The sequence below is a fragment of the Zootoca vivipara genome, chromosome 14 (assembly GCF_965207765.1).
Source record: "Zootoca vivipara chromosome 14, rZooViv2.hap1.1, whole genome shotgun sequence".
Lineage (NCBI taxonomy): Eukaryota > Metazoa > Chordata > Lepidosauria > Squamata > Lacertidae > Zootoca > Zootoca vivipara.
The window spans coordinates 42,488,121-42,775,466 of NC_142597.1; the positions used below are offsets into that span (position 1 = coordinate 42,488,121).

General features: G+C 44.3%; 7 protein-coding genes and 3 non-coding genes across 19 annotated transcripts; 6 read left to right on the forward strand and 4 right to left on the reverse strand.

The window, feature by feature from the left end:
• Window positions 1–9,512: 9,512 nt before the first annotated feature.
• On the reverse strand, window positions 9,513–16,738 carry SMG8 (SMG8 nonsense mediated mRNA decay factor). The gene is made up of 4 exons (XM_035140089.3): window positions 14,710–16,738; window positions 13,955–14,100; window positions 11,821–12,696; window positions 9,513–10,021 (listed from the first exon to the last, which is right to left on the reverse strand). The coding sequence occupies exons 1-4, from the start codon at window positions 16,631–16,633 to the stop codon at window positions 9,824–9,826; spliced, it is 3,144 nt and encodes a 1,047-aa protein (XP_034995980.2). The 5' UTR covers window positions 16,634–16,738; the 3' UTR covers window positions 9,513–9,823.
• Window positions 16,739–19,068: 2,330 nt separating this feature from the next.
• Window positions 19,069–30,316, reverse strand: PRR11 (proline rich 11). Of its 2 annotated transcripts, none has more exons than XM_035139965.3 (10): window positions 30,193–30,316; window positions 29,199–29,412; window positions 27,726–27,861; window positions 26,040–26,162; window positions 24,776–24,997; window positions 24,102–24,200; window positions 22,389–22,501; window positions 22,222–22,281; window positions 21,675–21,771; window positions 19,069–20,954 (listed from the first exon to the last, which is right to left on the reverse strand). In XM_035139965.3, exons 2-10 carry the CDS (start codon window positions 29,306–29,308, stop codon window positions 20,886–20,888), a joined length of 1,029 nt encoding a protein of 342 aa, XP_034995856.2. In that variant the 5' UTR covers window positions 29,309–29,412; window positions 30,193–30,316; the 3' UTR covers window positions 19,069–20,885. The 2 variants fall into 2 exon arrangements, with proteins under 2 accessions (XP_034995856.2, XP_088513656.1); XM_088657530.1 differs by having other exon boundaries at window positions 29,199–29,367; window positions 30,193–30,312.
• Window positions 30,317–30,773: 457 nt separating this feature from the next.
• On the forward strand, window positions 30,774–41,480 carry SKA2 (spindle and kinetochore associated complex subunit 2). 3 transcript variants are annotated; one of them, XM_088657534.1, is made up of 6 exons: window positions 30,847–30,910; window positions 31,805–32,018; window positions 37,264–37,353; window positions 38,452–38,628; window positions 39,701–39,787; window positions 40,654–41,480. In XM_088657534.1, exons 2-6 carry the CDS (start codon window positions 32,016–32,018, stop codon window positions 40,681–40,683), a joined length of 387 nt encoding a protein of 128 aa, XP_088513660.1. In that variant the 5' UTR covers window positions 30,847–30,910; window positions 31,805–32,015; the 3' UTR covers window positions 40,684–41,480. The 3 variants fall into 3 exon arrangements, with proteins under 3 accessions (XP_034995765.1, XP_088513660.1, XP_034995769.1); XM_035139878.3 differs by lacking the exons at window positions 30,847–30,910; window positions 31,805–32,018 and adding exons at window positions 35,334–35,654; window positions 36,264–36,487; XM_035139874.3 differs by lacking the exon at window positions 31,805–32,018 and having other exon boundaries at window positions 30,774–30,910.
• Window positions 41,481–42,545: 1,065 nt separating this feature from the next.
• TRIM37 (tripartite motif containing 37) lies at window positions 42,546–96,214 on the forward strand. Of its 7 annotated transcripts, none has more exons than XM_060283095.2 (26): window positions 42,546–42,671; window positions 47,456–47,555; window positions 50,063–50,164; window positions 51,484–51,524; window positions 52,565–52,681; window positions 54,071–54,158; window positions 58,372–58,494; window positions 59,469–59,592; window positions 66,715–66,782; window positions 67,973–68,097; window positions 69,128–69,178; window positions 70,392–70,473; window positions 73,023–73,099; window positions 76,435–76,614; window positions 77,489–77,603; window positions 78,796–79,008; window positions 80,363–80,499; window positions 81,887–81,981; window positions 83,449–83,649; window positions 85,356–85,661; window positions 87,149–87,280; window positions 88,469–88,655; window positions 89,977–90,095; window positions 93,780–93,941; window positions 94,925–95,012; window positions 95,513–96,214. In XM_060283095.2, the coding sequence occupies exons 2-26, from the start codon at window positions 47,535–47,537 to the stop codon at window positions 95,514–95,516; spliced, it is 2,958 nt and encodes a 985-aa protein (XP_060139078.1). In that variant the 5' UTR covers window positions 42,546–42,671; window positions 47,456–47,534; the 3' UTR covers window positions 95,517–96,214. The 7 variants fall into 7 exon arrangements, 4 of the variants coding, with proteins under 4 accessions (XP_060139078.1, XP_034995709.1, XP_034995710.1 ...); XM_035139818.3 differs by lacking the exon at window positions 42,546–42,671 and adding an exon at window positions 47,036–47,349; XR_004694013.3 differs by lacking the exon at window positions 42,546–42,671 and adding an exon at window positions 47,068–47,349 and having other exon boundaries at window positions 93,754–93,945.
• A 3,919-nt stretch (window positions 96,215–100,133) lies between these two features.
• PPM1E (protein phosphatase, Mg2+/Mn2+ dependent 1E) lies at window positions 100,134–184,763 on the reverse strand. Its single transcript, XM_035139826.3, has 7 exons — window positions 182,644–184,763; window positions 109,373–109,491; window positions 106,004–106,203; window positions 105,174–105,362; window positions 104,403–104,546; window positions 103,794–103,887; window positions 100,134–102,516 (listed from the first exon to the last, which is right to left on the reverse strand). The coding sequence occupies exons 1-7, from the start codon at window positions 183,210–183,212 to the stop codon at window positions 101,453–101,455; spliced, it is 2,379 nt and encodes a 792-aa protein (XP_034995717.2). The 5' UTR covers window positions 183,213–184,763; the 3' UTR covers window positions 100,134–101,452.
• A 13,327-nt stretch (window positions 184,764–198,090) lies between these two features.
• On the reverse strand, window positions 198,091–228,479 carry RAD51C (RAD51 paralog C). Its single transcript, XM_035139527.3, has 9 exons — window positions 228,150–228,479; window positions 224,061–224,322; window positions 223,375–223,541; window positions 222,503–222,636; window positions 219,265–219,396; window positions 215,267–215,333; window positions 208,786–208,846; window positions 205,425–205,485; window positions 198,091–198,423 (listed from the first exon to the last, which is right to left on the reverse strand). Exons 1-9 carry the CDS (start codon window positions 228,268–228,270, stop codon window positions 198,316–198,318), a joined length of 1,113 nt encoding a protein of 370 aa, XP_034995418.1. The 5' UTR covers window positions 228,271–228,479; the 3' UTR covers window positions 198,091–198,315.
• Window positions 228,480–231,780: 3,301 nt separating this feature from the next.
• TEX14 (testis expressed 14, intercellular bridge forming factor) lies at window positions 231,781–284,114 on the forward strand. The gene is made up of 27 exons (XM_088658205.1): window positions 231,781–231,868; window positions 232,278–232,376; window positions 245,407–245,521; window positions 246,721–246,886; window positions 247,637–247,773; window positions 248,495–248,564; window positions 249,894–250,024; window positions 250,695–250,808; window positions 252,219–252,342; window positions 253,009–253,187; window positions 253,674–253,825; window positions 254,702–254,892; window positions 255,591–255,783; window positions 256,766–257,682; window positions 258,797–258,900; window positions 260,230–260,312; window positions 262,337–262,621; window positions 263,534–263,634; window positions 265,013–265,135; window positions 266,720–266,847; window positions 267,965–268,048; window positions 272,161–272,282; window positions 273,819–274,012; window positions 277,501–277,600; window positions 280,022–280,130; window positions 282,439–282,534; window positions 283,974–284,114. The coding sequence occupies exons 1-27, from the start codon at window positions 231,781–231,783 to the stop codon at window positions 284,077–284,079; spliced, it is 4,311 nt and encodes a 1,436-aa protein (XP_088514331.1). The 3' UTR covers window positions 284,080–284,114.
• LOC118097426 (small nucleolar RNA U3) lies at window positions 233,542–233,759 on the forward strand. Its single transcript, XR_004694036.2, has one exon. It is a non-coding gene; the product is annotated as a small nucleolar RNA U3 (small nucleolar RNA).
• Window positions 238,383–238,600, forward strand: LOC118078357 (small nucleolar RNA U3). The gene has a single exon (XR_004691718.3). It is a non-coding gene; the product is annotated as a small nucleolar RNA U3 (small nucleolar RNA).
• LOC118097428 (small nucleolar RNA U3) lies at window positions 243,041–243,258 on the forward strand. Its single transcript, XR_004694038.1, has one exon. It is a non-coding gene; the product is annotated as a small nucleolar RNA U3 (small nucleolar RNA).
• Window positions 284,115–287,346: the final 3,232 nt, after the last annotated feature.

Here is a 287,346-nt window from a genome sequence, read left to right on the forward strand (position 1 = left end):
GACGCCCCGCCCACCGCGGCCAATCCGGTGTGTGAGGTTGTTGTTGTTTAGTCGTTTAGTCGTGTCCGACTCTTCGTGACCCCATGGACCATAGCACGCCAGGCACTCCTGTCTTGCACTGCCTCCCGTAGTTTGGTCAAACTCATGTTCGTAGCTTCGAGAACACTGTCCAACCATCTTGTCCTCTGTCGTCCCCTTCTCCTAGTGCCCTCAATCTTTCCCAACATCAGGGTCTTTTTCCAGGGAGTCTTCTCTTCTCATGAGGTGGCCAAAGTATTGGAGCCTCAGCTTAACAATCTGTCCTTCCAGGGAGCACTCAGGGCTGATTTCCTTAAGAATGGAGAGGTTTGATCTTCTTGCAGTCCATGGGACTCTCAAGAGTCTCCTCCAGCACCATAATTCAAAAGCATCAATTCTTCGGCGATCAGCCTTCTTTATGGTCCAGCTCTCACTTCCATACATCACTACTGGGAAAACCATAGCTTTAACTATACGGACCTTTGTCGGCAAGGTGATGTCTCTGCTTTTTAAGATGCTGTCTAGGTTTGTCATTGCTTTTCTCCCAAGAAGCAGGCGTCTTTTAATTTCGTGACTGCTGTCACCATCTGCAGTGATCAAGGAGCCCAAGAAAGTAAAATCTGTCACTGCCTCCATTTCTTCCCCTTCTATTTGCCAGGAGGTGATGGGACCAGTGGCCATGATCTTGGTTTTTTTGATGTTGAGCTTCAGACCATATTTTGCGCTCTCCTCTTTCACCCTCATTAAAAGGTTCTTTAATTCCTCCTCGCTTTCTGCCATCAAGGTTGTGTCATCTGCATATCTGAGGTTGTTGATATTTCTTCCGGCAATCTTAATTCCGGCTTGGGATTCATCTAGTCCAGCCTTTCGCATGATGAATTCTGCATATAAGTTAAATAAGCAGGGAGACAATATACAACCTTGTCGTACTCCTTTCCCAATTTTGAACCAATCAGTTGTTCCATATCCAGTTCTAACTGTAGCTTCTTGTCCCACATAGAGATTTCTCAGGAGACAGATGAGGTGATCAGGCACTCCCATTTCTTTAAGAACTTGCCATAGTTTGCTGTGGTCGACACAGTCAAAGGCTTTTGCGTAGTCAATGAAGCAGAAGTAGACGTTTTTCTGGAACTCTCTAGCTTTCTCCATAATCCAGCGCATGTTTGCTATTTGGTCTCTGGTTCCTCTGCCTTTTCGAAATCCAGCTTGCACTTCTGGGAGTTCTCGGTCCACATACTGCCTAAGCCTGCCTTGTAGAATTTTAAGCATAACCTTGCTAGCGTGTGAAATGAGCGCAATTGTGCGGTAGTTGGAGCATTCTTTGGCACTGCCCTTCTTTGGAATTGGGATGTAGACTGATCTTCTCCAATCCTCTGGCCATTGCTGAGTTTTCCAAACTTGCTGGCATATTGGGTGTAGCACCTTAACAGCATCATCTTTTAAAATTTTAAATAGTTCAGCTGGAATATCATCACTTCCACTGGCCTTGTTATTAGCAGTGCTTTCTAAGGCCCATTTGACTTCACTCTCCAAGATGTCTGGCTCAAGGTCAGCAACCACACTACCTGGGGTGTACGAGACCTCCATATCTTTCTGGTGTAATTCCTCTGTGTATTCTTGCCACCTCTTCTTGATGTCTTCTGCTTCTGTTAGGTCCTTACCACTTTTGTCCTTGATTATGTTAATCTTTGTACGAAATGTTCCTTTCATATCTCCAATTTTCTTGAACAGATCTCTGGTTTTCCCCATTCTATTGTTTTCCTCTATTTCTTTGCATTGCTCATTTAAGAAGACCCTCTTGTCTCTCCTTGCTGTTTTTTGGAAATCTGCATTCAGTTTCCTGTATCTTTCCCTATCTCCCTTGCATTTTGCTTGCCTCCTCTCCTCCGCTATTTGTAAGGCCTCGTTGGACAGCCATTTTGCTTTCTTGCATTTCCTTTTCCTTGGGATGGTTTTCGTTGCTGCCTCCTGTATAATGTTACGAGCCTCCATCCATAGTTCTTCAGGCACTCTGTCCACCAAATCTAAATCCTTAAACCTGTTCCTCACTTCCACTGTGTATTCATAAGGGATTTGATTCAGATTGTATCTTACTGGCCCAGCGGTTTTTCCTACTTTCTTCAGTTTAAGCTGGATTTTTGCGATAAGAAGCTGATGATCTGAGTTACAGTCAGCTCCAGGTCTTGTTTTTGCTGACTGTATAGAGCTTCTCCATCTTTGGCTGCAGAGAATATAATCAATCTGATTTCGATGCTGCCCATTTGGTGATATCCATGTGTAGAGTCGTCTCTTGTGTTGTTGGAAGAGAGTGTTTGTGATGACCAGCTTGTTCTCTTGACAGAACTCTATTAGCCTTTGCCCTGCTTCATTTTGAACTCCAAGGCCAAACTTGCCAGTTGTTCCTTTTATCTCTTGATTCCCTACTTTAGCATTCCAATCCCCTGTAATGAGAAGAACATCCTTCTTTGGTGTCATTTCTAGAAGGTGTTGTAGGTCTTCATAGAATTGGTCAATTTCACTTTCTTCAGCACCGGTAGTTGGTGCATAAACTTGGATTACTGTGATGTTAAAAGGTCTGCCTAGGATTCGTATCGAGATCATTCTGTCATTTTTGAGATTGCATCCCATTACAGCTTTTGCCACTCTTTTGTTGACTATGAGGGCCACTCCATTTCTTCTACAGGATTCCTGCCCACAGTAGTAGATATGATAGTCACCCGAACTGAATTCACCCATTCCCTTCCATTTTAGTTCACTGATGCCCAGGATGTCGATATTTATTCTTGTCATCTCATTTTTGACCACATCCAGCTTACCTCTATTCATGGTTCTTACATTCCAGGTTCCTATGCAATATTTTTCTTTACAGCATCGGACTTTCCTTTCGCTTCCAGGCATATCCGCAACTGAGCGTCCTTTCGGCTTTGGCTCAGCCGCTTCATCAGCTCTGAATCTACTTGTACTTGTCCTCCGCTCTTCCTCAGTAGCATGTTGGACGCCTTCCGACCTGAGGGGCTCATCTTCCAGCGTCATAACTTTTATATGCCTGTTGTCTTTGTCCATGGAGTTTTCTTGGCAGGGATACTGGAGTGGCTTGCCAGTTCCTTCTCCAGGTGGATCACGTTTAGTCAAAACTCTCCACTATGACCTGTCCATCTTGGGTGGCCCTGCATGGCATAGCTCATAGCTTCTCTGAGTTATTCAAGCCCCTTCGCCACGACAAGGCATTGATCCATGAAGGGGGGGGTGTGAGGTAAATCTGAAATAACGGTCACCTTTCCCCTCCCCGCGCTTTAGAACGGCGAACGCCACCAACGTTTAAGGAATAATAAACAACAACACGTTAAAACAGTACTGACAATAAAGCTTTTCTAAGATAATAATGATTTTGTTTTGTTGTTGTTTAGTCGTTTAGTCGTGTCCGACTCTTCGTGACCCCATGGACCAGAGCACGCCAGGCACTCCTGTCTTGCACTGCCTCCCGTAGTTTGGTCAAACTCATGTTCGTAGCTTGGAGAACACTGTCCAACCATCTTGTCCTCTGTCGTCCCCTTCTCCTAGTGCCCTCAATCTTTCCCAACATCAGAGTCTTTTCCAAGGATTCTTCTCTTCTCATGAGGTGGCCAAAGTATTGGAGCCCAATGATAATAATAAAATAATGTCCAAGCAATTGGGTAGTATTCAGTGATCATCCTACTCAGACAAGAACCATTGAAAGAAATGAGGATGACTTTGATTTAGGTCCATCAGTTTCAATGGGGCTACTCGTGAGTAGAACTTAGATGGATACGACCCATTACTGTTATTGGTGTTATTTCCAATTCTTAGCCTCCTTCACCATGAGGTGCTAGGGTGGAGTTCCAGCAGTCTGTAAAGTATCTTCTTAGCTATTCTTCAATTATTATTATTTTTTAAAAGCTACTTAATTAAGGCCACACTAAGGTTTATACTTTTGGGCAGTGTCATATACAAAAAATATTCAACAGACTTGCACACAGCAATGACTATTAATTCATCCTGACTAAGACACTTCCATTTGCTTATGCTTTTTTATGTTTTTGCCCAAACCTTTAACTCCATAATAAGGTTTTAATAGACTAAAACAGACCAACACACATACGGTACTAAGCAGTCGCTCTATTAGTTGCAGCTACTATTTTGTCCAGGATGCAAAAGAGGCTGTGATTAGTACTGTATGGTAGTTCTAATTTAACATTTGGGGTGTGCGTATTTTATTTTTGGTGATCATGTTCTGGCTCAATTGCTCAGTAGAGCAAGAGACTCTTAATCTCAGGGTTGTGGGTTCGAGCCCCACTTTGGGCAGAAGATTCCTGCATGTCAGGGGGTTCGACTAGATGACCCACACGGTCCCATCCAACTCTACAGTTCTATGATGCTCTATGTGAGCAGAAGCTTATGAGAACAGCTGTACGATGCCGTTGCTCTTTATTTCTGCTAGCCCTTCCTCAAAACCTACCTTTTCCATTAACACTTCAACACAACCCTCTACTTCCCATACTCTACTGCAGGTGCAGCTTAAAATGCCCTTCAGCTATCCTTGGATTACAACTCCCATCAGCCCTAGGCAGGCAACATTGGCCAATGGTCAGGGACGATGGGAGTTGTAGTCCAGCAACATCTGGAGGGCACCATGTTGGATACCACTGCTCCCCTGTAACAAAGCATTATCCTGTATAACAGAAACAACCATAAATTGTTTCCTTTCCTCTGTTTCACTTGTGGGCAGATTCTAGTTTGTAACCTCCTTGGGACAGAGATATTTCCTCCTGAATTATGTTCCAAACCACCATGCAAATTGACACCAGCTTATCAATAACTTAAAGAAACAAAATAAAAAAATTCCTTCCAGCAGCACCTTAGAGACCAACTAAGTTTGTCATTGGTATGAGCTTTCGTGTGCATGCACACTTCTTCAGATACAATCAATCTGATCTGGTTTTCCCAAAGAGGCCAAGGACACCTGTAGCACTTCAAACAGATTTCTCTTCAAAATGAAATAGTGACGTTCCATAACTTTCAGTTAATTATTATTCTTTGTTGTTGTTTGTTGTTTAGTCGTTTAGTCATGTCTGACTCTTTGTGACCCCATGGACCAGAGCACGCCAGGCACTCCTGTCTTCCACTGCCTCCCGCAGTTTGGTCAGACTCATGTTCGTAGCTTCGAGAACACTGTCCAACCATCTTGTCCTCGGTCGTCCCCTTCTCCTTGTGCCCTCAGTCTTTCCAGCATCAGGGCCTTTTCCAGGGAGTCTTTTCTTCTCTTGAGGTGGCCAAAGTATTGGAGCCTCAGCTTCAGGATCTGTCCTTCCAGTGAGCACTCAGGGCTTAAGAATGGATAGGTTTGATCTTCTTGCAGTCCATGAGACTCTCAAGAGTCTCCTCCAGCACCATAATTCAAAAGCATCCATCCTTCGGCAATCAGCCTTCTTTATGGTCCAGCTCTCACTTTCATACATCACTTTATTCTTTAGGGAATTATTCTTTAGGGATTAAATATTCTTTAGGGAAGCTGAAATAACTTCATTCCCAAATTTAATTGTGCTGGCAGAGCCCCCTAGTGGGCTAGCTCAAGCAATTGCAACAGTGTGGTTCCCTGAAATGCAAGGGCTTCCACAAGCAAGCCTCAGCTGTGAATGACAGGCATTATTCCATAGGATTACAAATCCCTTCATAAACTGCCCTTGCATGTTCAGCCAAATCTCAAATACTGAATGCACAGCACGGGTGGGAAACCTTATGCCTGCGGGCTAATTGCAGCCCTCCACAGGCCACGTCTTTCTTTGAGTGCCTTTGCCTAGCTGGAATGCGTCCTTGAACTGTGATAATGTTTCTTGCTTGCCTGCTTGGTGAAATGTTTGTGTAGAAACCTCTTGACATTTTCAAGGCTATAATGTAGCATGCATTACAAAGGCAAAAGTCACATGCCCACTTATGTCTCTGGCTCACCACTGACATGCCCCCCCCCAATAGTTTCCCCACAAGACAAATATTTTCAACCTTTTTGAGTCCACGGATCCTTGGACCAACTACATTCCCTGGACCAACTACATTCTTTCTGTGGCACCCCTGTGGAGCTCAGGAGCCCAGTTATGTCACCCCTTTCCTTCACAGCTGGCAGCCTCTCAACCTTTTTCGAACACCCTCCCTTGTGGAGTGATCTCTCAACCTCCTCTCCTTGGGAGTCCTCTGGGCAGCCGCTGGCTGGCTCCTCACACTGCCCCACAGGGGCATGGGAAGAGGATGCCCCCAGCCTTAGTGGAGACTGACTAAAGGTGGATGTGAGGCCAGCACCTTACCTTAGGAGGCAGCAGTGAGTGCTGCCTGGCCTGCATGACGGAAATGTTCCCCTTCAGCACTGGGCACTCAGCTCCTAGGCAGGTCTTGCACACAGCAAGCACAAGAAAGGCCAGTGCCTGCCTGCCTGCCTGCCTGCCCAGCCTCCCACTTGTCCATCCCTTCCCAACAGCAAGGGCTGATGGACTGGCTGGCTGGGCTCCCTCGCCCACTTGCTTGCTTACTCCAAGGCCACCTCAGCTCCTGGCAACCAGCACCCCCTGACCAGCCCCAGAGGCACCATTTGCCTGGGCACCTTGTAGCCAGGGCCGCTGCAACAAACAACTGTGCAAACCTTTGGAAGGCAGAGGCACAAGAAGGACATCAGAGGAGGGAGGGAAGGAAAGATCAGAGGCCAGTGTTGCTCGTGGCACCCTGGACCATCCTTCAAGGCACCCCAGGGTGCCATGGCACACTGGTTGAAAACCACTGCTGTAAGGGAATGTGCCTGTGGGCTGAAATGAGTACCCCACCCCTGCTGTACAGACATTTAGGAGGACAGAATAACTACATATCACATACCCATTCTCTTCTCCCATTCTCTACTGCGGTGTTGATAGGCTCCAGGATGCTGAGATCTGTGCACATTTTCACAAGGACCCCTCCCATCCCTCTCCCCAACGCAACCATTTGCATTACGGCTAAATGCAATGTGAAAGAGAAGCGTGCATTGCACTTGAGCAAAACTGGAGAACATGGCAAGTTGCCTTATGCTTGCCCATAGCGCACTGTTGTACTACACTGACTGGCAGAAGCTCTCCAGGGATTCAGACAGGGAGTCTTTCCCAGCCGTACCTGGAAATGTGGGGATTGAACCTGGGTCTGTCTACATTTAGTGTCACAGGGACTCTTAAAAACTAAAGCATTGAGCCATTTATCAAGCCACCACCCAACTAGCATCAACTTGAGCATGATGGTTTTGGCTAAATGTGGGTCACATTTAGTTTGCAAGTACCCACCTGGTCATAAATCCTGTGACTCACAAACCCAAAGCAGATGTTCTCCAGATGAGCTATGGTCCTTACCTTAGGCCAGGAGTAGAGAACCGCTTTCAGAGAGGGTCGGATTCCCAAGTCGCCAACCTTGAACAGGCCATATTGAGAAGTGGGTGAGGTATCAAGTCTGGCAAAAGTCAAGCCACAGCTTCAAATTGAGGGTCCATATAGGTTGTTCCTTTATAGCTGCAGCTGTGCTGCTTGAATTTTGCACCTTCCCTGTTGTGTTGCTTTCAGCAGGAATTGGATACACACACCAGCAATCGGGTCCCAGAGCATATCCAGTCCCTTACCAAAACAGCACAGCAGGGTAAGGTGCTGAATTCAAGGCACAGCCCCCCCAAAATGAATGTTCCTTTGCAGCTGTGACTTAACCTGCCCTGTACCCAATGCCATATCATGGCAGGTTATAGACAAGTGGGTATGGCTTGACCAGAACAGCCTTGTGGGCCAAACAGGGAGAGCAGGGAAGCCAAATTAGGCCTGAAGGCTCAGGGTTTCCAATTGCTGACAATCCCTCACTTGGTTACCTGTGTAGATCCCATCCTGGTCGCTAGGTGGGCAGGTTAGGTTACTGTTTCCTTTTTAAGGTCCTAAATGACTAAACACAGGCTCATATCTGCAGGTGGGCCATAAAACTGAACAAACATTGTGGGATTATTTGCAAGAGCGCACCAAAGCCTTTGGCTGTTTTCTGCAGGTGCAGCAGGTGGAGCCACAGTGCAGAGAGGGAGAAAAGGATAGCTCAATTTGAACAAGGACTTGCATAGTCCAAAAGGTCATTGGCAGGCCTTGCTATTCCACATCTGGAATTAGCTGGAAGGCCAAACCACAGAGCAGCAAAAAACCAGTGCCCTTTGTTGTTGCAACACTTTAAAAGAATCACTGATGTTTAAGAACTTTTTAGTTAAGTCCTGCTTTTTTTATATAAAAAAGATCTGTCTACATAAAATATCTGTTTCCTAATGGTCTGTGTTTTTCCTTCTCACCCCTTCCCCTTTTGTCAAGCAGGAGACAATTAGTTGCCAGATGTATGTTTTACCAGCTTCAGCCAAGATTGCCTTTTAGCAGCTTTGATAGAAGATGGACATGACATCCACACTTCAATACAATCCTTTGGCTGTCTACTCAGAAGTAAGTTTCATTGAATCCAGTGGTGTTTATTCCCAGGAAACTGGATAGAGGATTAGAGCCTTATGTAATCACTTCCATTTTGGACTACTGCAATGCTCTCTTTGTGGGGTTGCCTTTAAACAGTGTTTGGAAACTTCAGTTGGTCCAAAGCAGGCATCCCCAAACTTCGGCCCTCCAGGTGTTTTGGACTACAATTCCCATCTTCCCTGACCACTGGTCCTGTTAGCTAGGGATCATGGGAGTTGTAGGCCAAAACATCTGGAGGGCTGCAGTTTGGGGATGTCTGGTCCAAAGGGAGGTGACCAGAATTACTAGGGGCACCTGATGACTGGAGCATATAATTCTAGACTTGTGCTAGATCCAATGATTACCCACAAGGATTCTTAAAGAAAGCTGCCCACATTTTAAGATATTTTGGAGGCCCCACTCACTGTACCATTATCATTATGAGGGATCAAAGTGACTGAACACAAGAGACAGGGCCTTTTCAGTAGTGGTGCCGATGCTTTGAAATGCCCTCCCTGTGGTGACTTGCCTGGCCCTGACATTTTCCGGAAAGAAACAGAAATTATGCAAATAGGCATTTGCAATCCAGCTCTGCTGCTGTTCTTAACTGCCGCCTTTTATGGTTGGTTGCTTCTAATCCTTTTTAAAGTGGTTTATTTGTTCTTTATCGCATCATTGTGTCCCACTTTTTTTAAGCGGATCTGATTATTTATTGGTAAAAGAGTGGGATATAAACATTAAATAGTAATAATAATAAATAGCATCCAGAACATCCTTTAATGCAGCACTTTTTAGCTGATTTTTCATATCATCTCTCTTTGTATCCCCCTCCTCCTAAGAGCAAACGCAGTGCTCCTAAGCCCAAGGGTAGCCAAATGTGGTGTCCACCTGATTTTGCCGGAACTTGACCTCCCATCAGCCCCAGCCAGCAGGGTGAGGATATACTTCAATATGTTGTTGCAGTCACTTGAATGCGATATAAAACAGTAATGACTTAAGAGCAGGTAAGTGTCTTATGTTTTATTTTTACTTTCTTCATCTTGATCCACAGACCTTTACAAACTAAAACTTAATTTGGCTTCTGCATTAATATATCCCACCAGTCCAGTGTCTCTGATAGGACTTGGCACATACATACGGTTTCAACACTGGGACTTTTTAAGTGCAATGGCTTAATAAAATCAAAGCAGTGATTGCTGTGTGAATTCCAGCTGTTGGTAATCAAAATCCGTCATCTAGATTGGGGTAAGCGGGGAGGGGAGGGAAAGAAAATACTAAATTCCAAAGCCAATTCAACTTGTGTGGTCAAGTAAGTCCTATTGTATCACAGCTTTTAATATTCCTCGAAGCACCTTGTAACTCATCAGCTGCTGGTTTTCCTTTGGAGGGAAGGACGGCCCGCGTTCCGTCACGTAGGCGTAAGGAAACCGAAGAACCCACAGTCCATCAGAAGGAAGTTTTATCTCTTGTTTCTCCGGGTAAAACACAGGGCAAGGAGGTGGCCCCGGCTGAACCTAGGAATGAAAGAGAAACAAACAAACAAACATAAACAAAATGTCCAGACAGGTAGCTGTAGCAAAATGACAAGTCTCTCGTAAGAAAAGCCTACTGGATCAGGCCAGTGGCTCATGGCTACCCAGATACCTGTGGGAAACCAGGATTCAAGCACAGGAGCAACTCTCCCCTTCTGCGGTTTCACACAACTGGTATTCAGAAGTATACTACTTGCTCCAACTGGAGAGGCAGAGCATAGCCATGATAGCCTTATCCTTCATGAATTTGCCCAGTCCTCTTTTAAAGCCATCCACTTTTCAGCCTTGTGGCTAAGATCAAGTGTAGTGGTCTCATGGCACCCTGAATACAAATAAAGGTAACATGGCATAAACCAAGGGCGGGGAAGCATTTCCACCCCAAGGGCCACATTCATTCATGGGGAACCTTATGAGGGGCCACATGTGAGTCGTGGGTGGGGTCACAGGCAAAAGTGAGTGATCTATGGATGTGAATCTCAGGCTACACTCTAGCCATGCAAAAGTCAGGGGCTTCTACATATCCAGGCAAACAATTGGTACTGCCACTCTCCCAGGACACATTCCAGTCAGGCAAAAGCACTGCAAAGGGTGTGGGGCCTGGAGAGAGAACCCCAAAGGCCAGAGAGAGCAAGAGCTGGGGGACTTAGGTCCACTTCAGGTCATGATGTGTGATACTGAAATGGCAAGCCTATCAGTGCCTCCAAACAGGCAAAATTCACAAAGCTATTTGATCTGTCCTCAGCCTCAAAAGAACTGCCTTACTCCCTGGGCTAGTCACCCCCCCATTAGCTGAACCGACTTTCTGCAAAGATTTAAAACTGCAGGGGAACTATGACCACAAGCCTGAGAAAGGTAGGATGTAAATCTAAGAAATACATTTAGTATAGGCCTAGCATTCTGCTGCTGCTGCTGCTGCTGCTGCTATGGATTCCCACTACTCAAGTTCTGTTTAAGAACATTCACTAAAACACAGGTTGAAAGACTGATACATTTCTCTCTAACGTCGGTTGCTGCAGTTATCTTGTGAAGACTCATTATATTGTGCAGCCTTCCCCTGACCTAATAATAATAATAATAATAAAAGAAGAAGAAGAGGAGGAGTTTGGATTTGATATCCCGCTTTATCACTACCCAAAGGAGTCTCAAAGCGGCTAACATCCTTTCCCTTCCTCCCCCAAAACAGACACTCTGTCAGGTGAGTGAGGCTGAGAGACTTCAGAGAAGTGTGACTAGCCCAAGGTCACCCAGCAACTGCATGTGGAGGAGCGGAGACGCGAACCCGGTTCCCCAGATTACAAGTCTACCGCTCTAAACCACTACACCACACTGGCTCTCATAATAATAATAATTTATTATTATTATTATTTGTGCCCCGCCCATCCAGCTGGGTTCCCCAGCCACTCTGGGCAGCTTCCAACAAAGATTAAAATACATTAAAATGTCACACATTAAAAACTTCCCTAAACAGGGCTAAACATCAGGTAGTTGTTTATCTCTTTGACATCTGATGGGAGGGCGTTCCACAGGGCCACTACCGAGAAGGCCCTCTGCCTGGTTCCCTGTAGCTTTGCTTCTCGCAGTGAGGGAACCGCCAGAAGGCCCTCGGCGCTGGACCTCAGTGTCCGGGCAAAACCAGACCCTGCCATTTGTGCTAAGAACAGCCTGCTGAATCAAGCCAATGGCCCATCTGGTCCAGCATCCTGTTCTCACAGATGCCTGTGGAGAAACCCACAAGCAGGACCTGAGCACAATACAGTCCAGCCTTTCTATAACCTTCTCACCTGTGGCGTCAGTACTATCTGCAGCGGAGCGTCAGGCACCACAACGAAGAGTCTCATCAGCTGAGCGTAGTGTGGCTTCAGCCCTCGCCCCGGGTTGGACGACAGGATGTACAGGGGCATGTCGGAGTTGAGCGCCTTGAGAGCCGATTCCTTTGGCCCCCCTCCCATCACCTTCATGACCTTCTCAGGGCCTGAACACATGAACCTCCGGCCGCGGGCATCCTCGTACTCGAACCCCACAAAGGCCCGGGCCACGTCGTCCCGCCGCCTCCCTCTGCCCATGACGACTGCGCTCCTTTTCCCGGGGACAGCTTTATTAGGAGCCGGCCAGGAATTCGTGTCCAGCTCCCCCTCCTCTTCCGTCCGTGTCCGGATGACAATGTCCCAAGGCATTAGGTAATTTGTTCCCAGGATGAAACCCTGCTGGTCTAAGCCGGTGTGGAAGTTGTAAGCCTTGGCAGGGCCGAGTTTTACCAGCGACCAGCTGGAAAACTTGGGCAGGAGGCCCTTGGGGCAATTGGAGTGGAGCATCCCTGGCAGATACTCAACCGTCGAGGCTTGGCGGTCAACCAAGCTGGGCCTCTTCTCTCCTTTGGAGTCAGCTGCCTGCCCGTGAGACTCCGTGTTGTTCCCTCCGCCCTGAGGGTCAGCTGGGTAGGTCCCCAGGCTGTCCGTGGACTGGCCCAGACTGAGTGCTAAGCTCAGGCTGGTGCTCTCCCCCTGAGTCTGCGGCTCCTTCTCCTTCAGCTTTTCGGCTTCGCCCTCTGGAGGGCTGGGCGACGTCTCATTCTTCGCCGGTGCTGGATCTGGAGTGCTTGGCTGAAAGATGGGGAAGTTGATGTGGTCCAGTTTCCCGCAGCATTTCTCTTCCAGCAGCTAGGAAAGCAAAAGAAAGGGGTAGAAATGAGAAGGTTTGCAACCTAGAGCCGGGTGGGGAACATTTTTCAGCTTGAAGGTTGTGTTTCCTTGTAGGTAACCACCTGCGGGGATGCATGACAGTGGTGGATGGGGGCAGATGCAAAAGCAGGTGGAGCAATGGATGAGATTCCTATCTTTGTACCACAGGCCATAGCCCAGCCATGCCCAAGGCAGCGATATCTGCACACATACACACACCCCTCCATCCTTCTAGGTGAGCAAGGGCCATTGTTCCCCTTCAACCAGGCTTGGTGTAGTGGTTAAGAGCGGTAGATTCATGATCTGGGGAACCGGGTTTGCATCTCCCCTCCTCCACAAGCAGCTGCTGGGTGACCTTGGGCTAGTCACACTTCTCTGAAGTCTCTCAGCCTCACTTACCTCACAGAGTGTTTGTTGTGGGGGAGGAGGGGAGGAAGGGAGGAAGGGAAAGGAGAATGTTAGCCACTTTGAGACTCCTTCGGGTAGTGATAAAGCGGGATATCAAATCCAAACTCCTCTTCTTCTTCTTGGTTTATTATTTACTGGTGTTTTATCTTGTATTTTATTCTGTGAACTGCCCCAATTATGATAACAATTGTCCCAGCCCAACAATGCATTCAAGCCAGGCAAAAGCAACTAATGGGAACGTGGCCTAAGGGACGGGGTGACTTGGGGAGAGTCTTGAGGGCCAAACAGAGGGGCACAGAGACCCACACCTGGGGCCTGGGGTTTGCCACCCTTGCGATATAGAGATGCCTCCAGGAACATGCTATGTAAAAGCCCAAGGCGTGGAAGCTGGGTATCCAAAGGCTGCTGGGAGGTTGTGCCCCCATCCCTCCTGGGCAGCAAAGGGAAGATGCACCTGGCCCCACTCTTTAGTTCAAAAAGGGTTGGGAAATCTACTGCCCCTGGGCTAAGAACAAAAGCCCTCTGTAAGTAATCGGCTTAGAGCTTTGGGCAAGAGCAATCTGACCCTTTCCTTGCAACTTGCTGGGGGTAGAGGAAGAGGGAAGCAGGAAAAGCACAGGGGCGGGTGGGCAGAAGGAGCAGGAAAAGGCAGGGGCTGCCCACTTGCGGCCAAGATTCCAACTGCGGAAGGCAGCCCCTGACAGATTACCCCAGAAGGAGTGTGGCCCTAAAGAGGGATGAAAAGGCCCACACAATGACAAGTCTTCAACTGTTTGTTTGCCCATCTATCTAAGAACTGTGTCGCAAGGGGAAGGTGACAAATAATTACCTGATAGAAATCGTAATTTGCTGCTTTGATGTCGAATGGGTCATCCCGGGGTGCTTGTTTCCTCCCACAGTTGCAGGTGCCAGTGGAGCGAGCTCGGCTGTTATGGTACAACACAGGTGGGTTCCTGTCTGGCTCAGGTTTCTCGCCTAAAAAAGAGAGCCACAGAAGGAAAACTTCCATCAGTTGGTTCCTTTGACTTCTTTGCTTCTTTAAAAGCTTTGAACACAGAATCCAGAAACTTGAGAATCATAACCCCCCTTTTTTCAGTCTAGTGAAAACAAGTGGCAGCAGTCCAACAAAACAATGCATTTTGGAAGTGATGCAAGCCCTTTTAATCTAGGAAAACATTTGTTGCCACGGATTTTATTCAAAAGGGTGCTTGTCATTATACTAAATATTTTGTACTTGCTTTTAATGCAGATAGGACAGATTAAAGACCCCCTAAGTCTAAAATGTATGTATGTGTGTGTATCCATCCATCCATATATGTGTATATAGAAAGATGTGACATGCTGAAAGCTTCACCTTTCAATTAGGGATCCACCACTCTGGAAGTTGAACAAGTAGCAGGAAATGACTGAGCAAATCTTTTAGGTCTCTAGCCCTCATTGTCCTTCACAATATTGTTCCCATTTCCAAACTTGTGTGAGCGTATATTAAGTGAGATGCATATGCAAACAAATCTAAAATTGGGAGCGGAGGAAGGAAGGCAGTCCAGACAGTGAGCGTCTAAACCCCGAATGACCTGAACTTACCCGATTTTGGGAGCAAATGAAATTTATGCACGCAGTGCTGGTCGGTCAAGCTCCTCTCCTCGCACAGCTGGTGCCCGTTGCTCCAGAACTTGTAGCAGTCTTCGTGCAGCTGCAGGGCGTACTTGTGAAAGGCTGGTCCCCGGGCGTGCTGGCTGTAGACCCGCAAGGCCTGGGCCAGCTGGTTCTTGTGGACAGTCATGGTGTAGTTGTGGGGTAGGTTGGACTGGTAGGCACTGTGGGCCATGGGGAGGGCCTTCTGGCAGCGGTTCTCTGAGAACTTGGTGTCAATGTCCAGGTAGCCTTCCAAAACCTTGATGCTCCCCATGATTTTGGAAGTCAGCTCCCCGATGGCGGAAGATGGGTCACTGTCCTTGCCTTCAATGGCCACTTCGTACAGCTTCAGGGCTGTGGCCACCCACTTCTGGTAGGTGGGCAGCTCAAAGTGGGAAGGCTGTGGGTTCCTCCCCACACTGTCGTCAAAGCCCTTCTTGCCCAGGACCAGCTCCACGTGCTGGAAGAGGAACTCCTTCAGGGTGCAGTCCACTAGCTGCCCTGAGGAGCTGGAACTGCTGCTGCTGCTCTCCACGTGGAAAGACAGCTGCTGTCTGCTGTGCCTCATCGCCTGGTACCTCCGAGGCCCAGCCAAGGCAGGCGTCAGCGAGGCCTCCGCCTCCCTGGTAGTGCAGTTGCTCCGCAGCTGGTCCAGCAAGACAGCAATGGGGTCGTCGCCCTCTTGCGCCCCGCCGGCCACGATGTAGACAAAAGCCTGGTTGGCCGGGACGGTGAAGAGGCAGTTGATGCTCTGGTTGGTCAAGACCCGGCTCTTGCGGAAGATGCGGTAGATCTGGTCCTCCAAGGCATGCTGGAGTCGCCGCTTGGGAGAGTGCTTCTTTGCGGGGGGCTTCTCCAGGTGCCCGCAGAACTCCTGCCCCCTGCCTGGCGCTGGCTCCACCTTCAGGGCTCCATTGAGCTGGAAGAGGAAGAGGAGGCGGGGTGGGCAAGGCCTGCAGTTGAGCTTCCAGTCCTTGCCAACGGGGCAGTCCTTGATAGCAGCCTTCAGAGAGGGCAGCACCTTCTGCCGCAAGCCGTCCAAGGCTCGGAAGACCCGGTCGTAGGTGATGTCAAAGGAGCAGGTGGGGTGGACCATGAGCAGGATGTGGCAGACGGAGAAGAGGTAGAGGAGGCTGAGGCAGTGGAGCTTCTCCTGGTGCTTCCAAAACTCGTGGGCCTCGGCGTGGGGCAGCTGGGAGCCGCCTGGGGCCAGGAGGTGAGCCCCCAAGCTGCCAGGCCCTCGGGCATCGCCCATGGCATCCAGGTCCTTGCAGGCTTGCAGAAGCTGGTGGCTGTCGCAGATGGACGTGAGTACCAGGTAGAGCACTTTGCAATCCTGGCTGTAATAGGCTTCCAGGAGGTTGTAGTCGCCCTGGGAAGAGGAGGCAGCGGAAGAGGAGGAGGAGGAGGAGGAAGCGGAGGAAGAAGCCGAGGGGGAAACGGTTCCTGGGTCTGCACCGCCGCCGCCACCCCCTCCCCCTCCTCCACTATCAGTTCCTCCAGCGGAGGATCTGGCCTCGCCGCCGCGCTGGAAGAGGGGGAAGACTTGCCTGTCGCACACCGTGTTCACCAAGGCCGCCTTCTCGGAGCTGAGCTGCAAGGCGGTCTTCCCGAAGATCCCCACCACGCAGACCTCCTCTTCCTCCCCCGGGGTAACTACCCCGGGGGCGACGCTGCTGGTGGTGGTAGTAGTGGTAGGAGCAGCGGCGGCGGCGGCGGCGGCGGCGGCGGCAGGAGCAGCGGCTGTAGTGCTGGCGGCGGGGGTGGCGGTAGCAATGCCAGCGCTGCTGCTACTGCTGCTTCCCCGCTCCGCCCCAGCCAGCAGCAACTCATGCAAGCCCACGGGGCCTTGCACCGCCGTCGCGCCCACCATCCTCGCCTTTTGGAACGGAACTGCGAGCCTCCTTGCAGGGCTGTTTTTCCGCCCCCCAAGAGCAGCAGCCACCGTCCCAAGCCTGGGAAGCACGAAGGAAGCAACTGCGCAGGCGCGGGGAGGAAAAGAAACGCGACATGGGTCGAAGCAGCAGCCAATAAGCTTCGGCGGCTGGAAAGAAAGGGCCTTCTGCGAACATAGAGATGGGAAAAAGTGAAGAGTGACACTTCCAGCGTCGGAAGACGAGATATCCCGGTTGCTTCCACACCCTACCTCTCTTCGTTTTAAAATAAAAAAATTCCTTCAGTAGCACCTTAAAGACCAACTAAGTTTTTATTTTGGTATGAGCTTTCGTGTGCATGCACACTTCTTCAGATACCTTCGTTTTGTTTAGGTTGCAGCCTGGGCAGGCTTACTAGGTATCTAGCCCCGCGGGCTTCCCATTAAACGAAGGAGAACCCGCGGGACTGCATCATTCCACACCACTGAACGTGTTGACAGGAGTTTGTGGATTTCTAGAGATGGAAGGGACCCAAAGGGTCATCTAGTCCAACCCCCTTGCAATGCGGGGTTGATCGGAGCTGCAGCCCAGCTACCTTTTCGGAGGCGAAGCCATCGCTGCCATAGACGTCCGGCTGGCGACTGCGAGAGCAGAATTGGCTATTTATTGAAATATGTGTAGCCTGCGTTTTTCGTTAAAATAAATAACAGCAATATTCGCTTGCACGTCTTGGTTTTCGCGGGGTGAGGACGCGGACCCAGGATTCCGTCCCCAAGGACCCTCCCAAATCCTGCTGCCAATCCAGCAGGCAGGAGACAAGAAGAAGAAAGGTCTGCAAAGTCAAGCCAGAAGGTGGAAACGTTGTGAGAGTCTGTTTAAAGTCTATGTTTGAAACAAGTGGGGGCACATGCTCAGTCATCACTATGAAGCCGCTGCGTCCTGGAATTGCCCTTCCTCTTTCTGAGATCCTCCGAATGGAGCACATGACCTGCTACGGGCAGGGTGTTTTCGTAAGCGCACGCCCTTCTAAGTCAACGTGAGCAGGATTGGGCTCTTAAGCATTGCACACGTGCGTGCAGCTTTTCATATGCAAGCGGCATGTTAGTCTTCGATCTAAATTCCATGAATTCCCCACTCATTTCTCCCCACGCACCTGTTGACAGATGCAGGTGTGTGCTAGGCGGTTGTCATTAAAGTCATTTTAGAGCAGGGCTGGGGAACCTGTAGCCCTCCGGCAGTTGCCGGACTCAACTCCAATTAGCCCCAGCCAGCATGGTCAATGGTCAGTGATGATGGCAGTTGTAGCCTAACATCTAGAGCGCTACAGTTCACCTTCTTAGAAGCAAGACAGAAAGGTCCGAAGACGGTGGATAGGGGACAGAGGCTACGTATCCTGCCCAGACTGAGCAAAAATGTAGAACGCTGCAGTGCAGCAGCTAGGTTCCAACTCCCAACAATTTATCAATAGCAAGTAAAGTAGTTCTCCAGCAGAGCTTGCCTTATGACAAATGCCTATCTAACTCAATTATTCTCTCCTGTAAGAATATGAATATGCATTGCTTGCTTTTCACCGTGTCTTTTGTGTCGCTATACTGGCCACCTTTAATGTTTTGTGTTTAAATCAGTGAGCTGCCATAACTCAAGTGCAGATCTGCAAAGAGCAGGCCCTCCAGATGTTTTTTGGGACTACAACTCCCATCATCCCTAGCGAACAGGACCAGTGGTCAGGGATGATGGGAGTTGTAGTCCCAAAACATCTGGAGGGGCGAGTTTGGGGATGACTGGCACAAGGCATGCATGTTATGCCAATGGATAACAGTAGATAACCAACGCTCACCTGAGCCAAGCCACCAATTTACATGTGGCTCTGGCAGGGCCGTCTTGAGCATATCTGGCGCCGTGGTGCGAAGATGCCTCTGGCGCCCCACCCCACCCCGTTTCCCAGTGTGGCTGTCTGGCGGGCGCAGCAGCACGGCACCCCAGCAAGTTGCGCCACCCAGTCTTGCCTTAGAGCCGGCCCTGGGCTCTGGTTAGCAGATTGCACAAGTCTAAAAGTTTGCTTACCTCTGATGGAGGCAGCAGCCCAGTATCCACTATTTGGGTATAGCACAGAGGAAGTTGCCTTCTGCTGACTCTGACCACACATTAGTCCGCCAACTCAGCATTCTCTTCACTGACTGGCAGCAGCTCTCCAGGTCTGAGACCAAAATTCCCCCCCCCCCAATCTCTATCTGGAGATGCTGGGGATTGAACATGGGACCTTCTGCATTGCAAAGCAGACTGCTCTACCATCGAGCTACAGCCATTTCTTTAAGCATACATCAACCACGTAATTGGACTACATTTCTGATGAGACCCATCACCTTGAACAATTATAAAACACTCTTTTCCAAAGAGAACATGAATGAGGAGCAGAACAAGAAAGCCAGCAGAGTGCCATATTCTTTTTTTTTTATTGAACTGATTTCAGTCCGCGCTGCTTTACAACATTTAGTTTCAAGTTGCTCCAAAATGTGCCACAGGTAGCTAGAGAAGCTATTTGTTTTTGAAATGTGCAGGAGGAGGTAGGCAGCAAAGCAACTGAATTGACACACGTAACCAACAGCAATAAAACGAGTAATGGGTAAGAAACGGATGCACAAACACAGTGGAAACTTGTAAATAATCCTAACAACAGTTATGTGCCCAAGAGTTGGTTACCACAACTTCTGAATTGAAAGGACTGATATCTAGTTAAGGCATTTCCTTCCATTGCACTGCCAAGGCAATTTGATGCTGGCACCCTTTTGAGCTGCTCAGGGGGTTGATGCAAAAGCAGCATGTCAATGGCCCTGGAAAACTTTTCCAGGTCCTGCAAATTTACTTTGGCTTTTGATGCACTTGCAAGCAGACTCGAGGCAAACAATAAATTCTTCAGATTGCCGACACAGCTTTTTAGATTAGCTTCTGTGGCTTTTTCGCTAGCTTTCCTCTGTTTGGTGAATCTCCAGTTAAACAAGTTCTGGAGTGCTTCAAAACCCAGTCTGACCGAAGAGAGCAGAACCGATGAGAAGTCTGTACCCCGCAGACAAGCAGCTTTCACAGCATCATCAGCACTTCGAAAACAATAGCTGTCCTCTTCAACCAGAACCAAGTCCCCATCTTACAGATGCAATCTGTACATAATGGTACACTCTGTAAATAGCACTGGGTGCTACTCACATTGTTTAAGGAGTGTTTGAATGACCAGCCGATGATTCCAACCTCTTCCATCATGGCAGAACCTCGTTGTCTCTCAGCAGACCAACAGGGTGTCCGGAACGACTCAACATGCATCAGGATCTCAAACCAGAAGCAAAAATCTCATTTGAGGTTTGCTGAACATACAGCCTCTTCTGGTACAAAGGCATGTTGGACTTCCTCTGCAATTCACCTTTCCCCTTCAGAGAAAGGGGCATTTTCCCTTATTGAGAAAAGCATATATTTCCCCCACTAAGAGAATGTAAAAAGGTATTCTTCATTATGGAGAAAACATACACAAATTCATGTGTACACATACACTTTAGATGAAGACTGACTGCCAATCTTTCGAGTTTTAAGAACTTGGGCGATGTGTACGATATATATATATATATATATATATATATATATGTGTGTGTGTGTGTGTGTGTGTGTGTGTGTGTGTATGTATGTGTGTGTATATATATACACACACATACATACACACACACACATACACAAATCTATTTTTAAAATAGTAAATACTTTAAAAAATAGTAAATACTTTAAAAAATAGTAAATACTTTTAAAAAATCAATGTTTCAAGTAAGTTACAAATAAAACAAGGTTAGGAATGTCCAAATCCTCATGCAGGTATTTTATGTCCTAAAGATGTTTTATAGGGATGACCTCATATTTGCCAGTATGGAATTAAGCGAGGATGAATGCTCTCTGGATGCTGCTAGGGGCTGCTGGGAGTTGTAGTTCAACAAATCCAGAGGGCCACAACTTCCCTATCTCTGCCGTAAAGGAATAAAAATAAGAGCAGGCTGGCTGGGGAAAAAAAGACTTATACTGTCTCTCCTTTGTGTGTTTCACCTGGGGATGGTGAGCTCTGCTCTAAAGGACGACAAAGCTTATCCTTTCTTCTCCCCTCCCTGCTCCCAGTGCATTTTACTTAAAAATAAATAAATTCTTTCCACATTAGTAGTGTCCATCAGCAGAGGCCAGAAAACCAGCACAGGGAAGTGTAGTTAGCCAGGAGCTGCACTGCTAACTTTGCTCCTCAAAGCTGCTTCCTTTAGGCAACAGGGGTGGAGAGGGACTCTTTGGGTGAGCCAACTGTTAAGAAAAGAAATAGAGAGGTTTCAACTTTTCCTTCTGGCTGTAACTTCAGCTTTTGCGCCATTCTGCCCACGCTTCCTAAGCCACTTCCTTTCCTCAGGCTGTACCCCTCACCTCATACCCTCCCTCTAGTTCTTTTGTACGGATGCAGCATGCATGCTAATTGTAGCAACACCTCTTGCTTGGGCTGGGGGAGGGTGGGAAGGGGTGTGCGCAAGTGTGCACAGGCAACCCCACATTTACACGCTTTCACTACGTGAACGCGCATTATGCCGAACCCAGAAGTGACCCGAAAACGTCACAAAAAGGAGCGGAACGGGGAAGGGTGGCGGTGGGGAAGCGGTGTTTGCAGGCTTTTTCAATGCCGTTTCAAATATACACAGTTTCACTTAAACATGCGGTGCCTTGGAACGTAACCCCTGCGCAAATGGGCAGTTGCCTGTGTGTACGGGTGCATACACACAAGCATACAGACACACGCATAAACATACGTGTAAAAAGCTTCCTTTTTTTGCAGTTGGAATGTAGACTAGTGTACAAAGGTACAAGCTCCACATCCATTGCGCCTCCCAATTTTGCCCCTAGCCCCACCCAGCCCCGGCACATGGCCTGTGGAAGGTTTCTCCACCCCTGACTTGGGAAGATGGGACTGTGTGTTCAAAGCCCCCTTTCAACACTTGCTTTACCAGCCCAACAGAGATCCCTAGAGAGCCTTACCTGAAACTTGCGCCGCAGAGCCTGGGTCATGATTGGTGTCAGTCCTGTCCCAGTCTCCGTGTTCTCTTTGTTGCTTAATGGGGTTCCACCTGGGCTCCTGGGATGGAGGAAGGGGGAAAAAAGGTACACGGTCTATGCTGGAAGCCATTTTTTCCCCCAGTAGGTTTGGTTAACTGGATTTATGTTTCACTTCTCAGAGCAACATATCCCAAAGCAACTCATAGGAATAATAAAACGCTTTCATAAAAATATGACAATGTATTTAAGACACAGAGGGAAAGCCTCCATTTATTGGTTCTGCCCAAATGCCTGAGGAAAGAAATAATGCCTTTGCCTGGTGCTGATGAGGTTGGCAACAGGTGGGGTCTCCTTGGGAGAGCATGCCACAAACTGGGGGCTACCACAGAGAAGGCCCTGCTCTCTCATTGTCCTCACCCCAGAACTCCCTCAAATGACGACCTTGGGGTCTGAGCAGGATCATATGGTGAGCTAAAAGGAAGGAAATAGGGGGGAATGACCCCCCCCACTTCCCTATATAGATGGTTACCTCTCAATAGCGACTTTTCTCAAGTGTTTCCGGAAATCTAAACTGCTTCTGCTAGGAGTGCTGGAGGGGGAAAGAAGAGCAAACACGAAAATTAAAATACAGATTTCCTAAGTGGGCCAACGTTAACGCTGTGCATAAAATCTGCAGAAAGGTCAGAGGTGCCTTACATCAAGTGACTGGTAACCCGAGCTTGTGGTCCTGGGGCTTTGGATTTCAGATTGATGCTTTGCAAGTCGGAGAGCGTAATTAATGCCTTGCGCCTTTCAAACGGCGATCTCCTCTGAAAAAAAGAAAGATTTGTTACTGCACCATACCTTTTGAAAGAAGCTTCAACGCAGGGCCTTTGTGAGGAATTTCATCAGGGGGGCACAAAGTTTTTCTTGGGCCCTTTCCCTTCTCCATTATTCTTCTGTTTTTATCCTCTAAATCAGGCGTTGGCAAGGTTTATCTTGCCTGGGCCGAACTAGTCCCGCAGAGCCCAATTACATTGGCTACCAATTAGTTTCCGGGCTCAATTCAAAGTGCTGTTTTGTATTTTCAAAGCTTTATTTTTGTTTTAAGTATCGTCGAAAAACCTACAAGCTGCTGCATTTTTTGATACCGTCAGGGGGTTGTTGCGACTACTTTAGAGTAACGACGCTCCGCATTCTTGTCTTTAGACAGTTTTATTTAGTGCAGTCTATTTACAGTGAAACTGGTGTGTAGAACATGTCTGCTCAGTCCGATGCAGAATCCGGCAATGGACCGCCCCTAGATTTCTTCCAACATAAGAGTCTCAGGACGGCAAATCTCCTTCCCCTCCTTCTCCTGCGTAATTCCGGAACCGGGGGGAAAAAGGGTCTACGTTCCATGTTTTCCTTCTCCCCCCTTTCCCCCCTCATGTGTCGCAGGGGCTCCCCCGTGTTGCCTGAGCCCTGGACCTCTCTTCCCCCTTCCTCACTGGACTCCTCCCCATCCTCGCTAGCATTGCTGCTAGGGGAGGAGCTGCTCCTGATGAGGGGAGGAGGATCCCTATATTCTCCTCCCCTTACAGATACAGTCAAAGAAGATATCATGTTAAAGATGTGTCTCTTTTTACAAATCATATAAATAATCAAAATGGTTTTATATAACTACAAAGATAGCTTTCGTAACTCATGGAAATGACTCAAAGGTGCACAAACATAATTAACTTACTGTATTGCTGAAAATCCAAATCGAATCTGTTTGTCTGCTCTAACCCACTATCATATTGTTTTTATTACACTCTCCCAAGATAAACTGGATCTTTGAATTTTTTCAGTTTTTGATTAAAGATGTTCTGCAAATGCTTTTGAAGCTTACTTTGTAACAGAAAATCAATGAAAATCAATAAAAAATGAATTTGGAAAAAGAAGCTACACAAATGCATAGCTAACTCTCAGATTTATAAGACAATAAACAACCATACAATAAACCTTCCATTTGAGCTCAAAGAATTACCTGCGTTACTAATCAAATGGCTGGTTTTGACCTATAAAGCCTTATGCAGCTCAGTCCAATATATCAAGGGCCACTTCTCCCCGTATGAATCAACCTGGACACTGATTTGTTTCGATTTGGGCAATATTGTATTCCCTTCCGCTTGGCCCAATTTGACTCGGGTCCCATTCATTATGCTATTAATCAGTGTTTGAAAGTGGACCGTTTTCTGCAGATATTTTTGTTCGATTGTTACTGGCACCATCACAACACCACACCTGTCCAGGTTATCGTAGCCTAGGAGTCCTTCACCACACCATACCACACACTTACTTTCTGATACAGTGGCTGGAAGGGTGGCTCCTCAGACAGCACGTCCCAAACAGCTCAGCATTTAACACAAAATGTGAAGCACGTTTAATATGCCTTGCCGAATTTACCTTGTCTATCCCCATGCCACTTTGGGCCTTCTTCAGTTTCACATTTAGGAGGTCCTGGAGGGTTATCTGCATGGGTACGTCTTTTTTTAACGAGGCTGCCTGGGTCCAAGAAGGAAGCGGACAGAAAAAAGAGGTTCAGAACCCACAGCTGTCTCAAAAACACTGACAAAGTCTCGAACTCAATATCCTCCTGAAATCCTACAGGAATTAAATTTCTACCCCACTCTTCTGTCTAAAGGGGCTCAGGGGGGTGAGCAGTGAAATGCTACATAAAAATAAAATACTCACATAGTTAGATATTTGTATGGCAATATCCATAAAAAAATAATTCAAGTTGTCTACAGCAACAGTACGTACAATTAAAAAAACCCCGAAAATCAGAGATCAGCTAACTACTGTATTACGATTAACATGTTTTCTTAATTGTCTGCATAAACTTGGAAGTGTTTACCTTTGCTCACCTGTAGCTCCTCCCACCACTGGCAAGCGGCCCCTGGAAGGTTGCCCGGGGAGGAATGCGGCCCCCAGGCTGAAAATGGGTTTCCCACCCCTGGAATAAGGATTGCTCCCACCAACCCATGTGCTACTAGCAGGCTAGAAACTGAAACAGACAAGAGAAAAAGCTGACCCCAATTAGAGGAGTTAAGAGGCACTCTCACTGCCATACACATTACCGGCGTCTTTGTGCCACCAGCTCTTATGAGACGGAGAGGTGCAGGCAGAGGCAGGGGTGGAGGGGGTGGGGGAGGGGGTGGGGGAGGGGGTGGGGGAGCCAGGGGCTGTGGAGGCAAAGATGCTGGAAGGCTCAGCTGCGCATGTGCAGGAAAAGCTGGCTCTGGATTCTCCAGCTGCATCTGGCAAGGTGCCTTTTCCAAGATAGGCACAACAGTTCCATTCTGTTGAAAGAGGGAGAAATCAGTGAGGGGGATTCAATTCAGCACATAGAGGGGAAATCTGAAGTCTCATCAGCTGGAAATGTTAATCCGACAGTAAGGAACCAGAGCAACCAGGTTGTCAACTCAATTATGGGATGTGGGCCTTGATGGAGGATTGTCTGATCTAGCAGATCTCTTATACTCCAATTTTTCATTTTGGAAGTTTACTAAACCACATTAGCATGCACACACCCAACACATACACCCCAAACTCCCAGTGACAACATATGTTTCCTCTTACAGTGGTACCTCGACTTACGAACGACTCGACAACCGAATTTTTCGACTTATGAATGGGGCAAATGGCCACACGCTTACGAATTCCTCGACATCTGAACGGAAACCACGGCGGTTTTAAGATAGGGTTTTTTCAACTTAAGAATTTTTAGATGGGGTTGTATCGACTTACAAATCTTTCCGTTTCCAATGCATTCCTATGGGAAATCGTGTTTCCAATGGCGCTTTTCGACCTACAAAGGTGCCTTTGGGACGGATTAAATTCGTAAGTTGAGGCACCACTGTATTTATTTCATAAAACGTATATGCCGTATGATTGTAAATAAACACCAGATAATCTTAAAGCGGTTTCTATTACACAATAGAATTTCGGATACTTATACTGTATTTTAATACTTGTATAACACGTCTGAATATTAAGCAGTATATATAAATATCTGAAATTTTTATACCTGCAAGCTACTTGGAAGCCTATTATGGAATTAAGCAGTACATAGATTAATGCTAAAGTAATTATTATCTACATTTTACAAACCACAACAAATTGGACTCATCCACAGCTATTTGCCTACGGCAAAGAAATAACATTTAAGACGAAGTTGCCACCCCTCCACACAGGTAAAAGTCTTAACAATGGTTTGGGCTTCAAGGATCCTGTTCCCAGAGTAGGAATGTCAGGAAGCAAATCAACTCATTACAATACAACAGAAGCTGGCCGGGGGTGGCAGATTGGATTGCTACAAACCTTGTAAAAAACACAGCTTACCTGGACCAGCAACTGTAGGCTGGCAAATTCAGTTTCCAGCTTTTCTAACCGTTCCCGGAACGCAGCCAGGTCCTGCAGACACGTGTTTGATGGAGATACAATTTTTTTGATGACTTGAAAGATCTGGGAGCAGAAAAGAAGCAAGAGAAACTGATATTCTACAGAGCTAGGCATAAGCCCGATATTTGCACACTTGGCAGGAAAAAAACAGCCGACACCCCAGGCCAATGCAGTGGGGGGAGAGGACACCGGAGGGCCACTTTCCTTGGGTCCCACGTACAAAAGCGGGCTCAGATTTTGTTTTTTCACATTTAATTTTGGGAGGCAATTTGCACCCAACCCAAATGCAACTCTCAGCTTAGTGCTGCAAATTTAAGCAGTTAAGAGACATGAATTGATGAGACATCGTTTTTCTTAACCTATACAGAGTTTAAAATGTTCATAAATAAAAATAAAAATATATCTGTTCCAATGGTGGGTCGTTGTTTTTTCATTTTGGCAGGGGGTGGGCCTCAAAAGCAGGAAGTGGTCCGGGGTCTCTTTGGGCTTCTGACTGCCAACATCCTAGTGGTTGCTTGAAAAGAAAAGCCATTTCCAAAGAGAAGACACCTCCTTGATAGACCAAGATGTTTGTCTGGTCCAACAGCCCCACACCTGATCTCCAGCAGTTGGTATTCGGAGAAATACTGCCTCCACTGTACACAGGCATCATGGCCAGCAGTCATTTATAACCTTATTTTCATAATCCATGGTGTGTGTTTTTTTTAAAGTGAGATGTTACAAATCCTTACAAAGCACTTACAAGTAATTTGAAAGGCTGGATATAAACTGCAATAAACATAAAATGTCATCATGCAGTCAGCGATCAGAACAAGGACTGCACATTGCATATTCCTTCGGCTACTTCTGGTTATTTCAACACACCATTGGCTTATTTAAGGAGAACAGGAAGCCGCCTTATTGGTTCATCTTGGCAATTCATTGGTCCATCTAGGTCAGCACTCTCTGTACTGATTGGCCCTCCAGGGTTGCCAACAGGAGTCTTACCCAAGTCCTTCCTGGATGTGTAGAGGATCAAAAGTGGGAGTTGTTGGTTTGCAAACCGATGCTCTCCCACTTAGTTGCAGTTCCCGTGTCTAAGTTTGTTACTGTAGATTCTGAATGGCAATGTGGAGTCATCCTTTCTAGCGCTGCTATTCAAGATCCCTTGAGCCGGTGGTGTCAGAGATTGAACCCAGTACTTTTACTCATGTGAAGCCTGGGATCCAGCAGAGCGCATGGGGTGGCTCAGCCCCTCCTATGCTGAACACCCTCCTCCCAAAACACCCACATTAAATTGGACGCCAAGACTAGACACTCTCGCTCTCTTCCATTCTGCACTGAGTAGAGGTTCAAAGAATGTCTCTCTGCAAGCCAGTGCAATGGTGGCTGATGGAGGTAACGTCCCTCACATTGACAGGTGGGGCATCCTTGTACCATTTCTTGCCTTTGTCACTTTGTCTGTTCTTTTAGATGTGGCAGCCATTCTATCTTATTATGCCACACTTCCACAGCAGACATTTTGTTACGGTCACTCATCCTGCACTCTCCTAATTCCACACGTGCCTACCAGTTCAAACAAAGAAAGTTGGCGTCGCTACAGTTTCCAGTATCCAAAATAAAATGTTTAAATGAACAAAAACTTACCCGTCCAACACTTCTCTGCCACCACCCGTACAAATACAACCCTGCGGTCTGTAAAGCCTTCACTACTGCAATGCTCAGAAATGTCAAGGGCCATGCGCAAAGAGGCTTGCTCCAGCTGCAGGGTGAAACCGGAAGCCTACGAAAGACAAACACCAAATCAAAATCTTAAAAAGCTGGCCTTCATGGATGGTTCCTATCGTCTTTGGCACAGCAAACCTCCTCATAGAATCGTAGAGTTGGAAGAGACCCCAAGGGCCATCCAGTCCAACCCCCTGCCGAGCAGGAAACACCATCAAAGCATTCTTGACATATGCCTGTCAAGCCTCTGCTTAAAGACCTCCAAAGAAGGAGACTCCACCACACTCCTTGGCAGCAAATTCCACTGCCGAACAGCTCTTACTGTCAGGAAGTTCTTCCTAATGTTTAGGTGGAAACTTCTTTCTTGTAGTTTGAATCCATTGCTCCGTGTCTGCTTCTCTGGAGCAGCAGAAAACAACCTTTCTCCCTCCTCTATATGACATCCTTTTATATATTTGAACATGGCTATCATATCACCCCTTAACCTTCTCTTCTCCAGGCTAAACATACCCAGCTCCCTAAGCCATTCCTCATAAGGCATCGTTTCCAGGCCTTTGACCATTTTGGTTGCCCTCTTCTGGACACGTTCCAGCTTGTCAGTATCCTTCTTGAACTGTGGTGCCCAGAACTGGACACAGTACTCCATACCCATAGGCTTCCATACTAGAACAAGCAGTGCATGAGCATTACAATGACACCCCCCCCCAAACCCTAGAAATTAATAAATGGTAGGATTTTCACTGTTTGGCATATGAAGGGAGAAATAAAAGCTGCAGATGAATTCCTGCACAAGCCTATGCAAAATGACCAGGCCGAGAAACAATATAGGGCCATTGACGAAGCGAGATAACTGTCCTCCCCCCTTGCCCTGAGGTGTGAACAGAGACTGGGTTTGGTAGGTTGCCAGGGTAACTGGGGGGTGAGGTGGCAGCGGGAAAAAGTCTTGAGCAAGGGTTGCTAAGGAGAAGAAAATGGAAGATGGAATGGGATCCATCTTGGGCAGGCTGGCTGCAGGGCTGACTGGGAGAGATGCCTTGGACTCCAGGGCTGCATTGCTGTGGGTTACAAGCCCCTCTTGAAATGGCTATGCTGTAAGATCTGGACTCACTCCATGCAGACTGAAGGTGTAAATAGGTGAATAAACCGTATTTCTGAAAGCTACTACAGGCTCCACCGATCCTGGGTGAGTTCCTGGAACCCCCATGGGCTTTTGCCACCACTTGGCAGAGAGAGGGGGAGGCACGCAACTTTCGCAAGAATATTATATGCAGTTTATTACTTTCTTGCTACATAAATGGTCTTGGTCCCTTTCAATGGTTTGAAAACAAGGCAATTGTGATGACTAGTCATGGAAAGAACACTGAACAGAAAAATTAAAAAATCAGAGGTGCTTACTTTGGAGGGAGAGAACTTGAACACTGAGGCTGAATGATAACTTCCTTCCTGTTCGCCAAACGTTTTGCTCTGGCTCTCAGTTTTCGACGCCGTTGACAGTTCGTGCCCATTTTCTCTAACTTAAACTTCAGGCTAAATCATATCCTTGTTAGATGTCCTTGACCTGAAGCTTTGTTTGAAGGGGACAAATGAGTAACAGGAATCCTGCCATACCCTTAAAAAATAATAATAAACAGACAGTTTTTTAAAAAGAACAAGAGTAGATTTAAAAAATGTAGGTGTTGCCAGCTGGAACATCATGCCCAAGAAGCACCCATTCAAACCAACACCCATCCAGCACAGATGTAAATATTGCCATTGTCCAAGTGTTGAGTTTTCAGGGATTCAGCACACTGAAACAGATTTTGATTTCCTTTGGAAAAAGGTCACTGGAGGTGCACTGACCTCTGCGTTCATTTTGCACACCCTGTGGAAAGGATGAAGGATGTGAAGCAGGCAAGCTGGCCAAAATCACAGCCTGCTCCAGTTGATCTATCCCAGGCATCCCCAAACTCGGCCCTCCAGATGTTTTGGGACTACAACTCCCATCATCCCTGACCACTGATGGGAGTTGTAGTCCCAAAACATCTGGAGGATCTATCCCCAAAACATATGGAGGATCTATCCTCTCCACATACACAGGGCCAACTTTACGTTGTATTTCATTTGACTGAGCATCTTAAAACTGTAAACTGTCTTAAGACTTTTGCAGAAAGGCAACATTAAGCACAGAAAACAAGCAGACGCACAACTTAAATATGGGGTCCTCCCCACTCTTGTTGAGGCTGCGCATATGGAAATCTAAGAAACTCTCGTAGGGGGCACAAAAGTACCGATTGCACAGAAGAAAAAATGGCAATGCTCTGCACCCATCCTCAGCAGACGGGAATCACACCTGTCCCCACCCAATAAAGCCAGATAGAAGCAGGTGGTTACCGCAAAGCAGAATACTTACAAGCACTCTCATTCCATCCCCCAATTCTTTACATCTTAAGCAAAACCCCTATGTCAAAAAACTAAAACTCCGCCCTTCTTGACTCAGAGTGCCACATGCCAACATTTCCTTGCCACGCCCAAAATTTCAAACTGATAGCAGCCTCCTCCACAGCCAATCACCGTTCCCCGTGTTGCAGCCAATGTTCTATTGAGACAAAACCCATGGGTAACCTGCGCCTCACGATTGGTTGCAGGTCCAGCCAATCAAGAAACAATAGCCAATTAGATTAAAGGTCTGGGGAAAAAGGGACCAATAGGAGAAAGGGAGAGGGGGATGGACGAGAAAAGGGTGGCCAAAATGTCAACCCGCCTTAGATATAAAGTGGACCAATGAAGAACCGGATGTTTAGCCTTTTGACCAATGTTGTCTCTCGGTCCAGCCCAGTTATCGCCCCCTACAGTTTTCTCTTAACAAACCAATCAGAGACGCCACAGTCTCGAGTCTATCCAATAGGAACCGCTGTCTCATGCCGCGGGGCTATACGGTTTTTTCTCCAATAGGCGCGAGGTTATGTTTGAGAGGAGCCAATGAAACAGAGGACGTGGTGACAGCTGCCCAATCAGAGACGCCGTCCCTTCTACTCATAACGAAGGGAGGGGAGAGGGGTGGAATGCCACCGCCTGAGGAATGTCAACTATTCAACATGGAGACGGCGGTTACTACGCTCGAGACCATGGTGAGTCCCGGGGCTGCCGTCGCGACGAATCTGGCTGCAGTTTTCTTGAGGGAAGGGGCCGACCGTTGAAAATGTGGGACCAACGAATGGAAGAAAGAAAGGGGGGAAAACGGGAGGGGGAAGGAACAGTTGAGGAAGGGGAAATGTGAGGGGATATTCCCATCCCCCCCACCGTTTTGGACCCAACCACACACCGCGGAGAGGCTTGGGAGAAGATTCCGTTGGGTGAATCCATTATTTTCTAAGGGGAGGGCAAAAAGGGGCGTGCTGGTTTTGGTTCATTTCTCTTTGGAGGCTCGCTGTTGGGGGCGTGGCTCGTCTGTGTGGGCGTGGCCCTCCGGCCTAACCCATTCTCCGAAAAGCCTGCTATTTACGGGGCGTGGCCAGAGCGTCGAGGGGGCGTGGCCCGTCCGATTGGTCCATTACCCCACCCATCTTTCATCAAAGGTCTTTTTTCTTAGAGAGTGTCGAAGCTCTCCGACTGGGTCCGTGTCCCCCTTATATGGGAGGGAAAATAGAGTTCAGCCTGGTGCCACTACAGTACTAAACAACAACACTAATTGCCAAAATAATTTTTATGTCCATTTGAACCAATAATTCACATAACATTATCTATGTCCACCTGGGTTTCGCTTTTATATTACCAATACTGTATATGACTTGATTTCTTTATAAACTGCCACCCATTTACATAGATCTACTAGCTGTGGGGTGTAGCGGTTGCCAATAATAAACATATGCAAAACAGTAGTTATTTATTTAAGCAGAATTTGTATGATATAGCACCATCTAGGTGAGCTTGAACTTTGGTTTCTATTTTATGTATTATTAATATATAATGTCCGGGCTCAAGTAACATATGACCTGTAGCTGTTGCAATTTTCTTCATCCCAGGAATGGCAGCTGATCTGACAAGTGTCTACAGCTTGCTTTGAGTCAGTCCTCCAAGCAAGGGGCCTGACAATGGTCAGAAATCCATCCTTTAGGAGGAAGCTGCAAGAAATGTAGTACACTCCAGCTTAGCTTGCACGCTGTTGAGAGAAAGGCCTCCAATTGTGCATCTTGTCTTCCCTGCCAAGAGTCTTATGGAATACAGGCGTAATACATGGTAATAATTCAGACTCGTATTTCAAAATTTCTCAGATGGCACTCCCAGATCTGGAGTATGAGACCTTATCACTGTCCTCTTCCAGATAGGGGTTCAAAGAATCCTCTCTCCATTTCTGGCGGATTTGAGGGAGGGGACAGTGAGACTTCAGACCCATGATCCTGACTCAAGGGTTGAAGGAGGTCAGCTGGCTGGATGAGAACACTCCATGCTCCTTTCTTTGATAGTTGGCATATTTCTTGGAGGTGGAAGCTGATAAAAACACCATCCTCCTCTGAAGATGGATTTGTGTGGATATGCGTGCGCGCGCACACACATATTTAAATGAAAATACTGAAAGTAACTTTTGTTCCCAAGGAGAAAACAGACACACACACCCAAAGATCTTGTTTGCTTTTTTTTTCTTTTTTAAACCAAAGGTGATGTTGCATTTCATAGAGTCAGTTCTTGTTGCTGAAATGTTTTGAAAGCTTTTTTTTTGCAAGCCATTTACATTTTCAGGATCTATTCTTTCTTTTGGAACCAAAGAATGCCCTTCTGAGCCTGTTCGATTCTGCTTCCTTGTGGATGGCGAGAGGTGTCTGTCCACTGCCCTTTTTATGTTGTACTACTAGTGAACGTGCACAAAAAGCAGTGCAATGTTAAAAGGGCATTGGCCAGCGATGCTCAGTCAGCTAAAGTGACAACTTGAAGTATGGAATCTTTTGTATGTCTGTGTGTCTGTCTGAAACAGGGACGGGGAGACTCCTTTTTATAGCTGGAATTTTAAAATTGATGTATTGATATGTGCACCCAGCTATAACGTGCATAAATAACAGCCTCATGCAGTTACTAGCTTTCCACTGCAATTCTTCAATGGTGCATCAGCACCCAGTCACAAAAGAGCCAAATTCTTTCTCCCTTGATCTGGACTGCTCAAAATGAGGTGAGATCAAATTAACATCGGCTGTGAATGAGTTGCAAACAGCCTGCTGGAAAGAGGTAGGTGTGTGTTGAGAGTCATGATTTAGTTTGGAGCCCTTTTTAAAAGAAGGAGAAACTGTTTACCTTTTTCTTATTGTGAAGTTCATTTATAAATTCAAAGTTCAGTAGCCTATTCGTTGTTCTGAAGGGGCTTCTTGCAACGCATCTTGTGCAGAACATCTCTCCAAAGCACCTTGCTGCTGACAAGGGCTCTGACTTCATTGCACTACTGTACTTCTCGATGAGCAGTGCAATAGTATTGTCAAAGCACTTGTGGGCAGAACCCTCAGCAGTGGCCTTGTGGCTTCTCACTGTTTCTCCAAAGCCTACGTAAGTGAATCGTGCAGAGGGGGCTGGAAAGATTTTGTGTTTGGTTTTATGACTATGCAGCAGGCCTGCAAACTTTAGCCGGAGACTTAGTGAACAAAGGCTCTGGCTAGCGAGTGGATTTGCTGGAGGGCAGCTTTGAGAAGGGAATGGAGGAATGTTCAACCACCATAAAAATGGGATGTTGTCCAGTAACCATAAATTATGTTTATTCTCACTTTGGTTAGGTTGGGTTGGTGGGATTTGTTTTAGTCCAGTGTGTTTTGCCAGTCACTTGATAGGGAAGGAGACACAGTTCACTGGTAGAGCATCTGCTCTGCATGTAGAAGGTCCCAGCTTCAATCCCTGGCACCCCTAGGTAGGGCTGGGAGAGAATCCTGACTGGAGACTTTGAGAGGTGCTGCCAGTCAGTGTAGACAATACTGAGCTAGATAGATCAGCAGTCTGACTGTATAAAGAAGCTTCCTGTGTTCCTATTACCTCCTTAAAACTGACTCTTTGGCTAATTGATGGAGCTGTGGGTTAAGGGCACAACTATCTTTGAGGGTTTTTTAAAAGTCTATATTGATTCTGGCATGTTGCCGTAATAGGAGATGTAGAAGAATATTGGATGGCCTTTAATTTCCTTTTAATTAGGAATGGCACCTTTTGATAGTTGAAACCGCAGCTTTTGCTTATTAAATTGCCAGTTTTATTGCACGTCCTTCAGCATCTCAAAGGTACTGGAGCTGCTGGCAAGATGCACGTTTTATTTAAAGATTTTTTTAAAATTTGTTGACAGCCCTAGTAACTAGGTACTGTATCACTTTGTGAGGTCAGCCTGCCTGCTGCATGATACAGCAAGCTTGAGATCACTGAGAAATGGCACTGGTTTTATTTATTTTGCTGCTGGAAAGAGGCTTCTTTTCTCTTATTATGTGCAGCTTGCTGGAAATTTGGAATGGACAGCTAGTTTTCTGATAGAGCAGCTCCCAGCATGACCATGTAATTCCTTTAAATGGAATTGAAATCTGGAAATCTGGGTGTACGTAGCAGGGCATGCTTACAATTTTCAGATGCAACCTTTTGGGCATCGGGCATATCCAAGCTTTAACATTGTGAGTTCCTTACCTGCAATCCCTAATTGGATAGGTGTCAGGTAAATAGAAAGCCAAGTACTTCTTTACACATGGAATTCACTTCTATAAGAAGTTGTGATGGCCACTGACTTGGAGGGCTTTAAAAGAGGATTAGATAAGTTTATGGAAGATAAAGCTATCACTGGCTACTAGCCAGGATGGCTATGTTCACTGTCAGTGGCAATATGCCTCTGAGGACCAGTTGCTGGGAATCGCAAGTGGAGAGAGTGCTGTTTCCCACTTAGGGCCTCTGGTTGTCCACCGTGAGAACAGAATGCTGGATGGGCCACAGGCCCGATCCAACAGCCTGTCTCTTTTTGTGTTCTTTTACAAACTGTTGCATGTGCTGCCTGGGAATGGGACTTCTGCTTCCCATCTCCTCCATTAAGGCAGCCTGCTGGAGTGGGCTGCTTCCAGGTGACAGCTGAGGGCATTGGAGGGGAACCCCAGTGGAGATGGCTTTTCCAAGGGATCTGATGCCCTATACCAGGCATCCCCAAACTGTGGCCCTCCAGATGTTTTGGACTACAATTCCCATCTTCCCTGACCACTGGTCATGTTAGCTAGGGATCATGGGAGTTGTAGGCCAAAACATCTGGAGGGCCACAGTTTGGGGATGCCTGCCCTATACAGTACTGTAACTGCATAGTCTCCTTTGAGGGTGAATGCGTGGCGTGCTGCCCTCTTGTGCCCAAAGTCAGGAAACGCAGGTCTTTGTCTTATTTAGACATCCCTCCTCCAGCCTTCTCTCCTGCAGGGAAGTTCATTCTTTTGGTTTAATTTTTTCTTTTCTTTTATCATGTTAAAATACGTAAGCACCTGTTGGCCTCTAAGTAGGAAGCCTTTAATTACTAGCTAGCCCCAACTTTTAATATGGAGGCCAATCTGTATGGCAAGATAACATTTCCAGGGTCTGGATGGCTAAATCTGGCAAATAATAAAGTCCCTTCCCAAAGCGATGTTTTTCCTCTGAAGATATTCCTTGGGATGTTTCTGTGAACAGGGTGTGCAGCTGCGATTCCCATAAGCCTTTAATAGCTCCTTTAAGGAACTGATTATCGTTAATTAAGTAATGCCCCTGTTATCCCACTGTCTTTCTCAGTTCCCTGGTGGCTCAGTTATCATGAACAGAGGGGAATGGTAACATTGTAAGCTTGATTATCTGTTCATCAGCCTTGTTTATCGAATTCCTGGCAAGAGGAACTATCAAGAGGATGAATTTTGCAGGGTAATTATGTGGGAGAGAGACTACATAACCCAGATTTGGCAGCCCATAAGCAGATCTCCCTTTGTGTACAGAGCTCATGCTAGTACAGTGGTACCTTGGTAGTTGAACGGCTTGGCTCCCAAACGCCGCAAACCTGGAAGGGTTTCAGTTTGCGAACGTCTTTTGGAAGCCAAATGTCCGACATGGCTTCTGCTTGAGTGCAGGAAGCTCCTGCAGCCAATCAGAAGCCATGCCTTGGTTTTTGAACCGTTTTGGGAGTCAGAAATGGATTAAATTCGAGAACCAAGGTAACACTGTATATTATACCATGCATATATATGTGTTATGAGAACTCCTTTTGGCCCAAGGAATGAAATGATCACACTTCGTTCTCTCAAATTCCTTCTCAAAAAAGAGAGAGTCGGTTTGGTGGCCTGGGACATCAGCATTTATATTCTTGCTCAGTCATGAAACACTGGGTGACCTTGGGGCAGTTACAGTCTCTTAACCTACTCCACTACTGGGTGGGGAATGGGAAGGAAGAGAACCATATATGCCACCTTGAGCTCCTTGGAGGAAAGGTGGGGTAGAAATGTGATAATAAAAACTTGCCTCTTTGCATACCTTCAGGGCAGCTAAGAACATTGAAAATGATCTTCTGTTGAGTCGGTCCATTATTCCATCCCATCATTTGATTGCTGCCTTTCACAGTTAAGCCAAGCTCAAGCTGGCTTACAGCACCTAGCCTTGTATTTTTTGTGCCAGGGAAGGTGGCCCTGTGCTGGATCAAGGGGAAAGTGTCATAGATGCCATTTGGAAGTGGTTGGATGAAGGAGAACTACCTGCCTTTGAAGGTGACTCTTTGCAATGTAGGAAGTCCAGAATGTGACTTGTGAAGAAACCCAAGGGCAGGGTCTCTTTCCTGGGTGGTGGGCCAGTTCTTGAACACAATTCAACTAAACCTTTTTCAGAGAAAAGAGTGGACTTAACCCCCAGTTTCAATTCAGGGTGAGGGGGAATGTACAAAACAGGAAAACACAAAACAGGAACTATCAGAGCCTATGTGTTGTATCCAGTGTAGTGCTATTGGCAGTGTGCTTGTTCCACTGGTGAAATTTTGTGTGCAAATGCTTCATCCACCACTGCCTTGGTGCAGGGGTGGGAGTGGCGTTGGGAGGAAGAGGCAGCCTGCCTGCCTGCCTGCCTGCCTGCTGGGGTGAAGGAAAAGGCAGACAAATGCACGAGGCTCTGCTGGCTGCAGAAGCTGCCTGATGCTGTTGCCGGACCCAGTGCTTGGCAACATCAGGCAGCCCTGCTCCACAAGGCATGGATTGCACCCCACGCCTTGTGGAGTGGCGAGCGGTGCCGAGGCTGCCTGATACCACTGCTGCTGAGTGCTGGGAGCAGAGGGAGTCCCTTGGCCAGGTTTCAACATCGGGATGTATTCGCAGATCGCAGTATCTGGCTGGTGATACATTGTGATGTTGAAAAGCTGACATCGCCCAGCCCTAATGCACCTTTCTCTATCTTCTCTCCGCATCCCCTGCGCTTATGTGTGTACTGCAATGGTAGGGGTGTTTGGCTTCCAATTTGTATAACAGAATTGTGATTGACCATTTGGATGTTTTAGTTCCAGAAGGCCGAATCCGACCTTAATTACATTCAGGCAATGCTGGAGTTTGAAATGGTGAAAGGGCATGCTGACGGACTGTCTAAAGAGGTACTGAATTTTTTAATGTAGGTTGTAAACCACTTTGAGTCCCCCCCCCCATAAAGCTATAGAAATGAAATGAACAACAACAACAACAACAACAACAACAACAACAACAACAACTTAAGGCTGCACTCCTATGTTCAGTTACCTGGGAATAAGCCCCACTGAACCACATGAGGTTGCTTCTGAGTAGCCCTATCTAGGATTGTGCTCAAAGTAGTGGTGTGAGTTTTCTGAAAAGTGTTGAATTCATTTTCTATATGCAAATTAGCCTGATCTGCATACCGGTAGGGAAATTTGCATCAGAAAATTTTCTGGTGTCCTCGAGCACATTTAATTGACTTGGTGCTCTTCAGATGTTATTGGACTGAAATTCCCATCAACTCACAGCCAGCATGGCTAATAGCCAGGAATGAAGGGTGATGCGGTCCCACAACATCCCTGGGGGCACCATGTTGGTTGCAACTGTCCCAGAGAGTAATATAATTCAGCTTATTTTATTTGTATTCAGTCAACAAAGCTTTTTTAAAAAAGTATCCCATGTTAATTTTTTGTCCTGAACCACCACAAGCATTTGAATTTGTGGTGGTGGACAGTGGAATTAAACATGGCTTAAACATTACACAGCGATGCTCATTGGGATGTACATGCTTTAATTTGCTGAAATTTAAGGGTGGTGGTGTGGAAATCACAGATGCCTGAATCTGGCACTCTAATTAATTTTAGCAACCCATGATATACTGACTCGCATACTTGCCAAGGAGAATTGCCTGAAAAACATCACCATGTCAGTGCTGCACTGTGCAAGTTCTCTGGTCACACCCACACCATATGCTTCCAGCACATGGCTTTCCACAAAGAATCCTAGAGAATTTAGTTTAAAGCTGCCATGAATGGTAGCTCTGTGGGTAGAAAATATGGTTCCCATGATTCTTTAAGTGTATAGTGTGGCTGTGACTTTTAATCCTCCAGTTAGCTGAATATGATTGGGTAGGCCTCCCATTTGTGTTGTGTTTTGAGGGTCCTTTCTCCCTCTCTCTCTCTCTTCCGCCCCCCTTTTCTGCTTCTCCTCCAACTGTGTGCATCTTCTTGCTTTGGCAACAGGAGAATCCTCTGGTTGTCATACAGCAGCTGTCACAGGTGAAGTCTCGCTACAAAATGTTGTGTGAGCAGCTAGAAAGGATTTCTACCGAGCGGCGGGAGTCCATGCGGTCAATCCGTGCTACTCTGGCCAAAACAGTGAAGCTGGTTCAGGAAATACAGCACCACACTGGAATGGAGGTAGTGCTCTTGACTTGCCTGGCTTGAGGGAGGTGTGTGCGCACGCGTATAGATATAGGGAGCACCTCCATCAGCATACAGGAACTTCAGGAAATAAGACAAGTTGCTTGAAGTGTGCATCTGCAGGTAATTGGTCTGAAATGTACACCTGCTGGTACTCAGCTCCTGCTTTTGAACTTCCCACTGGGGCAACTGGTTGGCCGCTGTGAGAACAGAATGCTGGACTAAATGGACCACTGGCCTGATCCAGCAGGGTTCATCTGAGCATATTCTGAGTTCCAGTTTGACTCAGTTGGGCCTTGGCATTTCCCATCACAAGCTATGTGAGCACCAGGATCAGTCCCACAGCATATCTTAGAACAAGAGCTGGAAGATTTCAGAGTTGCAGGATCTACTATGCTACATCCCTGGGATGCACTGGCTGGAGTCAGAGGGTTGGGGGCTGTGGAACCTGTTGCACAGTGTTGGCTAGGGGGCAGAGCCCATATTCTACCACTCTCCGTGAGACATATCCTGGGACAGGGGTAGCTGATGCATCGGACTACAACACACCATTCTCCCTGGCCCATGGCTGTGCTGTGGATGGTATTTGGGAGTCCCCATGACTTCTGGAGGGCAACAGGTTGGCTTACCCTGCCTAGTAGTAGTAGTAGTTTTATTATTTATACCCTGCCCATCTGGCTGGGTTGCCCCAGCCTTGGAATATCCTACATATGCAATTACTAAAATCTACAGATTTTAAATCTCTACAAGCTGGATTTTTTAAAAAAACCATCCAGCATAACTTCCCAAAGACCTGGTCAAAGGCAACCAACAAATTTCACAAATGAGGAACAGCTGAAGTTGACAAAGAAGCTATTAGCATAAGGCCTGCCATGGCACATATATTTTTGTTTCCTTCATATTTGATTGGAAGTTGGAACCCTCTGCTGACCTTTAACATAAGAAATTCCAAAACATTACAAAGGGTCTGGGTTAGAGACAAGATTTGATGAGGTTCTTGAGGACAATCTTTATTTTATTGCGGAATGTAAACAGCCTTGCTTAAGATGCTCCTCTCTCTTCTCCCTAGGTCTCACCTCCATCTGAAGAAGAAGAACTTGCAATGCAGCACTTAATGTACCAGACTCCTCAAGTAACAGATACCCCAGAAAAACAGGTAATTCTGAACCCTGGGGATCTTGTCTGTGTTTTTACTGAATAGCTCCAGACAGGGTTCGAAATTAGCGGGTGCCAGTTGCATTTTACAACTTGCAACTGGTCTCTTGCGACGTGATGGCGGTGTCCAGGTGCCACTTTTGGCGTCCACTCTACCCTGCCAAACAGCTGATTTACCCAGAAGCGCAGCAGCAAAAGGCACGTATTTGTTTTTTGCTGCTGCTGCTGCGTCTTCTGCTGCTGCACTGCCCAGGCGACCCTGATTCACCCGGCAGCAAATAAAAAATAAAAAAATCCCACGGTGGTGGAAATGTGGCTTATGTTCCTCTCCTACTCCACAATTTAACAAGTAATAATAGAAACAAGGCAATACCTCCTCTCCCACCTTTTTGCCTGTAGAAATCGTTACTTGACCACTTGCTCAAATTTGAGAAGCGCTAAAGAATGGGCTCACACTTTCTGCTCCCTTTTAATATTTGCACAGTTATGCTTTGAAAACTAAATACAAAACATATTTTGGGCTCTCGCTTGGGTGGAGTAAGACTTCCACAACCATTCCTGAAGTACTGAGGCATTGAAAGTTCCACCTGCATCTTTATTATCTGTAGTGGCAGTTCTCCTGTGTGTGAGCACCAATTTGATCTTGCTGTTGTCTAGTGGGCATGGGTGTGTGAATTCAGATAGGCAGTGATATGTGATACCTCTGCAAAAGTTAAGCCAATTCATAAGAAATATGGCAGCCTGTGATTCTTGACTTCTGTAGTTTAGAGCAAATGTCTTACAAATGAAAAGTAGTTCTTTTTTCCTTCCGCTTTGAGGACAGAATATAATTTGTCTCTTTAAAAATACTGTTCTTCTTTTCTACAGAATTGTCCCAAAGAGCATGAAGCCCACTGATCCCAGGCAAAAATTCCAAAAATAGCTTGTATGTGAGGGCACTTATCAGAGTTGGAAGTTGAACACTGAGGCTATACTTGTCTGGATTGCTTGTGTTTTCTTTTTAATATCGGCACCCAACTTTCTTGTACATACTTCCTAAATTGTTGTCAGATGAACCATGACTTGAACATTTTGTGTTGGTGATGTTGTTGGTGTTGTGATGGGGTTGATATTGTAACGTTCCAAAGGTGCTTTCAACCAGAGCTTGTGGTTCTCTGGATGCTATTGGACTATAACTCCCATCATCCCTCACCATTGGCCATGCTGGCTGCTGGGAGTTGGAGTCCTACAACATCTGGCAGGCATCCGTAGTCTTGCTCTGCGTTAATTCAGTCTGCTGCTTACACTATGCAATGAATGGAAGCTGTTTTTGATACATTGTACTGCCACCTTTCTCCTTAATGTGGATCTTTTGGTATATTCAAAGCCATAGCTGTACCTTTGAAACAGTAGCCAACAGTAGCCAGTATTATATTGTTAAGGTATAAGAACATGGCTCCCCAAATGTGAGTTTTGATGTATCTTATTTTTTCTTTTCTAAGCTTTTAATTGTTCATTTTTGTATCTTTCTGTCTTTTGTTGTTTTTCTATGTAATGTTTAGAAAACCAATAAAAATATTTTTTAAAAAATACAAAGGCAAAAAAAAGAAAAAAAGAAACAGTAGCCAAATTGATAAATTGTGCTTAAAGTTTTATTGTTGTTGTTGTTGTTTGAATACTTAGAAACAATAAAGATATATGTATGACAACACAAAGAGTCGGCATCCTTTTTAAATCTTGTGGTTTATTCACCTTTTTTCCCTAGTGTGTCTTTCACCTTCAGTTAACTCCAGAACTATTGTGCCTTTGGCTAATCTGTTTTATGGCTAGAATAAGCCAAATCTTAATGGCTGTGTGAAGCTTCAGTTAGTAAACTTGGGGTGACAGCTCAGGAGATAACTTCTCTGTGTGTGTGTGTGTGTGTGTAAAATTCTTGAGTAGCTTTCTGCAGTTATTGTGGGAGCAGAGAATATTATACTTGTATATTAGATGTGACTCCAAACACACACACACACACACACACACACACACACACACACACACATTTTAGATTGTTAGGTTACCTCTTTTTCCTCCCAGGCATTGACTCTAGCCCAGGCATCCCCAACCTGCGGCCCTCCAGATTGAAATTGACAATATTGAAAAGTACTGGCTAGAGGAGGCATCCCTAGCTAATAGGACCAGTGTCAGGGATGATGGGAATTGTAGTCCAAAACATCTGGAGGGCCAAAGTTTGGGGATGCCTCCTCTAGCCAGTCAAAGTAAGTACTTTTCAATATTGTCAATTTCAATGTAAAAGCTTCAATCTTGCTTGTTGAAATAAGCTTAACTTTGAAGGTTGTGCCCTAGAGGGTAAACCTGTAGGCATGTTTATAATGTAAGGGGGAAAAAATTAAATGGCTTGTTCCAGATCCTGAAAATTTGAATGATTTTGACAGGCCTACAGTTTGGGGAAAGTCTGGCTTAAATATGCCTTTGAACGACTTCCTCTGTAGAGCAACAAATGGCAAAGCAATTCAATTCATAAAATTTGTTAAGCCTAGCAGTGGCAGCACAGGTGGGGCATGAAGGGCAAGTGAGTAGGCTGGCATTAAGAAATGGCACCAGATTTCCCCAAGTGGACCCAGTGATCAACCAGTTGTGTCTCAGCCAGAAATGGTGAGCGACCTTTGGCAAGTTCCTTTCACTTAAAGAGCCAAGAGGCAGCTCACTTTCTTGCTGTGAACTTGGTCAAACTCTTGTTGCTGGGAGCCTCTTGTAGCTCTGGACAACCAAGCTTCAAACATCCCAAGACAAAAGCATTGTTCACATGGATATGGTCTTGCCTTGATAAGGATGCAATAAGCCAAAATGTCGCCTAGGTGCCTACGAACCAAAGTTCCACTTGGATTTGAATTTCTTGGAAGGTACCATGTCATCCTAAGACTACTTATTGGAATACTGTCTGTCAAGGTGTCGTGTTTTATAAAGGGAGGCTGACAGCTCTTACGGGAATAGTCTTATTTAGTACAGTAATATGATTGAGTTATGCTGACTGGTTACTAATCCAGTTGTTTCTTCTTCTGGGCTTCATTTTTTGTCCATGGCAACATTTAATTGGCACTACTTGGGGTTCAACTGTGTACAGTGTAATCCTATATATCTGAAATATGTGTCGCTGTACTCAGTAAGATTGAGTTGATATAGTAAAGAGTTTAGGGTTACAGCCTGAGCTGAATAATTGATTTTTTGGGGGGGATTAATACCCCTCTAGATATAGATATAGGTATATTTAGCAAGCTACTATATTTTTGAGTTATTTTTCTGTTTGCTATTTTTTCCACACCTCTTAAGATATCATAACCAAATCTTGCACGATGCTTCCAGAGACCAAGGAGCAGGTTTTTGTCTATATTTGGATATGATTGCACACCATTTTGGTTCAAAATGGATTGAACCTTTCAAAACTGCACTGAGTTTTGGGTTTCTCAGAATTCTAGACCAACGCTGGGAACAAGGTTGCTAGTTCTTAATGAGTGGGTGGAGGTAGCCAACATTATGTTAAAAAGAAAGACCCCCGCCCCTCTATAAGGCATCCCATGTGACATCTGTGTGCATCACCTTAATTAGAATCATTTGTTTTTTCATGACGTAAGCTAATGCAGGTTGAACAGATCAAACTGATTTCTTCCTGTGTGGTGGCCTTCTAGTGCAAGTGATTCACAGAAGGCTACAAAGATTTTTCGGGAGATGCTGGATGTGAGACATGGGGAGTTGTTAGTGGGTTTAGCTTCAAGAGTCCTGCTTGTGGGCAAGCACTGTGAACAGGATGCTTGACTAGATAGGCCTTTAGTTTGATCCAGCCGCTAGGCTCTTGTACCCTGGCATCAGTTCCAAGAGGTCAAGGATGGCATGCATGGAGGCCTTTGTGTAACAAGCAACTAATTAATAATTATGTCTAATTGATACTAATGAGGTTATTGCACTACCCCTGAGATACATTTGGCTGAAGCATGCCCAAGCTCACTCTGCAAGTTTCACTGACCAGGACAAGTCAATTACTGCCTCTTTGCCATACCTGTTCCTCAGCTGCTCACGCCTTCCCAATTCAAAATCCTAAACCAACCTCACATCATCCCTGACCACTGGCCATGCTGACTGGAGACGATGGGAGGTCTGCTCTGGTCAGACCTCACCTGGAGTACTGTGTCCAGTTCTGGGCACCACAGTTCAAGAAGGATATTGACAAGCTGGAACGTGTCCAGAAGAGGGCAACGAAAATGGTCAAAGGCCTGGAAACGATGCCTTATGAGGAATGGCTTAGGGAGCTGGGTATGTTTAGCCTGGAGAAGAGAAGGTTAAGGGGTGATATGATAGCCATGTTCAAATATATAAAAGGATGTCATATAGAGGAGGGATAAAGGTTTTCTGCTGCTCCAGAGAAGCCGACACGGAGCAATGGATTCAAACTACAAGAAAGAAGATTCCACCTAAACATTAGGAAGAACTTCCTGACAGTAAGAGCTGTTCGGCAGTGGAATTTGCTACCAAGGAGTGTGGTGGAGTCTCCTTCTTTGGAGGTCTTTAAGCAGAGGCTTGACAGGCATATGTCAAGAATGCTTTGATGGTGTTTCCTGCTCGGCAGGGGGTTGGACTGGATGGCCCTTGTGGTCTCTTCCAACTCTACAATTCTATGATTCTATGAGTTGGAGTTCAACATCTGGAATCCCCATCCCTGGTAGATCATAACCTGATTAAGAATAAACCTCAATCCTATATGCTGGCTAACAGCTCTTTATACTTGTCCAGAGGAAGGCTGACACTAAACCTCCAGGTAAATATGGTTAGGAGTGAACATAGAAAGCTGCTTTTATACTGAGGCAGACCATTACTGTCTATTGTTTCCCAAAACTTGGGTCTCCAGCTGTTTTGGGGCTACAACTCCCATCATCTCTGACCACTGGTCCTGCTAGCTAACAGTTGCAGACCCAAATTTGGGAAACCCTGGTCTACACTGACTGGTAGCAGCTCCCAGGGTTTCAGGCAGGGGGCATCCCCAACCAAACCTGGGACATTCTGCATGCAAAGCGGATATGCTACTGAGCTGGGGCCCCTTCCCCATAAATTATGTGCAGTTTAGTCCTATTCATCCTGCCACAGAAGTGAAGTCCCACTTAGTTTAAAAGTAATGTACAGCTGAGTAAGTATTAGGATTCCTAATGTATTGGGGAAATAGGTTTTCTCCGAGGAAATAATAGGATAATAAGCGGAATCTGCTTGTTCAGCTGGCCTGTTTCCCCCTCACTGTATAAGCAGTTTCTTTGTGGCATAAACTGCAAGCTGCAGTGTGCTAACTCCTTCATTGAGTGGTGCCCAGCGGAAGCGGGTGGCAGTGGAGCTGCTAAACTACATGTACAGGGTTATGTAAACTGTGTCAGCATTCTTATGGAGCAACATTGATCACGAATACAGTACTGACTTGACGATCAGAGTTTTGCTGTAATGAATGCAAGGGGGAAAACAAATTAAAATGAGTAGCTGTTAGGGTTATAGTGAGTGGCATTTTTTTTTTAAGTAGCATAAATATCCATAGCTGTCAAGTTTTCCCTTTTCTCATGAGGAAGCCTGTTCAGCATAAAGGAATTTCCCTTTAAAAAAGGGAAAATTTGACAGCTATGTAAATACCAGAAACTAAGACTTGTGTGTATATTATTTTTAATTGTATTTACACCCCACCTTTCCTCCTAAGGAGCTCAAGGTTGAATATATGGTTTTCCCTGCCTCATTTAATCCCTACAACATCACTGTGAGGTATGTTAGGCCAAGAGGAGGTGGTGACTGACCCAAGGTTACACACTCTGAGCTTAATGGCTAAGTGGGGATTTGACCCCTGGCCTCCTAGGTCCTAGTCCAGGCACACCCAAACTGTGCCCCTCCAGATGTTTTGGCCTACAACTCCCATGATCCCTAGCTAAGAGGACCAGTGGTCAGGGATGATGGGAACTGTAGTCCAAAACATCTGGAGGGCCGAAGTTTGGGGATGCCTGTCCTAGTCCAGTAATATAACCCAGGGTTTCCCAGACTTGGGTCTCCAGCTGTTTTTGGACTACAATTCCCATCAACCCTGACCACTGGCCCTGCTAGGTAGGGATGATGGGAGCTGTAGTCCAAAAGCAGCTGGAGACCCAAGTTTGGGAAATCCTGCTCTAACCACTACTACAAACAGGGTATACATACCGTATAAAAGGCTTGCAGAACATACCGTGAGCTGCTCTATTAATTACTGTAGCACTAGCTGGCCAAGTAGCTAAACTCTTAGCATGAGCTTTGCTTGGATCCAACAAAACCTTCCCCAATTTGGTGTCCTCCATGTTATGGACTACAATTCCCATCATTCCTGACCTCTGGGGCTGATGGGAGTTCAGGTCCAAGATCTGGAGAGCCACAGATACCTCATTCCTGGCTTAATTGACATTTTTTTTCAGTCCCCAGTGGTAAGAGGCCTGACTGGCCGTAAGCTTTTGACCTTCAGGCATCTATAATAGTAGGTGGGCCTTTAATTTTTATTTTTGGTTAGCCAGACCCCTTAATGATAATATTTTTATATTATGTTTAAAAACTGGTTTAAGTTTTAATATTGTACACTGCCCTGATATATTATGATACGGCGGTCTATAAATATTTTTTATAAATAAAAATCTAGCTTGCATGGGTGTAGCCAGGATTTATGTTGTGGAGGGGGCAGAACCTCCGTCATTGATTTACTAGGGGGGTACAGCTGCCCTCCTCTGCCCCCCTTGGCCACACCCATGGAACCCTGATAAAAATAAAAGAGTTCTGGCATACTCAAAATATTGCTCACAAGCTTTCGTTTTGGTCGGTGAAAATGGAGACATTTTTGGAGTTATTTTCCCCCCTCCAAAAAAATAATAAAAGTGGCAGTGTAAGCTTTAGCTATGCATGGCTACCTAACCTACCTCTGCCGAGTTTATTTGGAAACACAGGAAGTCAGATCACACTGATCCATCTAGCTCAGTACTGTCTACACTGACGGGCAGCAGCTCTCCAGCGTTTCAGCCAAAATTCTCTCCCCGGTTCACCCTGGAGGGATTATAAGGCTGCGCCTTATTTTTCCGCCATCCAAACAAACCCGCGCTCATCCCCCTCCACTCAATGCGGCAGCCTCCAGAGCCAAGGAGCCCGTACTGCGCATGTGCCGCGGGCCACTCCCTCCCTCCCTCTTGTCTTTTTCCAAGGGAGAAAGAAAAGCACCGGAGAGCTCAAGCAATTTCCCTTTGGAGGGCGGGGAAGAGAGAGGCGCATGCGCGGTTGCAGGCTGCCTCGCTCGCTCTGCTCCGCCGGTTGTAATGCGGCCTTTCTGAAGGGAGCATGGCGGCGCATGCGCAGTGAGGCAGAAGGAGCCTCGTCCGTTCTCCCCCTTCAGCCGGGAGGCGGGAGGAGGAGGAGGCGGCTCCGCCGTTAACGACTCCTGTGTTATTTTTCTTGTTATTCCTGTTATTTATTCTCCCACCACCGCCACTTGCTTCGCCCCTCCTGTTTCGCCTGAGAGGAAAACGGCTGGTCACCGGGCGGTTGCGGCGTGAGGTGCCCAAAAAAACCGGCGACCCCCTCCCTCCATATTGCAATGTGTTTTATTCATACATACACACACATATATATAATAGAATAAAATATTTTTCTTTTCCCTCAGGTGACGGCGCCGGAGGTCCCTCTCGCTTCCTTTCCCTCCCAACCCTCCGCTCGCTTGAGGGGGAGACGCTGCTTGAGTCATGGACGAGCAAAGTGTTGAGGTAAAAAAATAAAATAAACGGGCGGGGGATCCACCTGCTGGTGGAGGGGATGGAGGGGCCTTAAAAAAAACAACCTCGCCCTCTCCGACGTGGTGGTCCCACCCTCTCGCATCTCCCTCAGAAAGTGGGTCGGTGGGCTTATTGGAGCCAGGACTCCTGGGTCCTCCGCTCGGGTTGGGAGGGATGAATGCTAGGCTGGGAGGTCGGGGGGGGCAGGACTCCTGGGTCCCTTCCTGGAGTGTGTGTGTTATTTTGCAGCCAGGGCTCCTGGGTTCTTCTCTTACCACATATTAGTGGAAGGCGTGGCAATACTAGGCACAGAGGTTAATGTGGGGGTGGGGGCAGGACTCCTGGGTCCCTTCCTTGGGTCTCCTCTCCTATGCCTTCCTAAGGGGTGCATGTGTGTATATGTATATCTGTGACTGAGTGTTATTTTGCAGCCAGGACTGGTGGGTTCTTTGCTATCACGGGTTTGTAGAGGGAATAGTAGTGGAGGAAGCCGCCTGGAGTGGCTGCAGAAACCCAGCCAGATGGGTGGGCTATAAATAATAATAATAATAATAATAATTATTAGTTCAGAGGGCAGGGCCTGAGACACAAGGCCTGAGTCCCTTCCTTGGTCTCCTTCCCCATGTCGTCTTGCTAGGTGTATACATGTGTGTGTGTGTGTGTGTGTGTGTGTGTGTGTGTAAGTAATTGGAACCAGGATTCCTGGGATCTCCTTCCTACTCTTGGTCATTGGAGGGGTGGTGATACTAGGTTCTGTGGGGGTCAGGACTCCAGAGTCATTTCTTTGGTCTCCTTTCCTATGCCTTCCAAAGTGTATGTATGTGTTAGTTAGTTAGTTAGTATCGTAGTTTGGAGCTAGGCCTCCTGGGTTCTTCATTATAGGGGGTTAGTGGGAGCAGGTGGCGACAGTAGTTCAGAGGTTAATATGGGGGCTAGGACTCCTGGGTCCTTTCCTTGGTCTCCTCTTCTTCGCCTTGCCTTCCTAAAGTGTGTTGGTGGGGCTACTTTGGAATCAAGATTTCTGAGTCCCCACCCCATTTCCTCACAGGCAAGTGAATTTATTTATTTCAGATAATTCTAAGCACCCTTCCAAAGACTACGGCTTTCACAAGGTGGCAGTGCTGGGGGTTGGTGGTTGTTACGAAGTTGGTGTGTAGGGGTGGCATAATGTTAGGACACTTGAGTCTTTCTTTGGCAACTTCCATCACATGTATGTTTCTTGAGGGTGTTGCTGCTCTTCTTTGGGAGGGGGGGGTCCCTTTTGGTTGGATCCCAAAGCCACTTCCTAACTGGGCACAATCACCATTCTTTTTACTTTTCCTCTGAGTGGGTAGGGGAATGTCCTGGAAGTCCTTACATCAAAGTTGCCCCCTGACCAAGTTCTACTTGGTGATTCCTAGCCTTCTCTGTTGATATATCATATTGTTGGCTTATTTTTGTTGTTGGAACACCACTTCTTTGTTGCATTTGTTTGTTTTATAAGCCAATCTGAATTTCCCTGAAAAGCAGCATGCAAATATGTTTAATAAAATGAAGTTAATAAATACTGTCTTGGGGTGCTGCATTGGTTGCCTTTTGACTAGGTGCTATGCTCCTTGTGAGGGATGCGGTTGGCGCTGTGGGTTAAACCACATAGCCTAGGGCTTGCTGATCAGAAGGTCGGTGGTTCGAATCCCTGTGACGGGGTGAGCTCCCGTTGCTCGGTCTCAGCTCCTACCAACCTAGCAGCTTGAAAACACGTCAAAGTGCAAGTAGATAAATAGGTACCGCTACAGCGGGAAGGTAAATGACGTTTCCGTGTGCTGCTCTGGTTTGCCAGAAGCGGCTTTGTCATGCTGGCCACATGACCTGGAAGCTGTACGCCGGCTCCCTCGGCCAATAATGCGAGATGAGCGCCACAATCCCAGAGTTGGTCACGACTGGACCTAATGGTCAGGGGTTCCTTTACCTTTATGTTCCTTGAGGATGTAGTAGGCCTCTTTCTTGGGTTCATCTTTCATTTGAATGAGTAATAAATTAGCTGTTCATCTTTTGCCCTTTGATTATTGTACCGGTACTGTATAGTGGCACAGAAGTACAAAACTGAGATGGCCTAATTGCTTCCGGGTTGGAGGAGCGCCAGAAATAGCTTGTGCACATGCGCTCGGGCCTCCTCCTACCCGGAAGTGCGCCGGAAATGATGCTTGTGCATGCGCACAAGCTGTTTCCGACGCTCCAGCCACCCGGAAGTGGGCAGCCGCGCTGCGCTGTACCATTAAGAGTGGGCAGCGGGGGCCGCATAAAAGAGCCTCATGGGCCACATCCGGCCCGCGGGCCTTAGTTTGGGTGGGGTATAAATAATAAATTATTATTATGGTATTATTATTATTTGTGTATTAAGAGTTTCACAGTTCCTTGAGTTTGTAAGAACTGAGTGGGTGTAATGGCTAACATACATGATTGATACTTAGACATTTGTCTTGTCCATGACTGGAGTTCTTAATTTTTTTTCTTTGCAGAGCATTGCTGAAGTGTTCCGATGTTTCATTTGTATGGAAAAGTTGCGTGATGCGCGCCTATGTCCACACTGCTCCAAGCTGTGTTGCTTCAGTTGCATTCGGGTAAGCTGTGAGCTCTGGGTCAAACTATATATTATGTGGGAGATTTTTGACTGGCTTATTAAAAAAATACTTCAAAGCAGCATGGAGTGGCTGGGTTTGGTGGTGGCTCTGGGTGAGAGGTGTTGTTTTAACCTTTTCTCTCTGTGCCATTTCCATGTTTTAAAAACCTGCTAGTAGTGGCAGTGGGGGAAAAGACTGGCAGCTATCTTTTACCTACTATAACTAATAACTGATTCAGGGAGGGGAAAAGACTTTGAAACTCCATGCAGAGAAAATGTTAGGTCGTCAGACCACAGTGGTGATCTACCCATTTTGGACCATAGTGGTAATCTAGTTCAACACCCCCACCCCAGCAACTTTACATCTCCCATGTTGTTTGACCCTTTCCCCTTTCAGCTTTTGTATGTGAACATGTGAGATGCTGCTGCAATTGAAAGAATTTTTTTGGCTAATTTATACATTTTTTGCCGGAGATTTTTTCCTCCTTACCGCAAGCACTGCATTTTCTTGCATCACTGCTGTAGCAACTGAAGGGTAGGTAGAATTGTTCTAAACCACTTGATGAATCTGAACAGTACATAAATAACATATACTTTCAAAGACAGCAGCAAGTTACTAGCTCTCAGTCTTTTCAGATAAATCAACTAAAATTGCTAGCTTTCCATTTTTACTATGTTACCAGACCACCAAAGGGGTGGTGAGGGGTACTAACTGTTGTGAGGCATTTCTGGCCAGTTATTTGGAGGTAATTTTTGTTAGGCATGGAGCATCTTTGCACTGCAGAAGGTAGTGTAGCATATTTTCGGGAATGTTACACTCAGGTAATGTGCAGCACTGGTCAGGCTATTGGATCTTATTGTTGCCCTGTATGAACTCAGAGTACACCCTTAACTATACCTAACATTCCATGGAGCTGTGTGTTGTGGGAAAAGGACATACAATTGTTAATTGAGAAACCCCCAATGATCTTTTTGGGAACCCTAGAGTTTCCGAAACATGAAGTTTGAAGATTTCCAGATGGGTAGTCTAGTTAGTATGTGCATTATGTATTATGGCATTTATAGTTTGATTAATATTATGTATGCTTTCTAAATGTCCCAGTGGCTTAGACCCTCACATAAGTTAACTTAACAATATTGATGAAGGGAAAGTTTGTAATCCCTCCCTTCCCCCTGCAACCTCCTGCACCCCTGAAAAGCCCCTCTGGAGAGTTACTTCTGATAAATAAGTCCAAATCTGGAGAGATCTGTGGCATATTATCTTCTAACACTTCTGAAATTCTCCAGTCTCTTATGATATATCTATCATTGTTTTGACAGCGCTGGCTGACAGAACAAAGAGCTCAGTGCCCTCATTGCCGGTAAGCTTACCTCTAAAGCTCTATTTTGTTTTAGTTGGGGGCACTTATTTTTGCTGCACTGTTTACTTAAGGTGAAGGTGGATGGCAGGTAGCCTGTAGGCCCGTTTTGACCTATGAAGCAATGTTATTTGACCCATAGTGGCGTTACCAAATCAGGGTATGGTAAAAACTTGTCCTACAAATGTGGAAAAGAAAGGAGTTTTCAAAAATTGTGTGAGAGATTCTACCATCTTGCTGTTGCATCTCTCTTTTGGTTCTGTGGCCGAGCACCTTTTTAGCCTATGTAGAGCATCCTTCATTGTCTAGATGCACCTGGCCATTCTGGCGGGGACTGATGGCAGTTGTAGTCTACAACATCTGGAGGTAACCAAGTTGAGGATGGCTGGTGTAGAGCCTGAATGCTCATGAATAATTTTTTTGTTTTTAGGTTCCAGGATTTTCAAGGAGGATTAAATTATTTGCAAGGCTTCCCGAAGGAGCATTAAAACATTTTGCAGTTCCTCATGAATTTATTTCATATGAAACTGTGTGAGGTCAGAAGGCAAATTCCAGTTTCCTCCCTCAGTCAGGGCCTCACTAATGGTCCCTCCCCTTCAAACTCCCAGCTGTGTTCAGTCAATCCATTAAATGTCCTAATGGCTGGGGGAAATGATGAAAATTAATACATATCTAATTTAGTGATTTACCTTTAACTGCATACATGCCAGCCTCCTAATAATAATGTTTGCTTGAATATTCATGGAGGATAAGGCTATCAGTGGCTATTAGCTAGAATGGCTGTGCTCTTCCCCAGTGATGGAGTTAGTATACCTCTGAAATAAATAGGGGTGAGGGCTGTTGCACTCAGGCTGGCCCTGGGGGCTTCCCATAGGCATCTGTTTGGCCTCTCTAAGAACAGAATGCTGTATTAGATGGGGTTTTGGTTTGATTCAGCAGCCAGGCTTTCCCTGTGTTCTTGCTTTCGTAGAGTGTAGGAATTGGTTCCTAATTGCTAAACTAAATTCCTTGCAATCTTACTTGGGAAAACTAATTACTTGCAGGGCCCCACTCCAGCTGCGAGAACTTGTCAACTGTCGTTGGGCTGAGGAGGTCACCCAGCAGCTTGACACACTTCAGCTGTGCAATTTGAACAAGCATGAAGAAAATGAAAAGGACAAGTAAGTGGGATTAGACTGCGAGTTTTGATGTGCCTTGCTTAAAGACTGGTTTAATTCTGCTCAGAATTGGGAAATAAAGTATTCTGGCTATGTAACATTTGTTGCCATCGTGTCAAGGGCTGGATTGACAATTGTGTTAAGTAAGATGCCAGAGAGTTTAGATCTTTTCTTACAGTGCAACTATTTAACAACAGTCTAAATAAAGGGTCCATAGCTTTGGCTGGCCTTGGCAGCCAAATTTGTGGTCATCAGAACCCTGCTTCTCCCCTTATTTTTTAGTTTTGTTTTTTTTAGCACCTTGCTCTTTTTCTCAAGTGTAACCAAGTCCAAGGTCTACACTGACTCTGATGTAACCAACTTTTTCATTTCATTGAGAAATTGTATCTTGGGGCTCTTGAATGGCATGAAGAACATAGGAAAACTCTCAAGGTGTTCAGCTTGCCTTTCTCAGGATGTATCCCCCCCAAAGAATTTTAGTAATTTATTTGCTCCATTCTGTTGTAAAATATTTTACTATAGGAATGGGGGAGTGCCGGTAGGACAAGCACAAAAGAAACAAGTTCAAATTTAGAGGACAGTGGATGAGTGAAAAATATCAAGAAAGAGGCTATGGGGATAATGTTAAGAGGTCTGTTTTGCCTCTATATTTCGCCCTATATGACCATGATGTGGGTGGGTGCAGGGAGCACAAGTAATTCCTGATAGACACTGGACACACTGTATTATTTTAAGACAGTAATATTATTGGGATAACTTATCAAAAGTGGTGTGCAGAAGAGATGAGAGATTACTAGCATTTGGTTGTGAACATGCCCAAATTCAGTGAAGAATTAACCACACACTAACCTTAAAGGGACGTGGGTGGCACTGTGGGCTTGCCAATCAGAAAGTCAGCGGTTTGAATCCCTGCAACGGGGTGAGCTCCCGTTACTCAGTTCAGCTCCTGCCAACCTAGCAGTTCGAAAGCACGACAAAGTGCAAGTAGATAAATAGGTACCGCTACAGCGGGAAGGTAAACGGTGTTTCCGTGTGCTGTTCTGGTTTGCCAGAAGTGGCTTTGTCATGCTGGCCACATGACCTGGAAGCTATACGCCAGCTTCCTCGGCCAATAATGCGAGATGAGCGCCGCAACCCCAGAGTCGGTCACGACTGGACCTAATGGTCAGGGGCCCCTTTACCTTTACCTAACCTTAAAGTAATTCTGTTTCTAATTTAGCAAATCAGAAATGTGACTAAACTAGTCTGATTCCAGAGCCTGATAATGGCAAGTGAAAATGAATTTCTCATTAGTGGCACTAAATTTTGAAGAACGATTGAGAAGCAGTTTTGCAAAAGACATGTTTGTGTGTGTTTTGCAAACTCTTTTCTTTACTTCCTCCCTCTCCATAGGTGTGAGAATCATCATGAAAAGCTCAGTGTCTTTTGTTGGACATGTAAGAAATGCATTTGCCACCAGTGTGCTCTTTGGGGTGGAATGGTAAGTGGCAGAATAGTTTTCTCTGTGTAAGCTGGAGCAAGGAGCTTCCTACTCAGGGCCAAAAGCACAGAAAGGATGGTATAATTTTGCTTTATTTAAAATAATACTGTATATATGGTTATGATCCTGAAGGTTTCATTTTTTAATTTTTCATAGCTTGTTTCTATCATTACAGAAGAACATTGCTTGTGCCTTCTTAAAAAGAACAAAGCCATCCTTCACCAAATATAAAACTACTTAATTGAAACATTAACTGATTCATTTTAGGATATACAGGTGACACTCGAAAAATTAGAATATCATCGAAAAGTTCATTTATTTCAGTAATTCAGCTTAAAAGGTAAAAGGTGATGATTATGGTGTACAGCTGAAGAAAACCCCAAATTCACAATATCAGAAAATTAGAATATTAAATTAAATAAATAAAACAAGGATTGCAAATAGAACAATATTGGACCTCTGAAAAGTAGAAGCATGCATACGGTATGTACTCAGTACTTGTTTGGGGCCCCTTTTGCAGCAATTACTGCCTCAATGTGGCGTGGCATGGGTGCTATCAGCCTGTGGCATTGCTGAGATGTTATGGAAGACCAGGATGCTTCAATAGTGGCCTTCAGCTCTTCTGCATTGCTTGGTCTCATGTCTCTCATCTTTCTCTTGGCAATGCCCCATAGATTCTCTATGGGGTTCAGGTCAGGCGAGTTCGCTGGCCAGTCAAGCACAGTAATCCCATAGGCATTGAACCAGGTTTTGGTACTTTGGGCAGTGTGGGCAGGTGCCAGGTCCTACTGGAAAATGAAGTCAGCATCCTCATAAAGCTTGTCTGCGGAAGGAAGCATGAAGGCTGCATTGACCCTGGACTTAATAAAACACAGTGGACCAACACCAGCAGATGTCATGGCTCCCCAAATCAACACAGACTGTGGGAACTTCACACCGGACTTCAAGCATTTGGCATTGTGTGCCTCTCCATTCTTCCTCCAGACTCTGGGTTCTTGGTTTCCAAATGAGATGCAAAAGTTGCTCTCATCAGAAAAGAGGCCTTGGGACCATTGAGCAACAGACCAGTTCTTTTTTTTTCTTTTGCCCAGTTAAGACGCTTCTGACGTTGTTTCTTGTTCAGGAGCAGCTTGACAAGAGGAATACGACATTTAAACCCCATCTCCAGGATCCATGTGTGTGGTAGCTCTTGATGCACTAACTCCAGCCTCAGTCCACTCCTTGTGAAAGTCCCCAACACGTTTGAATGGTCTTTTCCTGACAATCCTCTGCAGGCTGCGGTTATCCCTGCTGCTTGTGCACCTTTTTCTTCCACACTTTCCCCTTCCACATAACTTTCCATTAATGTGCTTTGATACAGCACTTTGGGAACATCCAACTTCTTTTGCAATTGCCTTTTGAGGTTTTCTCTCCTTATGAGGGTCTCAGTGATGGCTTTCTGTGCAACCCTTCCCATGATTGTGATTCCTACTGAAGTAGACTGAAAGACCATTTAAAGGCTCAGGAATCCTTTGAAGGTGTTATGGATTGAGTAGCTATGGTAAACACTATTCTAATTTTCTGAGATTGTGAATTTGGGGTTTTCTTCAGCTGTACGCCATAATCATCACAATTACAACAAATAAAGGCTTGACATATCTTGCTTTGCATGTCACGAGTCTATCTCCTATATTGGTTTCACCTTTTAAGTTGAATTACTGAAATAAATGAACTTTTAAATGATATTCTAATTTGTCGAGTTTCACCTGTAAATAACTTTCCATTACTCAGATCCCTTATCTCTGAAGCAGTTAAGTAATGCAGGTTATTGATCCATCACAAAATCCTGAATAACTGAATAATAATAATAATAATAATAATAATAATAATAATAATAATAATACCCCAGCCACTCAGGGTGGCTTCCAACAGAAAAATAAAACACAATAATCTATTAAACATTAAAAGCCTCCCTGAACAGGGCTGCCTTCAGATGTCTTCTAAAAGTCTGGTAGTTGTTTTCCTCTTTGACATCTGTTGGGAGGGCGTTCCACAGGGCAGGCGCCACCACCGAGAAGGCCCTCTGCCTAGTTCCCTGCAACTTGGCTTCTCGCAACGAGGGAACCGCCAGAAGGCCCTCGGTGCTGGACCTCAGTGTCTGGGCAGAATGATGGAGGTGGAGACGCTCCTTCAGGTATACTGGACCGAGGCCATTTAGGCCTTTAAAGGTCAACACCAACACTTTGAATTGTGCTTGGAAACTTACTGGGAGCCAATGTAGATCTTTCAAGACCGGTGTTATGTGGTCTCGGCGGCCGCTCCCAGTCACCAGTCTAGCTGCTGCATTCTGGATTAGTTGTAGTTTCCGAGTCACCTTCAAGGGTAGCCCCACGTAGAGCGCATTGCAGTAGTCCAAGCGGGAGATAACTAGAGCATGCACCACTCTGGCTAGACAGTCTGCAGGCAGGTAGGGTCTCAGCCTGCATACCAGATGGAGCTGATAGCTGCCCTGGACACAGAATTGACCTGCGCCTCTATGGACAGCTGTGAGTCCAAAATGACTCCCAGGCTGCACACCTGGTCCTTCAGGGGCACAGTTACCCCATTCAGAACCAGGGAATCCTCCACACCTGCCCACCTCCTGTCCCCCACGAAAAGTACTTCTGTCTTGTCAGGATTCAACCTCAATCTGTTAGCCGCCATCCATCCTCCAACCGCCTCCAGGTACTCACACAGGACCTTCACTGCCTTCAGTGGTTCTGATTTGAAAGAGAGGTAGAGCTGGGTATCATCCACATACTGGTGAACACCCAGCCCAACCCCCCTGAGAACTTCTGGCAGAGAACTTTGTTTAAGGTTTTTTTTAAAAAATTAAAAAGTGTGTTTTGAAAAAGAAATCTACTTTAACTATGAAAATCTGATTAGCTCAGCCAGCTGCTACTGTATATAAGCTGAAGTACTGTGGAGGCATAACTCTTTTACATTCCAAGATGAAGAACATCCTTGCTCAAAACACATTGGGAAATCATTTTTATACTTCTGTTGTATTCAACAGCACCTTTTCCTATATGTGCCCACCCAGGACCTAAGTTCTTCTATGGAGGTCCTCTGGAGTAGCCCCTCTGGCTGAGATTCAAGGGGTGCTGATGAGAGGAAGAGCCTGTTCAGCAGAGGCTCCCCTATTGGAGTGGTCTGCCTAGGGTAGCTTGCTTGGTGCTGATTTTACCATCTTTTGGGTGGCTGATGAAGATGTTCCTCTTACCCTGGAACTTATAAAAATATTTTTTTCATTTTCAGCTTTTAACATTTATTGACTGTAATAGTGTTAGTTAAGGCTGTGATTGAGGGGGTTGTGCTGTTTTTGCAGATTGATGTATTTATGCTGTTGGGTGGGGGGAATTTGGATAGTGCTGGTTTTTAGCTAGGGTTTTATTGATTATATTTGCTATATTGGACGTGTATAACATTAAAATAAATCATCTAGAGGCTTTTTTGTTTAAGGCAACTCAGAAATAGATTTGCTGCTTTTGTTTACCTTTCTGGTTCATTCCACCATCAGTGTCAAGATGCCTCACTCTACATGCAGATCTCATACTTTAAGGTTCCAACAGTGCTATTTGCTTTAGAATTTCATGTTTATTCATTTGGCTCATGGTAGGTGTTGGCACTTGAAAGGGAGGATTACATTCATGTGATAGTTTTCTCTCAACTTTGGTATAACTACCAAATAGTAGCCTAACTACCACCCACTACTCAATGAAACCTCTGATTTGAACTGCTTTGTTGGAATAACATTCTTTAAATGTCTAGGTCTTTTAAAAAAGAAATAAAACTACCTTTAATGGAGGAAACTCTGCCTTGACAAAGTAAGTCCTTTAGGTCCCCTAAACCTTGAATTAGTCTTCCCATAAGAGGTGCGCCTGGGAGCTAATTTAGCCTTTTCCTGAAATGGTATATACATGTTCAGAGTGTCAAGCCAGTTTCAAATTAATTAGCTGAAGAGATGCACAGTGAATACAGAACCTCACTTCAGGCACTCACTTTGGACTCAGAATAGATTTCTGCAGGAAGTGTGTGACTGGAACAGAAGCCAGATCCAAGGCTTGTTAACACATTAAAGGCAAGAGCCTTGTTCAGATAATATTCTATGGGACAGTCTCTTAAGAAGGAGATGGGGAAGTAACCTGTCCTGTCCTGGTGCAATGAAGCTGAAGCCTCTGTGTCTTTTTAACAGCATGGAGGACATACGTTCAAACCGTTAGCCGAAATTTATGAACAGCATGTCACAAAAGTAAATGAAGAGGTGGCAAAGCTTCGCCGAAGACTTATGGAGTTGATCAGTTTGGTGCAAGAAGTGGTAAGGGCAATCCTCATACCCATTTTGGATCAACATATCGTTACAATTGTGTTCTTAGGATTTTATCTATTTATTAAATTTATATTGTGCACCTTCTACAAAGGAAATATACACTGGAAAAATATCATGCCTATAATGGGCAATTTTGCTTCATGCATCCTTTGTGTTGGGTTGCAATCTGTAGACTTAGAAACTTGACACATTGGGTATTGTATTCTGCTTCATACTCTGCTTGTTAATTCATTCATTAAAGCATTCTGGCCATTGCTGCTCATTAGCTGAAAAGCCTTCCAGAATGACTTACTATTGATAAATAAAGAAAAGATAGTCCTTGCCCTCAAATCTTGCCATCTAAACACAACACAACAAGGAAAAAAGTGTTGGGGCAGGTGGGGAGCAAGCTCAGGCACCAGTTTTCTTGAAATCACCAGAGGGCGCTCTTTAGAACACAAACAAAACAAAATGCACTTGCACAATAAAAAAGAAGTATGCATGCTACTTACTTTTGGGGGTTGTTATGATGGATGTGTCTAGACAATAGCTTTGTATAATAGATCATGTTTTCATTATAGCTAGTTACAGGTAGGTAACTGTGTTGGTCTGATGTAGTCGAAACAAAATAAAAAAAATTCCTTCCAGTAGCACCTTAGAGCCCAACTAAGTTTGTCATTGGTATGAGCGCTCGTGTGCATTTCATGTTCAGGTGTCTGAAAAAGTGTGCATGCACACGAAAGCTCATACCAATGACAAAATTAGTTGGTCTCTAAGGTGCTACTGGAAGGAATTTTTTTATTTTGTTTCATTATACGGTAGCTAGTTTATGCTGTGTTCAAATGATCATGATGGTGCTGATTGAATCAACATCTTACAAGTAAATCAATCAAAAAAACATTTACAGCTGCAAAGTGACTTACTTTTAACTGGTTTGTGAATTTTCCAGCTGGTAGTAAACTAATGTCTTGTGTGTCTTCCAGGAAAGGAATGTAGAAGCAGTACGCAGTGCGAAAGACGAGCGTGTTCGGGAAATCAGGAATGCAGTAGAGATGATGATTGCTAGGCTAGACACTCAGCTGAAGAACAAACTTATAACACTAATGGGTAGGCTTGCCTTTTGTTTTGTTAGATTTTGGGGTAGGCATCTTGATTTTGGCAAAACTGTTGGCCACTTGAGATAAGAGTGATCCATAGAACAGGGGTCTCCAAACTTACTGGGCTTCGGGGGTTGGGGGAGGGCGTGCAGGAGCGCGGGCGAGCACGGAGGGCAGAGGAGCGTGCACCCATACGCATGTGCACACGCTATTTCTGGCACACTTCCAGGTTGCAGGTGCACCGGAAATAGCTTGTGCGTATGCGCACGGGCCTCCTCCGACCCATAAGTGCGCCGAAAATGATGCTTGCGCATGTGCGTACACTATTTCCTGTGTTCCTGCAACCCCGAAGTGGGCAGCCATGCCTGTAAGCGTGGGCAGCGGCAGCGGGGGTCGCAATGGGCCCGATAAATGTGTCCTTTGGGCTGTATCCGGCCCGCAGGCCGTAGTATGGGTATCCCTGCCATAGAACTATAGCTTGCTCTATCCCAAAAGGTTGGTAATAATTAGACCGAGAAAGCAAATATATTGATGCACAAAATAAGTTATATTAGAATAATTAAACAGTACAGTGATGTGGCTGGTGGGTGCTCTTTTTCAGGCATGTCAGGTTTGACATAGTTGGTATTTTGCCACCAAGTGAAGACATACCGGGGTACCTGTTTACTCAGACTTTTTAGATCTTGTAAGGAGTGACTTTTACCTTCACTGCTGTGCTTAGCTTTGCTGGTTGTTTTAGGAACTTAATTATTTTATATTTTACTCTGGCCTGGAGTTGGCTGATAAAGAGCCAGCTATACGTATTTGTAATAAACAATAAAAATAAATACGTGTTTCAGGCAGGAGGTGTAGCTCACAAGTTATGCTGTAAGTCCATGATTTAACTTTGTATTAGACCTCAAATTCATGCTCTTAACTAAAATGGGGAAAAATGTTAACAAAAATACAGTGAAGTGGAATCATATTACTGCATATGAAGCATCTTAATTGTATTCTTTGTTACCTTACATGAATGATTTGTTACCTGTTTTGTTATTTGTTTTATAGTGTTACTGATTTTATAGGTTAATTCATTTTAGTTTTACTGTATTGAGCCTTCTATACACCCCTTGGAGACAGCTGTAATTAAGCACTAGAGTGGTTAAATAAATAAATGCATGAATGTAATGTATATATGTATGTTTTAGGAACTGGCCCTCCAAATTTTCTATTATCCCTTAAATGCCGTTTGGATTGGCATTAAAGCCCCAGGACAGTTTACTTAAAAGCCTATCTGTCACAGTGGCCGGAGTGGGCTACTTCAGAGTAACGACGCTACGCAGCTCTGCATTTTATTCTTTTATTGGTGCTGCGTATTTACAGTGCTGAAGTCATTGCTTTTTACATGGAGTGATGTGGTCAGTCGGTTTCAGAACCTCCGAATGGCTTTTGGCGCGTCTTTCTCCAACACAAAAGCTTTGGCAGACCCATCCTCTTTCCCCTCCTCTTTCTGCGTAATTCCGGAGTTGGGGGGATGGGTCTCCCCCCCTTATTCGCCCCTTCCTGTCCCACCTGGGACCCAGGCTCCTCTACCTTGCCTGAGCCTCGGACCCGACTTCCTGCTTCCCCACTGGCATCGGAACTCTCTCTGCTTTCCCCTGTGCTCGGGGATGGGCTTGAACTCAGGAGGGGAGGGACTTCGCGATATCCCCTGTCCCTCACATCCATCCCCCTCCCAAGCTCTCCTTCACCCCTCCCCAGGTCCCCCCCAGGTGTCGGTGACGACTGGAAGCCTAAGAACTCAGTGCTTTCCGAGCCCGTTGGTGTGAACACCTCCCCCCAGTCCTGCGAGCCCCCCCCTTCCGCCTGGGAGGACGGGAATCCCAAAAAGTCTGTGGCGTCAGAGCTGGTAGGGGTAAAAATGTTCTGCCAATCTGCTCCTTCCTCTGACTGGGTGGATCTCGGTGACACCCATACCTCATCCTCTGGTTCCTCAAACTCCGCTTCCCAGCGCCATGGTGAACTGCTCTCCCGTGCTTCCTCCCCCTCCCCCTCCCTTTCCATGTGCCAGGGCTTGGGTCTATGGGGAAAGAGGGCGTGAAATTCTTCTACCAGGAATTCCTCCTGTATCTGAGTGGCTGGGACCCATTCATTCTGGGACGGTGGAGCATCCTCCCATGCCATGAGGTACTCCAGGCCCCCCACCCCCCTCCTTGAGTCCAGGATGGCCGTGGCCTCATTGAGTTGCTCCCTGCCTTCCCTCTCCCCCCTTCCCTCAGGGGTTTGTTCGCTGCCTCGGAGCCTGCTGCTTTCCCTGTACGGCAACAGCAGCGATCTATGAAACACTGGGTGCACCCTCATGTCCTCTGGCAGTGCCAGCCTGTATGCCACCGGGTTGACCTGTTGCGTGACCGTGAAGGGGCCCAACCTTCTGGGCGCCAGCTTTTTGCACCTCCCTCTGATGGGAAGGCCCTCCGAGGACAACCAAACTTTGTCCCCCACCCTAATGACCTCCCCCGGTCTCCTGTGGCGATCTGCCCCCTTCTTGTACGCTTCCTTGGCTCTCTCCAAGTGTTCTCTGAGCTGCTGGTGCACCGTCTCCAGTTCCTCTGCCCAATCCTCAGCCTGTGGGCCCTCCTCCTCCTCCTCCCCCTCCCTCTCTGGGAAAGATCTGAGGTCGCGCCCGTAATTGGCCTTAAAGGGCGACACCCCTGTGGAGACGTGCACCGCATTGTTGTAGGCAAATTCTGCCAGTGGCAGGCGATCCACCCAGTCCGTTTGCCGCTGGCTGACGTAGCATCTCAGGTACTGCTGCAGAATGGCGTTGACCCTCTCCGCCTGTCCATTGGTCTGCGGGTGTCGAGCCGTCGACAAGCTGACCTCCACCTGCAGGAGGTTCATGAGCCGCCGCCAGAACCTGGAAACAAATTGGCGGCCACGATCCGAAATAACCCCTAAAGGTAATCCATGCAGTCGGAATACGTGGTCAACAAACAGTTTGGCTGTCTCTTCTGCAGAGACCGCCCTGGCACACGGTATAAAGTGGCACATTTTGGACATGAGGTCCACCACCACCAACACTGCGGTCTTGCCCCTGGAAGAAGGCAGATCTGTGATGAAGTCCATGGACACCACTTCCCACGGCCTGTGTGGTGTGGCTAAGGGCTCCAGCAATCCTGCTGGCGCTGCTCTGACCACCTTTGCCCGCTGGCAGGTGTCACAGCCCCGTACATAGTCTCGAACATCTTCCCGCACCCCTGGCCACCAGAAGTGTCTCATGACTAGGTGAGCGGTTTTGTCCCTCCCAAAATGACCCGCCGTTGGGTTGTCGTGCATCTGCTTGAGGACCGTACGTCTAAGCTGGGTGGTGGGCAGGTACAGTGCACCCTTGTAGAAAAGCATCCCCCTGCGTTCTGCAAAGTCTTTTGCCTGCTCCCCCCCCCCTCTCAGTTCTCTGAAGATGCGGTTGGCAAATTCATCCGCTGCCGTCAGTGCTGTGAGTTCTGCCTCGCTCACCACTGCTGCTCCGCAGGACCATGCTGACGGGGGGAAAATGTGCCTGGGTGCCGGTGGCGCCTCCTCCTCCATGTACTCTGGCTTGCGGGAGAGGGCATCCGCCCTGACATTCTGCTCTCCCGGGATGTAGTGTATGGAGAAGTTGAAGTTCGAGAAGAACTCTGCCCACCGTATCTGCCGCTGGTTGAGCACCCTGGCAGTTCTCCAGAACTCCAGGTTCTTGTGATCTGTGCACACCTGGATGGGGTGCTTGGCGCCCACCAGGACGTGTCTCCAGTGCTGGAACGCAGCGTGGATCGCAAGAAGTTCCCGATCAAACACCGTGTAGTTTCGCTCTGGCTGGGTCAACTTCCTGGAGAAGAAGGCACAGGGTCTCCACTCTCTGTTGGCGTCCAGTTGCAACAAAATAGCGCCCACAGCTTTATCAGAAGCATCTGTCTCCACGCGTAGAGGCGCGTCCTGAACCACGTGGAACAGGTTCTGGTCTGAGGCGAACACCCTCTTGAGGCTTTCGAACGCTGCTTGCGCCTCTGGCGTCCACCTGAACTTCTGCTTGCCTCTCAGGCAGTCAGTGATGGGAGCCGTAACGCGAGAGAAGTTCTTGATGAACTTCCTGTAGAAGTTGGCGAAGCCTAGTAGGCGTTGGGCATCTTTGCGCGTCCTGGGGCTGTGCCAGTCCAGGATGGCCTGCACCTTGTCCTTGTCCATCGCCAGCCCCTTGTCTGACAGCTTGTAGCCCAGGAAGTCCACCTCCTTGGTGTGAAACTTGCACTTCTCCAGCTTCACATACAGGTGGTTCTCCTTCAGGCGCTGCAACACCTCCCTGACATCTTTCACATGCTGCACTGGGTCATTGGAATAGATAAGGATGTCATCCAGGAAGACCAAGCATTTCCTGAAGAGGAGGGACCCCAGGACGTGGTGCATGAAGGCCTGGAAGCATGCTGAGCCCCCTTGCAACCCGAAGGGCATCACCAGATATTCAAAAGAGCCCAGAGGCGTGAACATCGTGGTTTTCCATTCATCGCCTTCCCGGATCCTGATCAAGTTGTACGCCCCCCTCAGGTCTAGCTTGGTGAAAATCTTGCCCCTGCGTGCCGCTGTCAGGAGATCATCCACTCTGGGCATGGGGAAAGCCACTGGCTCTGTCACTGAATTCAGCCGTCTAAAATCCACCACAAGACGGCGTTGTTGCGTGTCTTTCTTGTCCACCCAGAAGACCGGGCTGCCCCCTGCTGCCTTGCTTTCTCTGATGAACCCCCGCTTGAGGTTCTTGTCGATGAAAGCGCGCAGATCCTCCAGTTCCTGGTCTGACATGGCGTACAGCTTGGCTGGGGGTATAGTTGCCCCTGGCACCAGGTTGATCTGGCAGTCAAAAGGCCTGTGCGGGGGTAGGTGGTCGGACTCCGCTTCGCTGAAGACCTCCTGCAGGTCCCAGTACGGCTTGGGTATCGCCTCACCCCCTTTGACGTGCATGGTGGCCACCGTGGCTATCGGAGGCCCCTCCCCTGGTTGGTGCTGCATGCAATGTTCCAGGCAAAAGTCCGATCCAAAAGTGATGCATCTCTGGTGCCAACTGATGGAGGGGTCGTGGCGCGCCAGCCAGCTCATGCCCAAGACGATGGGGGGGTCTGAGATGGTGGTGACGTTGAATGCCAGTGTCTCTGAGTGCCTTCCCACCGTCATTCTCATGGGGGGGGTTTGATGAGTGATGGCCCCTCCCAGCAGCTCTCTGCCGTCAATGGTTGCCACGTGCAGAGGAAAATCCAGCTGCAGAAGCTGGATCTGGTGCTCTTCTGCAAAGTTTCTCGAGAAGAAGTTCGCTGACGCCCCACTGTCAATTAGGGCGAGGACTGTCAGGGGATAGCCATTTGGGAGCGTTAACGTCACTTCTAGAACCACTCCTGCTCTGGGAGGGGTGGGCTGGCTCTGCTCCTCTCTGTGCGGGTGGGTGGGCTGGGGCTGTTGTCTGCTGACTGTGCCTGGCTGCTGCCCCTTGTCTCCTGCAGCCAGGCTTTCCCGTTTCCCTGCTGTGGTGCTGCGTCAGTGGGGGAGGGCACAACCGTTCCCGCCTTTCCTTGCCACTCCCTGCGATGTGGGCAGTCTCTGACGAGATGCTGGGGGGAGTTGCAGAGAAAGCAATTCCCACCCCTTCCCTCCTTGCGTCTTGGCGCCGCTGGGGTTTGAAAAGCCCCCGCGCGCGCGCTATCAATCTGCATGGGTTCCTGGTCCTGGCTGGCCCCAGGCGTGGCTTGAAAGGGTTGTTGGGGGAGTGGCTTCTCCTGCGACCGTGGGAACCAAGCCCGCTTTGCGCGCGTTGCTTGCTTGTCGCTCCACCGGGATTCCTGTCTCACCCCCACCGCCAGAGCCGCTTTGCTCAGCTGATCCATATTACTGGGCTTTGGACCTCTCGAGAGCTCATCCTTCACCTCCTCATGCAACCCCAAGTAGAACGCCGCTTGCATTGGGGGTGACTCTAGTTCCCACCCCAATCTGTGCACCAGCATGGTGAATTTCGCCCAATACGCGCGAACTGTCATATTTCCTTGGCGTAAATTATGAAGTTCCTCCTTAGTCTGGTCCATATGACTATCGGACGAATACATCGTTTTCAAACCTTCTAGAAATAGTTTGACATTCTTCATGCAAGGATTCTTTGTTGCGATTAACGGTCTTAGCCACTCCCTGGCTGCCCCGGTAAGGTGCTCCACAATAAACGCTACCCTGTGCTCATCATCAGGGAACTCATCGTGGTGCAGCTCAAGAGCATACACAATCTCAGTCTCAAAGCCCTGATATTCCCTCGGGTCTCCATTGAACTTGCTTACTAGGGTCCCGGCTCTCCTTCCTGGCAGCACTTGGACTTGGGGTGCCCCTCCCGCCTTGTTTTTCTCTGCATCCAGCTTGTTTTGGAGGTCTACCGCCACCGCCCTTAATTCCTGCTCTCTTTCCTGTAGCGCTCTCACCTGTTCCGCAAGTTGTAGCCGGTCGTCCTGGACCTTCTTAGTCTCTTCTTTAGCTGCCTTCAATTCCCCCTGCGCCTGCAGCGACAGCTGCTGCAGTTCTTGCTGGGCTTGCTCCGCGATCTGCCGCCATCTCTCCGCCTCTGACACGCTCATCCCGGCAACTCCAAAGTAGCCCAAAAAAGGATTCGGAGGTTGCTGTCACAGTGGCCGGAGTGGGCTACTTCAGAGTAACGACGCTACGCAGCTCTGCATTTTATTCTTTTATTGGTGCTGCGTATTTACAGTGCTGAAGTCATTGCTTTTTACATGGAGTGATGTGGTCAGTCGGTTTCAGAACCTCCGAATGGCTTTTGGCGCGTCTTTCTCCAACACAAAAGCTTTGGCAGACCCATCCTCTTTCCCCTCCTCTTTCTGCGTAATTCCGGAGTTGGGGGGATGGGTCTCCCCCCCTTATTCGCCCCTTCCTGTCCCACCTGGGACCCTGGCTCCTCTACCTTGCCTGAGCCTCGGACCCGACTTCCTGCTTCCCCACTGGCATCGGAACTCTCTCTGCTTTCCCCTGTGCTCGGGGATGGGCTTGAACTCAGGAGGGGAGGGACTTCGCGATATCCCCTGTCCCTCACACTATCATTATTTGACTATGGCTTTCTTGTCTGGCTTAAATTAAATAGGTCAGAAGACATCCCTCACCCAAGAAACTGAACTCCTGGAATCCCTGTTACAAGAAGTAGAGCACCAGGTGATGAAGTTTGATTTATTTTTATCTGTCAATTCTCACTAGCAAATAGTATGCGTTTCTTATTTGGAATTGAATTTATATGTGTCATATGTAAATTCTGCAAACAGTACCCCAGTTTTGGATAAATATATATTCTGTATTATTAGTGGGTTGTTAGGGGAGGGGTAGTTTCTGCAGTGGGGGACACATTGTGGTCCTTCTGGGGTAGTATGTCCACCTTTGGTCCCCACTGCACTCAGTTCTCACCTGTGGATCCTAGAAGCTATCAGCATGTGTTAGCAGCCCCTCCCCCCAGGCTTTGACTTGCTGGCTAAACCAGGCGAGGGTAGCCGATAGTTCTCAAACCCTCGGTGAGTTAGTGATTTCCCCTACATGCAAGGCAAGCTCTGGTGAATTGAATGGACAAGACCAAGATTGGGTCCAATGATCAAGAAGGCAGTTTCTGCACATGCTGTAGAAGGAAGTGAGGGGCAGTTGGGGCTTGTCAACCTGGCAAGGTAGCCCAACTAGGAGAAGGAAAACTCTGATCCTAAGCCTCTGTTGCCTTGTGGTATATCTTCAAGAAAAGAAAAAGCTCAGGAGTAAACCCTGCACAAATCCAGAGTGGAATCTGATGGTTGGATAGTGCCTCCTTTCAGCAACACCTTCAGCCAAGCTGGTGCTAAATGTATTGCTCTGCTTTCCTTTTGACCACATCAGTGGGTAGCCCAGGACCTCCATGAACACTGCCCAGGCTTGCACCCTGGGGAGGTCACTTTGGTGCTGCTAACACAGCAGTTTGACTTCATCCCTGGAGGCACACTCCATTGTCTTTTGAGAGACAGATTCCAGCAATGATTAGCATTTAGAGAATTGCTCTTAGGAACACATTTTGTGTGTGTGTTTGTAATAACAGATGGCTATATACATCCATTCTGTTTTAAAGCTTGGATGCAGCAGAAGTATTCGTCTTCCTCATTTGGCAAATTAGAATTATTTTATTTTACTTGATTTGGTTGGCTTTCCTAGAAGTTAGTTTATTGTTTAAACATTGCTATGCTAGATATCCTTAGTCCTCTGTCTTGGCATTGCTGCTGCAGCTTAACTTTAGCACAGGCACTTTTAATATATTAAACCAATTAAAATGCTACCTCACTTGGTGAATTTATTGACATAGGCATGCATTTGTTCTCCATTTCCTCTTTTTGCAGCTACGCTCATGCAGTAAAAGTGAACTGATATCAAAAAGCTCGGAGATATTGATGATGTTTCAGCAGGTGCATCGGAAACCCATGGCCTCCTTTGTCACTACACCTGTCCCTCCAGACTTCACAAGGTACTCCAGATTACTAGTTTTAAGTTTGCAGATTTGTTGTTGTAAAAGGCATTTATTCCTTATCCATGCAAGCTTCCCAAGGTGTACATGTACACACAGGATGTCATATTCTACAGTCAATAGGCATTGGTGAAATCCTCATTATTATTACCCCTGACAATTGCAGGGAAAGGTATTGTTGTAGGGTTCTGATCTGCATACATAGATTCTATGCAGACATTATGTCCTAGGTGAAGATTGTCCATTGGGTAAGAGGGATCTGGCTCCCCACAACTCTTTGGGGATTTATTTCTTGCATTTGTATCTCGCCTTTTTCTCCAAGGAAGTCAAGGTGGTGTGTACATGGTTCTCCCCCTTGTCATTTAATCTCCACAACAACTCTGTGAGGTAGCTTAGTCTGAGAGCCACCCCAGGGTCACCCAGTGAGCTTTTTGGCTGAGTGGGGATTTGATCTCTGGTCTCCCAGATCCTAGTCTGACACTCTAGCCATGATACCATGTGTTAATCATGCTTTTAGTTTGGCCCAGTGACAGATTTCTGTGCGTGAGGCAGCCTCACGTTTTGTGTAAAGCGGATGATAAATATGGTCAGTAATGCATGACGCTGGGATGACAGATTGAAGGCCAGACCTATAGCCTGCTTCCCCTATGGAACTTTTATCCACCGATAGTTTAGGAGTGGGTTGCAGGCTCCACTGCACTCAGTGTTGCTAAAAGCAAACACCTGAAGTAGGACCAACAATGTTTATTTGACTTTGGTGTGTCTCAGGCCGCCAGAGTATAGGCTAAGTTTGTTCAACATGACTGCATAATAAAGCTAAGGGTACAATCACTATTGCAACAAAACTGATGGCCTAACAAGTTGTTACCATCCTTTTTAGTAATGTTGTGAGTGAACTTTGGAAACTTCCTGCAGTTTTTTAGGGGCATTTGGAAAGTCATTTGTATGCCAGTCATGTTCTTGGTACGGTAAGTAAATATTTTTCTTACCTTGCACTTTCAAGTCTTACCTGTTATTTTCCTTCCTGTAGTGAGTTGGTTCCTGCATATGATTCAACTACCTTTGTCTTGGAGAACTTCAGGTAGGGACATGACTTACCAAGAAGTGGGATTCTAGCTAGCTTGGGTGTGATCCTAGAGTTTAATCAGAGGTTGGGCTAAGCCTGTTGCTACTGGCAGGGTTTCAATTCCAGAACACATTAAGTCAGGCATCCCCAAACTTCGGCCCTCCAGATGTTTTGGACTACAATTCCCATCATCCCTGACCACTGCTCCTGTTAGCTAGGGATCTTGGGAGTTGTAGGCCAAAACATCTGGAGGGCCGCAGTTTGGGGATGCCTGCATTAAGTTGTACGATAAGTGTTCTGTGTGCAAACCTCTGACTAAGGGAGGAGGATCTTTTATCCCTTGCTAACTCCTCCTCCTGTTGTTGTTCCTGTTGCAGTGACATATTGAAATATTGAACAGAATCTATCTGTTCAACAGATTGTTCCCCTTCAGAAGAGCATGAATTATCCGCCAGATTGGTTTATGTAACCAGCTCAATTTCCCAGCTGGAAAAAAAGAACTGAACACGATGCTTAATTTGTTCTCTGTGGTAACTGGGGATCCAAAATCTGTTTTTCAGAAACAAGTGTCAAACTCTGAAGTCAGAGTTTCCCATATCTTATGTTTGCAGTGACTGTATTTATCACCTTCCTCGCTAGAGGGTGCTTCTGAGCATGTGCAGGGTACATTTCACGAACATCAAATAGCCACAATCCATTTAGAATGAGTGGGGTCAGGCTTTTGTGCCACTATATGGGTACCAACATGATCTCCCCCAGAAGTTGTTGGAGTCCCATTCCCATCAGTTCCAGCCGCCATGGCCGGTGATTGTGTTTGATATGAGTTATAGTGCAACATCAACTGGAGGGCACACATTGGCTACTCTATCCTACTGTCTTCTTCAAGATAGGAGGGTGTGCACAAATATAAGGAAGCATCAAATTTGCTTTTGAGGTGTGAAAGAGAGAACTATGAGGGAGTTTATAATAAAAGCCTTGGAAAAGAATAAAGAGGAGTGAGGCATAGAACAGAACATGGAAATGGTTTTGCATAATGTAATGGCTGCTAAAGAAAATTCTAATGGTGTGTATTGAGAGAGTGGATCCTAGTGAATAATTATTTTATATTTCCTTAGGTTTGAAAATGCACATTAAGGAATGCATGCTCTAGAGATGACGACCCTCCCATTTGTGTTGAAAGACTTACTTTAACCTTTGCACTGAATATTCATTTCTCATATCTCAACAGCACTTTACGCCAGCGGGCAGATCCAGTTTACAGTCCACCTCTTCAAGTTTCTGGGCTTTGCTGGAGGCTCAAGGTTTATCCAGTGAGTGTGGCTGATACTGTTAACAAACAGCTACTGAAATCTTGGTCATAACCTCACTCCTGGTGCATTGTGATCCATTACTTGCCCTGCAGTGTTCTATTCTTATGAGTAGTCCTGAGGTACAACTTCCAGAAACCAATGATGTCACTCTCTGGGTTAATTACCTGGAACTAATATTTAAAAGAATATTTAAACATAATGGGGGGAGTCTTGAAAAAAGAGCCCTCATGATTTGATATACCAGGGATGCACCAGAAGAAAAGCGATCACTAAAATACCTCATAGTACGGTAGGACCATTTTCTAAAAAGCAGCTTGGATATTGCAAGCAGTTTCCGTTCAGTACTACAGATGGATCACAAGCCCCTTATTTTTTTTAGGCCAATCACCTCTGGGATACTTTTTAACGTTGTTATGTTTTTTCTCTAGCAGCAACATTTACCCAGTTTCATGTTTGCCCTATTCACCACATGGATAAAAACATATTTATAACAGGGTGAATCTGTAAAGCAAGCATGTAATGGCCACAGGAATAAGGCAAAAAAGAAAAGACATTACATTGACAGGCAATGTAAACAATTACTTATTTATTGCATGGCACCTCACATGTTAACTGATTATTCTGAAAGCTTAGAATTTTGCTAAGATTTGAATCTTTGATACAACCCTTGAAGTTGCCTCTGTAGAAAAGCCAAAAATCTGTGCTCAGGATGTATTATGCAGGTTAGGAACTTTGCCAATAGCTTTTATACAGCTTCTGTTTTCAAATAAAATGGTAAAATGGAGGAAAGAAAAAACCTTGCAGTTGTGGCTGCCTAGTGGATAGAACAAAGTGACAAAGAACAGAAACCGTAAGAGGGAGGCCATGCACACAATGTCAATTTTAGTTTTCTAGATTTTGGACCTTTAGATGCTGGTGATATTATTTCCAAGCAGTGAGGCCTAGAGGAAATATTCAGCTTTTAAAAATGCAAGATTTTTTCGCATTATAATATTGCATTACCACAACACTGAAGAAATTTTTCCAGATTGTGGGTATAAACATTTTGTTGAACCACGTTCCGATTGTATGGGGCCTAACTGAGGAGGGGCAGCATGTTTGGCTGTTGGGGGCGCTTATTCATGGTGGCAAATAAGTTAGTACTCCAAGGCTGGAAGAAAAATCTCTGCCCACTGGTTGTGTAACAGACTGAAGGCTTATGTCTGTTGGCAGCATATGAAAGGGCAGCCTTTTGGCAGAGGCAACAGGAAGGAAAATATCTAGTCATTTGGGTTCCTTACTTACGCCAATCTATTTGCATGAAGCAGCACTGTGTGACTTTATACTATCTTTTATTTATTTGACATTTTTCTGTCTTCCTCCAAAAAGAGAGCACAGGACAGCTAATGACATAAAGCAATAGATCAATCATAAAAACATGGAAAACATCAAATGGCTGCTTATCAATAAATATAGGAGAATATAATACCTCCCCAACACCAATTATACCTCAAAAACCTGAAGATTTATCCAATTGTGTGTGAACATAGCTGATTGCACCTGTGAGGGTGTTTCATAGTGCTGACCCTGAGTGAGGATGCCATGCCGTGCATAAATATCTTCCTCACCACCAGTACTGAAGGGAGAACAAGGTGGATCTCTTCCAGTGATGGCAAAGTCTCCGTTGGAAAGTGCTGGGGAAGACACATATTCATTTTCTCTCCTGGATCATGCTGACTCCACCCTGTCACGGGAGCCAGGTTGAACATATAACCAACTCTATGTTTGGGCCGACGAAATAGTAAGATAGCCCCATGCTTGTCATGGTGGCCATAAAGTCCTGATCTAACATGACAAGGCAGCCCTGACATGGAGATTGAAGTCCCCTCTTCAAATCTATTCCAGAAATACCTCCTTAAGACCAACCAGGCTGTGTGGGAAGTGGTATACAAACAGCATATTGTAAGATAGGGAAGCATGCTAACAGGGTTTACTCATCCCCTCTTCTTTTTTCTCCCACACCTTTTCCTTGGTTGTCTCTTGTTCTTACTGGTTTATATGAAAAATTGTTCTACGCACACACACACACACACACACACACACACACACACACACAATTATTAACAAATGGGAGAAGAGGTTACCATAAGGAGAAACAATGATAAACTATTACCATAAGAAGGAGAAACATCCAAGTTCTGTTTATTTGAACATGCACCAAGCTGCACCCATAGGAGGGGCTAGTGGCTCAGGTGCTGTGGTGCTAGTGCTTGGCTTTTGAGGCCAATGTGCCATAATACATTTGGGGCTTCAGTGCACAAGTGGTTTCTGTGATGTAAAACCCCCTCAAACAGATCACCAATTTCTTGATAGTATTTAAGCATTGGTGGTGGCGGTGGGGGGAAGCATTCTTTCTCAGTTTAGACTCTCCAGAACTGTGCATCAGGTAAAAGCCCACTTCAGCTGTATTTTCAATAATTGCAGGAAGCTGAATTATGAACTTTGAAATCTCATTTGGCAGGTAGTAAGCATGTTGTAACAAACTAACTTTGATTTTAACATTTTTAAAGGATGGAAACGGAGTGGTGCGAGGCTATTATTTATCTGTGTTTCTCGAGCTGTCAGCTGGATTGCCAGAAACATCCAAGTAAGAACAATCACTATTTCCCCCTGTGTTTGGAATAGGGTTTCACTTTGTGTCTGTGGTAATGTTGGAGGGAGGAAGCAGGGAGACTAGTTAAACGATGTGTCTGACCAAACATGAAATGTATGATCAAACCATGTCATTCTGTAGTAAAGAACCTAGGCAGTATTACTTAGTCCAATCTTTTAGGGGTCTTCACCAAAAACTCTGCTCGATCCAAAGAGTCCTTTTTGTGTGTGGAAAGGGTTTTGGTTCAGAAGAGGTTTCTATGAATGGAAATGATGTGGTGTTTTTTCCAGTTCCCCCTGAGCCCCCCCTCCCACAACACTTCCTACCCTGTTCTGAATGGTCCCCAATCCTCTGGAGTAAGTCTTTGCATATGATAAGGCAAAGCAGAATTGTTGAAAATTGCCTGGCACATTTATGTTGAGGAAACTTTCCCTTGGATCAGAGCTTGTTTATTTACTTTATTTATACAAATATTTGTATACCACAATTTCATTTAAAAAAATCAAATCAGTTGACAATAATTCTAATACAGTAAAACCACACAAAATAAAACGGATCACCAGCTGACTATTCAGTGGAAAACATTTGTCTTATTTTCTGCATAAGCCTGGGGGCAAAGAAAATATTTCAGAAAACTTTTGAAGGTTAGTATAGAAGTCCTGCCAAGTCTCTATTGGAAGTCTCCATTATTGAAGAAAGGGCTAATAACACTGAAGGCTCAGTTTTGTGCTGATGTCAAATAACCCTCACCCAACTCAGGACTACCAGCAAATCCTATAGATGATCTTGGTCAGGCATCCCCAAATTTCGGCCCTCCAGATGTTTTGGACTACAATTCCCATCATCCCTGACCACTGGTCCTGTTAGCTAGGGATCATGGGAGTTGTAGGCCAAAACATCTGGAGGGCCGCAGTTTGGGGATGCCTGATCTTGGTGATCAAGCTGGGATTTAAAGGTTATATTGTTTATGGACGGGCAGATATAAGCCAGTTATGTTAAGAGTTGCAGAATATCAGCACTTTTCTAGACTGCCCTTGAATAATAATAATAATTTATTATTTAAACCCCACCCATCTGAATGAGCCATGTTAGATTTTTCCAAAACTCTGTGGATTCTGTGACCAAAATTATGTGCCTGGGCATCCCAGAGCAGGATTCTATTGCCTATATCAGTCATGCAAATTCAGCATATTTGCATATCTCTGATCTAGCTAGCCATTGGGGAGATGGAGAGGGAAAAAAAAAGAGTTGTACATCTCAGAATCTTCTTCAGCCACCTTCATTTTCTGAAAATTCACTAGGGCATTTCCTGTAAAGGATAAGACCATCAATGGCTACTACTCGCCATGATAGCTATTTTCCCTCCACTGTTAGAGGCAGAATGCGTCTGAATACCAGTTGCTTGGAATCACGGGTGGGGAGAATGCTGCTCCCCATCTGCCTTACGTTGTCCTTATGTCCTGCTTCCAGGCTCCACACTGGGACAGCTAGCTCTAACAAGGACTGCTAAATACTTTATTGGACATTCTGAGTGTGTGTGACTTTTGGCTTAAATGCCCTCTGCTTGTGGGGAAAGTGGCTTAAGTAACGTACTTTCATGGTCATATTTGGCAAGAAGGGAATATTTGACAGAGGTGTTGTGCTGAACTTGGTCTGAAGAGCTCTATTAAGAGCTCTATTAATTAGAGTGGGAAACTGATTTCAAATGCAGCCAAGTGGCTGACCAGCCTGTCTTTCAGGTGAGATAGAGGTTACCTGCCAAAAAATTACCATAGATACTAGGTCATCAAGAATTCAGTCCCTAAGCAGCTTTTTAAGCACAGCTCTGATTCAAAGGGTTCAAAACATCCACAGCCAGATTGTGTCCTTGACAAGGAACTAAGCCTGTCACTCCTGTCAATCTGAACCTGAACTAAGAAACCTGTGGCCCTCCCAACATGTTGCTGAACTACAATTCCCATCATATCTAACAATTGGCTATTCAGGCTCATGGGAATTGGAGTCCAATAGCATCTGGAGGGCCAAAGTTTCCTCAGCCCTGATCTGAATAGAAACCCTGGTCCCCAATCCTAGTTTTTCAGGGGTTGGTTTTCAATTAGATTGCTTGAGTTTTGGGAGGTAAGCTATAGCTAATAAATGTGCTTTTTTGAAATAAGATAGGAAGGTTGGTTATGGGTTTTTTTGTCTCTTCATATTTTAAATCATTTTGATAGTACAGTCATACCTTGGTTTTCAAACAGCTTAGTTCACGAACAACTTGGAACTTGAAAGCCGCAAACCCGGAAGTAGGTATTCCAGTTTGCAAACTTTGTCTCAGAAGCTGAACGTCCAGCGCGGCTTCTGATTGGCTGCAGGATGCTCCTGTAGCCAATCGGAAACCGTGCCTTGGTTTCCGAACGTTTGGAGGTTGAACGGACTTCCGGAACGCTTTCTGTTCGAAAACTGTATTTTAATACCGAATTACCCACTAGTAGGAGCTTCTACTTCACTATACTGTCTTTTATGAGAAAGTTATTGTTGCTGTTGTTTTGGTGCTTTGGTTTTCTTTGTTTGAAGACAGTTGTAGCCATGGTTGCACCGGTTGTTCTTACCCCCTTCTGTCAGGTGTGCCCTCCAGATAAGATGTTGGACTCTCAACAACCCATCAGTTTCAGGTTGGCGATGGCTACAGTGGGCCACCATGGCTGTCTGGCATTGGTTGTTACCTCAGTGTATACTCTTATCCATGCACCCATCACATCAGCATTTTTTAAATATCCCAGGATGATATCTATGGCCTCACTGTTGCTAGTGTTTGAAAAAAGGCTGAAGACACACTTACGGTATTCAAGTCTGCATTTGGCTGATTAGTAGTGCTGCTGTTGTGGTTTTTTATTTAGTTGTATTTTCATGTGACTTGTAGGCTACCCTGTGAGGGCAGCCATGCATTGAAATGCAAGTTTGTGTCTGTGGTTTTTTTTTAAAATAAAACTAAAAGCTGATAGAAAGATGACATGCTTGCTATTTGATGGAAATTTATTAATTAGTGAAATGTAACAGGATATAATTGAACCAACAATTACTGTAACGAAGCTCAGCAATTATAACTGAAGTAACTACGTATTCTTCCCCTTTTTGCCACTGCTTCATTTCCCTTCCACTTCCTCCTGTGTCAATACACAGAATGTAAACCCCTGAGGGCCAGGCTCTGTCCTCTCATTCCTTGCAAAATGCCATATACATGGGTGGCACTATAAAATTTATTGATGTTAATGTATGGTTCCACATAAGGTCAGGTCTAGCATTGGGTGATTTATCTTCTGTTTGCCTGTGGCATTTTTGTTTTGTAGGTATGAATACCGTGTCGAAATGGTCCACCAATCCACTAATGATCCTGCTAAAAATATCATTCGAGAGTTTGCATCTGATTTTGAAGTTGGCGAGTGCTGGGGTTACAACAGGTTCTTTCGACTGGACTTGCTTGCTAATGAGGGCTACTTAAACAGGCAGAATGATACTGTCATCTTAAGGTATGGGAGAGGCCTACTGTGCAAGTGCTGTAAAGGTGCAAGATGACCACAGATAGCTTTTTGAGGATGGACAGTAGAAAAATGAACCTTTTGGAACTACATCCTATATGGTGGGGGAGCAGCCCTTGCCTCATTCTATTATGTAGTGTCGTAATGGTGAGGGGAGTTCAATTTAACTTGTTTAGTAGGCCTGTCTCTTAAAAAGTTCTCAAGAATTTTAATTGAGTGATCATTGCCCAATAAATGTGAATATTGGCTCGACCTCCAAGTTGGTGCCTTTTAATGTATGAGGACTTTGCAGCTTAATAGATGCAAGCTACCTGTCACTGTTACAGGGAAGGATAATCTCTAATACAGTCATACCTCGGGTTACAGATGCTTCGGGTTGTGCGTTTTCGGGTTGCGTACCGCACCGAACCCTGAAGTACCGGAATGGGTTACTTCCGGGTTTTGGTGCATGCGCAGAAGTGTCAAATCACGACCCCCGTGTGCGCAGACACGGCGCTGGAGGTTGCGAACTCTGTGGGTTGTGAACGTGCCTCCTGCATGGATCACGTTCGCAACCCGAGCGTCCACTATAATTTTTATCTCTGTTACAGTAGCACTTCAGAAGCAAAATAAGCATCAGTAAAAAAAAAGTGTAACCTTTAAGCTTTAGCTGATTTAATTCACTGATTTAAATTGGCAGCCTAAATTTTTAGCGGATGAAGCTGGGTGGCTCTGTCCCTCTTTTCAGATTCTTCTTTAACAATAGTGACACAAGGTTGCTGTCACAGCTTGGTAGAGAACCCAACTGCTAATAGAACATGCATTATTCTTGTATGGGACTTTTGTAAGCATTGTGAAGTCTTCCCCTCCTTCTGTCCCCCACAAGGTTCCAGGTGCGGTCACCCACCTTCTTCCAGAAATGTCGGGATCAGCACTGGTACATTTCTCAGCTGGAAGCTGCTCAGACAAGCTATGTCCAACAGATAAATAACCTTAAAGAGGTAAGCAGCATTGTGACACATGAATGCTAAATTTGAGGGACAATGCCATTAACTAAAGTGGGTGGCTGATATTTGGGGGGGGGCAAGTGTATTGGGCTAATTTGAACAATGAAATCATGAATGTTAGTGTGTTGTGCTTGTTTCCCAGACTTCTGAGGGTTGAGGAACCTTTCTTATTTTCTGTATTTTGAAATTGGAAGCATGCTTCAATTTACACTTGGGTCTATATGTTATGCCGAGTCATAACATTGGTCCATCTAGCTCAGTACGGTCTACACTGAGAGGCAGCAGTAGTTTCAGATGCGGCATTCCCACTACTACCTGAAGATGCCACTGGGGATTGAACCAAGGACCTTTTTGCATGCAAAGCATGTGCTCTACCCCAGGCTTCCTCAACCTTGGCCCTCCAGATGTTTTGAGACTACAGTTCCCATCATCCCTGACCACTGGTCCTGCTAGCTAGCGATCATGGGAGTTGTAGACCAAAAAAAATCTGGAGAGTCGAGGTTGAGGATGCCTGCTCTACCCTTTGTGCTACAGCACCTCTCCAGATGTGCAAGAGCTGTTTGCCTTTAGAAGGACCTACCTCTGAATTTCTGCATGAGTCACTGATCTAGGTGTGCTTTCGCAGGCAGGTAAAGCTGCTGAATCTGTGCATCTGGAGTGATTGATCCAATCACATCCATTGTAGAGATGTGTCAGAGCTAGCTGTCTCCAGGAGAGGCTAATTGGAAAGAGAACAGTGAATCAGGAGTGGGGTGGGTAATCTCTTTGGGTATGTAACTTGGGCACTAGGGAATATCTAATTATTTTCTCATGGCATCACAGCTCTTGCTGCACGGTCAGTCACCATGCGGCTTGTGAACAACTGGTTTAGTATTACAGTCGTACCTTGGATCTCAAATGCCTTGGCTCCCGAACAAATCGGCTCCTGAACAATCAAAACCCTGAAGTGAGTGTTCTGGTTTTCAAACAATTTTTGGAAGCCAAACGTCTGTGGCTTCCGATTGGCTGCAGGAATTAGAAGCTGTGTTTTGGTTTCTGAACGTTTTGGAAGTCGAATGTACTTACGGAATGGATTCCGTTAGACTTCCAAGGTATGACTGTATAAAGAATGTTGGCTACATTAAACCTATGCCTTCTGTTTTCCATATGTGTATGCTTTATTTTCTTTTAATTTTTTAAATGACAGAGGCTTGCAATCGAGCTTTCTCGTACCCAGAAATCCCGTGGCATGTCTCCCCCTGATACTCACCTCAGCCCACAAAGTGATGATGGTCCAGAAGCAAGACCTAAGAAGTCAGGATCAAACTCGGAAGTGCATATTGAGGCTGTGGCCAGCACAGCATCTGCTAGAGAAGCAAAGGATGACGAGGAAGAAAAAATACAGTATGAAGACTTCAATGTAAGAATCCTCCTCTCCTGCCGTGGTGAATTTGCTGTAATGACCAAACATGAGATCATGTCAATGGCCCCTGTAGTCCAGCATCCTGGTTTCACAGTGGCCTACTAGATGCTTCTTCTGAGAAGCCCAGAATAAGAAGCTGAGCGCAGCAACAAGGCTCTCCTCACTTGTGAATCCCAGCAACTGGCATTCAGAGGCATCCTGCCTCTGATGGTGAAGGGGAGAACACGGCGCATGTGGTTATTGGCCACTGATAGCCTTCTTCTCCATGAATTTGTCGGACTCTCTTTCAAAGCCATCCAAGTTGTTGACCATCACTATTTATTGTGGGAGCAAATCCCAATTCCTATAGATCAGCCTGTGCTAATGGAGAGGGGTTGTGCTTGGTAAGCAGAAAAGGGTAGATCACAGGCACACATCTGAAAATAGTAGCCAACCTGTTTTGCTAACTGTTGCTGTGTTGTTTGAATTTCAAAATAGATTACATGCTGGGTGGTACTGAGGGACATCTGGTAAAGGAGCCTTTTATCAGTGCTGAAATACACACCCTTTCAATGTCTGTGCCCAGAGCATGCAAATCTGTGTTTAGTGTTGCTGAATTCTACTATCTTGTATAATGTATTCAGTTTCTTGATAGTCGTGGAAACCTTATTCATTGACCTCCACCTTGGCTTTGGAGATTTCAGAAGGCAGTTTCAGACATACAGTATCTGTTTTTAATCAATAAGACCTAGAAAAAATGTTTTTAATCAAAGTAGAGATTCTCAGGGAGCTCAGTTCTGTACCTAATACCATGCCTTTCTTCCAAGGATGCGGATGTTCTTGAGTACTCTGTCCCTCTTACTTGCTACAGTTAGCAAGCCAATAGACATTACTCTTGTTCATTCCATGCTGTGAGAGGAAAGTCCTGTTCTACCATGCTCCAGGCATCAGCAGATCTCTGATTCTGGAATAGGGCCAGCTACCCCTGGAATTCTAGGGGTATGGGCAGAGTCCTGTGTGTTCCTAGCTTACATAAGGATATGCCTGCTGGATCAGACCGATGGGCCATCTAGACAAGAATCCTGTTCCCACAGGGTTCAGCCAGATGCCTGTGGGAAACCTGCTTCCAGAGTTCCTTATTTCCAGTTAACCAGCTAAACATTAGTGTCACTGCTTTCTCTGCACCAGGATAACTGACATGGTCCTCTCCAAGTGATGTAGACTCCATAATCCCCTGACTGTTGGCCACGCTGGCCGGGGCTGATGGAAGTTCATGGGCTACCAACTGGAGAGCAGCATGTTGGCTGCCCCTGCTCCGCACTGCACACAGAAGCATTATTTCAGAGCCATTTTTGCATACTCTTGACTGCAGCATGAACTCTCAGATGGGGACCTTGATGTCGATCTTGTTGGGGAGGATGAGGCAAACCACCTGGATGGCAGCAGCTCTTCAGCTAGTTCCACAGCGACCAGCAACACAGAAGAAAATGATATTGATGAAGAGACCATGTAAGAGACCCTGTTCTTGTTCTGCCATCTTTGTTGTCTTTCGAAATGGAAGCACCTTCCATTTGGAGGCGGGGTGGGAGGGGAAATCCTACCCTTACATTATTGTTGCTCCCAAGGCAGCTAACAAAGCATAAGGACAAATGAAACACTGTAATCAAATTTGTGTTTATTTTATTTATTAACAAAATTCAGACAGCGCATGGCTGCCATAAAACCTGTAAGCAGTTTACAAAAAAACCCAACATAATTATCAATAAAAGGACAGGTATTGAAAAACATTCAGAAGATAATGAAAATCAACAAGCTAAAAAGAGATTAAAATTCATGTCCAGTTCTACATGTCTGGAAAGGCTTGCCTAAAGAAAAATGTCTGGAGAGGCAGCACAGAGGTGCAGAATAAGTATTGTGTGGCACCTGTAACATTGAAGCAGTCTGCACTTACAAATATTTGGCTTCTTTCTAAGACTACATGCCTGTACATTTCAAATGTGATGTCCCCCCCCCAGTGGTCTATGCTTTTAATAGAATGAGAGTTCAAGGGCTGAGATAGTGATGAATGAGCAGAATGAGCATTTTTAGCACTATGGTATTGTTTACGAGTTTTGTTGGGGTTGTTGTTATTAAATTTTTAATATATGTTTCGGATCTAATGATTCATGTGAAAATGGTTCAGTCTGGTTGTGTATTTTTTGATGTTTTGTTTATTGCTTATTACTACTTTTGTTAAGCTTGTAGTTTTCTATTTTTTATATGTTGCAATCCGCCTTGAGCATGGTTTTAACTTTGGAAAGGTAGCATACAAATAAAATGATTGATCCATTGATTGATTGAGATAGCAGAATGAACTGTACCACTTCAGAGTGTAAGTGGGAGTTAAGTGGATATTCAGCACACTTGTGGTCATGCAATCGAACTTGCCCTCCATCTCTCATCTCCCTATGTGCCCCCTAAAATCTGTTCTGGGGGGTTCCCCAAGCTATCTAGAACAGATTTGGGGAGGGTGCAGGGGGAGAGGATGGGGGAATTCTGTTGTGGAAATGGAAATGTTAAAGGCTAGAAAAAAACAAGTCTTCCTGCAAGAAGAAAACTAGCAAAGCTAGAACCTTTTGGATACACTGATTTGTAGGAAGTATTGAAGCAGCTGAAGGGGTAGAATCCATTCCATCACCCTGGGACTCTCCTGCTTCATTCTGCTGCATATATGGACAGCCTCAGATGTTAGTACTTGAGTGATGTAAGTACATGTATGAAAGAGTGGTTTTATCCCATAACAATGAATTTGCTAATCTGTGCAGTTTCAAATCTATGAAATTCTTTTAAGCACAAGTAATTTTTCAGAACAAAGGCTTAAAAGGAGCTCTTTGTTTTTGTTTAAATTCTTTCTTAGGTCTGGGGAAAATGATGTGGAATACAATCACAACATGGAGTTGGAGGAAGGAGATATTGTGGAGGAGGCAGCTTCTGCCGCAGCAGGTGCCTCGGGTATGGATGGGACCCTTTTTTCATGAAACTGCATCTTAGTATACGGAGCCTCCTTTCCATCCTTCTCCTTGTTCTCTCACTGCCACGTCAGAGGCAACGCAGAGCTGTGTATACTGCAGGATTTTCTATTTTTGGAACTGCTGCATCATGTACCGTATGTGGAGATTATTGCAATGTAGGGCAGTCTTCCCATTGGCTCACAGTCATGGGAGGTTTGCAGCTGAATTTCCTTAAGGGCTTTTAAAAAACGCATCAATGGAGTGCTGACGCTTCCCAGTCTTTTTTTAAAAGAAAAGGAAAAAAAGTACTCTTAAGTAGAGCCAGCGATTGATTTCCTCTTTTGCCTTTTACTCATTTTCCTTTACCCTTGGGAGTGTTGACACTTTATCTTAAACAGTATGATCTTACTGCATAAGCTTCCTTAACTGGGGTGAGGAAGGGATGAAATGTGTGAACCTCTTAAGTATCAAGTGGAGAGGAATCCAAGGGAATAGTGCCTCTAAATTTGACTAATTCAGACACAGATTCTTCTAATGTGACTGGGATTTTTGAAAGCTCTTGGAAGGTTTCTTTTTAAATAAGCACTTAAGATACCAGTTCTAGCAAAGATCTGTCAATTATCCTGTTGGGAGGGAAGCGTTGATGGTGTTGTATTGCAGTTCTCCTGATAACTGTCTAAATCCTATTGTGGCTCAGATAGCAATCACTGGCATATGACAGTTAAATTATACCTCTGTTAGAATTCCTTCTGAGCCAGGAAATTAATTCATATTTAGCTGATTAATACCACCCCCTTTACAGGAACAGAGGTGGAGGCATAATGTCTGCAGAACTAAGTGATTGATTGTGTTCCCTAGCCTTCTCTTTTTAAAAGTGTTTGCTGTCTGTAAAATCCTCCCTCACTGGTGTCTGTCTGTAACCCACTCAATTCTGAGGAATCTCCAGTTTTGCTAATTGCGTGTTCTTAATCATCTGCTTTGCCAGAGCCCCTTAGTGGGTTTTTATATGGGTGTTTATTTTCCCCATTCAACTAACTTACAGCTGGCAACTAGATGCATTGTTTCCCTGCACAGACTTTTGCACCAAGAGTAGTTTGGCTACAATCCTGTCAGACACACATACTGTACTGAATTCGCTATATGGGGGAGTGGAGGTTGGCAACTGCAGCGGACGGGCCACTGCCCCACCAACCTCAACCTGCCCTCAGCCAGCCTCCACCTGCCTGCCTTCCTCCTCCTCAGTGTTGGTGTTGCCCTTGTACAACTAAGCAGGGAGAAAGGTGGGAACAAAATTAGAACTATCATTGGCTCTGACTCCACCTCCTGTTAGTCTCTCTGCCTTCCATCTCACCAGTCCCAATGGGCAGCAGCCACCCCTGACTTTAGAGGCCTCCACTGCTGAATGTGAAGTGCTTTGGACATTCTTAAAGCGTTATAGAAACACTAAGCATTCTCCTTCTCCTTCCAGGTGGGAGCCACGGCTATCCCACTGCAAGCAGCCGCATGTCCAGGAGGGGAGGAAGCGCACTAGGCTCTTCAGCCAGTAGCAGCTTACTTGACATAGACCCTTTGATTTTAATTCACCTGTTGGACCTGAAGGACAGGAATGGGATGGAAAACCTGTGGGGCCTACAGCCGCGCCCTCCTGCTTCACTGCTGCAGAACAGAGGTGAGTGGTTGGAACCTGCCCCCCCATCCAATCAACAGCATTTACAGGATGGAGCTTTCTGAATGGTTTCCTGTTCAATTTGCTTTGCTATACTTGGAATAGTTTTTAATGTGAAGCAACAGAATGTACTTCAATCATCCAGTTGTGTGTTTAAGTCGAAACCTTTGTGTGTCTTGGAATTGGCTGCTAAAGCTGTGCAATACTAGGTTAGTGTCTTGTCACATAGGCTCTTTTTCTGGGAAGCATTTATAGTCTGCACCAGTTTCCCCCAACCTCAGTTCTTCCCATCCTCATTTCCTAAGATGTTTTAGACCATAACTTCCATCAGCTTCAGCCATCATGGCCAATTATCAAAGTTTATGGGAGTTGGAGTTTAAAATATTTGGAGGGCACTGGGTTGGAGAAAGCTGAACCCGAACCCTGAAGACAACCAAGGGGGTGTGCATTAGGTTGGAAGTAGGCATTTGGCTTAAACCAGATATCTTAGGGTTTTTATCCAGTGTTGTCCACATAACTTACTGTTGTTGTCCAGTTTAAGAATTCTCTAATAATACATTCCAGTTTTGTTTTCCTTTAGTAGCATACTTGCTGTTGCAGATGCTTCTCCTTGGTGTTGTTTAAGATGCCTGCAGTCCTCACCCATGGCCCATCTGAGCTCTTAGAGAGGCAGGCATGATCTCAGGGCAAACCAACCATGTTTGCCATATCTGTCTTTAAAACACTGGAGATGCATCTTAGCCTTAACTGGGCACGTGCCAGAGGAAAGGTGACCTAACCATACATGTCCTTTTGTTGCTACAAACCAGTGAAAGTCAAACTTTAATGTTTTTATTTTGTTGGGAGTTAATTGGCCTGGAGCCACTGATACCTGGTTTCAGGTCACTTTGAAACAACCATTTTGTTGACTTTAGAGAGCAGAGGATAAAATGATGATCCATCTGGTACACACACACACACACACTTTTTCTTCTTTCCATAGCAACACCTCTTATACTGTCAGCTCTAAAGATAGGAAGAGAGAGAGAGAGGCTGGAACAGAACTTGGCTGCTGCAGTCTGACAAAATTAAGCAGGCTTCATGTATCAGTAGAAAGAGATGGCTTAGTGGCTTGTGAAGTTACCCAGATTCTTAGGCAGGGGGATAATGACAAGGTGGCCACTGACAGGGGAGCTCTAAATTTCAGCTAGGAGTGAGATGATGGGGAGCGAACTTTTCTGCCATTTCCATTGCCATGTTTCGTGGTACATGTGTTGCGATTATTTGAGTGGGCAGAGGAAGAGGTCTGATAAATTATATCTGTCTTGTTGGAATGCAGCTGGGATAATTGCAGCAAATTTAAGGACTTAAATGAGCATTCTGATGGATATCCAGATGCACATGATGAGCAGAACCCAGAGCTTCAGAGTGAAGGCAGTGCAGCTTCAGTTTGCCTTCACCGATGTCCCTGCATGGCCACATCTGATTGGCTTCCAACTGCATTCACTACTGCTGTGCAGACTGCATGGTTTGTGCTGGTTCTGTAGTTGCCATTATGTGTGGTGTACACAGAACAGCCAACAGAATGAAATCCTGGGCTCTGTGATTGTGAAACCAGCTGGGGAGCAGAAAAGGCATCTTCCGCAGCGCAAGGCCCAGGTATTTGCTCTCTGTCTATAGACATTGTCTTGATGGGCTTCTAACTTGTTTGCCATTTGCTCTCTGTCAAGCATCCTATTCTCTAAAAGAGAGGGATCAGCGGAGGCACCAGGCCATGTGGCGTGTTCCACCAGACTTGAAGATGCTGAAGAGGTTGAAAAGCCAGATGGCCGAAGTCCGCAGTAAAATGTCAGATGTGAAGAACCAGCTGTCGGAGGTCCGGAGCAGCAACGCTTCTGATGGGCCAGCTGCTTACTCGTTTCCTGGTGACCAGGGAACCTTAGCTACTTGTGGGACGGAGAGCTACAACAAGCTACAAGAACTTGGGAGGGAGCTGCTGACAAAATCATCCCTCTCTAGCTGCTACATACGTAATTGTAAGTGGGGAAGGGGGCTTAATTGTCCCTCTTTTGCAGAATGGGGTCTGTCTGCCTGAGAACAGAAGTATGCAGCCTTTCTGTAGCCTAGACATGAGTGCAGCTACTCTGAAGGTGGCAAAAGAAACTGACAGCACGCACTCATGGTTCCATTGGAATGGTTTTAAATAAACCTTTCCAGCCAGACATTTTGATTTGTGGATGTGCATGTCCAGGAGCTTGGAAACCTGTACAGTTTTCTGATCCAATTTCAAACCAACTGTTCCTGTACTGTGAATGTTAAACAGCTCTTTCCAAAGCAGCCACCATGATGCTGGTTCTCTTGAGGGTTGTTTTTACTCAAGTTAGTGGCCACCTGGGATTATAAGAATTCCAGGCCTGGGGAGTGTTGAAACATCAAGACTTTCAGATGAGGTTCCTCATGTGGTGTGTTTCTGGTGCTTCACACAGGGCAGAGCAGGCCTGCATAACTTGATCTGCCAAGCCCGGCACATGCCTGCTGCCTATTGTGGCTTTCTCCAGGTGCATTCCATGATGTTGCAGTCCTGTGTAGGTTGAAAGACCAGGAGGGTTATTAAGCTGCCGGGAAGCTGTGTTCTGCTTGATAGACTGCAGCAGGCAGGCCTGGTATAGAAATAATTCATTAGAATTTAAATGAAGCAAAACCTTGAATAGATTGATTTGATTTATTACAGTCACAGACCAATAAAAGTTGATGCAAACAGGTTCATTTACATAATAAGAGAACAGACAGAGGAGCCAAAAGGGACTTCTTCTTTTACTCTCTGCTTTCTCATTTGTATTGAGGATAGAGATAATTTAACTAATGTAGGAAGAATCATCGCTTACACAGCAAGATAACAGGATTTCAGCGGGTCTACTAGGTAGAGTTCTTAATAACAATTAAGTAGGAGCCTCTTAATGTACCTAAGGATCATAGGCTGCTTCCTTACCCCAGGTCAGACCCCTCATCTCAGCTCAGTATTATCTACTCTTACAGTAGTTCTCTAGGGTCTCCAGCAGAGATGGGTCTTTCCTACCTGTGCTTCCAGAAGGTGCTTTTAGCTAGACACCAGAAACTAAACCTTCTGCATTCAAAGCATGTGCTCTCCCACTGAGCTGTGCCCCCACTAGATGCTCTGTGACCTCCCATCCCCGGAACTAGAATTACGAAGCTTTTAGTCAGTTTAGGTGGCAGATGCTCTTTGAGGTACTCTGGTTTAGATACTAAATAACTTCTGATGTAGCACCAGTTTTCAGTGATGGAGAGTAATTAAACTTGCTGAGTGAAAAAGGCATGTGGGGACGTTTACCCTAAGAAAGGGAATGTCCCATGTCCCAGGGAGCCAAGTGGGATGTCACCCCCATTTTCAGAGTCATTACTGAAAGATGTGATAATGGTAACATCAGTCGGCATGTCTTTGTTTTTTTTTGTTTTTTTAATGCCGGTTATTTTAAATGTAGGTTTCCTTTTCTAAATCTTGCAGCCACAAATAAGAAAATGCATTCAAACAAAGCTAGTCGAAGTGGAGCAGCAGGGAGTTTGTCTCTGCGAAGAGCAATGGATTGTGGGGATGGAAATCTTCACTTGAAGGGAGATTGTCAGATTTCCTCTGAAGGTATAAACAGATTTTGTGTGTGTGTGTGGTGTGTGTGTGTGTGTGTGTGAGAGAGAGAGAGAGAGAGAGAGATTTCCCTGGTAACTACTGCATATTGAGATTCCAAATTGCTGTTAATAGACCTTACAACCTTGATGGCAGAAAGCGAGGAGGAATTAAAGAACCTTTTAATGAGGGTGAAAGAGGAGAGCGCAAAATATGGTCTGAAGCTCAACATCAAAAAAACCAAGATCATGGCCACTGGTCCCATCACCTCCTGGCAAATAGAAGGGGAAGAAATGGAGGCAGTGAGAGATTTTACTTTCTTGGGCTCCTTGATTACTGCAGATGGTGACAGCAGTCACGAAATTAAAAGACGCCTGCTTCTTGGGAGAAAAGCAATGACAAACCTAGACAGCATCTTAAAAAGCAGAGACATCACCTTGCCGACAAAGGTCCGTATAGTTAAAGCTATGGTTTTCCCAGTAGTGATGTATGGAAGTGAGAGCTGGACCATAAAGAAGGCTGATCGCCGAAGAATTGATGCTTTTGAATTATGGTGCTGGAGGAGACTCTTGAGAGTCCCATGGACTGCTAGAAGATCAAACCTATCCATTCTTAAGGAAATCAGCCCTGAGTGCTCCCTGGAAGGACAGATCGTGAAGCTGAGGCTCCAATACTTTGGCCACCTCATGAGAAGAGAAGAATCCTTGGAAAAGACCCTGATGTTGGGAAAGATGGAGGGCACTAGGAGAAGGGGACGTCAGAGGACAAGATGGGTGGACAGTGTTCTCGAAGCTACGAACATGAGTTTGACCAAACTGCGGGAGGCAGTGCAAGACAGGAGTGCCTGGCGTGCTATGGTCCATGGGGTCACGAAGAGTCGGACACGACTAAACGACTAAACAACAACAACAACAGACCTTACAACAGAGCAGGGGTAGTCAACATGGTGTCCTCCAAACTCCATCATCCCTGATCATTGGCCATGCTGGCTGCGGCTGATGGGTGTTGAAGTCCAGTGATGTATGGAGGAAACCCCAATGTCTACCCTTGCAATAGAAAGTTGTTCATAAACCAAACCACCCAAATTAACCAGGCTTGACAATATACAGTATATTCCAAAGTATGGATTGTGTGCTGCAACATTGGGATCCCATTGTTATAGCTTGGGTGGCCATGTGACACACTTGCCTTGCCTTTCCATAGGTTGCCTGGGAAACCCAAAGCCCAGCAGTAGGCATGGCTCCCCCAGGTCCTTGATGAACGGCTGTGCCTCAGAGCCATTGTCTAAGCCCGAAGACAGGCAGTGTGAAGTCTCAGATTCTGATGTGGGTGCATGTGGCTTAAATGGCATAATGCCTGTGGAAAAGGCCAGGAAAATCACTGCTGTGGGGTAAGTTTATGTTGCTCTGTTAGCCTGTTTGTGGCTTCAAAGAGAGGAACATCATTTTAGTCTCACCTTGTGGCTTTTGTAGCAAATTTCTCAAACTTGGGGTCCCTCTCTTTCCCATCCTCTGCATTTCACTCTTGGGAGATGCTCAGTAGTTAATGCTACATATATAATAAATTTATCTGCACCCAGAAAACCACCATATAATAAAAGTAGCCCATATTTTCTCTGGCATGCACCCGCTTTACCTTGTATTTGTTGCAAATGTTGGCTGAAGTACTGTGCTTGACAGGGGAGTATTTGCAGGTGGGCAATATGGTGGGTGGTCATTTGTAAAAGACTGATAGCCATGTAAGGCTTTGGGGCCCCAAATTGCTGTCCGTAGGTACCATGGCACCCTCAGGTGCTCCTTTGGTGCCTGGCAAGGTCCCCTGCTCCTCCCAATTTTTTAAATAGTGTTTATTCAGATTGCACAGGTGGCTGCTTTTTAATCTTTTGGGGGGGTTTATTTGGGCCAGGTGGCGCTGTGGTTAAACCACTGAGCCTAGGGCTTGCTGATCAGAAGGTCGGCGGTTCGAATCCCTGTGACGGGGTGAGCTCCCGTTGCTTGGTCCCAGCTTCTGCCAACCTAGCAGTTCGAAAGCACGTCAAAATGCAAGTAGATAAATAGGAACCGCTACAGCGGGAAGGTAAACGGCGTTTCCATGTGCTGCTCTGGTTTGCCAGAAGCGGCTTTGTCATGCTGGCCACATGACCTGGAAGCTATACGCCGGCTCCCTCGGCCAATAATGCGAGATGAGCGCGCAACCCCAGAGTCGGTCACGACTGGACCTAATGGTCAGGGGTCCCTTTACCTTTACCTTTATTTGGGTGGGTTACCTGTTTGGAAAGGGGGTTCTGAACATAGCCACTTTTTATTCTGTGAAATTGGTATTTTGGGGTGCCCATGAAGGTTTCTTACAACTTCCAAATGTGCCTCCAGGCTGGAATCCCAGTTGCTGGAATCACAAGCTGGGAAAGTGTTGCACTCAGGTCCTGTTTGCAGCCTTTCCACAGGCATCCAGCTCGCCTCTGTGCAAACAGGATGTTGGATTGGCCATTTGCCTGACCTGGCAGAGTTCTTCTGTTGTCCTTTCTTACGTAAAAGTTTGGGCATGGAGACTTGACCTCCTAGACTTGGTAGTTGTTGTCTGCATGATTTCAGTTTAACCCCAGCAACCAAGTACCTTTTTAAATAACAAAAGCTTGAGTTTCTTGGCAGTACTAGCTTAGCACTGAATGTCCTTGGCTGCTTTGTAAAACCTGCCCTGCCTCTTCCTCTTAGACCCAATTCAAATAGATGCCGCGTGGAAACAACAGAGCCTGCTGACTTAGAAAACAACACGGAGGCTGGAGAGCTGCAGGTTGTGCTCTCTGAGGGAGCCTCAGCAGGGGCAGAAGAAGGTAAACCCAAGGCTGTTTCGGTTTTGCGGGGAAACGGGCGCAATAACCAAAAAAAAGCAGGAATGTCTCTTCAAATGCATTAAGGACTCCGTAACCTTGCACATCCAAGTATTGTGAATCTAAAGAAGCAGCTGTGGTTGTCGGTACAAAGAGCCTTCTAATGAACTTCCTTCTTACTCTTCCATACGTTTGGAATCTTGAAAATCACTAGCTGGAAAGCCAAGCTGTACTTGGTAGCTTGCTTGGGGTTGGGGTTAAGTTAGTGGTCTGAGGTGCAGAGGGACTTTGTCACTTACCTTCCGTGCAGGACTCTAATGTGTTGTTAGCCAGTGAGAGAGACATAGCTGCCAAGTTTTCCCTTTTCTCGCGAGGAAGCCTATTCAGCATAAGGGAAAATCCCTTAAAAAAAGGGATAACTTGGCAGCTATGGAGAGAGCCTGTATTAGCATACCTTCTATATCCAGGAGTCTCCTGGTTCAATCTGCCCCCGTTCTTGGATCCTTGGTGGACCTTCTTCCTGTCTGAGTAAACTGTAGGAGTTGTAGTCCAATGACATCTGGAGGGCACCAGCTGGGTCTAAGCATTCAGCAACAGGAGTATCCAGAGCAAGTGCTTTGAAGGTCAGGTGTGTACCTCAACAGAATGCAGAACAAGTCTCTGCTGTAGCCATGCAGTCAGTCGGTTGCCTCTGGAGAACATTTTCCATCTCTCACCTCGGCTCTTCCATCTGTGAAACTGGAATAAGTGGCTTGCCTCACAGAAGGAGGTTGTGCTAATGAGCAAAGGGGCTGTTTATCTCTTGAGCAAGTGGGCTGAGGTTGCTGTGAGGTCCTCTTGGCAATGATTGTGGCTTAGTTGGGGTTCTTATGCATCTTTAGAATGTGGTCTAAAGCAAGCTTAGCAGCAGTGGGGAATACTTTTCCCTATGGAAACAAGAGGCCACCCTGGGGCAGGGAGTAGGTTGTTCATTTAGAAGATCTCCCCACCCACCCCCGGCCACTCAGACTTTTCTTGCAAAGCTCTGCCTTCTACCCCTGCAGGCATTTGAATTTCAATGTGTGACGGCACTAAGGTGCCAGCATCCACCACCGTTATCTGCGCAGGGCAGTCTTGCGTAGGTGTTGCAGGAGGCGTGTCTGACATCAGGCTGAAATTCCTTCTTAGTCACTCTGCTTTGCAGTTTGGCTGTCGTAGGAGGCAGCAGGAAGAAGGCAGACACACTAATTTATTGGTTTTTTTAAAACTTGCATTATGGAAAACCCCGTTCCTTCTTATTTCCTTTTGTTAAGGGAATTGGAAGCAGCAGAACCCTTTTGGTTTGGCTTTTTGTAGCCATGAAGACGGAGGATGTTGGCAGTTCTCTGTTAATACTCAAGGACAAAGTTAATTGGGAGCCTGACGTTGTAGTGTGATGCTCTGATCTGGGGAAACCTCACTCTGACGTTTAGGTTCTCTTTGTATGTGAAACAGGGAGTGCCTTCCTAAATAGAGCTGCTTGGCAGAAGCCCCACAGCACCTTGGCCTTTCTATTGAAACTCCCCAGATGTGCTTTACAGCCTCTCTGTGATCTGGAAAAGTGTTCTGATTTGCAGGGTAGCACTTGGAGAAGCTGGGTGGTATGAACCTGCTTAAGGAGGTTACGGCGCTGCCTTCAGCTGCTAAATATAGATAACGTTTTGACTTTGGAGCTTTTAGAAAAACAGTGATTCACTGATGTGCTGCTGGTGGCAAGAGGGCATGCTGGCTGGCTACCAACTGCAAAAAGCAGCTTAAATAGTGGAAGCAAAGACTATCATTAGGTGGATTTACTGAAGTAAGAGTAAAAAAGAGATTACGTTGTTCTGCAGTGAAAACAACATGTGGCTAACAGTCCAGTCCTCAACATGTGAACTTTGGAACAAGTTTTATTGATGTCAGTGGGTTTTACTTTTTAGTGCACTGAGGTTTGTTTGTAGCAGACATGGAAGCTTAACATAGAGTAGAAAAGGAATATATATAACCTGTCAGCCAGTCCAGGCCATGAGGAATTCTTGTTAAAATTCTAGCTTTCATTGAAAAACTTACAACAAACTAGAGACAATAGTTGCCAGACATGTTTGAAAGTTGGTAGCAAAAATGACTCAGAATTGGAAACCAGGAAGGAAGCAAAATGGAGAGCACTGGACTTCTTCTAAGATGCCTTCTGTTCAGATGGAACCAGGCATCTAGTGATGGGTGCTGCTCCCATTGATCTGTGGAGTCAGGACATGGAGGCTTCAAAATTTCTACTGGGGAAATGATCTGGTCATATTTGGAAGTCCTACTCCTGAGGAAATACCAGAGAGGTAGCACTCAGGTATTGATGCTGAAAAATCCTTCAGAGCATTCAGGCATCAAGATTCCATAAGTCTCCAGGAGTAGAGCATCCTAATAGATCCTAGAATTGCTACATTCAAACAAAACCTTAGTAGAAAGTGGTAAGCTCAGGATAATAGAAACCCCTTATATAATACAAAGCTGCATTAAGTATTTTTATTGTATTATTTGTTTGAACTCTGTAAACCAGAGGTCGGCAACCTGCGGCCCATGGGCCACAAGTGGCCCACGGGGGTCATTTAAACGGCTCACGAGTCGCCCCTGAACGGAGCTGCCCGCTCGGTGAGTCACCGCTCGCTGCGCTAAATGGGCGGAGCGGGGACTCACTTCCATGGCGCCGGAAATCGTGCCTGCACATGCGCAGACGCAGACGCCAGAAATCGCATCTGTGCAAATGCAATCCGGCCCACGGAGCGATCTCCGCAGGAGTGAACTGGCCCAGGTGAGGTAAACCTTGCCGACCCCTGCTGTAAAGCATCCTGGGGCCTTAGGACAGGGTTCAGAGCTTTAAAAACTAATTTTCAAAAAAAGTTTGAACTATAACTAGAAGTGAGACAGTAACATTTGTCATAGTCCTTTCTAAGGTTTTAAATAGGTTGGCCTTCCTAGGGTCATAGAACTTGTGGCTCAAAGGGCACCCCCGCCTCCCAGTTTACCCCCATGGGAATGCAGATCTTGAAACAGGTATCCATTGCTAAAGAGAAGTACCCAAACAAGAACTTGGGCCTTATCCAGGGTGAATCTGAATATCCTGCTCTGCTTGAGGATGAGGATCTGCTCTGCAACTCTGCTCAGAGTTCCCTGAGGCAGTGGGTTTGCTGCAGCTTCATCTTTTGACTTGACTGCCTAACTCTGCTCATTCACTGTATCTGAAGAAGTGTGCATGCACACGAAAGCTCATACCAAAATAAAAACTTAGTTGGTCTTTAAGGTGCTACTGAAGGAATTTTTTTATTCTGCTCATTCAGTTCTCACAATTCTGGGTTGCACGATTTCAGCTAGTGCCCATTAAAATGTGGAACTTCTTTTGTTAATTGTATTGGCTCAAAGAATAACTGTGGTGCTTCAGCTCTTCAATAATTTCCTGGGATGCTGGTTCTTCCTGTTCAGCAAGTCTCTCCCCCCCCCCCCCGCCACATCACTCCATAAGAGGTGTTAACCTCTGAGAGAATGATTTTATTCTCTTTACAAGGCTCAACAAGACTGGGAAGCTTGAATGTTTTTTAGATCTAGATTGCAGTTCTCAGGGAGGAGACTGAAGCTGTTGGTGCTTTTTTGAGAGCAGTTTTTAGAGCCTCAGCAGTCTCTTCTCCTCCTTGCTGTGTGCAGCTGGGCTTTGCCAGAAGCACATCCTTCACCTCCTGCCAGGCATGAGCAGTGACAGTGACATTGAATGCGACACAGAGAATGAAGAGCAGGAGGATGGGGAAGCTGCCAGTGCCGTTCCAGATGTCTTCAGCCAGGCTTTCCAGTCCCAGCCTTCAAGTGATGGTAGGTAAGGAGGCTCTCAGGGATCAGGGCTGGGGGAAAACTCAGCATCTAGGTCAACTTGTCCCCCACCTGGGACCTTCCAGATGTTTCAGACTACAACTCCCATCAGCCCCATCCAGTGCTGGTTGGGGCTAATGGAAGTTATAGTTCAAAACATCGGAAGGGCACTGTCCTATACGTTGCAAATACTTTCGCTTTTCCTAGTTCTGTGAGCTTCTGATTTTGTACTGCTGGTTCTTATCTAGTGCTGCTCCCAATATTGTATCTGCCACACACTCTCTCTCTCTCACACACATCGTAGTTACACCCTTGGATCCTGAAGATGCCAATATTTAAACTCTGACCCCCTCAGCGTTCCTAGTTCCAAAGCCGAGAGGACTCCCCCAAAGAGGCAATGACAGTTCTGTTGATTTGTGTGGGCCTTCTTATTGCAGCCTTAGCAACTGCATAGGCTTCATACATCACCACTCTCTCTCCTTTCACTGAAAGGACCACATTGGTGATGCTGCCTGGATGGGCACATGGTCATGAAGGCTGCCTCTTGCATGGTGTAGGACAGGCATCCCCAAACTTCGGCCCTCCAGATGTTTTGGACTACAATTCCCATGGTCCTGTTAGCTAGGGATCATGGGAGTTGTACGCCAAAACATCTGGAGGGCCGCAGTTTGGGGGTGCCTGGTTTAGGAGAACCTTCACTTGAGTGTACTTGCAAGTAGGACAAGCATGCCCTACCCATACTGCGTAGGGATCTTGGAAATTGAGCAACTCAATGCAGGCACAGTATAGTGGGCACATTGCTCAATGTGGCAGTGTTAGAGTACAGGTATTTTCCATCATATTTTTGGGGGAAAGCTGTGTGAGAAGCAGCCCCCTGCTTGCATTATATGGGTTGCATTATATAAAATACTACTACTTTTAAAAAAAGTTATTTTAAACTGCTTTTGGTGTGTTGCGTTTTAAATCCCTGTTGTTTGTGTGTTCAGCCTTTGAGCTATGCTCAGTTTTTCCTGAGGGTGACCAAACAGGCCCCGAAGACCTCCCTTTTGCCACCGGAAAGGACGGCAGCACAAGGTAAATGGCAAAGGAACTGCTATTTGGCTACTAGTTTCTGTGTGACTAGAAAGTCTCATTGTGGCAAATGACTTCAGTCACCCTTGATACATTAACTTTTATGAGGATTTGGGATCTGTGGAGTGAGGCAGCTACCAGAGAAAACTGCCATTCTGGCACAAGTAACTTTCTGCCTGGGTGATATTGTAACATCTTAAGACTTGATAGGTTTCCTCACTCTTTATGCTTCTGTCAAAAACTGACTTTCCAGGAGGATGAGATCCTGCTGAAGCATTGCAGTACATGGTTGCCTATTTGCATTGTTGATGCAGGAGACATTAGGCTGCTCTGAGAGCTACTTGCTTTGCTTTCTCCTTTTTTGTTCATAATTCTAGGCTTGGGTTCTTTAAACTAGGCTGGAAAGATACTTCAGGTGTATCCCTTCTCTGTGCTCCCCCCGCCCCCCGGAATATAGACTTGGATTACTTCTAATAAGAAATTTCTTTCTCTCTCTGGCCCAGGTAGAGCATGAGGTAGCAGGGGCTACCCAAAGCATTCATTAGCCAGTTGAAGGTGGCTGGATGAAGCATCACAGGGTCCTGCTTAATTCACCTGCATTGTTTCTGGTAATGCCTTGTGCACATTTCCTTGCTCCTTCCAGTCCTTTTCCTACTGAAAATCTAGCTGTACTTGGCTTTTCTGATCCTGCTTGGTGTCAATCTGCATCCTGCGTGCCTCTAAAAGGTGCTGGAGCCTCAGCCTTGCTCTTCATGGCTGAGGAGTTTGGGATGGGAGAGGGAGAAGGGGAAGGGAATGCCCATGCCACCTTTATTTTTAAGTGAATTGAAATGACACTAAAGCTGTTACACTTCTGATTCCTGAACTACTTACAGTGAAATGCCTCTATCCATGAGTCTCTCCTCTCTCCCCTGCCCCCTCCTCCCATTAGTCCATTTTTGGCCAGTTGAAAACACTTGTTGCCAAACTCTTTTGCCACTGTGCATTGCATCTCAGCTGCTAAAGGTGTTTTGTGAAGCTAAGCTGAATTGGCTGTTTTCTTTAAAGCATGAGTTACTGTATAAATGTTTGTTGCGTCCTCCTGAATGTTGTACTAAATGGAAGGATTTATTCTTAAATTGTCGTTTTAACTGCTGTAAAAATTCATATAGTTCAGATGAAAATGGTTTGCACTTTTAATTAATAAAATGAACATGGAAATGACAGTGCTTGTGCAGTTTAAACCACAGACCTTGGACTTAAAGGGATATTGTGTGTTGTATGGGGATGGCAGATTGTATGCAATAAATAGCTGTTAAAATGCCCTGATTGTTACAAGCTGGTGAAGAGAGAGTGCCTAAAGCAGAGAATGAGATGCATATCCTTAGGATTTCTTATCAATGCAGCAGCACTGATGATGGTATTTAAGGTTGGGTCTGCTCCAGTGGATAAACTTGGCCACATCCCTCTGCCACTTGATATACCTCTTCTCCACTTGCTTTATTGGTCATAGCTTGATTGCTGAAATCTCCCAACCCACACTTCACAGTGCCCACGTTAGACACAAAGATGTAACATTTTCTCTTGAAAGTGTAGCTTGCACTGGGTAAGGTCAATTCCAATACTCCAAAATGTCAAGCCATTTGCAAGTTCCTCTGGTGATATTTTCAGTTAGAACAGCAAGACTGTGCTTAGCAGCAGAATTGAAGTCCTGTTGTTGCCTGACGTAAGATTCCCCACCCCCCAATTTAGCTCCTTTTAAAAAGTAACTTTGTTTCCCCCCCTCTTGAAAAATGTGGTTATTTCCCTTGAAATAAGTACACAAGAGCATAATGTTTGCTGTTTTATTAAGATATTGGTAGAAGTTGAACATAGTCCTTACCTTTTGTGAACAGCTTTAATAAATAAAATATGGCTAATACATGATTCCTACTGAACTTGTGAGTTATAGGAACAAAGTCGTCAACGGGTCCCAACAGAGTAGTAAAGTCATTTCTATTAAACCAACCCATTTCATTAGTTTTAATGACAGCATAAGTATATTTCAACAGGAACTTAGTAATACACTTGGCATTCCTAGGAATGTGCCATGGTAAACTTTTTAGTAATAAGGGTGAATCTCAGCTGGCTTTCCCCAACCTAGCTTGGTTTAGACTCTCCCTACTTCTAGAAGCAAAAAAGCAACAGCCAAGAATGGTAAGTAAAACAAATCTGTTTATATTTATAAACCAAACCTTCTGATACTTGTATAATACGGTGCTGTTTAATACTGGAAGTTATAGATTAGTGTTTAATGTAATGTTAAAAGTGACTTTGTCACTTGAATGTAGTTCTTGACAGTGGGCACATTCACATGGTATGGTAAGCTCATAAACCACCATGACTTACTATACATGAGTGGATTGTGCCCACTTTGCTCCTCTCAACTTATGCTAGCAGGGAACAAATCCTGATCCCTGCTTCATCAGGGGTCATGATTTATTTTGATCCCAGCAATCTGTAGCCAAGGTTTGCTCTTGACGTACTTGATTGATCATGCTCAACATGATCCCCGGTTCAAACATAAGACTAAGCTAGGGGATCATGATTGGTCTCCTTTCAGCATAAGTGGGGCTGAGACAAAACAGCACCTAAAGGTGCATTATTGGTAAGCCATTAACTGTGGCTTACTTTGATGGGCAAACTGGGCCATTACTTGCACAACCCATTGGTGCAAGACTTTAACCTTCTCCAGTTGAAGGTTTTTATGCTGCACAGCCCTAACTCATAGGCATACACAAAGCTACAGTAGCATCTCCTTGCTTCTCTTTTTTCCATGAGAATGAGCTACATTTTGGCGGAGCTGGCTGTTCAGGTTCTCCAGAGCTGTAACGAAATTTATAGGTAACGGAAAGGACTGCTTGAATGTAATCTGCATAGTTGCTTTAATTGAAAGTTCTAGGGAAAAGAGCACTGTGCCTCTGCATAAATGACAATGGACCACTATGAACAGAAGGCAAAAGGTAATGTTATACTCAATGAGATGGAAGGTTCTAAATTTAAAAGGCATTAGCAAGTGGCAGCTGCTACTTAGGAGTGTTGGCTGCTAAAAGCCACAAGAAGCAGGAACAGGCTCTGCCAAAATAAAGGATGGATATTCTCTTCCTCATATGTCCTCCCTTGCTTTTCTGAGGCAGGAAGTGAGGGGACAAAGAAGGGAGTGCTTAGTAGGGGAACCACAGGAGTCTGCTTCTTTTGGGGGGGGGGTGAGTCACATGGAGTAGGCGGGTGTGTGCCTCCCTGGCTTCCAAACAGACAAGGACAATTGATGGCACTTCAAAATATAAATATTTTACTTCTACAACTTGTTAGTGCAAGTGAAATGGATTAATGGCTTGCTGCTCTGCTGCTATTCCATTTCTTGCAATAGGAGGCATTCCTCACAACTCTGTTAAAGCTGGAGAGAGGAGACATTAGGAGAGGGATTAAATGAATCCCTTTGAAACTCACAGTGAATAAGCTCACCAGCAGGTTTTGAACAGCCTCAGGGGAGAGGCAGCCTGGAGTCTCCTCACCAACTACCACCACTACTACTAGTGTTCCTACACAACTGATGTAGCTGATGCAGATTATGAGAACTTGAGGGCTGCTTCAGCTCTTTATTGGAAAGGTCTCATTATGCAAATGTCACCACTATTAAAATACACAGATTTACAAAACACTTTACAGACAACCAACATTAACAGTTAATAAATAGAGTTAGATACCTATATTTTTTGTACATTCTCACCAGCTAAAGGATCAAAGTACAAGATACAGAACACTGAGAATATCATTAATTAAAAAGGGGAGCTTATTGCTTACGTCAGCAAGCAGCAAATAAGGGCACAGGAGTTTGAACTGAAGAGAACTACGTCCTATCACCAGTGGCATTAAGAGAAAAACACACAGCATGTCACAAGCACTGCTTTTTTTGCCTAGTGTGTAGAATTGAGCAGCTTATATTGGACCAAAAACTACTACTTTTAAATATGTATTCTACCATGGTTGAAGACTTGCCTCACAAATGGATCCTACATACTCTACCACTATGTAATGAAAGATGAACACTTTCTAGTTGTAACAATATTTTGTACTGGACCACACTAGGAATGGATGGCAGATTCTCTCCTGTAGGATGAACAGGATGAGCAGCAGATAATCCATGTATGAATTCACACATATGGAGTTACACTTCTTTTATAAAAAACAGAGCACACTCTGAGGCTAGTACTTTCCAATTATGACTGCATGTTGGGAAGAGGTCAAAACACATTTGCAACATTTTAGAATTTTGACATATCTTCAAAGAACTGCACTTTTCCTATAGAAGCACAACTAATTGAGTAGAAGGGCATTGCCGTCTACCTTCTCCCCTGCTATGTCCTCAAGCATGGCAGCAGAAATGGCCTGCTCGTCTGTAGCTCCTCCTTTCATTGGTAACACTTGATTTGTAGCACAACGCACCTAAGGCTTGCAGATGAATGGGAAAGTGCTGTCGCTCCTTAATTTTGGTTATTCCCCCCACCCCCGGTGGGTAAAAGCCAAGACTTTTTCGCTTTCTGCACTTGATTTCTAATAATCAATAAAAAGCCATTCAGAATAATTACCTAATTCTCCCCAGTCCTTAGGCAAATTAACAGTTTGGGGAGGGGTCATAGCTCAGGGGCAGAGCACCTGCTTTCCATACTGAAGGTGCTGGGTTCAATCCTCAATATCTCTGGGTAGGGCTGTAAATATCTTCATGAAAATGATGGAGAGCTGCTGCCAGTCAGTGTAGACAATACTGAGCTAGACAGATCACTGGTCTGACTCAGTATAAGGCAGCTTTCTATGTTCCTATACACTAATGTCAAACTGCATTGGGCAAGTGATTCTGTTGAGCTAAAACTTAATCCCCATGGAATTATGTAATGTAACATATTCAGATCTTTGTACATTTAATGCCTTAGTATTTTAGATCATTCAAGTGAATATTAGCAACCAAGAGACCTCTTCTAACATACTGTCCCTGATTATTCTGCATTTCAGCTATTTAATGCTAAAACTGATTCTCTCTCTCTCTCTCTCTCTCTCTCTCTCTCTCTCTCTCTCTCTATATATATATATATATATATATATAGAGAGAGAGAGAGAGAGAGAGAGGTTTTGCTCTTTAGTATGAAGGATGGAGACAGGCAACCATCAAACCCTTCCTGAGCAACAGACAATTTGGAGTTCATCTAGTCTCTCTCATTTTACAACTGCTATAGCAAGCCTTCCTCTGGCTTTCCCCCAGTCCCTTCATACTCTGAAGGTAAGGTCTCTTGCAAGGACCAGATAAATAGCTGCGCCAAACACTACATTGCCATATTACTATCCCCTTTGAATGGGGAAGGGAGAACTGATGACCAAAAAGTCAGACAAGCAAGTTGCTGGCTCCATCAGTTCACAGGACAACATATCTGAATATCAACTAGCTTTATATCAGTTTGACACCTGAGATAAATTAGGGATTGGGGAGGACACAGTGGTGGAAATGTTTAACCACCACTACTATTATTAGATTAAAACAGTTTTAACATTATTACTTTTTTAGTTTAGAAGACTAAAATGTCACTAAGCACCCCCAAAAGACTCCAAGCTATTGAAATTTCAATATAGTTTCAACTTTAGCCACAGAAAATGATCTTTAAAAACTACAAAAATTAGTATTCCCTCTTTTTTATATGTTACATGGGGGCATAGATAAGATGAGTCTTAACTGGATATACAACAGGGGCTAGGAGTGCTCAAGTGCTAGATTCAACCCCCCTATGGCTTTTAATAATGTACCTGCAAAGGCCTGCTGCTTCCACAATGGCTCTGTTAACCTTAAAGAACCACCCCGCCAACTACAACCTGGACTACTTCTCTCTTCCTCTCCCCTTCCCTCCACCCCACCTACAAAAACTGGCAGGTTTTATAAACAAGATCCTTCAAAAAATATTGCTCCACAGAACTCATCTCAAACAGGTAACACTTTTTTTTGGCAATCTCTCTTTTGAAAGAATCTCTCTCCTATTTATTCCACTGTCACTGTCAGTATCTAGTTGCCATGAGCAAAATGAAGCTATAGATACGTGTTTGTGTATGTGGGTAAGAGAATGTGTATGTGACATTGCTGAGAGAGAGAGAGAGACTGGCACACCAGCCATTTTATTTTATTTTTAGACTGAAACACACATTCCTAGGATCTATTTACATGAGTGGTGCATTCCACGATCACATGGTTCTGAAATGCTCACTCTTTTAAATTTACTCCTCATTCTGTGAATGCCTAACCTAAACTATTGGGGGGGGGCAGGAGCATAGCTGCCAAGTTATCCCTTTTTAAAGGGATTTTCCCTTATGCTGAATAGGCTTCCTCGTGAGAAAAGGGAAAACTTGGCAGCTATGGGCAGGAGAGGTGAATACAAAGGAGCATGCTACTTTGTACACCTCCAGAGGAGCCCAGGGTCTGATATACAGTGACTCTGCCTTTGCAGCAGGTGAATACTCTTGCCATGACCCCGGCAACAACTAGAGAAGCCCTGCCAGAGACGGCTTCTTATCAACTTATTTCTACGGCTGTTCTCACTGCAAGGTGAGGCCAGAGCTAACTCTTCTGTGGGGGAAAGCAGCCTGTTCTCAAAGAGAAGCATGTGGAGCTTGGGTTTGAGTTTGGCTAGTCGCTGCCACCGCTTTGCATCACAGAAGTGAAGGGGAGAGAAAATGGAAGCTCTTCCTCCCCAAGATTCGAAGTGCTCACCTTCAAGCCTGCTGGAGATGCTGTACTCGTGTGGGCTTGTGGAGCCAGAAGGAAGAGAGGCTAGCTGCTCCTGGAGACTGCTCTGCCCGCCTGCAGGAGGCACAGGTTCGGCTACTGTCTCATTCTCTGCTGATACACCCTGACCCAAGGTTGCCCTCTTTGGTTCACAAGTGCTGAACCATTGATCTGAGGACAGGCGTTTTGTACTCTGAAGTTTGCTAGCTTCTATTTTCCTCAGGTCAATATAGCCTGGGTCTTCCAACACGTTGATCCTGGAACCTGCACTCAAGGTAGTTCTGTCTGTGAAAGAATCCACTCTCCCATCGTACCCTAGATCAGCAGGTGCTGAGACCTGGTGCTGAGGCCATGGCCTCTTGCAATCCCCGTGGTTTTCTTTATTGTCGCCGTTGTCTTCTTGCCCACCTTGGAAAGAGTTCTCTGTCCACTCCGACTCCTCGCTGATGCTTACGGCCGTACTCATGTCCCTGAGAAAGACCACAATGACAGTGATGTTGTCGCTGGAGCCAGCATCTCGAGCTGAAGCCACTAATTTGTGGGCCACCATGCTGCTATCCCCATTGTTCTCCTTCAGGTGGTCAGCCACCACTTTCACTGCTTCATCAGGGTTCACGGTGTCATAGAAGCCGTCGCAGGCTAAAATGAGGTAGTCTTCCGATCCATCCAGAACTGTGGAGCCCGAGTCCGCATCCCCACAGATGTATGGCTTGTGTTCTGCATCACCTGTAGTAGGTGGGTAAAGAGATCCAGAGAAAATTTAGGCAGCTGTGAAGTTAGGATAGATCAGTGAATTCTCTTTACCTCTTGGCTTATGGCAGCAGAGAACTGCTGGAATAGTGAAGGCAGAATGCTCACTGGTTGGGAGACAAGGGCTTGAAACCTCTTGGGTGGGGACTCACTTCTAGCTCTCATTTGGCATGAAAGCCAGAAAACATGAGAAGAGGTGGAGCAAATTTAAAAGGCCTAGGAATCGATTGATGATTCAGAATGCCATCTTTTCTAAGCTACTGGCTCATGGGAGTTTAGACCTCAGGTTTGGTAAGAGGCCCACTTTTGGATTTGCACTGCTTTATGGGGATGAGAGGAAAGCTGTAAATCAAATTGGACCTTGCAAATTCAATGGGAATTCCTGAGTATAAAAAGCCAATTTTGTCTCGTGTTGAGTTTAGCATGCTGTCTTTCTCCCATACTCTGCTCATAAAGCACAGCTCTCCTAAGCAACAGCTCCCCACATTCTGGGATGTTGCTGTAGCACTGCCTTTCCAGGACAGTGGAAAGACAAGTAACTACTGCATTGGACATGCCCCTGCTTATCACAACAAATGAGCCCTGCACCATGCTCTCTGGTGCAGTCAGAGAGTGCCCCACTCAAGAGACGCACTGGCAAAATGCATCTGCTCCTCTACTTATAGAGCCATCTGGTCACACTCTGGTTTAATTGGAAGTGCAATAATCTTGTGCTGTTAATCCAATAAACACCTCAATTATGACTACTAGACTTCAAGATGGACACATTGATTTGGCAAGGGAATTCTGAAGTTGGAGCTGCTTGTCCCCTCATCAGGTATACTACTCCTGAAAGCTTCCACTTTAACTAATACAGCAAACAGCTGATTATATTTTCCTCCATGCATCTGCTTAGTGTTTTATAAAGGCATATCTTTCTCTTCCCAGCTTTCTGAACTGAAAAGCTCCAACCTCTTTGTTACAGGTGTTCCTTTTTCTGTACTTCCTCCAGCTCTACAATATTCTGAGATGAGGTGTTCAGTCAACCTAGATCTGAAGACAGATTTTCATAGCAACACTGTAACATCCCTTTCCCAGTGCTTAATTTGCTTTGTTCGCTACTACAGCACACTGAGCAGATGTTTTCATTGGATCTTTCACTGTGATTACAGTATCCCTTGGTTGGGAAGTCACAACCAATTTAGAAACTATATTTAGTCACTAAAACTCATAGGGGATAATAAGAAAAGGAAGACAGGATTTCAGTTTCCTACCAATGGCTCTGGAGACAGACAGACTCCCATTGACTCGCCAAGCCCCAAACCAGACCACGCAGCCTCCAAGGGCCTCAATGCGCTTCTTCTCATCCTAAACCAGAAGGGAACACATAAGCTGGTCAAAGGCTGATGCTGGGGATTCTACTAAATATTTCAGTGCATGCTGTCTCTCGCTCTCACATACTACAGTTTACTTGCTGTGGCAATTTTCATCCATTTCCCTCTGAAGTAAAAATATGTTGGCCCTAAATTAATGGCTAACTACAGTAGCTACCGGTAGTAGGCAACTGGACAGTGGGTCTGACAGGGCCCAAATCAGAAGTACAGAGGGATTGCCATCATCCATCAGTTGCTTCAAAAGACACATCTTTTTCTTCTGCTTTTCCTGGCACACAAAAACTGAACCATTTGACTATTATTGGTTTTTGGTTTTTTTTAAAAAAAATAATACTGTTTAACTTCTGTTCTTATGATGATGTATTTGTTCCAAAGTTGCTTAGAAAGCTTTTATATAAATAGTGCCGTGACCACCACACCTGTTTCCCTTCCTGTGGGGCTAGACGCTAGAGAACCATCCACTCTGCCATTATCCCAGGCAAGGCTCACCTCACGATCCGGTTTATGAGGTTTCATCAGCTCCACTGCTTGGCCCCCCCTGACAAGCATCACCTGGGAGTCTCCCAGCCAGGCCACATACAGCATGTTTCCTCGGATGAACGTCACAACACCTGTGGTCCCACACCGCAAGCTCTAGGGAGAAAACAGAGCCTTAGCCTTGCTATAGACTGGCAGAAGCTGCCTGGCTGCTTCAGGCATTTTCAAACACACATCTCAACTGCTAGACTGTGAACTAAGCAGGTGGTTGGATTGATGAACTATTTACTGTCAGATGGGCAGCATATAAATAATAAAATTGTTGTTGTTGTTGTTGTTGTTGTTGTTGTTGTTGTTGTTGTTGTTGTATATTTGAAGCCTATGGAGTATCAAGCAAAGATTTTACCAAGTTGCTCTAATGCACCAATGTGCAGTTCTGAGTTGTGCCTCTGCATATGCTGGCATAGAAAGTGAAATAGCCCCAATAAAGTGGAAGTAATTCTCTGAGGACTCTTGCCCCTAGCTTGAACCACCCTTCCACTGAAACACACAGCCTTTGGAAGATTAACTTGTACCACAAGTTGCTCCAGGTAACAATTGTTTATTCTGTGGCTGGCTGCAGAAGTGCTCCCTGTTGCAGATCTAATGGTACAAACAGCTGCCCCAGGAAGAAAGCTTTGTCCAAACTTCCCCACTCCTCAGGGGAGGCCATTTAGATAGTCTCAAATAACTGTTGAGCAGATTTTTCAGAATTAACCTCCACCCTTAATGTTGCTCATTCACCTCTCTGGCTGCCTTCTGCACAAAGCGTTCATCCGTCACTTGGAAGGCTTTGCACAATGCCTCTGCAGGGTCATGCTGGAACATCTCTTGGTGCACCAGGTTCACATGGAGGTGGATGGAAGCATAGATGGCAGCATCCACTCCTCCGTGGCCATCAAATACTGCAAAATAGGCCTGCTCCTCTTGATCCTGCCAAGAAAAGGGCATTGATATGAAGAACATCTGAGAACGAGGCTGAGAAAGGCCACCAACCAACCTGGAGTTTTAAAAGAGGATTAGACAAATTCATAAGGAAAAGGGCTATCAACGGCTGCTAGCCATGATGGCCATGCTCTGCATCCACAGTTGGAGGAAGCAATGTTTCTGAATACCAGTTGCTGGAAACCACAAACGGGGAGAGGGCTCTTGTGCTTCCCACAGGCATCTGGCTGGCCACTGTGAGAACAGGATGCTGGACTAGATGGGCCACTGGCCTGATCCAGCAGGTTCTTCTTGTATTCATTAAATAGCACAGGCAAACAGCTACAGCTGTTGGCATTTTAACTGGGGTTGGGGGACAAAAGCCACACTCGATAAAGAGCTAGGTGACTTGACTATTAACAACTGATTAAGTGGTTGCAACAGGGTTGCTGGTTTGGTGATGTTTCTCTGTCCACTATTGGACAGTCATTAGCTACATCGACATCACTAAGCTTATCTGTGGGTACAGCAAGTGCCAATTTCTTTCTGTCTCAGAACATACCAGGGATCTGTTGGCTCTTGTCCCACCTGAGGTTTGATAACGTGTCCTAGCTGCCTCCCACCCATTCTTTCCTCAAAAAGCTCTTTACCTCAAGGTTGAAGAGGGTGTTGAAATCTGGAATGCAGACATGTTTGTCTTCCATCTTGCGGCGCATGTTCTTAATGGCATGAATGGATGTTTCATAGTAACGGTGGGGCTTCTGTTGAAGGGGAAAGTCCTTTACCCAGCTGCTGCAAACCTCATGGAGTTTGCTGAACACTGTACGAGCCAGCTTCATTGTTTCTACCTCTAAGAGACCGGAGAGGAGGAGAGGAGAGGAGAGTGGATATGTGGTCTCTGCTGAAATAAGCATCATTGTGCTGACCAGGAACTTCCAGTGTGGGAGTGGGAAACCTGTGCCCCCCCCAGATATTGATGGACTCCCAGCAGCATGGCTCCAGGGTCAGAGCAGGAGGGAAACGTAGTCCAGCAACATCTGGAGGACCCCAGGTTCCTCAACCCTAAACGGATAACCTCTTTTCCGTCTATGTTTTATAGAAATTTTCAAATGTGTATCAACACTATGTCACATGCTTATAGCAAACATACTAATTTCCAGTCCCACTCTGCAGATCATATGCAGAGATCCCTTCACACAATAGTGAGGTCCCCGGTAGTATTTGCATAGTCTACCTTCTGTGGTGCTTTCACAGTCTTAAAATGAACCTTAAGTAGGCATGATTTATCCACCAAAAGTAGCCAGGAAAAAGTGCATGCCTTTGTCACTTGACTGAAGTAACCTCTAATCTAGCTTTGTAAATAAATCCAAAAAAGTAGTAGTAGTCTGGGGAGCAGGGGGAGGGGATTATATGTTTCCATGGTGGCTGCAGAGGAGGGACAGAGTCCATCCCACTGCCATCATGCTTGTTTGCCTGCATATAATTCCTGTTAGCTATGGACCAGGTGAGCTCTCAAATACAATGCTGGGGTAATGAACAATTTGGTGTGATGGGTCAGAACATGAGCTATCAAACCATAGACTATGATTCAAGTCTGCTTCTAGCCACTTAGTTCATTTATCCAAATTTATTTTCCAATCTCATTTTAACCAGCTGCTACATAATTCTGAACTTCTAGGATTAGCAATAGGTTGCATCTCGGCTGCAAAACACTGACCAGAACCAGCTATCTGGTGTCTGCCAATCCTGAAGCAAATAGTTAATCAGGCACACTTCCTTGGCAGCTCTCCAGCCTGATACATCTCTAATGTAGTCACCACTGAGGAACCAGTTGCTCATTTCCATTCTCACTTTCTAGCACCAACCCCAATGTGGTTTCCTGGTAGCAGGTAGTGAATATTCCGACATCAAAAGTCATCAGAGCAAAGCACATGGTGATTTGCCAGCTCCTCTAGACTAGGCAGCTGCCAGTCCCACAAGTGAAACACCACACTGGTTGCAGAGCTTCCCCACCCAATACCCTGGAGAAAGGCACTGTCTTTCCTGCAGCTTTGCACATTTCAGAAAACCCCTCTGAAGGAAGGTGCCCATTTGCTGTGCTGAAACTTTAAACGCAGCCCCCTGTGGATAGCACACACAGTGTTAGCATCATCAATAATTACTGCTTCAGGTTTTTTTTAAAAAAGAGCCCTCAACAGGCTATCCACCCCCGTGCAGCTGAAAATTACTCATCAATCGTTAATGTTGCAGTGCCAAGCTAGGGCTGAGTCAGCTGTCATCCTGCCTATGTCATGCACCATTTCATCTTCCCCCTGCTGCCTGGGAACCATCAGGGCTGGAAGTGCTGCTTAATTGCATCAGTTACAGTGGGAGACCCGGCCCAGCCACTTTACCCAACAATGGCAATTGGCTAACTGACAACTGCTGCAAAACAGGACATGTGAAGGAAGGAAAGGAAATTTGTGACCCATTTCCCATGGTAGATTTGCGTATTCTTTTGACATACCAAAATTCAAAGCTGCTGGGGTGCTTATGCGGCTGTTTGCAACTGAAAGCTGATGAGTTCATTATGCTAGCTGAATATTCCTTGAGCTCAACATAAATATAATATAAAGTATAAAAATAAATATGAAACAAGCATTGTGATTATGCCATCATTAATTCAGGTGAGACTTGTATAACTTTCAGCCATCAAAGAAGGAGAGGAAGGCACTGGTGGAGGAAGATGTGGGCGGGGGGTGCCCCGCCCCCGGCAGTGCGATCCTGGCAAGGTGCCATTGCGGCTGTTCCTCCCCCCGCGTGGGCGCCCTGCCCCCAGGACACGTGCCAGCCACGCCCCCGCCTGCTCCCCCCCCCTTGAGGCTCCCAGCTTGCCTTAAGTCACCAAGAAGCTGTATGCCAATGGGGATATGAAATCCCAGCCTGCTCAGCCCTGTATCTGAGCCACTGCCCTCTGCATATGATTCTGCCACAGAGTCACTGGTGCTGACCCATGTTCTCATTCTGCTAACTGATATATTAGCGTGTTGGGCTCTGTACATTACAAGTTTAAAGACATTCTAAATAGGGCAGCTGCAAGGAATTTCCAGCTCTCTCAAATATTCTGTGTAGAATTAGTTTGAAAAATGTCAACATTTCCTTGGAGACTGTCAAATATTTATGCAAGTTTTAACAGATCTCAATTTGGAACTAATGAGGGCTGCTCAGCCAGAACAATGACAAATCTGCTTCATTCACCTGCACAGCAAAGGGAAAGGCAGAAAGACCTACAAATGAGGGCAAAGTATAGGCAGTATTTATAGCCTCTGCTGTAAATAACACATGAATTTAATTTTTTATATTTTAAGCAAATGCAAAGGAAGGAAGGAAGGATGACAATATATTTTCCAGGCTGTACAACAAACACCCTGTCAGCTTCTCCTATGAGATGCTATCTTTCATTGTAACAAGCGTTGTGGGGAGCCCGCAGAGGGAGCTTAGTCAGCACAACCCAGAATGAATTACAGCATAAGGCTGTAGGATGGAAAGTTTTGCTGCATCATAAATACAAACAAGTAAAAAGGGAAAGTTTCTTTTGCTTTTTAAAAGACTGCCTTTAAAAAGCAAGACATTGTGTTGCAAATGCCACAACAACAATGAATTTTCTGAAAGGGAGGTGAGAGGAAGAATAATGTGTGAAAAATGAAGAAACACAATATCCCTTAGAAGAGGCCTAGAACAGGGCTCCTGAAATAGTCACAATGGATGCTACCCCATAAACAACTGTCCAAAGGTAAGATGCAAGTCAGGATTCTGCTTGCAATGCTGTTTCTGTTCTTTGCTGGGGGGACAAGGACATGGAGCATCATGCTCCATGGCATCAAAGCCAAAAGGAGTGGATAGACTTGGAGTTGATAATTAAGCAGATGGACTGACATTTCATCATATTCTGGGATTTTATTTATTTCATAAAATTTATACACTAGACTGCAAAAACCTCAAAGTGCTTTACAAAAAGATACTGTATATAAGGCACTTACGTATGATCCCATCAGGGCTATCCTCATGCTTGGGCAAGTAATGTGCCGATAGATCACTCTGGAGGACTTCATCGGCTGTCGCACGGGCTAAAGCAGCCGCCAAAAATGAAGGGCAATTACTGGAAGAGAAAAAAGAATTGGGGAAATCATTTTTCTGCTAATAAGGTAATTAGTAAGTTGCACAACACAGAATCACACAGGACAATGCTAACTAAAATAAGAAGGTAAATTTTGCCCCCAAACTGAAAACAAATAGCACTAGTCTTTTGCCTCATCTTTCCTTAGTAGAAATTTGAAAGAAAAAGCTGGACCTTAAGGGGTTGTCTTTTTTCTTTTGAAAGGCTGCATCGTTCAGCTTGTTATCTTGGTTACCCTTCCCAAAAATCGCCACATAACCTGCTGCAGAGGTAGATCACCAGCACACTTTTTTTCTTTTTGGTGTTACTGTCATGGACAAATGAGATCTAGTGGAGAAGAGTGTCCAAGACTCTCAGTTGTGAACCAGCAAGTCCACAGTGCAAAACACAGCCGCTTTTAATGCACTAGGTGGCCACTAGGCAAACCACTATTCTTTCAGCAATCCCATCTGCAAGTATTTGGATATTACTACTAATTTCAATACTGAATTAACAGGGTTATAATAAATATTAAGGCTGTAATAATAAATGTGGGGCAATTTGAATACTCCATTACTGATTCTACCATAAGCATTAAATGTTATCTATTTACTGTGATCTTTCCCTTGGAGTAATATCTGCCATATGGTCCAATCAGCTTAGAGGTAGACGTGGACCAACTAGAAAGATCCCAACGTGGCTACAAGTACAACTCTGCACAACTCTGCACAAAGTACATATCTTATTTATTATGGTGTCTAACACTTTGCAGCCTAAACACAAGTTTTTTCTAGTGGCAACAACATGGAAGTTGAAATGGGGATTGTGGTAAGATAGAAAATTTCTCTGTCCAAATGTCTTAGAGCTCAGTAACCCACCCCTACCCTGACACCTTACACTCTTGACAACCTTGGCTTTACACCCATTAGGAACATTTGAAGCTGCCATATGTTGATCCATCTCCCTCAGTACTGATGACACTGACTGGCAGCAGGTCTCCAGGGATTCGGACAGGAAGTCTTTCCCAGCCCTACTTGGAGATGCTGAGGATTGAATCTGGGGACCTGGCCCATGTAGGTGCACTCATTGAGCTACAGCCCTTCTTAGTCCCATTATAAAGCCACTTTACTCAGTGCTTCCCAGATGATTGCTTTTGCCAACAAGCAGCCTTTTGAAACTGTAAATCTGGAGTGTCATTACATAAAGAGATTTATAACTTAAGTGCATATGCTAAATCTCCTGGCTATTTCAATTTTTAGCATTTCGTGTTTATGTAAGTTACCGTATTTTTCCATGTATAAGACTACCCTTATTTTTTTTTTATCCCAAAATTAAGAAAACAAAACCCTAAAATAGAAGTGAAAATCTGGATGATCTGCGGTGGCAAGTTTATCTTTTTTGGGGCAATCGCATTCAAAGTTCCCAGCATGAGGTGCATGCAGTGCACTGTGGTGCAGAAGCAAAGGCAGCAGCTGGGGCACCGCATGGTCTCCCTCAGTGGCAGCTGAGTTAGAGAGGGGAAGAGGAAAAAAAGGAAAGAAGGGCAAGGAGAGGTAGCTGGGCAGTGGCAGCTGCTCTTGCTCCGGTGGTCGAGCCAGCGGGGGCTTCAGGAGGCGAACCAGTCGCCAGCATGCAGCCCAGAGGGGGAGGAGAAAGGAGGGACCGCCTCAGCCCTCCCAAGCCAAAATCCTGGACATATGCTTTAAAATCCCCCTGGATGCCCATGTTCCGTGTGCAAGATGACCCCCAATTTTTTACTTTTTAATTTTTTTTTTAGCAAAAAACCTCTTCCTATACATGGAAAAATACGGGACTTAAACATAGGGTTAAAAATAAAATACCAACAATATCCACCAAATGATATCCTGTCAAGAGTCAAGCTCTAGCCCTTTAACTTAAATGCCATCAACATGAGTCTTTTCTCAGCATCAGCAGTTGTGCCGACTACCCACGCAGTGACTTCAAAGCTCAGTAATACGCACACTAATGAAGCACGACTAGCATGGGATATTACAGAGTCTTTGGGTTGGTTTCTCCTGGCACTAGGCAAATCCTTGGATGCCATTTAGCACACAGCAAGATGCTGGCTCTCCACATCCATCAGCAAAAATGAATGCACTCTGACATGCTCTTCCCAGCTCATTTCCAGCATGCTCAAAATGCAATCACAGATTTATAAAATGAATTGCTTTATTTAGCTGAGGTGTATCTGTGTGTACATATTTACAATGAACTCCTGTGTCCCTGAAAACTATCAGAGTGTGTTGCTATTTCATCTCATGCATGCTGTGTTAAGAACTGTGATAGACTCATGAGGCTCTTGAGGAAAGGGCTACAAATAAATCAATAAAAGAGTCAACAAATAAATATATGTAGCCACCCATCCACAAATCTGATGTAAAGGCAAGCCAAATTACGAAATCTGAATGTATAAATTAAGCAGTGTGTGTGTGCGCGCACATACATCCTGGGTGGCTTTCGTACTAAAGTAACAAAACCTGGTTATTAAAAATACAAATAGGAACAAGGTTTTAATGACCCAATCCCATTCCCTCTTGTGTGAAGTCTTCTCCATTAGTCTCTCTTCCTTCGAAGCAGTCTACAAAACCCCAACTTTTGTATTATCCCTTGATTACACCCACAGCTAGGTATCCTCAACTGCAACGAAATCTAAACATGCTACACTTTCTCTCATTCATCCCTGCTTGTCTTGCCTGTCCCTCTGTTCTCTCCTTTCTGGCAAACGTTTGATTTTAAGCATGTATGGAAGCAGACCTGCCTTACCATATATAGTGGAATACTAAAAAATACAGTAATAAAAAGTGTAGAGCCCTGTTCATGGAGGTGATGACCTGAAGGGTCTTTTGAGAAAAGAACAAAAAACAGTAGGCTTCCTTAGTCATTTAAGGAAGCCTACCACTCCTTGTTCTTTTCTCAAAAGACCCTTCAGGTGCCACAAATGCCATTTTATCCTCATTTGCCTGTAGACTGGCAATGGTGGTAGTAGTGGGGAGGCAATGCACCAATTCCTACTGAGTCACAAAGCTAAAGTTGTCCCTTGCCAGTTCGGAATATGTGGCGTAAAAAAAATGTTTTGGCAGATAATATATGCTATTTCAGAACAGTCACAGTTCAGGTCATTATGGAAAGGTAAATTGAGGGTCAGGATAGAGCAAGGCATGCCAAGGGTAGGAAGCTGCCTTGTAGGAGACCAGACTGTTGTTCTCCTCTGACTGGCAGCTGCTCTCCAAGGACTCTGGTAGAGATTCTTACAATCTGACCCCTTTATAAAACTAGAGGTGGCAGAGACTAGTGACTTGCTTCATTCAAACATTTCCTCTATTAATGAGCTATAGTTTTTCACCTATCACAAAAATGAAATTGAAATCCACCCATGATTTTTTAAATGTAACTTTTCCATTAGCATTACCAGAAAATAACCATTGAGATGCAAGTCACTGGGTTTTGCCAGTAGCTACCTATGTGGGTCTGCCTAGTCCACACATGTAAAGTTTGCACACTTGTATCTAGCCAAAATATCGAGCTAATACCCTGACAATGCTGGCCTCAACAAAAGCTGCTCAGGATGTTATTAGATAAATTAGATGGTTTTGGAAGTATATTCTTCCGACTCTTTGGCAATGCAAGCACTTGGCACAACACCCACAGCTGCACTCCTGTACTCCTGGGAATAACGCCACTGAACTGGAAGGCAGGCAGCTTCCATCAATTAACTTTAGAGGGAAACAGTCTGAAACAGGCTCGTGTCACCTTATTACATTTGTCTGTGCTAATGGCTCCATGTAACATCAGAGAGCCAGTCAGAGAGTGAGGAAGAGATCTCTATAAAAAAACACCTATTCTATACTGTTCTAAATTTAATACAAAAGTTACCAAACCACCAAACTCATAAAACAGTCATTTGACAATTTTGATGGGCAAGATAAAGGGGGGGAAATCTCCAGGAAAGCTCCCCTTCCTGCATCAGGATATGCTGTTCTAATAATACCAACAGACGGCCACAGAATTAATTGCCTTTGACATCTGTACATTGCAAATCTTCTTAGCGTGGCTTTCCAGGACTGCAGTGCAAGCGGGGAAGTGATCAGCTGGGGCAGTCCCTCTGCTTCTGACTAGTAACCATTGGAATCTCTTTCCAGAGGCTTTTGTTAAGGAACCTTAACTGGATTGCTGTGTGCTGCCAGCCAAGACTAGACAAGAATCTGACTGCTAAACAGTGGAGGAGATGTCACTCTATTACTCTGAAATACAACCATGCAATTCAGTACCTCCAGGACTATTCTGGACTTAATACGGTACCAGTTAACTTCAAACTAGTATCAGGGAAGGTATTTTCATTGTTTCAGTCTGTGTGATGCTCCTCAACACAATGTAGAAATAGACACAAGCATAATCCCCATACAATGTTGTCCATGCTTTATTTCTTAAACTAAGCAAAATGTCAGGTGTAAAATTAGTCCTCAGTGATGTACAGTTTCCAAAGTACATGTTTAACATGTTTTGCTGTGTTATTGGGTTGGAAAACTAACTTTAAATCAATTGAGGTTTTTTTTTAAGGCAGTAGCTATGCCTTTGAGATAATTTAAATTGTTGCTGCTGTACCAGTTTAGCCTTCATATAATTTGCCCCTTAGTTATTTTTTTTGCTCAACAGTAGTATAGGTAAATGGCACACCTGTGCTAGACAATAAATAATGCCACTTTGGTTTTCCATTCTACTTGAGGAAATATATGTGTTTTACCAGCCATTCATCTGATACCATATACCGTATTTTTCGGACCATAACACGCACTCCCCCCCCTAAAACAGAAGGGAAAAGGGTCGCTGCGTGTTATGGAGTGAAGGCAGTCGATTTTGTGCTGCCCGCTCCTCCCCCTTCGCCATTGCTGTTGGCAACGGGGGAGGGGGAGGAGCGGACAGCCCGAAAAGCGCTGCTTTCCCGCTGCCCGCTCCTTCCCCTTCGCCGACAGTGACAAGGGGGGAAATCGGGCTGGTGCTGCCACCGCAGCCAGCAGCTGAGGGTTGAGAGAAGTGGCCGAAATGGTACTGCTGCCGTTGCTGCCGCCTCCCAGCCTTTTAGAGGAGGAAAACCAGAAAAATATCCCCCTCCCCCCGGTTTTCCTCCTCTAAAAACTAGGTGCATGGTATGGTCCATTGCATGGTATGGTCCGAAAAATATGGTTAAATGTTGATGAAATTCCAATGCGACATGTAGCCTTCCTTTTAATCAAGAGCCCGGGCAGGTGCTGGAGTCTGAGTGCGACTTATTTATGGCACCTAATACAACAAGTTAAAACAATTATCTATTTGATATTGAGCTGATTCATTACATTTAAACACGAGTGAACTCCTATGGTCTCAAAAGCAGCTTGAGGAGGATGAAGGACAGAGGATGAAGAAAGAGTTGCTAGTGCAGTAGAGGGGGGCCCTTTCCCCATCATTTGGACCGCTTGGGAAACGCAACAAACCTGCTGTACCTAGAAATGAATGTGAAGAGTGCAGCTAAATGGGATACAGCTGTGGGCAGCCTGAGCTAGTACCATCCACCTTGGGCCTGCCAATAAAAAGCAAGTCTAGAGTGAGAAACTAGAGTGATGTCTGCTGTTTTGGGAATTCTTCTCATTGTGAGACTTCTGTAGGTGAGCTGAGAGTCTGTTTGGACCCTGGGTGAGAACCCGGAGGCTGAGAGCAAGGGTGTGTCTTAAGGAAAATGAGCTGATATTGAAGAAGAGTTTGGATTTGATATCCTGCTTTATCACTATCCTAAGGAGTCTCAAAGCCGCTAACAATCTCCTTTCCCTTCCTCCCCCACAACAAACACTCTGTGAGGTGAGTGGGGCTGAGAGACTTCAGAGAAGTGTGACTAGCCCAAGGTCACCCAGCAGCTGCATGCGGAGGAGCGGAGATGCGAACCCGGTTCCCCAGATTACGCGTGTACCGCTCTTAACCACTACACCACACTGGCTATGATACTGATTTATACAATATTGATTTATATGTATTAGTAATTTTGTATTAATGTAACATTTTTATTTCACATTTTATATGGGAGAGAGAGAGATGGGGGCTCTGATGCCATTTTACTTCACGAAGGGCAGAAAAATATTTTGCAGTAAAGTGATCCCTCAAATGCTTTATGGAGTTGAAATCTGGGGCGAGGATGAGAGTGCTATTAAAGGGTTAGAAAACAAAACAAAACCGATTTCTCAAGAGACTGTTTTCCCTACCCAAGGGAACGGCAGCTGCACTCTTACACACAGAAGCTGCATGGCCAACGTTAACCGCAAGAGCTGATTGCACCAGATTTAATTACCTAAAAAGATTGTCGTCCATGTCTCGCAATCTCTTGCCAGCCCTGTGCTATGTGGAATTGGGGAACAGCCAATGGTGGAAACGTAACACCCAACATTATCTGAACTCTTATTATTTCCATAAGCTAGAAGAGATTATATCCACAGACAAACGCCAGTTAAGGGATTGCTGCCACTGGACAGAATCACTATGTGATCTATCTGCAAGCAATCAAATCCTCTAAATGCTCTCCTTGGTTCCCCCTTCTAAAAACAGTCCATTGTAGAGCCAGTTACCTGTTGAATCTCCAGCCAGCCTCACTTAAGATTTGCTTTTACTGAGCTGTATTTTCAAGCTATGCCCTCCACCGTCCTAGATGGATGATATAACAGGGTACCATACGAAGACAGACTCTGTATATGTGGGAAACTGCAGGAGGCGATTTCTCACCTTACCATCCATACAGGAAAGATGTCTCTCCCCGGCAGAGAAGGTCCTATGGCTTCTTAGTGATGTAAACGTTTCAGTGACTCATAAAGTCACCCTTTTTGCTTTGGAGGCCAAAAATATCAGAAAGAAGACCCTTGACAATATAGCAGTGAACTGCAAGGGAGATGCAGAGATCTAAATAGCATGACACTCCTTTTGCTTATATTTATTTTTGATTCAGATTTGTCATGGTCAATGGCTAGTACAATAAAGTTATTTGGATTGGGTGGATGTACCTGTGTATTTTTTGTAATACTTTAAGTTATCTGTTGCTGCTTCAGTTTTTTGTACACTGCTTTGAGATATTTTGAATATATTAAGTAATATAGAAATTAAATAATCAAAAGAATTAAAAACTAGTGATTTGTGATAAGTTTATAAGGTTTGACAGTTTAAGTACAGTACCAAACTTTCTGTAAGAATTAATGCTTTCATGGAGCAGATTGGGCTTTCCCATACCTGGTCTTGCAGCTACCAGTAAACTCAGTATTTGCTTTTGTTACCTTTTATGTACTTTACATATTTCAGTGCTTCTAATATTCCCAGTACCACCTCAACTATTTTTCAAGATCTACTATATAGGACTGATTCTGTCTGTCTGTCTGTCTATCTTATCTTATCTTATCTTATCTTATCTTATCTACACTGCTCTGATTAAAAACCAATCACTTCTAAGAAACAGATAAATAATAGAGTGCAAAATACACTTTATACCTCTACCAGACTTTTAGAAGACATCTGAAGGCAGCCCTGTTTAGGGAAGCTTTTAATGTTTAATAGATTATTGTATTTTAATCTGTTGGAAGCCGCCCAGAGGGGCTGGGGAGGCCCATCCAGATGGGCGGGGTATAAATAAATAAATAAATAAATTATTATTATTATTATTATTATTATTATTATTGAGAAAGATACGCAAAATCTACCATCCTCAGCATCCCCTACCATCCTGAAAATATGTAAATCATTAAAACAACAACGAAATAATGCTTTGAATAAAGCTATTTCCTGTGATTCATCTCTGCAACTGAATGATTTGACAACTTTGATTTTATAACGTTTTTACCATAGGACATAATATATTTTTAAGAGTGTGTGTGTGTGTGTGTGTGTGTGTGTGTGTGTGTATTAATTGAGATAGATAGATATTAAGTGTGTAAATAAGGTTAATGTAAAGATTATAGCTGTAACAAGTCCAAGAGGTATGAAGTGGTTGCTTATTATATTGTTTTTGTATTTTTTCCTCACACATATTTTATGTGTGTGTAAGGGTGAGAAGTTTTTTGTTGTTGAGCACATTAATAAAACTTTAAAAAATAGTAAGAAAAACTCAGAACTCCTAAAAGTTTCTGTTGCACCTCAACCCATGACATTTCCTCTTCCGTATATACAAAACACAATAAAAAATTCCTCCCAACAAGCAGGAGCTCTTATTATGTTGTAGGTTACTGAACTTCCTTCCATACCTCAGAAAATGCAACTTTATTGTGACTCTGTTAAGATGCAAGTACATTTAATAAAGCTAGAGAAGAAAAATCAACTAATAAAAATGACTCTGTCCACAGTTCTAGCATTTACCGGTAAGTGTGCATTCTGTGCCTTTCTAAAAGAGGCACGGTACCAGTGAGGATTTTGGGTCTTTCCTTCGTGCTAGAGGTTGTGTTATTCAAAGATGCTTGGCACAGAGACAGCCAGAGAGAGGAACATCCATCCTTGATAAGCAGCCTGTGGAGCTTTGAACGGATTACTGGTGCACATAAGGGATGCCAAAAGTGTGCTATTCTTGGCAGAGGTGTCACTGAAGATTCTCCTCTCAATCTGCACACACCACCTCCCCCCCCCCGCTTGCTAGCACACTGATCTGATCTAACCTATGGCTGGCTAGTGGTTTTTCCACAGCAGGTGAAAGCTCTGGTTGTTATTTTCAAGCCCCACAGTGCTGGCAAAATCAGAGTGTATTTCTGACACACGGTGTAAACAGAGCTACTGCACACATAGAGAAGAAAAAGAAAGCAGATTTGTCTTTTTAAATGTTATGTAACTCCATTTGAACTGACAGTGTTTAGACAGTGTTTAGACAGCAAAAGGATGCCAAATAAAACGTGTTTCAGGGAAAGAAAGTGTCTGTAAAGTGTTAATGGAATAGAGAGTGCCCAGTTAAAATGCAATATTAATCTGTCTTTTCAGCAATTGCTGCAGCAAACAGATCTAATATAAAACCACTGAATGTTACATGACTTCTTATTAGCTTATAATATTTACAGTCTTTGCATGTTTATGCCTCTAAATCCAACAATGGACTTTCAGTGGTGGTGGTGGGGGTTAGGTTACAAATAATTAAAACATACAACACAATAAAAACAAAACGCAGCCACATAAAACTAAATAGTGTAATTTTACAAGGTAAGGCCACTTGAAGCAAGGTCTCTTCTGAAGGCATTATCATTTTAACTGGTATCATTAATACATTTCATTGTATTAATTGGTTTATTTTATCTGAATATTGTAAACAGCCCTGATGGATGATCTAGAAATTTAGTAAAATAGGATTTCTAAAAAACTGTATGCACATATGCAACAGTGTAAATTCAAACAATCAATCAATGTCTAGTGTTGCGTGTAAAATGTCCTGCGATTTTTAACACACATGTTCATCAGTAAACCTCAGTGGTTAGGACTGGAACTTCCATTAGAAAACAGGTGGCTAATGCAATCTGGCAAACACCATTATTGGAAAAACTGACACAAAACCTAAAAGCAGCAAGAGACCAAAAGAAACATGATAATTTTTATGCAGTCTGGTGTGACTTTATTGATTATACAATTAACAAGGCATATGGTAGAAATGTACCCATAGTTTACAGCACAGTTTGGTATGTGTGAAGTACTTATTTCTCCTTCTCCTCCTTCCCATAAATACCTATAAATTCTAATTGTTTTTGATACAAACTACCTTTTACTTTTGATCACCAGTCTAAGCATTACTATAAATCATTTCATATCTGATATGTAATAAATTTGGTATACTTTGACACAACTTTGTTCATATATTCATATATTCTTATCTGAATTTCTATTGTTGCTTTATTTATTGTTTTTAATTCTATGTAATTGTTGCATATACTGTATGCTCTAATCTAAACAAAAATATATCTTAATGCAACCGTGTTAAACTGCTTAAATATGAAAATGAAAAAACAACAACCCTATGTTACAAAGAAGAGAAAGCAGAGGTTGCATTCACATGACCTGCTACTGTTTCTTCTTCCATGACCTACCCACAGCTTTACAATGCATCTGACATACTTATCAGAGATTCAAACACTCATCTGAAAAAGTCCATCATGCTCCCCCACAAACATTAGGTGGCTTTCTACCTTTTAAAAAGTATTTTTTTCAAGCATAACTTAATTTCCTTCATTTAAATGTTTATTTGTCACATTTTGTTCTTAAAACGTCATTTAGAGAGAGATTATAATCCACTCCAGGGATGGGTGGAGCTGCTTTTTGTGACAGTGCAATTCCCAGCCAATCACCCTCTCTTAGATAATATTGTTTTCAGTAACTGCAATGAAGCAGCCAATTGTGTGCATCAGACTGTGGACAGAAATGTGTTTGTTTTGTGCCACCAGACTCTTCCCTTTGTTTGATGGAACATTCATAGAATCTGTGATCTGGGAAGATAGTTCAATGACTCTACAGTTAAATGTAGCGAATAAGAGTGCTCTTTTATAGGAACAGCGTGTGTCCTTCACAAGCTGCTATCAGATTTTCATTTCTTTTTCTTTTTCCACTTTGTGAGATGGCATAAATGAGGTTATAAAATTCCTGGCAATCACAGGCTGCCTATTTGATGAAAATGAAGAAAAGCCTTACAATAAGTCTGTGAAATATTCTCTCTCACTTACAAAGAAACATGAGATGGAGACTCTCATACTTCTACCCAGACCCCACACCCCAATTCCTTCACAACTACATGCTTGCTTGATTTATTTATTGAATTTACAGGTGGTTTGCAGCATAAATTATTTTTTCATAAAATGTACACACTGCTTTAGTGTAAAAAACAAACAAACCAAAAACCTCAAAGTGGTTTACAAAAGGAATAAAACAAAATTATAGGTAAAACAATTAAAAGTTTTATGGTCCCTATATAGCAATGCCCAGCCAAAACTGGGTTGGACAAACATAGAAGGATCCCAACATGTTCCAGCTTCTAAGCATAACACTATTTTTTTCAGGGGAAATTATCACCAGAAGTACAAAATCTAATATAAAATCCAGTGATCTACACCAAAAGTATTCTTTCCCCCATCATTTAACTTGACTTCACAATGTAGGGATGGGGAAACTGTGCTCTTCCAGATGTTGTGGAACTATAGCTCTCTTATCAATCCCAACCAGCATGGCCACACCCAGGGATGATGGGAGGAGGAGTGGTCCAGCAACATCCAACTTCTATTTTGGACATCAGCTGGTCCAGTAGAGATATCATTTGCTGATGACAATGTAGTGTGCGCACGCTCAGAGGATGACCTCCAAACCATCCTAAATATCTTTGCAGAAGCTTACGAAAAACTTGGCCAATCCCTCAACATCCCAAAAACCAAAGTGTACAACATCCAAAAAACCAACAAGTACAAGATAACCCCTCTGCTGTGCCACAAATCCAACTCAGTGGTGTAATGTTGGAAAATGTTGATCACTTCTCCTACCTAGGCAGTTACCTTTCCACAAGGGCTAACATGGATGCCGAAATCCAGCATCGTCTGAGCTCTGCGAGTGCGGCTTTCTCCTGATTGAAGTGCAGAGTGTTCGAGGACCGGGACATTCCCAGGGAAACCAAAATGCTTCTTTCCCAAGCTATTGTACTACCAACCTTACTATATGCTTGTGAAACATGGCCCACTTATAAACGCCATATCCAACTGCTCGAAAGATTCCATCAACAGTGTCTCCGAAATTTTTTACACATCGGTGAACTAATATCAGTGTACTGGAAGAAGCAAAGATCACCAATGTTGAAGCAATGATTCTTCAACATCAACTTAGTCGGACTGGTCATGTTGTGCGGATGCCTGATGATCGTCTTCCAAAACAACTACTCTATTCCGAACTTAAAAAATTAACACATCAAAAGGTAATCATAAGTTTGGCTAGCTAGACATCATTCAAACATGGCATTTCAAAAACTGCTGGCCTTATTAGTGACTGCTATAGATTTAGGAGGTGGTACCCCTCACTCATCCCTGCGAAGGGGTGAGCTCCCGTTGTTCGGTCCCTGCTCCTGCCAACCTAGCAGTTCGAAAGCACCTCAAAGTGCAAGTAGATAAATAGGTACAGCTCCAAGCGGGAAGGTAAACGGCGTTTCTGTGCGCTGCTCTGGTTCGCCAGAAGCAACTTTGTCATGCTGGCCACATGACCTGGAAGCTGTACACCGGCTCCCTCGGCCAATAATGCGAGATGAGCGCCGCAGCCCCAGAGTCGGTCACGACTGGACCTAATGGCCAAGGTCCCTTTACCTTTACCTCTCACTCAAACTCCTTCTGGGGTCAATAATTAGGTACTAAGTTATATGACAGAAACACACTGCATCTGTTGAGGAATAATGTACATAATTATGGACTGTCTGGTATGGGTTACTTTGTTGGTGCTTATCCACTTTCTGACCCTTCTGAAACGAGATCATTCTGTAACATGAATCATGTACCATGCCCTCATTCTGTAACTCCCTTTGCTCAATTCAGTTTCTAGACCCTTCAGTTCCATACCTGCCACAAGCGCTGCCAGACATCTGTCACTACAATACCCTTGGAAGAAATCTTAGCAATGTTGAAATCACGCCAGATGTTGTTAGAGAGGTACAGCGTTAAATCCAAGAAGCGAACACCTGGTACTTTTTAATTGTGGGAGCTCAAACTAAATGAAATGGATGGCAGCTGAGTATACACTCCAGATTGCAGGAAGTTCTACCGGTAGTCTCAGTCGTTTGTTCTTTGTAAAACAAAAAGGTGCAGCATTACTGCATCTGCATGGGCCATTAAGTTACCCCTGAAGAAGTCACACAAAGAGGAACTGCTGGGGGAGTTGTGGAATAGTGATATCAAAGCAACATTGGGGGGGGGGCGTGTTGTGTGGCAAATAGCCCATAAATATTTGCGGCCCACAAAAAAAGTTTACTAGTGATGGGTTTTATTTAGTAGGTAAGGGAATATATAATTAATTATATTTCATCCCCCTACAGACCCACATGAGTAGGTTAACAGACAAAAGGATGAGCTTACCATTTACGTTTAAAAGCACGGGGCTAAAAAGAGTTATGCAGTTTAATTGAAAGCATAAGAATCAGCTGTTAGGCTGAGCTGTCCTTTAGTTACCCTGTTTATAAAAGAAACAGGCTACAAACGGAAAGGTAAATTTAAAACATATATTTTACTCACAGTCATGCATTCATCCTTAGCAGCAGCAACATTAAAAATAAATGCAGGTAAAATACTTGTGTTTAAAGCATGGTTGAGGAGAGAGAGGGGAGAAGGAACAGGAAATACTTCTTTTGCTTCTTCTCCCAGCAGAGGAGGGAAAATGACATCACATACAGCAGGGGTCAGCAAACTTTCAGCAGGGGGCACCGGTCCACTGTCCCTCAGACCTTGTAGGGGGCCGGACTATATTTTTTTGGGGGGGGGGAATAAAATGAACAAATTCCTATGCCCTACAAATAACCCAGAGATGCATTTTAAATAAAAGAACACATTCTACTCATGTAAAAGCATGCTGATTCCTGGACCGTCCGTGGGCCAGATTTATAAGGCGATTGGGCCAGATCCGGCCCCTGGGCCTTAGTTTGCCTACCCATGACATAGAGCAGGCTTCCTCAAACTTGGCCCTCCATATGTTTTTGGCCTACAACTCCCATGATCCCTAGCTAGCAGGACCAGTGGTCAAGGATGATGGGAATTGTAGTCTCAAAACATCTGGAGGGCTGAGTTTGAGGAAGCATGACATAGAGCCTTCTCTACTAATTAAATTACTATGCTCTGAGTCCACCTATCAGCAATACAACTCTAAGGTATTAACCTTTTCACATGCTAACTAGCAAGAATATGCATTGTTAGATTTGACTGCATATCTCCCACAACTAGTCAGCTAGTGCAGGGTTCCTGTAAGTCATTTGTAGCACATCATCAGCCTGAAAAGGATGGGTGGATAATTAATCTTCAATCCCTCCAAATTCAAACTTGGGTGGTCCTGTGCCTATAAGTTTAGAAGCAAGATGGTGCAACTCAAAACTGAAGCAGCAGCTTCTGCATACTTAGAATATCTAATGTTAAACTCTCCTCCCTGTGGGACAGCTTACTCCAAGCAACTTACGCCCTACTCCCCACCATCCAAGTTTTATAGCAATAAATTGTTGAGGTTTGTGGCTTGCAGTCAGTTCCAAACCTGGGTTTTTTATAATCATAGAATTGTGGAGTTGGAAGGGATTCTGAGGGTCATCTAGTCCAACTTCCTGCAATGCAGGAATCTCAACTAAAGTATCCATGGCGGATGGCCATCCAACCTCTGCTTAAAAACCTCCCAGGAAGGACAGTCCACCTCCTCCTGAGTCCATTCAACAGTTGAACAGCTCTTACTGTCAAAATGTTCCTCCTGATGTTTAGTCAGAATCTCTATTCTTGTAACTTAAAGCCATTGGTTTGAGTCCTACACTCTGAAGCAGGAAAAAACAAGCTTGCTCCATCTTCCACATGACAACCCTTCAGATATTTGAAGGTGACCATCATATCTCCTCTCAGTCTCCTTTTCCAGGCTAAATGTACCCAGCTCCCTCAACTGTTCCTCGTAAGGCTTGGTTTCCAAACCCTTGATCATCTTGTTGCCCTCTTCTGCACACATCCCACCTTGTCAATATCCTTCTTAAATTTTGGCATCCAAAACTGGACATAGTTTTCCTGGTGTGGTCTAACAAAAGCGGTACTATTACTTTCCTTGATCGGGACACTATAGATCACAGGCTGGGCTGCCAGTTCAAAGCCACAAATAGAAGCAGCATTAGCAAGTATTTGCCACTATGACAGCAAATGAGACTGTGCAGGAAACTGTTGAATGCTTGCCTATCAGAACAGCACTATTCCAATTTAAGATATTATTTCCATTTCAGATCCCTCATCTTCACATTACAGATTCCACTCGATGAGGGTGGGGTATTAAAAAGCACTCCAGGAAGTTTTAAGAGGAGTTTTATTGATTCCTCTCTGCTTGGTTCTCAGTCAATCTGAAAGCCAGCATGATTCAATATCTTTCTAATAGCTCCATTAGTAAACAAAAGGAAACATCCCCTCATTCTCAACTCTATTATATAAAAGAGAGAGACTAATTCAATTTTATATTTGAATAAAAGCCAGCACCAAGCTTTATTTACATTGTGTGGTGGCTTTATTTAGAAACACTGCTTTCTTTCTCCTGTCAGTGTGGAGGGTTCTCAGATAAAGAAGCAACTATCCCAGTGATGGGCAACCTTTTGAGCTTGGTGTGTCAAAATTCGTCAAAAAACCAAGCATAACTCGGGTGGTGTGTCACTTCGAGAAAAAAACCATAATACCTTCGCTGGAACTAACACGCAGCACCGACATAGTCTGCCAAAGCGCCAAAAAACCCAGCACAGAACGGGTTAAAAAATGAACGCTGTTACACCCAATCATTGTCTGCCAAAGCGCCAGAAAAAACAGCACAGAAAGGGTTTTAAAAAACCAATCTCTGGCTACCAGCAACAAAAAACAAAAAAAGGATGGGTTTTAACAGCGGGGACAAGCTGTGAGGAGGAACGGGAGAACAAATGGGGTGGGGGGAACCAGCAACAACAGCGTGAATGGGCTGATGGGGTGCGTGCCAGCAGTGAGGGCTCTGCATGTCACGTCTGACACGCGTGTCATAGGTTCGCCATCACTGAACTATCCCAAACAACAAGAAAGCAACCAACAAAGAGAAATGTAGCTTATTATCTCATCTGTGTTCAACAGTGGCTAATAGTTTGAACACTGGCCAACAGTCATCCCACACTAGTTTCTCCCATCCTGTGAATTCCTTTCAAAAGAAGCCTGGAAGGGGTTTTCCTCCCAATTTTGTATGTTGATGACCCTCCTACTGAAGTGGGGGGCACAATAAGAGCTTGGGTGTGGAGAGGACTCTCGGGTCCTTATTTAGCAGTGGATTAGTTTGACCACCACAATGCTTAATGTTGAACTGATATTGTCTGTTTTATTTGTTCACCTGCTGCTTTTTATGTCTGTGTAATGTTTAACAAATTTTAGTTGAAGTTATTGTTAATTTCCTATTTTATATGCACCCTGCCCTAGGTAATAAATATGGTTGGTTGGTTGGATGGTAGGTAAGTAAATACATACATACATACATACATACATACATACATACATACATACATACATACTAGACATCTGCCTACTAGCCCTATTGTAAGGGGCACTCTCCTCCCACAGCTGGTACCCCCTAACAGCATGCACTTCTTAGCAAAGGATGTAAAACAACAGAACTACACCACTGCAATTCTGTATTGTTCACAGAATCACTTCAGTGGAGGTTAAACTACTCCTTTGTATTGTTCCCATTGTGGAGAAAATATTCTCTTTTTGACTATGAGAGTTGGGAGGCCTTGTGAATTTATTTTTAAAAACTGTATATATTACTATAGTTGAGCACAATCTCATTTGTCTTATTGTCTTTGCTACCTTCCCTTCCTCCTTTGTCTGGTTATCAGATGGTAATTTTTCAGCAGAGATCTAGTTCATTCAATCGAGCATCTGTGGTGACACTTACATAAATAATCTAAAACATGCTGAAGCAGAAGAGTGCATTTTATTGTATTCAAAGATTAAGGAGCACCCATGATTTCTGAGGAAGAACTGTAGCTTCTATGTTTATTCACTGGACTTTAACCTACTCTGGCCCAAAGACCAATTTTATCATCTCTCCACCAGGAATTCATTAAATAAAATGAATGGCTTCTTTACAAGGTACAAATTCAATCCCATGGAATGCAACACTACATGAGTCAAAGTGTCAAAAAACATGAAAGGGAATTCACCAGTAGCTCCACTTTTCCACTGTACAAAAATGGAAAACATTACAGGTCTTGGATCTTACAGTTTGGTACAGGAATATTTGGAATGTAGCTATTCTGGAGAAAAAACACATCCCATCTTTGAACATTGAGTGGCACATCTCCATCTGTTACTTTTCCTACCACTGATGGAAATTTATATTGTATACAAACAAACACCCCCTACAAACACAACTTGCACTGCCATCTCATGAGATCTGGAACTTTTGTCCTGTCCTTCACCCCTTTGATTACCTGTTTTTAGATATTTGTATTAGGATAACCATGTTGTCACTCTTCTTTACTATCATTATTTTCTAATTTCATTCATGGTAAGGTTCTAGCACTGAAAGCCATTTACGACCCCCCCCCCCTAATTTCACTTATTTTGATGGGGCTACTCACCTGGTGAAATTTCTCTCCCTCTTGTGCTATTGATCTTTTTAACTATGTAAAGTAGACTAATCAAAGTAACTGAGTGGAAACATTCCTCTTAAAGACAATGTGTTAAATTCTCTCTCCCTTACATACCGTATATTGTGTTTGTACAAATTGTAAGGCCAATTTTGTAGAGGAGATGGTGAGAGTGTTAGCTTAATGGTGCAATTAATACTTTCCAGAAAAAATGTGCCTGCGATTTGTGAAAGTATGAGATGTTATGATGAACAACACATGGCACCTAAAGGTGTTTTACGCATTGTACACTGTCATCTTACAAAGATATTTTCTTCTTCAAACAAACAAAAAATAAATATTGAGTTTGATCCAGTGCTTGAGAATATCACAGACACTTGGTTATTCAAGTGCCTCAATTTTGATGCTGGATCTACACAATCTAATGTGTCCTGTGGTGACCTTGGTAAACAGGTACTACTCCATCAGCTCCAATTTTTTCCAGAGCAGCTACCTAGGCAAGACCCAAGCCACAACATTCTCAGACAGGTAAGGCCCTGCATTTTATGGCTTATAGCTTATCCAGGAATACAATGTGTGGTGTTTCCTGCCAACAAATAGTGAGCTCAACCTGTGGAAGATACTGTATATCCCCTTAGAAACCATTATACTGAATAGGGTTGTGTCTTTGCAAGATCCTGGCAGACTTCTGAAGCATGACCCCAAACTGGCAGGATTAAGCCATTACTGCAAACTTCCTTCCATGACAAGAAGGTCCTAATCAATTTATCTTGCTTTCTGCTAATTTGGCAGCTTGAACCAGAATTTCCCCACACATTGAGCTCCACCAGATTACCTCTAGTGCATTTTCAGATCATTGTAGTGGGACTGGACTGGATTTGGACTCACTCCAGATGATCTATAAGCTAGCCTCCCAGTGTCATGCCATCACTACCAAATTGACATTAAAGCTTGGCAGAAAACTTTCAAAAACCGTCTAAAGTATGACCAAAATGTTTCAGATGCTCACTTTCACATCTGAATCCCAAATATACGGTATTCTGTTCTACTGAGCCACACAGTTAGTTATTCCACTCAATTTTAATAAACAACAGTTGCAAGTTGTAGTTAAACTAAAGAATCTGAATTATTTATAGCACAGAAGAAAGGGGGGTGTTTGAAAGAGCACATGAAGAGGGCTTTGGGAGGATTTCAGACCCCCTTTAGATTTGTTTCTGGTGTTGGTGATGTTGTTGTTGGTGATGTAAGCAGTACAGTTCCAAATCTAACTTCAAATGTTTCTCCAAAAGACACAGATTTAATCTCATACACAGTTTATGAGAGAACAAAAATTGTTTGTTAAAAGAAACAACCTCAGCAAATGCCTTAAATATGTTCCTGTTTCCCCAGTATTCTAACATAATAATTCAATGTTCCTCTCTACTATTCATCTTCATCTCTTTCCACACTCTTTTGTTTTAATCAACCCTCAAATGGGTGAAACTGTAGAGTGGGAAAGTATCAGGGAAATCCTTATTTAAGGCACAGCCCCCATTCAGAACCATAGAATTGTAGAGTTGGAAGTGATCCTGAGGGTCATCTAGTCAAACCCCCTGAAATGAAGGGGCTTCAACTCAAGCATCCATAAGATGGCCATCCAACCTCTGCTTAAAAGCCTCCCAGGAAGACAAGTCTGCAACCTCCCAAGGGAGTTTGTTCTACTGTCAAACACCTCTTGCTGTCAGAAAGTTGTTACTTATGCTTAGTCAGAATCCCCTTTCTTGTAAAATGAATCCATTGGTTTGTGCCCTACCCTCCAGAGCAGAAGAAAACAAGCTTGCTCCATCTTCCATGTGACAGCCCTTCAGATATTTGAAGATGACTATCATATCTCCTCTCAGTCTCTCTTCTTATCCAGGTTAAACATACCCAACTCCCTCAATCATTCCTCATATGGCTTGGTTTTCAGACCCTTGGTTATCTTGGTCGCCCACCTCTTCACACATACCAGTTTGTTAATATCCTTTTAAACTGTTGTGCCCATGACTGGACACAGTATTCCAGGGGTGGTCTGACCAAGGCAGAATAGAGCAGTATTATTATTCCCCATGATCTGGACACTATACTTCTGTTGATACAGCCTAGAATAACTTCCAGGAGAAAATTGTTATAAGCAGCTAAATGGTACAGAACAGTGGTCTCAAGGGACTTTACAAACTTCCATCTGTGAAACTAAGCAGGTTTGTGCTTGGCTAGTATTTGGACCAGGGTTCAGCAACCTAATGCCCACGAAGGTCATTTAACCGGCCCATGAGCCGCCCCCAAACTGAGTTGCCCACTCACGTGTTGTGCTAAAGCGGCGCAGCACGGTGCGGGGACTCGCTTCCACACTGCCAGAAATTGCGTCGTGCTGCACCGAAAATCTTTGTATGCAAATAACAGTTTTTAAAAGTCCAGAATATCTCGTGGAAAGGTTTTAGGGTTTGGGGGTGCCTAGGATTCCTATGCAAAAGTGTTAATGAAATGCTAAGCAACAATGTCCTGGCTAGCTACTACACAAATAAAAACATTGCCTCTGCAATTATATGCACAGCACCCCTTGCTGTCAGTTGAGTTAGTCATAATCTGCATTCCGATGGTATCCAGACAGCAGGCTCAGCTATTAAAGAAGACGTCAGCCACCAAATGACAAAGCACAAAACAAAGATGAAATATGAGGCTTTGTTTCTGAGTGCACCGCCTCTGCCTTCCAGACCCACAGAACCATTTAGCTTGCCTGCAGCACTGCCTCTATATATAGATATTTTGCGCACAGAGGTTATACGAATTGATTCTCAATGAGCAGAGGATTTCAAACAAGTCTGGCAGAGGAGTGTTACACAATGTAGATTTTTTTTGCACTTAAAGCTGCAGAAATATCAACTAGTACTGTAGCTTGGAAATATGTTATAAAACCGCTGCAATCCTTCCTAACAGGGCAGCCTGCACACATAGGCCTGGCCCTTGTTACACAAGATGGAAAATTCAAATAGCACCTTTTCCCATTAAGTAACATGGGGCACAGACCACCAGGAAGTTCTCCTGCACAGCACTTGCTAATTTGAATGAAGTTCGCACAGGAGTCCTTCCTGGTTCTGCCTGGTGGATCAGATATTGGTTTCAAAGAGGCCAAAGTTGATGTTACATAGAAGCTCATAGAATCATAGTTGGAAAGGATCCTGAGGGTCTTCTAGTCCAACCCCCTGAAGCTCAAGCATTCATGACAGATGTCTGTCCAACTTCTGCTTTAAAACCTCCAATGAAGGAGAGCCCACTACTTTCAAAGGGAGTCCATTCCATTGTTGAACAGCTCTTACTGCCAGAAAGTTCTTCTTGACGTTTAGTCAGAGTCTCCTTTCTTGAAAAGGTGAATCCATTGGTTTGGGTCCTACCCTCTGCAGCAGGAGAAAACAAGCTTGTTCTATCTTCCATGTGACAGCCCTTCAGATATTTGAAGATGGATATCATACCTCCTTTCAGCCTCCTTTTCCAGGTTAAAAATATCCAGCTCCCTCAACCATTCCTCACAAGGCTTGGTTTCCAGACCCTTGATAATCTTGCTTGCCCTCCTCTGCACATGTTCCAGTTTGTCAATATCCTCCTTAAATTGTGGTGCCCAGAACTGGAGACAGTACTCCAGATATGCTCTGACCAAGACAGAATAGAGCGGTATTATTGCTTCCACTGATCAGTACACTATACTTCTGTTGATGTAGTCTAGAATAACATTACTTTTTTGTTGTTGCTGCATCACAGTGTTAAGCTTCTGATCGGTTCGGTTAAGACCCCTAGATCCTTTCACATGTACTTCTGGCAAGCCAGATGTCCTCCATTTTATATTTGTGCAGCTGGTTCTTCCTGTCTAAGTGTAGAAACTTACACCTGTCCCTATTGAAATCCATTTCGTTAGTTTGAGCTCAGTTTTCCAATCTGTTAAGGTCATCTCATCTTGAATCCCGATTCTGTCTTCTGCAGCATTAGCTACTCCTGCCATTTTGGTGTCATCTGCAAGTTTGATGAACATCCCCTCAAATCCTTCATCCAAGTTGTTTATAAAGACATTGAACAAAAACGGGCCCAAAGGAAAGGAAAGGAAAGGAAATGAAAGGGTTAAACACCCTCCACAGAACAAGAAGATTTTCAAAGTTGTTGCATAGGGATTGCTTAAAGTAAAACTGCCCCAAAATGGAAAGAAGCAGAAATCCCAGCAAAGGAAGAATTGATACAAAAACATATGGAATATGCAGAAATGGTGAAACTTACCGAAAAAATAAGAAAAAATAAGAAATCAATTATAAAAGAACAGAAATGGTTTATTGAAATTTTACAGACAAATTATAAACAGATAAGAACACTGGCAGGATTATTTTAATAACTTGCAGTTTTGTAAGGGTATATATTTAAAGTAGATGAATAAAAGAACAAATTAAGTTAATTTGGATATACAGAATATATTTAAAATAAATTTAAAGAACCACAGAAAGAGGGAGAAGGAAGTCAAGTTAAAATGACTGTAAAATCATTGAAATGTATAAACCTGAAAATCATTAATAAATTTTAAAAAAAGAAAGTAAAACAACACATAGGTGACTTTAAGCATGGATCTCCCACATCCTGAAGGCAAGGCATGTTCATCAATGGGACAGCCTGTTATGACAGCTGTTGGGCTCCCCTTCATGGAGATGCTGTAGCTGCATCTTGCATTACAGATTCCACACTGAGCAGTGGTTGGATGACTGAGATCACCCTTGCTCAGCCTGGTGCCCTCCAGCTCACTCCCATCATCCCTGAACATTGGCTGTGTTGTCTGAGGCCAATTAAAGTTATAGCCCAAATCATCTAAAGGGAACTCGGTGGTGAAGACTTGGGTTAAATGTCCTCTAAGGTCAATCCCAGCTCTTAAAGTTGTATGATTCTTTGTTTAATTTGGCTTTTGCTCTACTGCCCTTAGTGGCACCCAAGTTATGCAACTAATAGTTGGGGCTACTCTGGAACGTAATAAAATTTAGTGGTCTGTAATATTTGTGAGCAGCTTGCAAGGAGAGCTGAAATGGGAAAAAAACATTGTGACGTCTTAAAGCAAAAGGACAATTCAGACAGCATGGTTTGGCAATTGTGAGGGCCCATGTGGGCTGCTTCTTTCCATGGTTCAAGATACCCAGAGTTTGCCCATATGAACTGGGCAAACCATGGTTACCCACTTTAAACCATAGTTTTATTTTCTGGTTTGGTTAATGTGATATTCAATTTGAATGTCTTAGCAAACTAAGTATCTCTCAAGTCAAGGAACGGCAGGCAAGGAGTCCATTGCGATTCTCCAAAGTCCAAAGCACCAAAACAAGGTTTGGATATTGGCTTTGTGATACTTGAATTGAAACTGTTTATCCAGACACGAGTTTTGGCAGGCAAACTGTTTATCTCATCAGTTACATTAGTTGGACTAAGTTGGTGAAACTTAATGCAAATACTTAGGGCTCATGGTACACTTCTGGATGAAGTCAGCAAGTGCTAAAGTTAAATTTATGGCTTGCATTTTCAGATATAGTATCCATTTTTTGCGAATTTCACAGATTATAAACTATTGGATCACATTAAGAAGCGGCATCAGCAGCTAACTGGACATTCCCTAACTAAGCCTACAGCCTGTCAGTCTCTCTTCTAGCCCATAGTGTCCTCTACACCTCTTCAAGTCCCCCACAAAGCTGTACCACAAATCTCTGTTTGCAAGCAAAAGTATGACAAATAATCCAGCTTGCAGAATTTTGCTGTAATGTATGCATTTTTCTAGATTTATTTTAATGAATGGTAAGCAAAACCTAGTAATATCTGGTAGTTAAGGTTGGATCAAGCAGTAAACATATTCAAAGCATAAGGCAATCTTCAGATCACCAGAATCTGTCTAAAGCTCTGTGAGTTGAGACTATAACAAAAGCTGAGTCATCCCCATTGATGATTACACTCAAGGCTATTTCAAATGCAGTGATGTCATAATTATATTCAGCTGTCAGAATGGATCCCAAAATCATTCTTCTCTAACTTAAAACAAGTAACATGTATAAGCAGAAGGAATATAATATGAAAATAGTAATTATAAAAAAGGAAAACGATAATTATACTATCTAGATAGAACTCCTAACATGTTATAACCAAGAACGCTTTAGATGCAAAATGCAGTACCAGTAATTACTTTGACCTCTGTAAAACCCAGTAAGTGTATTACAACAGAAATAACAGAAATGACGTAAAATATGTGTGACATGCCAATAAATTGTATTTTGGCATCTGCCATGTTAATGGATACGATATGCAAATCACATCAACACATGAAACTAGAATATGCAAATCAGCCATGACCACCAGCTTGCCATGGATAACTCAGAAGTTACAAGGTACAGTATCTCTTTTGTAGATATCTTAACACCTTCAATTGTCTTCAGCAACCTGTTTTGTGTCCTAGTTACAGGTAGGTAGCCATGTTGGTCTGGCGTAGTTGAAACAAAATAAAAAAATTCCTTCCAGTAGCTCATACCAATGACAAACTTAGTTGGTCTCTAAGGTGCTACTGAAATGAATTTTTCTATATGTGTCCTGTTTTAGGACACATATGTTGTTCAGACAAAATGTTGTTCTTATTTGCTGTTCATTTCAGCAATCAAATGTTAATGAAAGCAAGTAGGGAAGAGAGGAAATTCAAGCAGTAGACTGCTAGCAAAAGGCATAATATTATCTTCAGGCTTTGTTAATGGTAAAAAGTGAAATAGCAAAATTAATTGGCAATGGAAACATATGAGCTTCATATGAGGGACACTTAGAAACAAGGCACATAAAAAAGATACCGGTACCTCATTTAATTTGAGGAACAAATAGGTTACTCTTTAAAATATCCATTAACTCAATAAAAATGAAATTATTTCAAAACTATCTCTTTTGATGGCACAATCCTGAGAAACACTCATTCATAGCTGCCAAGTTTTCCCTTTTCTCGCGAGGAAGCCTATTCAGCATAATGGAATTTCCCTTAAAAAAAGGGAGAACTTGGCAGCTATGCTCATTCTATTAGAATTAGTACTATTGGGGATGGAAAAAATGAGGAGTAAGAATTCACTATACAAGGACTGGATGTGGTGCAATGGGTTTATAAACTGCCTAGTCAGAATTTGTAAAACAGGAGACTTCAGTCACTATTTCAGTGTGGTGGCATGCAAGCACTTCACTTTGACTCAGAATAAATGAACATTATGCATACATTTTACTACTTTTCCAAAATTTGATATCATAGATGCAGTCAGATGTGACATTTGCCATCCAATAGAGCTATGATATGTACATCCTCCAGTTGAAGAAGATCCTGCAAACACAGTGATATGGGTCTTTCATAGCTCTCATGCACAAAAATGATATATTTTCAGAACTTAACTGTCATTCCTACAGACAATAGATTCATGAAAGAAACTGATGTTGAATCAACCAACCACAAGAACACATATAAAAATGGTTTTCTGGGCAAAACTCATACTTACGTTCACATAGCCAAAATAAAGTGTACACTATTTTTAAAAAATCATTGTATTGTATCCAATACTTAGTCCCTCTCAAAGTAGATCTATTGAAAATAATGGACATAAATAACTTGGGTTCATTAATTGCAGTGGGCATACTCTAAGTAAATATTTGGATACAATCAACTGATAAATGTTTAAGAATTTTAATATCCAGATTATATATCTTAATTTCACAAAAGGAACAAAGTACTCAGACGATTATGTGCTGATTTTCATCTCTCAGGCAAACATATTCCATCAATTTCACCATTTCTGCCATTCTTTAAATTTTCTCAACCACTTTTTTTAAAAGCAATGGATCTTTAACTGTTCCATTTACTAGCTACCACTATTTTTCTGGTTAATTGTTTTCATATATTTTCAAACTACCTTTTCTTCATTCACATACATACATCATTTTTCCTCATGTGATTTTTCTGCCAACAAATGTGAAGTCATAGTTTATTGTTAGATTATGACCCATGGTTTGTTTAAACCAGGGATAGTCAACATTTTAAACCTACTGCCCACTAATGCATCTTTATTGATGGTAAAATTTCCTTACCGCCCACCAGTGCTCGATGGAAGGAGGATTCAGCTTTCGCCATAGAATCCCCTACCGCCCACCTAGAATCCTAAATCGCCCACTAGTGGGCAGTAGGGACCAGATAGACAACCCCTGGTTTAAAGTATGACTTGGTGTTATGTCTGAACCCAACAACCTTATTTAACCGTGGTTTGTTTGGCCATCCCACCCAGACACTCATCAAGCTACAAAGGCACAAGGTAAGAATAGTTGAAAACAAACCATGACTTGTTTGCTCATCTGTGAGATGACTCATTTGTAGAGCAAACCACAGTTAAAACAAACCATTGCTTAGTATTACATATTAACATAGGTAGTATGTCTAATATTTTCCGCTTTTGATTAAAAGTTATTTCCGTTTCAGTCAATCAAGACAAGATCCAATATTATAACATTGCGGCAACTGAATATTGGGAGGCCATCCTAGCAGCCATTGGATTTTGCAGATCTGTCTATGGCAAAGAGGAAAAGACCTGCTATTAAAAGCTTTCTATTGTCAATAGTAGTAGCAGTAGTGTTTTGTGACACACACACACACACACACACACACACACACACACACACACGCCTTTTTTCCTTGATGGGACTCAAGGTAGTTTGCAGATAAAAACAAGAATTGCTTAAAATGTAGAAAAAGCAATAATTAAAAAACAAATTGACCTTAATAGAATTAAAACTATATACATATATAAAATCTGTTTAAATTACATACACATAATTACAATAAAAACAGCATGGCACCAGCCCTTTCATTAAAAGTAGTCAATTCCCAAAAGCCTGTTGGAACAGGAAGCTTCGGGATCTTTGCTGTCACAGAAAAAATAGTATTTCAGTAAGACTGCACTGCTGCAAGTCTGATCTCATAGTTTACCTATACATATTATGCTCCTCCATGTTTTCCCTCTTTATCATACCTCAATGTGAAGATTGGTTAGGCTATGAGATTTAATTTTTGTTCATTGTACTCTTCCCATCTTTTCCACTTAACTCTAGTATTCATATTACACTGTTAACTCAGGATTCTACATTTTCCCTCTGTCTGACACCATCAGTAAATGTCAGGTGCTGTTATAAACTAAGAATAGTTTAGAGCCCCAGATGGGATAGAAAAGCAGTTGTTCTAATCATATGGGCATTGCGTCAAGTATATTGAAAGCCAGCTAGACAAAGAAACAGACTGTACAGTGGTACCTCAGGTTACAGACACTTCAGGTTACAGATTCCGCTAATCTAGAAATAGTACCTCGGGTTAAGAACTTTGCTTCAGGATGAGAGCAGAAATCACGTGGCAGCTGCAGGAGGCCCCATTAGCTAAAGTGGTACCTCAGGTTAAGAACAGTTTCAGGTTAAGAACAGACCTCTGGAACAAATTAAGTTCTTAACCCGAGGTACCACTGTAGTAGAGAGTGGAAAGCAGAACTGATGGGAAACCCAGAAAGGTAGAACTCAGAAAGCACAAAACACTATCTAAAATCGGAAACAGAAATGCTGATGACAACTTGAGACACTCGGAGGAGCAGAAAGTGTTTAGAATTAAACATCTTGCATAATTTCCACTCCTGTCCTCATTTACACTAGAGTTCTCCCCCACCCCCCGAGCAAGAAACCCTGCTGATGTCAAATGGAGTTATTTCTGAATGGCATAACTGGGACCACTGCATTATCTATAATGATAGTACGCAGATTCAATAGTTATTTGAACACAAGCTTTCAGAATAAGCAATCCAAGTTAAATTAATAAACTGCAGCAAGGTCAAACAAGAGGAAATGCAGAGGCGGCAGCAGCAAATTCCTTGGAGGTTGGGGGAAATTAAAACAAGTTGCTAACATCAGAAGGGTTCTGCGATAAAACAAGTAATAGGACAACAAGATGCCATCCTTTTAAGCAAAGCTGTTTTTGTGTTTTCTGATGCTCAGTCTGTTCTTTCTTATCAAGTTTTGAGTTACATAATCAGGCCATGCCAGATTTCTCTAAAAATGACTCATTTCAGTGTTATATTTTATTAGTGCCAAAGAGAATTATAAAACTTGCTTCTCTTTAATCACAACCCACTCACCCCTGCCTATATATATATATATATATATATATATATATATATATATATTCATATTTATGTGTGTAAGCCAAAACATTTCAGGGTATGCCAATGTTTTATTATGCTGGGGAGAGGGGGTCAGTTGAAAGAACAGGTATCAGTGACAGTATCTTGGAAGCTTTAGAAATGATGGTGGCTATTATGCCTGCTTAATTAATGGCAGCTCAGCTTCCACTGCCATCTTACTCCCCTGCTAAAATGTGTGCTATGCTGATTATTCTCTTGTCCAAAAGGCAGTGATGACAGGGCAGTCTAGATATTAATTTTATTATATTAAGCACTGCTTTAACAAGGAGGAGATCAGAACTTTCCTATTCTTCATCAGCATCTTGCAACCAAGTAGTAATGAGTCACTGGTAATTCATTGTATCATGAAAATATGTAAGCTTAATTTAGCAGACTACGACAAGCACATTACATGTTTCTTTCAGACTTCTGTTCAAGCAAGGCGAATCCTCTAAATGTTTTCAAAAACTGCATCATTTATTACTCATTTTTCATGGTTTTTTAAAGGATGAAACTGCTGAAATTTCATAAATCTTAAAGTGGCTGAGTTTTAACAGACATCCATTGACTCAAACTCAGGGTTGTTCACAGAATGAGCAATGCAGGGACTCGGTGACTGGGTACAAAATGGCTTGTAGGAGCCATGCCAGAAATTAAGATCTACAACCTGAACAGCAGTATACATCAGGAAGGTGGGAGAATCACTTGCCTTAGATTTAATATAACATGTCACATGGTGGGCTTATTTTGAATTTTAAAGTTAAGTTATGAAATTTAAAATTCCGTTTGATATTAATTTTGTTTTAATGTGCATGAAATGAAGTAGCAAGAATTCTATCATGCAACAGCAAGCTATCACTCTGCTTTGGAACACATTTTTAAAAGAAAAACCTGATTAGCTTTTCAGAAACCTTTTACTTGAATAACTTTCTAAAGAAATGCCTGAAGTAACTGATATTATAGTTTGAAGGCTTGTTTATTCTGTTATATTTTACTCCAAGAAGACCCATTTATCCTAAATGGAACCCAATAAGGCAGACATGTACTTTTTTCTCAACCCAAGATGAAATTTTGCAGGTAGCTCTTAGAAATGTTAAATAATCTACAAATTCTTGGGAATTTTTTTAAATGATTTTTAAAAAATATTTAAATTTTTAAATTTTGTAACTTTAATATTTAAAGTAAGCCTATCATGTGATGTATCATATTAAAGCTCATGACGTTCTGAAGACATCAGTATTTTTAGTTATGAAATATCTCAATTCTGGGTTATGCTTTTAAGGTTTTTGTGGAGTCTGTCAAGGCCAAAATTGTCATTTTTGGAAATTTCAAACCTCCATAACTCAGAATTGGGATGAGATAAAAAAGTATAGTATTTTGTTATATTATTTTCTGTCTTGTGTTTGTTGATGTCATTTTGTTTAGTGGGCTGCTGTTATGGTCCCTCTTTGAGACAATGAACATCCATCTACATTTGCCTTCTTGCCTACATACCGGTAAGTTTTAAACAAGGCATCTCCCACAACCCAAATCCATAACAAAATACTGCAGACCACACAAGCTTTGCCTGTACAGTTGCTTGCAGTTTTCAGGATGCTTGACAGACAGAAAGGCAGGATACAGGTAGTAATAAAGGCACTCTGCTACTCATACACCTGCCAAAAAAGACACGTGTCTATAGTATATCTATAGGTCCCATATGAAACAGTATCAGTGTTGAGAATTCATCTTGTGAGGGGTAGGTCACTGACAAAAAGGACACATCCTGTGCTATCCTCCTTAGCAATCAGCTATCTCCACTAGGGGTGGGTGATATACTGATATTTTGTCTCCTACCACCAGTCTGAACTCCAGACCTTGATAAAAGTTTCATATTTTTTCACCCTGTAATACAGGCACCCCCAAACTGCGGCCCTCCAGATGTTTTGGTCTACAACTCCCATGATCCCTAGCTAACAGGACCAGTGGTCAGGGAAGATGGGAATTGTAGTCCAAAACATCTGGAGGGCCGAAGTTTGGGGATGCCTGCTGTAATATATCAAGAATGCACTGCCCAGGTGGCCTTGCAGACCTGGCAGGCATGGCCGTTTCTTGCCTGTTGATCTTGCCTGCTGATCTGCAAGGCGTAAGGCCCTGGTCCCTCTCAGCAGGTGTTTCAGAGTAAAGAGCTTTACTTTGCAGTAAAAGATGCTTTTTGCTTGCACAATGTGCAAGGCGCAAGCCCCGTGCCTCTGGCTAGAGAGAGACCCAGCATAACAATAAGCTTCCATTATTCCGATCAGCAAACGAAAAAATCCACTTGGCTTTTTTTTAAGGCACACTCCGGGCCTCTGCTAGGCAGAGTAGAGACCCAGGTTCCCTGCTGAGGGAAGGAGATTCCGACCAGCAAACAGTCCCGCCCCCCAATAAGATCCACATGGCTTCAAGGCACACACACTGCCTCTTGCTAGGCAGGATAGAGACCCAGCACGATATCAGGCTAAGCATGATATCAGTGTCGGCAGAAAAAGAAACTTTGTTTGCTTATTGGAATCTTTGTTCCTTAGCAGTGCTATGGGACGGAGATTCCAATCAGTAAACAAAGTTTCTTTGTGATAAGATCAATGTGGCTTGGCTCCTGCATCTGTTCAGGCAAGGAAGCAACAATTTACTTTTGCAGTAAAGGCTCTATGCATTTGGAAACTAACTGCAGACGATGCTGATGACTGGGCTGCTGTCAGTTCAAATTTTAATTTCTGGTTTTAGATATATTTGATGTATTTTAAGTATTGTTTTTAACAAGTTTGTTTTTATTATTTGGTCTATGACACATTTTTAAATGTTGTAAGTCACCTTGAATTCCGACTTGGCAGGATATAAATATTAAGGATATTAACAAGCTGGAACATGTGCAGAGGAGGACAACCAAGATGATCAAGGGTCTGGAAACCCAGCCTTTTGAGGAACAGTTGAGGGAGCTGGGTATGTTTAGCCTGGAAAACAGAAGACTGAGAGGAGATAGGGTAGCTATCTTCACATATCTGAAGCGGTGTCATGTGGAAGATGGAGGCAGCATGTTTTCTCCTGCTCTGGAGTGGGCAGAACCCAAATGAATGGCTTCAAGTGACAAGAAAGGAGATTCTGACTAAACAACAGGAAGAAATTTCTGACAGTAAGAGCTGTTTGACAGCGGAAAAGACTCCCTTGGTAGGTGGTACATTCTCCTTCTTTGGAGGTTTTTAAGCAGAGGTTGGATGACCACCTGTAACCTAATTTTCAGGCACCATATGGCACCTAGATTGCTTACCTGACTTTCTAACACTGATCTAGACCAGTTCCCAATTTGTTACAGGGCCAAGTTCAATGTGTTACTATGGGTATATAAAGCCCTTAACAGAATACCGTAGTTATATATTCTCCAGAAATCTTTAATGGTTTAGTTAAACATGCTATCACTGAGTAAATTTTCATTTAATTATACGCATCAAATTTAGATTCCCCCCCAATATTTCCCCAGATTATTATAAGCTCCAGCCTTCTTTCAGGTATCATGATATATTGAGGCATCACAATGTTTAGATGGCGATATATTGTGATATTGAAAACCAGATATCGCCAAGCCCTATTCTCCACCCTATTGGGCACATATATATTGTTTATTCTATGGGACAGCTAAAGTCATTATTACCCAAAGACTGTGATGTTGGTGATCAAGAATGTTGCAAGATGCATTCCTGGGCACCCTGTTGGGAGAGATTACTTTTTCCAGTAGGAGTTTTACCAACAAGCACAAAAGAGCTGTCTTAGAAAGATGAGAATCTAGTAATGTCTAGCAGGCCCCAATAAGCCCCAGAGACCCTCGCCAGGCTACAAGTTTAGTAAGAGAAAGTACATATGGGAAACCACCCACCCACCCATAATAGATTTATGTACAGTATATGTCTCTTTGTGGGACAGTTTAATGCAGGTTAAGGATCAGGGAACTGAATACAAAATTGGGATGGTGGTGACAGAGAAAAAGAATGGAAAGGAACTAAGGGAAAATAATATCATTAAATACTGGCAATACTTCATTAGCTCAACTTTATTAGTTCTGCATAGTTTAACAGGCATTTTATTTGCCATAGTAAAATAAATGGAGTTTCTTTTTAATAAGAAAAGAAACTTCCTGCTTTTATGGCAATAAAGGAATGAACATATTTTTTGTTATTATAATCCTCTAGTAAAAAAAAAGACTCACTGAGGCACAAGCAATTAGAGTCCTACAGAGATTAGGAAAATCTATTATAGTCCTTCCCATTAGCATATACGCCATCAACACAGGCACCCCATGCTTTTAGCTGAAATCATAAAATTTCCAACATAAAAGAATCCTTATGTTGCAAACAGTGTTTTCTTCAAGACAAGTCATTTTTGCTGGCTACTTTAAGGCATTTCTCAAGGTTTACTTTGTATGGGATGTTAGGGGAGGGGCAGTATGTTCACAATTGGACCCTACCCTGCATTCAGCTCTCAACTGTGGCTCCTAGAGGCTATCAGCATGCAACAGTAGCCACGCCCCAGGAAATGGCTTCAACTGGCTGGCTAAACCAGGTGAGAGTAGCCGATGGGTCTCAAACCCTCAGTGAGTTAAGGATTTCCCCTGTATGCGAAGACAGGTTTCAGAACACTGAGCAGACAAGTGGGCCTAACAATCAAGAAGGAAGTTACAGCATGTGCTGTAGAGAGAAACGAGGAGTGGATGGGTTAATCTGGAAAAAAGGAATCTAGGAGAAGGAAAACTCTGATCCTAAGCCTCTGTCGCCTTGCAGCTATACTCATTTGTGGGAAAGACTTCGGGAGTAAACTCCAAGGAAAAATCTGGATCCATTGCCTTGCAGGACATTTTCAGGAAAAGAAAAGACTAAGAAGTAAATCCTACACAAATCCAGAGAGGAGTCCCTAAGATGGTTGGATAGCATCTTGTATGTCTCCAGAGAGCCAGTGTGGTGTAGTGGTTAAGAGCGGTAGACTCGTAATCTGGTGAACCGGGTTCGCGTCTCTGCTTCCCCACATGCAGCTGCTGGGTGACCTTGGGCTAGTCACACTTCTCTGAAGTCTCTCAGGCCCACTCACCTCACAGAGTGTTTGTTGTGGGGGAGGAAGGGAAAGGAGAATGTTAGCGGCTTTGAGACTCCTTTGGGTAGTGATAAAGCAGGATATCAAATCCAAATCCAAACTCTTCTTCTCCTTCCGGCAACTCCTGCAGTCAAGCTGGTGCCAAATGTATTGCTCTGCTTTCCTTTGGATCACATCAGTGAGGCCTTGAGGAGGGTTTGACATCTAGGACCTCCATGCACACTGCCAAGGCTTGTGTCCCAGAAAGGTCGATTCAGTGCTGCTAATGCAGCAAAAACATGAAGGAGGCAGCAGTTAAGAGTTACCTGTTTCTGCAGCCACAGCAGGTGCTGTGATTCTCCAGTACAGTAGTTTGATTTCACCCTGGAGATGTACTCCATTGTCTCCTGAAACAGATGGTTGTCAACATCAACTTTCTTTAAAAATTCATTTCAAATCGATGACCAAGTATATTTTTCCTCTGCTCAACTGAGAAAAGTCAACTAAGTATAAGTCATAGTGACATCCAACACCAATCTATTTCATAAATCTCCATGAAATGAAAGCAATTTATAATAGCAATTTATTTAAATGCTCCGCTAAATCTTACTTGATATACTGCATCATGGCAATGCCCAGCTAACAATGAGTATTTAATGATTTCTGATTATGTGGTGATGTGCTTCCATAATTAATTTTCATCTAGAAGACTTCAATTGCTACAGCAGAACATTAACTTTTCACTGGAAGACTTATACAAGTCATAAAAATGAGAAGCTGTGAAAACACCATATAGTTCGGTTCACTCTTACCCATGTCTACTCAGACGTAAACTATGTAAAGCATGGCTTCTTCTCATATAAAGTTGAATGTAGTTAATAGCTACATTTATATTCTGCTACTTGGTTGAAGGCAGAATATACAATGAATAAAATAAATAATGAGTAAACCTACTGAAGAGACTCCAAAGAACTTCACTTATCTCACGATCAAATCTACTTATCTTCAAAGTTTAGCAAAAATATAATCAAACATGAATCACAACACTTGCCACACCACTAGATCACAATGTGACACTACCAAGAAAGGAATTGCCAGTGCAACTCCTTGCAACTGGGTTGCATTAAATTTGTGTTCAATTCTTAACATCCTCCTGGCTTGGACATTATCATCTGATCTCCCAGATCTAATTTGAAGGGTGGTGGTGTTTTTCCAAATAATAATAATAATTATTATTATTATTATTATTATTATTATTATTATTATTACTCTGGGCGGCTCCCAATTGAATATTAAAACAATACAGTTGTGCCTCGCTTAACGAATGCCCTGCTTAACGAAATTTTCGCTTAACGAAAGGATTTTTCAAGCAGAGGTTGCCTCGCTAGACGAATTCGTTTTATGAAAAATTCGTCTAGCAAACCGCGGTTTCCAATAGGAATGCATTGAAATTCCTATGGGCAATTTTTTTAAAAAAAAAATTCAATGCATTCCTATGGGATTCGCTAGACGAATTTTTCATTATAAGAAAAGACCCGTGGAACGAATTAAATTCGTCTAGCGAGGCACCACTGTACAGCATTAAATATTAAAAGCTTCCCTAAACAGGGTTGCCTTCAGATGTCTTTTAAAATTAGGATAGCTGCTTATTTCCTTGACACCTGATGGAAGGGCATTCCACAGGGCGGGTGCTGCTACCAAGAAGGCCCTCTGTCTGGTTCCCTGTAACCTCGCAATGAGGGAACCGTCAGAAGGCCCTCGGCGCTGGATCTCAGTGTCCGGGCTGAACAGTGGGGGTGGAGACGCTCCTTTAGGTATACAGGACCAAGGCCGTTTAGGGCTTTAAAGGTCAACACCAACACTTTGAATTGTGTTCAGAAACGTACTGGGAGCCAGTGTAGATCTCTCAGGATCAAAGAGATGTTCCAAAGAGATGTTCCCCTGCTAGACAGCCAGAATCTGTGTAGACAGAGGGCGTTTACTAATTATCATTACTCTACTCATTGTCTTATTACTAATTTTTGTAACCTACTTATGGAGCCTTTTGGCTAAAGGGTACTTTAAATAAATAAAAAATATTGCGTTTCTACTTGGCTGTGGTCCATAGTGCTCTGTCAAGGTTAATTTCACCCCTTTCCTGCATATGATTCTAGGCTCTTATCTTGCCATAAAGCCCGGCCTTCCTCATGGGTCCCAGGAAAAAGAGCCAGAGCTCAGTGGTGGAATACATGCTTTGCAAACAAAATAGTCCTAAGTTTATCCCCACCTGCCACTGAAGCCCTAGAGAGCCATTGCTGGTCAATGTCAAGAATACTGAGCTAGATAGACCAATGGTCTGACTCTGTATAAGATAGCTTCCTGTATGACCACAAAAATAGTCAAACTATAAGTTTTTAAAAATGCAAATAGGGTTGATAATACTGGGCATCGTAACAGGTGTGGAAGGGGAATTTAATATTTCCTTCCCACTTTTCCTGGTCTGATCATACTCAAACTTTGTCTAATGGACCCAAAATTTACCCAGCATAGCACTCTGCCAGATCTGCCTAAATAATGCCCTTCTTATACCCCTATTCTGACCTCATGAGAGACAGTTCCATAAGATCAGGCACCATTACCAAAAAGAAGAGAAGACTTATTTCACGACAAAAAAACCCACCTCATTTCAGGGAATGGCAGCATCCAGAGCAATATTGCTTCCAATAGTCTTAAATCAGAGTGCCAGATATGCTGTGCATATAATCAAACAAATATTTTTAAATTACTTGACTACTCTACTTTATGGTTTAGATGCCTGTATAATAAAAACTACGAACCTTTAGTATAATTAAAATAGATTCTATGCAGAGAGACTCTGCAATTCACCACATTTGCTGTAAAGAGAAAATAAAACAAAAGCTTTGGTTGAAAGGCACAATAATTAACTTTCCTTTTCATTTCTAATTACTACTAGCAGTGAAGAGACCACAGAGAAGGCAAGCTTTTTATTCAATTCAGAGACCACCTGTGTAAGATCCTTTAAAGGTTTGCCTACATCAGGGAAATTGGTCCCAAAAGTCTACCATGAAAAAATGAGGGCATTTTCTAGTTTGTGGCTCAAGGCTTTTCTCAAAAAGAAGGGAACTATTTCAATGCTTTTTACAGATGATTCTCTACCACTATTTCTCAAGAAATCAATTGAGAGTTAAAGGTTTCAGGAGCAAATTCTGCACACCAATGCAATACTGTAGAATAGTGGCATAAATCTATAGCTATCCTCATCCATTTGTGTTCTAATTCAAGCCCTAAATGGATCTGAAAATATATTTCCCACTATGCTCTCTAGTGAAATTGCTTTCAAGCAATTCAAACTTACTTCAAAAAATCCTCTGCAATTTGCTACCTACAGGCTTTTACTCTTCCCACAGGCAGAGCTCACCACAGATATTTTGGTGTCTGGCACCTTCAATATACATATTCACTCAGACTTTTCACCAAACATTCACTCACTCATTTGTAATATACCTCCTTCATACAAAATGATTCACCTCCCTATTGTAATTTTTTGCAACAGGAAATGTGTAAAACACATGCAAAATGTGTTGCACAAAAACCATCCTCCATTTGTATTTCTCCCCCTGCCTCTGCTCCCAATGTTCTGAGCTCCCTCATATTCTTCCTTTGGCTATTGTGCTGTACATGTCTGCAACGACTCCATCTGTGCTAGATGTTTAGCCTGGTGAAAGTGTACAAATCACAATGCAAGTAGAATTGCATGGTGCTTTAGAGGCCAGACATTTCGTCATTTCAGGTTTCTACTGCCAATGCATACCAAGTAGAAATGTTTGAACAGCAGGCACTGTGTGACAACAAGATGGCAGAAGAGTGCATGGCAAGCAACTGTGTTATTTTTCAGATCCTCATTTCTGTAGATATATTCTATATGAGGGATGAGGAACCTGTGGTCCTGCCTACAAATCCCATAGTCTTTGATCATGGACCACTGTGGCTGGAGCCACATCAGGAGGGTCACAGGTGCCCTGTGCCATTGGCCTTCAACTAGTTGGTCGGGACTCTTACCAAGTTGCAGCCTGACATAAGGTGCTTTGCCCCAGTCGCAATATCACTGTTAAAAGCTACAGTAAAAAATAAAGAAGTAGGTCCCAGAATGCAGGTGTACCCCAGATCTGAAAAAGTTGAAGACAACTATTCTATACTAACTCACTCACTCACTCACTCTGTATCTCACCTACTCATTTCAGTAGCAAGGCTCCTACTTGACAGTAGTGGAATTGCTAGCAGCCACAATATTGCAAAATGGGAAATTATCAGAAGGTCTGCACCCCATCTACAGGAGGTCTGCACCTCATCTATAGGGTGAGTCCTTTAAAAGAGGCTTCATTGATACAGAGTACACATGTTCCACGGGGCCTCTTTTAAAAGACTCACCCTATAGATACCCTATGTATAAAATGTTCTAACATCATATCAACAGTGTGATGTAGCAGCTTAAAAAAGCCAATGCAATTCTGGGCTGCATCAATAGGAGTATAGCATCTAGAGATCAAGGGAAGTAATAGTACCACTCTATTCTGCTCTGGTCAGACCTCACCTGGAGTACTGTGTCCAGTTCTGGGCACCACAGTTCAAGAAGGATACTGACAAGCTGGAACGTGTCCAGAGGAGGGCCATCAAAATGATCAAAGGCCTGGAAATGATGCCTTATGAGGAACGGCTTAGGGAGCTGGGCATATTTAGCCTGGAGAAGAGAAGGTTAAGGGGTGATATGATAGCCATGTTCAATTATATTAAAGGATGCCATATAGAGGAGGGAGAAAGGTTGTTTTCTGCTGCTCCAGAGAAGCGGACACGGAGCAATGGATTCAAACTTCAAGAAAGAAGATTCCACCTAAACATTAGGAAGAACTTCCTGACAGTAAGAGCTGTTCGACAGTGGAATTTGCTGCCAAGGAGTGTGGTGGAGTCTTATTCTTTGGAGGGCTTTAAGCAGAGGCTTGACAGCCATCTGTCAGGAATGCTTTGATGGTGTTTCCTGCTTGGCAGGGGGTTGGACTGGATGGCCCTTGTGGTCTCTTCCAACTCTACGATTCTATATTCTGAGACACAGAAAATAAATGTTCTATTTATAAATGTTTTGAGTTACTTTTTTAAAAACATGTTTTTCTTGCTAACTTGTCTCTGATTAAACAGTATATTTAAATGAATCTTCCATAATTTTAAATGCATGCACTTCCACATTGGGCAACACAAGGATAATTACCCAAAAGCAGGGATCAGGATGGCATTTTAGGCTACTTAAATTGTAGTGCTATTTTTAGAATCTTATTTATTTTCCTCATATTATTCATTGAAAAGAAATCAATCTAGTGATAGAAGGGACAGCTGTTCTCATGTAGCATTGCTACCGGGGGTGTGAACTACTTACTTCTAGATCAGGGTTCCCAAACTTGGGTCTCTAGTTGTTTTTAGACTACAAATCCCATCATCCTTGGTCAAGGATGATAGCAACTGTAGTCCAAAAACAGCTAGAGTCTCAAGTTCGGGAAAGGTAAAGGTAAAGGGACCCCTGACCATTAGGTCCAATCGTGACCGACTCTGGGGTTGCGCGCTCATCTCGCATTATTGGCCGAGGGAGCTGGCGTATAGCTTCCAGGTCATGTGGCCAGCATGACAAAGCCGCTTCTGGCAAACCAGAGCAGCACATGTGCTTTCGAACTGCTAGGTTGGCAGGAGCTGGGACCAAGCAACGGGAGCTCACCCCGTCACAGGGATTCGAACCGCCGACCTTCTGATCAGCAAGCCCTAGGCTCAGTGGTTTAACCACAGCGCCACCTGGGTCTAAATAGTCAGGATCAGTCAGTAGATGGTAATGACTGCCTTGCTGTTTTTACATGTGTGAATCAGCATAGAATCACACAGCTGGATGGGTCAAGAGGCCTTTCCATTCCAACTTCTGTAAGGCAAGGCCATCCATCTACCAGCCTGCTAACTGGTCAACTTTAGTCAAAAACACAATGCACCACAGGCAGAAAGTAGGTGAACTGTGGAAATGAACCCACAGGCTAGCTCTATAAAACCAATCTGTTTAGCAAACTGTAGTAGCTTTAAGAGCTGCAAACTAAACTTTAAAAACCCATACTCTGCAGAAGTGATCAATAAAATAAACCAAAACAAGATAGAAATCTAATACAGATTTTCCCCATGATCACAGCAATCAACACCCAGACCTAGCTATGTAAAGAGCTTGTGCCCCTTTAAATGAAAGGCACACAATACTCTTTATCTTTAAGTTCTGGGTTTTTTCAGTTGCTATAACAACATGCAAAAAGCCTTTTATTGCCAAGGACAGCTCCAGCTATTTTTAAATGCAACAGCTGGATTTATGTGCCTGAATTTCACTCTTAAGACAACAAAATGTGATTTATTTTCCTTCTCTCAGTATTACAACAGAAATGTCAGTGGCTTATGTTGGAGTAAGATAAATCACATCTATGTCCTGTACCAAAATGTAGGACTGCAACCTGCAAGATGAGTATCTTGCACCCTTGCTTCATGTATCTACAGCACCAAAATTTTGTTTAAAATATTTATATACCACATTTCTGCCTGACCACAGATCTCTAAGGTGGTTGACAAGAGTATAAAATCAAGACAAACAGCTCCTACCTGCAGGGCTGTTTCTATGAATAGAATCATAGAATTATAGAAATAGAAGTGACCCTAAGGATCATCTAGTCCAACTCCTGCAATGCAGGAATACGCACTGCCCCATACGGCGACCAAACATGCAACCTTGGCATTATTAGCACCATGCTCTAACCAACGGAGGGACTTCTGCATGACTTCCAGCACATGTGTCAGAGAGGTTCAATACTGAACCACAAGTTTCAATATTGGCCCCTTCGCTAAGTAATATCTATATGGTCGGCAGGGATGTGGATAATGGTATCATCAATATGTGGATGACAGCCAGCTCTGTTGTTTCTTGTCATCAGAATTAGGTGAGGTTATACAGGTGTTAAAGTATTTAGTGCCTCAAGGGTGTAATGGGCTGGATGAAGGCCAATAAACTGAGACAATTTTGGTAAGACAATTTTAGTAAAACAGATAATCTGTTTGAGGCAAGGTTGAAAGTGCCAAGCAGTGCAGCTTACCATAATCATGGAACACTAGTTTTATAACAGTTGCACTGATTGTTATGCTACCAAGTCCAATTCAAGGTGTTGCTGTTGACATATGAAGTTCTGAACAACTTGGGATCCAAATACTTTATCAGATTCCCAGGGCCACAAGATCTGCATTGTACATTTTTGTAAATAGAATGAAAATAATTGCAGGGACAGGGAGAAGGTAGAAAGAAAGGTAAGGAACCAGAAGAAACAGAAAGCAGTGCCCTGCCCACTGTTGGTACCTTGTCCCCAATAGATTACCCTTGAGGGGATGTAGTCCTCAACAGAAAAAGGTCTCCCACCGTGTGTGTGTGTGTGTGTGTGTGTGTGTGTGTGTGTGTGTAACAGCCAACCTTCTGTCCTCCACATATTGTTAGAATGCAAGTAACATAATTCCTGACCATTACTAATGGGTATATACCAGGCAACCCCAAACTGCGGCCTCCAGGTTCCTGTCACCCGGTTACCGGAGAGCTCGTTATTAAGCAATTCCGATTTTTGCAGAAGTCCACACAGAAAATCACTTGCCTCCCCTTGGCTCCGCTACCACAGGGGAGGGATTCAATTTATTTCTTAGCAAAGTTCAGAGTCCCGTTCCAGGATAATGGCTGCTGGCTCGGCAATTGCTTATTGGTTTCTCGGTGGAGGGGGGGGGGAACGACCACCGTTATCTTTTATATTCCCCTCCCAAGTCCAGATTCTTTCCAAATTTATAGAATTTCTTTACTTACATGTCCACATGAATTCTTTGAGGGCATCTAGCGTGCGTTGTCACCAGCACGGAGTTTTGCGCCTCAGAGTTAGCGAATCGACCCAAGGCTCCGTCCCGCTCAGCCTGCTCACGTCACCCCCGATAAAGGGGGTTGTCGGGCGGCGAACGGGACTCTAAGGAGCTCAGCTGGGTGCCCACGTTCCCGAAAAGCTCAATTTGGGGGTTCTCCGGGTGGCCGCTTCGCTCAGGCGACTCTCCCCCCCTCTGAGGCGCAGGGAAGCCCAAGAATTCCCTCGCCGGCTTCCAATGGCGCCAGACCGGAAGTCTCAAAAAGTATTTATTGGCTGTTTGATTTTTAAAAAAATGTACTCTATAAAACATACATAAACCAAACATACTAGATCAGTTTGAAAATGTTCCAGAAGGACCCAGGTGATCTCACCTAAACCATGTTCAAAAGTGATTGCCACATATAATCTAATAAATCATAATCTGAACTCATTCTGGATACCTAGAAATGTTGATGTACAATTTCCTTTTAATTTTAGTTATGTTAAGACCAGTGCAGCATTGGCTGCTCCTTGGAAGCATGGTTTCAAATTCAGAGCTGCGGCCCTTTTACATTTTTCATTCTTAGGCTAAAAGTATAAAATGGGGACATGATAAACGTATTATGGCTTTCAAAATACTCTTCCTGATGCAATGTGTTTTCAAAAGCAAGCTGTGTTTGCTGCTAGATACCAAAAAATGTACAGTTGTTATTCCTTGATTGGTTTTGAGGAAAAAACTGGACCTAATGGCCAGGGGTCCCTTTACCTTTAAAGTTAAACAATTTACCACCATTCTGCCACTATAAAAAGAAACAAGTATAGTGAAGAATAGATAACAAACAATATATTCCCAAATCAAGAAAGACTGCATGCTGCTATCCAGTGCTTTTGTTCTAGAAAAGAGGTGCACGTACTCACCATGAAGTTGTTACAGTAAGTGCCATACTTTTTAACAACAACAACAAAAGAGATGCCGGTACTATGTACCCTTAAGTACTCCCTGAAAAAAGCATTGGTGCTAACTATATGGACATTATAGTTATTGAGTTCTCTTTTAAAATTGCATTCCTCTGCCTTTTTTTACCTGTTACAATATGAGATAACCACCTGTATTCAGTAACTGAATGGTTGAAAAATGAAGCAGAATAAAAACATCAACAAACACTGAACACATCAAAACAAAAAACACATATTAGTGTTATTTATCCCAGTGAATGACAATGGAGGAGGAAGATGGTGTGATTCTGAATCAATCAAGAATAAAAGCCTAAAAAAAATGAAAGCGCTAAAGCATTTCATCCATGCAAAATAAAAACAAAGATAGACATTTTAGTAATTTTAGTTCATGTGCAGTTCTTACACCTGCTCAATGTAGTATTGAAGATACTCGCTGATTAAAAACTCTCAGATCATATATAAATATCAATCCCATAGTTTTGATTTTTTTTAAAAGGAGAATTGCATAATCTGATGCCAACTGTTAATGGCAGACAAAACTACAAGTTATTCCAACTGTCACATAGCTATTTTTTTTAAAGTTTCTCCGTTGATTCAATGGTCTGTAGTAGTATATGAATTTATTTTCTGCCCCATATCTGCATGTCTCAGGAAGGTTCACAGAAAAAATCAGAATATAAAACCACAAAATACATAATCAATATAGCAACAACAACAACCTAATAATGTATTTTTGTCTCCTGTTATACATTTGTAAGTGGCATAGATTTTCCATTTGTGAGATATGAGTTGTCTTGCTGCAACTCAAAAAACAAAAGTAATCAATTCCTTGTGTTTGAGATCCTTCTGTTCTCCATGCAAGATAAGCTAATAAAGCAAGCTGTGGGATACTGTGTTTCTTGAACTACTGATGATTTGATCAAAAATGCTCTTCCAGAAAGAAACCTTTCATATATCCACCTCATGTGAAACATGGTTCCAATGCAGCCAAAATGTCTCCAACACTGAAATGAGACCTGATTGTTTATTCTATTAAATCTTTGTGAGGTCAAGTACCACCTATGAAGTATTTAAACATATTCCTAATCTTAGCAGAGGCAGATAACACTTGGATTTTTAGCCTACATATTTTGCCAATCCACCTGCTTCATCCCAGCCATTAAGTTAAGGCTCTCGACACAGCTGAATTAACACTGTTCTCCTCTGGGAGTTTTCCCAGGTTCTGCAGACCTTGCCCCTAGGAACCTGTGCCTGCAGGATGACTCTCATTTGAAGTTGGTCCCCTCCAGGCCTTGCTCAGTACTGCAGCCCAGCCAAATACACCAACCCATTTGATAGGCAGCAGGAAGGGCATTTGGCTTCACATTAACTGTTCCAATTTGAAATCTTTTCAATATAAAAACAAAGAGGAAAGACAAGCAAGTCCAATGAACCTACTTCACAAGGGGAAAATTTACTAAAGGAGGGCTTACAGTGTTATTTCTGGTTGTTATGGAGATAGCAAAAGCAGCAAAAAAGGAAAAAAATGAACAAAGAAGCAGTTGAAAGAGCGAGTGAAAGGATGCTTTTGCCTCTACCAATACTAATGTGTGTGCTTCAGAAAAGAACACCATACCTCCCTTTGAAATGTTTTAATTGCAGTTACTCAACCCAATCGTTGAAAATAAGCAACTTCCACCTACGAAAATGCTGGAGTTAAATAGGAGCAAAAATGCAAGCTGCAAATATTTTGAGAAGTCACCTAGGGTATTTTTTCAGATTGCGTATGCATGAATGCTCATGTAAAATGAAACACTACACCATACTGAAAAGCATCTAATGTGGAAAAAAATCCTTCAGATCCCAGTATCTTTCTATTAATGTACAGTACATAAAAGATGTTGTTTCAACAGACTGTAGTGTTTATTGCAATACAGTAATACTTTAACCACAGTTTAAAGTATTGTTAAATAGTTTATACTGGAAGAAGGAAAAGCCCCAAACATTCAAAAGTAGCTTTTAAACTTGTGAAGTACATTTACTGTGTCAAAATAATTTGTTATGTCTAGGTAAAAGGAAGAAAACAAGTTTAAAAATCACAAAATTATCCAGACCTGTTCAAATCTGGCTTCAGGCCTAGTTTGACACTGAAACATATTTTGTTGTTGTTAATTAAATTTCTATATTATTTCTATATCATGTATTAAATTTCAGTTGGTTGCCCCAGCTGATGACCTGTATCGGGAAGAGACATGGGAAATGCAAATTTGTGAATCCACCTCGTTCTCTCAGTCATTTGCACACCATTGACCATGGTATCCTTCTAGATCAGCCCTGCAGGTTAGTGAGCCTACTGTCAGGTATGACCATTCCTGGACAGACGCAGCCTGGGCAGTGTTCCATGTTCAGCTAACTTCCAGATTAGATTACTGTAATGCCCTCTGCAGTTGCTGCTCTTGGGAACTATTCAGATGCTGTAGCTGGTATTGAATGGTCTATCTAAAAAGGTAAAGGAAAAGGACCCCTGACAGTTAAGTCCAGTCGTGAGCAACTCTGGGGCTGCGGCACTCATCTCGCTTTACTGGCCAAGGGAGCTAACATTTGTCCGCAGACAGTTTTTCTGGGTCATGTGGCCAGCATGACTAAGCTGCTTCTGGCGAAACCAGAGCAGCACACGGAAACGCCGTTTATCTTCCCACCAGAGTGGTACCAATTTATCTACTTGCATTTTGACGTGCTTTCGAACTGCTAGGTTGGCAGGAGCTGGGACCGAGCAACAGGAGCTCACCCCGTCGCAGGGATTCGAACAGCCAACCTTCCAATCGGCAAGCCCTAGGCTCAGTGGTTTAGACCACAGCACCACCTGCGTCCCATCTATCTAGTTAAGCTAATAAAATGCTCGTTCTGAAAAGCATGCACTGGTTGTCTGTATGCTGCCAAGTCCTATTCAAGGTTTTAAGGCTTAATTACTAAGCTCTGAACAACTCAGGATCCAATTACCTGAAAGAGCCCCTCTCCCTAAAGTAACCTGCCCGTACTTTCATACATATAGCGTGAATTGGGTCAGTGATGGGCAGGATAGAAATTGACTAAAACAGAGTTATTTCATCATAAAGTGGGATGTAATACCAGCATCTCCAATTAAAGAGAGACCAGGTAGTAGGTGATGGGAAATACCTCTGCCTGACTCTAGGGGGGAAAGACAAAACTGGACTAAATGGACAAGGAGTCTGACCTTGAATATGACAGTTTCCTATGCTCCTCATTGTCAGAACCTTTTGCAACAGATCCAAATACTGAGAGTATTACAGAAATAAAGACAGTAGTTTGAAGCACAGTGGGAAGTAAAAAAGGATCCTTTTGTACAGTTTTCTTTAACTTCTCTCTAGCATTTCAGCACTGATGTCTGAAGTAGTATTTGTAATTATAGTGGATTATAATTAATAATCACTATAATTACTTGATAGTTTGCAGTTATAATCCCCTTCCCTAACCTGAGATTTTGCAGCACACAAATACACACACACCTGTAGTGATTATGCACATCTGGATATGAATGTTACCCTTCACATTAAAGCAAGAGGTCAACTATTAAACTAAGGAAGTGACAAACATGAGTTATACACAACAGTCTTCTAAAGGTTTGTAACATTGAGTTCTTTTCTTAAATAAAAAGCAGCTGCAAGAGGCTGTAAATTTCATCAGAACCAGTGGAGTGCTGTTTTTCTATCAAAATAACATTCCTCAGGATGCTTTCCACCTGCAAGAAGGAAAAAAGACTATACTGTACAGTAATAGCTAGAGAGGAAATACGTAGGAGCAAGCATTGATTGCCATTTACTTTACATCTCCAGCCTGCTTCTAACAATTATTTGAAAGAAAAAAGGAGAGATTATTTCCCCCACAAATCTGTGTAAAGAGTTTGGGTGTTGTGTTTCTGTGCCTCTAAGAGGATGAACCATGTTTCAGGAGGTAGCACATATTGTTGCTATGGTAATTATTATTTTTCTTGAGCAGTGTACACTCAGTACTGATTTTGAGTTACCAGAGAGCAATTATACCAATTAGAATGTGTGTAGAATAGAATGTTATGAATTTTGTTAAAATGTTCTGCTTTTATTTTAGCATACATAAAAACCAACAGAGTGGTGGGGCTACAAGTGGAAGAGAAATGAGTTAGTGCTTATTTGCTGGGCTGTCCATAGCTGCCAAGTTATCCCTTTTTTAAAGGGATTTTTCCTTATGCTGAATAGGCTTCCTCGCGAGAAAAGGGAAAACTTGGCAGCTATGGGGCTGTCACAGCGAACTAGGAAACCAAAAAGAAAGCCAGGCCTCTTCATTTGTGGTGTAAAAAAGTGATGCTATTTATTCATTTATTTGTAATTTATTTACTCCATTTATATTCCACACTTAAGACTCTAAAGAGTTATCAGAGTGGCCAGTAAGAACATAACATTCACAGTGAAATCATTAACTTAAGATTTGTCATCTCATGCAAACAAGACATATATTTTTGACACGGTGTTGTTTTCCTTGGCCACAGTCAAGAATGCCACAAGCAGGATAGACATTGCTTAGTTCTTTAAACATGATAAATAAATGAGCTACAAGATGATGCCTTTGTCTCATTTTCTTTCAGCAGAATGCGAGAAATTATTTGGAAAAGTTATCATGCTTTGCTAAATATATTTTTATATAAGATATTTCTCTAGGAACAATCAGCAATGTTTATCTGAGAAGTGCTGATTTAGGGCCCTATGCTGGCATTCAGCTAACTTGCTAGGTAAGGCCTAATCCTGTTCTGCCATTCCCAACTTTGCTGTACACCTTAATTCTCATAGCATGCTAGAGGTCAGCTGCAGTTGCCACCTGAAAGATTTTTTTTTTAATACTTTGAATAATTGCAATACAAATTACGAGTGTACATAAAGGCTGAAGCAGAAATAACTGGTGACTCAATCTCCAGTTAGGTCCACTGCCTATACACAAAGGGTCACACTATGCAAACTAGTATATAAGGGGTCCAGATAGCCGAGAGTGTGTCATTATTTGCGAACAGTTGCTACGTGTACGTTGCAGGTGTAGACAAGTCCCATGAACACTGGGCAATTGAAGGTGCAGTTTATTTTCCCCAAAATAGAAGTACCAGTCTTTTGGCCACCAAGAGAGCATGTAAAGTCCTGTCTGTCAAGTTCCATACTGCCGGTATGTAGTTAAGCAGCACCCTGACATTTAGGACATTTAAACATTTTCTCCAAGATCAGTTTAATGTGGGCAGTTGGCGACCTCTGTTCAAATGGTGCCATCACAGGACAGGGCAAAACCAGAGTCTCACCTTTGCTGTGGCATAATGCCAGCAATTGTCTGCCACTGAAATATGTTTTCAAGAGAGACAGTGGGGTATTCAATATGTCTATTCCATTCAAGAAGAAGGTCCATAATTTCATTAAATCAGTCAAAGTGTGTGTGTGTGTGTGTGTGTGTGTGTGTGTGTGTGTGTGAAAGCAGTTGTGGAACATCACAGGTGTGTTTCTGTTATGAGTTGGTAAATATATATGTTAGGTTTTTCCTTTAAGACTGATGTGGTCAATGGTGCTACACAGAGATGTGTGTTTGCAACCTTGTTCTGAATGAAAGCACACCTTTGAGCTTTTGCTAATTTGAATAATTGAAGGTAGAGTTTGCTCACTGTAATGTGATTGGGTAATTGACTATTTTGAATTCTGTATTTAAGCTACCCAAATGGTTCATGGGTGTGGTGGTGATGGATTGTGAAATGTGAGGAATGGAGTAGAGGAGTGTGTTTTGTAATATTGTAAATAAAAGCAAGCAAAGATACTGAAGACGACTTTGTTATTTCGTCGACCCTGCCGCTGTTGCCACTCGGTTGGTGCGTATTGCCCAACAATATATGGCCCTATGTTTCAGCCAAAATACAAGCCATTAAAACCAAGTATCTACCTTCTGGGTCAGTTATTGCAGTAACAGCAACTGAAAGTGGAGATTTTTTATGGATTACCATGGAAACACTTAAGTACTGGAACAGCAGTATCACAGAACAGTCCCACATATCTTGTGCCACTGCTTAGATGCAGATTTGTGCCTATCAAGAGATTAACATGGTTGTTGTCTTTAGGCATTGCATACAAGAGTAGCCACAGTAATCTCTTGGCTAATATTCAACAAGGATCTATGTTATGTCATGATCCAGGCATCATTACTCAGCGCAATATCACCTGCTATCTCTGGGTCACAGAATGGTAATGTGAACATACACACCACTTTGGAGAGCCAAAATGTTATAATCTTTTACAAAAAAAAAATGCATGGCAGATAGCAGTGAGGTCGAAAGGGACAATACATTTTTATCTGTCTATTAACATGCCGCTATGCCCACCAGCACTGTCCACAGCATTGTGATATTTAAAGTATGTACCCTATTCTTACAGATGGCCAAATGCCAATGATTAAAGACTTTTTTTTTCTTTTAGATTTAAGACCTATAAAGATTTAAGACCTATAAGTAAACAAATTAAACCAATTACACTGACAGTTTTTTTTCATAACTTCTGTCAATTATTTTCTTTTTATACTATGTACAGAAGTATACTGTAAATATAATATTTCACTTTAAAAAACCTTATATGAATTACTACCAAAAAAATAGCAGAGTTGTGTTCTATGGAAATGTTTTATGAGCTGCCCCTGAAACACACAAATTGTAGCACACAGCTTCAGTATATCATGAAAATTCCTATTGAATGAATGTAGTCAGTAAGATATTAGATGCTTCTTGTCATTGATGGTGTGCTTCTACGAAGAAGACATTGATTGATAATGTCTTATGATCAGTGATATTTTTCTAGGAAAAGAGGTGCCATGAACCCCTCCCCTGTTCTCTTATAATGGCAATGGCGCCCACCTGAGAGGTTCCAGTGAGTTCTGGCTGAAAAAAAGCCCTGCTTATGATGAAAACATTTATGAAATATTTATTCCTATAAAATCCCAAGACAATGGTGGAAATTTTAATCTATTCTATTTTACATTTTTTTTGGAACAAAAACTGTATGAAGTGATAGAAAGTGCTGCCTTAGCTCTTTTCTCTACTTACAGCCTTCAGAATCTTTTTTGTCAAGAAAAAAGAAAAAGGAAACAATGCCATCTTCTTTCAGCATACCCCTTGGGGAAAACACAAGCATCCTCCCCTGACTATCCCATGAAGAAGCAGAAGAAATAATTATGTCTAGTATGTGAAGAGAAAAGGTATCATTTCTTTGGTCAAGGGAGTACGCTTCTTTTTGCCTAAGACACAGGTGTGCTTCCTTTTTAAAAAGAGTTGAAGAAGAAATGGAAATGATCGTTACATACTCCAGTACAATTTTTGGATATGACAAGGTTATATGCAACTCATTCTTTTGGGTAACTCCTATATTTTTTCTGCAGCAATTTTTATTGGAAACATACTTAGCAGCACACCGTTTATGAAAGGAGGGAGGGCAAGCCACCTTTAATAGCTGTAACACCAGCAACCTGAAGCAATGGGCCTAAAAATGTGAGGCAGACTTCAAGGAGGAATCATTAACACTCTCTCCACCCCAGTGTTAGAAATTGAGATATGAAGGCTAGGAGCTAAATGACGCCACCTTAAACCTAGGTTATGGGAGAAACAACGGAATGTGTAGGCACGCTTTTTTATAACAAGAATACAAAGCTGAAAATAAATAAACTGCAGCTAAAATATTATGTTCATTTTTCACAAGGGCTAGTCCTTCCCCTGCCCACCCCCTAATATTCTTAAGAGGGGCTCTTCTCCAGTCTTCAGAGGGTAGCTGGAAGTGGGGAAGCAGGAAAAGGTCCTCCTTTCCTTCCACTCCACAGTTTTAATCTGAAATCTTAGGTGCAGTACTGCACCCAGAGCTCAGAAACTGCTCGCACTAATGATTCCCTGTCGCAAAACATGCCTAGAACAATGGGAGTTTCAAACACTGCTCCACCCCAACCCCCGCAAAATGCATGTTGATTCAGCAGGGAACATAAGCACTAGACTTAGGTAGATAATCCATGCTGGGGATCAAAATGCCGGTAGTCCATTTTTTGCTTCCAGTTCCAGTGCTTTGAAACATGTAGTGAACCTAAGTAGTCCTGCTTGTAGATTTCGTTTATACTTATTTAGCAGCTGCCTGCTTCAACCAAAGGGGTATTACAGAAATAAAACTATGGCATATAAAAGCACAGTAACAAAAAGTTGTTGTTTTTTAAAAAATCTTACTGTCTTAGAGGCAACATTTTTGTTGAGAAATTTGGGTGGATTCATTAGTTAAAATAATTCAATTAAAACTAATTCAGATGCAAAGATTTGAGCTGCAAATAGTTTAGATGCTGCAAAAATCCATAGCTTCCCATGATGTGAATAAGCTGTGATGAGCCCTGAGCTTGTGCACTCCACTCTCCCCTCCTCTTCTGCATATTTGGAGAAGATTGGAAGCTTTTCCAAGCTTTTCCACTTTTCATTTTAATGGAGCCACCATGATATTTTAACTTAAGGAAACTGTGGCTGTTTAAAGTATTGTTTTGATATTTAAAGATGTATACCCTACTTCGCATTTTTAAAGACCTATGAATCAATGTGGGTACAATATTTGAAATGGATACAGTTTACACTATGATAAATGTTCCACACCTTCATCCAGCTTGCTGCACTAAAAGCTGTCTATGGATGGAAATCTTTGAATCAGATATGACTGCTGCCTGTGGCAACCCGTCATGTCCCTTTTAATCTCCTTTGCACTTCATTTTCTTGTCTATTTCCCTGGTTCCAGACAAGAAAATCACTGCAAGTTTCATATATACCATTGCACAATTTGCCCAGAGATATTATAAAAGGGGGAAAGCATAGAACAGGGGTAGTCAACCTAATGTATCTTTCTTGATGGTAAAATTTCCTTACCGCCCACGAGTGCTGCAGTAACATGTGCCCACCTGGAATCCTGAAACTCCCACTAGTGGGCAGTGGGGACCAGGTTGACTACCCCTGGCATAGAGGATTCCAGCTGCCCTATAAAAAGGCTTAGTGCATACATCTAACATGGGGAGCAGTGGAATGACAAGGTATCATTACTTGAAGCTACTGGTGCACCAGAAAAGCCAAACAGCAGTAGAGAGCAGAATAATAATCATTGACCTCTCCCATGTCATAGTTCTTTTTCCCATGAGGTATAAAGAAATGTGACTCCCCACACCACTCTGAAAGACACAGAAAAGCCCTAAGATTAAGGACAACAATATGTTCACATGGCCAACTTAAACACCAGTAAAAACACAGCCTTTAGTTTTTAGAAGCTGTTACAGCAGTTCATAAAACCAGAATGACACATTAAAGCAATTTCTAAGCTGAAATTCAATGGCAGAGGAAGTCTTTCATTGATCAGAAAGCAATCTCCTTTGTTTGTATAATGACAACATTGTCCTAACCTGTCATCTCTCACAAATATTAGTGCCACAGGTCTTCCAAACCAAACAGAAATATTGTACAGATCCTGTTAGGCACTGTAATAAAGGCAAAATGAAACTGCATTTTGGGTCAATCCATATATAGCAATAGGCATCATAATAGAACAAAATCCCACTGTGCAGCAAACTAATCACAACAATGTTGCATATTATGAATAAAGAACAAATAGGACAACTGAGTGTTAAACAGATTCTGCCATTGAAAATTAGCAGTGCTTCATCTATTAAGAGAATGGGCAAAATATGAATTTAACTAATAAATAAACAAAACAAAGATTTACAAATAAGACATTGACAAAGTTTCTTCCCATTTGGGAACAACAGTGACCCAAGAGTTAAATGGAACTGGGACTACTTGGAAAGTGAGTAAACAGAACAGCCACTGGAATATATTCATGCATTACATTTCACTCCAAATCATCCACTGTTTCAGTGAGGCCGCAATCCTACACACAACCTAGAATACGTCCTGTTGAGCTAAATGAGGCTCATAGAATTGTTAGGAACCAAAAAGTCGTACTGAAGAATATGACTTTTGAGCCACCTGGACCAAAATGGCAACTAGGCATTCTGTTTTGGCGACTGTAACCCTGGTTTAAGGAGCCCTTTGGCACCTAGCTCATATATTTGAGTTTCTAACACTGATTGACAGGTGAGGTGTCCTGCCCACCTGAGTGGGTGGGGAGATCGGCCAAAAAGGTCCCAAACTCCTGGACTATTGTCTTATGCCATCTGAGACAGCAACTTACTCAGCACAGAGCATGAAAAAGAATGAACTCGTGTTACTTGTATGCCTTCTGTCACATTCATAACTGATTTATTTTTTCCTTACAGTTCAAGCCTGGGGAAGTTTTCTGCACAGCTGGATCAATCACTCCAAATAATTTGAATCCAAATAAGTATTTGCAGAGTGGTATCAGTGGTGAACAGTTCTATTATTATTAACAATAAGTAGTTCCTTTACACATAAAAACGTCTGAAAGCGACTAACATATTATAAATACTAAAACCAATTACAATAAACACAATTAATAAAAACATCAACACTGAACACATCAAAACAAAAAACACACATTAGTGTTATTCATTCCTGCGAATGACAATGCAGGAGGAAGAATGAAAGCCTAAAAAATTAAAAGCGCTAAAGCATTTTATCCATGCAAAATAAAACCAGATAGACATTTTAGTAATTTTAGTTCATATACTTTGGCCACCTCATGAGAAGAGAAGACTCCCTGAAAAAGACCCTGATTTGGGAAAGATTGAGGGCACTAGGAGAAGGGGACGACAGAGGACGAGATGGTTGGACAGTGTTCTCGAAGCTACGAACATGAGTTTGACCAAACTGTGGGAGGCAGTGGAAGACAGGAGTGCCTGGCGTGCTATGGTCCATGGGGTCACGAAGAGTCAATGTACTTCTTATACCTGCTCAATGTAGTATTGAAGATAACCTCACTGATTAAGAACTGCCAGATCATATATAAATATCAATCCCATAATAGGAAAGCAGAAGTATGTCAAAAACAACATATCTTGTCCTCTCAGCCCCAGGCATTGCATAGCAGACCCCAACAACATAGAGACCAGGAGAACAAGCATTTTATCAAGAATCCCAAGCTTGGAAGAATCATACCACAGCAGCATGCACCGATAGCTTAATTAAATTTGGCCACCATACCAGATTATCGTATGTATAAAGTATAATGTATACATTATACATAATCTTTGGTAATCAGTATGTAACATGAATTGTTGTGCAGTGCAACTGCAACAAGAACAGAGTCCACAAACCTGTCTTTTATCAATGTGTTTCCTTGCTCTGAAAATAGGAAGGAGTATCCTATTCCTTGACGCTTCAGCCTGAACCAATATAATACTGCATTAATCACCCCATTTCCAGGATCTCCGAGCAGATGAGGTTAAATGCAACAAATTACAGCCTCTCTCAGTGTGATCACAGGTACCACACTGTAAGTGTATCTCCCAGTTGTGAGAATCTACCCAAGATCATACGTAGTGCCACATGTAATCCCCAGAAATCTCTCCTCCTGGAAATCAACACATGCAACAGATTCATGGGTGTAAGCCAAGGAGGGGGCAGGGGCGCAGCTGCCCCCCATCAAGTAAAACAATAGAAATACTTAACTGACCAATCACGTTGGTTCTGCCCCCCCAACATAAATCCTGGCTACACCCATGCCCCCCACCTTTTAAATCATTTATCCTAGCTCTAAACACTTGTTTAGCAGGGATTGGTCGTATGTCCCCTAGGGTCGGAACTTGTGTTCCTTGGTTATTGTTTAGGAACATAGATGGGAAAAGACTCCTTCACCCACCAGCCAATTCTTACCCTTTGTGTATCAGTCCTCACTTCCTGCTCTAGATTCAAGGTTCTGAGTGCATTCAGTAGGCCTTCCTTGGGAGGTACAGAAAGTTGCTAAGCATTCTTCAAAAGTCATGAAGAGTACCATTTTCTTCCTTTTCTTCCTTTTCAATCAGTTCAATAGAAATGGGAAAGGGGCACCATAGGATACAAATTTCCACCCACACAGTACAACTGACACTTGCAAATGTTCTCAGCAATTGTGGCTATCTACCAGTGGGCGGCGCTGTGGTCTAAATCCTAGGGCTTGCCGATCAGAAGGTCGGCGGTTTGAATCCCTGTAACGGGGTGAGCTCCCATTGCTCAGTCCCTGCTCCTGCCAACCTAGCAGTTTGAAAGCACGTCAAAGTGCAAGTGGGAAGGTAAACTGCTCTGGTTCGCCAGAAGCGGCTTAGTCATGCTGGCCACATTACCTGGAAGCTGTCTGCGGACAAATGCTGGCTCCCTCGGCCAGTAAAGCGAGATGAGTGCCGCAACCCCAGAGTCGTCCGCGACTGGACCTAACGGTCAGAGGTCCTTTTACCTTTACCAGTTGTAGGAGTCAAGCAGTTATGAGTAGCTAAGTGAGCCCAACCAGTTCTTTCATGACAATATGATATATTTCAGAAACATTTGTTTAAAGGCTGGATAGATAGAGATTTAGCAACTTGCCACTAAAACACATAAAGATCCAACATAATAATTCTAGTTACTTAAAAAAAAATCAGTCTAATGGCTTTCTGCCAAAAGGATTGTTTATTTTATTACATTTTTAGCCTACTCTTCCTGCAGATACCTCAGAGGAACACACAAACAGTTCTCTCCCTTCCACCCATTATAACAATCCTGGAAGTTAGGCTAAGAGGTGTCTCCCCCAAGGTCACCCAGGGAACATCATGGCTGAGTGAGTACTTGAACCCAGGTCCTGTTTAGTTCAGAACAAGATTTTTGTACTCCCTTTGCTCTTCCTTTTCTGGTGAGAGCACACTTTAATTCTCTAGCTTGCAAAGGCTTTTATCTGCCCTTCCAACAACGTCATTTTTGCTCTTGTGCTCATTTATGGCATGTGATTGTATTTTGTTACATATTGTATTTTGTTTTATTATCTTTGGGGGCCTTTGGGCCAAAAAGTAGTATATGAAAATGTTGTAGCAGTAGCAGTATAATAATAATAATAATAATAATAATAATAATAATAATAATAGGTTGTGCCCAACTCAGTTCTATTCAGACTGAAGTTAATGGACCTGTTAGCTATGTCCATTAATTTCAAAGGATCTACTCTGAGCATGACTAACATAGGATACAAATAAATTGTAATGTACACGCCCCTCTTCCCTTTCTGATAGTCTGTTTGCAGTTAGTTAGCCTGTTAGTTAAGTTTTATCCTCATTTTTAAATATATAGTTTAAATGAACTGTTAATTGTTAAACTGTGGAAAGTATGGCATATAAATAAACTGACTATAACTAACTGTTCAGTTACCCACAGTTTCTTGCTTCATAAATATCAGAAAACTATGGCTACCAGCTTCAGAACAAGCCAGGATCCTAAACTAACTTCAAACCCTGGTTTAGAACCTGGTTTGTTCTGAGGCTGGGAACCACATAACTACCACACCACACTCATTAGACTACTGTATTTCACCTTCCACTTTTGATAAAAGATGTTTTTTTATATATCAAAAAAGGCTGCCTGCAAGAAAGTATACTTCCTGAGTTGAAACATGCAATTAAATAAAAGCTGGTGTTAGAACATGTAATTAAAAGTCTGAATAAGGAAAAATAATGCTCAAACTATAATAATCTTTACATCTCATCAGTCATGGGAAAAATGATAAAGTAGGAGTAAAAGTCTTCATCGATTACCTAATGCAATGAATCAATCAACTTTTAATTATGTCTAGATAAGAGCTATCCCCCTTGCTAACAAACTGTGTTGTAAATCAGGATGAGCCATTTCCCTGTGGCAGGCAGATGCCAACAACAGTTGGCAAAGGGGCTGATTCAGAGCTTATCCCGATTCTGGGTGGGTGGTGGTTACAGTCCTGCCACCATTCCCAGGCAGCCAGATTGTGCAGGGCCAGGTGGATGTTAACATCCAGCCCAGCTGGTCATATCACAGGGCATGAATGTCCACCAAATCTCCAAGTTCAAATCACCCAATCATTGGACCCCTATTAGGCGAAGCCTTGCTGGTTGGACATTCCAACTCGGTCCACCAGCGACAATAAAAGCCAACCTCAATGACACTCAGTGTGGTTGACAGAAGAGCCAACTTTTAGCTCTACAACCAATAAGGCTAGAAATCTAGGGCTGCTTCACACACGAGACTCTACTCAGCTGCATCAACATGTGAAGAGTAATTCACTTACACATGGACAACAACCACCTCCCTTTTTCAAGCTGCCATAATGACACACACAAAAAACAAAAAAACCTGAAGTTGCCCTTAATGAGAGAACAGCTCCATCCTAAAGTTTCTCCTAAAATATACAATTTTTGACAATTTAAAAAATAAGTTCTGGTTTAGGATTATTAAAGAACTTGAAAAGTTACAGAAGAGGGCAACTATATTGATCAAGGGGGCTGGAAAAACTAGGAAAGACTAATGCAGGCATCCCCAAACTGCGGCCCTCCAGATGTTTTGGACTATAAATCCCATCTCCCTGACCACTGGTCCTGTTAGCTAGGGATCATGGGAGTTGTAGGCCAAAACATCTGGAGGGCCGCAGTTTGGGGATGCCTGGACTAATGCATTTGGGATATTTTCAATTTTTTAAAAAAGTTGTCCAACAGAGGCGGATAATTTTATAAAACTACACATAATATGAATAATCTGTAGCAGTCAAGCATAGTTGGTAATAAGGTTTGGATCAAGATTATTTGGACTCAATTCCGTGTGACTGGCAAAATATATCACAGGTATCATACTAATCTTTTCTGATTGTTCCAAATTTGGTAAAATTAATGATGAACTAATATTGCATAAACTGAACATGGTTCAAATGCAAGAAGATGCCTCAACTTTGTTCAAATTATTATTAATATTTATTAAATCATATACCGCCCTTCATTCAATTATCACAGTGTGATTTACAGTAGAAATACACAAAAATACATAACAACAAAACAATCAACAACTCCCTACACACACACAGTTTAAAAGGCAATATACCTACTGCCCCCTAGGGATGCAGGTGGCACTGTAGTCTAAACCACAGAGCCTAGGGCTTGCCAATCAGAAGGTTGGCGGTTCGAATCCCCGCAACAGGGTGAGCTCCCATTGCTCAGTCCCTGCTCCTGTCAACCTAGCAGTTCGAAAGCACGAACTGGCGGGAAGGTAAACGGCGTTTCCGTGCGCTGCGCTGGTTCACCAGAAGTGGCTTAGTCATGCTGGCCACATGACCTAGAAGCTGTATGCCGGCTCCATCGGCCAGTAAAGCAAGATGAGCACCGCAACCCCAGAGTCGTCCACGACTGGACCTAATGGTCAGGGGCCCCTTTACCTTTACCTACTGCCCCATAAATTTGGTTTTGGCAACTAGTTGGGAAAGCTTCAAATATACTGCTAGAAGAGCAACAAAATATTTTTTTCTTAACCTTCAAGACGGTGCCAGGTTACTTCTTGTGCTGGGGTACAGCATTAGACCATAGACTGAGGGGACAGGTTGTAATACACATGTTGGCTCCTCTCTTATAAAGTAATTTTCATAAAACTGCAGGTTCAAAAGGGATGCATTTATTTTGCTTCTATGGAGCAAAAGCAATAGACCCCCATCTCAGTGCTTATAAGTAACAACATTTGACTATCAAGGCCAGCTATTAAACATCCTACTCCTTGGTAGGATGCTTAAGACAGGTTGCCTTGAGAGACAATTTCATTCTTCCCACTATGGAACTTTTGTCTGTGTGTCATCAGACAGCACCATCTGTCTCTGGCAACAATTCAGAAGGCAAACGTCATTCTGTCAAAGAACAATTATTCTTCTCTATGCTCAATTTTGAACACAACAAGAATTCCACAAATTAATGCAAATCTGTACATCCTTCTCATGGAAAAATAGCACTTGGTGTTCTCTCAGACAGTCACTACCCAGTGGGGATATTCATTTCATCTTTCTAACCGAAATACAACACTCCTGCAGAAAAATATAATTAAATAGCTTAAGTATCTGAATCCATTTAAATATTTGTATTACTTTTTAATTCTTAGCTAACCTCCTGCAGAATATTCCCTATTTTAGAAAACATATGAAACTCATTTTGAAGCATAATATGCAAGTTACTTTAGGAAATGTAATATATTTATCATTTATAAGGTGGCTAAAATTTTCAAGGTACTGTGCACATCTTTAAAATTACAAAGGTCTTGCCATCAGCCTTAAAATGTAGAAGTCATGGCATAAAATAGGAGTGGGGGAGTATGGGAAGGAAAGAAGAAAAAAGAAAAAGAAATGGTTCCAAAATGTTCCAGACAGAATGGCCAATGAGGAGAGAGTTTCAGGAGAGGAGAAACCTGTGGGAATTTGCCTCAGGCAAGACAAGGGAGTGGACTGTGCTGTCCCAGCTTCTCTCAGCGGCACCCAGGTGGAATGTTTGTACAGGACAACAGAAACTGTGGAAGAGGGCATAGCTTCAATGGCATATCATATGCTTTGGATGCAGAAAGTCAGATAGAATTCCAGACATCTGCAGTTAAAGTTATCACAAGGAACTATTCTGTGACTAAGACCTCAAATAACCACTGAAAGTTAGAATTAGGGAATATAAATCCTTACACATCCTAAATTAGATGCAGAAATGCTGAAATAGCATAGACCATAGAACTGGAAAGCCCATAGCTCGGTGGTAGATAACATGTTTTCCATATTAAGACCCAAGGTTCAATCCTCAGCATTTCCAGGTAGGGCTGGGAAAGACTCCTGAGAACCTTGAGAGTTGTGGCAGTCAAGAGTAGACAAAACTAAGCTAGATGAAGCAATGGTCTAACATGGTATAAAAAAGCTTCCTATGTTCCTAAGTTACCAGCTAGTCAGAACAGTAGCAAAGAGAAGCATGCATGGAGTAGACCGAGTCAACAGGGGGAGACATTTATCACACCTGTAACCTGCCCTCAAGGCAGTATGCACTGGAAGAACCCCATTTTGTACTAACCATAGCCCCAATAGCTGCTTGCTATATTTTGACCTAGCTTTACAGAAAAAAATAATCTCAGGTGGAAGACTACAAGCAGCACAAGTTTACTAAAGACATAAACACACCCCAAACATCACCTCTTAAATGTAAGCATAGTTATCTCTGAACTGGGAACAGCATCTAGAGTTCCGCAATCTTAGATCTGCTTCATACTATGAAGCTTTACGAACGGCAGAACTTCCAGTGAATCTGAACTTCCCAAATAACATAACACTTACATTGCAAAGTATATGCCATAACATAGTATTGGGTAAACTGAAAATACATTCCCAGAAGCTCTAGAAACTGAATAGGTCATATCTGTGGAAGACACAGGCAAATAATAGTCAACAATAATACAGTACTTACAAAAGCCATCATCAACAGGATTCTCTCTCTCTCTCTGTGTGTGTGTGTGTGTGTGTGCACGCACACGTACCAAACTCTAGAACACCCACAGTATTGAACTTTTGCCCCAAAGTTCTACTACAGAAGACAACAGAGCCTGTGTCTTCAAAGGATGAAAACTAAAAGAATATATAATGCTGGTTTTCATTAACCTTAGCTTTACAAGCTTTTGGCATAACCTAATAAGATTTGTTAATAACATTCTAGCTGTAACAGTCTGGCCAAACCAAAACATTTCTGTGCTAATCTATTTCAAGCAGTAAAGATCCTTGTCAGTTTCATTTCTCACTCCCAGCATCTCCTCACAGTGTTAATTGGTGCTTTTGGTATTGCAGTATCAAGTTAAAGGAAATAGCCCCAGTCTGGATAATCTAATTTGCTACAGAAAAGATGCTGTTACTACTAGAGCTGGAAAGCTTTTTCCACACCCAAACTGCAAAGTGCTTAGTTTGAAGAGCAAAATGAGGACATATGAAATGGATGCTTTGTCTCTCCAGGAACATTCTCCAACATTCTAAGAACATGTTCCATTCATAAAAGATGTTACTTTTCTACCACTTATGTAATTTGTTGTTGTTTAGTCGTTTAGTCGTGTCCGACTCTTCGTGACCCCATGGACCATAGCACGCCAGGCACTCCTGTCTTGCACTGCCTCCCGCAGTTTGGTCAAACTCATGTTCGTAGCTTCGAGAACACTGTCCAACCATCTTGTCCTCTGTCATCCCCTTCTCCTAGTGCCCTCAATCTTTCCCAACATCAGGGTCTTTTCCAAGGATTCTTCTCTTCTCATGAGGTGGCCAAAGTATTGGAGCCTCAGCTTCACGATCTGTCCTTCCAGGGAGCACTCAGGACTGATTTTCTTAAGAATGGATAGGTTTGATCTTCTTGCAGTCCATGGGACTCTCAAGAGTCTCCTCCAGCACCATATAATTACTTATGTAATTACTATTCTTCTAAAAGTGTCATTGTGTTTTATCTTCACTCCCATTTCTGCCTTGTGGTTGATTCTTCCAATGAAAACCATTCAGATGGAAGTGAATAGCTGGTCCAGGCATCCCCAAACTGCGGCCCTCCAGATGTTTTGGCCTACAACTCCCATGATCCCTAGCTAACAGGACCAGAGGTCAGGGATGATGGGAACTGTAGTCCAAAACATCTGGAGGGCCGAAGTTTGGGGATGCCTGAGACCATCACAACTGTCTACACCAAAGTCTATCAAATTCCAGCTTTTCTCAACCTGTAACTAAAGATAAGAGAGTCACACAAAACCTTATGTGTTTGCAAGTTCTGAGATTGAGGCTTTCCTTTAATCTTAATAGTACAATAGTTTGGATTGATATTCTAAAGCAATCCCCACTCCTTTAGGTTTTCCATTACTTTCCTCCATTTCTGTAAAAATGACATTTTCTACATGCCAGTATCTTTTTGTCATCTCTTGCTGTTGTTTTTTGGCTCCTCTTTTCTGAACATTAAGTTGTTTCCCTTTCAACAGTAAAACTTTCACTCCCAATTCATCTTTGTTACATGGATGCTTCGACTTTTTACTGTTAACTTTTTTTTTTACCCTATCATACACAGGAGATATATGATGTGTTGCTGAGGCATGAGTTTAGGAAGTTGTCTTTCCCTACATGTCACAAACACAGGGGGACTCTCCTGCTTCCCCTTCCTATTGCCTCTACCCCTAGGGTCTTCCCTTTTCCACTTGCCTCCTGTTCTAATCTACCGCCCGTCTCCAGCTACTTTCTCCCATATGCTTTTACGTCTATCCCAATCTCCTTTCCTCCCTAAACCATCACCCTTGGCTCTCAAACAAGTCCAGAATGCCACCATCTTTAGATGTCCCCTCTTCAACTACAGTCCCATCTCCTTTCTTTCTTTCTTTCTTTCTTTCTTTCTTTCTTTCTTTCTTTCTTTCTTTCTTTTCAATTGCTTTTATTTCCTTCAACAGAGGGCCATGCAGATCTGCATCCCAATTTTAAAACAGCATCCCATTTTCTTTCCTTAGAGAAAAAAAGTCTTATTATTCAAGCAGTGGCTAATTCACCACCTCTTGGACAATAGCTCATTTCTGAGCTAGCAGTGCTCCTGTTTACACCACTGAAAGGTTTTGTGTTTGCTTCTATTGCTGGCAAAGCATTTGGGACATTCTGCTCACAAGCTGCGCCAGACGATAATCTGCCAAAGCTGTTGCTTTCCTCCAAGTCTCAGGGCCATTTTCTTTTACTGGGGCCTCTAAGTCTTCTATTGGACCTGAATGAACAGTTCTAAATCATTTCCTTCAGTAACCCAGATTTATTTATTCATATTTTTTTAAAGACCTTTTCTTTTTGGCCTTCTGGTTTATCCATCTGTTTAAGGTCCTCCTACAGAAAGCATTCAGAGACTCATTTAGTTACCTGGGGAGTGCTACAGGCATACAAAACTTCCCCCAATAAACAGTATTAATGGATGTTGCCTATAAACTGGAAAAAACACATTGGTTAGAAAATTAACTTCAGGTGCATCAATTTTCCTACAGAAACAACATCTCTAGGTAGCATGCAAAGCTACTGACCCTAGCTGGTCTCCCTAAATTGAGACTCTAGCCAGTCAACTAGCAAACAACTCACATCAGTCTTGTAAACTTTGAAACTAATATAAAAAGAAGCGATCTAGAATTTATGCTTAGTTTGGTTTTAGCTTGTTGTTGTTGTTGTTTAGTCGTTTAGTCGTGTCCGACTCTGCGTGACCCCATGGACCATAGCACGCCAGGCACTCCTGTCTTGCACTGCCTCCCGTAGTTTGGTCAAACTCATGTTCGTAGCTTCGAGAACACTGTCCAACCATCTTGTCCTCTGTCGTCCCCTTCTCCTAGTGCCCTCAATCTTTCCCAACATCAGGGTCTTTTCCAAGGATTCTTCTCTTCTCATGAGGTGGCCAAAGTATTGGAGCCTCAGCTTCACGATCTGTCCTTCCAGGGAGCACTCAGGGCTGATTTCCTTAAGAATGGATAGGTTTGATCTTCTTGCAGTCCATGGGACTCTCAAGAGTCTCCTCCAGCACCATAATTTAGCTTATCAAATCTATTTATCATAGGGATATAGAAATTTCAAGGGTCATGTGTCTGTTGTGGTTGGAGCCAGAGGCCAAACTAGGCCAAACAATGAATGTAAAATTTACTTTCACACCATAAGCTCATTTTAGACACACACACATTCCTATCCTTCATTCAGGCAAGTAGAGGCATTATCAAAGTTCAAGGACATATTCCACCAAGGCAAAAACACTCAAGGAAGGTGCAAAGTAGAGCTGGTGAGGTGTGTGGCCTGGGGAGAGAGACAGTGGCTGAAGTGGTATCGTCTGACAAGATTCTGAAGGGACTAAAGTCTTCAGTTTATAACTTCACACAACTGAAAGGAGTCCTAAAACTATTATGGGGTCACAATATGTTTTGCAGATCCATGGCAAACGACTGTGGGAAGAAAAAAGGCCAGAAACTTTTTGTTAAAAAAACAAGTCTCCAGCACCTAAGCCACAATACATAGAGAGAGGACCATTCAGCAACTCTGGCCCACTGTATACATGTGTAGCTTGTTAGTAGTAATAGTAGTAGTAGTAATAATAATAATAATAACAACAACAACAACAACAACAACAACAACAACAACATATTTATACCCCGCCCATCTGGCTGGGTTTCCCTAGCCACACTCTGGGCGGCTTCCAGCAGAATATTAAAATACAATGATTCATCAAATATTATAAGCTTCCCTAAACAGGGCTGCCTTCAGATGTCTTCTAAAAGTCTGATAGTTATTTATTTCTTTGACATCTGATGGGAGGGCGTTCCACAGGGCGGGCGCCACTAGGCGAGAAGGCCCTCTGCCTGGTTCCCTGTAACTTTGTTTCTCACAGTGAGGGAACCACCAGAAGGCCCTCAGTAAGAAATTCGTGCCACCTTAGGAAGCCCCTCCACTACACACCCTTAGAAATAGGTTAAATGCAGATTATGGGTTAAATACCAGGTGCATCTAATAACTGGGAAGAAAAATAAATTTCTATAATAGTTAACTGCTAAGAACATTTGTGGGGGAGGGAAGCAGAGAGAGAAATGCCAGAAAAAATGTTACAGCTCTAAAACAGAGCAAATCAGGGTCTCATGGAGCTAACATGCTCTTGGGAGGGGAAGAGACAAAGGTAAATGAAAACACTAAGGAGTGGTTGAGTCAAAGAGAGGGCCCTTAACCCCAGTAACAATTTTCAAATATCCATTCCTCTAACGTTTCTGGAGGTACAGGTAATGACTGATTTACACGTGTTTGATATGTGTGCAACCATGCACATCATGGCAACCTGGAAGTGGCTGGAAAAGGGGGCGGAACAGGGAAAAGCAGGGTTTATTAATTAGAGTATATGAAATCTGAATCTTAAGTTATTCATAGCTGGGCTACATAACAGCTTCAACTGCAAGTCCTTCAAGTAATACTACATTTTCTACATCCCTTCAGCTATAGGAACAAGCAGCAATATTAGCACTTATATGGCAAGTATCAAGTTAATTTCAGAATTTATACTGTGAGGAAGTGGGGTAATGATGTTATATGCCAAGCAAACTTTGTAATCCACTGCTATACAACTCTCCTCCTCCAGTAACTCTCTCCATTATGAAAGCCACCCATTCTTTTAGCTTCCCGTTTAACCAGTTAGTGATCTGTAAGCAGCAATTTGAGGAGGTTCAATATTTTGTCAAAAGGAAAGCAGAAGGCTGCACTTGTATAATGTTGCTTCTCAATCTCTTCCGACTCAATGCTTAGTCAACCCACAGATTATGCTCCTACTGGGCAGCTGCATTTAAACCTGTACATACTTCTCTGCCTAATCTTCTCCAACTGAGGTCATACATTGTAGCAGATTGAGACCACCTCTTATGCATCAACAACCCATCTACAGTATATAAATGTCTGTCAGAATTTTAAAACAGATTTTTCATATTAGCCCCTGGAACATCTTCAACTATAATTTTTGCAGATAATTAGTTGACATGATTTATCTTATCCTTTCAATACAATGAAGCATTCCACCAGATAACATATCTGGGTTTAGTCTCACTTATTCACTAGTACAATGTATAAAACAACCCTCCCATCAGCAGAAGACACAGTCCAAGTGAAACAGGATGCCACTGGAACAACTCAACAAGTCAAAGTAATACTTTAACCCCAATAGGTTTCTGAAAGCCTAGGAATGGTCAGTGCCTTTATGGGTGACCAAATGGGAATTACATGTATACCATATTGGGCTCCATGATTGAAGAACAGGCAGAATATAAATGCAAGGGGGGGGAACCCATAATAAATAAATCCTATACATATCTACCCAGAAGAAAGCCACACTGTTCAAAGGGATTTACTCCCAGGTAAGTGTGTACAGAATTACAGCCTGCATTTCTTTTAATTCAGAATTTCACTACTGTAATCAGAGTTGGCTAGGATCTATAAGCTATTGAAGCTAAGTGCATGCAGCTTTCAAAACTGATGAACATAGTCAGAGCCTGAAAATATTGACCAATTCAGTCATTAGTTGCCTGCAGCTATGTTTTCCATTAAGTACAAATATAAGCAGGGTGACTATGCAATCTAGCTAACCTGTTCAGCTTCAATAGTAATTACTGAAATACTGAAGGGCAGCTCTCTTCTACATCTATCATTGTATAACACTGTTTGCTTCCCTATGAAGTGTCCTATTAAAAACTGTGTTCATGCATTTTGCTTTGTAATGATGTGAAGAGAGCACAGCAACAATACTTTTGACCAGTTACTAAGGATTTTTACATTTGTTTCATTAAGTAGGCAGAGGCAAAGCAACTGCTCTTATCATACATTTAGCAGTTTGTTTGTTTTTTTGTCAAAAAGTTGGAAAAGACTGGAAAAGAATCGGATCTACTGTTCAAACAGGCAAGGTGCAATTGACATGCAGAACTATTATTATTTTTTCAAGACACATCTCACACAGGTGTTTATTTAGGACTATGGACAGGAAGTCAGACAACAAGTGGGCACTATGGGAGATAAATTCAGCCCACAAGGAAATTATAATCTAAGGACAGAACATCTTGACATATCATCCAATTGAGGTCTTACTTCAAAGCACACATCTGTTTTCTCAATGCCTTGATCTCTGGGAGAGGGCACAATGATATGTAGATTTATTGAACTAAAATGTGTCCTTAAGGTTCTGTTGCTTTTGTTGACAGTAGAATCTAGAAAGTGTGCAGAATGTTTCAGGGATGAGCAGAGTGACAATTATTCATTCATTTGTTTGTTTGTTTTTAAAGAAGGAAGTCTAGGCAGCCCATGAAAAACACACTGTTGATGTTGGTAGCACTTTCTTCTATACTATATTCTGGCAAGTCAAGGGCAGCAAACCTCAGGCCCAAGGGTCAAATGCCAGGAGGTGATGGGACCAGTGGCCATGATCTTGGTTTTTTTTTATGTTGAGCTTCAGACCATATTTTGCGCTCTCCTCTTTCACCCTCATTAAAAGGTTCTTTAATTCCTCCTCGCTTTCTGCCATTAAGGTTGTGTCATCTGCAAATCTGAGGTTGTTGATATTTCTTCCGGCAATCTTAATTCCGGTTTGGGATTCATCTAGTCCAGCCTTTCACATGATGAATTCTGCATATAAGTTAAATAAGCAGGGAGACAATATACAACCTTGTCGTACTCCTTTCCCAATTTTGAACCAATCAGTTGTTCCATATCCAGTTCTAACTGTAGCTTCTTGTCCCACATAGAGATTTCTCAGGAGACAGATGAGGTGATCAGGCACTCCCATTTCTTTAAGAACTTGCCATAGTTTGCTGTGGTCGACAAAGTCAAAGGCTTTTGCATAGTCAATGAAGCAGAAGTAGATGTTTTTCTGGAACTCTCTAGCTTTCTCCATAATCCAGTGCATGTTTGCTATTTGGTCTCTGGTTCCTCTGTCCCTTCGAAAACCATCTTGCACTTCCGGGAGTTCTCGGTCCACACACTGCCTAAGCCTGCCTTGTAATAATAAATCTTTAATACAGTCAAAGACCAGCGAGAGAATTATACAGTTCAGTTCATAAAATGGGTATCTACATAGTAAAATTGCAGTTAAAATGTTACAAATTTTAAAATTTTATAAAAGTTTGATATATGAATCTCAGCCACCTGTCGACGCTCCTGTGATAATCCTACGATACATCAACTAGGTTATCTGTCACTGGTTGTTGCTGTCATCACGGCATGTCTTATTCTTGTCGCTACAGCAAAATTTTGCTACAATCCTGGTAGTCTCTATGTCTTTGTCAGCTAAAAGGTGTCTGGTGTAGGCTTCCTCTTATCGGCCGGGCTGTTTCACTAGGAGCGGTTCGATCAGCTCTTTCCTCGTATCACGGTATAATTGGCAATATAAAAGGACATGCCCGATGGATTCGATCTCATTGTCATCACAGGGGCATAGTCTTTGGTCAATTGGAGTCTTGTTGTATCTACCAACTAATAAAGCTGAGGGGAGGGCGTTAAAACGGGCCCTGGAGAATGCCCAGCGATGTTTGGGATTATCTAATGACTTGAGGTGGGACCCAGGTGGCGCTGTGGGTTAAACCACAGAGTCTAGGGCTTGCTGATCAGAAGGTCGGCGGTTCGAATCCCTGCAATGGGGTGAGCTCCTGTTCCTCGGTCCCAGCTCCTGCCCACCTAGCAGTTCGAAAGCACATCAAAGTGCAAGTAGATAAATAGGGACCGCTCCGGCGGGAAGGTAAACGGCATTTCCGTGTGCTGCTCTGGTTCGCCAGAAGCAGCTTTGTCATGCTGGCCACATGACCCAGAAGCTGTCTGCGGACAAACGCTGGCTCCCTCGGCCTATAGAGTGAGATGAGCGCCGCAACCCCAGAGTCGGACACGACTGGACCTGATGGTCAGGGGCCCCTTTACCTTTACCTTTTAATGACTTGAGGTAATTTGCTAAGTGGATCCTTCAATGGTCATAAAGGTGCCTATAAATTGTTGAGTTTTGGGTAAGAAGCCTGCCTTGTAGAATTTTAAGCATAACCTTCCTAGCGTGTGAAATGAGCGCAATTGTGTGGTAGTTGGAGCATTCTTTGGCACTGCGCTTCTTTGGGATTGGGATGTAGACTGATCTTCTCCAATCCTCTGGTGATTGCTGAGTTTTCCCTCTAGTGTTTCTCAAAGGACTTTGTTTCCAGACCACCTCACCAGCCCAATTTCCCTCAACACACTCATGTGATAGCCAGAACTGGACAGAGTACTCCAGATGTGGCCTGATTAGCACAAAAAGCACATCTGGAACTATAACTACTGTATATAAAACGTGGATAGCATAAATGAAATTCAGAAACAGGATTTGCAAGAACTGGAAAATTAATGGAAATGAGCAGCACCTCTCCAGAGGACTAAAATTATGACATACTGATAGTTTAGAAGTAAAACTACCTTTTTATAAAACTACCTACATTTTATAAAACAGAGCAGAGGTTCTGTATTCCTTTTGCAAAAATTAAGATGCACCTTATTTTAAAACCCTTAAAGAAATATCTGAAATAAATTTGAATATATTGGAGAGACACAGTGTGCAACGTTTGCATTTGTTATTTCATTCACCAGGTTTTGCCAGTGGTTGCACAAAATGAAAATTTTAAGGACCAAGGTAACAAGAAACCTTTAAAACAAAAAAAGTAATTTTGACAATGTGATCTCATGTCACTAAACTGCTACCATACTGACTGGGGGAAAACAATACTTTTTCTACAAAGCAGTTTGGGGAGAGGTAGATATGCATATGTGCAAAAAAACAAGCATTTTATTCTAAAGTTCCAGTTCTGCTGCCTATTATTTCAGAGGTCACAAGTGAATACAAATGGACTGCGTAATTGTAAAATTTCCTTTTCCCTTCTTTGGCAACAGAGTAACACCTTTTATTACAATTATCAGCTCAGTAACAAAGCTCCCCTGCGTGCTGTGCATATTTTCACAGGTTCATTTGTCTCCTGCAACAGTTATCAGTCTTAAAAGGTTTCTTTGGAAGAAAAGGCCACTAACAACCATTCTTACTTCCAGCCTACAGAGCTAAAGCAGAAGCACAGCACAAAGCATGGGTAACTGATCTTAAGGTTTTAGTCTACAGTACAGGCTTTTCATGCTGGGAATAGATCCCATCTGCCTCCTGCTTTGTGCTCTAAATCTTTCACAAAGCATACCCAGAGAACAATCCTGTACAGCCCAGTATATGAAGCATTCCTAGCTACTGTGACCAGCAATGCAAATACCCCTAAGGCTTGGAATAGCTTATCCTGAAGACTTCTGCTCACAGTGCTTTCAAGCTGATAAATATATTGCTTCTTTCTCCACATCCCCTATCCCGTTACCTATTAACAATCAGCTGCTAAAATACTCATTCCTATTCTACAAGAGGCATGAGGCATCTTCCCTCCACAACACAGCCAAAATTTATGTTTTACCCTTATCTACCCATCCTTTAAGAATGGAGGCAGCAGGAGAGTTAGAAGTGAGGGAAATATCCAGGGCACTCTCACTGTAGGACACAATCCCACTCCAAGTTCTTCATTCCCAAATTTCTCACCCTCAGGATGACTCATCAAATCAACCACCCACCCACATAAGGCCCCCTACATCTTCTGTTGCATAACTCTTTCTAGCAGTCTAGCCACCTGATCATAAACCTTCCTGCAGCAAAGCATTCCTTCACATTCTATCGGTCCCACTATTTAGCTTCTTCATACCTCACACAAATCTAAGAGAGGTTTGAAGGAGATTTATATTTGGAAATGGCATGCTGGAAGGGGTTAAACCAATTTGTCTCACAGCATTTGGAGCACCCTAACCTGTTAAAGGAAGGAAGTTAAGAGATCCAATCACACAACTGTTTGGCCCTTAATGTCGCCCCGTTTTGCTTAACTCCCTTGCCTAGCCTTCTGTAGCCCTTCTGCTAAGAGTCAGCTTGAGACCCAATCATTCTCTCAATTCTCTTAGAAGCCTCCACTTAAATGTTTGCTGCCACCAGCCTTTCATTTACAATGCACACCATGCGCTCTCCTACCTCGCTCCCTGAAATATAACCTTCCTCCCCAGTTACTGATGCCAACTCCCCCCTTTATATTTTTAAACAAGCCTCCTTCAGTTTCCCAACAATTGTCCGTCCCACTTCAACTCAAAGCTCACCTGCGATCAGCTCAAAACCTACAAGCCAAACCCAGGAACCTCTTTTCATTGCCAATGCATGGCCGAAGAATAGGTGACATACCGGTAGTAAAAAAACAAAGCATCTTTGAACTTAGCCAGAATATCCTTTCTTAGTCACAATTAATTAACTTTTGTTTATGTTTCTCTAAGAATCCATTTATTAGTGATTTAACAAAATAAAAATAGGCAACAGAATAGTCTGAAATAAGGCAGGTGGAAGAGTAAGGGCAGAGTAAGGACAGCCTCCCCACCCCCACCCCCACCCCCCATACACGCACATGACATAATTCCAGGCAAGGTTGAACCGCAAATGTCCATGTGCAATAAGAAGGATGACTGATCTTGTATGTGATGGGTTAGAGAAAGATATGTTCACTCAGCACATGCACAGTGGCACTCTTTTTTTGGACAGTCATTTGCATATTCTCAAACTGAGGTGTGATCTTCCAGTGAGGGGATGGGGACAAAATGATTATGGGCCTGAGCTCCAATTTAAATTAAACCTATAGGGTCTCTGAGCTACATTCCAGTTTCTGAAAAAAGAAGCTGGGGACCAAACCTGCCTGCAATTTTATCTCTGACATACAACCCTTGTCCTTTAATCTCAGAGGCATATTAAGAGGATGGGAACAACACTCTACACTCCTAAGTTCCACAGCCAAGCAGAGACAATGCTGCCCCTTAAAATCAAAATTCCAGTGGGGTGAAAATGGATGAAGGGGAAGTAAAACATATTTCAAGGTTCAGCCCAGCAGGAACTCTAAGCCCTTGATTTCTAAAAGAAATGGTTGCAAGGACTCATGATGGCCTGGAATACAAAAGTTTTGTTCTCCAACCCTAGAGCAGCCTTCTTCAACCAGGGGCACCAGGTTGGGAAAGACTGTTCTAGGAGGGGAAAATGGAGGGGAGAGAAATTACACCCTGCACACATGGATTCACCCTCTTCTTGTTTTTCATTAGACATATGCCATGCTGCCCTGGCACCTCTCAAAAACAAAATATTGCGATTGGTTTCTAGCTCAAATTAAGCTCAGCAGGACCCCCAGAATTCAGCCCCTAGTTTCTAAAATGAGCGTTTGTCAGATCTCAAAGTCACCCTCTTTGACACAAAAGTCTTGTTCTCTAATCCCAGAGACAGAAGAAAAGGACGTGGGAGGAGGAGAAAGTAGAGTAGGCTGAGGGAAATGACACATTCTGCACATATTTGGGGGCACACACACTCTCCATTTTATCAAACAAGAACCTGGAGTTGGAAGAAAGATTCAGCATTCCTGGGGCATCTTTTTCCTTATCTGCATATTCCTGGGATTAGCTGGAAAAGGGGTCAATGGATATAAGAAAGAACATTCTGGAGAGCAGGCAGGAGGACAACCAATATACTCAGGGCCGTCTCGAGCAGGTCGCGTGCCCTGGTGCAGAGGGGCGGAGATCGCTCCAGCGCCCCCACCCTTGCAGGGTTTAGCACGGTTTGCACGCGGCTTTGCCGCGCGGCGCCCAGCCTGCCGGCCCAGCGCCCTGGTTCACTGCACCACCGGGGGTCTACCTAGAGCCGGCCCTGAATATACTTCTGGTCAGGGGTTTAATCTGCAATCCAGAGCCGAGGTGGTAAGAGGGTAGCATCTCTTCCAAAGAGAAGATCCTGGGGCTCTCTGCACGTGCTCAAGAGCACTCCTCCTTGTCATCAAGCTGAGCATGGGGCTTGGTGCACCTTCCAAGGAAGTGCCCCTGGGGATCTTGAATACATGCTCAAAAGTACTGTTTCCCTCATAAGTCCACCTACTTCACAGCTGAACTGGGAAAAGCAGAATGTGCCTTCCAAGAAGATACATTTCTAGGACTAGAGGGTAGGAACCTTTTATGATTCACTCACCTAGTCTGTGGCTGACCTGTGTCACTTAATCCAGGGTTGACCTTTTATTGTGTGTTGGATAACATTTGATCTTTCATTGTTTTATGGCGGCTATGTGTTTTATTCTTAAAACATAAACATACTCTGAAAATCATACTAAATAAGGTACGGGGAATAATAATACCATTGTTATTTTATTATGTAAGCTCACATTTCTATCTTGCAAAATCAACATTCAGTAAATACATCAACTGATTTGCCCTGTGGTGGTTCTTTTTTTTGTACTCGGCAATAATAAGCAGTATATAATATAGTATAATGATAAGAAGGTGTGGATGACAAACAGTAACCATGACAATAGCAATACTTTCTCTTATGATTATGCATGTCTTTGCTTGCAATGCATTCCATACAACAACTGTAATAAAGTACGTAGTGGGGTGACAGCTTTGATAAACATCACCACCACCATAACTATCAATACTTATTATTTTATTTATGCTAGTTTTAGCATGGGAACTTTTACAAAATGCACACAACCACCCTAGAATAAATTATGATAATTATCATCAATAATGGTAATATTTCCCCCGGGATATCTTTTATAGGGTTGTAATAATGTATTATTCATTCATTCTCATTAAAACAAAAAAAAACCATTAGCCCCTTTCTCACAAACACTTTTAAAAGGACATAGAATGTTAATCAGCGAAAGGCGTAGTTAAAGGAAACAATTTTCACCTAGTGCCCAAAGATATGTAAGGAAGGTGCCAGGCAAGACTTCCTGAAGAAGGCATTCCACAAACAGGGAGCCACTACAGAAAAGGCCTTTTCTCATATTCATAGAATTATGGAACTGCAGAGTTGGAAGAGACCCAAGGGCCATTTAGACCAACCCCCTGCAATGCAGGAATCCAACCTCTGCTTTAAAACCTCCAATGAAGGAGATTCCACCACCTCCAGAGGGAGACTGTTCCACTGTCGGACCTCTCGTGGAGGAAGCGGATGAAAGTGTGCCTCAGGTCATAATCACAGGATCTGGGTCTGTTCATATGGAGTTTATATGCACAATAAGAATAGGAACAACAATTTCTCCAAGGATGGTTATATTTTCATTTTAGTTTTTTGTAATGAATATAGTAATATTATTTCCTAGGATAGCTATGTTTTGTGAGGGATTATTAATATTATTATTTTGCAGTGGGTCCCAACCTAAAACTATAATAACAACACGTGAGTGGCAACACTGATAATGCTAACAATTATGGTAGTGATAATAATGATAATAAGTTCAGGGGCTTTAATAATTCCATTTAGCTACAGTTTATTATGCCAAGACACGTTGCCTGGAAATAAACACTATATGATTTCTATTATCTTTTTAACCCATCTGTTTCAAATTGCATTATTGGGAACTCAAGGTCTGATTTCTTTTTTGGTGGGGGCGGGGGAGAGAAAACTGTACATAACCATCATAGGTAAAACTGTTACTATACGTATTACAACACACACACAAAACTATCCTAGGAATTGTTAATATTAATAGCAATTGTCACCAATGATTATGGTACTAATCCTAGGGTGGTTACTTTTTTGGGAGTGGTAGTAGATGGACTAACAACAATTTCCCCAAGAATAGTTATGCTTTTTGCGGGGTGGGGGTATAATATCTACAGCAACAATTTCCCTTAGGATGGTTCTGTTTCCCTTTCGGGGTGGGGGGTGGCGTTTATAGGTATAGTAACAACAGTTTCTCCTAGAATGGTTATGCTTTTCAGGGGTCAAGGAGTGTTAATAGGTATAGAAACATCTATTTCTGCTAGAATTTCTGCTATTTCTACATCTATTTCTGCTAGGATATGCTTTTGGGGGGGGGCGCTGAGGAGGTTATAGGTCCAGCAACAGCAGTTTCTCCTATGAAGGTTATGCATTTCGGGGGTTTGTCAATAGGTATGGAAACATCCCTTTCTCCTAGCACGGCTATGCTTTTCGGAGGTTGCAGGGGGCGATATGCAGGGCAGCCACCGTTCCCCCCAGGATGACTGTTCTGCTGGGGGGGCTGACCTCTCTCTCATCCCCCCCACCCCTTTCCCTTCCTACTCACTACTTGTAGAGCTGCTGCAGGCAGAGGTCCAGGCACTCGCCCTCCACCTCCTCCTCGGTGATGTGCTCCGAGAGCGGCCGGGGCAGCGAGGGCAGCGGCGGAGGCGGCGGGGTGGCCGGCCGGGCGGGAGGCTGCGGCTGCGAAGCGGGCACTGCCGCCGCCGGGGCCACAGCCGGGGGCAGCTCCTCCTCGGGCTGCGCTTCCCCGACGCGGCTGTCTCCGTCGCCGCCGGTTCCCTCCTCGTCTTCGTCGTCGCCAGCGGCAGCAGCATCGTCGCCTTCGTCCAGCGCCTCGTCGGCTTCTTCTTCGCCTCCTCCCTCTTCCTCAGGCGGCGGTTCCTCGTCCCCTCCTTCTTCACCACCACCTTCTTCTTCTTCGCCTCCCCTCACGGCTTCTTCTTCCTCGACTTCGACGGCTTCCTGGGCTTCCCGCCCCGCGTCGCCTTCTGCCCCGCCGCCGGACGGGGGCGACGGCTCGGCGCCGAAGGGTCCGCGGAACTCGCCCAGGAAAAGCTCCAGGAAGCGGCGGTAGGTCCGCTCCTCAAAGCTCCACGCGCCGCCCGCGGCCATCGCCTCGCATGCCCGGCGGCAGCGGCGGAGGAACAGAAGCGAAAGAGGAGGAAGGAGGAGGAGGAGCAGGAGAAAAAGAGCGGCGGCGGCGGCGGCGGCGGCGGCGGCGGCGGCGGCGGCGGCGGCAGCTTCCCTCAACGCCGGCCTGCCCGCCCCTTCTCGCCTTTCTCTCTCGCTCGCGCGCGCAGGCTCCCTCCTTCGCTGTCTCTCGCGCTCCCCTCAGTCCGTTAGAGCTCGCGCGCTCCCGCCCTCCCGCTTCCCCTCCCACCTCACGTGCGCGCTCATGGACACACAAGGCAGAAAGAAGCGCGCGCGCGCGAAGGAGAGAATAAAAAAAATAAAATTGGCGGGCTTCGCCAAGGCGCGCCGCCGCCGCCGTTATTAACCGTCCGCCTCCTTTCCTTGAAGGGTTTTTTTAAATGCCTGCGCGTGTATCTCTCTCTCTCTCTCTCTCTCTCTGTGTGTGTGTGCGCCGCGCACGCGCGAAGGGTGCCCTGAGGGAGACTCGAGCAACTTTCTTTTCGACGCCTGAAACCCACCATATATCCCATATATCCCAGCAGGCTGAAGGCAAGGCAAGCCACGGTTGGCTTTTAAAATGTGTGTGTGTGTTTCGCAAGATTTATACGCCGCTTGATTGTAATGAAACCTCGAAGAAGAAAAGGGAAAATAAAATTATCAGTTACGTGCCTTTGTCAGGAAAAGCCGCCAATTATCCGTTGAAAGCAGCTATTTAGAACATTCAGAAAAAAATAATGATGGTTAAAATCAAGGATAAGCAAAAGAGCAGATGAAAACACATGCCATAGTTCTGCATGTCTGGATAGGCTTGCCTGAAGAAAAATGTTTCTAGCGAGTGCCAAAAAGAGTACAGCAAAGGCACCTGCTTTGCTCTTTAATATTTTTCTCTTATTTTAACCTTGTAAGATTTATATACTGTTTAATTTGTCATAAAATCAAGCGGTTTGCAAGGAATGCTGAAATTACTGTATAAAAAAGTTTAAAACAAGTGGTGTGGTTGAAATGTCTTAACAGATGTTTATAATTAAGAGTGAGAGGACAGAATAATTGCTACACACAAGAAGAACAAGGATACAGTATACAGTAGTTGAGTTCCTCACTTGCAGTTTTATAAATCATTTAATGTGTCAACGCGAATAGAAGTTACCGTATTAATATTGCAGTTGTTGTATAAGGGATTATTATCATGATCGGAATGTAATTGAAACAGAATATTTTGGAACGCAGAAATAAATAAAACCATCAAACCATCAAATCTAGCATGTGGGGGCCCCACTTTAACTAAATTATATAATTCATTACAGTATTTGAATGATTGGTATTAATAATTGTATTATAAATCGGTATTGTTATAATGAGGCTATTATTGGACTGTAATTGAAAACTATTAAAATTTTATTACAATAAATAATTAAGAAAGATTAAAACATGGCAATATCTCGATAAACATGGCAATGCTTACATGTTGTTTGTATATCTATTATCCTAAACTTTAAAAACTCACAATGTTTATTAAAAGGCTTTTCTAGAACACTTTTTAAGGGTGTGTGTGTGTGTGTGGTGTATTTATCACTGAACAGGGTAAGCAAAAAAATTCATTAAATAAATTACTGTATTCCCATGATAAATGATAAACCAGACAGTTGTGCCTCTGACTACCACCTTCAACCTGTTGAGGTGTTTATGTTTCTTTGGCGGCTTTTTCCTAAGGAAGTGTATTTGCTTTGCATGCAGGATGTCCCGGGTTCAATCCCCAGCATCTCTAGGCAGGTGTGCAGATGTCTCCTGAAACCCTGGAGAAAGTCAGCCAGTCAAGTGTGTCTCTAATACAAATTTCAAGATTAAAACAGGTGGCTAACCTGTGATCTTCCAGTTGATACTGGACTATAAATCCCTTGTATTCTTGCCTGTTAGCTATGTTGGCTGGGCTGGATGAGAGCTGGAGCTGGAGAGTTTGGAGCATCCATTCCACATCCCTGATTAAAAATAACAATGGGTTGTAGCTGACTAATCTGCTTGTAAAAGCAACATATTCCAAGGCAATGAATGCCACTTCTGTAGCCGCAACCACAAGTCATATTATGCCTTTTATTTACATTATATTCCACTCCCAACCAAATTGTTAAGTTGTTTTAGCAACATATATTCAGGTTCTTGGTTTTCATCCTGTTTTTCTCTATTCTGGTGTTGTTTCCAAACAAGTTATATAATGGTCTAGAGAGCTTCGCCAATACAATTACGCTAATGCCATTAAGATGAAATATTGCATCTTCCCACAAGCTAGCTTGTTCCTTTTCCTTGCCTTGCCATTTCATGATAAATAGGCAAAGGGGAAGTAAAAAAACAACCCCAAACCCAACTGCATTTTATCTCTACTTTTCCTGCCACTGAACAACTCCCCAGAGACACAATCCAGAGTCCACATTAAGAGTTTTTGAAAATACAGTACAGTAGATCAGAATCAGGCCATCTAGTCCAGCATCCTGTTCCTACGTCACCCACCTGATGCCCAAGTGGGAAAACCATGAGCCAGACCCAAGGACAAGATTACCCTCCCTTCCTGTAGCTTCCAGCAGCTGGTATTCATGACTGCCTCCATTTGTGGAGGCAGAGCATAGCCACAAATAGGTTTATCCTTCAGGAATTTGCCCAATCCTCTTTTAAAGCCATCCAAGTTGGTGGCCATAGCTGTCTCTCGTGGGAGAACATCCCATCGTTTTAAGTGTGTGCTGTGTGAAGTAGTATTTCCTTTTATCAGTCCCAAATCTTCCAACATTCAGCTTCGGTGGATGTCCATGAGTTCTGTTATTCAAAAGGAAAAATCTTTTCTCCATCCACTTTCTCCATGCCATGCATGATTTTATAAACTTCTGTCATGTCACCTCTTGCTCGCCTTTTCTCTAAACACAAATGTCGCAAATGCTGAAACCTTTTCTTATAGGGGAGAGCATGAGTCAGAAGTGTAGATATTTCCAGGAGTCTCTACATGAATGTTTTTGCCTAGCTGGTGGCTGTGATATGTCCACCCTCCAGATGCTGCTGGATTCCACCTTCTATGATCCCTGAGCATTAGCCACACTGGCTAAGGCTAATAAAAACCCAACAATATCCGGACAGCCACAGGACCCTCCAACTGTTTTCAGCACTTTGTTGTTGTTTAGTCGTTTAGTCGTGTCCGACTCTTCGTGACCCCGTGGTCCAGAGCACGCCAGGCACTCCTGTCTTACACTGTCTCCCGCAGTTTGGTCAGACTTATGTTGGTAGCTTCGAGAACACTGTCCAACCATCTCGTCCTCTGTCGTCCCCTTCTCCTTGTGCCCTCCATCTTCCCCAACATCAGGGTCTTTTCCAGGGAGTCTTCTCTTTTCGTGAGGTGGCCAAAGTATTGGAGCCTCAGCTTCAGGATCTGTTCTTCCAGTGAGCACTCAGGGCTGATTTCCTTCAGAATGGATAGGTTTGATCTTCTTGCAGTCCATGGGACTCTCAAGAGTCTCCTCCAGCACCATAATTCAAAAGCATCAATTCTTCGGCGATCAGCCTTCTTTATGGTCCAGCTCTCACTTCCATACATCACTACTGGGAAAACCATAGCTTTAACTATATGTTGGCAAGGTGATGTCTCTGCTTTTTAAGATGCTGCCTAGGTTTGTCATTGCTTTTCTCCCAAGAAGCAGGCATCTTTTAATTTCGTGACTGCTGTCACCATCTGCAGTGATCATGGAACCCAAGAAAGTAAAATCTCTCACTGCCTCCATTTCTTCCCCTTCTATTTGCCAGGAGGTGATGGGACCAGTGTCCATGATCTTAGTTTTTTTGATGTTGAGCTTCAGACCATAGTGTTCAGCACTAGCACAATGTTAAGAGACAACGACCACACACCCCAGCTTTCTATAAATAACGATCATAATCATCATACTTAAAAGATGCAATTTATATATAGTATTTTATGTGTTTAAAGCACTTGACATATATTAGCAATCTGTATAACATCCCTGTGATGTAGGTCAAAGTCCTTTTTATCATCCTCATATTGTGGAAGGGGCTTGAGAAAAGTAGGGCTAACACCTTGCAAAAAAAACATCTATTCAGTTCATGGCTGAGGTGACGTTCAAATAGGGACTGGCTCACAATCTTGGAGACTAAATTCGATAAGACTCTACAACGCACGGCCTCAAATATATAGATGTATTGATCCCAAAGTGCTCTCTTTAAAGTTTTATTGTACTTCTATTTTAAGCTGCTAGTCCTCATGAAGGAAGATACAAAAATTATGGGGGTATGGACAATTTGGTAAAGTAAAAGAACCTCATGTTTACCATCCTGGAGCTAGGATATCCTGACCTCTACCCTTAACCTTGTGATTTTTAAACAGTTCTTGTTAGCTGTCCCAGACTTAGCTATTAAACAGGGATGGACTTGTCAGACTTCCCAATGTCAAAGCAGCTTCTTGATAGATTAATGGCACGCGAGGCATGAAGCTAAACATATGCAGCTCACACAGAGAAACAGCCGTTGGAGCTTGAAGGAATTATCACCCTGGTTAAGGACAATAGGTAATACGATTTATACCGTTTATGGAGACTTGTAAAATGTTTTACATCTCAGTCAGTTCATGATAAGCTCCACAGGACACCCAGTAACCCCCACAAGATGCACAAAAACAATAATTGCTTTCCCCACCCCCCAAATCCAAGACAATTGGAATCACCCAAATGAAATGCGGAAATACAACACGTCCACAGGCTGCAGTCTCCCTCCCTTGCTCTCCTCCCCCTCTATTTCATGGCAAATTACATATAAATGAAACAAATTTAGCTGTGGACACCATCCAGTGTACTCCCATATGCCAGCCATGGTGCCCTCCCTTTCTCTTTATCAAATTGTGATGCCCAGGAGCAGGACTGCATGGCTACAGAGTCCTTGTCATTTGGGGGGGGGTTGTGTCTTGCATTTAAAGTCCAATGTTGTATATCTAGTATTTGGCAAAATCTATTTTTCTGAGAGGGAAGGTGCAAAATCCCTCTTGATTAACCTGCTGTGTGTAACATATGGTAACTGTGGCTGGTGTAGTTGAGTTAGACAACCGAGAAATCTGAATTTGATTCAGTCTGACATTGCGATGCAGCATGGAATGAGCAATTGGGATCATAGAGCATAACTAGGTGTTACCTGGGTCTATAATGGGGGCAAAGTAGACATACTGAGTGGCAAGGAAGTGAGTAGCGAGGCCTACTCATGACATTTTACTCTAGAAGCAACGGAGACTGCATTTTTTGCCTCTAAAATACAACCCTCTGCAAAGAGTTTCACCACCATTCAAGGAGCTCTTAAACCAGTATATACATATTTCATTAATGCACTTGGAAGATTTATGGAATGTCTTCAATTAACTAATAAAATAGTATCTTGCAATTTCCAGTGACAAGCATAAACCAGTATAGCAACCACTAGCAACCTTTGCTAACTCCCATCATCCCCGGTCAGCATAGGAGTTGTAGTTCACATCACCTAGTGCCCACACCAGGTTGGCGAAGGCTGCAGTTTAACACTTTAAAAAAAATTATACTCCTGTATAAACATTACTGAAAGAGACTAGGACAATAAGTTTCCAAAATGCTCAAAATCTGTAACAGGTTCACCAAATATGGAAGAATGCTGCATTTTTTGGCGCACTACCAGCAGCTACTATTTCTAACTGTACAGATTTTGTTTTAATTTCAGACGCATCAAATGTCGTTGCATTACCATTTTTATACAATTCTTTCAATAATGAGCTCACAGTGCTAACATAATTTTCAGATCCAAAAAGTAAAAGACAAACTTTCTGGGGGTGGGGTGGGGGATCATTGTATATACTTTCTCTGTTTTGGTTGATAGTATTTTATAGATGGAGCATTAATAAGACACATTTTATACCTTTCTTAAGGTGGGGAAAAATATTTGTGCTTGGACTCTTAATCAGGTTTACAAAATCAGTTGGATTTCTGGTAAATTAATGTTTTCCAACTCGAATAGACAGGAGATTCATTATCTGAAGATACTGCAATAAAGGACATTGAAATTGTGGTACTCATTGGCATAACTCTTAGTAAGATATAATATAGTGGTCTTTCAGTATAGAAAATGAAGGCTATATAGTGGTATATTTTATGTTTTCCCCAGAAATCAAAATATCCAGCTTATTCATGGAGTGGATCTTGACTCTCTGTGGACAGGAGCTCTGTGGAATATTCTATGTAGGGGATTAAAGGTTGAAGGAGTGTAGCTTAGTGGTAGAGCAGCTGCTTTGAATGCAGAAGGTCCCACATTCAATCCCTGGCATCTCCAGATAGAGCTGGATGAGGCTCCTGCTCAAAACCCTGGAGAGCTGCTGCCGGTCAGTGTAGACATAACTGAGCTGGATGGACCAGTGGTCTTGGTATAAGACTGATTTCCATGTTGATCTTGAAGAACTGGAGAAAGTGGGTATATAAAGCTCACTAAAATGAAGCTGTATTTTAAAGTTGTTTTCAAGGTCACCATGACCTTGTTTTAAAAACTCTTATTTTGTTTTCTCAGCATTAAAATGCCCTTTCCAACATGCAAGCACCTTTTATAAGCAAATTATGCATCTCTTTCTTCCCTCAACAGCACATGAAAAGTGTGTCAGCAAAACCTGACTTTGCCATACAACCATTACAATTAACTTTCATCACCATTCTTTGTAAGTCACTCTCTCAACCTAGCCTACCTTATAAGACCGTTGTGAGGAGAAAATGGAGAGGGGGAGAAAATGGTGTACACCACCTTGAGTTCTTTTGGTTAAAGGTAGGATACAAATGTAATAATAAATAACAACAACAATAAATTGCAGTGTGGTAATATGTATGTGGTGTATTTTGCCAACTTATTTTTCAAGTAATATTTTCTAATTTCATTTGAGATGTAACACACAACCAAGTCAGCAGCATTTTCCATTTCAGTTGCGGGTTGCTGATATGATGTCATGATCAGTTTCCAAATGTGGCATACAGTACTGCACTTTTAGCCAGTACAGAACTGTAAAGCTGAAATCAAATCGTTCAGAACCATGGACAACGGTCTGAACTGGAATGGATTTTCACGTTTCAGCTAATAAGAATACCCTGTTGCAAATTTATCCCGCACTGACAAATTTCTAATTGCATTTAAGCATAACAAATACAAAATAAGAAACATTGGCAAATATTTAGGATGACCGGTTCTGCATGTATGAATTATTACCATCAAAAGCCTATATTGACATTAAAATCCAGAAGTTCTGGGTTGGAGTCAAAATCAATAGTTTTGCCATGTATTACAACAGACCCAGGAATCCATCTCAGGTTACAAAGACTGCATTATCCTAAAGGTGTCTCATAAATTCTCTGCATATTGAAGTGCTTTAATATGCTTGAGTGGTGTATCGAGACATTCATTACGGAATGGAAATGGAAACAAATTTGCAATCTGATCTACCATCCATTTAAGCTGAAATGCTTGGATTCATGGGAGCTTTGTACCATTTGAGGCAAACAAGGACTACACCAAATATAGCTAAGGTCTTGCTGGTTGGCCACTGTGAGAACATAACTCTGGACTAAATGAGCTATTGCCTGATCCAGCAGACTCATTTTATGTACTACTTGCCCAACATCAGCCACAGCACATCCATTGGAATTAAGGGTCGTTTCCAACTATTTTACCCAGAGTAGACCCACTGAAATGAAAGGGCCCAACTTGGTAGTGTTCATTTATTTCAATACGTCTGCTCTGAGTAGGGCTAGCATTGAATACAACCAAATGGGTCAATGTTAGACATGCCTATTAATTTCAATGGGTCTGAACAACATTGGACTGAACCACATTGGACTGTTCAACATGAGGATGAACAACATTGGACTGAAACCCGATCCTTCTGGAAGATTGCCAGAGTTAAAAAAGAAAAGATTTGAGGCTTGTTTGACAAAGGTTTTCTATTTTCAGAGACTGACGCTTTGAGATCCAGACAGCACAAGCATATTCAAAGGAGTGTCAGTGTGCTTTTTTATATCCAAACATATGTTGCACTCCATTCCATCAAGAGATGCTGAAACCTTTTGAACCATGTCTTGCAAAGCCAGAGTAGGAACCCAACACCAGACAAACAAAGCTCATACCGATGAATTTTTCGCTCCCTCGTCAAACTATATATACAATAGTCTTTTTAAGTGAGGTAAACTAAATGTATGCTGCTCAATACAGCATTGTGTTTTCTTTCCAGTGAGCTCTCAAGATGAAGAACGTGGCAGCTTAAAGACTCTTCAAGTTACAATGATGGAAGGTTTAGTGAGCCTGGGTTCACTACATATTGTGCCTGTCATGTACGAATGCAGAAGTGTGTGGAACAAAATGAAACAAATGAGGTCAGCTACTAGAGTGGGCCTTTCCAGTGTTGGCACCCCCAGAAAGGTGTACCTAGTGCCTACACAATGACCTTTTTAGGTTCCAGGTGAAGGCGTTTTCAGTCATAAATATTTCATTGCTGCTTTTTGTGTTTGTTTTGCCAGATGTCGTTCTCTGTTGCTGGTTTTATTATGTGTTAGATTTTAGTTTCCTATTGTAGTTTGTTTTTAATCTTTACCTGTGAACCACCCAGATGGCTTTTGTCATTAGGAGTATATAAATATTGGAAATCAATCAATCAATAAACCAAGCAGGTGCTTTACAAATGAGTGACTGCTCCTTCTCCAAGGGACATTACTTTCTCCTCATATACTGGGGCAAACAAATTGTGTGTGTTTCTGTGTCACCTGTTATTGCCTTGTTAAAATCCCAGTAATACACACAGGGCTGGCCCACCCATGAGGCAAGGTAAGGCCTTGAGCAACTGGATTGCCGGGGGCAACTGATCCGGCCTTCAAGGAATGCATTGTCTGCTGCCACAATGGAGGCTGGATCTGCTGCCTCCTGGGCAGCCCTCTCAATGCCACCTCTACAGCATCCTAGGTGAATAGGGGGCACTGCTGCTCTCCTCCCACCCCTAGGGAGAAAATGGCAGAGGCTGCCCTCTGGGGTCTGCCTCTGCCTGGCATGATTCAGAGCAGATCCTGTTCTCCCACCTTTGTGGCAGCCTTTGATTCCCACTTCAGCAATTAGGTGGGAGCTCACTGAGTGACTATGTGGACTGATGTCCACTGCCTCTCAAACCTCACCTACTTTGCAGGAGTTTTGTGAGGATAAACTGGAGGCAGGCGGTAGAACCATAAATGAGCTCCTTGGAGGAAAGGCAGGATATAAACAAAATAACCTGTGAGATATATTACCCTGAAATATTGTAATCATACAGGGCAGAGGTCCTTTAAATGTTTTTTTTTTGTGGGGAGGGGAAATTTTTGTTCTGTTCCGTTCTTATTTTGTTGTTGGCATCTGTCTTGGGAGACAATGGAGGAATGGACCTTTGGGGGTGAAGTCAAGCTGCTGGGAGGTTAAAGAGTCTGCTGTGGCTATAGACACCGATACAGCAGAGACATGTTTTGTTTCAGTTGGGGCAGATAAAGGCGTCTGGTTGTGCTGCTGCAGATGCACCGTGGAGTTTCTTCTCTGCGCTCCTCCCAGCTGTCATTTATTATACACTTTGTGGCTTTATTCTGTATTTTATGCCGTGAACCACCCTGAGATCTTTGGATGAAGGGCGGTATACAAATTTAATAAATAATAAATAACAACAACAAACAACAACAACAACAACAAGAGAGGTGGGAACCTCAGCCCTGGGAGCCAAATCTGGCCCTTGGAATTCTCCCCATGCCACACATCCCCACTGGGGAATCCATGTGTGTGTGACATTTCTGTAAAGAAGGTGTAGCACACAGCTGCTGGCTCTACCACACATCTCTCAGCGCTGGGTTTACTGATGTCTTACATGATGTATAAACTTAGTGCTGGCCCTCTGCCCATTTACACAGCTCAGAATAATGGCAGATGATTTATTTTGTCTCACGGAGTCCCGCTGCCTTAGGAAAAAACGTTGGCCTCAGACAAACCTTCATAGCCCCATAAAAAATAAATTGCAAATATAATTACCATATACCAGGGCAGAATAATACTAGTTAATTAGTCCTTCTATGCAATTACACTTCCAAACGCAGGTGGACACAACCTCTATCGACAGTGTATGTGAGCACTCCAGAGTGTATTTCTATTCTAGGTCACACTCATTATTTCCTTTCATTTACTGCGGTAAATGTTCCAGAAGTAGATTTACAGTAAGCCTTTCAAGCCAAAGCCAAAGCCAAAGCCAAAGCCAGCATATATCAGCAAGTCAAAACTACTTAAAAACTGGAGCCCACTGCTAATTCAAAGTCTGCATTATAAAAACCATTACATCATTTAATTCATTTCTAAGATTGATAGGTCCTGTCTTTCGATCAAATGATCTCCAAGGTGGCTTGCAACAGGGTAAGCCATAGAGAGGAATCAAATCCAGTAACACTGAACAGAAAACGGCACCCCTAGCCTCACTCCACCTTCAAAGGGATAACCTCAAAGTGATGATACCACTTTGGGGGCAAGCCCAGAAATACGGTAGCTCCTGCAACCAGAAACTGTGGCAGCAGAATTGGGTGGTAATGAGTCACGAGAATCCTCACTGTGGTAGAATGGGCTGTATTATTTCAGATGACAGAAAGGGGGAGGAATCTCCCTGCAAGCAGAAATCCAGCATCGTAAGTAATAGGTTGGGATAGACAAATCTTTTACCCAGTAAGGTTAGTGTCCAGGGAGGGCATATTTTGGACACAAAAGTTATCACTTGCAGCGTATCTGATTCCACCAGCACAGAACAGAGGTTTTTGCTTTAAAAAAAACCACACAATTATGGTAGGTTTATTTTGCTTCAGAGCTGATTGCTACAAAGGGTCCCGATTGGTGTGTTGGGAGTTTTTATTTACGTATTCTTCAAAACAGAAAATGCTGGTAACAATATAGAGTTAAGTGCCTTGTTTTCTCTTTCCAGAACAGAGAATAAAGCAGTTTCCGAAAACCTTAACACAAGTTACAGCTACAGGGTAATGCTACTGCTAAGCTCTGTGGTAGGGACTTGAGGCTTGTGGGGTAGCGATTATTACCTCCTCCAGCTCCTAAGCAACGAGCTTTGCTGTAGTATCAAATTAAATAATACTAATAATCAGCAGGATCTTCGGGATTCGTGCATTTAGATACAATTGGCATTTCGAGCATCAATCCCCAAACAAGCTGACATTTCCTTTTTGAGTCAACGTGACAAAATTGGACAGCTAAACGTCTTATTTTGCACAATTACAGGCTTCTCTCGTTTTGGTATCGTGCTGCTTTCCCCCGTTAACATGCAAAGCTAAATCTAACTCTTAACAGCCACAAATGAAGAGGGGTGTGCCTGTGTAAGAAACACAATTGCACCTGGCTGTACATGTAAACCTGCCGTTAAGAGGCAGGTTCTGTTCTGGCTTGAAGTGGAATGTTCACTACAGTACCTTGCAGATGCCCCCAAGCAAAGGTCATGCATGATGAGGCACAGGTGAAAGGGCAAAGGGCAAGAAGATCTTGCTGAAGAATAAGCCAATGTCACTCATAGGAAAAGGAGTGTGCAGCTGGAAGGGAAACGGGTAGCAGAAAACCATATTGTGGATTACATTATTTGTTAATTGCCCTAACACAGGGCAGGCTCTAGGCAACTTTTAGGCAATGTTTAAAAACTCTTATACTGATGTGAAGATGATGTCAGTGCTAGGTTGGCCTCCCAGGGGAGAGTATTATAGTGGGGGCAGGGTGATGGTGTTGACAGAATAATAGCCACACCAGTTCAAGGCAAGATCTGACTGCAGATTCTCTTTTCAGGAAGAATTTGAATCCAATGTCTTCTACCCAACTCTTTTCCAGGGCTGAATGCATAAGACTTTAACATGCATTCTGCATGTTTTAAGCTTTAAGAAAGCACCCAATACTAATTATTTTGCTTTGAATTGCTGCTGGATTCTGTGGGCACAAATATTTTATATATATATGTAAAAAGGTATAATTATTAGGTGGTAGCCTCAACACTGCCCACCAGCGAGTGACATCTCTATCTTTCTTTCAGAATAGCGTAAAACATATACAAGACAGCTCTTTAAATAAAATTATCCTCCATGGAAGATAAGAGGCTTAGAAACATAACCATGACATGTATCAAAATAACTCAGTGAACAGGGAAAGATTTTCCTTCTCGTATCCAAGCAGAGTAAGCACCAATCAATGCTTCAATCAGTAGCAATCAGCGGCTCTTTTTAAGAAAGGCGTCACAACATCCCTCAATTACTATCCCGTTTTCCATGTGGCTAAGCAGGTGTAGCCAGTATATCAAGCACCCCTCTCCGCTGACACTGCCAAGACGTAAGCAGCTATTATTATTCCCAAACAAAGCGTTTGCTTGTTGACATCACCCACGGTAGGATCCTTTTGTCTTGCGCATGTCTCCTGCACCAAAAATGGTTCATGTCTGAGTCACAACTTGGTCTCCTCTCCCTCCCTCTTGTCGGCTCCTCTTTAGTTTCAGCACTGGCAGGGAAGCTCTTCCTGACTCACTGGCTCCGAAATTTGACAACATCTCACGTTCCCAAAATGGAACCCTGAATATTTCATTACCCTGATAAACCTCCAACGCTGTTCTGCCCTAGAAATACCATGTCTGCTTTTAAGTCTACACATTATATTTTAAAAGTGCCACGACTGATGCCAACTGCAATGCTTGACCGCAAAAAGTTATGTTTGAAGATTTTTTTTTTTTTATCAGAATAAAGACGCCATTTCCTTCTTCCTTTTCACCTTTTGTGGGTACTTCTGGATGATCTGCTTATTGAGCTTTCTTCCTATTCGGCAAAGAAGAGCTTAGATGACGTTGGCTATTCAGTGACCATTCCTTCTGATTTGTTTGCAAGGAGGTTAGATGAAGCTGCATCAAAGCAAGCCTCACTCCACATTTTCGGCATGCATTTCCCCACAGCTTTTTTTTTTACTGGAAAAAGCCCAGAATTATGGGAAGCGGTTTTTGTTGTCCAAGGCCCCCATTCAGCTATAATGGGGCAGCCTGGAAGGGCTCAAATCTGCTATGCAGGGCTGCAGGTTTTATCCAGATGTATCATGCATTAACAAGAGCATTTGCAGCACCACAGAGCAGAAATGCCTGCTTCCTCAAGCCAGATGTTGCATGTAACACTGCTTTTAATATGTGAATGTGCACCCATCTATCTGAACACACTGCCGGTGTGTTTGTGGGTCAACCTCTGAGCTATGCCTCTTAAGTCACACCAGAATTTGACAAAGGAACCCAGGAAATTGCCTTATCTGTCAGTCAGAAGTTTCTGTCTAGCAATGATTGGCAGCAGCTCTACAGGGGGCTCTCCCAGGTATAGGAACACAGGAAATAGCCTCATAAGAAACCAGGCCTTTGATCCATCTAGCTATGTTTTGTCTATGCTGATTGGCAGTGTCTCTCCAGAGTTTCAGCCAGCAGGGGGATAGATCTCTTCCAAACCTCCCTGGAAATGCCAGGGATTGAACCAGACAGCTTTTTCATGCAAACCAGGTACCCTGCTACTGAGCCATAGCCATTTTAAAGAAACAGCATGTACAGGGCAGAATGCACATACTGGAGCAATCTTAATTTCCAGCAATTCTTATTCAGTTCTATGGAATAAACTTAAATAGGCATCGGGGAAGCAAGGAAAACAGCCACAAGCTCTGCTCTTTGCCCATTCTCAAACTGTGGTCAATAGCCAAGGGGGCAGCTGGAAGTTGCTCAATGGCCCCAAGTGGTCACCTCAGGGATAGTTTCCACCCCTGGCTGCCATTCAATCCTATGGGAGAAAATGAATCAGTAGGCCAGGGGATGGGAAAGTGTTTACAGCCCAGGGGCCGCGTTCCCTTCTGGGCAGCCATCCAGGGGCAAAAGTGGGCAGAGAGCAATGGATGTAACTTTCAGCCTTGCCGGCCAGTTTCTACACAAATCTCTCTCTATCCTCCGTCCAGAGTGAACATGAAGCATTATCAGAGTTCAAGGATGCCAGGCAACAACACTAAACAAAGGTGTGAAGGCAGGCCAGCAAGGGATGTGCCACCTGGAGAGTGTGTGGCCTGGGGAGGATCCCAAGGGCTGGGCAGAGAGGTCTGGAAGGCCACATTTGGAGCTTGGGTTTGAGGTTCCCTACCTCTGGACTTTAAGATAGTTTCAGTAAGTCCTTCTTGGCATTGAAGGCCTGGCTGCCACAGAGTTGAACCGCACAACTGGCTGAAGTTTGCCTTTCTGCTGCACAGCAAATATCTCATATCAGCCAATTTCCTATCCTCCATTCTAAGAAAACCAGAGAACAAGTTTGTGGCACTGTAAAGACTACAGGCATACCTTGGATGTATTGCGGGTTCAGTTCCAGACCACCACAATAAAGCAAATATCGCAATAAAGCAAGCCGCACTTTTTTTTTTTGGTTTCCCAGTACATATAAAGGTTATGTTTACACTATACTATGGTCAAAATTAAGCCAGGTCCTGCTGGCTACAGGAGTGGAGGGGGGGGGGGGACGACAGCTCCATCTCTAGTCAGGTCCATTTCTGTGGCTGGAAGAGAAGTAGTGGCAAGGGTGGGTGGGGGGGCTTCCTTCCCCTGGAAGCAGCTGCACCCACATCCTTGTAAGGAGCAATATCAGCGGGGCACAATAAAGCGAGGAGCAATAAAACAAGGTATGCCTGTATAGATGAAAAATCATTTCAGAGAACAAGCTTTTGTGGGCCACAGTATACTTCACCATTAATATTATGGCATGAGACTCTTTGCTACCGAACACCTACCTCTCTGGACACTGGTAACTAGTTGTTTTAAATATATACATTTTCAAGCTTTATTTAGGAAGAGAAAGAGTGGGGTCCAGGGGTGAGTGATGGGAGACATGGAGGTGAGATAAAAGTCACACCATGGTATGGATTAACATTAAACAAATTCCCTACCCCACCACCAAACGAAATAGTCTCTTGAACACTCTGAAGCTCTCCTTCAGTGCAAACCGTTTTCAAACAGTGCTGCTGCTGCTCCAGATCAATTTTCTTCCATCTGTTCTGTCCGTGGTCTTTTACGAGGGTTTGCTTCACTTTCTGCCAGCGTAAGGTTTGGAGATGGAAGCTGAACATCTCTGAATCCATGAGTCTGTAGAGAAGGCAAAGAATAAAGGAACAGGACAGTTGGAAAGCTGCAAATAACTAAAATTTTTAGTGATTCAGCAGCATTCCCATAGATCAGGAGTAGTTTGCTAATGGGGTTCAGCCCTTTTCCTCATCCATTTCACCTCTGCATCCAGGCAATGGCCCAGGGACTTCGCGACATTTCCTGATTCAGATGTCATGGAGAAACAGAACTGAGTGTCATCAGCATACCGATGGCACCTTGCCCCCAAACTCCTCATGACTGCTCCCAATGGCTTCATCATGTAGATTATTAAATAGCACCAGAGATAAGATCGTCCCCTGTCTCACCCAATAACATAGCTGCCAGGGGGCCGAAAGGTGCTCTCTCAATGATATTCTGTGGACTCTTGTCTTGAAGGTAGGATTGGAACCACTGTAACACAGTGCCCCCAATTCCCATTCCCTGGAGCTGGACCAGGAAGATACCATGGTCAGTGGTATCAAGTGCTGACAAGAGATCAAGGAGCAGGAGCAAGGTCGCACTCCCACTGTCCCACTCTGCAAGGTGACCAAGGCCAACTCAATTCCGTGGCCAGGACTGAACCTAGGTTGGAAAGAATCTAAATAATCTGTGTACTCCAAGAATGTCTGCGGACTGCTGCTCCCTGAATTGACACCCGCCCATCCAAGAATGGTCCTTTCTTCCTTGTTGCTCCTTATGTTTAGAACTGCTACCCCCAATACTTCCACAATGACACTCACCTCCCTCCCTTAATTCCCATCTCCCTTCAAAACTTATGGTAACTTTTTCATGATGTTCACAGCATTCCCAAGCCCTAAATGATCTACTGCAGGGGTAGCCAACACAGTAACCCCCCCCCCCCCGGAATGTTGGTAAACTACAAATCCCACCATCACTGGCGACTGACCAGACTGTTTTGGGCTGATAGGATTTGCAGTCCAACAATGTCTGAAGGCCACCCCATTGGTTACTTCTGCCCAGGCCAATTTAACTAGGCCAATTTAAATAACTACATCTTCTTATACTTTATCCTTGCCTCTTAGGTATTTCACTCTGTCTACCTTATTTATTTAAAACATTTATATCCCATCTTTCCCCAAATTAGTCTTAAGCCAACCAATGACATCCCTACTAAAAATAAAAACGAAATTGCAAAGCCCAAATGGAAGAAAATGATGCGAAGAAACGAAACCTATAAAAGCCACAGCAGGAGACAAAACAGTAACTGCAATTAGCACATTATATCGCCAGAGTAAAACTGTAACAATCAACTATAATCGCTAATAATTAAAGGCCAGGGGCCTTTCTAAAATAAAATGAAAAGGTCTTTGCCATCTGCTAAAATGTCATAAGGGAGAGGCAAGACAATGGGAAGAATTCAACATGGCATAAGCAGAAGCCTTTGCGTAAGGCTTCTGCTGATGGGACTCATTAGCTGAATCCCCCCCCCCCCCCGCATTCCATCCAATACATTCAGAGTACATCTGTACCACTTTCACAGTCACAGCTTCCTCCAAAGAACCCATGGAATTGTACTTTACCCCTCCCAAAGCCACAACTCCTAGCACCCTTCATGAACTGCATTTCCCAGGATTCTTTGGGGAAGCCATGAACTTCAAATGTGTGGTCTGAATGTGCCATCTTTCTTCCTATATACATAAAAGGTGTTGGGGTGAGCTCTAGGTGGCATCTGGAGCAAGCAGATGTGACAGCGCTTAATGGGTGTGTGTATACACACACACACATTCTGTTGTCAGGCCTCTTCTGAGAAAGGTGAATAATACTTCAGGTGGCTACCAATTGCTCAAGGAAGCAGTAAAGTTGTTTCAGAAAAGATGACATTTCAAGCTGGCCGAGTGTGAAACATCAGGTGGAATTACTATCTGGTGTGTCTTTTACAAAATGCCAGGAGGTCCTACGAGCAAGACCAACTTGATCTGTGATGAAAACAGCAAGTGTTTTTTTCATGCTGATCTCTGGGAACTTTCAGCATGCTGCATTACAAACTGTCTTGCCGTATGTGGCAAATCGGGTCATTCTTTTTAAGAGACATGCCAGAAGGGCAAAATCTAGACAAGATGCCCCTGCTGTTTTGAGTCAAGTGTTTGAGTCTACGAAGTGCATAATCAAAAGGTTTAATGTTTCATTACTGCTACGACACCCCTTTCACTGCAAATGTCAGTGGAGTCTGGTTCATTAGGGCAATTGAGGGACTGTCCCACCAAGCTAAGTCTGCCATCACCAGCCTGCTTTCTTACTTCTAACTAGCCCATGGGGGCAACCCAGCCAGATGGGAGGGGTATTATTATTGCCTGCCATATTCCTCCTCTTTAGTCTCAGCGTTGTGCCTTGTAGAACTCAGCAGGGAGGAGGACGGGGACAAAACTAGAATCATCTAGCTCTGCCTTCCATTGGCTCTGGCTCCACCTGTTGGGATACCAGCCTTTTGCCCCATCAGTCATCATGGCCACCAGCCACCCACTTGCAAATGTCAAATCCTCCCTCAACTTGCTCCAGAAATCAAGTTTGTTCAAGAAAAGTATTCCAGCAGTTATATAAGCAGAAGAGCTAAAATTTATGCATAATTCCTTTTTTAAATAAAATATAATGACTTTTATTGCAAAACATTTTATATACAACAATGAAAAAATGAAAAGGAAAAAGGAAAGGAACATTAGGACATACAAACACAATAATACCCCAATAACACCACTAAGGGGTGGCGCTGTGGTCTAAAAACCACAGAGCCTAAACTTGCTGATCAGAAGGTTGGCGGTTCTAATCCCTGCAACGGGGTGAGCTCCCGTTGTTCGGTCCCAGCTCCTGCCCACCTAGCAGTTCAAAAGCACGTCAAAGTGCAAGTAGATAAATAGGTACCACTCCGATGGAAAGGTAAAGGATGTTTCCGTGCGCTGCTCTGGTTTCACCAGAAGCGGCTTAGTCATGCTGGCCACATGACCTGGAAGCTGTCTGCGGACAAATGGCGGCTCCCTCGGCCTATAGAGCGAGATGAGTGCGCAACTCCAGAGTCGTCCGCAACTGGACCTAATGGTCAGGGGGACCTTTACCTTTACCACCACTAAACTGTAACTAATAACATAACATCTAGCATATACACTCTTTTGACTTCCGAATCACCTTTTTGTGCTTCAGCTTATTCTTAATCTATACGCACTTTCTATAGGCACTTGGAATTCCAGCCACTGGATAAAAGTATCATTGCCTGCATCATTCTGGAAGGGTATTGTTTGTCCCATTAAGTGCTCCCTAACTCCTGTAGGGTTAAGTTCCTTTTGGAAGGAGGTATGGCTGAAGAATTAAAGCACTGCTCCAATATTTGAGATGGTTTACAAATATACAGGTTGAACACAGATGAAGGTGCAGTGCAACACTCTAACGTCAGCACAATTCAGAGAAGCAACCCTGTATTCTCAAATGTTTTCAGCCTACAGTTCTCAGCATAATCTGTCTCTTTAAAAAATGCAGCTTTACCCCTGCCCCCTAAAGACCTAAATTCATAGATTCAGAGTTTGAAGGAACACCCAAGGGTCATCTAGTCGAGGGGTCAGCAACCTTTTTCAACCATGGGCCGGTCTACCGTCCTCAGATCATGTGGTGGGCCGGACTATATTTTTTTTTGGGGGGGGGAGTACGAACGGATTCCTATGCCCCACAAATAACCCAGAGATTTCCCGGACCGTCCGTGGGCCGGATTGAGAAGGCAATTGGGCCACATCTGGCCCATTGGCCTTAGGTTGCCTACCCTCTAGTCCAGGCATCCACAAACTGCAGCCCTCCAGATGTTTTGGCCTACAACTCCCATGATCCCTAGCTAAAGGACCAGTGGTCAGGGATGATGGGAATTGTAGTCCAAAACATCTGGAGGGCCGAAGTTTGGGGATGCCTGCTCTAGTCAAATCCCCTGCAATGCAGGAATCACTGCTAAAGAATCCCTGAGAGCTGGCCATCCAGACTCTGTTTAAAAATCTCCAATGAAGGAGAGTCCACCCTCCGAGGCAGCCCATTCTACTGTTGAACAGCGCTTGCAGGCAGAAAGTTCTTCCTAATATTTAGTTGGAATCGCCTTTCTTGTAATTTGAATCCACTGGTTTGGCTCCTACCCTCTGGAGAAGCAGCAGAAAACAAGCTTGCCCCATCTTCATGTGCCAGCTGTTCAGATATCTGAAGGTGGCTATCATACCACCTCTCTTCTTCACACTAAACATACCCAACTCCCTCAACTGTTCCTCATACAGAATGGTTTTCGGACTCTCTGTCATCCTGGTCACCCTCCTCTGCACATTCCAGCTTATCAATATATTTCTGAAACTGTGGTGCCCAGAAGTGGACACAGAACTCCAGGTGGGGTCTGATCAAATTAGAATAGAGTGGTACTATTAATTCCCATTATCTGGACACTATACTTCTGTTGATTGCATCATCCTTAGCTGGTTATGCCTTTGCCAAAATGAATGTCACCTATTAAATTAACTCCAGCTACTTCTTAGACATTGTGAGATCTTTGATCTGTAATTTCTCTAATAAAGCTTGACCTCTTACTGGTAAGTAACTTTTAAGCAGCCTTTATAGCATACATTTGCCAGAATAAGTACATGGACAGACCACAGCTTTTCACAACTGTTCTTACAGCATTTGGCAAAGTCTCGCACAGTACAAATTTAGAAACCACCCAAATTCTACAGACTGGAGGGTGGGTGAATGAGCAAGAGACAACTTATTTAAAAAACAAAAAACACTTGATCAGCGACAATCCTTCTGTTTTGAAGATGTAAGCATTCTCTGGCCATCTACCGATGGGACCTGTTCTCACTGCACGGTTTTTTAGAAAATGGAAAAAACATCCGCCAGTTTAAAGCATCTTATCCAGGAATCCTTGGTGCAGAACTTAGCACTTTGAAGGTTTTAAAAAATGTTCAGCATGAAATAATAATGCTCCATTACTCTAGAGCCGGATAGGTAAGCTAAGCTAAATACTGTGACTTTGTGTATAACAACTGAAGAAACTGTAACTTTGTACACAATTTTAAAACACATTACCGTATTTTTCCGTGTACAAGACTAGGTTTTTTTCCTAAAAAATAATGTCAAAAATTAGGGGGCGTCTTATACATGGATACATCTCCTTCCATTTTCTTTAATCTGAGTCCCCAAAAATAGGGGGCATCTTATACATGAGGGGGCCTTATAGACGGAAAGATATGGTAATTCCTCCAAAGAATCCTGGGAACTGTAAGTTGTTAAGGGCACTGGACATTATAGCTCTATGAGGAATAAACTACAGATCTCAGGAGTCTAGGGGGTGGGGATCATGTGTAGTGTGTACACAGCCTGTGTCATTAAATAGGCGAGGTTGTAGATCAAGGTGGTATCTTTTATTTTACCAGCATTTACTATGGCGGGTGGGGAAGGGTTGCTTGGGAGGAAGGGCAGGATAAATAAATAATAATGCTTTTAAGCTTCTCACAAGCAAAATGGAAAATTACCATTTCTTGGTGTCCAGCACATCTCTGAAGTGGAGCTTGAAACCTATCATATTTAGCAACAACCATTGTTCCACAAAATGCTGTCACATTGCCTTTACTCTGTGCCTTGCTCTGTATAACCATGAGGACAACAACACTACCCTGAAACGAAAGAGGCGACCAACTGTCTTGCCAAGAAACAAATGAGAGGCAGCTTCCAGTAAAAGACCAAAGAGTTTGTAAATTTCATGGCTCTGCTCAGAACTGTGTGGTTAATTAAGAACATAGATTTCTACAGATGCGCTCTCTGAATCATACACTCTGCTGCACTGATCAAGCTGGCTAACAGAGCAGCAACACACACACCCGGTTAAAAAAGTGGGTGGGGAAAAGAAATAAATGTTCATGTTTTTATCTGCATTTTTAATCATTTTACTGTGCATATTTGGTTTTTAAAACTACATTATTTCAGCTGTATTTTTCATAGATACTGTACATGCTTTTAAGTAAACCGCTTTGAGATTTTTCTTTCATACGAATGTAAGAAGAGCCTGCTGAATCAGGCCAATGGCCCATCTAGTCCAGCATCCAGCAAACTTTCTCACACCGTACTGTATTTTGTTGATGGCTGGAGTGCTGTGAAGCAAGCAAACCACAAAAAGCTTTAGAGAGGCTGGTAACGGCACATCTGCAAAGCAGTCTTACTCCAAGAATTGAAAGGTCGCATTTTTATCCCCCCAAAGCCTCAGTACTCATAAGGCAGCGCTTTCCCCCTAAAAAAACAAAAACGTAAGAACTGCTATGGCAACATGTTACCAGGAGCACACATGGCAAGAGAACAGTTACAATGTGGTAAGCTATGCTCTTGACATTTGAAGAGAAGAGTTTAAAATTGGTTCTGCTTGCTTGGCTCTGTCTTCTGCAAAAGCTGCCCATTACGACAAGAAAGCGTGGCTATCACAATATTTGCTGAAGGATTATTTCTAAGGCCTAGCTAGGGATGTGGGAAGGCAGCAATCTCTTCTCCATCCTATATGCATCAAAATCAGCGCAGCTTCTTTTTCACTGCAGTTCAGTTTCCACCAAATACAACACTTTTCATTCTGCTGTCCGTTATTTAATAGAGACTGCATAACATGCATAACAATTGACATAACTTAGATTCATTTTGTCATAAAGGAAACTTGAAAACCTTGTTTAAAAAGGTAATAAATTGTGTATTATTTGCAAACTTCAAAAGCAACAACATGAATTAATACCAATCGTCTTTGCTTGGCTGGCTTCTGTTCCTGACCACAGACAAACACACAAACTGTGGCAAATTCTGAAGGGGGTGGGGTGGGGTCTCAAAAAAAAAGACGTCCCTACTTGAATTGAGCCACCACGAACATTTCTGCCACTGGCTCAACTTGGAAGACTTGCAGCTGCTCCAAGAGCACAATTTTAGGTATAGATACCCTGCCCTCACTTTTCAGCTCCTAATCCTGGCCCTGCTCCCGCCATCCGCACTGTACTTACCGTTACACAAAATGGCACAGTTGATTCCTTCTGACTTGGCGACTTGTACAGCGTTGCCAATCTGTAGAGGATGGAAGTCATTGTAATTTCAGTGACATTGCTCCCTTGTTTAGCTCATGTTACATTTACAAATATTTAACAGCATGTGCACAGAACACCATGGCAGACCAGTGTAGGGCCCCCTCCCTGCACCAGCCAGGGCCCCCTCCTGATGCCATGGGCATCAAGCCCTGGCCACTGGGCTATGCTGGCTGCTAGAGATTGCTGTCTAACATTTGGGAAGACACCACGTTGAACAAGACTAGTATGGCAAGTGCAACGTCATTGGTAAGCTTCCTTGCCAGTCAGCCAAAGGGCACAATTCACCCAGCAAGTTCTTCTGCAGAAATTCTGATGAAATGATCAGGAGCAGTGCAAAAATAATATGACGTCCCACACGTTTTATTGTTTCTAGTTACAGGTAGGTAGCTATGTTGGTCTGCCGTAGTCGAAACAAGTGTGCATGCACACGAAAGCTCATACCAATGACAAACTTAGTTGGTCTCTAAGGTGCTACTGGAAGAATTTTGTTTTATTTTGTTTTATTGTTTTATTTTGTTTTATTGTTTCCTTTTACATCCTGCCTTCCTGCCAATCAACCACTGGTGGTTTGTGAGGTCCCATTCATTTTAGTAGGCTCTCTGTACAGAACATTTTCCAAAATATGAAAAATGACAACTATATAGATCAGGGATCCCCAAGCTTTTTGAGCCAGTGGGTACCAGTCACAAAATGGCAGCTGTGGGGGCATGGCATAACAAAAAATGGCTGCCATATGGAAAAAAGAAGAGAGACTGGAGCACAGAATGATGTGGGCCTTCACCCTATGCAATAAATGGCAGAAAGGCATCTACACCAGTGACTGCTGTACTTGCTCACAGAGAGCAGCTCTTTGCACCGCTCCTCAGCAGAAAATGGGAGGGAAGGTGTCAAAATTCTGGCATCCTATGAAAACTGGGAAGGTGTAAGGGTGCGTGTTCCATGTAGGAGAAATTGAATCAGTGCAACCAGGAACTGAGAAGGAAGAGCAAACATTCTCATGCATTGTGGATTTTTAGTGGACATTTATTGGAACCTTTTGCAGGCAACCTAAGAGGTGTCCGTGGACACCATTGCTGGTAACGACTGGAATAAATGGGTAGTCTCAAAACGGTGGTGTGAGGGACAGGGGATATCGGGAGGTCCCTCCCATCTTGAGATCCAGCCCATCTCCGAGCGCTGGGGAAAGCAGGGAGAGTTCCGACTCAAGTGGAGAAGCAGGAAGTGGTGTCCGAGGCTCAGGCAAGGTAGCAGAGCCACTTCCCAAGGTGGGACAGGAAGGGGGGAGCAAGGGGGGAAGGCCAATCCCACCGACTCCGGAATTGCGCAAGAAACGTCGGGGGAAGAGGCTGGGTCTCCCCAAGCTTTTATGCTGGAGGAAAACGCGGCAACCTCCATTCGGAGGTTCTGAAGAAGACCGATAAGATGTGTTAATCTCTGTAAATAGCACTGCTTTTAGCACTGTAAATACACAGCACCAATAAAACAATAAAATGCAGAGCTGTGTGGAGTCGTTTCTCTGAAGTAGCCCACCCAGGCCACTGTGACAGGTGGAGACCACCGGAAACAATACACCTATGACATGAGCAGCAAGCATTTTGCAGCCTGTGACAGGTGGGCCCCACAAGGCTGACAACACATGGAAGAGATGCTTGAAGAAGGGAAGGGGGGAAAGGCTGTAGCAAGCTGTTTCCTCCTTTGTGTTTCTGCGTCCTTAATCGGCACTGCACTTGCTGGTTGCGATCTAGAGTCTGTTAGCCATGTTGGGCACTTTTAAAAATGAAAAGGAGGGATATAAACTATTTTGAATTAAGCAGAATGGCGTTCATTTGTTTCAGCCCAGAGTCTGCAGGGGTCAGGAACTGCCTGCTGAAACCCAGAGTGGGGAGAAAGTGAAGCCTTTGTCCTCATCACTCCCCGGGAAAATATTCTGCCTTGCTCTGAGATAACCTGCCAAGGTTGCTGTTAATTATTTTTAGGGCTTCGGCTGCTTCTCCTTCCCCTCAGTGCCATTCTATTAGAAAGCAAGTAATTACCGCCCGAGGAAGATTACCACTTCACATTAGCTGCAGAGGGAATTCCTTAGAACATTTAAATTGGTGGGTTGTACTTTACAGAATAGCCTTAATCTTGAGACACCCTAAGCCATGTTTTTAAGAGGCTCTTGGTTGGAGTTCTGCTGGGTGCCTCTGTCTCAACGGGGGGGGGGGGGGCTGTTCTCACGGAAACAGAGGCCCCCTGCTTATAATTAAGTACTGACACCATTTCCAGCACTGGAGGGGGAAGAGAGGAGAGGAAGGTATGAGGTTTATGCTAAACACGCGTAATGGACAAGGCTGCCTTAATACTCCAGATGTCTGACAAGCTATGCAGCAAGAATGTACATACAGAAGCGATTGCACCATTTATAGAGGCAAGTCTTACATTAAGTTAACAGCCTTTAAGAGAGAGATCTTCTCTTCCATCTGATCTCTGCATTGCTAAATACAGTACAGTGCCTCTCACTCTCCCTGCCTTTACAAGTTGAATTACTAGAAGGGTTGCTAAACAATTTTATTCATGAAATAGGGAGGTTTTACATCTGATTATACCAAGTTGAGTGCTGAGTGCTCTGAGTGCTTACTGGAAGGACAGATAGTGAAGCTGAGGCTCCAATACTTTGGCCACCTCATGAGAAGACAAGGCTCCCTGGAAAAGTACCTGATGTTGGGAAAGATTGAGGGCACAAGGAGAAGGGGACGACAGAGGACGAGATGGTTGGACTGTGTTCTCGAAGCTACGAATGTGAGTCTGACCAAACTGCAGGAGGCAGTGGAAGACAGGAGTGCCTGGCGTGCTCTGGTCCATGGGGTCATGAAGAGTCAGACACAACTAAACGACTAAACAACAACATACCAAGTTGGGCTGTAGAGACAGGTGGGCTATGCACTAGAGACAGGTGAATATGAGGTTCCTCTCAAGTTTCTCATTTTTCCAATCACAAGTTTATTTCTCACCGTCCTTTCACATTCTTTAAAAGTTCTTATTCTGTATTTTAACACAAATCTCTTCTAATATACACTTTTATATCCTCTCTCTCCTGCTGCACACATTTTTGCAAAGAAATTTCCCCTAAAAGAATACATTTTTGCATATTATTTTCAACAATATATGCATTTTTATGGTCAGTTCACCCCAACATGTGCTGAATCACATGCAGCCTAGGAATTCATTGCTGGGCTCAGATTAACTTCAGAAGAGCAAGACACCCACTGGATCAGTTCACATGTTTTTGGTTTCTCACCTGTGTTTGTTGTCCCAATGCAGGATTAAGCGGACAGTAGCTACATGTCCCCAGCTTTCTCCTAGAGTGTGAGAGAGACAGATAAATAAATAAATAAATTTTGTGATGCCTTCCTGCACAGGTGGGGGGGGGACTCAGCTTTAGGAGAGAAATGTGGGCATCAGTTTTCTCTATCTGGCCATTGAAAACCTCCCCTGGTCACAGGGGTGCCATCCCACCCTCAGGACTGTGAGTGCCCACTACCACAATGCACAGACAGCGGGCCGCCCTTTTCTGTAGGGAGGGGCTCAGACTCAGAGGCAAAGAGACTCTGCCTCCGCATCCGAGCCCCCCCCCCCCCGGAAAAAGGGTGCCTCGGTGGCTGGCTGTGAGGGCAGAACACAACTGCTTCTCTCTTGGAGGCAGCGCTGCTGCCGCCTGCCGGCTTTTCTCATTGGCTTTGTGGGTGTCCAGCCCCCACAATTAACTCATTAACACACACCCTGGAGTTGGCTCCTATGCCTGGTCACACTCCTAATAGTCCTGCTTTGCACCTTCCTTAAATGCTATTTGTCTGGCAGGAGTGTTTCATTGAACGCAATAATATCTCTTGCCTGCCTGGATGGAGACTAGCTTGCCAGATGGAGTGGAGTCACAGTGCTAGCTTCCTGGGAGGTGTGTTGCCGCCTCTTACCAGGAAGGAGAGTGAGAGGTATGAGGCAGTGGGAAGCTTGGCGTGGTGCAAGCGTGCCTACGGGAGCCATCAAACTGGGTTAAGTGCTTGCCCCCCAGGAATGTCTTACTGCTTGGGAAAGCAGATTGTGCATAACAACAAATTATGTCCAAGCTCCCACGTGCTTTTTGCACATCCCTCTGAACGAGCTTAATTTTTGAGCATTATTCCAAAAAGAAAAAACCAAGACCAAGAACAATCCTGCAAAAACAAAGGAACAGCTCATGCAGGAAAACTATGCAAAGAGCACCAGAAAATAGATAATGACATGCAAGAAATCAGCTCCAAAGGAACTTCAGGCTCTTTAAAACCTGAGAAACTGATGTGGCTTCTGACAGAAAGCAATCTCATTATTTGAGCTCATTTCTGACCATGTCATTTGATTTCCAGACAGATTTATTGAGCCCGTCTCCCTCAACCCATTCTAGACAGTGCGCCCATAAGTCAGAAGATGGATTGGATTTTAAAGCAGGTCATTTAAAGGAAAATACTATGAGCACTCCCCCCCCCCCAATTTGTCTCCAGAATCACCAAGTTGGTGCATCTGTCAGCCTCCGGGGCGGGTGGATCTAGCGGAACATCTTCATTACCACATACAGAGAGAGAAGCATATCATTCCAGCGGGAAGAATTATCAAAATTAAATGTCTAGACCCCAGAGGCATCTTGGCAACCTTCATCACTACGCCAGCGTGAGATTTAACGTTTGGAAGTCGAGATTAGAGTATGAATTATACAAATGAGTGCCATTTCCATTTCAAACCATATTTCTTTGCTGGGGGACGGGGGACGGTTTTACGCTCCATGGCAAAAAGCGCTACTAAAATTAAACTGGAGGGAGATAACAATATTTGACCTCATTATTAAGTATGCCAAGTAAAAACCATTTAGGATCATCCATTTTGGAGCCCAGTGTGTGAAAGGCTTCTCAGCCTAACCTAATCCTTGCAATGCCTAGGAGATTCCCCCCTCCCCCTAAATAATTAAGAGGCTCTATTTAAAAATGCTAAGAAAAACTAAGATTTGGGGATTTTGAACAACTTTTGCAGAGGAAATCATTTCAGAATCTAGTGCAGAACGTAAAAACATCTAAAACGCCCTGCTGGATCAGGCCATAGGCCTTGCTAGTCCATCACCCTGTTCTCACCTTGGCCAACCAGATCTACCAATGGGAAACCTGCAAGGAGGACTTGGGTGCAGGAGCAGCTCTCCCTCCTTGCAATTCCCAGCAACTGGTATTCAGAGGCATACCACCTCTGATAGGAGGTAGAACTTCAAAACTATGGTAGTAGCCAGTGATAGCTTTATCCTCCATGATTTTGTCTAGTCTTTTTTTAAAAAGCCACTCAAGTTGGTGGCCATTGCTCAGTCTCATGAGAGTGAATTCCACACTTCTTTTATTTTGTTTTGTGTGTTCCAGTTTTCTGAACATTTTGCTTTCTGAAGGCCCATAAATTGATGAAATCGCACTGAGCAAGGGACACAAGCCTAGCAAGCAAGTATGATAGTATGGACAAAAAGACCTGCTACTTGGGGTGGGAACAAAAACAAAGTTTGTCCTTATCGAAAGGGTTTGCTGTTGCCGCCACCACCACCACCAGAAAGGAGGAAAGGGAAAGCGCATAAGACATGGGAGGAAGCAAAAACGGGGTTATTTTAAATTATAATCTTCCTTTCTTTAACCCAGCATTTTGCATCTAAAAACATCAGAACTGTTCATTAACAGCTACAGTGCCACAGAGATGGGAATAATAATATTGTTCCCATTTTACAGAGGGAAAACTGAAGCTCACAGGAGATACCACTTTAGAGACGCAACCCAGGACAAGTTTAAGAAACATCAGAAAAGCCTGCCCCATGGCAGAGCTCACAAGCAGGACTTAAGCAAAACAGCAGTCTCCCTTCCTGCAATTTCCAGCAACTGGTATTCAGCATACTGCCTCCGACAGTGGAGGTAGAACATAGCCATTGAGGTTAGTAATAACTGATAGCCTTAACCTCCATGAATTTGCCTATACCTCTTTTTAAGCCATGAAAGCCTGTCTACGAAAACCTGATAAAATGCCCCCAACACATTCCTAGGTCCTCTGCATGGTGCAGATCAAGCCCAGGATTGCTTCCCTCCCTGGTCTCAGCCTGCTTCCCTTTCTAATTTCCCAGAAGGGCAAGAGAGACAGACACAGTAAGGAACACAGCAGTTTAAGAGGAAAACCCTTCATTTGCTTGCCCAAGTCACCATTTTCCTTCTCTCAGGCTGTTCCAAGAACATGATGGGAAAGAGAGGATTGGCAACTAAGGGACCAGATAGCACCCCTCAGGGATCTGGAGTCAGCCCATGGACCGCCAGCTGCCGACCCTTAAATCTATTAGCTGTAATTTGCTTTGTAGTCTGATTGTCTGCCAAAAATCATGTATACAGCAGGGGGAAGGCAAGCACACTGAAGACAAAAGGTCAGTGTTTGAAAGCAAGGTCTTTATCTGCATGCACATTTCAGACCCGACATCCTCCAAGGACATGCTTTTTTATTTTGTTCCAATTTATCTTAAATCTCTGCCAAGCTGTTGAAGTGCTGAACACACACATTAAGGGATGCTCTTGCCTTTGTATGTCTCTCAACGCCCCCTCCCCGACCCCAGTAATCAAGGGAATCATTACGTGATTCACAGACACTGAAGGAATGCTTTGCTTTCAATTGCAAGAAGAAGAATTGTCTATTATTATTTTTAAGTCTGGTATTCAGTTTCCACTATAAAGCTGCAGAGCACCTGGCTTTTAAGTCAGGATTTTATACCCATTTGGAAAATGGATTTGGACCAGTTCTAACCAGAGCAAGATGCCTTGGTTAAGATCACCAGGGAGACCTGGCATCCGATGAAGTTGGCGACGGCTGCCACAGTTAATACCAAACGTTTTCCTGGCAGTAGCCATGCCCATGCATCACAGACTTTGGAATGTGGACTTCCAAGGCCCACAATAATTATGTGGTGGTGATGGAAAATGGACTGGGGGGGGGAGGGAGAGAAGGATGCTTTATTTAGCATTTATCCAGATTTGCTTGCAGGGAAATTAGACGGTGCTTGCTACCTAATGAGCATTTACTCCACAATTTCATATACAGTGGTACCTCGATTTACGAATAACTCTACTTACGAATGTTTCTACTTACGAATGGAGCTCCGTCCGCCATCTTGGATGCGGTTTAGATAGGATTTTTCTACTTACGAATTTTTAGATAGGGTTGCTTCGACTTACGGATTTTTTTCTCCCAATGCATTCCTATGGGATTCAGCTTACAAATGTGCGTTCGGAACGCATTAAATTCGTAAGTAGAGGTACCACTGTATGTGTATGTATGTATGTATGTATGTGTATGTATGTGTGTGTGTGTGTGTGTGTGTGTGTGTGTGTATATATATATATATATATATATATATAATCACATCCACACCAGACATGATATAAGGATCCCTCTGATACCTTACATCTCCAACACAGATTCAATGTTAGTTTATAAATTTTAGCCAGTTTCACAGGGGTTAAATACCACCTGTAAAACAGCTTCATAATATTTTCTTTGATAGCAACGCATGCAGTGAAGTTAATATCTGATTTCCAAAGTTTTCCTCGATGATCTAATGAAATCACGTATCATTTACCCCACAATTTCTTTGTGGGGAGGTTAGATGACGTTGCATCAAAGCAAGCTTCCCTATCGGTTTCCTTATTGCAAGAAGTCAGGTATTTTCAGGAAAAAAGAATTTACCAGTATGTGGCGGAATCCTGACAGGAAATAGTAGCAGCATAGAAGCAGCTATGTTTTCTCATGGAACTGTCAACCAAGTAAAGAATTCTAGCTGATATAACTAATCTAACAGCAGGCAATTGACTTATTAAACTTAAGAATGTACATAGTACCCAAATCTCAACACAAGAGTTTTTTGAGGCTGAATACCAAAGATTCCATTAATTATCTCCTAAAACCTGAAATCGAGGACATGATTTTAAGGAAAGGAATTTAACACAACCTCAAGTAAAGAAGCCTACTCTTTGAAATGTCCTGGGAATATGTAGTGCTGTAGGGAGAGAAGCGCATTTATCCATCTCTGATTTTGCATCTTTGTTTATGGGCTTGTGGAATAAAATCCTTTCATTTCTCTATTTTCTAGCTTTCGGTAGAAACCTGTGCTCAGTTAACAACTATCTTTTTAAACAGACAGTGTCTCATACTTTGTGACTATAAATACACAAATGAGTGACATTTGCTTCGCTCTCCAAAACTTGTGACTTCTACATTCTAGACAGTTGTATAGAATGTATTACAAAGGACGAGACACAATGAAAGAACACATTCCAATTTCCTGTGCCTACCTCTAATTTGAATTGCCAAGGTTCATATCCTTACAAGCACATCTTGATGCTGAACATTATTTAATTAAAAAAGAAAAGAATAAGCCAGAGGGGAGCCTAATTAAAAACGTTACCGATCATCTCTAAGAACAGTGTCAATTAAAAACCAAAACAAAAGCCTGCTCCTTGAGGGCCTTCAAAAAGCCTTTCAGTTCGCAGTGAGTTTATTCAGAGATGCTCGAGAGCTATGTTGTTCATGTTGATATGAACTGGTTTCATACCAACATGAACACAGCAAGCTTTCCTGAAACTGCATAAGAACAGAGCAAGCTGCTTTATACCAGGCCAAACTCATTACACATTTAGCCCAGTATTGTGTATCCTGGCTGGCAATGCATCTCCAAGGTCACAGGCAGTAGCCGCTGATATCCACTGAGACCGGCAGGGTGGAAAGCAGGGAGCCCAACAGGTGGAGACAGAGCCAATAAGAGGCAAAGTCAACTAATTCTACTTTCATCCCCATCTTCCTCCTCCTCCCTGCTGAGTTTCATGAGCAACACGGAGACTAAGGAGGAGGGGAAAACTGACAGCCAGGGCTGGTTGGAAGTAAGAGGACAGACAGGTGGAAAGTTGCTGAAGGCAAGATTGAGGCTGGTGGGGCAGTGCCCCATTGAGCCCAATTATCATTATTATCATCTATTAATTTATATACCTCTTACATGGTTAAAATGGCTTCTGAGCAGTTTACAAGTATATAATCCACTGGTCTCAGGCAGGGAGGTCTTTGCTGAAGTGTCCTCAATTTCAACCTTCCTTTGTTTTCTGAAGGATGCCTCAAAGCCAGTCAGTTTTTTTCTTGCTAGGATACTCCCTCAGTATCCCCCAGGGATACCTCTGCTCTGAGAATGCCCAATACTAACTGAGAAGTCTGCAGTTAAAGGTACCAGTTTCCAGGATCACAGCAGCACATATTTGTGCCAGCTGGTGCAATCACAGGACTTGGCCCCGAGAATCAGGCGCTATAACCATGGAGCTCCTGGTTTGTATAGGACATTCTCTGTGTGAAGTTATCTTCAGAGAGAATCACCGGGGAAACAAGATTGGCTGTCATGGTTCTTTTGTTCACGGTGCTTGAAAGAAAAACCTGGTCTGTATAAAGCAGAAAAAGCATCCTTCAACTTAGGGTTGCCAGACTCAATAGTGGACAGGACTTCTGTGCCTTTAATTGCCCTGCTCTCTTTTGAGTCTGGAAACCTTAAAGAGAAACCAGCAGACCCTTTGTTTAATTTCCAAGCAAAGGGTCTGCTGGTTTCTCTTTAAGGTTTCCAGACTCAAAAGAGAGCAGGGCAATTAAAGGCACAGAAGTCCTGTCCACTATTGAGTCTGGCAACCCTACTTCAACTTGCAGTATAAAACACTTACCCAAGGCAGGTACCAAAGAGGAATGGCCATGTTCAAGTCTTGTCGTCATTTGATTGGTCAACACAACCTTGGGGGGGGAGCAGTTGGGGATGAAGAGGGAGAAAAACCACATCAAATATGGTTAACACACACTGGGGGGAAAGGGACTTGTGGCTGAACTCCAACTAGGGATGGGGGAGAAACACGATTCAGCTTGCTTTTATTATACCTAATTTGCACTTTCCAAATCAATATGAGAACTGAAACAAAGCCATCCTTCAAAATTTACCTTCTCCATATTTCACCAAAGTCCTCCAGTCTGGTAATGTGTACAGCAAAGCACATATAAATGCACATATTATTGAAAATAACTTCCAGAATTCAGTATGTTCAGCAAAATGACTTTGCAAATACTCGCACATTAGGCGAAATCACATACAAGATGTGCATATTAGGAGAAATTTGCACTAAGGTCACATTCACACCAGACTACAATACCACTTTAAATAGTCGTGGCTTCCCCCCAAAAATTCTGGCAGTTGTAGTTTGTTACGGGTGATGAGAGTTGTTAGGAGATCCCTATCCCCCCCCCCAGCTACATTTCCCAGAGGGACTCAAGGAATAAGGGGCCTCCTAACAATGCTGAACTCTAGAAGTTGATATCACAAGATGTAACCACCAATTTAGATGTCCTTTTAAAAAGGAACTTGGACAGATGCATGTAGGATAAGACCATCAGTGGATGCAAAGAACAGAAGAAAACCTGCTGGATGGGGCCAATGGCTCATCTCGCCCAGCATCCTGTTCTCACAATGGCCAACAAGTTGGGAAACCTTCAAGTGTGACCCAAGCATAAGCACGAAGCAAGCACAAGAGCAGTCTCCCCTCCTGTGGTTTCTAGCAACTAGTATTTAGAAGCATTTACTGCCTCCTCCATGAATTGGGCCCAAGCATCTTTTAAAGCCATCACCTGTGGGAGCGAGTTACTAGTCATGATGGCAATAGACTGTCTCCAACATCAGAGGCAGCATGCTTCCAAGCAGCTACTGTTTGCTGTGTCCACTGTGGTCTCACCACTGGTTTGGGAAGTAGTGAGCACACTGTCAGCCACGATCTGTATCTATCCTGTTGTTTCTTATGGAATGCTGTGTTTTGAGCATTCCTCCGCCGGCAACCAGTTTTGATCCAATTTGCGAAAGAGAGCAGCCTAGCCACATTTTAAACAGATAATATATACACAGCCCAAGAGTTGGAAAGGGCTATTGCCCTCGGGTCCTGCTTGTGAGCTTCCCAGAGGCATCTCCATGAAAACAGGATGTTGCACTATATATCCCTTTGCTCCGATCCAGCGGGGCTCTTTTTATGTTATACTTCCTTCCCGACATTATCTGAGTAGCGGTGTTTATTTTTAGTAGTGCAGCAATAAAAAAGAAATCCCAGCGTGCTCACAGAATTGCAGCTTGAGGAGGAGCAAGAGTTACCTAGAGACAAGAGAGGAGAGGCAGACGAGCACCATTCCAGAGCACCATTCCAGAACTTGCGTAAGCTTCGTTCCTGAACAATCCCTTTCTACATGGCAGGGTTTTAAAAAAGCCCACCTATAAATAGGCTACACAGCTCATGCCTGCCCTCAGCTGGCACAAAGCTGGCCCTGTCTGCAACACCTTTAAGTGGAGGTCAAAGGGTGCAACAACAAAGGAAATCTGCAAGGCAGGATGCTAAGGATTTCCTCCCACAGACAGCTCCTCCCCCGCAAGCAAGCAAAGTGGCTTTCCTCTGAGTGACCAGCTGCAAGTCTTTTCGTGAAGGCCAGGGGTTAATTTCCTTTAAACATAATTATCAGTGGAAGGCAGGAAACCCTTTAACCCGCTTTTGAAATATGTGGGCGTTTGCTGTGAGGGGAGAAAGAAGATCCACCCACACATTTTCTCCTGAGCTTTGAAATTGGCTGTTACCGGTGTCTGAAAGGACAGCAGGAGGCTGTCACAAGCCAGAGCCTTCCAGTGATATGGGATTTCAGGGGGTGGGGAATGGGAATTTCCACACAAATGAGGGCAGTTTGAATCAGAAAATATTCGGTTTGCACAGAAAAATATCCTCGTGTCGGCCAATTGGCTTGGGCCAATTCATGGTGTTGCAGACGCCGCAGTGGGCCGGAGTGGGCGCGCACGCAAGCGCAAATGCTATTTCCGGCACTCCTTCCAGCGTGGAGGAGGCGTTCGCAGCTTCCCATTGGCTGCAGGAGCTTCCTGCAGCCAATGGGAAGCCGGCCAGCGTCGCGGAAGGTGGTCCCCACTCTGCTCCGCGCTGGAGCCAGGAGCCGACAGAGAAGGTGGCGGGGGTCCATGGGCCGGTTTAACAACACTCAAGGGTCGCTTGTGGCCCATGGGCCTTAGGTTGCTGACCCCCAAGTTTCTCTTCCCTGCTCTAGAGCAGGTGGGAGGGAAGCTTTATGGTATGGTTTTTCTCTTCTGGGGAAACATCTGGGTGGGAGGGGGGGCAACATGCCAGTGGCAGGTGTGAGGCCAGAGGCATTAGTGGGCAGAGCAGTTCATGAAGATGTTTACCTTTGTACATAGGTTAATTTCTTCACAATCTCAAACAATTCCCTACCCATCTTCCAGAGAAGCAAGACACATTATCAGAGTTCAAGCACACCATTCCAACCAAGGAAGAACACTCAGGGAGGTTGCAAAGCATGATCTCGAGAGCCTCAAGAGCCAAGCAGAGGGGTTTGGAGGGTCACATTCAGCCCCAGAGCCTGAGGTCCCTCCACTCCTGCCCTACAGAGCGATCTCATTTAGCTTGTTATTTTACTTTTATTTATCATTAATGGAACTAAAAACTTTGAAACTGACAAGTTTGCCTAAGTTACATCATTGTTACTAATGAACTTCTAAAATGGGTAGATTTCAACAGAAAAAATAAAAGCACTGGAAAACTTCCCATTCTGGAAAACTTTCCATCTCACATCACTGGAGCTTTCCTAGTCACCATGACTCAGCAGTGAAGAGTCGCTGTCCAGGGCAGTCTGCCCGTTATCTGTCTTGCTAACTTTCAGAAAGCAGATCAATGGCAATATTATTTCAGAGTGCTTTCAAATAAAGTAGATGGAATTTTAATCAGCGGAATCTGTGTCTTTGATTCTTGTCTTGGGGCATTTTATTGATGTTGGAGATTGTATTTAAGTTCTTGCTGTTTTATTGTTCAGCGTAATGTGAGCCGCTCACAGAAAGCAGAGTAGAAAAGCAATAAAATTTATTTGCTGGGTTTATATCCAAAATGGAACACCCGGCATAATACAGCACCAATAAAATGCCATGATCATAGTAAAACAATTTTTTAAACCAACACACGAAACAAACAAAAACAAACCAGATGAAAATGAAATAAAGGAATGAATAAGAATGCTACAAAAAACCCACATCCAACAGTGATTAAACTCTGTAGAACTGCACAGCAGATATGTGTAAGACACCACAAAAGTGTATTAAAACAGACCCGTCATTGTTGGAAGAATTCCCGCCCCTTTATTTTTTAACTAAGGTTGTCAAAAATGATAAGGATTGGAAGGATGAACACCAACCACTTATCCACCAGTGGTTGGGAGATCTCATTGTCCTATGTACACTTGAACGTGTGACTTATAATCATTCATTTTATTTAGATTCCTCCTTGGACTGCCTATATTAAGATACGTATATGTTTAAACCAGGATTGATGGAATTTTAATTATCGTATTTTTTCAGCAGGCATTTTTTTGTTTTTATTTTATTATTACTACCCTAATTATTTTTGCTTCCTTCAAACATGGATTCTGGTACCCAGTTTAGAATTTAGTGTTCTAGGAATCTCAACACTCCATTTTAAAAGAAGCATGCCCCTTCAGTTTTATTCTGTAGCCAACTCTTGTGCAGCAGTTTAAACCACATTTCGTTCAGTGCTTAGTAACCTGTATGTTGCAAAACAACATTTATGATTGCCCCCACCTCATAAAACAAACAACAACAACAACTCACAGCTAGTGTGTGATCATTTGCAATACTGATCAGCTGCTGGGCCAGGCCGTTCAAAAGCCGTGTTCGCAGTGAGAGATCCTCAATGTCATGGCGGAAAGGGAAGGCAACTCCATCAATCACAACCAATCGTACCTAACAGGAGGATATAAAACACAGCAAGCTGCTATTCGCAGAAATCAGCGTCAGGAAAGCATATGAGCCACCAGTGCACATTAAAAAATAAATAAATACAAAATATAAATAAAAGATTGAAGTGGCCCTTAATAAACAAGGGGAAAAAATGAGTATTTATAGGTGCACACTTTAGGCATGTAGGAGGGAGGGGTGCTCTTGTGTTCAGGTCATGCTTGAGGGTTCCCCACAGGTATCTGGATGGCCCCTATCAGAATTAGATGCTGAACTGGATGTGCTGTCGGCCTGATCCAGCAGGCTCTTCTTATGTTCTTACAACTCCCAGCACCCTTAACAAACCACAGTTCCCAGGATTCTTGGGTGTTTGTGTGTGCTTTAAACATAAGACATGTATGCAGAAAAAGGTAATACAAGGCTAGATGGGCAAATAAACTTAGCCAGTATAAGGCAGCTTCCTATGTTCCACAACTTTTAAAGGCTTCACCAGAACATGACTTTATGTTTCAAACTTCTCTATGCAATTGTAAATTGTACAGGCTAAAATTCTCCTCTCTTTCGAACAAAAGGCAAGTTTTCCACGATGATATACATGTATCTCCCCCCCTCCCACCCCCCAATTTGTGCAATAAACCTACAGGCACTCCAACAACAAATACACACATTAAAATACATCCTATGCTGTGGAGCCTCTTACCTCCCCTCTAGATATTTGCTTTTGCCTAACTGATTCATTCATAATTCTGAAGGAAGTCAGCTAGAATTGCTCAGGGCTCAATGCGATCACCATGCTTAATTATGATTTATTAGCATTCCTTTGCTGTTGCTACTTGTGCTGCAAAAATTCTTCACCCACCACAAGTAAGCCAGTCCTGCTGTGCATTTACCAGCTCAGCTGCCTGGGAATATTCAACTTCCAAGACAAGCATACCTAGAACAGCCCAGTGCTTGCTCCACATAAAAGGGAGATTGGATAATCAAATTATGACATAGAAATCGTTCTCAACCCTCCCTGGGGTAGCAAAAAGCCCTAAAGCCAGAGTGCCTTGTACCATGTCAGGCCACTGATCTATCTAGCTCAATGTTGTTTACACCACTGACCTTCAACTAGTGGGCAGGGACCCACTACTGGGTCACAGCCTGATCCAAGGTGGGTCACAACAGCAGTACTACCACCATGCAATTGTATGGTAGATTAAGTAATAGGTCTCCAAATGCTTGTTTGAGTTAAGGTGGGACCTGGATCTGCAAAGTTTGAAGACTACTGCTTCACACTAGCTGACAGTGGCTGGCAGTAGGTGCTCCTTGATTTATTAACTCTCTGACACTTTTGGTACATTCAATCAATCAATGCTTCCAACAGAATGCAGAAACTTGCTTCATGGTTCCCCACAGCACCACGTGCTGCAGGTTTAACACATATCAACCTCCAAGCTATTTTCCACTGATGTGTAGAATCAATAGACACAAGGACGGGACTGTGTCCTTTAATAGCTGCTGCTGTTCTGCCCAATGATAAAGAGAATATTCCAAGCTTATCACTTCTCCAGAGAGGATAGCAATAACAACAAACCCCAAACACACACATAATTACACAGACCACCACTCCCTTCTCTCCCCCCACCCTCACCCAAGCCTATACTATATACAACATTAAAGTCTCACATTGAATATAACTGATCTGTAGAAGACTTTATGATCTGAAAATAGAGATGATGTGTGGACTTTTAAACCAAGAAAATATTTAATAACTACACAGACCACCACCACACAATGTACATACATAGTTTACCTAACTTAGAGCACACACCGGCTACAGTGCAGTGGTACCTCGCTAGACGAATGCCTCACAAGACGAAAAACTTGCAAAACGAACGCGTTTTGCGATTTCAATGGAGACTCGCAAGACAAAGTTTCCTATGGCACGCTTTGCAAGACGATTTTTTTTTTGTCCCATAGGGTGCCTCGCAAGACGATTTTTTTTTTTTGGTCTTGCGAGGCACCCTACGGGAAACCACACTTCAATGCGTTCCTTTGGGAGCCGCTTCACAAAACGAATTTTTCGCTATACGAAGCGACTTGTGGGATGAATTAAATTCGTCTTGTGAGGCACCACTGTAGTAGTAATGATGATGATAGAGAGGCCATGGTTATGCCAAGCCTCTGGTGCAATGGAGAAAAGTAGCAGGCATAGAAATAGCTGGTGTCAAGTGGTCCAGAAACCTCTGCTCTAGGCAACATGTTTTCATTATTTTTATTTAAAATATTTATATTCCCGCACCTCTTAACTATGCTGATTCATGGATGCAGCTAACAAATACAAAATCTTCAAGCAAACACAGGTTGAGGCTAAACATGGTTTGTTCCAAAGAGAGAAGGGAAGATTAGTGTACATTACAAGAATTCACAGGTAAGAGGGGAAGAGAAAGCAGCTCACAATGGAATGGGAGAAGGCTGCAAGCATGAAAAGATTAGGCAACACTGCACCTGCCTTGTGTCGTATCTGTGTTTAAACCTATTAACATCAGTGGGTTTAAGCATGCCTAACTCAGTCAGGAGTGAGCTTTAAGTAAACGTGGTGTGGTAGGCAAGGAAATAAAAGGGGGGCCATCCAGATTAGTTTTTTCTGCAGGCATCTTCTGCAACATGTTATTGATGCAATAGTAATGCATTAGTGGTGATTCTATGCAGGGTGGTCCACACTTTATTAGATGTTGTGTGGTGCTTTCCCATTGCTACTGCATTATTGCTGTCTGGAGGGGCATCCTTGTACTATAGTGCAACAGAAGTAGGACAAATTGGAACATTTGTAGTATGACACGTTACAGAATTTCAGCAGTAAGTTGCAGGAAACAAAGAGCATGCCTGTCCCAAAACTTTTCCAGGCACAAGTAACACTGAAAGTAGAATCATGTATGGCCACCCCAAATCATGAGCGCCAATAATCATGAATGCACAATCAAAAAGGACACCTAGAGTATAATACACAAACTGACGTCAATCCAGTCAAACTAGCAATGCAACCCAGATCAAATGAATCAGAGACAAGAAGTAACTCCCCCTCACACACACTATATTTTTTTCGTTCTCACTTGCAGGATCTCCCTACCTTTGGATGCCCAGCAAGGAAGTCTGGGAGGAGGTACACCTGTGCCAGCAGCTCCACATAGTCATGGCAACGGAAGTAGAAAATATGAGAAAGAATATTTTCAAGGGAGAAAGTCTCCAGTGCTGTTTGATGGTCTGAAGGAAATAAGAATCTATGTTGAACACATTTGTAAAACCGTGACATTTGTTCCCCAGCCTGTCCCTTACACTTAGAGATAGCTATGTAGAGCAAGGCATGTGGAGTGACTTAATTCCTGGCTGTGGAAGTCAACTGAACAGTACATTCTCAGTGTAGCGGTAGAAGATATCTAGGCAGAGGGCAAGGCAATGTTCTCCTCCCAATAAAAAAAACCTAACAAAACTGTTGCAAGGCAACTTGTAACAGCTCATGACTTGTAGGCTGTGGCCTACAAGTCATAAGGGCCAGGTAAAGATGCCTGGAGGGCTTCATTTGGTCTCCAGACCTGATGTTACAACCCCCCCCCCAAAAAAAAACTTAGGTGGGCATATAAGGTAAAGGGGCCCCTGACCATTAGGTCCAGTCGTGACCGACTCTGGGGTTGCGCGCTCATCTCGCATTATTGGCTGAGGGAGCCGGCGTATAGCTTCCAGGTCATGTGGCCAGCATGACAAAGCCGCTTCTGGCAAACCAGAGCAGAACATGGAAACACCGTTTACCTTCCCGCTGTAGCGGTTCCTATTTATCTACTTGCATTTTGATGTGCTTTCGAACTGCTAGGTTGGCAGGAGCTGGGACCAAGCAACGGGAGCTCACCCCGTCACAGGGATTCGAACCGCCGACCTTCTGGTCAGCAAACCCTAGGCTCAGTGGTTTAACCACAGCGCCGGTGGGCATATAGTTTGATAATAAACCTTCTTCCGGATGTGTTTCAGCAATAAGCCGGCAATGCTCAACACACGCAGCTGCCATATCTGCAACTCGGTCTACCATGAAGCTCCCTTCGGTGTCTATGAAAACAGCTTCTCCATCAAGCCCTCCGAAGCATTCTGGAATCTGCACATCCACCACTAGTTGCATGCTGAGAAAGAGGACATAAAGGAAAGGCCACAGGGAGAAAGATAGTTAAAGATCAATAAATAAGGGTTACTAAGAGTCGGATACGACTAAACGACTAAACAACAACAAAAAAGCACACCTCCAGCTGGCGAAATCTCCCCCCCCCCTTTCTGGCAGAGAGAGTGGGAGAACCCAGAAAGCAAATGACACTACAAAGAGATTTGTGCAACATGGAATGGGCAACTGGGCATTGTGTCAGCCTATGAAAATCTGCAGGTTTAGGAAACACCCACCGTGAGACAATAAAGCACTAAGTACTGAACGTGTTTGCTTACCTAATTGGAAGCAGGTTCCACTGAAACAAATGGGACCAAAAGGTGAAGATACACTTCCACTGAGCTATGGACTCTTCTGAGCAAGATACATCAGTGCTAAAATGAAGAGCTACCATGACCATAGTCTACTCCTCCCCCCAGACTATAGTGAATCGTGAGAAGTGCAGAAAAGGCTTTCAAATGTGAGTTTTGGCAGCAGTTCTTACCATAGTTGTGTTTTGCCGACTCCTGGCACTCCGCAGATCTCTGTGATTTTTGTCAGCTGAATGCCCCCTCCCAGGATACCATCCAGTTCAGAGCAAAAGGTTATAATGAAACCGTGAGCTTGCTCCTCTTCCAGAAGTTCAAGGGCTGTGTACTTCTTGGCGGGTGCCTGATCCAACCCCACAGTATTTGCTTCAACGCCATGTTGTTCCTGTTTGATCACTTGCAGAATTTCTAATGCCTCCTGTTTTGAAATCCCAACTTCTGGGGGGGGGGGAAACAAAATACAGTAGACTTTAATTTTCTGAAAAGCAAAGAACAGTAAGGGAAGGGTCGTAGCTCAGTCGAGAACATCTACCTAGCATGATGATAGCCCCCAGGTTTAAGCTCTGGCATCTCCAACTAGGGCTGGAAAAAGACTCCTGTCTGAAACCTTGGTGGACTGCTGCCAGTCAGTGTAGACAATACTGAGTTATGCGGACCAATGGTCTGAGACAGGCATCCCCAGACTTCGGCCCTCCAGATGTTTTGGACTACAATTCCCATCTTCCCCGACCACTGGTCCTGTTAGCTAGGGATCATGGGAGTTGTAGGCCAAAACATCTGGAGGGCCGCAGTTTGGGGATGCCTGGTCTGAGACAATAGAAGGCAATTTTTAATGCATTCTGCTAAATAATACTGTTCATAATTTTGCCACTGACAGTTACTGGGCAAATCAAAGTAGTGAATTAAAATGGTTCCCTTCTTTTCCTATGTGCAAATACCCAGACGTTAACGTTGTAAGGTTTGACTGACTGAAAACATAATGTTTTGCTGAAGGTTTATTACTTTAAAAAAAAGTTATTGTGATTCTTTAATGGTGATGTTTAACTGCATTTGACTGACTGCATCTAATATATATTCTAATGCATCTTTTATGTTCAATTGCAAAAACACAAGTTACAAATTACTTACTAAGGGGGGTGAGTAACTCACCAAAATACAAATATCCCCGTTTGTAATACATTTTGGCAAGTGTTTTGATTATATACATTTTCTTTTTTTCAGTCTGTAATTTTAGGCATTTGCACATTATCCAAATAAATTCAATGCATTACAAAAATAACTAGTAAAGAGGACTGGAAATCAGAGTACTGTATCTACGTATTTCTGAAGTGCAATATAATAGTGACATCTAGTGGTTATGAACACAAAGTGACAAATTAGCAGTGCAATCTTATCCCATCTCCTCAGAAGCAGGCCCCACTGAGTTAAATGGGATTTACTCACAGGATAAAGTGCCTATACTAGAAATACGTTAGTATTACTGGTATTACATTTATATTCCACTTTTCCTTCAAGGAGTTCAAGGTGTTATACACAGCTCTCTCCTTTCCGCTTTACCTTCGTAATAACCCTGTGAGGTAGGTTAGGCTGAGAGATTGCCCCAAGGTCACCCAGAGAGCTTTTCTGCGGTAGCTCCCAATTTTATTTATTTATTGAATTCAGCTTCCAGGTCATGTGGCCAGCGTGACTAAGCCGCTTCTGGCAAACCAGAGCAGCGCACAGAAACGCCATTTATCTTCCCGCTGTAGCGGTACCTATTTATCTACTTGCACTTTGACGTGTTTTTGAACTGCTAGGTTGGCAGGAGCTGGGACCGAGCAATGGGAGCTCACCCCGTAGTGGGGATTCGAACCGCCGACCTTCTGATCAGCAAGCCCTAGGCCAGGCATCCCCAAACTAAGGCCCGGGGGCCGGATGCGGCCCAATCACCTTCTAAATCCGGCCCACGGGTGGTCCAGGAATCAGCATGTTTTTACATGAGTAGAATGTGTCCTTTTATTTAAAATGCATCTCTGGGTTATTTGCGGGGCATAGGAATTTGTTCATTTCCCCCCCCCCAAAAAAATATAGTCCGGCCCCGCACAAGGTCTGAGGGACAGTGGACTGGCCCCCTGCTGAAAAAGTTTGCTGACCTAGGCTCTGTGGTTTAACCCACAGTGCCACCCGCGTCCCTAATACTCCCAGGTATTAGTCCAACACTATAACCACAACTACACAACTTTGGTCGAATGCACAAAATGCAGAGTTCCTGAATAGTATTTCTGTCTATATACAAAAAGACCACCAGCTGCTTCCTTTCAAACCAACAGTTTGTTTTCAGTGGGATCCTGTATGTCAACATGATCCTCCTGCAGGTCTGCTCAGAAGTCCCAGCAAGTTCAATGTCATGTATTACTCCCATTGTAAATTAGGAGTTTAGGATTCCTGTACAGCCTTAATGAACTGATCAAAGTTTTTGTTAGTGGCTCAACCAAGAATTAGGCTTAGAAAAAACCTTCAAGGTCCCTACCATCTTTCCATGTTGGAAGATCACTTTTTAAAGCCTCAATAGGGCAGAACCAGATCCCTTTCTGACACTACACAAAGCTTTGTGTATTTTTTTTAATTAAGACTTCTGAGAGCATTATTATATAAGGATATATATATACATATTATATAAGGAATTACCGGTATTATTATTATTATTTATTATTTATACCCCGCCCATCTGGCTGGGTTTCCCCAGCCACATAATGATGGATACAACAAAGCTTTTTTTATTTTTTTAAAAACAGAATACTTCAGTATTACAAAATTTAACAATGCATTCCAAGTCTTCACTTTTGAAGCTCTGTGTGGTTATTGTTTGTATTAATATGTATAGATACCACAAAAAGTGTTTTTTTTTTTTTACAAAACTAAGATTTGGAAAGCATTAAATAAGGATACAACACCACACCAAGCTGTTAACAAACATGTGGAGAGTGCTATTAAATAGATCACTGATATCACACAAAGCTTTTTAATTAATACTTGAGAAGCCTTTACTACTACAGTGGTACCTCGGTTTATGAAAACAATTGGTTCCGGAAATCTGTTCATAAACTGAAGCGAACTTTCCCATTGAAAGTAATGGAAAGTGGATTAATCCGTTCCAGACGGGTCTGCGTGAGTACTCAACCTGAAGCGTACTTAACCCGAAGCATGGGTTTAATTGGTTCCAGAAGTCCGTACTTAACCTGAAGCGTTCATAAACTGAAGCAAACTTTCCCATTGAAAGTAATGGAAAGTGAATTAATCCGTTCTAGATGGGTCCACAGCGTTCGTAAACTGAAAATTCGTAAACCGAGGTTCCACTCTAAACAACAATGGGAGCTATTGATTGCTAGCCACACTCCTGAGCAGATCCAACAGTATCACCCCAAAGCCCTTTGATTTTAACGAGTTTTAACTCAAAATATCCAACCATTGACGTCAACGGGTCTCCTATTAATTATAACCAAAGGCGGATATCAAATATCAGGGTCCATGGCTATGGGTCTACTCCTTGCAGTTGCGACATTAAGGTGGGTGGGTTGGCAGGCAATTGATTTCAATAGGTCCACTCTCCATTACGATTTGAAGCGGACATTAAAGAACTGGTTCCAATAGGCCTACTCTCAACTATGACTCAGGCTGGGATTTATTATCATGTTATCGTTTTTTATTATAAGGAGGAACAGGGCCGGATTTAGGTTTCATGAGGCCCTAAGCTACTGAAGGTAATGGGGCCCTTTATAGGTCCAGCTGTCCTTTGTCAACAACAAATTGCCATCGTTTTTTGTGTTGAATATATGCTATATGGTAATTTGTGGACCCAATAGGTATCAAAAACCATTTGCACGTAACAAAATATGTACATCATACATAGCTGCCAAGTTTTCCCTTTTCTCGCGAGGAAGCCTATTCAGCATAAGGGAATTTCCCTTAAAAAAAGGGAGAACTTGGCAGCTATGATCATAGGAAGCCTACACAACACAAAACACTGTTGCTGTATGCAGGTTTTTTTATCTTATATTTTGGAAATGTACGTCCAGTTTTTTCACCTTTAAATTTTTTTTTTCGAGCTTGTTTAGCTTATACGTAAATCCTGGAGGAGCATTAGTGAGGAGAGGGCGCCTGACTCCTAAACCGAGACAAGGCCGGCTGAGGGGGGAATTTTAAAAATTGGCGGGAAGCATTTGCGCGGGAAAACGTCTTTCTCCTCAATGAGGGCGTTTTCGCCGCCGCCGCCTCGTCGTCGGTACCTTTGCTGAGCTGACAGGGCCCGACCTCGATCACTTCTTGGGCTGTCTGGAAGCCGGCAGCCACTAACTTCTCCCGGAGACTCGGCGGTAAGGGGAAGCTGCCCACGTCCCTCTGCTCCATGATGATGGAGGAGGAGGAGGAGGCGGTCCTCCATTCCTCTCAGCCCGGCCCCCTTTTTTTGAGCGGCATTTTTCTCCTCCCACAGGAGAAAAAGAAGGGAGAGGAGACAAGCACAAGGTTGCAACCCCGCTCCCTTACTTATTATATATCCCGTTGAAGTCAATGGGGCTTGCTCCTGGCGAGCCGTGCATAATACAGTCGCAACCCTGCGCCCGCTGAACAGGGCGGGAAATCCCATTTGATGGGGGTTACTGCTGAGGAGACAAAACATGGAGTTGCTACCTTGGCGCCCGCTTGCATTGGGAGTAAATCCCACTTAAAGATCATAGTGTGGTTTACCACCCTGCACCATCTTAAAAAGGCAGTAAATCTAATTTAATGCAGTGGGGCTTACTTCTGAGGAGGCAACGATGAAGCTGCAACTCTGGCGCCCACTTACATAGCCACTTAATTCATAGGATTGCAACCCCTCACCATCTTAAAAAGGCAGTAAATCTCACTTGGTTCAGTAGGGTTTACTTCTGAGGAGGCAAACATGGAGCTGCAACCCTGACGCCCACCGAAATAGGAGTAAATCCCATTTAATTCATAGGGTTGCAACCCTGTGCCCACTTAACATGGCAGTATATCCTGTTTCTTTCAATGGGGGTTACTACTGAGAAGCCACATAGGGTCGTGGCCCTGTTAAATGGGAGTAAATCCCATTTAATTCAACGGGGCTTCTGAGAAACACATGGGATTTCAGTCCTTTGCCCAAATGCACTGCCGTAAACCCCATAAAATACACAGGATGTTACTCTTGAGAAATGCACACTTGTAAGGAGAAAATCCCATTAAATTCAATGGGGCTTCTGATTTCTACCCTTTGGTCAATTACATGGACATAAACCCCATTTAATTCAAAGGATCTTAATTCTGAGTACAGTATAGGATTGTGCTGCACAGTGCCAGCAATGCTATGCCTATTTACAGTACTGTGCATGGCAATATGCCCCACTGAACTCAATGGGACTTATTTATGACCCATATAGGCTTCAGATATAGTTGTCAGCTTTTCCCTTTTCTCACGAGGAATCCTATTCGGAATGAGGGAATTTCCCTTAAAAAGGGGGAAAGGTGACACACAGTTTCCTGGCTTGGCTGTTCCCTGCACATATTGAGACTGTAATCATGCCTATTTAGGCCTCATTGATTTATTTAATTTGATCTACTATTATCCCCACTTAGTTATTTCTGCAATATTCTCTTATTTTTAACCCTGTGCTTTTTGGGTTGCCTAAAATTTCTCTGCAATCAGCAAATGATGTGAATATAGGATTCTGGGGTTGGGGTATTAATAATAACTTAAAGCAGGGGTAAAAAAGTAAAGGTACCCCTGACCATTAGGACCAGTCACAGACGACTCTGGGGTTGTGCGCTCATCTCGCTCTATAGGCTGAGGGAGCTGGGATTTGTCCACAGACAGCTTCTGGGTCATGTGGCCTGCATGACTAAGCCGCTTCTGGCGAACCAGAGCAGCACATGGAAACGCCATTTACTTTCCTGCCGGAGCGGTACCTATTTATCTACTTGCACTCGATGTGCTTTCGAACTGCTACGGTAGGTGGGCAGGAGCTGGGACCAAACAATGGGAGCTCACCCCGTCACGGGGATTCAAACTGCCGACCTTCTGATTGGCAGGCCCTAGGCTCTGTGGTTTAGACCACAGCACCACCTGCATCCCACACAGCAGGGATAGTCAATCTTTTTATACCTACCACCCACTAATGCATCTTTCTTGATGGTAAAATTTCCTTGCTGCGCCCACCAGTGCTCAATGGAAGGAGGATTCAGCTTGTGCCATAGAACCCCCTACCACCCACCTAGAATCCTGAAGCGTCCACTAGTAATAATACAGTAATAATAATTTTTTATTTGTAGCCCACCCATCTGGCTGAGTCTCCCCTGCCACTCTGGGCGGCTCCCAATCAAGTGTTAAAACAATGCAGCATTAAATATTAAAAACTTCCAGTTTGACAACCCCTGACTTAGAGGAAAGGATCCCCTCCCAGGGTAATCTTAATTGATATCAGGATCATATGTATGATTGGCTTCTTTCCGGAAAAGAAGTTCCCTGCTGCTAGATTAAGCTGCCATCTAGTTGAGTTTTCTGTTTCCAACAGGAGTCAGCCAAACTGATGACTCTACTGGAAGGCATTGAGAGGTAGACTGCCCCTGAATCTAAATGCTCCTTTTGGCTAGCCTAAATAACCATTGCAAAACATCCTTTCACCTCTCCACTTCCTAAGAATTAATCCAAAGCACCAAAATAGGTTCAAAAATTGAGACCTGGGCCTCTAGCTGCACACACGTTGGCCATTTTTTAATTGCAACCCAATTAGAATGCATAAATATTACAAACAGAGACACAGATGGAATAATATAACGCACACTGAATTTAATGATTATACAAAGTGAAATTACTTCTGGCATTTACTATAACTTATTTAAGGTACATAAATATCACACATATCTTCACTGTTCATGAATATTGCACACCACAGCTGTGCAATATTATATTCCAACCCACTCAGGGTGCATAAATATTAGCCACTCACACAGTGCATGAATACCCCCCCCCCTTCGTGCAGTCATGCAGTCTTTATTATAAACCAGTCAGGGTGCATAAATGTTGCACAGTGATGAATTTTGCACACAGGAATGCAATGTTAGCATAATTAGAGTGCATAAATCTTAAAACTCCTGCAGTCTTTACTTGTAAACCACTTGAGCGCATACAATCTTGCGCACAAAACGATGCATGAATATTATAACACAGCCATGCAATCTTTGCTGTAACCCAATTAGGATGTATGAGTCTCTCTCTCTCTCTCTCTCTCTCTCTCTCTCTCTCTCTCTCTCTCTCTCTCTCTCTCACACACACACACACAACTCCAGCAATCTCTCATTTTGTAGTCCAGTTTAAGGTGCACAATCTCTCTCACGCGCATTTTCGTGCAACCTTCATTGCTAGTTCTGGGTGCATAAACATTTCTGAGCGCCCTCGCGTAGGCACGTTGGATCCCACGAAAGGAACGCGCTCCCCAGAGCCGCTAACGGATGAAGACCTCGACGGTTGGCAAAAGGGGTGGGCAGGTGGGTTTCACGGTCTGGGACCGGGAAAGAAGACCTGTTCAGGGGCGGGAAAGGATAATTTAGGAGGGGGAGGCAGGTGTCGTTATAGCAAGAGAGGAGTTGGGGGAGGGGGCAGCAGTAGCTTGGATCTTGTCGGGAGAAATATTAGGAGTGAGACCCGAGTGAGACACAGACAAAATGGGGAAAGGGGAAAACGCGGCGGGCCTTTGGATCATTTGCGGGGCATGCTTTGATCCACATCCAAAAGTGCGGAAATAGCAGCCCTTGCTGCAATCCTAAACGCATTTGCTTTGTTCCACGGAAATCAGTGGTATGTCATGCTTTATTAAAAAGCATACTTGAAGTTGGCTGTGTGCGTGAAGGTTATTTGGAAGAATGGATTGTGCCCCCGCACCAAATAAAAAATGTTCCCCTATTAAATGCGAAAAAACTCACCCCTTTGCCCTGGCCATTGACACCTTAGGTTAGCGTTTTCAGGGCCCACGCTATTCCCGGCGGCTGTGCTGGTTTTTTTTTTAAAACTCTTGTTAATTCTGAATTTTAAATTGTGGTAACCTGACCTAGGACGGTTAATGAATGTAATAATACGTAAAATGGATGCAATCCGAATTTACTCTTTAGCAAAGAGCGTAGGTGTAACGCGGGATTCAAAGATATTCTTGGAGTGGGGCGCACACGTGCGAGTTTGCCCGTTGAGGTCACTGAGCCTTACTCCGAGCAGCCTTAAAAAGAATGTGTGTGTGTGAGAATGGGATATTGTTAGTGGAGGACCCCCACCCCACCCCCACCCCCCAAAAACCTATCCTGAACTATCTTTCTTTTTTTGTGGGGACCAAGGACAATGGCCCATTTACTCCCTATCCCCTGTCCAGTGAAACTGGGGACGTTGAAAAGCGAATCTCTTGAAGCTCGTTTGCACGAATATGTGAAGCAAGGCAATCACGTGAAAGTGAAGAAACTTCTGAAAAAAGGTAAGGGCTGGTGTTGGAGGTGGGGGGAGAGGTATCCTTCGGAGTAGGACTTTGCGGGCAGAACTCTGGAGAGTGAAAAGAAGCAGCCCCCCAGGCCCCTGTTTCAGCAGAGTGAGGGGGGGGGAGCCCTTGCTACCCCGCAAAAAGACCAGCCCTGCCTTACCACCTGTAAGCATGAGGCTTTTGATCTCAGGGTAGTGGGTTCGAGCCCCATGTTGGACGAAAGATTCCTGCATTACAGGGGGTTGTATTAGAACTAGATGACCCTCGTGGACCCTTTTAACTCGACAATTCTATGATTCTGTCATAGTACACTGTACAGTATTATCATTATTTTTATATTTACTTATTTATTCACTGCATTTTCCCCTGACAATGTCTCAGGGTGGCTTCAAGTAGGTAGCGGTGTTGTTCTGCCATAAATTAAAACAATTATTTTAAATAATTGGAATCCCCCCAGGTGTAGGAAAATAGTATTTACTATGTATTAAAATAAACAATATAGTAACTCCCTCTGTGCTCCTCCTGCCTGATTACGGTGAGGGCTCGGGGTGAGATGTGAAAAAGACACCGATTATGCTGCCTCTCTTTGCATTGATGCGTAACAGCACTTCTTTTAAATCTTGCTGCATTTTCCCTTTCTCTATATTGTAGTGCTTTGTAATGAAATTGAAGTTTGTCCTAGGTGGATTGATTATACAAATGCCTAGATAATGGTTTATAGGAATACATAGAGAACCATTAGCTGTAATTGCAAAAGGGAGTCTTCCTTTGGAGGGGCAGTCTACCTCAAAAATGTACGTACAGTACTGTACTGAGGATATTGCAAAGTGGTATAATAACACCAAGGGTTAAAGAACTGCAAAAGTGGTCGGGCGTCACAGGGGGCGGGAGATATGCAAAATAGGAGGCGTGGCCCCGCGTCCTGCTTCCGATGGGTTTTGCTGGGAATATAATTGAAACTCGGTTATTTCGCCCGGAATGGAGCCAGAGCGGCGGACGTGGGCGGGAATAGCAGCCTTGCTGTCTCCGGGTGCAACTTTGGGGGGAGAGGGTCGGGGACGTGGGCGGGGAGGGGGAAGGAACCGATCGGAGGCTGTTGCGCTACCGTGACTTGGAAAGCGGAGAGCCGCCGCCTGGCTTTTGAAGCGCGGAGTGCAGAGTTAAGACTATACTTTCAGGGATCATTTCTATAGTTTGTAACTAGAGAAGTGTACTCGAAAGTGATTGGACGCGCAAACCACGAGGAGGAGTCGAAGTGTTCTCTTCTGAGCGCGAAGCGAGCAGGCAGTGTTGCATTTTGCAGCTGCTGCCTGTTATTGATGACCGTTCCGCCTCCTTTTCATTAAGGAGGTTGGAGGGAGAGAACACAGACTGAGTGGCGCGCTTCCTTTTTAAAAAATGTATTAAAAAGCAGGCTTAAATTTTTTGTTTGTGTTTTTAAACCTGATATGTTCTAGTACAGGAGGATTTCTGTTTTTTCTATTTATGTTGTTCAGTCGTGTCTGACTCTTCTTGACTCCATGGACCAGAGCATGCCAGGCTCTGGTCTTGTTTCTGTTTATGTTGTTGTTTAGTCGTGTCCGACTCTTCCTGACCCCATGGACCATAGCACGTGTGCTATGGCGTGTTTCTGTTTATAGGTTATATTTATTATTTCTACATTCTGCCAGTGTTGGTCCATCAAATATAAATATACTGTAATACGGATTTCTGGGGGTGTAGGAGCTCAATGGCAGAGCAAGCATTCTGCTTTGCTTTGCAAAATGACCCAGGTTAATTCTTCCATCGTTTGCTGGATGGGTATTTGTATACAGTACTATTGTCCTTTCTGAGTGAAGACTACTGGGATAGCACACAAAATAATCTCTTTAAAATTCTAATTATATTCACAAATAGCAGTACTGTACTGATACAACAATCTCAATTTGCATTTCCTTAGAAAACGTTTTGCACATAATTTTATCCCAGTTTCTCAACAGCTTTCAGCCTCTGTTACAAATACAGAGGACTTTGTTTAGGGGAGAGATATATGTTCTAGAGCACACATCCATAAATCCCAGATCCTTTGATGACGATGACACTCTTTTGCATTCATCTACCCAGGAAGTTTAAAATATTTTCATACATTATGTTTATATCAAACCTTTGCTTATCCCTTTTCCCTATTTTATCCTTACATTCAACCCTGTAAGGTAGGTTTGGCTGGGAAATAAGTGACTGCCTTCATAGCTGAGTGGGGATTTGAACCTTTGTCGTTGTTGTTGTTGTTGTACCCAACCCCTGACAGGAACTCAATGAAGCTTACAGATAACATCCAATTAAATATACAGTATAACCACAAACAGAGATAAAACTCTGTTCTGTTTCCCCACTTTCTGGTTCAAATATCAAAGTCAAGGAACAAATGCACAGGATGACAGTATATCTGTTAGCAACTAACAGAACGTAAGAGGAGCCTGCTGGATCAGGCCAATGGCCCATCTAATCCAGCATCCTAGTTTTACAGAAGCCAGCCAGAAGCAGGACTTGAGCACAAGCACACTCCCTCCTGTAGTTTTGAGCAACTGGAGGCAAAGCAGAGTCATAATGACTAGTAGCCATTTATAGCCTTAGTCCCCACCCCATGAATTTGTCCAATTTTACCTTAAAGCCAGTCCTAGCTGGTGGCAGTCACCAGCTCCTGTGGAAATAAGTCCCATAGGTTATATTTCGCTGTGAGTACATTAGCTTTGGGGACGTGGATGGCACTGCGGTCTAAACCAGTGTTTCTCAACCTTTTTTGGGCCACGGCACACTTGTTCCGTGAAAAAAATCACGAGGCACACCACCATTAAAAAAGTTTAAAAAATTAACTGTGCCGCCCTATATTATAATTATGACTGTAAGAAACACTTGCCAAATACTGCTTTCCGGCGGGTCAGCGCTGCCGAGTTCTTAAAAGATCCGGGTTTCTGATCCACCCCACCCGACCCCGCCGTCCCGTATCTTACCCTGTGCGTGTTCTCGGACTTGTGAGAGGACGATTTGGTCTTCATGCCTCTGTGAATTAGCAACAAACTACCTTTTGAATGATGGAGATTGAATATTTTAAAAGTAGCTACTTGAAGTCCGCTCGATTTTCCAAAAAAGAGACACACGTGCGACACTATTAGCTGGGGGCTGCCATCTTGGCTAAAGGATTTTGGGATGATCCTGTCACGTGAGGCATGGGGAAAATGGAAATAATGAAAGCTCATTGGTCTGTGGAAACTAGAAGGGGCGAAGAAATAGGACGCCCAGGGAGGTGGAGTTTGCAGCTGCAAAATCGCCCTTCTCGTCGCCGCACATCGCGGCACGCCAGCCAGCGTCTCGCGGCACACTAGTGTGCTGCGGAACAGCAGTTGAGAAACGCTGGTCTAAACCACAAAGCCTAGGGCCGGGGTCAGCAAACTTTTTCAGCAGGGGGCTGGTCCACTGTTCCTCAGACCTTGTGGTGGGCCGGACTATATTTTGAAAAAAAAATAAACAAATTCCTATGCCCAAAAATAACCCAAAGATGCATTTCAAATAAAAGGACACATTCTACTCATGTAAAAACATGCTGATTCCCGGACCGTCTGTGGCCTGGATTTAAAAGGCGATTGGGCCGCATCTGGCCCCCGGGCCTTAGTTTGGGGGCCCTTGGCCTAGGGCTTGCCGGTCAGAAGGTTGGCGGTTCGAATCCCCGCGACGGGGTGAACTCCCGTTGCTCGGTCCCAGCTCCTGCCCACCTAGCAGTTCGAAAGCACGTCAAAGTGCAAGTAGATAAATAGGTACGGTACCATTCCGGCGGGAAGGTAAATGGCGTTTCTGTGCGCTGCTCTGGTTTTGCCAGAAGCGGCTTAGTCATGTTGGCCACATGACCTAGAAAACCTGTCTGCGGACAAATGTCAGCTCCCTTGGCCAGTAAAGCGAGATAAGCGCTGCAACCCCAGAGTTGTTTGTGACTGAACTTAACTGTCAGGGGTCCTTTACCTTTTTTTACATTGGCTATGGTAGCATGGGGTCACGAAGAGTCGGACACGACTAAACGACTAAACAACAACAACAACATGGTAGCAAAATGCACCCTTCATATGGAGGAGCTACCTATTTCTAAATGCATTGTGGTAAAATAAGTGGGCGGGGGGATCAATCCCTTCCAAGCTTGCAAAGTTTGTGGATGTGAAAGGTTTTGAAACAGGATGTCTGATTAAGGCTGGGATCCTGTGCAGGGGAAGAAAATCCCCTTAAACACAGTTGGACTCAATTCTGAGGAAAATGTTTTCACTCTCCATGATGTACCTTTTAGAAGGAAATCTTGTTACAGTATTTACTACTTGCTGTTTGTTAGTGACACAATGCATGCTTACTTGGTGGTAAGCTCACAGGTGTAGCGCGGGGGGGGGGGAGCTGCTCCCCCTCAATCAATACATATCAATACAGATCTGAGGTTTTCTGCCCCCCCTAACAGAAGCCTGCCCCCCCCAAATCTTGGCTACGCGCATGGGTAAGCTGCAAAGGAACCAAATGGTCCTGCTCCTTTTGAAGGATAGTTAGTTTGCTAAGCCTGTGAGAAGCCCTTGCACGCTGCAATACTGTAATATGCATACTGAGGAGGATGCCTCTGTAATGATACTTACTCCTTGGCAAGTGTGTATAGCAGGGGTTCCCAACAAAATTTTCTCGAGGACCCCTCATCGAGCCGCTATTGTGACAAGGACCCCCATTAATTCCTAATCCTAAAATTAAGAAGTGAGAGCCAAATTAAGAGTCTTTTTATATTTTATATTTATACATTTTTTACAGTTACAACAGAGTACTCCATCAGTAAACAGTTAGTTTTAATTTTCAGTTCTTAATGAGATGAGTTAAATCTGTCCTTTGAGTCCATTATTTCTGAAATATTAGGTTCCAAACTTGAAACTTTCACTCTGAAATCCGACCGCATGTCGAGCCGATTCCTATATTTGTTTTTCATGAAACACATGGAAGAAAATGCTTGCTCACACCAATATGTGGTTGCAAATGGAAGGATCTTTTTCATTGCCTTATCTCCAAGTTTCTTGTTTACAAACACTACTGTTTTGCAAAGAGGCAGCGCGCGCCAGGGAGGAGGGAGGGGAATGGAGAAGACAGGGTACCTGCGCAGTAGCGCACAAATGAAGCCGACGCGCGCAAAGCATCTTGGGGAGGTGAGCGTTAGTAGAATGCGCGCGCTGCCTCTTTGCAAAACAGTAGTGTTTGTAAAGCGCCACCTAACAGCATACAGCAGAACTACTGCCTCTATCTAATTCTAGTTTTGCGCTAGACTCTGCTCATGCAGGAAGCGGCCAAAACAAAAAAAATCTGTTATCATACAAAATATATTTATATTTAATATATTTTTTTATTCTAATAGCATCTTGCGGACCCCTCTGGCATAGCTCGCGGACCCCTGGGGGTCCCCGGACCACCTGTTGGGAACCACTGGTGTATAGGATAGAGAGCAGCTGTAGATAAATATCTGTAAACACAAAAAGTGTAATTGATTCCTGATAGCATTTCCCCCTTGAGCTTGTAGGAGTCTGGGAAAGATGTGGACTTGCTTTCTCTTAGTCTAGTGCATCTGTACATTACTGTATATAAATGCAACAATAGTAAATAACGTAATTTATGAAGTAGAATAATAAATCTTGCTTGGATCAAGGTTAAAGGATAGACGAAAACGCGTGGCCTATTCTGAGGGGCGGGGACTATGCAAAATAGGAGGCGTGGCCCCGCGTCCTGCTCCCGATGGATTTTGCTGGGAATATAATTGAAACTCGGTTATTTCGCCCGGAATGGAGCCAGAGCGGCGGACGTGGGCAGGAATAGCAGCCTTGCTGTCTCCGGGTGCAACTTTGGGGGGAGAGGGTCGGGGACGTGGGCGGGGAGGGGGAAGGAACCGATCGGAGGCTGTTGTGCTACCGTGACTTGGAAAGCGGAGAGCCGCCGCCTGGCTTTTGAAGCGCGGAGTGCAGAGTTAAGACTATACTTTCAGGGATCATTTCTATAGTTTGTAACTAGAGAAGTGTACTCGAAAGTGATTGGACGCGCAAACCACGAGGAGGAGTCGAAGTGTTCTCTTCTGAGCGCGAAGCGAGCAGGCAGTGTTGCATTTTGCAGCTGCTGCCTGTTATTGATGACCGTTCCGCCTCCTTTTCATTAAGGAGGTTGGAGGGAGAGAACACAGACTGAGTGGCGCGCTTCCTTTTTAAAAAATGTATTAAAAAGCAGGCTTAAATTTTTTGTTTGTGTTTTTAAACCTGATATGTTCTAGTACAGGAGGATTTCTGTTTTTTCTATTTATGTTGTTCAGTCGTGTCTGACTCTTCTTGACTCCATGGTTTCTGTTTATAGGTTATATTTATTATTTCTACTTTCATACACAGACTGAGTGGTGTGCTCCCTTTTTAAAAAAATGGATAAAAATAGACTGATTATTTTTCTCATCATTATTTAATTTGGGTTTATACAGTGAGTAGACAATCATCCTCTGCTCTTGAGATTTTAATTTGTACTTTTTCATTTTTTCACATATTGGATGCTTTATCTGCCCTGCATTCTACCAGTGTTTAATTAGTCTTATGAATATAAAAATGAAAGATATATTCTGCATTTATTAGCTGCCTAAAGAGGGAGTGATTAGAAACTTAGCGTATTTTCGAATCCAAAATGTTAACAGAAAACTGGCGAGATAGCTCTGAATGTATAGTGTAGGTCAGTGTTTCTCAACCTTTTTTGGGCCACGGCACACTTGTTCCGTGAAAAAAATCACGAGGCACACCACCTCCATAAGACATACCTCCATGCCCTGTAGAGCGAGACCACCGAGCGCCCCAGCCAGCCAGAGGGGCCTGGAACAGGCTGCTGTTGCTGCTGCTGTAGCAGCAGGGAGCGCGCGGAGCGCCCTGCAACACCTGGCCTCTTCTTTTTTTGGGGGGGGCTGCCCGAGGCCTGCCGCCTCGGTGCCTGGAACTGGCGGCTGCAGAGGGGAGCGCTCCGAAATGGCGAGCGCTCGGAGCGCCCTGCAGCGCCTGGCCTCTTTTCTTTTCTTTTTTGCTGCCCAAGGCCGGCGGCTGCAGAGCAGAGCACTCCGGAGCGCTCGGAGCGCCCTGCAGCGCCTGGCCTCCTCTTCTTCTTCTTCTTCTTCTTCTTTTTTTTGGGGGGCTGCCCAAGGCCGGCGACTGCAGAGCGGAGCGCTCCAAAGTGCCGAGCGCTCGGAGCGCCCTGCAGCGCCTGGCCTCTTCTCTCTCTTTTTTTGGGGGGGGGCTGCCCGAGGCCTGCCGCCTCGGTGCCTGGAACCGGCAGCTGCAGAGCGGAGCGCTCCGAAACGGCAAGCGCTTGGAGCGCCCTGCAGCGCCTGGCCTCTTTTCTTTTTTGCTGCCCAAGGCCGGCGGCTGCAGAGCGGAGCGCTCCAAAGTGCCGAGCGCTCGGAGCGCCCTGCAGCGCCTGGCCTCTTCTCTCTCTTTTTTGGGGGGGGGGCTGCCCGAGGCCTGCCGCCTCGGTGCCTGGAACCGGCGGCTGCAGAGCGGAGCGCTCCGAAACGGCGAGCGCTTGGAGCGCCCTGCAGCGCCTGGCCTCTTTTCTTTTCTTTTTTGCTGCCCAAGGCCGGCGGCTGCAGAGCGGAGCGCTCCGAAGCGCCGAGCGCTCGGAGCGCCCTGCAGCGCCTGGCCTCCTCTTCTTCTTCTTCTTTTTTGGGGGGGGGGCTGCCCAAGGCCGGCGGCTGCAGAGCGGAGCGCTGCAAAGTGCCGAGCGCTCGGAGCGCCCTGCAGCGCCTGGCCTCTTCTCTCTCTTTTTTTTGGGGGGGGGCTGCCCAAGGCCGGCGGCACGTGACAAGGCAGCAAATCGCCCTTCTTGCCGCGGCATGTCCCGGCACACCAGCCAGCGTCTGGCGGCACACTAGTGTACCGCGGAACAGCGGTTGAGAAACGCTGGTGTAGGTTGTGTGGTTTTGAAATAATTTAGCATGATATGTTTTTGTCACTGCAAATAGTGTTTTGAAGCTCGGGGTTTGAGGATTTATTGTACAAAATCTGTTTATTAGTTCAGAGTGTGGACTGGAGCTCATGGGAGTTGTGGTCTAAACAGTGGTTTTCAACTAGTGTGCCGTGGCACCCTGGGGTACATAGAATGATGGTCAGGGGTGCTGTGGGGAACACTGTCCATCTTTCTCCTCCCTCCTCTGATGTCCTCCAACATCTCTGCCTCCTAAAGGCTTGCACAGCTGTTTATTGCCACAGCCCTGACTATAAGCTCCACAGACGAAGTGTGCCACTGGGATTCACCTCCTTTTTGGGGTGGTGGTGGGCACAGCTAAGAGATCAGGGGCAGCGGCAGCAGCCGCTGCCCGGTGGACTCCCAAAGAGAGGGGAAAGGACAGGAGGCTGAGGGAGCACTCCACAAAATGGGGGGTGTTCAAAAAAGGGTGAGAGGCTGCCAGCTCTGCAAGCAAGAGGTGACATAACTGGGCTCCTGAGCCCTGCAGGGTTGCTACAGAAAGAAGGTAGTTGGTCCAGGGAACCGTGGACTCAAAAATGTAGAACACCTCTGGTCTAAAGTATCCAGAACCCATCTGGTCAGCTAAGGCAGTCCTGAGTCTTCTAAGTGGCATGAGTCTTCTAAGTAGCCAGGAATACCCTTAATTTTCAGCTTCTATGGGTGTTTGAGGCCTTCTAATACAGTTTGTTGTAGAAAGATCTGCTTAGTGAAACTGTCACCCTACATTACAAAATCAATGTGCCCCAGCTGGGCTGGGTGTGTGGGAAGCAGTGTTCCCCCACATTCCCATGCTATTCTTGCAGATAACACTGTTCACATGTAGGAACTGTAATCAAATGTAGCCAGGTCTTGTTAAGCACAATGAATCAAACTGTTCTTTTCTGAGTGTGAAGCAAGTGGGTGGTGTTGTGTTTATACAGCTCCTGTTCCCTGCTTTCAATGACCCATTCTCCTTACTTGTTCAGAGGCTAAAAGGGCAAAGCAGAGACTGCTTATTTGCTTCAAAAATGTTTTAAAAATAGATTTTACATACATACAAATATACATAATTTGTATGCCGCCTTTCCATGCTTCAAATCATACTCAAGGTGTCTTACATGAAAAAGGAACACAACTACAACATAACAAATGTAGTTATAAATGATAAATAAAACATTTTTTTAAAAAAAAATACACATCCAAACTGAACAATTTCCACATATGTCACAAAAAATCTGAAACAAAGATATGTAAAAAACCAACAGCACCAGACCTCCTTCCAGCAACAAAACACCCCAGCCCAAGAGTTTGTTCAGCAACCTCAGCTTTCGTAGCTGCAGTCAGTCAGGGTCCCGCCTTCCCAGGCCAGGTGGACAAGGCTTGCAAGACAGGGAATGGGTGTTCCAACTTAAATAGGTGGTTTTGTATGTGACACAACCTGCATTTCTGTTTTAAGAAATAAGTACAGTAATGTAGAATTACTTCCTTTTTAAAGTTTGAAGTCACATTAAAAGTCAGTGGATGTTAGTAACAGGTCAAGCATACAGCTGGATAGTAGCAGTGCAATGAGATCATCTGTGTGCTATTTCACTTGGCATGTGATAATTTAGAAATAAATCCTCTTTGGTTTACTTGAATTTATTCCCAGTTTAAATGTGCATAGTACCTCAGTCCTAGCATTGATAGTGCATATATATATATATATATATATATATATATATATATATATATATATTCAAGAGCAGTGGAACTCCATACAACAGCCTTGTAAGGTGGTCTTCTAGGACATTTTATTTTTATATTGAATCTGGTTGGCCACTGGTGGAAAACTGTGCTGGACTACATAGGCCTTTGATTTGATCCAGCAGGACTAGTCTAGGGGGGGGGGTGTCATACATTGCCCTGAACATATGCACTTTGACTTAGAGGTGATTTACACGGTACTGTGGCTGCTCTCAGCCCCTCCAGTTTGGCAGAGTGGAGGGGGTAAAATTGCTGTCCTACATGTAGGGGCTGTTGTAACGATTTACGCCATTGTGAACATATTTGAAGACTCCAGAATGCTGTATGTATCCTGACAAGGACTGCAGGACTTTCTTCGAAAGCAAGTCTGTATAGGATCTCCCCATTTAGTGCCTGACCCGGGAAAGTTGAGTCTGGGACCAGTTGCTTCCCTGCGGAGTCTCATTGCAACACGATCATTTGCGTGTTTTACTCAAGAGCAGGGCTTGCTGGGGCGGCGAAGACTAGGACTCCTTCGACCCTCGCGGACTGTCCGGCGGTGACACAGTTAAGCTAACTGAGCCAGGGAGAGTGACGTCATGAGGGCCCGCCTCCCCTAGGTAGCCGCCTGGGTTTGAAGAGCCAGTAAGCGAACTGCAGGCCGCCATGTTTAAAGGAGACGCAAGCCCGACCGTGATTGGCCGCTTGGGTATCGTATGCAGATAGAAAAGCGAGAGGGATTCTGGTCCACCGCCGATACCTGGCCAAATACCAACTTATAAAAGCATTTCTTTTAAATTATCCCGAGGGGGCTTGAATTCGTTAGTTTCCTATCTTAAGAATCAAAAGTCGCGCATTTTTTCGGTGGGTTAGAAATCGGCCGCTGTGTCTTGGAGAGTGGGTCGAGGCAGCCGGGCTCGGGAGCCGAGCAGCGTTAAGTTAAGACTATACTTTCAGGGATCATTTCTATAGTTTGTAACTAGAGAAGTGTACTCGAAAGTGATTGGACGCGCAAACCACGAGGAGGAGTTGAAGTGTTCTCTTCTGAGCGCGAAGCGAGCAGGCAGTGTTGCATTTTGCAGCTGCTGCCTGTTATTGATGACCGTTCCGCCTCTTTTTCATTAAGGAGGTTGGAGGGAGAGAACACAGACTGAGTGGCGCGCTTCCTTTTTTTAAATAATGGTTAAATATTAGAACTTAAGTGTTTGCTCCATTTTAACAAGAAGTGTGCATGCACACAGAAAGCTCATACCAAAATAAAAACTTAGCTGGTCTTTAAGGTGCTACTGAAGGTTTTTAAAGCCTATTTTAAAATTACTTTTGACTCTTAATACAGTATTGGTTTTTGATTTTTTTTTTATATGTCCATTTGCCATTATTTTGTATCAGGGATACATTCGGTTAATTAAGCTAAGCTTGCAAGCATAATAATTTTTTCATGTGTCTTAAAGACCAACTAAGTTTTTATTTTGGTATACCAAAATAAAAACTTAGTTGGTCTTTAAGGTGCTACTGAAGGAATTTTTTAATTTTGTTTTGACTCAGACCAACATGGCTACCTACCTGTAACTAGTTCATGTGTCTTGTTGCCTTAATTTCTCCATTGTTTGTCAAATGCCTATTTTGCTCTTCCTGAAGAAGTTTGGGTTAGTATTGCATGTGGCAATCTGGTTAAAATTCTAATAAAGCCATTCATAGTTTTTCTGCATAATTTATATACACTTGATTTTAAAACAACAACCTCAAATCTGTTTACAAAAAGCAATAAATTAATAAATTTAATGAGGGTGAAAGAGGAGAGCGCAAAATATGGTCTGAAGCTCAAGATAAAAAAAAAAAACCTAAGATCATGTCCACTGGTCCCATCACCTCCAGGCAAATAGAAGGGGAAGAAATGAAGGCAATGAGAGATTTTACTTTCTTGGGTTCCATGATGACTGCAGATGGTGACAGCAGTCACGAAATTAAAAGACGTCTGCTTCTTGGGAGAAAAGCAATGACAAACCTAGACAGCATCTTAAAAAGCAGAGACATCACCCTGCTGACAAAGATCCATATGGTTAAAGCTATGGTTTTCCCAGTAGTGATGCATGGAAGTGAGAGCTGGACCATAAAGAAGGCTGATCGCCAAAGAATTGATGCTTTTGAATTATGGTGCTGGAGGAGACTTGAGAGTCCCATGGACTGCAAGAAGATCAAACCTATCCATTCTGAAGGAAACCAGCCCTGAGTGCTCACTGGAAGGACAGATCGTGAAGCTGAGGCTCCAATACTTTGGCCACCTCATGAGAAGAGAAGACTCCCTGGAAAAGACCCTGATGTTGGGAAAGATGGAGGGCACAAGGAGAAGGGGACGACAGAGGATGAGATGGTTGGACAGTGTTCTCGAAGCTATGAACATGAGTTTGACCAAACTGCGGGAGGCAGTGCAAGACAGGAGTGCCTGGCTTGCTATGGTCCATGGGGTCACGAAGAGTCGGACATGACTAAACGACTAAACAACAACAATAAATTAATGAAAATCAGCTTCAAAATGGTCGTGGGCTTGCATATATATACACAGCAGATTATTATGACTGGGTATGAAATGAAAATCTCATGATTCTGTGCATAGATTCTTAGAAATAAGCCCATGGAATTCCGTGGAGCATAGGATGGCTGCTCTGAACAAATATTAATTCTTGCAGAGATGAGCTTAATAGACAGCATTAGCATTATTATTTATTAAATTTCTATTTTGTCCATCTGAAGATCATAGGGAGGTTTATGATATAAAAATACAAACAATATTAACAAACAAACATATTAACATAGTAGATCAACAAAGAAAACAATACTGCCACCACAGTTTAGAAGACCATAACTTTAGAAGACCATAACTCCCAAAGGCCTGGGAGAAGAGTGTTATTGACTGGCATCTAAATATATGTAAGAAAGTTGCCCGGTGTTAAATAAATCATGACATGGTGTAATATGTCATGTGTAGTTGTTCATCTGAGGTTGTATTTACCTAATTTTAAGAGCTGCTAAGGAACAGATGATTGTTATTATGTCTTCATATATAAAATCACAGAAATCAAGGAGGGTGCTTTTTCTTTTCCCCATGACTGTAATTTAATTTGTGATCTGCCCTTAATGGTGTGCCTATGGCTGATGGCAGAACTCTAATTCATTGCAGAGGGAGGGTTGGAGATTGGGGAAGGGCAGCTTTTGAGGGACCTCACACACTTAGGGAAAATTTGCACCGGAGAAGTGAACGAGGATGGCAGTAATTCTCTCTCCTCGCCCCCCATTCTTATTTTTGTAGGAATCAGTGCTGACTCGATCAACTCATTGGGGCAGACTCCCCTATTCACTGCTGCCTTGCTTGGTATTGGGAAAGTTGTCAGCGTTCTTTTGGATTATGGTTCGGATCCAAATCAGTAAGTACAAAAGCTACATTTTTGTTGTTATAGGGAGAGAACTTTCTGGGTTTTTTAAAAAAATCAAGAGGTGTGTGGGTTTTCCTCTACATGTAGATCTGCAGAAATGGAGAAAAAGCAAAAAAGTGTGTTTTCTGATAATGATAGGTTTCCCCCCCTTCCCTTTTAAAAACAGGCATTGAGACCCCAGGGCTGCAAAACTAAGCTGGAAAGTGTGTGGGAAATGCCTTACAATGAATGGCCTTCCCCAACCAGGCACCCTTCCATAAGTTTTGGACTACAACTCGCACCAGCCACCGCCAGTATGACCCGTGGTCAGAGTTGATGGGAGTTGTGGTCAAAACTATCTGGAGAGTGCCAGCTCATTGACGGTAGCTGTGAGGTCCCAGAAAACCTGCAATACAATTTTACTTCGTTTGCGTAACTCACTCAGGTTGCAGAATCCTATTTTTATTTGCGCATAATTTGGATTACCCTTGGCACAAGTGTTGCTATTATTTTATTACCATATATTCCGGCGTATAAGATGACTGGGCGCATTAGTCGACTCCCAACTTTTCCAGTTAAAATATAGAGTTTGGGATATACCCGCCGTATAAGAAATACGACCTGGCATATAAGACAAGCCCCAACTTTTGAGAAGATTTTCCTGGGTTTAAAAGTAGTCTTATACGCAGGAATATTTATTAAATTTGTATACTACCCTTCATCCAAGGTTCACAAGGCAGTTCACAGCATAAAAATGTGAGATAAAAACAGGAACAAAAACGGAACGGAACAATACCCCATCCCCCTTACCCCATGCCTTGAAACACATTTAAAAGGACATAAGATGTTAATCTGCCAACCTAGCAGTTTGAAAGCACGTCAAAGTGCAAGTAGATAAATAGGTACCGCTCCGGTGGGAAGGTAAACGGTGTTTCCGTGCGCTGCTCTGGTTCGCCAGAAGTGGCTTAGTCATGCTGGCCACATGACCTGGAAGCTGTATGCTGGCTCCCTCATACAGGGAGTCGTCTGCAACTGGACCCTAATGGTCAGGGGTCCCTTTACCCTTAAGATATTAATCAGCCTTTATGTAAGCATTTCTGCATTTTGCTTTTAAGACCAGAGTCCACCCAGTCCAAGGAATTGCTTATTGAGGTCTTTGGGGGCCCTCCGATCAGGACTTCTAAGTGATCTTGTATTCCTTATTTTCTCAGCCGCTGTCACGATGGGAGCACACCGGTCCATGCCGCAGCTTTCTCAGGCAACCAGTCAATTCTCAGCAAACTGCTGGATGCGGGTGGAGACCTGCGAGTCCATGACAGGAATGGGAGAAACCCACAAAACTGGGCTGTGACAGCTGGGAAGGAGAGCAGCTCTCAGGTGGGTGTGGGTGGCTAGGGCCTTTCGCCTCTTGCTTACCCCAGAGGTTTGCACCTGTGTACACAAAGCTCCACGAATGGCTCTTCCAAGCAGAGTCAGCCTTCCATTTCCCACACGCAGCAGGCAGTGTTGCTTTTTTGATCATGTATGGGGGTGCCTGTGGGCCCCCCCATCAGTTATTGCTGGGCTCCAGTTCTCAGCATCCCCAACTGTGGCTCTGTAGGTTGCAGGGGATGGTAGGAATTGGAGTCCCAGCAATGTTTACATGGCTACAGGCTCCCCATCTCTGACCTTGCAACACTCCCAGCCCAAATGCGTTTATCCAGAACTGTTTATTTGTTTCTATAACAAGGGTCATGGCTCAGTGGAATAAAGCACCTGCTTTTCAGTCAGAAGGTCTCATGTTCAATACCTGGCATCTCCAGGTAGGACTGGGAGAGATCACGTCTAAAATCATGGAGAGCCACTGCACGTCTTCCCAGACTGATGTTTGGCACCACTGGATAGCTCAGTTGGTTAGAGCAAGTGCTAATAACGCCAAGGTTGCAGGTTCAATCACCATAATGGACATCTGCCTTGCAGGGGCTTGGACTAGATGATCCTCAGGGTCCCTTCCAACTCTTCAATTCTATAAGGCACTTTCTCCCTTCCATCCCTAGTTGCTTTCGAGGTTTGCTCTCAAACTCAGGAGTCTTCACCCCACCAACCATCCCTGGTGGCGGTGGCTTCTTCTCCTCTTCTGTTTTGCAGATGCTCGAGTTCATCCAGCGATGTACAGCCCACATGCAGGCGATTGTGCAGAACTACTCCGTAGACTTGCTGCGGAAGGTGGACTCTCCCAGATCTTTGGTCTCTAGCCCCTCCAGGTTTGTGGGCATCAAGCAAGGGTGAGTGCCTTCAGTTGTGACAGTGATGGTGGGGAGAGAAATCGTTTCTCCCTCTTCTTCTTCTCTTCCTTTCCCCGCACACCAAACTTTTATTTTTAATAGAGGTTTGTAAACACTTGGAAAGTGCGCTTGTTTCCTCCACAGAGAATGGCTGCGACATCATTCTTTCTCCCTCATGTGGTGAAAAAGCAGAACTGCACACATAAAAGCAAAAAGGAAGCCCAGATCAGAAGCAAATACTGTAAAATCCAAAATCTGTCCTTGGGCATTAGCAACAAATCTCCATTTGTATCTGTGCTGGCTTTGAAATTGTGCTGAGTACATGCAGTCTTTTTATTGTGTTGTGAAATTCCTTTGAGATGCTTTGTTGGAAGTGTCTAGAGACTCTGAATCTCAGGGTCATGGGTATGAGCCCCTCGTTGGGCAAAAGATTCCTACATTGCAGGGGGTTGGACTGGATGACCCTTTTGGTCCCTTCCAACTGTACAATTATTTGATCCTATGGTTATATGAGAGCTAGTGTGGTACAGTGGTTAGAGTGTTGGACAAGGACCTGGAAGACCAGGGTTCAAATTCAAGCTTAGCCATGAAGCTCACTGGGTGACTTTGGGTGAGTTGCTGCCTCTGAGCTTTAGCTACTTCAAGAGACACCCCTTTCTTTCTTTCTTTCTTTCTTTCTTTCTTTCTTTCTTTCTTTCTTTCTTTCTTTTTTGTCCTTCAGGACGGCTGACAAGATTCTGAGACGCGGGAGCAGTGCCCCCCAAAACATTTACAGCTTTGGCTTTGGGAAGGTAAATATGGTGGAAGGGTCCAGGATGCAACAGGATCTCCCTGTTCACCTTGAGCCAAGATTGTATCTGAAGAATGAATTGGGAACACCTGGTGAATTCAAAAAGTATATCCCTGTTATGCAAGTTTTTAGTGCAGGGTGTGGCTTCTGGTGGTGAAAGAGCAGAATCTGGCCAGTGGAAAACCTTGAGCCCAGGGGCCAAATGCAGCTCTCCGGGTCTCTCTGTTTGGCCCTTGATATTCTTCTGCCCTCTTGTCTGTCCTGCTCTGCACCTTCTTCAGGTGCTTTTGCCTGGCTGAGTGTCAGGGCTGGGAGAAAGGCTCAGAGCCTGGGACGACGAGCAGTCAGAAGGGAGAAGAGGAAGCCGACATGGGAGAAGGAGATGTCGGAAGCTGAAGAGGTAACACGGTTAGTGAGCCACGAGAGTTTGTGGCAGAGAGAAGTCCAGAATTGGAGGCAGAAGCAGAGGATGGAGAGGCAGAGGGGAGAAACCAAGGGGGTCTCCCCCTCCTGCTGTGACCAGCTCCCCTGCCCCCTGGTCTCCCAGGGCCAGAAGAGGTATGAAGAGGACAGAGCAAAGACAGACAAGGCTTCTGCATCTCATATTACTTGGTTAGGACCTGGCAGAGAAGTAGACTTAGGGAGCTGTGGGAAGGTGGGGACCTTCAGTCCTTGCAACTGCCTCATTGGGGCCAGACCAATGAGGAAGAGTTGCTATGCTCACTAGGCCTGGCACTACTGAGCAGCGTCTTCTAATAAAGTGTTAACACTATGCTTTATTGCTGATGTGCTCCTGACACTGGGATATGTCCTGGAACCCTTGAAATGTCTCTCATTTGCCTTAATTGAGAATGGATATCGATGTTTGAATCTGCGTACAAACTAGTCAAGGTAAATTTCAACATTTGTTGCTCTGCCTCTGCACCTTTTTGCCTTGAACCTCACTGGCCCCAAGAAGGTTTCCTGGAAGAGAATGTGGATTGTTGGGTGGATGCCTTTTTAGTTTATGAAAACATTTCTGCACTGCTTTTATGAAAAAGAAACACCAAAGTGGTTTACGTGACAATAAAACATAGCATTATCCAATAAAAATTAACTGTCAATAGAGAAGGTGAAATTATCACAAGGACAGGTATTTATAATAGGAAAAGCTACACTTTCTTTAGAAAGCATATTTCTTTGTAAGAAAAAGGCTTCTTCCTCTTCATCATCATTCATTTTTTTGGTTTATACAAAAGTGAACATAAGGAAGAGATTTGCAGAATTGGGAATGTTGTGGAGAAAAATGAAAACAAAGAGCAATTGTTACAATTATTATTTCTTGTGTCAGGTTTACCTCACAGGCAGCCGTCAGCTGGGCTACCTGGCATCGCTCCCCATCATTGCGGATAAGGAAGTGGTCCAGGCTGATGATGAACCAACCTTCTCCTTTCCAGTTGGGCCGTACATGACTATGACCAAGTGGGTTGATGCTTTTGCAAGGGGGAGTTGGGCTTCTTAACCAAGTAGGCTAGGTGTAGGCTTGTTCAACGTATACATCACTTCTAACCCAAGATGAAGTCCCAAAGCAATATGCACCCAGACAAGAAACTGCAGTCAAAATCACATAAACATTATTAAGAACAGGTTTAATAGCGCAGTTTCATATCAGTGGTGCTTTTGCCCATTTAGACTTGTTCTACTTTTTTTGGAGTAGAACCCCCAGGATTCACCAGTCGGAGCCTACTGCAAAAAGACACACGCTTAGATTTAAAGAGTTACGAGCTGTGAATTTTTCTTTTTTGAGCACCAAAAACTTGAAGGGTGCCTGCTTTTGGTTCTTGCAGTCTCAAAAGTGGTTTACAAAAAGAATAAAACATCACCACTTAAATAAGGCATTAAAAATAATTAAAATAAAAAGTAAACTTAAAACCAGATGAAAACACATGTCAGCATTTGACCTTCCTTTTGGAGCTACCCTGCTGTCCCTCTCCTGTGACAGAGTATGTGTTCAACAGAGTATTGAAAACTGCAATACTGCCAAAGAAAAAAAGTCACACCTGGCCTTTTCCAGGTGTGTCCAGAAAGTCACACCTGGCCTTTTCAGCACGTGCCATTTATCCTCTCTCCCCTCCCTTCCCCGGTCTTGCAGTTTGATGTGGGGTGGAAGCAGAGTCACAGTGAAGGAGCTGAACATGAAACCCCACCAGCACTGCAGCAAGCTGCGTCTCTCTGACCTGCTCCTCGCGGAACAGGAGTACAGTAGGTACGGCCGCCTCTTGGCGGGGGAACCCTGAATCACCATTGTGGCTCTTTCATCTACTGATGTTCAGATTGGAGGGGGAACAGCAGCGATGTCGACTTGCGCTTCTTGCAAATACGTAAAAGGTGCCCATGCAATTTGGGTGCTAAGCAGGAAGAAGCCCTAGAGCTATGCTGGTAACCTTGTTTTGGTCTGTCCCTGAACAATAAAGAGGGGATCTGTATTGTGTCCATTTGCCTTGGGAAAAATAATCTACTTGTTTCTCTCTTCCTCCTCAGCCACTTGGGTGATTACAATGTTACAGGTTTTTTTTGTGTGGGGGGAGGTCAGTCTGGATGAAACCCATGAGTCCCTTCCAAAGCTGCGATTCTGCCGCAGGGAGGGTAGAATCTATTAGGGGAAACCAGCCAGATCAGTTCCTTCGCTAAGGGAGTGGCCTTGGCCTGCCAGTTCAGTCCTGCCATTTACATTAAAAATGGGCTACCTTGTTGCCATTGAGACGTGTGTGTGTGTGTGTGTGTGTGTGTGTGTGTGTGTAACCCCCACCACCTAGTGGAAGCAGACTAACGGGTAGGCAACCTAAGGCCCGGGGGCAGGCAGGATGCAGCCCAGTTACCTTATCAATCCGGCCCACGGACGGTCTGGGAATCAGCATGTTTTTACATGAGTAGAATGTGTCCTTTTATTTAAAATGCATCTCTGAGTTATTTGTGGGGCTTGCCTGGTATTTTTAAATGAGTAGAATGTGTGCTTTTATTTAAAATGCATCCCTGGGTTATTTGTTGGGCATAGGAATTCGTTCATTTCCCCCCCTAAAATATAGTCCGGCCCCCCACAAGGTCTGAGGGACGGCGGACTGGCCCACAGCTGAAAAAGGTTGCTGACCCCTGTTATAGAAGAACAATAGCCAGAGTTTTGTGAGTGAGCTTTGGCTGATGCTGGAAGCTGGAGAGACAGAGCGCCAAAGTGGTGGCTTGGGGCTTCCCTGGAAAACTTGATGGGGAGGCGAGATCTTTCAGGTGTCAGTGCTGTGAGACCTTCCATCTTATCCTCTGATTATATGTATGTGTAAATAAAACCACACGTCTTTTGTTAACCTAACATGGATAAGCGCAGGCACCCCCGGAGCCTCTGGGTTGCACGCAGCAGTACCCAGCAGAACATCCCTTGAAAGATCAGTGGTGTTTGCTGGTGCCATGTTGATGGCCTGATCCATGTTAGCTTCCACCCTCTTTTGGCCTTTGCTCCCGGCATGTTCTGTTGTTGCTTTTTTGTTGGTTCTGGTGCTTTAAGTTGGTTAGGAAATGCAAAGTGAGCTCTTCTGATGGGATAAGATCAGTAAGCCTGGAAATGCACTTCCTTCGTAATCCAATTTCCCTTCACACTGTTGGGTTTTCATATCTCCTTCTGCAGCAAGCTCCGCCATCCTCATTTGTTGCAGCTGATGGCCGTCTGTTTATCCAGCGACTTGGAGAAAACGCGATTAGTGTTTGAGAGGGTTACTTTTGGCTCCCTCTATAGCATCCTTCATGAGAGGGTAAAATGACCGTTTTTGTTTCTTGGCAGAATTAATATATTCTACCCGCCCCCAGTGCTTTCCTCCCAAGGAGCTCAGAGTGACAAATCAGGTTCTTCTGGCCCCTGCCAAACTTCATCCTCATAACAACCCCGTGAGGTAGGTTACACTGAAAGAGTGTGACTAAGTCACTGAGCTTCATAGCTAAGAGAGCCACCTGGCAAGCTTCATGGCTAAGAGGGGCTTGATCCATTTTGTCCTCCGTCATGTGGTAGGTTAGACTGAGTAAAAGGGGTGCTGGCTTTGCACATAGTGCTGAGCCACAGTTAAAACAAGCCAAAGACAGCAAATCATGACTTCAGGTTAAGCTGCTGGGCAGGATTTGGACAGTTGGAGAAACCATGGTTTAATGAACCATCGTTGAATAAACCATGGCTTGGCATTACGTGTAAACCGGGCCGTGATCATCTCCTCTGATTTCAAACAGTTCTAAAGCAGAATGATTACCAGACAGAAGTTTGTACACAACAAGCTAACATCCACACCATATGTTGGCTGCTTTAATTGTATGGTGTGGGAGGGTACCTGCCCTGTTTTAAATCCTGTCTTCCTGAAGGTTCCTCCTTCCACCTGGGAGGAGCAAACGCTCAAGCTAAGAGCTGGTTTCTTTCCTTTTTCCCTCAACAGCGTTCAGAGTTCCCCATTGTGCACATGGAGACCCTCGTGCACCTCTTGCTCCAGGTGAACGATGGCCTGAGGTTCCTGCACTCGCACGGCTTCATCCACCGCACGGTCAGCTCCTATGCTGTGGTGGTTGTTTTGGCCGGGGAAGCCAAGCTTACCAACCTGGAGTACATGATCGAGAGGTAAAGGCACCCTACTTTCCCCCATTCTCCCCATATTTCTTGAGCAACTAGCAAAAGTACAAAATGTAAGTTTGGAAATGGTGTCTGAGCTGCAGATGCCGGACATGCATGCGTGGTCAGCTTGGAAGCATGATGAAGAAAGCAGGCCGCCCAGGCACGAAGGAAGTATGTAGTGTTACAAGCTTCCTGCCAAGGCAGACAAAGGAAATGATTTCATTGAGTTTTCTCTAGCAAATTTTACAGGAAAGCTCTGTGAGCCTCAGCCCTTTCATGTGCCCACTTGGCAAAGCATAAATGTTGATTGACTGCAATAATGTCCCACATAAACAAGTGGGTCTTTGAGAGCCCTCTTGCAGCTACTGTCTCCCCACCACCACCCATTTTCATGTGCTATCCAGCTTTAAAATAATGCTGAGCATCTCTGGGATGTATGTTCTCTCCCTTGCCGCATGTTCTGAGGGCCTCTTGGTTTCCTGTCTTTGACAGCAAGGATGGGGGAGAGCACAGCGACCTGACACGGCTGCCCATCCCTTCGCAGTTATACAAATGGTGCGCTCCAGAAGTAATCCTCCAGAGGACTGCAACCACCAAGTCTGACATCTACAGCTTCTGCGCAGTAATGCAGGAGGCTCTGACAGGTACAGAAACAGAGGGAGGGATGCTATGCCTCACAAAGGTAAGAACGTAAGGAGAACCTGCTGGATCATGCCAATGGCCCGTCTAGTCCAGCATCCTGTTCTCACAGCGGCCAGACAGATACCTGTGTGAAATTCGCAGGCAAGACCCAAGCACAAGAGCGCTCTCCCCTCTGTGGTTCCCAGCAACTGGTATTGAGAAGCATCACTGCCTCTGACTGTGGAGGCAGAGCAGAGCCATTGTGGCTACTAGCCATTGATAGCTTTATCCTCCACTGAATTTGTCCGGTCCTTTAAAGCCATCCAAGTTGGGGGCTGTAACTGCCTCTTGTGGAAGTGAGTTCCATAGTTTTAACAATCCGCTAGACACACTTCCTTTTATCTGTCCTGAATCTTCCAACATTCATTGGATGAACACAAGTTCTGGCGTTATGAGAGGGAGAAAACCTCCTCTCTTTTCGCATGCTCCATGCCTTGCAGAATTTTATAAACTTCTCTTGTGTTGCCTCTTACTCTAAACTGAAAAATCCCAAATGCTCCATCCGTGATCATTTTGGTTGCCCTTTTATAACTGTAGCTTGTGTGTTTGCTTTTTGAAGCTCTCGACCTGCCCCATTCCCATTTCTTGGCTGCTGCACCTTGTTTGGAATAGTCTCCTCCTGTCTTCATCAAGCTGATTGGCCCCAGCCTCTCCTTCAAGGCTGTTGCCGAAATTCTACTACTACTAGATGATCCTCAGGGTCCCTTTCGACTCTACAGTTCTGATTCTATTTTCATTTTAATTGTGTATTTTTTGACATGCCCTCTGCCATAAGGCAGGCTCCTCCCCTTCAGAGCTTCACCACATCAGAGCATGCATTTTGTCTGTGTGTCTTCCAGATACCATCCCCTGGGATGGGTTCGAGGGCCCGGATGTTAAGGATCTCATTGTTTCCGGACAGTGGCTGGAAGCGGATGCCAGGCTGCCCAAGCCCTATTACGACATCGTGAAGACCGGGCTGGAGTCCAGGCAGAAGCAACGCACCATGAACCTGCAGGATATCCAATATATCCTGAAGAATGATCTGAAGGTGAACCAGAGCAATTGAGCCTCCCAAATCTGGGCTTGCAAACAACTTTACTCCAGGTCACCTCTGGAAAATTTGAACCACCTCTGGGCACCCAGCCATGGCCGGCTAGCTAGCTAAAAACTGACCGCCAGTGTGTTTCGTAAACATTATTTTTGCAAGGCTACTTCTCAACCCTGTAGAGCCTGTGCTTCCCAAACTCCCCCCACCAATGGATCACTTGAAAAGTGGTAGCTCATCTAGGAGAAGGAGAACTTTGACCCTACACCTCTGCTGGCTTGCAGGATATTTCAGGAGAAGAAAAAGGCTAAGGGGTAAAACCCACACAAATCAGGAGTTGAGTCACTAAGACGGTTGGATAATGCCTTGTATGCCTCCTTCCGGCAACTCCTGCAGCCAAGGTGGTGGCAAACATCTTGCTCTGCTTTCCTTTGGACCACATCAGCGAGGCTGAGAGGGGAGGGCTTGTCATCTGGGCAGGCTAGGACCTCCAGATACCCTCCCCAGGCTTGTGTCTTGGGGAGTGCACTTTAATGCTCCTAACGCAACGGTTTGACTCTACCCCCGGAGGCGCACTCCATTGTCTCTTGAGACAGACGGATGCCAACAATGGCAACCTAATGTGGTTGCAGGGAGAGAGAGAGTTCCAGAGAGAGGGGGGGGTCCCCTGTGTCCTGACACCATTCTCCTTGCCACTGCAGGATTTGATTGACTCTCGCAGGACCCGCCATGGTGACAGTTCTGGACCGTCAAAGGCCGAACGCTGTGCTGACATTAATATCTGCTTGCCGCCCACCTCCGCTGTCTCGGTCAAGGTGGAAGAAGAGTTGCCAGAAGAGGAGCAGGAAGAGGAGGAGCAGGAAGAAGAGGAGCAGAGTGTCCCATGTCTGCCTTGTAAGTTTTGCTTTTGCTGCAAGGGACAAAGCCTGGCCTCTTGTGTCTTTGCTGCCAGTGGCAGTTTCCCTCCTGGGGCAAACAGGAAGGGCTTCATCTAAGTGGCGGAACACCTGCTTTGCATGCAGAAGGCCCCAGGTTCAATCCACAGCCGCATCTCTAGTTAGGCCTCAAATCCTGGAGAGCTGCTGCCCGTCAGTGGAGGTAACACAGAGCTATGGTTGGTCTCTTCTGTATGTTTGTGGCCCTCCAGACACCAGTGTGGTCTGTACCAGGAATGGGGGAACGGCCATCTGTATGTCCTGCTAGATGTTGTTCATAGAAGTGACCCTGCTAGAGTTGGAAGAGACCATGAGGGTCATCTAGTCCAGGCATGTCCAACTCCCACGAGACTGCCAGTATAAAGAAACTGGCGGTGATCTACCCATTGTCATTGGAGGGAGGAGGAGTGTCCGTGGGTTGGGTGGATTCCCTAGAGTTATTGAGCTTTTTTAAGGAGTGAAGTGCCCAGAGTTGTTGAGCTTTTTTGGGGGAGGATTGTAGAGAGTTTTTTTTTAGCTTCCCCCCCCCCCCCGTAACTTTTTGCACACGATAAGGATCCCGCAATCTACCAGGATCAGCCGGGGATCTACTGGTTGGACATCCCTAGTCCAATCCCTGCAATGCAGGAATCTTTTTGCCCAATGTGGGGCTTGAACCCATGGGATTGAGATTGAGTCTCATGCTCTACAGGCTGAGCTATCCATCAGCCCCAGCCAACATGGCTAGCGGCCAGGAACGCTATGAGATGGAGAGCAGCAGCTTCCACATCCCTGATGCAGAGCAAGGTTTTGCGTCCAGGCGCCATGCACACGGGGCAGAAATACGCTGCAGGATCCTGAGAGCCCCTTTGCAAGTCTGTATGTGTGAGGAGAGAAAACACTGTCCTGTGCTTGTTAAGAGCTTAGCCCCTCCATTCTGATTTGTGTTTTTGATTCTTCAGCCAGGAGCTTCACCGTGATGAGATGCGCTGCTTCTGCTCCCAAAATCGAAGGCGCCGCTGGCCACCAGTCCCAGCCCTCCCTTCCCGCCGCTCAGTCCAGCCACCTCTTGGCTCCCAAAGTCCAGGGGGGCACCAGCGACAGGGACGAGAGCCTCTGCAGCTTTGAAATCAACGAGATCTACACCTGCTACCCTGAGATGTGCGGGGACAGCACAGAGGAGGACACAACACCAGGATCGGGCCAGGGATCCCCAAGGCAGCCTCAGACTGTCCCAGGGGATTGGGACAAAGCCCTTTCGCCGCCCCTGCCAGCCAGAATTCAGGGCGGGCAGACAAGCTGCAGTGAGGGGGGCGCCACCTCCGATTCGGAGTCGGAATACACCAGGGAAGAGGTCACCTACATGTCGCAGCCCTACCATGTGCAGCAAATGGTGAGGTTCTCCAGCCCCCGGGGCCGGAACAGCCGCTTGCAGGTGGGCCACTACTTTGGGAAGTGCGTCCTGAACCTGAAGATCTCCCAGACACTGCTGCACCAGGCGAGGGACTCCCTCTGCCGGACGGAAAAGAAGCTGGATGAGCTGGAGAGCTTCAGAAAGCCCCAGCCCCAGCCATGTGCCGTTGCCCTGAACCCCATCATCCGAGGATACTGGGAGAAGGACGAGAGCGCCGCTTTTGGAAACGTCAGGGCGCCCTGCAATGGACCCAGCTCCTTCCTCTGGAAAGCGGTGGGCCCTCCATCCACAAATTACATCCCTCCGCCGCTGCGTGTCATGACCATGCAGCAGCCTCTGGTGATTCAGCCCTTCCAGCCCATGGAGCCAGAGCGCAGGAGCCAGGACACCACCTGCTGGAGCGACTGCGGGTTGGAGGCACCCAAAAGCCCCTGGAGCAGAGTGGAAGTGGAGCCCAACTATCAGGTGAGAGAGCGATAAAGGGAGGGGCTGTAGCTGGGGGGGGGTGAGCAGTTTCCTTGCATGCAGAAGGTCCCAGCTTCAACCCCCAACTTCTCCAGGTAGGGCTGCGAAAAGACTTGCGTCTGAAATCCTGAAGAGCTGCTGCCAGTCAGAGCCGGCAGCACTGAGCTAGATGGTCTGACTCTGTATAAGGCAGCTTCTTATGTTCTTATTTCAACCCGTTATTCAGAACCATGAGGGCTAGAATCTTACTCTACTAAAGTGATAAAGCATCTGCTTTGCATGCAGGGGGTCCCAGGTGCAATCTCAGGCGTCCTCAGTTCAGCCTCCTGTCTGGAGAGTCAGTGTAGACAGTACTAAGGTAGTAAGTACAAGGCAGATTCCCTTGTTCATAGATTCAAAGAATTGTGGACTTGGAAGGGACCCTGAAAATCCTCTAGTCCAACCCCCTGCAGCAGTGCTGGATTAAATCCTGTGGAGACCCCTAGACAGTCTAAATCGGGGGGGGGGGGTGTTGGTGTTGTTTTTTGCAAATTATCTCCCAATACGCTTTTTTACCAACCAACAATTTACAAAAAAACACCAATTACATTACACAAAACAAAACAGTATTGATTTTGATCCGTTGTTGAGGCCCCTAAAAGGTGTGAGGCCTATAAGCCGGTGCTTACTCTGCCTATTTGGTAATCCGGCTCTGTCATATGCATACGGGAATCGAACCTGCAGCTTTGGTGTTATCAGCACCATGCTCTAACCAACTGAGCTATCAGTGCAGATTGTGACCTGCTGGAAGGACATTTGCTAGGCATTGATATTGGCCATGGAGTCAGGAGCAGGGTTGTGTGACCCCAGCCCCAGGAGCTGAATATGGCCATCCAGGCCTCTCTGTCTGTCCCTTGGGTAGTTTCCAAGGCTACACCCCCTAAGGCCACTGTGGGGCGTACTCTCCATTCTCATTAAAAAGCTATTGGCAAATACCCACCCCTTCCTCACGTGTGGGAAATTAAGCAGTCAGCTGCTAAATATACAACCTGCCTTGCCCCCTGGTTAACTGCATAACTAATAAATGCCTGTCTGAGTCCCCACTAAGTCATGATTGACTGGAGTGATTTTTCAGCTTTTGCACCCAGGCGTCACCGTCCGGAGGAAGAGGAACATGAGCCCGCAGTTGCGGCGAGGGAACCTCTCTGCAGTGGACGATGGGAACAGATTTTCAGATGGGTGAGTGCTGCTGCTCCCCAGTCCCCAGCCACACTGCCTCCAATTCCGTAGATGAGATGAATTTGGTATATTGTCCACCCTAAGGTCCCAGGGCGGGTCTTAGCAATTTAAATTGCAACATTAAAAACCGTTCAAAACAAATTGCAGTCACAAGAATGCCTAAGAATACGCACCTCAAGAGTCGGAAGCCCAGGTAAGCCTCAGCCTTTGGCAGAATCTGTTTAGTGAAAGGTGCCAGGTGTGCCTCCGTGGGGAGGGGAGGGGTTCCACATCTTGGGAGCTGCCACAAATAATGCCTTCTCCCAACCCCCTCCCCAGACTACCGAGAGCCCCCTCTGCTGAACTTAACACCTGAAAAGGTCTGTAAGGAAAGAGGCAGGTTTTCAGATATTTAGGGTGTAAGTCATTTAGGCTTTAAGCACTGACGTGGGCACCTTGAACTGGGTGTGGAAATGAACTGGCGACTGACTCAGCTCCTCTAAAGCAGTGCTTATGTGAGATCTAAACGGAACCCCAGTCAGTAATTAGACTGCCGCATTTTGGACCAATGGAAGTTTCCAAGTTGTCTTCAAGGGCAGCCCCACATAGAGTGCATTGCAGTGTCATCCGACTATCCCAGCTCAACTAAAAAAATCCATGCTAGGGCAATACCTTCAGTAGCCCAATAAAAGCATCATGAGAACTCTTTGTCAGGCTGGATGTTAAACAGAGCAAGTATGTGTGATGGGGGAGAAAAGAGGTAATATTTTGGGAGGCTGATTTTGAACCCATGCAGTCTGTATCTGTTCACAGTCAGCTTGCAATCAGGCTTCGTGTTTCCAAGACGCCTTTTTGCTGTTACGAGGCAAGGAGGGATATAAATTTAATAGATGGTGATAATATAGGAACATTATTATTATTATTATTATTATTATTATTATTATTATTATTATTATTTAAATTTAAATTTGTATATCACCCTATACTCACAGGGTATAAATATACTCTCAGGATAAAATCATGATATAAAAACACAGAATACATAATCGAAATAAAAACAAGAACAACCCAATAATCCCCCGCCATGTCCACCAAAACACATTTTAAAAGGGCATTGAATGTCAGTCAACCAGAGGCTTGGTTAAAGAGGAACATTTTTCCCTGGAGCCTAAAGGTGTATAATGAAGGCACCAGGCGAGTCTACCTGGAGAGAGCATTCCACAAATGGGGAGGCACCACAGAAAAAGCCCTGTTCTCGTGTTGCCACCCTCCGGACCTCTCATGGCGAAGGCACACGAAGAAGGGCCTTAGAAGATTATCTCCACCCATATTCCAATGTGTTTCTTGCAGGTTTGTCTCAAAATCAACACCTGAAATTTATGACGATAGTGTGAGGAGTGAGGAGAGGAGGATGGCACAGTCTGAATGGACAAGTGAGTATTGTGTTTTATTTCATTGGAGTCATGCAATCCATATGTCTCCGGGATGGCAGGGAGCAGCAAGCCCATGGGCTGAATGTGGCCCCCCCATGCCACTCAGTCTGGCTCTTGGGGCTGTTCCCAGGCCACATTCCTTTGCTGTCCTCTGCAAGTGCTTTTGCCTGGCTTGAATACATCCTCTTGAATAATGAAAACGTTTATCCTTCCCTGTTGAACTTCCAACACCTACTGAATTATTATTATTTTCATTCCAGCAGGCATTTCAACTGAAGTCTGATTTTATGGTTTTAGTCTATTTTTTTAAAAAAAACCTTTTCTGTACACTCCTTAGAGACTTTGTAGTTAAGCAGTATATAAATAAAAAGAAATGGAGGGTGGAAAGGTGTGTGTGTGTGTGTGTGTGTGGTGTGTGTGTGTGTGTGTGTGTGTGTGTGTAGAATCTTCTACCATTTGTGTAGCTGGTATGCAGCATCCTGTACAAATCTAAAAGAGTCATGCCTGTTGTTTCACCCGCTTCTTGCTTCTGGCTCCACCCACCACTGGCCTGCAGATCCCCCAGAAGGTGTCTGCAAGGAAATGCATTCACCAGGCTGGAAAGGTTCTTTCAGGACTAGTATATATTCTATATCCTGTCCCAGTTATGGCATTGCGGGCAACCCTGTCAGGTAGGTGAGGCTGAGCAACAGTATCTGCCTGCAGCACCACCTAGTGAGAGGGGATTTGAATTCCAAGGGCAACATTGCCTGCTGAGGTGGTGGTTTTCAGACTGACTGCTTCCTAGGATCCTGTTTGGATCAACAGTGATCTTTGGGCTTTAATCTCTTCTTGGTAACAGACAAGGTGGTTGTGAGGTAGACACCAGACTGCCTGGGCTGGAGGGAGGCCGGGACCATGGACAGTAACAGGCATTCAGGAGCAATAGATTCAGGACCATGGACAGCAACTCTGTTGTTGAGTGCAGAGGGATAAGTTGCTTCAGCACTGGCTTAGTGCAAGTGCCAGAGTCTAGCTTGGAGGAACAAGGCTGAAGGCCCGCTTTCTGGGTGCTTACAGCATGCCCATGCCCACCCAAGGACCAGTGCAGTTAATGTCTAGTTATGTCCCCAAATGCATTTTACAATCAGAAGGTGAGGTAGTGCTTGCCAGAAACCACCACCCTGGGTGACTTTGGAGGTATGAATGCATTTCAAGGAGTCCTTATGAGATCTCCTTCCTTTTCTGTTGTTGCATTGGCCACTGGATGGCAGCATCAAACAAAGAACGGGATAATAAAGCCAAGAACCAGAACATAACTCAGGCTTGTGGGGTGGGGGAAAGCTTCCTTCACCCCTGGATATTAAGGGCTTCCCTTCCTCTCCCCCATAACTGGAGCACTGCTCTCCTGCTCGCTGCACTTAGGGACACAGAATCCTTTTCTCTCCTCCTGAGCTGGTAGTAAGCCTCAGTGGGAGGAACACATCAGCAGGAGAGAAACCGAGAGTAGGGAGAGCACTTTAAATCACTCTCCACGGGGCATATCTAGTCATAGTCATAATCTGGTCCATTTGTCAACCTGCACTTTTCTGCAAGTACATTGTGTGCTGAAAGCTGTTCATGGAAAGCAGACCATTAAAATAATTCATAGCACAATAGCTTTAAAACATAATAATGCTACTATTTATTTAGTAAAATTTATAGAGATTTGTATTTTTTGACTTAACTGTTCTATAAACAGTTTATGTGACCTTGACCATAAGCAGTTCATTTTAAAGCAAGAGTGTTGAAGGCTATCGCCTTCCCCAACTCCCCCTTCCCAGCCAACCCACCACCCCCATTCCAAGACACATCAAATGACACAATCATCTTTTATCTTGGAGACGTGAGCCTGCCCCACCTTGCTGATCATTTGAGCCTAGGGCACCAGTGTGTGCCAAACGCATGCTCTACAGTTTCCCCTATCTCCTCCTACGAAGTCCTCCTGAAAATGGAAAAAGCAAATCACAGTGGGCTCCCCCCTAACCCCGCCTTGTCCTCCCCAGCGGAAGTGAAGCAGATGGCAAGGCAAGCGGCTTCCGGGCAACTTGGCCTTCCGCCCCAGTATCCTCTTGGTGAATGGACATCAGAGAGCGAGGGGGAGAGCATCAAGGACGCCTTTCGGAGCACCAGCAGCAAGGAGAGACTCCGGTTCCACCAGTGGAACACCGAGGAGGGGAGGCTGCGGGCTGACAGCGGAATCGGGGACCACTGTTTGTTCTATGACCACAGTGAAGAAAATGACCCAGAGGTTGCGTTGAAAAGATTTGTGGTACCCGAAAGGACTGACGGTAGGGCTGAGCAAAAAGGCTCCTTCCCTGCAGTTAACTATCCCATGGAAAGCTACTGATTTGGAGCAGGTGGGGTGGGATATTTCTGTAATTTTTCAGAGGCTTATGTGCATGTCAAAATTATTCCAAATGTTTTGTAGAGATGCTATTGGTGGCCCCTGTTTTTTAAACCAAATATTAGCTCTGATGCTTACAGTGATATTTTGGAGTGAAGGAGACAGAACTTAAAACTGGATGTCCTAGATTTATATTTGTTACACTTATAAACCTGTCTGCTTCTTCCAGAGACTGCAAGCATCTTACCTGTGGTTTTCAATCCAGGCAGCTTTTAAGTGGCAGGGCCTAGTTAGCTTCAGCGACAGAACTACTTCAAGAGTTTTCTCTGGGCAAAATGTGTGCTAATTGTACGACGCTGAAGTTTATTGAAGCGCCTTTTTATGCTGCTGTTTCTCCAGCTGCCAGCAGGCGGTGCAGTTGCTTTACACAGCAGCTCCTAGCCACTCCCTGGTCACTTTCTCCCCCCAGCCATGGATAATCTTATGCACCTCTTATCACGTCCCCCTTCATTCTCATTTCTTTCCTAAAACTAAAAAGCCCTAAATGTTGTAACCTTTCAAAACTTAAAAATAAGTGAATTATTAGGCACCCTTACAAAGCAAATGATTTACTGGCGGGGTTTTTTGCCCGCCCTGTAAAGACTGATGTTCTTGTCTTTATGGAATAGACATTTAATTGCCATTATTTTCACGGGGCCCCGACAGCTCCTATTGCTGTTAGCTGATTTATTCACTTTTATATTCTGTCAGCTGGCCAAGCCATTCCAGGGATGCCATTAATTCTTTGCATGCTAATTTCCCCCCTCTCTCCATTTTTTCTTCTTGCGTTTCACATGGAGTTATAATTTATTATTAGGCAGAAGCATCCAATTCCCAGCAAATGAGGTGCTAACGGAGTGTGGCGCGGCCTCTCGAAAGAGCGCTTCGCTTTCTGTCGCCGCCGAGGACCTTTGCCGGGTAGGCACTTAACCCTGTGCAATGTCTGGTTTCCCCCCATCCCAAATCAAAGATCTGTATTGCTATTTAATGAATTGATTACCGGTAGTTGCCATATGATGAAGCCTATAGGCCAGGAGCAGTTGCACGTTAAGCTGAAGAAGCATCCCATGGGTGGGGAGGGGTGGGTGGGCCTTGGCTCAGTGGAAGAGCATCTGCTTGGCATGCAGAAGGTCCCATGTTGAATCCCCAGTGGGCCTCTCCAGGCAGGGCTAGGGATGTCCTCCGCCTGAATCCCCAGAGAACTGCTGCCAGTCAGCATAGAGAACACTGGTCCAGATTAAAGCACTCGCCCTGCTTCTCCGCCCAGACAGTTACTTTGAAGGGTTCCCCTGACCCCTCTTAGGAATTTCCCTCAAGCTCTCCTTGTTACGTCCTGGCAGGAAGCCAGCTTCAGTCCTCTCGGCTATCTGTCTGCATTTACAATTTGTCAGATAAAAGCTTGAAGTGCTTGGGCTGTGGAAACTGAAGATTGGGGGAGCTGTGCATGTAGTTGTACATCAGTGGTGGGGAAACATTTTAGGTCTGAGGGCCACATTCTCTTGGGGGCAACCTTCCAGGGGCTGCATCCCAGTGGCGGGTGGGTCCAAACACTGAGGGAATGCAGGTGTCTGTGTTTTGCAGTGCTTTTAATCTAATCCTGAAATCTAATACGATAAAAGGCAGTATGAAAAGCCAGTGCGGTGTAATAATTAGAGTGTTGGACCAGGACCCAGGAGAGCAAGGTTCGAATCCCCACTCAGCCATGAAGCTCCCTGGCTGTTACCTTGGAGTCAGTCACCATCTCTTAGCCTCACCGACCTCACAGGGTTGTTGTGAGGATGAAATGGGGAGGACGAGAACCATTTAAACCACGTTGAGATCCATGGAAGAAAAAAGGTGGTATATAAGTGTCATTAATAATAATAATCAGGGCTTTTTTTCCAGCCGAAACTCACAAGATCTCAGTTCTGGCACCTCTCAGGTGGGTGCCATTGCCATTCCAAGAGAACAAGGGAGGTGTTCCTAGTGAGTTGTGGCAACTCTTTTTCTAGAAAAATAGCACATGATGATGATGATGATGATGATGATATGTTGTAAATAGAAATAGCTGTATCCCTTTATCAGTGGGACAATAGGAAGCTGCCTTACGCAGAGTCGGATCATTGACCCATTTAGCTGATTGGCAGCGGCACCTCTCTTGGGTTTCAGACAGGGAGTTTCTCCCAGCCCTACCTGGAGAGGCTGGAATTCAAACATGGTGCCTTCCATGTGCACAGCAGATTCTATAACCACTGAACCACAGCCCCTTTCCCAGATGGTAGGTTTCTAATCTTCACGTTTTACTTCTTCTTTTTAGGGGCACTTGGAGGAACTGGGCCCCTCGGTGTCTTCCTCCCTTGATGTATCAGAAGAGTTCCTCACTCCTGAACCAGAGTTCTTCTTCTGCTCCTCAGTTCCTCCTGAGAATGCAGAACCAGAGGTAAGAGGAAGGGAGGCATCGTGTGGGAACGTCCGCCTGCAGAGCCCTGGGCTTCCTGGTCACAAAACCCTGGAGCTGAAGGGTTGTTGCTAGTGATGGCCTTGTTGTCCAGTGCTCCTCAAGCCTTCTGACGGGGTGGGCTGGCAGTTCCCGCACCTCAAAAGGTCCTCATGGCAGCCAATGATATCAAGTTTGGTTGTGCGCTGCCACCGCTGATGGCAGGTGAAGTCAAGGGGGGGGCAGTGTGGTGTCAATGAACACAAGAGCCCCGTGGGGGTGGATCAGGCCAAGGCCCCATCTAGCCCAGCACCCTGTTCTCACAGTGGCCAAACAGATGCCCTCATGGGAAATGCACAAGCTGAGCATGAGAGCTAGAGCAATATGCCCACCTGTCATTCCCAGAAACTGGCATTCAGTGGAGGTGGAGCAAAGCCCTTGTGGATGTGTCTAATCCTCTTTTAAAGCCTTCCAACTTCTGGGAAGCCTTCCATAGTTTAACCATGCACTGTGTGACGAAGTCCTTTGTTTTGTCCTTGAGTCTCCCAACATTTCATCTTTACTGAAAGTCCCCAAAGTTTTTGTATTAATGAGAGCGGGGAAGAAAAAGCTATCCTTATCAACTTTCCCTGCACTGTGCATCACCCTTTACTAAACATCAGGGAGAACTTTCTGACAGTAAGAGCCATTTGACAGTAGAACGGACTCCCTCGTGAGGTTGTCCTTCCTTGGAGGCTTTTAAGCAGAGGTTGAATGGCCCTCTTGTCATGGATGCTTTAGCTGAGATTCCTGCATTGCAGGGGGTTGGAGTAGACGGCCCCTGGGGTCCTAGCCAACTACGATTCTATGATATGTCTCAGTTGTTTAGGACAGAACTGGGGAGTCTGTGGCCTTTCTGGCGCTGTTGGGCTCTCAAACTCCCGCCAGCTCTAGCCAGCCTGGCCAAAAGATCAGGGAAGGTGATGGGAGCTTCAGACCTGCTCTTAAGAACCACCCTGCTGGATCAGCCAAAGGAAGCCCGTGCAGTCAAATGCCCTGTTTTTCCAGTGGCCCAGGAGCAGAATTGGAGTGCAGCAGCAGCAGCAGCAGCAGCAGCACTCCCCCCACTTGTGATTCCCAGAAGCTGTTGAAATTCAGAGGCATTTACTGCCTCCGACAGTGGAGGCGAAACAGAGACATTGTTGGTAGTAGCCATTGAGAATCCTTTCAACTGAGTAAGAATTTAATCTGACATGAAAAGGTACAGAAATGAGCGATTAAAACAATTAGTTGTTTCCACCAGGGCACCCTTAGGAACATCAGAAGAGACCTGCAAGCTGGATCAGGCCAAAGGGGGACCCACCTGGTCCAGCTTCCTGCTCTCGCAGTCGCAGTGGCAAGCAGGACCTGTGCTCAACTGCAACACTCTTTCCATTGATGTTCTGAGGCAGACTCTCCCTGACACCTTTCCTAGTGTTCAACTCTGGATCTCCTAAGTGGTTTTTGTTGGGCCAGCTCCTTAATTCCCAGCGGTTTAGAGATTTGGCTCTCCGTTTCCAAAGCTTCCCCTCTAGAAACCAAATCTTTCCTTCTCGTTGTTCTCTTTAGAACTCAACTGCTGTTGAAGAAGAAGACCTGGAAATCACCCAAGATATTTGCAGTCAGGAAGACGACTTGGAGACATTCCAAGAAATCTGTGGGAGGAAAGAATGCCCCACAGAGGCAGAGGAACGCAAGTTGATTTTTATTACTTTTATTTTATTTTTTACAAGTTTGTAGTGTGTCTTTGCCATCTGTCAGCATGGCTGTCTTTTTCTTCTTAAAGCAGGGATGGGGAACCTTTTTGATCCTTGCAAATATTGTTGGGACACCATTTCCCCTCAGCCCCCAGATGCAGCACCAACAGTGGTCAGGGGGGGCGGGGGTTGCTATCCAGGGGCACTGATTCCCCGCCTTCCCAGCTCTCAAGCGTCGGAAGGAAAAATGTCTCCTTAAGGTTCCTTGCATGCTGGTTCTTAGAAACATAAGATTGGGCCTGAGTCCAGCATACTGTTCTCACCCTGCCCAGCCAGATACCCCTGGGAAGCAGGCAAGCCAGACTTGGGCGCAGTGGCAATCTCTACTCCTGCGGTTTACAGCAACTGGTGTCCAGAAGCATTGCTGCCGCTGACCGTTGAGGCAGAGCACAGCCATCATGGCTGGTAGCCATTGATAGCCTCTTCCCTCCTTTGGGAGCAAGTATACCAGAGTTGGAACTCTGCGCTGCATGACGAAGTCATTCCTTTTATCGGTCCTGTTTATCAGGCAGGATTATGCTTGAGGTTCTTTGATCTCTATTGCACATACATACACACCGAGAAGCTGAAGCAAGCCGGGAGCGGGGAGCGCTGTCTTCTGTATTCCGCCGGGCTTCTTACCCCTGTAGCGCCACTGTTAGAAAATCTTATTATCTCTATCAGCATCCATGACAACCCATTGCTGATTCAGCAGCCCTGTGCATTTGACTTACAAGAGCCGGCTGGGGGATTGAATCAGATCACTCCCCGAATCTTCCACCCTGGAGCCGGGGGGGGGGGGAGAGGTAGCTTTGTACATCTGCTCCAACATTGGGTTACTATTCACTGAGGATCTGTAAATATTTCAGCACCCCCAGGAGCTCGGGATGTGTTTATTAAAAGGAGCGAGAGGAAAAGAAAGATCTCTTTAAAAACACATTTATCTTTGCCAACTGCTGAAAGCCATGATTTCCTTTTCAGTTGCTTATGTCGTTCTCTCAGCCCCCCCCCAGCACCCTTCCCCCCCTTACAACCCCCGCCCCCAAACTAGCACTTTTTGTTATTTGTGTTTAGGAAGAAAACTATTTCCCCACTGCAGCGCAGAGGCGAAACATCTCCATAGCAAGGCGCCAGGGGAGGATTTGTTTACACCTGCAGCCAGGTAGGAAGCGTCCGTCTGCCGGGCTGCCACTTCAGACATAAATTAGGTTGTATGCTTTTTTCGTTATTAATCCCACCAGTTCAGTGCCCCAAGCGAGTTGCCAGGTGTGCATGTTATGTAAATGGAGATCTCTATGCACTCTCTAGCAAGTGAAAACATTTGCAATCATCTTTATAAGCCCCCGACAAAATTTAGCTTTTTACGCTGTTGTTGCCACTTCTCGGGTTTTGCCTAATGAAGGAGTTGCAATTAGAGGGGGGGGGTGGAGAGGGAGAAAGCTGAGCATAGTAATTAACACATGCCTCCACTGAAACAACATAAGCTTAAAGAAGCTGAAGCCTGGATCCAGTGGACCGTGGGTTTGTTTCTCCAAGTTTTTATTTCTAATTTTAGGTGCAGGTGCACTGTGAAAACTACTGGACATGTTGTGTAATTAAATTCTAAGGCAAATAAATGTTTCCTGCCACCATGAGATCTAGAATCATGAGGAGCTTTACTTTCTTTAATGCCACCCAAACACCATGTCCTTTCCTTTTACCCACTTCCTATCATAGCATTGTGGAGTTGGCAGGGACCTCCAAAGGACATCTAGTCCAGCTTCCTGCAATCCAGGAATCGCGGCTTGAATCTTGTGCAATAATTGCTTTCCGAAGACCTGTCACCTCCTTGCACAAAGTGCACTTGAGTTGAGTTAAGTTAAGTTTGTCTGCTATCAGTAATTGGGAAGTTGTATGCCTGCTTCCTAAGTAATAAACTGACAACCTTTCTTAATGAATATAACATCCTATCTGAAGCCCAGGCAGCCTATTGAGAGAATCACTCAACCACAGACCACTGTCTAATGCTGTCTTTCCTAGCCGAAAAATATACCAGGCCGCTTCAGGGCAAGCTCTTTGTGGCATTTATGGACCTGAAGTCAGCATTCGATTCTGTCCCCAGATCCCATTTGTGGACCGAATTAGATCAGATAATACAGGACAAACGTCTCCTCTTTCTTATAAAAGCCCTATGTAACGGAACCAAACTGCAGGTCCGATGCGGTCAGCAGGGACAGCTATCAAATAATATCGAAATGAGTAGGGGGGTTCGACAGGGTTGTGTCCTGGCCCCAACATTGTTTTGCTTATTCCTAAATGATCTAGAAGAGTGCCTAATGGACGCAGATGGTCACCTTCCAAAAATAGGTATAAGAAGGACCCCCTTGCTGCTTTATGCTGATGACGCGGCCATAATTTCACGCACCAGACCGGGTTTGAAACACCTGTTGATGAAATTTTCTGATTATTGTCTTGGAAATGGCTTAACAATAAATTATGAAAAATCAAAAATCCTAGTATTTGAAAGAAGCTTTTCCCGGTTAAACTGGTCGCTGGATGGCCATGAACTTGAACAGATTAAACATTTCAGCTATTTAGGATTAACATTCCACCATACAAGATCATGGAAGTATCACTGGAAAACCTCCCTTCAAAAGGCGGAGATTACAAAACTAGCCATACTTCGATTCTTCCATACTAAGGGCGGCAAGTATGTACCAGCAGCTCTAAAAGTATTCAATGCAAAAACTGTCCCCCAAATCCTGTACGCAGCAAACGTCTGGCAGAATGGGGACCTGCCTAAGCTAGATTGCTTCCAAGCACAATTTATTTGATCCTTGCTTCAGGTGCCCAATTGTGTTCGAAATTCCATACTCCTGCTAGAAACGGGTGAATGCCCAATTTCAACAAAGGCATGGTGGGCTGCACTAAAACATTGGCTCAAGATTGCAGTATTTGAACTTGGGGAGGGACTGTATAAATACCTGAACAATGAGGAATACATCAGCCAATGGCAGAAAACCATGGCGAGAAAAGCCACTGCTTTAGGTCTTGTCACCCACCCAACTCTATTGCCTGGGATATGAAGGTGCCCTAAAGACCTTAAAGCAAAGACTTTGGGATAATTCACACAGCGATCTACGACATCAATCACTTGCGATCTGCAGTCCATTGGCAGTAGGAGTACAATATGGGCATGTCTTTAAGCCAGCAGCCTATATTCAAAACTTGACAGTGCCAAACTACCGAAGGCTGTTCACAAAAGCAAGACTGAATGTTTTCCCCTCTGCAGTGCTGGAGGGCAGGATGAGAGGAGTACCCTACCAGGAAAGACTGTGCTCGTGCACCCATGATGTAGATTCTATAAAACACATTGTGCTGCACTGTGGGAAGTTTGAGCAAGCTAGGGCTGAAGTGATTTCACCCCTGCTAGCCTTGCTCCCAGGAAAATCAGAGGATTTCTATATTAGGTTCCTATTGGAAGACCGGTCAAATGCCAGAACACTAGCAGTGGCAAAGTTTTTATCGGTCACAAGAACTAATGTTTCCTATTCTGAATTTGAGTAAGATGTCTGAGTGGTTTGAGAGCGGGGTGTCTCAGCTGTGTATCGCTTGGTAACGAATTGATGGGTCTATGGACCGTAATAAAGATTGTTGTTGTTAAGTTTGTTAAGCGTTAGTTCCAAATGGTTTGCCAGAGATTATACGATGTTGCATCGGAGCTGGTGTTTATCCTTCCCTTCCCAATGTGCTTTCTGCTTTTAACACAGAAATTCCACGTCGCTGGGTGGTTGTTGTTGTTTTTGGCTTTTCAAAAATATTTATTGGTGCAAATACATGCCACTCAGAGCCTGAGCTTCTGGAAGAAACCACTTGTTCTTGCCTGTCTCGTATCTTTCCTCAAATTTCACTTTGGCCTCTCTCTGGGCTTTACACTTCAGCGCAGGGTCCCTAAAGACATCCTTGTTGACAATGGTTTTGTCAAGGGGGATATCAGTGGAGTACCTGGTAGGCATCGAGTGGTTGTAATTGTAGACTTTAACAAATGACTTGGATCTTGGAATGCATGGCAATCTTCTACTTGCCGTGTGTGTGTGTGTGTGTGTGTGAGAGAGAGAGAGAGAGAGAGAGAGAGAGCGAGAGAGAGCAATAGGCAGTGGATGCCAGCAGAATAAGCGACCAGAGGTACTGTACGTCCCTCAGTGGGATGTACAACCAGGCTTGGAACCAAACTAGTCAGTAACACTAAAAATGCAAACATGCATTTCATATGTGCTGGGTTTTAAAATTATAATTGTATAAATAACCGCCATGAGGAAGGGGCTTACCACCACCACCCCTCCCGCCTCCCCATCTAACGTTGCAGATCCAGGGGAAATCCTAAATCCTTCCTCCTAAAGTTGTAATTTGCACCTGTGGCAACTAGGGCTGGGTGATAAATTGATACATCATCCAAAGCCAGTTTGAAGTCCATATCATGATACTTGTTTTCTAATTTTTAACGTGGTGATATATCACGAATCTGGGTGTGTGCATGTGACACGCTATGCAAAAATCACTCTGTGGGAAAAACCATTAAGCCAGCTAGTTCCTCTACATAGCTCCATCCTTATTTTAGATATTGCGATATCAGTATATCACGATGCTTAGCTAGCTGGTGGTGTATCACAATGTTGCCTCCCTGGGCGAGTAACGGTATGGCGTGAGAAGGGGTGGTTTTCACTGGGGTCTGTGGCAGAAGACAAGGATTAGGAGCAGAGGGAGGTGCCTGATACCGAGTTAGGCCATTGGTCTGTCTAGCTCAGTATTACCCACACTGACCAGCAGCACCGCCCCAAGGTTTCTGTCAGGCTTTGGGGGCTCGGCTTCTTCCCCGCTTGGCCGTAGATAAGCAGTACAAAGAGAAAGCAGTCTCTTACCAGTAACAGAAATGTTTAAAGAATGCAGCAAATGCTCTACTACAGAACTACAGCTTATGCTGAGTCAGATCTTTAGTCCATCCAGCCCAGTACTGTCTGCACTGACTGGCAGCAGCTCTCCAGGGTTTCAGACTAGGGATGTTCCCAGCCCTGTTCAGAGACACCGGGGATTGAACTTGGGACCTTCTGCTTGCAAACCAGGTTCTCTGCCCCTGGCTCAGTACAAAGCAGCTCCTGGTTGTTCCTAAGACAATTCTTGGAGAGGCTGCGCCCCTCACAGGGCCCAAATTCTGGCCCCAGAGTTGTCATCTGATGACCTATTCATTCCCAGCATGGTTGTGGCTAATCATCTACCTCTTGCCTCTGCCTTGTTTAGGTCACTCATCGATATTCAGGACTTGTCCAGCATCATCTGTGAGGACACGTTTAAGGCAACGCCATACGAAACTCCCAGAAGCAGTCACTCACCCATGGATGCCAGCACTCCACTTAGCCCAGGTAAGAGGTGAGGGATGGAGGAGGTGGGCCTTGGCTGTCAATCTCAGACACTAATCCCCAGCCCCTGCACTGATTGAGAGGACTGCCATTGTGCTGCAAGAAACAGAATTCAATACTGTGGTACCTCTGGTTGAGAACGGGATCCATTCCGGGGGCCCTTTCACAATGTGAAAAGCCCGCAACCTGAAGCGCCGTATATGCGCAGGTGCGCAATGCGATTTGGTGCTTGTGCACATGCGTGAAGCGTGATTTAGCGCTACTGCACATGCGCGAGCTGCGAAACCCAGAAGTAACCCTTTCCAGTACTTCCAGGTCGCCACGGGACGCAACCTGAAAAAACGTAACATGAAGCAAATGTAACATGAGATATGACAGTAATCAAGAGCTTCTGTAAGCCTTGAAGCACCTCTGCATGAGCTGTTCATATATATATTAAGCAGTATAGAGATGGTAATAAAAAATTGATTGGCTGCTGTGGACAATCTGCCTCTGCAGGCTACTTTGGAACATGTTCAGTTGCTTCTGCTGCTGAGACGCAGTGGAATTACTTGCTTTTTGCAGTAATGGAGGGGGGAGGCTGCCTGGTGTTTCCCTGCATGAGTCACTGTTGTTGCCTCCCACTGTTTCAGGTAAGGAGATGTAGCTGAAACATAGACTCAAGCAGGAACAGGAACTGGATTTCTCTGAATGCAACTAGACCTTGCTGTTGCGTGCTTTAAAAGCTAAACCTTTGGTGTGGGTGGGTGTGTTAAAGAGGGGAGTGGATATTTTATATAGGTAGGTGCCTTAGCCATCTGGAGTTTGGGAAGCCCTGATCCTGGGGTTCAGCAGTGCTGTTAAATCACTTAGAATAGGGGTGAGTAAACTCCAGCCCTCTAGATATTTTTTTGTACTACAACTCGTATCATTCCTGATCTTTGGCTGTGCTGACTGGGGCTTCATTTGGGATTTAACTTGATAATATGGCTTTAGAGCAGGCATCCCCAAACTGCGGCCCTCCAGATGTTTTGGCCTACAACTCCCATGATCCCTAGCTAACAGGACCAGTGGTCAGGGAAGATGGGAATTGTAGTCCAAAACATCTGGAGGGCCGAAGTTTGGGGATGCCTGCTTTAGAGGTTTCGTTCCACATTGTCCCCCTGGTTTTTTCCATCATCCTGGGGTCAAAATTCTGCTGTCGGGAACACATTAGAAATGTTCCCATAGGAGTCAGTGGAAAGTGCTGACTTGTTATGCTAACGTTCGCCTGACTGACCATTTCCTCAGAACAAATTATGTTTGGATAGCAGGACTTTTGTGTACATGTGCCTAGAAAAACCTCTGAGTTGTCAATGGCTGGAACATAAGCAACTGGACAAAAGTGCCCAGTTTCTGCCTTTGGCCACACCCACCTTTGGCACCTTTGGCATTCCCATGGGGGAATGTGGCCCTTGGGCTGAAAAAGGTCGCCTTTTGTGACTTTTTGCTGTGAGGCAAAAAAGGGGAGGTGTTCTTACAGGGCTCCCCCTCTCATTGTGTTTTGCCATGTCTTTTCAGCACAAGCGCCACCCAGGTTTTCCTCCACTGTCACGAAGTACAAGGATTACTGCGTGACAATAGACACAACAGGCTGGGGGAGCCAGGAGGCCTCCCTGTTGGGATTCAGCACCTTTGCCACGGCTTGTGCTCAAGGGAAGATTGTAGAGTTGCCCCCCACCCCCCAGGAGTCATCCGCCACAGTCTCCAAAACGGTGAGTTGAATTGTGGTCAGACCTTGGGCATCTGCAGGGCACGTGGGCTTCCCTCCTCCCAAACACATAAGAACAAGTTACAAGAGAGAAATTGTTTGCAACCGCAGATCTTTTGAATGTGTGCTTCAGGACTCTGTCACTCAGTGGTGGAGCATCTGCTCTGCATGCACAAGGTCCCAAGTTCAGTCCTAAGCATCTTTGGGGGGCTGGGAATCATCCTCTCCCCTGAAAGCCTGGAAAGCCACGGCTGCCAGTCAGTGCAGGCAGCACTGAGCTAGGTCAGCTGATGGTCTAGACCTGCACAAAGTGCAGCCAACAATGAATGCAGTTAACATAATTATATAACTGCATGCCAGGCAGAAAAGTGTTTCTCCCTTATAACACTAGAACTTGTGGAGCCCCTACAAAGCCGAATATTGGAAGATCCAGGACAGAGGAAAGAAAATCTTTCTTCATGCAGTGCGTAGTTAAACTGTGGAACTCCCTCCCACAGGACAAGAGGCAGGGTTAGCCACCAACTTGGATGGCTTTAAATGAGAATTAGACAAATTCATGGAGGAAGAGAGGGCTCTAGATGGTTACTAGCCTGGATGGCTATGCTCTGCCTCCACGTTTGGAAGCAGCGATGCTTCCAAATACTACTGTAGTTGTTGGAAGCCAGAGGAGCGCAGAGGGCTCTTGTGCTTTGGTCCTGCTTGCGGATTTCTCATTAAAGGCTTTGGGTTAGCCACTATGAGAGAAGGGGGCTGGACTAGGCGGGCTATTGGCCTGATCCAGCAAGCTGTTCTTATGAGGTTCCCTGAATGAGTATATAGAGAACAAGAAGACCCAAAGTATGAAAATATGCTATGTTATCCTTGGATATATATATATATATCTCAATATGAGAAGAGAGAGAGAGAAAGAATCAACACCACAGGTAAGAAAATAACTGTAACATATAATACAAGACAAAACACGGGCTGCAGGTCTGTCTTTGGGGAGAGTTTTGACAGCAAACTCCTTCTTGGAATGTAGCTCATTTCCTCCATCCATCAGTGGCTGAAGGAAGTTCTTCAGCCAGAGCAGCTGCTTTCTTGTTGATGTGTCCTTCACTACAAACAGAACCTAATGTTATAGATTATATCCCTTTTTTTGTTTTAACACACAAATAATGTACATTTCCTGAGGATGCAAATAGGATTTTCCACACAAATTGCATTCTCTCACTTTGCCCAGTGGCAAAAACAGCAATAACCGTTGCTGCCATAAAACATAATTTTATAGTAGCTGGGAACCTGCTGACTCATGTGACTAATCAGATAAGTCAAACTCGTTGTTGAGTCAGCCAGGGCTTACACAGAGTTCAGAGTAAAAATCCTGTTTCCCTCCTACCCAGGCAACTGCAGAAAGAATCCAACTACAATCATGCAGTTACCCCATCAAGATTCCTTTTTGTGTGTGTGCTGCAGTTTCATCAATGTGTGTTATGTGCGTCACACGTCAAGAAATCTAAAAGGGTGGGGAGACACAAACTGAAAATGAGCAAGCTTCTGCCCATTCTTCACCCATCCTCAAGCCGATCTTAGAAATGCTCCGACTTGAACTGAAAAGCAGGTGTGATGTGAAACTATAATTGGAGCAAGGGAATGGGAAATCCACTTCCTGCTGGTTGGTGTGGGCCATTTTCTAGTCCTAAGGGGGACCCCTAGTAAGCACCCAAGCTCTCCAAACCTCAGCACCAGCCTTGCTCTTAAGAGTTTGGTCTTTGTTTTAGCACAGCTTTTCTTTAAAAGAGGGTGCCTCAAAATGTCAAGAAAGCCACCCAAGAAAACCTCAGAATGTGATGTAATATGCCCACGTTTGTTAAAGCAACAAGCAGTCGGGGAGACATTATCAGTTCTGTGGTGTCAAACAGCCCTTGCTCTGTTCTCTCAACCCATTTCCAAGGCAACCTCAGCCAGTCCCCTTGATCTGTGTTGCTGCAGCTCTTCCCCTCCATTATCTCCCCTGCCATTCAATAGAATTCTAAGGAGCTGCCGAGTTCCCCGCCCGCCCTGTTGTCATTCATTGGCAGGGTTGTTGCTGCTTCTAGACAAAAATTGGAGGTCACTGAACCACAACAGCAGTCGGCAGGTCACTGCTGCCTACTCAGGGACTGGCCAGGCAGCCGGCCGGTGCTTATTAAACTCATTAGGGGCCGCAGATTCATCTTGGCTGGAGTCGCCTGCAGAATTCCAGACCAAGGAGGCTAGGCTAGAAGGATAAATGACTACAGGGAGTTTTCCCTTTAATCAACTGCTTCCCTCCCACGGAAAATGGGGGGGGGATGTTTTTCGCAATTAGGCAAGTGCCAGGCATGTTCTCTCCCCCAAAACACAACCAGCTTTGCTCATCAGTCAGCATGGCACGAGAAGCTTTTGTATCCCCTAGTGACTGAGCAGGGAGGTAGGGAGTAAGGACAAATCATTTTCACTAATCTGGAGAAGGGCCATAACTCATAGGCAGAGTGCGTGCTATGCATGCAGAATGTCCCGGGTTCAGCCCCCCAGCATCTCCAAGTGGGGCTAGGAGAAGCTTCCTGTCTGAATTCCTGGAGAGTCACTGCCAGTCAGTGTTGGCTTAGTGGGGGAGGTTGAAGGAGCTAGCTATTCCAGTCAGCCTTGCAATATGTGGTCCTGCCTCCCATGGGCAGTGGGGTGTGTGTGTTGGCCCCCTCTTGTCAGGATGCCTCCTGCTTGTCTCCCTGCCCCCGTGGGCATTTACCATAAGCAAAACTGATGATCTTTTCTCATCATTCTCTGTAAAGCTATTTTCACAGTACTTTGTTCAGCCAGGAAGTGCAAAAGCTGGTACGTAACATAAGCTTACCTGTGAGACCACCTGGTGCCATATAGGCTGCTTCAATCTGCAGAGCAGGCACTGGTTACAGGTGCCACAAAGCACTCGTTCCACATTTATAAGAAAGTGATATTTTAGCGTGGCGGCATCTACACTTTGGAAATCCCTGCTTATTGACACGAGGCAGGTGCCTTCACTGTACCCCTTTTGGCACCTGCTAAAAGCGTGCAGAGTCCAAAGGGGCCACGAGGATCATCTAGCCCAACCCCCTGCAATGCAGGAATCTTTCGCCCAACATGGGGCTCGAACCCACGACCCTGAGGTTAAGAGTCTCACACTCTTACCAGCTGAGCTATCTTGTTTTTAAATGGATTTTTTTCTTACTGATTTTATTGTTCTTTTCGTAAACTGCTTTGTGTCCTCCCCCACAACAATCAAGGGGTATATAAATAAATATATTTTGCAATAAAATAAATAGTTGAACCATCCAGCTGCATATTACTCCTGGAGAGCAGGATGTGTGGAACCAAGTGAATCTGCACCAAAGTCCACAGTTTCTTTAAGCACCCCACCCCCCCTGTTTCTGACCCATCCAATGTTAATTCTGATCAAGGAAAAGGGAGCTGGGGCCTCCCTTGTCGATCTTAACACCTTTTTATGTTTCACAGGGTGCCTCGTCGGAACCCCCTGGCGTACAGTTGCACCTTCAGAGGGGTCAGAAAGAACTGGAGACTCCCCCTTCTGCTCAGGAGAGCCAGCTCCAGGAAGGTAGGGCAGGCAGCATGCAGATTGAGGGCTCCTGAGTCTCTTTTTTTAAAAAATATATTTTTATTAATTTTCCAATTAAAACCAATTATATCACATTCATTATTTCAAATTATACACATATATATATCAATCAAACCGAATGTTATGCCAAATTGTCTAAAGAATTTTTTATTTGGGTTCCCATGCTTCAAGAAATTGGGGATTCCTCGCAACCGTCCACTGCCGTCTTTTTTCTAAAGTTCAAATCGTCCTCCAAGTTCATAATAATCCAGATCTTCCCCTTACAGTCACATAGATGTTTTCCACTTTCAACCGATTGTTTCCCAGCTGCTGAGATAAATATCAAACAAGGTTTCACAAATGTTCTTTCTCCTGTGTGGGTTAATCAGTCCAGCCTCCCCATAAATCTTCTTAGTCTGGAGCTCCCTGTTGCGTCGAAGCAGCGCCATCTTAAAAAACTCAAATCACTTTCGTTTTCTCTCATAGCCATGAAGATTAACGATCTTTATAGAATTTACAGCTTTTCCAGGCAGAAGACCCAAACATCAAACCATAAACTCTTGGTAAATTAATGGATCTCCTTGCCCTATAGCTGAACTTAGCTTCAGGTCGCTGCTCCAATTCAAAGTGCGTCACAGCTCATAAATCCTCCGAACGCGTCCAGGACTCCTTCCGTCCGACTAGGGGGGGGGGGGCTTTTCTCATCGGCAACTCCACATCTTTAAAAAATATGCTCAGTAACAACAGTTTATAAAGTTCAACTCACACAGTCTTTTGCTTCTCTTTCACTCCAAACAAGCCAGGACATCGCGTCTGGGAAGGTACGAAGTAACTCATATGAAGAAAAAAAAAAAAAACTCAATTCCCTTATCGCTCCGTCCCCATCAATCCTTCTTCCAGATGATATACAGCCTTTGACTCCTCTCCCTCAGCAGCATAAATTTCTCAGCAGTAAACAGCGCTTCTTCCCCTCCTTCTGAAGTATGTCCATAGATTTAAGCCTAATTATCTTCTTTAACCATGGAAATCCCCGCCATGCAGATTAGCGTCCGGGAGTCCTGGCCCTCGTAAGTGCTTTTCAGCCCAAGCTCCCCCCACTCCATAAACAGTCGGAGTGGGTCTGGGGGCATCGCGGGCCAGCGGCCCCTCTCCGTAACCCCCGGAGAGGGTAGGGGGTTGCCATTTACTCCCCTAGCAACCGCCAAATTCCTTACGAAGGTCAGAGGGATGGAAAACAGGTCCGCCATTCCTGCCGGCGGAAACCGGAACCTCGAGGGCTCCTGAGTCTCAGTGCAATTTTGGGAGACACCCTGTTGTTGAAACAATGGCTACCAGCCCCTGCTATTTATTTATGCATCTTCTTCCATTAAGGAAGGTAAGAGAGAGAATTAAAAGCAACACAAAGAAACAGAATAGGTATATGTATTTAAAAAATAGTACAAAACGGACACCTGTGGCAGAGACCTAGTTATCCTGTGGGGGAAAGCTTGTTGATGGTGATGTTATACCTCCACTGTTGGAGGCAGTGAATCCCAGTTCCTGAGAGTGCTGCTATTGCTCTCAGGTCCTGCTTTCAGCCTTCTCATTGGGGGTATTTGAGCACAGTGAGAACTGAGGATGCTGGACCAGATGGGCCCCCTTTGACCATGATCCAGCAGCCGAGCCCTTGTGATGTTCTGAACTCTGTGTGTTCTATGGGCTTCGCCAGTTTGCTTAACTTTGCCCTTTCCCCTCCCACTTGTAAATATTTTAATGGTGTAGCCAAAAGGTGTAATCTAGTCACCCACCTTTCCATCTGTTGGTGCTCCACACATGCAGGAATGTGTCCATCACACACTTCCTCATCAGCAGCCCCTAAGGGCCCACCAAACTCGGCTCCATAAATACTACAATTTATAAAATGCAAGCCATTTCATATGTCTGAGTAAATGCAAACAAAATAATGGAGCACAACAGCTGCCCTGGTGCTTTGAAAATACAGTGGTACCTTGGCTTACGAACTTAATCTATTCCAGAAGTCCGTTCTTAAACCGAAACTGTTCTTAAACCAAGGCACGCTTTCCCTAATGAGGCCTTCCACCGCCAGTGCCCTTCTACCGTTCGGATTCCATTCTTAAACCGAGGAAAAGTTCTCAAACCAAGACACTATTTCCACTTTTGCAGAGTTTGTAAACCAAATCGTTCTTAAGTTGGACTGTTCTTAAACCGAGGTACCACTGTAGATCACAAAACCATTCCTGGAAGCTCCTTCGAAGTTGCCGGTGCGGTAAAGTGGAATTTCAATTTTTATAGATGGTGCAGGCTGAACTGGGTGCCAATTGCCAGATCTTGAAACTGGCTGAGCTAGGGATTGTTTGGCAAAAACACTCCAGAATATCTCCAGCTCTTTGATGTATCCTATTAATGCTCTTTTGATGCCAGTGATTCCTGAGCAAGCAGATTCAGAAGATCAAGAAATAAAGCTGGACGAGTGCAAAGCTGATAGCAGCCTCTGGAACAATGACACCTTGTGTCTAGAAGATACAGACAGGTACACAGTGAGCTTCTAGAACTGGGGTGTGTGGGTGTGGGTGAGAGAGATTAATTTCACTTCAGTCCAGCAAGATGGGCTCTTTCCATTGCCAGTTCCCTGATTACTTAAGGCGGAGGCTCCCTTAACCAACTACATTCTTTCTGCGGCACCCCTGTGGGGCTCAGGAGCCCAGTTATGTCACCCCTTGTCTGCAGAGCTGGCAGCCTCTCACTCGTTTCCGAACACTCCCCTTGTGGAGTGCTCCCTCAGCCTCCTCTCCTCTCCCTTCTCCTTGGGAGTCCTCTGGGCAGCTGCTGGCACCGTTCCTGGTCTCTGAGCTGCCCTCCCACACCAAAGAGGTGCCTACTTTCACTGCCCCACAGGGGCTTGGGACTTGTCTGTCCATTCCCAACAGTGAGGGCTGACGGACTGGCTGGCCGGGCTCTTCTGAGTCTGCTTCAGCTCCTGGCAACCAGCACCCCATCACCAGCTCCAGAGGCACCATTCAACTGCAGAGCTTATAGTCAGGGCTGCTGCAATAAACATCTGGGCAAGCCTTTGGGGGGCAGAGATGTGAGAGGGCATCAGAGGAGGGAAGGAAAGAGGGATAGAGGCCAGTGTTGCCCGCGGAACCCTTGACCATCATTCAAGGCACCCCAGGTTGCCACAGCAGACTGGTTGAAAACCATTGACTTAAGGAGCCCAATCAGCCTTTAAATGCTTCTGCTGTTGTAAAGCAGTAGTGCTGAGTAAAGCTTTGCCTCCACCTGCCAAAAGCTTGCAGAGAACCTTTGCCCAGCACTTCACTGCATTCCAGAGTTGTTAAATCAGCTCTGCAGCATTTCTCTACAGTTGGTTACTTGAATGCAAAAGTCTTACAAACTGGTTTTCTAGCACACCTCCCCCCCCAAATAAGCGTGCATACAATTAAAATACAGATAAAGCAGCACCCATCAAAATTGCAATGTTCAGGATTCAATAAGTTACAATACAACAAGGGGGAACAGCATCATCTCATTGATAGAGCCTCTGCCTTGCATGCAGAAGACCTCAGATTCAGTCCTCAATGGCATTTCCAGCGAGGGCGGGGGAAAGACTCCCTGCCCGGCATCTTGGAGAGCTGCTGCCATTCAGGGTAGAAAATGCTGAGCTAGGTGGACCCAGCAAGTCTTGTCTCTGTATAAAGAAGATTCCTATGTTCATAATAATAAAACAAACCCTGTTTGCATAGCAGCAAGGATGCAGAGTGAAAGAAGCAGAGAAGCCAGCATTCAGTGTAAGCCAGCGATGAAGGGCAGTGAAAAAGTGCATTGAAATTCTTTCTTCAAACTCCCTTTGCAGGCCTAATAACCTTGAGTGGTATCAGTAAAAGGCAGTGATAGAGAAAATGGTTTCTCTCTCTCTCTCTCTCTCTCTCTCTCTCTCTCTCTCTCTCTCTCTCTCTCTCTCAGCTCCATCTGGTACGCAGGCTGAGACCCTACCTGCCCGCGGACTGTCGCTAGAGTGGTGCATGCTCTAGTTATCTCTCGCTTGGACTAATGCAATGTGCCATAAGTGGGGCTACCTTTGAAGGTGACCCGGAAACTACAACTAATCCAGAATGCGGCAGCTAGACTGGTGACTGGGAGCGGCCGCCAAGACCACATAACACCGGTCTTGAAAGACCTACATTGGCTCCCAGTATGTTTCCGAGTACAATTCAAAGTGTTGGTGCTGACCTTTGAAGCCCTAAACGACCTCAGCCCAGTATACCTGAAGAAGCGTCTCCACCCCCATCGTTCTGCCCGGACACTGAGGTCCAGTGCCGAGGGCCTTCTGGTGGTTCCCTCGCTGCAAGAAGCCAAGTTACAGGGAACCAGGCAGAGGGCCTTCTCGGTAGTGGCACCCACCCTGTGGAACGCCCTCCCACCAGATGTCAAAGAGAAAAACAACTACCAGGCTTTTAGAAGACATCTGAAGGCAGCCCTGTTTAGGGAAGCTTTTAATGTTTCATGGATTATTGTGTTTTAGTATTCTGTTGGAAGCCACCCAGAGTGGCTGGGGAAACCCAGCCAGATGGGCGGGGTATAAATTATTATTATTATTATTATTATTATTATTATTATTATTATTATTATTGCGGGAGGCAGTGGAAGACAGGAGTGCCCGGCGTGCTATGGTCCATGGGGTCACGAAGAGTCGGACACGACTAAACAACTAAACAACAAAAAAATTATTATTATTATTATCTCTCTCTCCACCCCACCAAACACCCAGCCCTTCAGCATGCCAGCATCCTTTCTAATAATCTGGATTTTGGGGGCATGTGTTTCCTTTTCTTTTGCAGGGCTCACTCAACCCTTGATGATATTTTGGAAGCTGTCCTCAGGCCAGTTGCTGACAGTCGCAACCCTCGCGCAGAGCCACCAGCCCCCATCAAGAGGTTAGTGAAGTGACTTGACAACCCATTCGTATCACCCAAGAAAGACTGTTCTCTGCTTGTGAGAATGAAGGGATGTCGGTGGAGCTGGCAAACTGACTAGTACCAGAAGCAGCAGCATATTAGAAGGCCCTGGACGGAGATCTCACACTGATGCTCGATAGCGGATTGAGGTGGATTGAGAACAAGATAAATTTACCTGGCAGACTTAAGGATAGGTCTGTACCAGCTTGTTTCTATACTTCTTGGCTCAGTGCAGACATAACAGTAGCTCAGAGGTGGGAGAACTTGCTGAATATTACAATTCCTTGATCCTTGTCCAAGCTGGCTGGGGTTGGTGGAAGTTGGAGTCTAGTAACATCTGGAGGGTCATTGATTCTCCTAGCTTCCTGCTTGCAAACTCCATATGCAGTGGCTTTATAAACCATGCCCGCCAGCCACAGTTTCTTGTTGGTTTATAAACTATGGCTTAGCATTACAGTAATACCTCGGGTTACGAACGCGATCCGTTCCGGATCGCAGTTCGTAACCCGAAAAGTTCGTAACCCGAACACTGCGCAAAGCGCCATTTTGCGCATGCGCAGACCGCGCGCGCGGTGGAAACACTTCCGGGTTTGCGCAGTTCGTAACCCGAACTGTTCGCAAACCGAGGTGTTCGTAACCCGAGGTACGACTGTACTGGTGAACACAGATGTTGTAAATAACACTGAGCTAAATGGAGCAATTGACTTGGTGTAAACTGATTCTGCCCACAGTGAACTTGTTGAAGTTAGTCATATGCATTAATTTCAGTGGGTCTACTCTGAGTAGGACTAGTATTGGCTGCAACCCTATGACGCTAACCTGGAGAAGGCCCTCCCTTGAAGATCTCAATGCCCAGGCAGTTATATGTACAGGAGAAGGTGGTTCTTCCAAGTACGTAGACATGGATGAAATGGTCAACTTCTGCTCCCATGGGTTTTCCTTTTCCAAATCTAAAATTCAATTCTCCACACTTCAACAGCTATTTGTAATTATTATTATTATTATTATTATTATTATTATTATTAAAAGCTTTTGAAAATTTGTAAGCATTCCGGTGTAGGTTTCTCCAAACTGTGCATTTTTGAATGCAATTTTGAACTAAGGTACACATTTTTACAAGCAGTCTTTCTAATTGTAGTGCATTACTGTATATTCCCCCACAAATGCTTGCGTTTATATGCACGCTTCATCCTCATGTGTTAATTTTTCTACATATTGTTTGGTTGGAGAACTGCGCTGCAAATTTCGGATGAATTTTGAAGGCTACCTGGGTTTCATTTCTTGTGCTGTTTCAGAAAGGGCTGCTTTTGTAGGTCCACCTTTAAAATTGTTTCCAGAAGTGCTGATTGGATAGATGCCATTAAAAACGGGCCGCACCCCAAAGCCACCCCTGACACAACACCTCTCTGTCCCCTAAGGGAGCCAAGCCACGCCCATCACGGAAACATTGAGATGAGGGACGGAGCAGAGGACAGCTTCAGCGAATCGGAGGGTTCTGCCGAGAATGTTGAAGATCTGTCTTGATCCATAAAAGAAACGTGGAACCATGCCCCTTCATTGTGTCTTTTTAGTGTTCTCCCCCCCCCCCCAAGTGTTGAGTTCGAAACCTCACAAAGCTCCAAACAGATCAAACCTACTGGCCATGGTGGCTTGTGCTCCACCTCCACAGTTGCTTTCAAATGCCAGTTGCTGGAAACCACAGGAGGAGCAAATGCTCTTGTGCTCAGGTCCTGCTCCCTGGTTGGCCACTGAGAGCAGGGCACTGCACTAGAGAGGCTTTGGCCGGATCCAGCAGGCTCTTATGAACGACGAAGGGGGAAACCAGGTTTATGCAAGTATGACCCTCTTTGTGGCAAGACCTTTTCATCTAAAATGCTTGCTCAGCTCATTGCGATGTGCAACTTCTCACTGGTTCTCCTCCCCAAATAACGCACACATGCACACCCCAAAACCACCCACCCACACCCACCAATCAGACTCCACTGGAGCAGAAACTCATCTGCACCCTGCGGAGCCCCTACCTGTGCCATGACCCCCTGTATGCGTGCACTGGGGATTGGGACCTGGGACCTTCTGCATGCTAAGCAGGTGCTCTGCCGGGGAGTTAGAGCTCTTCCCCTAACCTTGTTAGGCAGGATTTACGGCCGCCTGCGGAAGATTGCCTTGCAAGGGATTAGGCCGATTGAAACCGAAGCAGCCGCTAGAAGGAGACCAATTTTTCATGTCTCGCTCAAATGTGCCTGATGCATCTGTTTGATATAGTAGGTGCTTAGGAACAGGAGGCCAGACGCCTCGTTTATTTTGCAAAATGGGATTGCTTTTCAAAACACTATCTTTTTGGTTAAGCTTATTCTCCTCCCACACCCCAGTCCAGTGCAATATCTAAAAATCAGTAAAACGGCATGCTTTTTCTCCTCTCTTGCATAACACAAGAATGGTGGCATCGGGGAGGGAGATGCTCAGAAAAACTTGCCAGCTGTCCTCTTGAGGCTGGTTGATGAACTTCTTTGTGGATATAGAGGGCCCATGTGCAGTGGGAGACCTGGAGGGTAGCCATCCAACAGGTGTGTAGGCTTCATGGCCCCGGGGGGTCATTTGCACACTTCTCTCAGTCTAGTCCATCCTGATAGGGGAGCCTCTCCTCACCATTCAGATTCTGACAGGGTGACAGCATCTCATTTTTCTGTGCTTGTTCTGAAGAGCTGAACTGTGCGCCGAGTGCCGAGTGCCAAAGCAGGGATTGATGCTGCCTGCAGGAACCAAGACTTTTTTTGAAGAAGAAAAAGAAAAAACCACCAAAAAATGTCTGTATGAAACAAAAACAGCCTGAAGGGTAAAAACATGAACCATATGCTCGAAAGATAACTTAATGAACACTGTTATATTTTATACAGGAATGTGTGAGGGGGGAAAAACCACCACGTTGTGTTATTTCCGCCAGTGATCCCGCCCCAGCTGCTTCCAAATAGTTCCTGCTCCACAGTGGGAGGCTATGCCATTGTGGTGGGAAAGGGGGCACTGTTTAGCTGATGCATCCTCTGGGATCCCCTGATTTCTGTGGGTGCAAAAGCACAGAAACATCTGCACCAAACCCCAAAAACAGCCTCTGTGCCAGTATTGACTGTGGGTTTGGAAAGGAGGAGACTGCAGGACCGGAAACCTGTGGCCCTCCAGATGGGTTGGGTTTTTTTGTAATTAATAATGCTTTTATTAAACAAGGTCTCAGAGGTGAGAGGTTTGCTGTGCACCAATACCCTTTGAGGGGAGAAAAAACACAAAAGATTGACTTATTGACAGCAATAAACAAAGAAATGCCGTCAATCCTCCTGACCCATTTACTCCACAAGTCCTGTAGGAATGAAAAGGACTGCGCCTTGCAGAGGCACCGCCAAGAACAAGCCCCAGCTGCAATCCTATGGGTGCTTACATGGGAGTGAGCCCCCCCCCCCAAGTAAACATGCATATATAGGCTCTTAGCTCTACAAACTTGGGACGGTCACTTGGGGCTCACTTTTGCATTAAATGTGTACTATTGGTGTTGTTAAATGCTTAACCAAGTGTCCCAATCTAGTTTTTTGTAACCACCACTTTGGCCCTGCAAAGGGGGTGGGTGGAAGTTACAGAGCCATCTCCCACATCAAAACCATGCCAGAGGCAAAGCTTTTATTTCAGTTAAAATGTAATCAAAGGTGTCTTTTAAGAATGAAATGCACACATTTCTGCCGTCAACCAGAAGAGTGATACTGCTGCTTACATTCATTCCCTCTCTTTACTCTTTCTTTGGGGGAGTGAACGTAGTACTCCAGATGTTAGACTACAGCTCCCACCTCCCCTGGCTGCTGGGGCCTACACTTTTTCCTTCCACTGATTCTGCAAGTCTTCACCATAGTCCAACGGCATGTTCCATTCAGAGAACTACCCCTTGTTTGTGAAGGACTGCCCCCTTTCATTTTAATGGAGAAGCTTAGCATGTACGTTTCAAGTTTACCACATTCCCTGCTCTTGGGAACTGCTGGAGGGGAAAGTACTCTTGTGCTTGGGTCCTCCTTGCAGGTTTCCCACAGGCATCTGGTTCACCACTGAGAACAGGATGCTGGGCTGAACGAACCATTGGCCTCATCCAGCAGGCTCTTTTTATGTTTGTACCTTCAGTCGAGCCACCCTAGGTCTTAATGCGATGGGCTGCGTGGTTACTTGAATGCAAAAGGTAACCAGAAGGAGGTAGGAATGGAAAAACCTGTCAGTTTCATTGTCTGGACATTACATTCCAGGAGTGTGCAATCTGTACACCTGCACAGTTATTCATATGTAATGCACAATCATTGCCCACCTGGGTGCGCATAACTATTAAGGTAATCAATGAATGAACACTTACTCCCACAGGCAGGAGGCAGTGGAAGACGAGTGAGTGCCTGGCATGCTCTGGTCCATGGGGTCACGAAGAGTTGGACATGACTAAACAGCAACAACAATTATTATAGTATACAATTTTCTGGTTTTTTTGGGGGGGAGCTATACTGTGCAAGTCAGAGATGTGTGAATGTTTTTGGTTTGCATACTTGGTTTTTGGTTTGCATATTGTTCTGGGAAGTTTGACACTTGATTCTCATTAAAATGGAAACAGTAAATGAGCCCCCAGCCACCCCTCGTAGACCCCTGCAGTGATTCTTCTCACCCTTGTTCTCCAATAAAAGGTCTGAGACCAATGAGGTGCTTGGAAATTTCACGCGCAAAGCAACACCCCATTTACATCTTTGGGGCAGCTTAGGCTGGAACTCTGTCCATCCTATG

Excerpts from the sequence above, each read along its gene's own strand:
- SMG8 (XM_035140089.3), bottom strand. The coding sequence starts at position 16,633 with ATGGTGGGCGCGACGGCGGTGCAAGGCCCCGTGGGCTTGCATGAGTTG. Across the intron at positions 14,101-14,709 it reads TCATTTGCTCCCAAAATCGG|GCGAGAAACCTGAGCCAGAC; the intron begins GTAAGTTCAGGT and ends TCTCTTTTTTAG. Across the intron at positions 10,022-11,820 it reads AGATAGTACTGACGCCACAG|GTTCAGCCGGGGCCACCTCC; the intron begins GTGAGAAGGTTA and ends TTTCATTCCTAG.
- PRR11 (XM_035139965.3), bottom strand. The coding sequence starts at position 29,308 with ATGGGCACGAACTGTCAACGGCGTCGAAAACTGAGAGCCAGAGCAAAA. Across the intron at positions 26,163-27,725 it reads GGCAGAGAAGTGTTGGACGG|ATCTTTCAAGTCATCAAAAA; the intron begins GTAAGTTTTTGT and ends TTCTGCTCCCAG. Across the intron at positions 20,955-21,674 it reads CTCTGCGGCGCAAGTTTCAG|TTGGCTCACCCAAAGAGTCC; the intron begins GTAAGGCTCTCT and ends TTTTCTTAACAG.
- SKA2 (XM_035139874.3), top strand. The coding sequence starts at position 30,845 with ATGCCACCGCCTGAGGAATGTCAACTATTCAACATGGAGACGGCGGTT. Across the intron at positions 30,911-37,263 it reads TTACTACGCTCGAGACCATG|TTCCAGAAGGCCGAATCCGA; the intron begins GTGAGTCCCGGG and ends TGGATGTTTTAG. Across the intron at positions 38,629-39,700 it reads AGCACCACACTGGAATGGAG|GTCTCACCTCCATCTGAAGA; the intron begins GTAGTGCTCTTG and ends TCTTCTCCCTAG.
- TRIM37 (XM_060283095.2), top strand. The coding sequence starts at position 47,535 with ATGGACGAGCAAAGTGTTGAG. Across the intron at positions 52,682-54,070 it reads GAAGAAAATGAAAAGGACAA|GTGTGAGAATCATCATGAAA; the intron begins GTAAGTGGGATT and ends CCCTCTCCATAG. Across the intron at positions 54,159-58,371 it reads GTGCTCTTTGGGGTGGAATG|CATGGAGGACATACGTTCAA; the intron begins GTAAGTGGCAGA and ends TCTTTTTAACAG.
- PPM1E (XM_035139826.3), bottom strand. The coding sequence starts at position 183,212 with ATGGCCGCGGGCGGCGCGTGGAGCTTTGAGGAGCGGACCTACCGCCGC. Across the intron at positions 105,363-106,003 it reads ACACCCTCTTCAACCTTGAG|GATCAAGAGGAGCAGGCCTA; the intron begins GTAAAGAGCTTT and ends TTTTCTTGGCAG. Across the intron at positions 102,517-103,793 it reads GTCTGTCTCCAGAGCCATTG|GTGATGCAGAACACAAGCCA; the intron begins GTAGGAAACTGA and ends CACCTACTACAG.
- RAD51C (XM_035139527.3), bottom strand. The coding sequence starts at position 228,270 with ATGGAGCAGAGGGACGTGGGCAGCTTCCCCTTACCGCCGAGTCTCCGG. Across the intron at positions 223,542-224,060 it reads GTCGGCAAAACACAACTATG|CATGCAACTAGTGGTGGATG; the intron begins GTAAGAACTGCT and ends CCTCTTTCTCAG. Across the intron at positions 208,847-215,266 it reads CTCTTTGGTACCTGCCTTGG|GAGAAAGCTGGGGACATGTA; the intron begins GTAAGTGTTTTA and ends CTCACACTCTAG.
- TEX14 (XM_088658205.1), top strand. The coding sequence starts at position 231,781 with ATGGATTGTGCCCCCGCACCAAATAAAAAATGTTCCCCTATTAAATGC. Across the intron at positions 260,313-262,336 it reads GGCACAGTCTGAATGGACAA|CGGAAGTGAAGCAGATGGCA; the intron begins GTGAGTATTGTG and ends TGTCCTCCCCAG. Across the intron at positions 272,283-273,818 it reads CAGCACTCCACTTAGCCCAG|CACAAGCGCCACCCAGGTTT; the intron begins GTAAGAGGTGAG and ends ATGTCTTTTCAG.